The sequence below is a fragment of the Mytilus edulis genome, chromosome 14 (assembly GCF_963676685.1).
Source record: "Mytilus edulis chromosome 14, xbMytEdul2.2, whole genome shotgun sequence".
Taxonomy (NCBI): domain Eukaryota; kingdom Metazoa; phylum Mollusca; class Bivalvia; order Mytilida; family Mytilidae; genus Mytilus; species Mytilus edulis.
In genome coordinates this window covers 5,120,754-5,369,173 of record NC_092357.1, presented here as the reverse complement: position 1 = coordinate 5,369,173, position 248,420 = coordinate 5,120,754, and the positions used below count along the sequence as shown (strand labels likewise).

The window sequence follows — 248,420 nt, the reverse complement described above, 5'->3', positions numbered from 1 at the left end:
AAAAAAAACAACAAAAACAAACGAAATCTTTTATATAATTTGTACAATTTGTACAGATGCTCCGAACAATTATTTCTACTTTATACATGTATAGCAGACGAATATTTAAGTCACAATACCTATCATGTTTAATAGTAAACACGTACCATAGTTTCTTTTCAAATTACAGTGAATCGTATACTAAGAATAAATGTTCTATGCATTTTAACATTATTTTTTCTGTTTTTAAAGTTTCTCTTACTAACATATCTTGCTTTAATTTGTTTTCTCTTATTCTGTGGAAATTTATCCCTTTCCGAACCCATTGTATAAAAAAATTAATTAACGTGTGGTTCGTTTGATGTCAGTTTTTCATTGGTTATAATCCGATTATGACGTCGAATTTTCTTGTTTTTCTCTGAATTTTCTTTAGTGACGGCACGAAAAAAAGGCGACCATGCCTGATGACGTCGCATAGAAAGAACACATCTTTTTGCAGATCAGTCGCAAAGAAGGAATATGTTTGCCTGCGTATTGTTTGAAAATCATTAGAGAAACAGATTCCACCACCAAATCTCGTGTAATACAATATTTATCCAGTCTCGACAGTTAAATTTAAAATTTGAAAATTTAACTGTCTCGAGTGGATAAATATCGTATCACGCTCGATGCAGTGGTAAAATCTATATTTATATGTTTCCGTAGCTCTAAATGCAAAATAGAATATATATATATATAATCTCAGCAAATATTAAAAGATTTAAATAAAACTGACTGACAAAGTTGGGACTCCAGTTTATAAGTATTATAGTAGTTGATATGGACCGTTGCACTTTTGAGAATATCATGGAGAGGAAAACCTGTTTAAGAGACCACTAAAGGGACACGGCACAAAAGTGGTCTCATAATTAAGACAGGTGGTTTTTCAACACGGGCTCTATCTAAATATGAAATGTACTACACAGGAACCTTAAGTTCTTATAGGACAGGGTTTAACAATTTGCTTAATACAGGTGGCCTCTTTTAAGCAGATTTGGCTGTATATTTAAAATCTCTCGATTTAAAATATGTCGGCTCCGGATTATTTGAAAGAGTACAGAAACCCGGCAGTATAAATGTAACTATTAAAGTATATATGCTAGATCTTTTTTGGAAAGATACTTTTTGGTTGTCTCCCCTCTTTTCATACATTGTACCACAATAAACGTATTAAGTTGTATAGTATTCAAGTATGCACTCTTACCACATCTTCTTATATCTATAGTTAAAAAAAACTACGCGTTCTTAAGCATTACCTGTATTGAGGCTTGTTTAGGGGGGGTATCAATATCCCATATCCCATTAAGTTTTTATCCCAATATCCCGTATCCCTATAATGTTTACCCCTAATATCCCAATAAATATTTTTTATAAATATCCCATATCCCTAAAACTATTTTGAAATATCCCAAAAAATCATTATAAATTCATTCCCAAGCCCATTTTTTCCCTCATCATCACAACGTCAACAATTTTGACCGGGAAAACAAACTGTGTTAAAGGAAATTTACAGTGCATACTTCCAGTGTTAGATAAGAATATATATGTCCAAAAGATGAAGTGTTCCATCGTAGAGCCTTGTATAACAATCTCTTTTTATGTGATCTTAAACGATAAATTTAGTGTAAGGGGTCTAATTTCAGACTTTTTTTTAATTGTTCAAACTGTGATGCATATGACTGTAAAATTTCATTTTGATAGCATTCTTCTTTCATTGATAAGAAACTACCTCCTACACGTTAACCTATGTTAGAAAGAACAGAAGGACTCAATCCTGTCTCTTGTCTGAGATTGCTCTGACATCCAACGGCTGTTTTGCCAGACAAGCTGAGACTGTGGGACGTCAGAGCACGTCCATATCAAACAAAAAGTGGATATTTAGCATACAAGTTCAATAACTCAAAATTTAACACAGGAAAGCTTTCTGCTAATGTACCTACATTACACTTTAACTGTTGCAATATTTTTACAGCAGGCAAAATTTGCACAGCCCTTGCTTTGCAAAGAAACAACACAACATTTGAGACCTCTGAAGATCCTCGCCACGTACAAAACAAGAGGTAAAACACTAGAAAATATCCTGAAATCATATAAAGCATCAAAACAAATAAAAACATTGACAACAATAAGGCTTAACTCATCAGATGGATACATCTAACAAAAATCTATGATTATTTCAAGAAAATTATCAATGCATATGAGCATATACATTAATATAAAAAAAAAAAAAGATGTGGTATGATTGCCAATTGCCAAGAGACCATGTGACACAGAAATTAACAACTATAGGTCACCGTACGACCTTCAACAATGAACAAAGCTCATACCGCATAGTTAGCTATAAAAGGTCCTGAAATGACAAATGTAGAACAATTCAAACGAGAAAACTAACGGCCTAATTTATGTATAAAAAAATGAACAAAAAACAAATATGTAACGCAGCAACAAACGACAACCACTGAATTAAAGACTCCTGACTTTGGACAGGCACATACATACAGAATGTGGCGAAGTTAAACATGATAGCGGAATCCCAACCATCCCCTTAACCTGGGACAGTGGTTTAACAGTACAACATAAGAACGAACTATACAAATCAGTTGAAAAAGGCTTAACTCATCAGATGGATACAAATAGAAATACATCTAACAAAAACAGAGTGGACGTGACCGAGTACTTGTACATCCCATAAAAAAAAAGACACTCAGTACAGATCTGAGAGTACTCGCAGTTACTGACAGCTAGTTCCAAGCCAATTACAACTAATAAAAAGTAATGCATCTGAGACTAAATTATCAATCATTACACATCCAGCATCCAATGGCACGGTAAACAACATCTCCGTAAAAATGAGGATGTGCTATCCCGTTGGAAATAAGTTTTCTACAGGTAGAACCAAACATCAAAACCAAATCTAGAATTTAGTAAAGATTTTAAGTGATTTGTGGTAACGAAATCCCTGACTTAATAATTTACCAGTAATACATATATTTCGTTCATTAAAATCCAAAACGTTACAACAAACACGGGCAAAGCGGAGAAGTTGTGATATACAAACACCGTAAGATAGTGCCAAAGGAACATCACCATCTAAAAAAGGAAAATTAACAATAAGGAACGAGGTATGGAAAGCTAAACAAATACTTTTAAAATTATCAGTACACATGAGCATATAAATATCGAAAATAGATCAATACTTTTCGCTTGGGTTTGGATGACTTTTAAATAAAACGACCATAAACTCAATTAAAATCAACAAAGCACTAAAATGACATTTTATATTAAACTTTTTTGGGCAATTTTATCAAGGACTATCAAGTGAGATGTAAATATTTCTGTACTTGACTTTCAAATTCCACATATTTTTTTTCATGTTAAAAGTTCAATATCCTTATTTATGCATCAATATCCCATATCCCATTTACTTTTAGGACAAATATCCCATATCCCTAAAATTAAAATGGCAAATATCCCGTATCCCAATATACCCTATACAAGCCTCTGTATTGAGTGCTACATAGGGCTACGTAGATGTTTGACTACTGAACGTGTAGCTAGCCTAGCTGCTATTTAATATTTTGCAGATAGGATAGCTACACCTTCAATTGTAAAAAAAAACTTTGTATAGCGGAATGTAACCCGGATAAAAATGAAATATGTTGAATAGTCAACTCTGATGTCATAGTGTGCATGATTTGTCCAAAGGAAGGTTTGGATGATAATAAAATAAGGTCTTTAATGGACGTCAATAACGGTGAAATATAAGGAGACTTTAATGGATGCCAATGAAGGTGAAAATTATGTCTCCAGCTAATTTAATAATATACGGAGAGTGTTTCCTATGAGACCGATAACGTCTCGCTGTTCCATTATATGTATGCTATATTTGACGCTGTCTTTATCCGGTCAATATATTGGAAATAACGTTAATATTTATTTTTATTTAGATTGCAGAAAAGTTGCTGCTTTTCACCTTCCGGTCGTTTGCGATTTCTAGCTTGTTATGAGCCAAAAACATACAATGTTAATACATTATATACAAAAAAGTATGCAGGTAGTACCGGTTTTACATCCGTCGTTAGTATTGGAATAATCGAAATTGCAACTAAACAGATATACAATTAAAACCATTTTTTTTTCTCACCCTTTCCAAATTAACGGAATACAACGCCTATCTTACAACGTTTATAATGAACCAAAATATTAATGACCGGTTCGATACCTTTGCTGGTGTGTTGTTAGCCCCCGACTGTATCACTATAGCTCAGTAGTTGGTATTTCGGTACCGGTATGACAATACAGCTATTTTGTCACTATAATGTGCTATAACAAAATTTGAATAATATATCCAATCAAGGAATGTGCCTCCATCATGCAAAGCGTTAATGCATTGCTCGAATTTGAGTATTTTTCTCCTCCTTTTTTGTAAGTTTTGTTTTTATATTTTTGCCTCGGGCATGACTGAAAAGACATGTATTGTAAAAATACGCATCTGTTTCAGAAAAAAATGGTACCATTCATGTTGTTACTGAAGCACAGGCGTTTTCATGGACAGAGACTATGTTATCCGTCTTTTTTTTCTTGCAATCTTCTCGCACAAGGATATGGGATAGTTAAGTTAAAACATTCCGCGATTCACTTTTTCCATTAAGATAAAGTCCCTTGTGATTTTAAAACTACTATAGGAATGAACTTCAAGGAATGTTTCAGAATTGTAGATTAGAGTTTGTCATTTAGATAAAGCATTTAGTAAATTGCTCTTTGTGTTTTCAGAGTTAATTTCTTACTCATCAAAGATAAAATGGTAATCAGGAACTATTTGTGATGGCTTTCCCATGTTGCTTTGAAATGGGAGGTCTCGAAGGGCGTGCACAAAAATGGCTGTCATTTAAATTTGAATAACGAGGTACTTATCTATGATCATACGAAAAGAGGGTCAAATGGAGTTTTTGTTTGCATTACCGAAGGCAGTTCTTGGTTTCTATCAGTGGCGGATCCTGAACTTTTAATAAAAGGGGGGGGGATGACTGACCTTAGGTGGAGGTGCTTCGGTCATGCTTAAGTTATTCCCTGTATAATAAACCAAACTACGAAAAGAGGGTCAAATGAGGTTTTATTTTTTCATTATAGGATAAGTTTAGTCTTCTTTTTTTAATATTGGCTGAAATTAATATTCCACCTTAATGTGTACAGGAATAAGATTTATACAAATACTTTAATAATACATGCTCGTATTAATGTGTACAGGATTAGAATTATATTACAAATCATAAAATACCTTCATAATATATTATGGTCGTATTAATGTGTACAGTAATAGAATTATATTGCAAATCATAAAAGACCTCAATAATGTATGCTCGTATCAAATTCTAAATTTACAGCATATATACAGCTCGTGTACGCCTTAGTCCCGTTATTAAATGTGGGAAAACAACTATAATTGGTTCTTCTGATCATGGACAATAAAAGATTTATAAATATTGCATATAATATGGTTCTGAGTCTTATAGCAATCTCCAGACTATTCATAAAAGAAAATCAACAAAAGGTTACAAAGTTTGAATAAAGTTATTTATATGTTTACGACATATTCCCTAGATATTACTGATGGTCTATATTGGGTTTATAGAAATGAGATTGGAAAGTAAGTATAGGAATAAATGGCTTAAAATTAAAAATACAGAAATATAAGGCAAAAACATGAAAGAATAGAGAATTCCGGTTACAATAGAGAAAAAGTAGAGACAATGGTCTAAAAAGTAAAAAAAAACAAAAATACTGAACTCCGAGGAAAATTCAAAACCAAAAGTCCCCAATCAAATGTCAAAATCAAAAGATAAAACACACCAAACGAATGGACAACAACTGTCATATTTCTGAATTGATACAGGCATTTTCTAATGTAGAAAATGATGGATTGAACCTGGTTTTATAGCTACGTGTATACATGTAGCTAAACCGCTCACTTGTATGACAGTCTAAAATGGTCTTAAATTACAGAATATAGATAAAAAGACTAACATTTGGACCCTCATTACTAGACATATTGATAATCTGAACACGTATCTCTGCATTTTATTTTACCGCATTTTAATAACCGCGGTATATTTAATATAATCCTACACGATTCATATCTATAGATCGATGCGTTATTTATCTTATATTTTATGGATGTTTTTGAATACAAATTTCTATATCAAATTTAATAATTAAGTGTTTCTGAACGAAATGACAGTTTATATCTATCGGGAATATCACGGACATGAGACTGTGTAACTCGATTATAGGATTCTTTTGTCCATCAACAAATTTGATTGTAATTCCATTCTGCAATGTACGGAAATCAGACGTGACTTTTTTTCTAGATTATCCTACTGTAGTGGCCCCTCAGATTTTAAGATTATAATTTTTTCTGTTTTGTTTTTAGTAGATATTTATCGCTTTTTTGTAATAAACAGAAATCACATACGAAATAAAATCAACCCTGTCGTGGTGGCCCATCAGATTAGTGAACGTTGAATTCCTTGTCTTGTAAATCAACCCTGTCGTGGTGGCCCATCAGATTAGTGAACGTTGAATTCCTTGTCTTGTAAATCAACCCTGTCGTGGTGACCCATCAGATTAGTGAACGTTGACTTCCTTGTCTTGTTGATCTATGGTAGATGTTTGTGTAATTTTTCACTTTTCGGCGTTGCATCATATATATAGGAGTTAGATATGAAAAAAAGTCAATAAAAATTACAACCCTGTCGTGGTGGCCCTTCGGATTAGTGAAAGATTCACTGATTCCTTGTTTTATTGGTTTTCGGTAGATGTATAGTTGCATAGGAGTTAGATTATAGAAAATGATTTTTTTTATTTACAACCCTGCCGTGGAGGTCCTTCAGATTTGAAACCGTCCAATTCCTTAGTCTGTTGGTCTTTGGTATATTCGTGTCATTATGTTTCTGCAATGTACATGATATTTACATAAGATAAAATGAATATTCACAACCCTGCGGTGACGTTTACCATATATATTTATTCATATAATTTATAAGACAACAAAAAGTACTTTCAAAGTATACTGCGCGGTATGGGCTTTGCTCATTGTTGAATGCTGTACGGTGACCTCTAGTTGTTAATTTCTGTGTCATTTGGTTTCTTGCGGAGATTTGTCTCATTGGCAATCAAACCATATTTTCCTTTTTATTGTTAAGTCATCTAAAAACTATAAGATTTTATATGGAACTTGCAGAGTACGTGAAGAGTTGCGTGACAAAAACTCATTTTAAAACCCAATACGGCCATATTGATACATTTTGTTACATAACAACTTACATAATTGCAGTAAATATCTATTATTCATAGCGCTGATGGGACATGTTGTATTGCTAAAATATAATTTCCAGGGAAATTGAAAGATCTTGTATGGGTTATAAACAATATTCTGTTATAGTGATTTTATCTTTATTGGTAAAAAGAGCACTGATTTATAATCGTAGAATTTTTAAAAACGCCAACATAGTACATTTGGTGCTCCAAAAAACAATCGAAAAGAATTACACGGTAAAACGTTATATAATATATATATATGCTTTAATATTAAAATTAAAAAAAAAAGTGGCTTTTTTATGAGTTCAAAATGGCTGCATGGTCTTAAAAGTTCTATGTTTCTATGATATTGAGATCTTTGATAGCCTCTATGTTAAAGCTCTGCACAACGTGTGTAAACTCTAAGCTGTTTGAAACTTGACATAATATTCAGACACTTGCCAATCAGTTAAGACTCTGCATGTAGACGTCTTTTTTGCTACATGCATGTTTGTTGATTTCTCTTTTGTTTATGAGTACTCCACAGACATATACCCTGAGTTGTGTTTGACAAATCTTTAGGAATAGGTGGTCATTTATGTTCTTCAACTGCGTACTGTTTATGACCTTTTATTTGTTTTTTTATTTTTTTTCATTTGAGCTTCACTTATGAGTCTTTGGTGTACAAAAGAATAAACCTATAAAAAGATGATGTGGTATAATTGCCAATGAGACAATTCTACACAAGAGACCAAATGACACAGACATTAACAACTATAGGTCACCGTACAATCTTCATCAATGAACAAATCCCACACCGCATCGTCAGCTATAAAAGTATATTTTATGAGTTATCGTTCATACATAATCCTACGTTGATTACGTACGTTTTGTACGTTTAAATTCTGTGAAGATTACACGACATTTCTGCTCTCTAGCATTTATACACTAATGAAAAAGAATAACTTATTAAGGTGGTACCTAACACTACAGGGAGATAACTCTGTAAAGTCAGCTAAACGTTTTAATTACGTGAAAGGAATATTAAGCTTCATAATGATCAAAAAACGGTTGGTTCAAATTATTTGAAATTTTTATATTTTTGTAAAAGGGACAAATTATATACTTTGTCAAAATTTTATGAAATTTAAACGAGCCAAATTAATTTTAGTGAAAGTGTTGGGTACCACCTTAAATTCTGTGAAGATTACACGACATTTCTGCTCTCTAGCATTTATACACTAATAAATAGGAATACCTAATTAATCAATGCTATAAACAACATCCGGGTAATTCATAAGAAATTCAGTCTTAATGAAATATGTTTCTTCAGAACATCATTAATTTCCTTTTGAAATGAAACAAAATGTATTTCCAGATTATAACCTAATTCAATGTTACGCAGTATTAGCTTTATTGAAAACAACTAAATAATCCGCGTATCTGTGCGTGGCAGGATCTAAGAACATTGTATTTCAGAATTTCTTTATTTTATAAAAAAATATGTAATTGTTTCTTAAGGGAAAATATCATGTGACAGATTGTGGTTATATCTTTTTCAATGTTGTAACTTTTAATTCGATATAGTAAAAATAATCATGTATAAGGATATATAAGGACCGAAATCGTTGAAGAGCTATACAAACCAAGAAGTACCTAAATATTAAAAGTTGTAGTAACGAGAGTATAATGATGTCTGAATTTAGCCTTTTTTTTGTCAGATCTTTTATCTATACTGACGAAAATTTTACTCTTGTCGTATTGGTATAGATATATATACTAAAGATAAAAGTAACGCATCATTAGTATACAGGATGGAGACCGATTCTGAGGGAAGGGGGCCAAATTTGGGAGAACTCAATTTTCGGCTCTCCCTTGACACCATCTGCGAGTACGGTCTTGATGAAACGATGATAGTCCGTCGGAAGGGGACGATAAATGGCTGACCCGTGTTAAGAGAGAGCCATATCTCTTGAACGTTAAAGACACCCTTGTAGATTTAGAAAAAAGAGTAGGCCAATGCCGCTACAAAGCAGCACTCGCACCCGCAAAGTGGAATGGGATTAATATAAGTTGTAAAACTTGTTTCCCAATCCACTATAAATAAATATGTTCAAACTAAATTTGGGAGAATAGGTCTCTGTTCTACGCCAACCTTGAATCCGCTACTGATATATTCGAATATTATACATACATTTTTAGAGCCTGTTTGAGATATCCTCTTATCGGATATATTTATATCAAAGATACAGTCAGCATTTCTAGAACGAGATAATTTGATCGTGTTATTGTGTATAATCAATTTAATTTAAGAGCACTCTGGTATTTTGAATAAAAAACACCAGCTTTAGTCTGTATAATTTTTTTAATGCAGTTTGATTGTAAGCAATTAGTAGGATTTTTATTCTCCGAGGACAAGATGCTACTTTAAGCTACTTTAAAGGCATTATAGAAAACATTGGTATATAAAATACATGTGATCTTTAAATGTAATGCGGGCTATAAGTACACAATTGGTAGAGATTGGAAGTTTAAATATTGTCGGAAAATTTATTTTGGCATGACTGAAGATATTTGAATTGTTAAGGAAATTGTGTTGGCCAACAGAGTTGAGCGATGAATAAAATTCTACACGGATATTCATTAAAAAGCCTTATAATTTTGGGGGGTGGTTAGGGTTGGGGTACTCGCAAAATTATTTTTCAATCTGTTTTTTATTTTTATTATTTTTATTTGCGAATACATTTTACTTTCTTTGCAATTCGCCGTTTCAAAATAGGTTAACTAATAAGAATCAAAAGCTTACACATAAACGTTGTGGTTGGTTAAAAACATTAATATCAATGGGAATTCGTGTACGAACAATGATATTACCCATAATCCTTTACATTATGAAAATGCGAATCATAAAGTAAGTGTGATAGTAAGTAACAGTTTCTGTTTTTATTCTGTGGAGAACAGAATGCGGCTATAAATACCGTCTAGGGTGATAATTGTATAGTTAACGGTGATAATGGCTATAATTATCAATATAATTATCAATATAATAACGTACAAAATATACATTTATTTACGAAAGAAGATATATTATCAGTAATTGTATATAATCAAAGCGTCATAATACGTGCTGATTTATAGGTATATTCACCTTACATAGGAACTGGCTATAACTGTATAACAAACAGTATAGGGCTTTAAGCTACATCTATAATAGCTATACCATGAACCTATTGCCTTTAACACACACTTATTCTAACAAGTAGAACATATCATTTCAGATAGGTCAAATGCAAGGAATTAAAAAAAAATAAAATAAAATATAGAAAATTGTAAAGAAGTCCGAGACAAAATCTAATAAAACAAGACAGGGGAAAAACTTCACAGAATCGTGTAGGTATAAATCGAACTAATTGAGGACAATCGGAGTCCTTACAAAACCGAAAGTGGTTTGAAATCTTATGTTTTTTTTAACAAACTTGAAAGTATACTGTGGTGGCAAATTAAGGTATGTGTAGGCAAAAACATACATTTCGTATAACAATGATAAACCTATTTGTTTCAGGGTAACGTTGAAAATTTAAAAGACGGCGACATGATCTTTTTATTTTGTTATGTTCACCCGACGCGAATATCGGTAGTTTGTTCCGACCTAATCTGACATGATCACAGTCTATCTCATCATATTAAATATAACTGGTAACCTTTGCAACATAGATGATAGTTTATTAAAATATGATTAATTATATCTGACATGATGAGCGTATCCCTTGACAGTATAAATTGGCACATCGTTACTGAATATACCACGTGTTTATCCAAAACTTGCTGCCATATTGGATTTTTGGCGGGAATTCAATTATAGGTCTAGATGTTGACATTCCATGATATAATTCGATTATACGTCTAGATAGTGACATGTTAGGGCTCTTCTATAGTTATAAATGATATTTATTGCATTAACGGGACTGTTTAATCATCCGCTGAGATTACTAAGTGGTCAAGGGGGTATTTTAAGGGTACTCACTATGCAATGTTGATGTATTTATTTCTCGTCTTTCTTTCAAGCTTAAAATCAGTGGCGGATCCAGGGGGGGGGGGGGGGGGTTCCGGGGGTTGGAACCCCCCTTTTTTTGGCCGATCAATGCATTTGAATGGGAGCATATAGTTGGACCCCCCCCCCCCCCCCCTTTTTGAAATGGCTGGATCCGCCACTGAAAATAATACACGTTAAATGTTTATCTGAAGCAATTTTTCCATGCATCATGTGTAATTCATTTCACAATGTTGGGTTGAAAATAACGCTAAATCAGTATTTATCATAACTTTTTTCATCTTCGTAATGTCTATCTTTCAAAATTGTTCAAATCCACATGTACCATTTTAAACCTATTTAAAACGAGAAAGTAAGATAAGGATTCAATTTGTTTTGTGACAAGGAAAATTTAATTGACTTTTTTGTAAAACATATATATATTTGAATATAGACGATATAAGGACTTCCGTTGTCGCCATTTTCTCAAGAGACTGTCTTTTATACGATAAAACACTATTGCATGTGGGCATTTTAATGTTATTGTTGAAAGATTTTCTGATTTTTGTATTTTTTGCTAAAATTGTGTAGTTTCATCTTAATTTTTAAAGTCAACCGAGGCTGACTTTTGTACGGTAAAACACTAAATTAAATGCAAGTGTACACATCCTAATGTTGCTGTTGAAATATTTCCTTCTTTTTGTTCTTTGTTGAAAAAGTAGTTTCATCTTATCTTAATTTTTAAATTCAATCGGTAAGATATCAATATCGTTAACTCCACAAAAATAACTTTGATGACATTATAACAGCGTAATAGAAGCATATAACAATAAAGATTCATACCCAAGGCTGATTAAATACGAGATCATAAATATCTTCTTGATCTTTGATAGAAAGTTACCTTGTTTAATTTCATCCTGTCACAAGAGTTAGCTAATAATAAAACCACAAACGTGATAAAAATATTTCCATGGAAACATATGCTATTATTTTGCAAATTGTCAGAAAAATAATGTAATTAGAGATACATGTACATACGCATGTAGAGTATACATTTGTAGTTTAGGACCAAGTGACAATTATATTCAGTATCAATTACATTGAGATTGGTCAATACTAACTGAGTAGCAAGCAAAAGTTATGTTTATAAACGTTGTCATTATACTCAGCAACCGGAGTGTAGCCAGAGACATATATATCCACAGAGATTGGCAACTCCGTGAAATCCCGTTAAAAAATACGACCCTGAATGAGATTCTCGTCGATAATTACTACAACAGGTATGAATATTAACCTGGAAAGCTAACCAAGAAAAGCAATAGGAAAATTATTTCAGATCATGTTTCTTGAAAAAAAGCTACTTGAAATCGTTATATTTATTTTTGTGTATATATGTCTCTGGTACAGCATATATATTTTGAACGGAAAATAGAAAGAAAGAAAATAAAGAACATCTAATATTGTTTCATATGAACATGGACATTTAAGTATTCGTACATTATTCTAAAAGTTCTCTTAGATAGAATGGATGGAAAACGATGAATTGAAGAGGATATACAAATAATAAGAAAAAATGATTGAGTGCCTTGCAGGCAGAATTAGTCTACACAACAGGTATACAGATCAAATGAACTGAAAAATTCAAATTGCTTAAACTTTTGACCGAATATTAACTTTTTAATACAGTTGATGGGCGACATGCAATAGACAAATCACTTTAAAAACATTTTATTGTCGTTATTTATAACTGCATTATCTACAGGAGTCGGGTATAGTTTATTTTCTGTCACACACACAATCATCACATTTGTGTGAAAACTAAGCAGCGCATCTCCTAATTTGCTTTTGGGAATTTGTGGGGAGAAGGGGATGGTATTTCAAGTTTCAAAATGACCGTTTCAGAGTCTAAATGACTTATAATTTTCATAGGTGGAACCCGTTACCAAAAATAACGTCAATGTTTATGACGTTGTTAGCAAGTCGCAAAAACTTGAGTGTATGTCTTTTTTAAAATTTAACCAAGAATGCAATACATGAAACGGCAAATTATATTTTGTTCACCTGATATAATTTGCGTATTATGTGTGTTGCTGAGTATACATTAAAGTATATTAAGTGATGTGTATTGGTTAAACCACCTGGCGTTTTTATGAAAGGATGGATAGAAAGGCAATATGATATTTTGTCAATATTTATAATAGAAATATCCGGCTTAAGATAAAAATCAGAAATGCTAGTTAGAGATTAGAAAGAAATCAATTAATTAAGAATTGGAACTGTAATCTACTTTGGATTAGGATGTCTTCATGAAAAAGAGAATAGTGATTTTATTTTTATTTCTGATGTATCTCTTGTCTTACAAAGTTTTGAGATATTGATACAGGAGTTCTTGCTGTGCTGTGACATTTTAACAGGGAAAAGTTAAACTTTTTTCTTGATGATTATATCGTTTTCATGGTTGTACCATATTTATTGGAAACATCAAAAGGATTAAAAAATTTCATGACTTAAAAATTGGATCTTTCAGTACATTGGATGTTTGAAGCTATATATTGTGATAAGAAACTAAATTGACTTTGTATACATATTTTGTGTTAGATTCTGTACTAATTACAGGAGTTTCAATTGTATATAATTTTCAAAGAAAAATAACATGGAATAATTTGTTTGATTTGGAAAATACTGTTTGTAATAATCGAATAAGTTTTGAACTTTTTTGTAAAGAACAATTGTGGTGAGTTGAAGTCATGCATTAAAAAGAGAGTTTTTATTTGAAAATATGCATGAAAATGAATTTTAAAAAGATGGCCAGTGGAAATCATGGACGTTTACAGATGTTTCAGTTGGGAAATTGTAAAGAAATATTCTTTATTTTCGTTTATTGAAAACAATACTTTGAATTCATAACGCAACAATAAATTGGAATAAGAAAAATGATCAGCTGCATGCAAACCATTTAGACCAAAATAAAATTATAATGCGTCTTAAAATAGATAACCTATATATTCAGCCATGTTTAATACCGTTAACCTTTACATGGAAGATGAATCCATACAACATATGTTACAAAAAACTGTGGAAAAATGAAATAAAATCCATAGTATTGTTTAGTATTCTTTAAATGGAGATATATTAGTTTGATGTTTTGAAACATTATTGTGCATCCATCTGCAATGTTCTATGATATATATGTGTGATAGGCTTTGAGAACTGTGTTGGTTAAGGTGTTCATGACAAAATGCGTGAACTAAGTAAAGATTCGAAATAGATTTTTCTAAAATAAGTAAAGGATTTCAAATTGATTGAAATTTGACTTAAGGATTTAATAAAAACCAAAAAAAAGAACAGGAGTGAGCATAACTTAAAAAGCGCCCTCTAGTGGAGACGATGACAGGAGGGCACTATCATCATCATCATGGATCTGGTGTAATAGGAAAATACTCTGTGTAAGTATAAATGTCATAAAATCCCGGACACACCAAGGTCAAACAAGCAAGGCAAATAGATTGTATTATTATTAATTTTTTATTCAAAACGATGTGATCGTTGCCTGAAAGTAAATCTTTCAAAAAGGTGAAGGTCATATCGAAAAAAGGTTCATGGCAGGGCAAAGTTCAAAGGTCACTCATTATGATTTGAAATCGTTAATATTAGATAAAATATTAAGAGAGATGATAAAAATAATGACATGCATGATGATACAGTCTGGCCTAGGGGTCGTGGTTGTGTGGAAATGAAGAAAAGGGAAGAAATGAAATCCGTTAGAAATACAATGTTGCTAACGACCATCGAAGTTCGCTTCTCTAACACAAATAAATTTTGAAAGAGCAATACTTCTCAGGCTTTGGTCAGCAAAGTGTTTATTGTACTTAAAGTACTAATATTTCATTTTTTCTTTTAAAGAATTAACGTTACAACAATGTATTCTTTAACTATCACAAAAAGGATTGTACTTATACATTTGAAATGAAAAAAACTAAGAAATATTAAAACGAGAAGAACAACTTGAACAGCTGATCCTAACGAACATTCTGGTCGCTGTTGGTCCGTCTACATCTTGAGACTGTAACATGCTGATGTTATATAACCTTCACACCTGCTTCTCCACTCTTACCGAGTTCATAGCGTGTTTACGCCGTCATTGTCTCTGGAACTTCCATAGTCACTTCCGTAGTTTTATTGAATTCCATGCGTCAATATCAGTCATAATTTAATCAGCTTTGTTTAGACCAGCGGTTAATTAATTTGTGCGGAAATTGTGTCAGTGTTTTAGTTCTATTTCAGAAACTTGAGTTTTGAAACTGTCTAGGGAATTTTATCAATATTGTTGAACCGTTTATTATTTTAACCATTTCTTTTTATTTGATTTGTTTGATTCTGTATTGTCGAGTGATACAAGAACTTTGGTTTGTTTCTTGAGTCAGTTTGTATTAAGGAATAATATTAGCCAAGTTTACTTTAGCATTAAGTTATTACATTGTATTCATTGTTGAACTACTGACTCAATCCAAACAATATAGTGACTCATTATCTTTATTTGACTATGCCTCTGATTCAAAGCAAATATGAAATATGGAAAGTCACAAATCTTATCAATTTTTTTGTTCTTTTTATATTCTCTTATGAAATATAGGCGAAAGATACATGAACCAAAGAGACATTCAAACGTATAAGACGAAAAACAAACTGACAACGTCATGCCAAAATAAACTGACAACGTCATGCCAAAATAAACTGACAACGTCATGCCAAAATTACAAAGAGCCAAAAAGACATACATAAAGCTCTATAGCATCTCTGTAAGTCTATGGTGAATTTGTTATTCATTTTCCTTACATTTCCTTTACAGAACGATGTGCTCTGTATGACCTTTTAAATTGAAATTGGATAAGCAAAACAAAATCGATTAGCCAGGTCTAAATTATTATACGAACGTGGACATAAGCGGGTGCATTTTGTCGTCTGAAAGTAACTTTATATTAGATCTCCATATTGATTAACCGTTCTATACGAAAGATTTTTCTGCAAGCCATGCAGCTTAACATCCGTCGAAGTATCCAAACACATTTGCAATTCTAAATGTGACCTCTAACAAAGTTTCACCAGATCTCTGGGATGCACTATAATAATTTACAAAACCAATTTTAAATTATAATTTGAACGAAAAATTAATTTGATTATTTATTAAGTTGTTACTATATTTGAAAATATCTATTTATTTTTACCACAGAATTTTAATATATTAAGTTAATAACAAATTAATATCGCTTACCCAATTTTGTAACAGCATGGAGCAGTTGATTTAGAAGCAGCACTGAGTGGGTTTTTAACTAAAATTTTATATACGAAATTAATATTAAATCGAGCGTTATTTTGGTTTTGATATGAATAGTATCGGGGCTTCAGCTGAATTATATAGTTATATTTTTTGTTCAGAAATAAATGGCTGTGTTCTGTCTGTTTGTCTGTTACTAGTAGTCGGTCTGCCTTGTGCGCTTGGCATTTCATGTGAATCGCGTATCATGATATTATATAAGATTTATATAAGAATGATTTGGATATGGTTTTGATATCGATATTATTTCTACCGTCGCATACCATTATAGTATCTTTTTTTGTCTTTACATTTTATTATTGCGATTGTTCAATACCTGTGATACATGTTCTTTGACATATTTGGCTTTTTATTTATTTTTTCAAAAATAAAGTTGATCGAAGAAAACTGAACCACTAGCAACATTGATATAAACGTTATATTTAGCTGCATTTTTAAAAAGAGGAGATAACAAAACCCATTAAACAATGTTAAACATACTTGGGTTATAAATTGCTAGACGTGCGTTACATCTACTCTTCGTCGCACCAGTGGAACTTGCACAAAGGCATTTTGGTATTTAAAACAAAACACAAATTCTAAAAGTTGTACCAAAATTGGATAAAGACATACTGCTAATATGCATAGTACATCTTAGCATATCAAATGGTTTTAAAAGAGTTATAAATAAGCATTTAACCCTCGAAACTAATAAAAGGTGGCTAAATTTTTAGAACTAGGGCATACTGGCAGAAACAAAAACAAAAAAACAAAAAGCTGAGGTTCCAGTCAAAGTTCAAAACAACAAATACCCCAAAATATGTTATGCAGTTTATTTTCTCAACAAAAAACCTATCCATCTACAAGTGAATATTTTAACACAGATTTGAATCGTTAATGCGAGCAGCATATGGATGTACAAGGTAAAAAAGCATGTAACGTTATTACTGTTCAAAGCATAAATGTTTTAGTAAATTTATGGGAAGTTAATTACAAAATCAATATTTCTATATGAATCAAACAGAAAAAAATATTAGTTTAGACATAGTAATGGTTTATGTGAAATAATAAAGAAATTTGTGTGTAATTACAAAACAACGAATACACACAAATATATAGAAAATCTTTAGAAAAGAGGGAATGCACTTTTGTTTTAATGCAGATATTTGAGTTTTATGATTTGCTGATTCAAACCTTGCAAACAATTTTTTTAAATGCATATTTGAAATTCGAATTTTTATGGTTTGCTGATCCAAACCTTGCAAATATGTCAATGTATCTACTGTGGATATCTATCATAAGTAAGCCATGGAGTAAATGACTACAGCCTGTATCACTTATGATTCGATGAAAGCCGTTGTATAATATTCTACAATAATACTAACTCAAACAATTTATTCCAAGCCCGATGTATATCAATCAAACAAATCAGAGCTCTGTTAAAATGCACGAAGAATTATACTATCTTATACTTATACAATGCAGTATGATTTTAAAATATTTTAATATTTCATGATAAAACTAACACATTTTTTCGTTCGCTTTTTGTACATAAATTAGGCCGTTAGTTTTCTCGTTTGAATTGTTTTCATTTGACATTTCGTGGTCTTGTATAGCTGACTGTGCGGTATTGGCTTTGGTCATTGTTGAAGGCCGTATGGTGACCTCCAGTTGTTAATTTCTGTGTCATGTCTGTTGCCTCATTGGCAATCATGTCACATCTTCGTTTTATTCAAACAATTATTCCAAGCCCGGTGTATATGTGCCTAGGAAATTACATTATTAAAGGTTTAGAAATAAAATCCAGATGTAAACAAAATATATGAAATAATATAATATTTTATTGTTATAACATTTAATATAATAGTTATATAAAACACATGTTGTGTTAGGCTCTGATCCTGTCCATAACGTTATAGTATGGTATTTGTTTTCTGTTTTGGTTTTTCCAATCATATTGTGTTGTAAAATGATGCCCTTTATGGGTTCTTGATTAGATTGATAAAATTCTTATCTTATCTTATATCAAAAGTAAATCAAATAAATGATCGAGCTCTGATAAAATGCAGGAAGAATAATAAACTTAGAAGATTAGAAATTTATAATAAACATCAATGCAGTATAATTTCAAAACTAAATACAGTACCAAGGTTGTTCTGCTAGAGAAACAGCTAGCACGAAATATCCAAGAGGAATTTTAGTAATTTGACTGCAATAAGGCAATTGATTAAGACAAAGAACCAACACTCCACCTTAAATTACTTGATTATCTAAGTGCAAATATATTAGTTGATAAATACCCATTATAGTGCTTGACTTTGTTAAATACATTGGATTTTCATTTGAAGCTTATTTACGAGAAATGTTTGCACTTGGTTTACATACAATTTAACTATCTACTTGGAATTCTTTAAGCTTGTTTCACTGTTAATTACATCTTCCCAACAAATGTCTCGAAAGTTGTTACTCTTTTCGGTGTTGTTTGTCGGATTTTTTTCGTTCCCCCCGTTTTTTTTTTAAAGATTTAAACTTCACTGTCATAAGTGGATTCAAAGGGTGCGGGAAGGGTGATGGAATAACAGTTTATATATGGCTTATGCAAAGACTTGTCAAAAAGTTCCACTCCTATAACATTTCCTGATCTTGCCTGCATGGTTAGTCACTCTATATTTTTATTTATCTAAATCCCTGAATCTGCTTCTGTTTTTTGAGTTCTTTCAAACAAAAAGAGCAATATTTTCTGTTTGCAATACAAGCTTTCAATTGTATGTACATTTTCATCTTTGTTAACCCATAGATGTAATACCCATTATTGGGTATAACATCTATGGTTAACCGTTCTATGATGACCGAACCAAACCCCACCCGGCTCATGACTTTACAGATCCTCTGTTTTGTGAGTTATCGTGTTTTGATCCCTCATGTCTGTTTTCATTTATGCAGACTATATAATGTTTCATCTTTCATGAACTTGCAATTATCAGATAATTTTCTCCTTGAAAAAAAACGAATCTCTGTTGCATCATAGATCTCTTATCAGGAAGGTGAGAAAGGTATTCGAACACCCACTGGCAGCCATGATGCAATCAGAGGATTACATGCAAGGAGCTCTAATCAAATACCGAAAAGCAGATAAATATGAATAAACATAACGTACATAGTATGATCTAATTATTGTACGGACAGCTGTTGTAACGTTGAATCAACATGTATATTATGGGATGGTTTATTCTTAGTTTATGTTTAGTCTGAGTATGAATAACTTTTGTTTAGAACTTGTTTGGAGAAAGCTGGACAATTCTTCACTATTTAATTGTGGTGAGTGGACATATTGCTTGGATAATGCTTATGCTGTATGAGTTTGTTTTATTTTAGTATAAATTATAAGAGTTCTGCATAAAAAGTATTTTTTACACTTCCTATATATCTCTTAACATTATAATTTGTAAACATGTCTTAGGATAATCTAACTTTACTTTATGTACAATGTCCACACAATCAAATAACTTAATGAATGTTATGTGGTTGTCAAAGTTTTGGGTATCATAAATTTATGTTTAATAGAAAATATCTTTCAAAACCCTGTCTTGAAATGTATCTAAAAAGAACCAATTGATTTATATAAAAACGAAGATGTGGTATGATTGCCAATGAAACAGCTGTCCACAAGAGACTAAAATGATACAGAAATTAACAACTATAGGTCATCGTACGGACTTCAATAATCAAAGCTCATACCGCATAGTCAGCTATAAAAGGCCCCGAAATGACAATGTTAAACAATTCAAACGAGAAAACTAACGGCCTTATTTATATTAAAAAATGAAATTATAATAAGTTCATTTGTATACAGTAAAATGGTCTTCTCTTTATACAGTTAAATGTACGTTTGACAAAGTCAATGGGTCTACAACCCAACAATTTGACTCATTAAAGCAAGGCGTCTCGAGGTCAATATCTGGTATACAACAACCGAGTCTATAAAAGTTCCAAAAAAATTGTATTACCAAAAACTGATATTATTATAAATTTCGAAAACAAAACAAACTTTTTAGTCCCAAATAATAGTGACGACAACATAGAAGACAGGGGCGGATCCAGCCATTTTAAAAAGGGGGGGGGTTCCTAACCCAGGACAAAGGGGGGGGGGGGGGTTCCAATCACATGTTCCCATTCAAATACATTGATCGTCCAAAAAAGGGGGGTTCCAACCCCCGGAACCCCCCCCCCTTCTGGATCCGCGCCTGGAAGAAACAACACATGTACAAGTAGAATATATTATACAACATGACACCATAATATTGTTTTCTCGATTATATTACATGATATGATGATGCATGTGCAACACATGTTTTTATGTTTAATTAAAGGGGGAAATCATTGTATTATGGATGTAAAATATGATAGTACATCTGATAACTTCTGTTGTTGAATTATAACTTTTTTGCTCATTAGAATTTCCTACTGTTTTATTAAGAAAAAAAAGTTTTATAAGTTTAAATTTTCATCTTTTTTTTTTATTGTTTCATCATACACATTCCATATATGTAATAAGCGTTGTAGAACGTTCTAAATTCTCAGCATTTCTAAAACACAGTGGTTGAGTCATCTTGGCAGTACTATGTGTAGAATTAGATATAATTAACCTAGTGTTACGAGGAAGAGTACTTTGAAGTTGTTTACCTTGTTTTGTATTTAGTGTCTACTAAATGACTTACTTCTGACATGCATGTGCATTCTCATTGTGCATTCTCATTGATAGTAAGTGAACACAGCGATGGCGTTATAACCTTTGAATTCGTATAGTAATAAACTTAGTGTTACATATAAACTGAAACGAAAGACTTGAAAAGGGTACAAAGGGTGAAGGTAAAATAATGTTTAATTCAACTTTTATACCAGACCTTATAGATTCAGTGTTTTTTAAAAGAAAATATGACGGTTGAAATATAAGAAAAGTAGAAGAAAAATGTTGTCAATGTTGATTTTTATTTGGTGCCGGTGTCATGGCTCAAGCAACTAACTTGGTGTCAGAAATGATCACAAATTTTGAGATAGTCTTTATGTGTAATTCATTTTGTGGACCTAGACAGTAAACATCATTATTCAGTGGTCAGCTAAAGATTTTCCGTTGCGCTGTAGAAGCATTCGTGTCCTTGGGCTGTATTTTCCTCTTTGATCTGGTTGTTGTCTCTTTGTGACATCCCGCATTTTTATTCTCTAATCTATTAATTCATAGTAAAAATTGGACTCTGAATGACTGGTCCTAAATTATTGATTAATGACAAAATCCAAAATAGCTTTAGGTTTTGAAGCTTCAGGGGCGGATCCAGCCATTTTAAAAGGGGGGGGGGTCCTAACCCAGGACAAAGGGGGGGTTCCAATTACGTGTCCCCATTCAAATGCATTGATCGTCCAAAAAAATGGGGGGTTCCAACCCCCGGAACCCCCCCTCTGGATCCGCGCCTGAGCTTGCTTCCAAATATTGTTCGCCGAACGCGCGAGTCAACACAAGATTGACAATATTTTGATAAAGGTGCGTCCGATTGCCTCCATCTCTAAATAATTATCTACGGAATACCTGAACGAAGTAATGCATTATAAAAAGTGTTTCTGGTCAATCAATTACCATGCCTTAATAATTATACCATTAATAAGAAATATACGGTACCACATGCGCATTGTTTACATAATCTTATGGTTTGTTTATGTCTTAGATGTACCGACACATTCGGACAGGTCTAGTTACGCGTACTTATGTGTTATACATGTATTGTCTCTGACAGAAGTTTGGATGAAGGCAAGGAATATTGAATAGCTCATATAATAATGTAGTGTTAAGATTTTTCAACAACATGTAAGCTTTGTTATTTTTTATTTTGGATATTTTGAAAAGGTACTTAAACACTTAAGTTTTAGATAGGTAAAATATGTTTAAATTAGTTAAGCAGTTAGACCTCTACCCCCTTTTCCCTTTGAAATGTCCCCTGTTTTAATAATATTGTAATTTTGACAAAAGTTTCGATGAAAACATGGAATATTGAATATACAAATGTAGTGTCAGAATTCTGAACAACATGTAAGCTTTGTTATAATTTATTTTGGATATTTTGGATATTTTGAAAAAGGTGCTTTAACACAGAAAGGTAAAATCTTAGATCCTGTTTAATTGATTTAGCAGTTAACCCCTCCTTTTATCCCAGTAATGTCTCCTGTTTTTATGTGGTAATTTTGCCTATCAATGAAACCGTTTTGTATTATCCTGTATATTTTTAATCACTTATTGCACAAATCCTGGGTAATATTTTCAAAAGCGTATACCAAAGCGTTTTGATTGGTTTAAAACGTTATAAACAATGGAAATTCAACCAATGACGTAACGTTATTTTCACTTTGGGGTAAGAACAATGAAATTACCCATGATGCTTTAGATTCTGAAACGGCCTATTCACTTATTGCACAATCAGGAATGTTACTAAGCTCAATGATATGACTCAGATAAACTGATTATTGAATAGTGAATCTGGAAAAAGATACATCCATACATTGTACATAGTGAATTTAGTTTTATAATATTATATCCATAGAGAATAAAAAAAGAAAAGGAAAATAAGAACAGTGAACATGCGCTGTTAGTGTTACAGAACTTGAACTCAATCCATTTTAAATACACACTTTTTTTGAAGGCCGTACAATGTTTTACTTTTTAAATTGTTATTTGGATGAATAATGGTCTCATTAGCACTCACACCACATCTTCCTATATCTTTATTTTGATGAGAAAAATAATTCGCTGACTCAATACACGACCTGTGTTTGATACTTTTAAAGAATGTTTCGTTATCATATTTATTAAATGTTCTATATTTTTTTAGGATGGACAGTATTATTGGGTCGGGGTGGAGATTCTTTAGATTATCATATTTATCAAATGTTTTTATTTTTATTTTTCAGGATGGACAGTATTATTGGGTCGGTTGGGAGAGTTGCCAACGTTAAAGTACGTAACGATGATGACATTGTTGATAGACTAAATCATTTCTATACCACTGGAATATTGATTATATTTACTGTAGTTGTATCCGCTAGGCAATATGTCGGCGATCCCATTAGGTGCTGGTGCCCTGCAGAATTTCCTGGTACCCATGTCGATTATACAAACAATCTATGTTGGATAAAAGACACTTATTATATTCCAATGGAATCTCAAGTTCCCTCACTGGAGCATATGCATCTCCGAAAAGAAAAGGAAATTAACTATTACCAGTGGGTACCCGTTATGCTCCTCATTCAAGCCTTATTATTTTATTTACCTTGTATCATTTGGCGGATTTTGAATGGACATTCTGGTATAAATGTGGATAGGATAGTAAGCTTGGCAAGCGATGCCATGATGGAAAGCCCAGAAAACAGAGCCAGGAGTCTCAAATATCTGGTCAGACATTTGGATCGTTGTCTTGACAATCAACGAGAAACGAGACATGCGTGTTGTGTCAAATTAAGACACATCCTGTCTGCAAATTTAAATTTGCTTTGCGGAAGAAAATATGGAAATTTTCTTGTAGCTGTGTACTTTCTGATGAAAATTTTGTATATCATAAATGCAATTGGACAACTTTTTCTATTGAATGAATTTTTAGGATCTAATTACAAGGTTTATGGATTCGAAGTGCTACAAGAACTAACGGAAGGAAAGGAATGGTCTGGTTCACATAGGTTTCCCAAAGTAACAATGTGTGACTTCCGGATCCGGCAAATTACAAATCTGCAGCACTACAGTGTTCAATGCGTTCTTCCGATCAATATTTTCAATGAGAAAATTTATATATTTATGTGGTTTTGGTTAGTATTTGTATCTATATGCACGTGTGTTAATTTTGTTATGTGGTTCTGGTACATGCTTTTTCCATCGACAAGAATTCATTTTGTTAAAAAGTTTTTAAAACTTATGGAACGGATCACAACTGGTCCTGAAAGAAAACTTGTAGGTAGATTTGTGTTAGATTATTTACGACATGACGGTGTCTTTACATTGCGACTCATTGGAAAAAATTCTAGTGAGATAGTAGTAGCTGAAATAGTCGCTGGCTTATGGGATATTTATCGCAGCAAAAAATCAATACAGATCCGAACTAACATAACTGGACATGATCTAAATGTTATAGAAGGGGAAGATGTGTGACTAGGCCGAAATGGCACCGGAACTGAAAGTATGCGCAAGGATATTCTTGACACAGAGATAGCAGAGGAAGTATGTGCATCAACGGTATAAATCCGTATTTGGAAATATAGTTCCAAATTTTGATAGCACAAATTCGGTGTCATCGAAAGCTAAATAATGTGGGGTTGTGGAAAAGAAAAGAAAACTAAGAATCATTCCAGTTAACAGAATGTTGATGAATTTCCGAAAATCAAAAACACAAGATATCGTTAACTTTCATGAATACGTTTCAAATGCATAATATATTCTATTCACAATAGAAAGTTATCCTGATATGGAAGGTCTTAGAAATATTGTTAGTATATTATTAAGGCCATTGCAGGTCATAGAAACGAAAACTATTGATGGGTATTTAAATAAGGGATAACTTATCGTATTAGTTGAAATACTGGGCTTTTTTATGAGGAGGTCTACATGACTTAATTTGAATTGTAATTATAAATTCTATAATCTCTACATTGCTTCATTCTGACAGACACAAAATATAACAGTGTAATGATGACTCTTTAAAAAAAATAATATGGAAATTAATAGAATATGAAACAGTAGTCTGCAATCTCTTGTAATTTCATGAAAGGTAACAATACAGTTGGGGGATCAACCATTTAACTTCAAAAGGGGGGATGTTATTTGTTTCCCTCAAAATGGGAATCAGAATGTTTGGTTGGGTTTTTTTTTTTTAGGAAAAAACAGGTTACGGTCATTTTCAGCTACATATATCAGTGGTTATGAGAGATATGATAAGGATGCCAAAAGCAAATGTCAATTTTTATATAGCCTTATTTTGAAGATATGCAATTAGAATCATGAATTTACGCGGCACTTGTGTATACATATATATATATACCATGCAATTATAAAATCATGTTTTTCACAACACATGCATGCATGAACCATGTAGTTAGAATCATGTAATTTTCACGACACGTGTGTACATGTACCATGTAGTTAGAATCATGTATTATTCACTACACATGTGCACATGTACCATGTTACTATAAATTTGTGTCTTTTCACGTCACTTGTGTACCATAAGTACATTCGTTTAAGTTTGGAACAACTGTTGATGTTCTTTTTGAGAGGTTTTATTCTATGCGTTCTTTCCAAATTTCTGTAAGTTTTTATATTAGTAGATAATGTTCTAAAGAGGTGTTATATTTGTGACTATTATAAGCTTAAAAATGTTTGCTAGTTTTTTTTCGACTTTTATTACAGATATTCGAAATTCTGTTTTTTTTTTATACATTTGGTACAATTTGAAAAAAATGGCCGCTAACCCCTTCTTTTCTTTCATGATTTTCATACATGTAGTTTAAAAAGCTTGAATTTAAAATTACAATTTTTGTGATTTCCTTATTTTTTTTAAAGAAAAAACGTTCCAATGTTAAATGTGTGAGAAGTCTATCAAGACACAAGAGAGATCCCCCCCCCCCCCCCCCCCCCCGTAATTTCATTTGACCATATCACATAAATAAGGGCACACATGGTTTATTTTATCTGCTTTTTAAGTTCATATCCTCTTAATTTATAACAGCTTTCGTAAACGCTTGTTATTACGAAGTAAAGTAGCGAACATCTGAACTTTAAAATGTATAGTGTTGGTACACAAGTGTTTATGCATATAACATTTTTACATTTTAACATTTTTCATGTTTTTTTATATTTCATGCAGGAAACTTTAAAGAAAAACAAACATCTATTATGATTGTGAAATTTGAAAAAAGCATTAGAAATTATATGTATTGTTTGCTTCTGTTCAGAAGATATGGTAATTTAATCATGTTAATGTGTTACTCATTTGTACTTCAGTATTGTTATAATGATACTTTGTTGAGAGAGTTCAAATCTTAAAACAATTTAATGATATAATCTTTGAATAAGCGATAAATCTACAATGCTGGTGTCTGCGCTAAATCGCTACAGTATATATGATAAATAATTGTATCTCTGGCAACATCCGATATATGGGAAACAGTGGCAGATCCTGAAATTATCATAAAGGGCCTATTAAGAGGGGACCCCGCCCCCAGTAAAGTAATAAAACGCGGCTGCCATGATATAGCCATGTTTTCTAAAAGTGGCGTTTAAAACAAACCTCATACAAAACTTATTTCGGCAGTTATATGTAGACATGTATATTTAAAATCAACTGCACATATGATGTGCGCATGTGTGAATCCTGCTATTTTCTACATGATCTCTAAATGATGCATATCAAAAAAATATATTTAGATAAATCACGCATTTATACAGAACAAAGGCGTGTCTAATAACAACGCCATTCATATATTTATATGCAATTTCTGTCCATTTTATTAACTTTTCTTATGAGTATACATATTTTTGTAAATAAATCATTCAGTAAAGTTGATATAAAAGGCGGATGTATCCCAAAAGTTATAAAATTTTAAAATCTGACTTGCCGCCCGATAACACGATCTGCTATGGGAAAGGGGGATAATTCGTATTTATTTTTCTGCTGTTGATAGTGCTTAAGGAAAGGTGTTGAACAAAAGGCTGTCAGATATTTTGCTTTAATTTTTATGTTTAATTAATTATAGCACTTGTTACATCCGACAATACATCTTTCTACCTTTAATGTCGAGGCTTCTCAGCTTTGCGGGTTTCTGGCAAAACCTCCTCTTCTGATGTTGATCTCATGCAATGGGCACTTGGTAGAAATTATAACGTATTAGTTTTTGATTGGAACTTTGAAAAAGTCTTCTAATCAATTTGAAACCAACATCCCTCAACACATGTTTTACTATTTACATGTTTTTATGTTATGGTATCCTATCAATTGGACGGTTTCATGGGAAGGGGGGGGGGGGGGGGTGGTAAAAAAAATATGTCTTCTTCTAAACATAGGAAGGGGATAAGTGTACTCTTCTCAAATTAGATCTTCTATTCATAGAGGCGGAGGAGAGGATAAGTACAAAGAGGGATAACTCTAATTTGTAATCTTTCTTACCTTAGCCATGTTAATAACTGCAGATAAAAAAAAATCTAAATTTCCTTTCATCATAGTAATTCAAAAATACAGTCACTCTGCTTTTTCTTTAGGTTTGGAATTTTTTTATTAGATTTTTTACGTTTTGGTTTCTTGGTGAATTTTAAATAGGACATCCAAGAACAACATGCAGTTTATTTAAGATCGAGTAATGAATGCAGTTTTACAGAGCCTTTCACATCGGGACAGCAGCTCTGCGTTATTGGTCCAACAAAGATGAGTTAGATAAGGATTAGCATTTACAAATTACAATATCATATTTATTTGATTAATTTTTATTACAAGAGGTACATATATTTCAATGTATTTATTATTGTTTGTTTAAGTTTCTGTTTACTTGTTTAGCTGGTTGTGTTTATTGTTTAATATATATTCATGTTTAATATGTTGTTTAGATGAAATTGTGTGATGAGAATACGAGGGTCTGCATGGGGTTTATAGAATAAAGAATAATAGACAAACAATTCAGATTGAAATACTTTTTTTTTTTTTTTAGAAAAATAGATAAACAGTTATAGACGAAAAAATAAAGTAGAATTAAAAGTGCTTTAAAAGTGAATAGATAACAACAGACAAACAACTTTTTGATTAAAAATATGGGAAAATAGCATAAAAATTGAAAGAATACAGAAAAATGGCCTTAAAATTGAAAGAAAACAGAAAAATGGCTTTAAAATTGAAAGAAAACAGAAAAATGGCCTTAATATTGAAAGAAAACAGAAAAATGGCCTTAAAATTGAAAGAATATAGAAAAAAGGCCTACAAATTGGAAGAGCACACAGTAAGGGAAAAACCCTTTCCAAACCCTCATATACTGAATGTGATAAAATGTACACTTGTAGCATGGAGTTGTGATCTTGTTTGTGATAGACGTCATTATTAGCTGTAGTATTGATTAGACTTCCAGAGTTAATAGAATGTATTCCATTTTAGAGGTTTATTTGTGTATTAGTTAAGAATTTACTGTTCCAGGGGCGGATCCAGCCATTTTAAAAAGGAGGGGGGGGGGGGGTGGGGGGGGGGTGGGGGGGGTTCCTAACCCAGGACAAAGGGGGGTTCCAATCACATGTTCCCATTCAAATACATTGATCGCCAAAACAAAGGGGGGGTTCCCGACCCCCGGAACCCCCCCCCCCCCCCCCCCCCCCCCCCCCCTCTGGACCGCGCCTGCTGTTCGCAACTTCAGTTTGCAATTAAGTCAAAAGTTTAGGTAAAGTGTATGAAGAAAGATAACTCTAGTATATAATCATATAAACCACGACCAATTCAACGCAAGTAACTTCATATTATTGAAATAAAAGTTAATATTACAAATCAAAATTAGCTTCATATTGAAGGAAGCGAATTCATTACACGCAGTGAACACCTTTTAACAGTAAATTGTCTTTTATAACTTATGCATCAAAGCTATGGTATACAATTTTTAAAAAATAACGAGTTCTGTTTTTTGAACATCCCTCTCTTTTCTAGTTTGACCAAATTCCGCACAAAATATTTTTTTTTGGTAATATAATTTGAAAAAAAAAACCATTTACTATTCTCTAAATTTTGTGGGTGCTTTTAAAAAAAATCATCATGACTTGCTTGAAATATTTTAGGAACATCATTCGTCATCTAGTAAGCGCCAGAGTATGCGCAATTCATTATCCTTTTTTTTAATATTACAAGACTGAAAGTCTTTTTTTTTACACTGGTTTAAACAAATGCGTTCTAGTTCATCATATACTATCTGGTAGTTTTGGAGGTATATAATTGTGTGTGTCGTAGTAACGGGTATAAAATACCCAAGAGATGATTTTTTTTTATTACATTGATTGTTATTAAAATATTCATAATATTTGTAATTTATTCACATTTCTGTTATACAGTCACGTATTCCTATTTCATGTTTTGTAAATACACATATATATATATATATATATATCAAATGTCCTACTTGTTGCCAGATGACTATTTGAATACAATATTTATTTAAAATCTTCTGGTTTTCTTTCAATTTCCGTAAAAAAACTGTCATATTCCTGACTTGGTACAGACATTTTCTCATGTCTTGAACTTTTCTTAGTACCAGATATTTTCTTATGTAGAAAATGATTGATTAAACCTGTTTTTTGTAGCTAACTAAAACTCTGAATTGTAAGACAGTCTTAAAAGAGAGGAGAATTATACGAAAGGAATCATATTCAAAACTGTGACACTGTCATGGCAAAAGAAGCCGAACAAACGACGGAAAAGAAAAATAATAGTACACAAAACACACACAGAAAGACTGAGCAACACGAACTGGAATTGTTCTCGTGCATGGGCTTTAAAACTATAAGTAGATTCTGATCCATATACGGCACACGTCGTGTTGGTCATATAAGTAAAAAATACAGGTGTTGTCAATGAGTTAAATTCGGTAGGTAAAATTAAAAATTTCGAAAACAGCTTCCAGCATTATGGAAATATTTTTTTTTTTAAATCAGGATTGATGTAATCATGTGGATGAATAGACAAGCATGGTATCAGTCATATATTTAAAATGACCTCGAGTAAAATTTAATGTGAGTTGACAGGCAACTTTTAAAAATAAGTTTCAGTTGAAAGAAATAGTCTGAAATATTGCTTGTTTTATTTCATTTGAAGGTATAATTTAAGGGAACTTCCGTTTCCATTAAAGTTTGATTCCTAAAATATTAAGCGTCTCCATAAAGGGTATAAATACAGTATTTGCCATGGGATATAGTAAACGTAAACTGTCTCCCTCGTATTGACCAATCAGAATCTCGTATTTTAACATAAGGTATAATAATCACAATTATTATTACAAAATAAACTTACAATAAAATTGAGAATGGAAATGGGGAATGTACGCTATCGAAAACTATGAAATAAGACAAACAACAGTAAACAAAACACAATATAAAAAGTGTAAACAACACGACACAACCAAACAATCAGGGGGCCCCGGTAGGGTTCTTTAAAATCTTTCTGCACATCTGACATACGTTGTCTTACTCCTGAGGCTTGTTTAGGGGGGGTATCAATATCCCATATCCCATTAAGTTTTTATCCCAATATCCCGTATCCCTATAATGTTTACCCCTAATATCCCAATAAATATTTTTTACAAATATCCCATATCCCTAAAACTATTTTGAAATATCCCAAAAAATCATTATAAATTCATTCCCAAGCCCATTTTTTTCCCTCATCATCACAACGTCAACAATTTTGACTGGGAAAACAAACTGTGTTAAAGGAAATTTACAGTGCATACTTCCAGTGTTAAATAAGAATATATATGTCCAAAAGATGAAGTGTTCCATCTTAGAGCCTTGTATAACAATCTCTTTTTATGTGATCTTAAACGATAAATTTAGTGTAAGGGGTCTAATTTCAGACTTTTATTTTAATTGTTCAAACCGTGATGCATATGACTGTAAAATTTCATTTTGATAGCATTCTTCTTTCATTGATAAGAAACTTCATCCTACACGTTAACCTATGTTGGAAAGCACAGAAGGACTCAATCTTGTCTCTTGTCCGAGATTGCTCTGACATCCAACGACTATTTTGCCAGACAAGCTGAGACTGTGGGACGTCAGAGCACGTCCATATCAAACAAAAAGTGGATATTTAGCATGCAAGTTCAATAACTCAAAATTTAACACAAGAAAGCTTTCTGCTAATGTACCTACATTACACTTTAACTGTTGCAATATTTTTTACAGCAGGCAAAATTTGCACAGCCCTTGCTTTGCAAAGAAACAACACACCATTTGACTCTGTGATCTTGAAATTTATGAATTACATAGATCCCAAAATTTTTGTTACTTTTTTTTAATTTCCTTCCTCACAACACCAGTAATAGAAAGAAAATATATTAATTTACATTGATTATTTAGTAATTATTCGTTATTAACATAGTTTATACGGCGAAATATCTACTTTTTTATATGGGACGTGCTCCGACGTCCCTCGGCCCCAGCTTGTCTGGCAAAACAGAGCAATCTGTGAAACGTTGAGACCTCTGAAGATCCTCGCCACGTAAAAAACAAGAGGTAAAACACTAGAAAATATCCTGTAATCATATAAAGCATCAAAACAAATAAAAACATTGACAACAATAAGGCTTAACTCATCAGATGGATACATTTAACAAAAATCTATGATTATTTCAAGAAAATTATCAATGCATATGAGCATATAATATAAAAAAAAAGATGTGATATGATTGCCAATTGCCAAGAGACCATGTGACACAGAAATTAAAACTATAGGTCACCGTACGACCTTCAACAATGAGCAAAGCTCATACCGCATAGTTAGCTATAAAAGGTCCTGAAATGACAAATGTAGAACAATTCAAACGAGAAAACAAACGGCCTAATTTATGTTAAAAAAAATGAACAAAAAACAAATATGTAACGCAGCAACAAACGACAACCACTGAATTAAAGACTACTGACTTTGGAGAGGCACATACATACAGAATGTGGCGAGGTTAAACATGTTAGCGGAATCTCAACCCTTCCCTTAACCTGGGACAGTGGTGTAACAGTACAATATAAGAACGAACTATATATATATATACAAATCAGTTGAAAAAGGCTTAACTCATCAGATGGATACAAATAGAAATACATCTAACAAAAACAGAGAGTGGACGTGACCGAGTACTTGTACATCCCATAAAAAAAGACACTCAGTACAGATCTGAGAGTACTCGCAGTTACTGACAGCTATAGTTCAAAGTCAATTACAACTAATAAAAAGTAATGCATCTGAGACTAAATTATCAAGCATAACACATCCAGCATCCAATGGCACGGTAAACAACATCTCCGTAAAAATGAGGATGTGCTATTCCGTTGGAAATAAGTTTTCTACAGGTAGAAACAAACTTCAAATTTAGTAAAGATTTTGAGTGATTTGTGGTAACGAAATCCCTGACTTGATAATTTACCAGTAATACATATATTTCGTTCATTAAAATCCAAAACGTTACAACAGACACGGGCAAAGCGGAGGAGTTGTGATATACAAACACCGTAAGATAGTGCCAAAGTAACATCACCATCTAAAAAAGGAAAATTAACAATAAGGAACGAGGTATGGAAAGCAAAACAAATACTTTTAAAATTATCAGTACACATGAGCATATAAATATCGAAAATAGATCAATACTTTTCGCTTGGGTTTGGATGACTTTTAAATAAAACGACCATAAACTCAATTAAAATCAAAAAGCACTAAAATTACCTTTAATATTAAATAGAATATAGGAAAATATATGCCGTTACTAACTAAACAATAGCGCCTGATGATAATAAGCCTGACCGGTTTCGGTCCTTCAAGGACCTTCTTCAGAGGCTGAATGGTTACTTGTGTTTTTGGATTCCTTATATAGTTTTCCATCGACGGTTGACAACCGGCGGTTCGGACTGATCCATTGTCCGTAACTAGGGTGATCAAGTGTAAACCGGCGGTTGTGTTAACCAACGGTTGTGTCAACCGGCGGTTGTGTTAACCGGCCGTGGAGTCAACCGGCCGTGGTGTCAACCGGCGGTTGTGTTAATCGGCCGTGGTATCAACCGGCGGTTTTGTTGACCAGCCGTGGTGTCAACCGGCGGTTGTGTTAACCGACAGTGGTATCCACCGGCGGTGGTGTCAACCGGCGGAACGGTTAACCGGCAGATTGGCTGACCGTTTAAGAGGTTGTTTCGTGGATGGGTAAACAGGCTGGAATACCAGAAATAGATTTATCCGGTGTTAAATAATCCCTAGTGCAAGTTTTTATGTGTAAGCTCGATAAAATTGATTATTCTGAACTCACTTTGAGTATCTGAGACGTACTAAACGTGAGTGTGTATTAGTAACAACAAAAAACACAGATAAAAATGATAATAATAAATAACACAAGTACACACCCGTGATATCGCGGGTCCTTGACTGACTTAAAGTATATAACTATGCCTAAGCCTTATTTTAGTAATTGGTATTGTCATCTGATAAAGTCATGTCGATTACAAGATACAGTTTTTTTTTGCTTTCAAATCTTTCTGTTTGAACCCGTCGTTTTTGCTTTCAAATCTTTCTGTTTGAACCCGTCGACCTGGAACTTATCAATTATTGGTAATATTAATTATTTGGAAAACAAAAGGTCCTGGCTATCCAGGAATGGAGTATTTTTAGCCCTTTGATTATGACCCGTGTATATAGCAAAATCCTAAATACACCGTTTGGTGGTGCGCCTGTCAAATGCGGAACGTACAGCTAAGGTACATGTAATAGCTAAAAGGTGAATATACTGTTGGTATCGGTATCGGATTCGACCCGGAACTTGTTAATTATTGGCAATATTAATTATGTGGAAAACAAAAGGGTCTGGAGTGGTGTAATTTTTAATCTACACCATTGTCCTATATTAGTTCTATATAGAGTTGAATTCTTTGACTTGCCGTTTTTACCCGATGACGGCTGACAAATTGGACCTCGTAATTTTAGTATTATAGATAGCAAAAATACAAAATTTGAAAAGTAAAATATAAAAGTTATAAATACACAGGTTGAGAGCAATGTTGTTGTTTACTGATGTATCTACATACGTAGATTGCTGCCTTTATATGGCCCTTTGTATCCTCCTTTCTTTTATGTGTGTCAGGTTCACACGGTGGTGTGTGTCCTTTCCAACTAACTTCTTTAGGTAAGTTGGGCATTCCATCGTCGCCATAGTTGATGACTAATTCCGATTTATCGGCACAATTGTTATAGTTTGTTTCTAAGTCTTCGAGGAACTGGTCAATAAAATTAATATCATCTGGGTCGGCTATTTTGACCGTACTGGAATCAAAATTAACATTTAATATTAAGTCCAGAGATGAATCAGTACTACTTGGAGTTATGTTGATTTCCTCTTTTGAAAGGTATGGAGTGCTGTATTGTCCAGATCCCGATGGGATTTGTCCATCTTGTACATGCTTGCCACCGAAATTGTTAGGTTGCCCACTGACTTCCTTTTATTTTTTAGATGAATACGCCTGTCATGATTGAGCAGGCTATCAGCTCTTGTGAATTTTATGTTACATTTATCGCAATCAAATGTTTGTATTCTTAGACACTATTGTGAAATTCCGTAAAACGTTAGGCACAGTAGAGGTTGAACTATATACCAAACCCACTGATACCCATTCGTACCTCCACTACGATTCGGAACATCCAATACCATGCAAAAAAGCTGGACCCTATGGGCAGTTCCTTCGGGTGAAAAGAAACTGCACAAATGACGCAGATTTTCGTAAACACTATTTTACAAATTCCGAGGCTATAATGAAACTCTTCTCAATACTATTATAAAAGCAGAAGCAAAAGACCGGAAAGCATTATTAAATCCAGTCAAAAAAGACACAGGAGTAAAAGAGAGGATTATTGGATGCTCCAACTCAGAGCGCTAAAACCCATTGGAATCAACAGTTTAGAGACTTCCAAATTTCAGTACACCACTCACTGTATTCTCGACCTTTAATATTAAACTTTTTTGGGAAATTTTATCAAGGACTATCAAGTGAGAATAGATGTAAATATTTAGAACTGTACTTAACTTTCAAATTCCACATATTTTTTTTTCATGTTAAAAGTTCAATATCCTTATAAATGCATCAATATCCCATATCCCATTTACTTTTAGGACAAATATCCCATATCCCTAAAATTGAAATGGCAAATATCCCGTATCCCAATATACCCTATACAAGCCTCACTCCTCTAAGTATGTTAACAAATCATATCAAGATATGTCGTACCAAGGTATGTGTATGTTTTCCTTTTTTAAATACAGTTTCGCTAATTAGATGCTTAAGAAATAATTCATGGAAGCCATAGACTATGACCTGATTCGGGACAGGAATAACTTGTGTGGATCCAAACCCCACCCAATATTTTAAATCTCGATCAGTAGATTAATCAACAAACTGCACACACCAATAAACAGTACAGGAAAACACTCAACTGTTGAATAACGCTAAAATCACACGCACTTGTCTAAAAAAAATAATACCTGTATGCAACCAGGTTGTTTTTGTCGTATATTAAAATAAACACATCAGGATCAATGGATTCTAATTTAAGTTGCCCTCCACTACAAATACGAATAATCAGTACAAAGAAAGATAACTGTATTCATTCTAGGTGACAAAACCTAAAATACAATACTCAAATATTTCCTACTAGACATTTGCGGAAACTGTTATACACCTTAGGATTACAATTACACTTACAGGTAGCATTTAAATCTTGGGTCGTTTCAAAGTATAAATGTCGGTTCAAAACAAAGACTACAACTCCTGTGATGTTTTCTATAGTTGAGCAACGGGATTTCTACGAAATATCTGTAAAAATGGCTTCTTGGCAGCTTGAGGTGGAATCTAGTGGTGAAAATAGATATAGGAAGATGTGGTGTGAGTGTCAATGAGACAACTCTCCATACAAATAACAATTTAAAAAGTAAACCATTATAGGTTAAAGTACGGCCTTCAACACGGAGCCTTGGCTCACACCGAACAACAAGCTATAAAGGGCCCCAAAATTACTAGTGTAAAACCATTCAAACGGGAAAAAGACCAGTTTGAAACACTTGTCAGACCAGTAGCTTTTCGTGGTTTTTACGTTTAATATAATTTTTGCTTGTTTTTGTCTGGATTTGTTTTCCTCTCAGTTTCCCCTAACCTACCATCTTAGCTAGCTGTGACAACTTGTCAGTTTGAATTTCATTAAGTTCTGTTACTATAAATTGTTTTATGACGGCCTAACGAGATCAATAAGAAATATAAAACAACAAATATCTTTCAATGCAATTAAAATATAAAGCATATATATAGTATATTCTTCTTAACATTTACGAGCCCGTGTTGTAATAAATGATCCTTGAAATCAAGATGGTTGAAATGCTTTATTGTGGTTTGTCAAATTATCCTTATTTGTCAGAGGTGTCAATCATTTAATTTAAAACGTTACCGTTATAATAATTGGAAAACATATATCATGATTCGTCAAAATCAGTTGATTTTTTTTATCGTCATCGGACAATATGTTTCTTTGTGGAGTTTTTGTGGACTTTTATTTGTATTTTCATCGTTTTAATTTTGCCCACGGTGGGGTCTTTTTTCCCCTTGATTTATGGGTTCTAAATGCCCCTTTTCATCGTTTTCTTTTAAAAAAGAATAAAAGTAACTTGAGTTGCATTAAACATATACATTTTAAATTAGATCAAGCATTTCAAAGTATAGATCCCCAAGAATTTCGTTTAAATATTCTTAAAGCACCCAAGTTGTCTTTTAAAGTACGCGGATGTCTGTGAACCCAAATTTAGATTTATTGCAAATCAAAGCATCCAAGTTTTTTTTTTTAAGTACACGGATGTATGTGAATCCATGCAATTAAAGATTTATAGCAAGTCAAACAATTTTCTTAAACGATGATTTTTTTTATATTTCTTTAAATATAAACATGATAAATTAGTAATATGTTATCACATAAAATTATATTACTTCATTCTTGACTGAAATGCTCTTTGCTTGTATATATCTATTTGAATGCACACGAATATTAAGTGGATCCGAATCTTAATCAAACACATAACACATCATTTATAACGAGATATTTTCATATTTCATTAGGAATAAATTATAAGCTGATATTCAAAAAAAAATCGCCAACGCGTTATTTACTACGTAAAAAACACGTCAAAAACAGTATAAAAATACTGTTTATATTATTTGGCAAGATTTGAACGTTTTCGTTAAAACAAACATTCACTATTTAAGTCGTTTAGGAAGCATTTGTTTGTAGATACAAAAGTGTTATCATATAAAAGACGAACGACACCTTTTTACAATATACTGCTTGATTTTTTTAAAGCGATTGAAACTATTAATACGGAAAATGAATAAATTATAAGTGTATTTCACGCATTTATTTTATTTTCCTCTTTATGAAGAACACAGGTTTACCATCATGGCAGCTTTACCTGCCCTGATGCAGACTCCACCAGATAATACACATTTCACTCGTCGTATGATTCTTACCCTGGTAGTCCTAGCTTGACCAACGACCAATCTTGTACAATCAGGGAAATATCATAGGCAATGAGGTACACTTTTGGACTGGGAGAGATGTGTTGGTCACTTGTTTTGCAAGCCACCCCGATATTTCTTTTATAAGTGAAACTCCTGAAATGTTACTTCAAATTGAAGCGGATGTTAATGGTCTTTTACGACAGAGAACCGGTCGGGATCATATGCTTTTCCCTGGATTCACATTTGTTGTGACCATACGTTTCTGCATTAGTGTGTCGTCGAAAAGACTTTACATGATGAAAATGTTATTTTTTTATTTTACTATGTATCTCAATTGGGATTTTTTTTTAATTTTGAGAGGACCCCTTGTTTTTCGTCAACTGTAATCGTAAGTCTAAGTGTAATCATAGGTATAGACCTAGTTTCCGCAAATGTCTACTAGACAACTATGGTTTTCCATGTTATTGACTTTTTTACAGATCTATTTACAGAGAATGTGAACTATGAGAAATATTGTTCTCATCGTAAGTTACACATCTTAACATTTAACATATTGCATTCCACCAAATATTCTTCTGATAGCCATGTACAGGTCATTCAATTCCAATTGAACATTGAATTAGTACACTTAAAGCAAAACGTACAGTAAAATGACACAATAAGCTTATAAAACAAAAATTATAGCCATGCTCAAGAAAAATGTAAATCACAAAACACCTACGGGATTTTTAAAATTCTGAATGCTGCAGGTTATAAATCATTTCATGGTTTAAAGAAATAGGAGAAAGTATTATAAAAAAACATTATATAATTTATTATAAGTCGAATAAAAATGGACAACACCATGACCTTGTTGTTAGTCTTCAAGATTTCATTCAATTATATGTGAGATACTTCATATGAAGCAGGATAAACACAGGTGCTCCGGAATGACAAGCAATTCCGGCGAATCCGAGTGATGTACACATGTGCTCTGGAATGATAAGTAATTCCGTCGAAGCTTGGGTGTGAACACAGGTTCTCTTGAATGATGAGTAATTCCAGTGAAGCCAGGGTAGAACACTGGTTCTCTGGAATGGGTAGTTATTCCAATAAAGCCGGGGAAAAAAAGGGGGAGCTAAACACAGGTGCTTTGGAATGGTTAGTAATTCTAGGGAAGCCGTAAGGGGGACTGAACACGAGTGCTCTTGAATGATAAGTAATTCAAATGGAGCGCGGGGTGATCATAGGTGCTCTGGAATGGTGATTAATTCAAGTGAAGCCGGGGGTGAACAGAGATTCTCTGTAATGGAAATAGCTGTCAAGCCGGTGCTGAATTTAGGGGCTATGGAATTGTTAGTAATTTCGGTGAATACGTGGGGAACACAGATACTTTAAATTGGTAAGTTATATTCAAATGAAACAGGGTGTGAACATGCACATGTGCTCTAAGATGGTAAGTTTTTCCACTGAAGCCGTGGGATAACACAGCTGTCTGGAAATGTAAGTTATTCCAGCGAACCGGGGTTGAACACAGGTGCTCCGGAGAGTTGTAAGTTATTCTATTCAAGTTATATCGAAAAGTGGTACGAGTGCGCGAGATCCGGAAGAACTGAATTTTAAAAGTATTGTTTTTGCTATAACTACAAGTATATCCATAGATCGGAAATAAAGTGGATGTAAGCAATTATAGGTAACGTATTGTAATATTTAACAATGAGAAATACATCGCCTCATATGAAGACAGGCAATCAAAGATTAGATTGTGGTAAAATAATAAAGGTATTCTGTTACACCATATTGTGTAAGAGAACGACCATTTAAAGAGAGGGTGGGCTTAATTTTTTTTGTTTAAATATTCTGATTTCCAATTTGTTAAACAATATATTCTGGTCAAGCAGATTATTTTTTTTTTAATTCTGAACCCTTATTTTTCTCATACCTTATAGTGTTAAATATTGAAAAATAATTTGATTAATAGCGTTGAAAAAAAAATGAAAAAAAATCTGATTCAGACAAAAACCCATTACACCACCCTCCTTCCTTTGAAGTTTAAATGATGCTCTAATAAAGTTTTATTTTTATATTCATAGAGAAGACAGTACATTCCATTAATTAAGATAGGTCAAGTAATTTGTTGACCAGGTATTCTTACACAGAAACTGCTCCAACAAAGTTATGAGGAGGACAGATTAAAATTGACACTCCGTCAATTTTATGGACACCATTACGAATTGATTGATCCGTACGATGTGTCTTTGACCGAACTAGCTCAGTCTATGGAAGAAGCAAATCGATAAAAACTTTTCTTATATCACATAGCGATATTGTCTAATATCAATTGTAAATATGCAGACATTCCATGCAGAAAATGTTGTTTTCGGCTACAAAAAAGTAAGAAAATACTAACTTTAAAACTTATTAAACAAATATAAACAACAATTGAGACTAAATATACTTTCAAAAGTTAGTTAGAAGCAAACGTTTATGTCCGTGTAAAATTTGAAGTGCAGTGTTTTTCTTATATACATAAATATACAAATGCTATTATTTCTAATATCAATGCGATACTTTTAAAATATCATAGCGGTGTTTTTCTTATATCAATATTAGTACTTATTAGTATTAATATTTGACTCCTGTACCCATATTTTGACAATTTTACCTATTATGTCTGTTTTGTTCACGCATCGTTGTAAATATGACAGAATTTGACGAGACTGTCATAGACGTGAGAGGTTAAGCGCTATAAAACCAGGTTCAATCCACCATTTTCAAAATTTGAAAATGCCATAACCGACGGGGTTTCATAAACAATGTCGTAATCAAATTGCCAAGTATCAAAATTATTGTTCACATATATAACATTTAGCAAATTTTATAAGGAACGCACCAAAATAATATACATCTGATATGATCGCAACGCACGCATGGAAGACTTCCTTAATTGATAACTATGAAACTAACTTGTGACGAAGATGAATCATACTGTCCTCGTTCAGATTAATTCGACAAAATCTGACCTGTATTTTTATTATACAAACTAGACCGTTGGTGTTCCTGTTTGAATGGTTTAACACTAGTATTTTTTTTTTATGTTTCTATATAGCATGGTGTTCGCTGTGAGCCAAAGCTCCATGAATTAATACATTGATGGAAAGTTGTCTCATTCGAACTAATGCATCATCTTCTCATATCTTTAAATCTTGAAAATTTCCCCTTATAAATAACTGCTTTTCAGTCCTCCAAAACGTCTTTGGGTGCTGAATCTTTTTTAAAGTGCAATATGAAGCACAATTCTAAAGCTTAAACGGTAACAACAGTTATGATGGTACAAGAACGATTACGTCAATAAAATTAACAAATAAACAGCACTGAGCGATCTTAATTGATAAACTAAAGAAAAGATACGGATTGTTATTTTGCACTAAGAAATGTTCGCGTATTTATACGATCGGTTACTAGTAAAAAACGAAAGTCAAATCTCTGTGGCAACAATACATCGGAATGCCCCCATGGTCATCGCGATGTGAAAGAGCGTCCATGCGTCGAGCTGATTATGTTCATAGAAATATTGATTTACCAACGGGAAAAGTCTTAAATATCCAAAAAGAACTGTTTTCCTTGTCAATATTTTTTTCTATGTTAATAATAAACACATTTTCTGTTTGCCAAGATTTTTGATTTTCATTGTATCTGAAGTTGTTCAATTTATAGTCTGAGGTTTTAGTAGGGTGTTCATTATCACTGAACCAGTGTATATTTGTTTAGGGGCCAGCTGAAGGACGCCTCCGGGTGCGAGAATTTCCCGTTGCATTGAAGACCTGTTGGTGACCTTCTGCTGTTGTCTGATCAATGGTCGGGTTGTCGTCTCTTTGGCACATTCCCCATTTCCATTCTCAATTTTACTACTCAGTTGGTATCTTGAAAGTTCGGGACATCAGCATTTGTACATTTTAATTTGTTTGGAATATTTATTTTACCATTTGAATATTCATTGTTGTTTGGAGCTGTATTGGATTGGATTGTTTGAATGAATGTTTTTTTTTTTTCTTTTAAGTAATGATATTTTTTGTCTATTTTGATATTACCCATGTGGATATGCTATAGCAGTGTGACCTCAAGGGTGGATCCAGCCGTTTTCAAAAGGCGGTTCCTAACCCAGGATAAAGGGGGTCCAACCATATGTCCCTATTCAAATGCATTGATCGGCCAAAAAAGGGAGTTTCCAACCCCCGGAACCCCCATCCCTTGGATCCACCACTGGACCTATATTAGAATCTAATAGGTCGGTAGACTATTTACAACCGCATTTAAATTCCGCCATTGCATCATCACTTCAAATAAAATTAGTCGGTTAAACAATGTGATTGAAAACAGTAGACTGAACAGGTTGTTAACACTTTCAACTATCAATAGGGTCAAGCAACATTTTCGAAATGATAAGTTCATGTAAGCGTTAATTTTGTTACAGATACGAAATTTTAGTGTTATTGATCCTCAAACATTAAGCCAGTCATGAACTAAGTTTGTGAATTATGTTTGCGGTTTGACATGCATTGTGACGTGTCATCGTATTCATTTTATATTAGAAAACTATAGCAGTTATATTAGAAAAGTATCGCATTCATAAATTTTTGATATTAAAAAAAACATCGCTATGATATAAGACAAACATCGCATTGATATAATAAAATATAGCAGTATCTTTGACTTATAGGTGATTTTGGCTTAGCAAATAATTGAATTTATCTCAATTGCATTCCATTGAATTTCCTACGTGATATTTATTGAATGTGTGCATCTACAAATGATGAATCGTGCATTTATGATGCATTTATTCAACAATTCAATTTTCTCGTTTAAATACACCTTGCTTGTTATTACATAAAATAATTCATGGAAATTATACAGCAGACGTATGTCGTCTTAAATGTCACCCTGTTTTAAGAAAAGAGTCATTACTTTATACCTAGAAATCTGCCTTTCTTCGTACAGATGCTAACATTCGTCTGAAATTTCCCACAATGCAACTCATTGATATAGGACAATATCGCTCGTTAATATAAGAAAAGGTTTTATCGGATCGCTTCTTCCATAGACTGTAGCTAAGGACATTTTTACCACATGGTAGATTGTGGTGTGTCATTACGTCGTGTAATCTTTTAATTACCGAACATGACTTATTCCTGATTGTGAAGGTTTTGCTGAGTGTGAATTCGCATTACTATAAGACGTGTTACGGTTCTAATCTATTCCAAATTCATGTGTTTAGTTTGATGTTATAATTGTAAATCTCATCGGATTTTGTCAAATGTGTTGACGTCTTTTCTATTATATTCATGCATGTGTTATGGTAAAGAACATTAATCACCGCCTTCATTTATTAGATTGGATTTTGTTCAACTTAATCTGTTCGATGTTTTACGTTTGCAGTTAGATTCAAAACAAACCGGACATAGCTATATAATGTAGTTAATTGCTACCTCTGTTTGCTTTTAATAAGTATTGCAATGTGCATTGTTATCAAATGTAATATCAGTATTTAGTACAAATATAAACTTAAATTAATCCTAATTCGATCTTACTTTTGAGAAATATAGTTTTAGTTATTCAAATACGACGTCATTTTTGTGCTGTTTCAGAATTTCAAATATGACGTTATTTTTGTCCCTTTTCGCCACTTCGTATGTGACGTCACTTTTTTCACTTTTTGCGTTGAGGCCTTGACTAAGTCGGTGTGTCTTTTTTTGTCTTTGGTCTTTGTACTGTATTCGGGTTTTGTTTTCTGTAATTAGTTACTACTTCAGTTTTATCATGTATATCTTTTATATTCATTTTATAAAATTTACTGTTTGCAATAGCATAAATTGATCTAAATAATAAGGATATTCTTATCCCAAGCAGAAAACCATATATCTTGGCGTCACTGGTGAGTCTTGTATGGACGAGTCGCGTTTCTGGCGTATTGAATTTTAAATTTGATGCCTTTTGTTAGCTATTATTCGTGTGTTCCGTTGTCTAATATGTTCTCCTATTTATTTGTATTGTAGTCCTGTAATATTATATTGTCATTTTAATGTTATATTTAACATTGCCATTAAAGTGCGAATTTTAGCATGCAAAAAAAAACAGGTTCAACCCACCATTTTGTTCTTTAAAAATGTCCTGTACCAAGTCAGGAATATGGCCATTGTTATATTATAGTTCGTTTCGTAGTGTGCTACATTTTAACGTTGTGTTTCCGTTGTGTCGTTTGTTTTCTCCTACATTTGAGTGTGAATTCACATTATTATTAAGACGTGTCACGGTACTTTTCTATCCCAAATTCATGTATTTGGTTTTGATGTTATATTTGTTATTCTCATCGGATTTTGTCTAATGCGTAGTTTGTTTCTGTGTGTGTTACATTTTAATGTTGTGTCGTTCGTTGTTCTCCTCTTATATCTAACGGCTTTCCCTCAGTTTTAGTTTGTTACCCTGATTTTGTTTTTTGTCCATAGATTTACGAGTTTTGAACAGAGGTATACTACTGTTGCCTTTATTCGTCATACTTTAGCAACACAAAACTGTACACATTAGTACATTATAACACAAAACTGTACACATTAGTACATTATAACACAAAACTGTACACATTAGTACATTATAACACAAAACTGTACACATTAGTACATTATAACACAAAACTGTACACATTAGGACATTATAACCTTTCTCATACCGTCTACAACGTGTTGTACTGAATTCACACATTCACTTGTTGCTACAGGTGCACCGGGTAAGTGATTTGATCATATGTGTGTGTATGATACATTATGTAGTGGTTCTAATTTCTTTGTGTTAATTTTGCAACTATCGAAAACAATTTTAGAATTACATATAGAAGCAGCTGAGGGTGAAACAAACATTTTTTTCTCAGGTTCAAAAAGAAATTATATTTTTCTCCAAAAACTAGAAACCAACTATTTTTCCATCAAAATCCATAACACCCTCCCGAGTTAATCAAATAGTTGCTGCCTAAGTTTTCCATACAGTTTGTTTTTGTTTCAATTAAAGTTTTTAATAATATTTATCATTTAACAAATGTCGGATTTATCTAAAGCAATACCACAATATTTATAAATAATCGTTGATCATCTCAACTCGAAAAGCAATCCCTTTGTCGCTATTTTACCTATGACGACGTTGTCAATTTCATGCCAACTTCATTAGCAACGTCACGTGCACGTGCCGCCTTAGTTTCTAGCGATTACTTTCCATCTCAAGCTAGTAGTATGATATGAAAACTTACAAAAAAAAATCTTAAAATAGCGATAATTATAGATTATCGGTGATCATCTCAACGAGATTGATTTTCTCGCTTTAGACGGGACGGCGAAAGCGAGAAAGGCAATCGAGTTGAGATGAACAATGATAATATTTTTATCGCTATTTTACCTATGACGACGTTGTCAATTTCATGTCAATTTCGTTAGCAACGCCACGTGCATGCTTAGTTTCTAGCGATAATTTTCCATCTCAAGCGAGTAGCATGCTATGAAAATTATTTTACAAAAAAAGATCAAAGGAAAAATGCACAAAATAGCGATAAACTTTAATTCCAAAGTTATGGCCCCACAACGGACAGGCTCCACGTATTTAGAACAATGAACAGAATTCATACAAATACATAAGAATAATGTCTAGTGAACGAATTTCTTGATTATATTTTTAATATATAGTAATTGATGTAATTTAAATCATAAAGATATGCTAAGTTTTAAAATAGTGTAATATATTATAATAGTCTCTCATAATTCTTAACGAATTGGAACTTGTACAAGTTTTTGTATTTTGTAATTCTGTAACTGCTAGTTGTATAGACGCTACATGTATATGTTTAATGTATGTATTCGAATGCTTTATATATTACATGTACAAAATGTATTATACAAGTATTTAGACTTCCATAAGATATTTAATCTTGAAACCCTAATCTTGATAAAATACAAATGCGACAATAAAAGGTAAACAGACTTATTCATAAACACACGGTAAAATCTATAGCATATTTGAAGAAAGTAATACATATTACATGTACATCTCAGGAAATGACTATGAAATAAACAACTTAATGTACAGAATTCACACAGTTATAACAGTATTGGATAGTTCAGTGGAGAAGGTACATTTGTACATGAGGTAAGAAATCTAAGCATAATCTAGACATATATTAGACCGGAAGTTCCCATTTAAAAGCATTAATTGTCAAACAAAAAGGGGGAGGGGTTCGAAACTCCCGGAACAACCCCCTGGATACGCCACTGCAAACATCTATTTTGTTTATTTGTTTTGTAAGTTGAAATCTGAGATTTTTATACAAGTTTGTTTTGATTAAGTTTTTAAGAGGTGGATCCATAACTTGTTATTAATGGCCAAAAGACGGGGGGCGGGCGGGGGGGGGGGGGGGGGCTCCAGTCATTGTTCAATATAAGTAATCAACCAATTTTTGTCCAACAGAAAAGGGGAGGGGGGCTTGTTCCGCCTTTGCATTTTTTAACAAGATCTAACATTTAAGATCCTTTAATAAAACGTAAGAGTTACCTCTCCTTAATATGCTGGTTTTTCTTAAAGCATGGCTTTGGTTCTGAACAATAACACAATGCATATAACAGCATAGAATATGCAATAAATAATACTTTTTTTCCAAATTGATGGGCCCTCAAGAGTCAGTATGAATTTAGAATGATAGCCAAACAACTATTTGAAGTAAAATACAAAAGAGCAATGAATACTGAGGGCAATAATAATTGATTGTATTTTTTTAAGATATAGCGTTTGGTGTAATTTATATCTTCAAAATATTTTGTATAGTGTAAAATGATGTAAAATATTTTCTCTAATTCTTTGGAAAAATATCCCTTTCCGAACCTATTGTATAAAATTTTTTTTAATCAACTTGTGGTTGCCGGTGATCTCAGAAGATGATTGGCTGACTCCCTGAAATGATCAAAATGTTCTAACAGGTGTTAATGAAATTAACAACTTCGTGGAAAGTGGAAGGCACTCGAAGGGGATTTTGGTTTAGAAAAAAGGAAATTTATCTTTTAATCATTAGAGAAACAGATTATTACATAGTAACGAGTGGATTATCAGATTAATCCAATCTCGATAGTTAAAATATAAATTTTAAAGTCCTCGCCGAGGCTCGGACTTTAAAATTGATAATTTAACTATCTCGATTGGATAAATCCGATAATCCACTTGAATCAATGTAATAATCTATATATAATAGTCTCTCATGACTGCTAAATTTGATATAGTTACGATTTCGTTTATAATATATCTATTAAAATGTGTTATTTTATACAAGTGGTCTGGTTTGACTCTAATGAAATATTTAATCTTGAATCCTAAATCCTGAATCTTGACAAAATATCAATGAGGCAATAAAAACACCAAAACAAGCTTCACACAGCACGTTATTGATTAGGAATACAAAATGATTACAAAATCAATAATCTCATTTACACAAATACACACAATACATCGCTCAGGTAAGAATTTACTATAAAGATAAAGTTAAAGTTATAACGAAATTCATTCACAACATATAAGATATCTCTCATTGTTCAATATTAAAGAGAAATTACCTCCTCATTTAAAACTGTCTAAAATGTATCACTTCATATACACACTCAGATAATGACAGGGTCTAAAACTGCAGAAATTGGATGAATTGAACTACAGTGGTAAATGAATCAAATTTCTACGGCAATTCTTCCGTGCGCACTATGTGGAAGCTATGTATCTGAGGTCTGATGGAGAAACACATCTAGGTTATTGTCCGGCTTAGTTTTTGTTTTTACAGTAGGTCAGGAGGTGGGGTGGGACACCTAACCCCATCCTTCCCGAAAATTTAATTAAAAAATTCAAAAACACTTTTGTTCGTACTAGGTGTAAAGGGAAGCTTGTAGCTGAGGTTTAAAGGAGAAAAGTCAAGGTTGATATTCGGCTTAGTTTATTTTTCTAAAGTACATACGTATGTCCAAAGTTGAGGTCGGATACCTTACCCAACCCTTACCGAACAGTTTATAGATACAAATCTGCGGGAATACTTTTGTCCGCACTAGGTGCAAACGTAGGCTAGAGATCTAGGGCCTATTTTATCAAAATTACAAGTTTGGGTATAGCACGGATTATTTTTTTAAAGCTAATAAATAATTTCTTTGTCTACCATTCCTTTGAATACAAAATAGAAACCTTTCGTCGAATCATAAGTAAGCGAAATCCACTGGTTCAAAAGTAGAATGATTAGTCAAAACAGATCTGTGTGGTGAAAACAGAAGTTAAAGCACGAGTTCAACTTTTTTTTTTCTAATGCAAAACAATTATTACTTTTTATCTGAGACTACTAATGTTATAGTAGTCTCAGTTTTTATGAACTATTTGACAGGATGCCGTGAATATGGAAAGCTATTTCACACAATAGTTCAATTTTGCCAACATTCAAATGATTTCATAATTATTTATGATTATCGCTATTTTGAGCATTTTTCCTTTGATCTTTTTTGTGATAATTTTTCATATCATGCTACTCGCTTGAGATAGAAAATTATCGCTAGAAACTAAGGAGGCACGTGGCGTTGCTAATAAAGTTGACATGAAATTGACACGTCGTCATAGGTAAAATAACGATAAACAGATTATCATTGATCATCTCAACTCGATTGCTTTTCTCGCTTTCGCTGTCCCGACTCAAGCGAGAAAATCAATCTCGTTGAGATGATCAACGATAATCTATAATTCTATATACTCAAAGTGTTGACTCTTTGACATGCAAAGCGTGTAGCATGCTGTGTGATACCGGAATATTAAAATGTATTTATATGAGAATGAGTGGGTTGATATTTTGTGATCATACAAAAAAAGATTTTTGAAGCAAGATTTTTTATAATTACTAAATTGAAAAAAAAAATAACATCACACAACATCTTCCATTTTAGGTCTATTTAAAACATCCATCGCATTTTAGAAACATATTTCCGAATTAATTGAACTTTTGAGGCCTCAAAGTACATAATTTTCATTAAGTTTTTTTTTATCCAACCCATGCATTTATTTATTTTATTTATCTGTTTCATTTTCATTTCGTTACAAACAGTCAAATAAACATTAAGCCTACGAGTCTTACAGCCAATTTCATTGACTTTATTAGGTATGGTATACTACCCTCCGTTCGAAGTAGCCTAGTCCTACAGACGAATGGATTGGATATCAGTAGGACTAGTCTATTCTTAAAGGATGGTACTTTAACTAACTTGACAATGATTTCCCTTTTAGCTAGCAAGTAAGCTAACCAAAGATATTATCTTTAGATATACACACTCAATGAAATCGGCCGTAATATGAAAATCATATCATATATAGAATACAGATAATATACGGTTACTGAAGATGTATCTTTTTGTTAATTGAGAATTGATACGTACATGCATTTGATATATAGTAACTATTTAAAAATACTTTAACTACCGTCGGTCATTTTTATTTCGTCTTCAAAGATTCGAATCCATGTCACAGATAACGGTGATAAAGGTGATGACATTTTACAGTATAAGGAATTATATACACTATAACTAAGTCGTGTTAGGACATTTATGTCATTTAATGAGGACACATTATCCATGTGTAGGCTATATTTCATGTAGGACTTTAAACACACGTGGTTATAATTTTGATATTTCAATTTTAGATCACAAAAGTATGGGACACTGACACATTACATACGTGTGCAGGCTATATTTCATTTATATAGTACTTTAAACACACGTGACTATATATTTTGTACTACAATTTCAGGATAATTGAAATATGGGAACTCGGACACCACGGGTCTCCCCGAACGGCGGTTGGGGCTGGGCTGTGGTGCTTGGTTGTTTTCTAGTACATCTGATTATGGATGGGTTTGTGTATGCGTTCGGAGTTTTTTACATTGAATTCCTGGACTATTTTGGAAGTGACAAGGGAACGACTGCATTGATTGGTTCGTTATTGAATGGGATGTATCTGTTTGCAGGTATTTATAAATAGATAACTGTACCTGTACTACCCTCCTCCCCCTTTTTTCCAAAACAAATGTGAATAAATAAATACATATAAAACAGAAGATGTGGTATGATTGCCAATGAGACAACTATCCACAAAAGACCAAAATGACACAGACATTAACAACTATAGGTTACCGTACAACCTTCAACAATGAGCAAAGCCCATACCGCATAGTCAGCTATAAATAAAAATACATTTATATACTAGGTTATTTTAACAACAACAACAAAAAAGCGATGGACACAAAATCTGAACAATATGCTGATCCGAGACAAAACAAATTTACTGTTTACTTTTGAAATTACAACTTGAATTCAAAAAAACTATGATAAGTTTGTTTAGTGCATAGATAAACTTGATCTATGTTTTATTATATCATTGTTAACGATTATAATTCAATATGTATTTTATTATATTAATTCATAAATATAAGTTTGCATATACATTGATACAAAATTTAGACATACTCAGTGGGATTTCCAGTGACACTAGAACAATAGAAAAGTCATTCTTCTTATGAAAGAGATAGAAAAGGTCTAAAAACAGGAGAGACAAATAAATTTACGCATAAAAACCGATATGCATAGGGATGAATATCTCTTAAAACACAAAACCATTATCTAACTTTTATACAACCACTATAAATAAAGTATTATATGTTAAAGCTAAATTTGTTAATATATGATTTTTTTATTGCCAAACATGCTGTTAATTGAACAACCTATTGTTCAACATAGGGGTGTGTAAAAAACTGCCAGATTTGACTGCTTATTTTTCTTTTTTTTTGAAAAAAATATATATCAAACCTTAATAATGTAGCTTTCTGAGTATCCAATTTTTAACGTGTTCCGAAATGTAGTTTCGTCACAAGAATTTTTCAAAGTTGTGTCATTTTGTCTATATGAATGTCGGTTAATTCGTATGATCGAGCACACCGACAAGTATATCGTTGGGACAACTCGATATAATGTAATCAATATACGTGAAAGATTACCTAATACCCCAGTCCCACTAGGCCACGATCGCACTACGATCTGTGAAAAAAATGCAAATTTTGATGATCGTAGTGCGATCGTGTAGATCGCAGTAAGGTCGTATCACGGTCGTGGTGAGGTCTTCAAGATCGCGAAGAGCGTGGCCAACTTTGAACATGTTCAAAACAATCGTGGTGCGGTCGTGGCGAAATCAGGTCGTACAGACCTTCTAAAATTCAAACTGACCACACGCACGATACACGCACGCACGATACACGCACGGTGAATGCACGATACACGCACGGTACACGCACGATACACGATACACGCACGATGAGCGATTAGCGTTACACGGAGGATTAACGCAAAATGAATGATGAATGATGAACGCACGATACACGCACGATGCACGATGAATGATAAATACACGATACACGCACGATACACGCACGCACGATACACCCACGTTGAATGATTCATTGACGACTGAACAACGAACGCTTTTTACACGATTCTCAAAGCTATTTTATTTAGAATAGTAATTAAAATTGATATGCATTTTCATTAAAGGCAATACTTGCAGCTGTTTTGCCGATACCACCATAATAGATAATATGCTATTTTGCCAGCTCAGATTCAAATAACTTAATTAAAGTCGGCTATTTTATAGGCACCGGAAATATTTTTGAACTTGGACAGAAGCTCATAACAATCAAAATATAGTGTCTTGATTTTGTTCAGCCTCACCCTGAGAGTTCAAGTTTAAGGCAAACGAAGGCGAGACATTGTGTTCCGCGAAACTGTTACTAATTTTATTTCATACAGTTAAAAATCAAGATTTTTTTTTTTATGCATACAATGTCCGACGCATTATATCTACAGAGAGTGACTGGTTCTAGAAATTATTTTAACTAACATGTATGATATAATTGATTGCAATAACTGAATGAACTATGTATTTTTACATGTTATATATTTTTTTCACTTTGACGGATACATTTTATAAACGATTATATTTGTATATATCTAAAAAATATTGTAAGCTGTTTTCGTTTTCACTACAAGCATACTAGCAGAAATTATTTGATTCTTTTATGTTAACATTCACTGCAAATTTTTGTAGTTCTGTACATATATACTTATCAACAGGACATATTAGGTTATAACTTCACCAATAAATGAGTAGTTGAACAATCTTTAGAACGTGTCGGTTTTTCCTTGATATTGCCGAAAATCAGTGATCCGACTGACACAAGCGAACTGACATAACACCTGACTAAACAATCATAATTTCTTTTTTTAAGTTACAAATTTCCTTGTATTATCCATTGTTATCAGAATCGTATGTGTTAATTGAGAGCAAAAGATATTATTTTGTCAGAAAAATTTGATTCGTACAAATTAATTAGAACTACCTAAGAAAATGACATTTACTAAATAATTAGAAAATTTAAACATTTGTAATACCAAATGCTTCATTATATACTTCTGAAACGACTTTTCGTCCTGAATATGCATGAAATGTTAGCCACTGGACGTTTAAACAACCACTGAATAATCAATTAATCAAATTTTGATCTCAGTAAAAATTACTTCAACAATATAAGACACAATTGGTGTCTGTTGTTTGTTTGTACAGTAAACATACTGAATGTGTTTATATTCCTTTCCAATTTCAAGTATGTAAGAAAATTCATACATATTTTCAAACATCTTAGCTGACAGTTCAAATTTCTAGGAGGTGAGATTCACGGGGTTTTACCTAAAACTCTTTGGGAAAATGCAATTTTTAATTCCAATTTGAAACCTAACGGTAATAGATATCCCAAGGTTTTTTTTTAAATGCATATCTAATTTGATAAGGAGATTTGAAAAATCTATCTCAATGGTAGTTGAAATTATTCAGTGCAATTATTTTGTGTCCGTCGTTGTCTTTCATACATACATGTATCAATGAATTGGTGTATCATAAACCGATGCATATTAAATGATTTTTTAAAAATTTAAAAACATATTTTTATGGCAAATATATCTAAATGTCTGGGTAATTTTCCTCTCTATACTTAATTACTATTTTTTTTTTCATTTTTTAAGGTAATAGTATTATCAGTTATGTAATTTGACATGTGTTTTATAGTTCAGTGATTTACGAAAAAATTAACGAAAACCGGCACAGGCATTGTTCAATTATTATCAGTGATCTTTTTTGATTAAATTTGAATATATGCATTAAATATCAATCTCAATCTAGTTTCTAGATAAGAAATTTGTTTACAATGCACATCACTCTTTAAGTCCTTAGTACATAGCATATTATAACATATCAGTGCACTTATGAGTCCTTAGCCGTGTTTAGACGCACCATTTTCTGCTCTTTGGTTGGATTGTTGTCTCTTTGACACATTCTCCATTTCAATCCTCCATTTCATTCAATTAGTTGTGATTCTCTTTATCTCTCTGTTTTATGTTTTTGCAGACAAAAACAATTCGCAGAATTAATCTAAAATAGCAGACATTAAACTCTTTCTTTTAAAAACTTTTAGCATTTTAACATTTTTTCGAGATTTAATCATTAGCTTAAGAGCATATTTCCCTTCTTTTTAGAAATTTGGCTTGATACCGTATGGAGATTTTTGTTCCAACTATTATGAAGAAATTAACGACCTTTTTTAACTAGATAAATATTCAACAAAAATACCGTTTTTTCTTAAATCAATTTCTTTTAACAAAAATCAATTATTAACAAAGAATTGTTACACAAATGTAGGAAGAACCAATTTTGTAACGAAGATATTCCTTATCTGTTAACCGAAATCTGCATATCTTTATATTTTGAAACATAAAATGTTAAGGGTGTCTGCTCAAAGGACAGAAATGTCCAAGAAACCGAAATATTAAGTAAAATTAAAATGTCGAATAATTCAAACCCATTTATCTTTTAAATTTAGCACATGAAGATATAATTTTAGCACATACACATGTACAAATTGATTTTGTAAAAAAAATCACTGGCGGTCTAAAACTGTATCGCATGCCCATAAATGTCCTAAAGCTTTAAATGTCAGATCATGAGGGTCTGAATGGGGATTCAGTATTTCTGTATTCTATATTTTTAGGCAATTTGTTTTATAATTCGTTTTACCTTTTGCCGATCATTCTTTATTCCATATATTCTAGTACCTCATCATTTTCTTTTCTATTTTTCTGGTTATTTTTTGTATTTTTTATTTTTTTTGTCTATAATTTCCTTCTATAAACCCCCATTCACACCCTCATGTATAATGGAAGACGATAAACATTTTAGTATACATACCACCCGTTGTCACTTTCACCTGACATACAAATCACATATTGTTATTACGGCCCGTTATTTCCACCTGGACACAGGACTTATATAATATATATATTACGTAATAATAACGGATATAGTAAATTCAGTAGAATATAACATGTATCAACGCACTGACTTCTTAAATGTATTTTGAACTGACAATTGTAAATAGTATTTTTAGTTATTTTAAATCTAAGAATGAAAATCGGGAATGTGTCAAAGAGACAACAACCCGAAAAGAACAATTGACAGCCGAAGGCCACCAGTTATATTTGCTAATGTTTTTGTTTCGAATAAGGCAAAAGCTATAGTATTTTCAGAAAATCTCTAAACGGGTAACGAGAGTTTAGCGACCTTGACTTGCTAACAGCCCTAGCACTGTCTCTAAACGTTGTCGAATTTAAGAGCCTATATCAATTAAGGGATATGCTACCTAGCTTTTAGAGTTTACAAAAATATACATTTCAGAACCCAATTTTGGCTTCTTTATATTTATACTAAAATTGAGTTCAAGGCAGTATTTTGTCGAAGAGAACTATTACCCAAAGTGCAACATGCGAGAAGAAGTTTCATTTCCCTTATTGTTTTTAGTGATGTGACTAATCTTTCGAGGTTACGTCACGGAAATATATCTCAAATGAAAAGGTGCAACTGGGTGCATCCCTAAAAAACAAATTAAAAAAATGCTTTATATACTGACATTGAAACAAATATACTGCTCATAATAATTGCACATATGTAGACTTTAATTAAGATATCCCGCGTTTTATAAACCTTCGCACTCCATTGCTCCAAAGTCGTCAGCTTGAGTTGTTCGTGGAGCGTTTTCACAAGTTCTGGTATTAATACTTTGTTGTTTCCAGTTAATCGCCATTTTGAATACGTGTTTTAAATATTTGCAAATGATACTTGTCCACACATGAACATGTTGAAGCTGGTTACGAGGTTTCAATACATATTCGTATAATCGTTCTTAAAGTTTTTGAAAATACGTGTTGAAGTTTTGATAACAAGAAAAAGATGTGGTATGATTGGGGATGAGACAACTCATCGCAAGAAATAAAATGACACAGAAGTTTTCACCATAAGTCACCCCACGGACTTCAACAGTGAGTAATGAACACACCACAGTAATTATTTCATAAATTATCTCATACAATATGTTAAACAGACAATTTGTTAAAAAAAAAAATGAGGAAATAAATCAATAAAATATTCCTGTTGATACTATCTTTTGATTGAAAAAAGCTTCTGTCCAAGTTTGATAAAAACCCAGGACAGTTTATGAATCTAATAAGCTCACTCCTTCTTAACAACCATAATTTATTTAACATACTTATAGAAAGTATTTCTTTAAACAATTTTAGCTCTTACATTTGACTATACAAGTCTATATATATATTCTTTTATATGTTATCTCATCCGAAATTTTGAATTTTATGCATTTTTAATGCATTTTTTTATTTTTATGTATACTATTTTTTTTTTAACTTCTCTGTAACCTTTGTACTTGCATGGTTTTATGAGAATAAACTATCTATCTAATAAGTGTTTTAAAACTTCTTGATACTATCTTATGATTATTAACAAGCTTCTGTCCAAGTTTAATAGAAATCCAGGATAGTTAAAGAAACGGTCATTAAAATTTCAAAGACGCCGACGGAATGTAGAATCGCTTAGTCTCGCTTTTTCGACTAAAGTCTAAGACTCGAAAAAAAACATACAAATCAGATTTCTTTCTGACATACGGGCGCACTACGCTTTTTTATACGCCCGTCAACATTTTGACGGAACGTTTTATGGTATACAAATGTCCGGCGTCAGTCCCGTCCGCATGTCGCACTGTAACTTGAGAACCGCTTATCCATTTCATGAAACTTAACATAGTTGTTTCTTATGATGGTTTTCGGAATTTACTCATATTTTTAGTGAAACCATTTGTATTTACACGCATCTTTGTCGGAATTAAAATAAAAAATAAAACACTTATAAATATATATATTCCTTTTGTCTCCGTATATCTTACATAAACATTTTAACAAGCTGACCACACTCTTATTTATAAGTTGGCGCACATCAAAGTCGTGCTCCTATGGCAAACAATTTTGTTGCAAAAGAAATGAAACAACAGCAAAATTATTTGTCCTTTTCATCATTTTAAATAAGAACAACACATTAATTAAATATTTGAAGCATAAATCTTTTCGATACGATTGTTTTAAATCACTTAAAATAAAAAAGATCGTCATTGTTTAATCAGTTGCTATATATATATATGTTATTTGGCACGTGTCAAACGGTTCATTGATTTTCGGCATATCAAAGAAAAACCGGCACGTGTCTAAATAATGTTGAATATCTCGTTTATTTATGATTATTTTTCTGTAAAATTTGAAATATATGCATTAAATATCAATCTCTAACACGATATATAAAAATAATACACATAACAGTACTCCTTCTATTCCTTAGTGGCATTGTATACTCAAAGCCTTAGTGCACTAAGGATTCCTTAGCAGTGACAAGACGTACCGAAAAAAAAACAACATCCGTCGTTCTTTAATAATCATAGAAGGTTAACAACTAGTTTGTTTCCCGGCCGTTATTGAAATTCTTGACAATACCTTAATATTTGTATGGTCCGAAGCCATACTGAATGTTTTACGGAGGGGACCAACCTAGTCAGTAACAACGTACTATTGTGAACTATTTTTCGGATAATAATCTTAAACTTGTAAATCTAATTTCAAGTGTTAAAAGTTCCTCAATTTAAAATAATACATGATATATTTGCGTGATCTTATATTTGTTTAATTAAAATAATACCTTCAAATACATGTAATGATTATTTTTATTCAATTTTCCAGAAAACATTTTAGCTTAGTTTAAACAAGGACGTATAACTAACATATACGTCCTTGGTTTAAATGAAATTCAGAACAAAGAATTCAAACACTGTTGAAGAGAATATACATATTCGTGTTAATTCGCCTCAGTTTAATTTGTTAATTCATGTTTGACATTTAACATTTTAATCCGCAATCCACATTTACCCGACAATCTTGTATATTGTATTTTCTCAATGAAATAACATAACGTGCATGTGACCATCAGAAACTAAGACATAAATGATATTCATAATGGTATTTATCAAAACTTAAATATTTCGAAATATCTTAGTAGCATAGGAATTTGCCAAATAAGCGAAGAACTATAATCTACCTAGGATTTACACCAAGGATTTGTATAGTTTCTTTTCAATAAAATATTGTTGGTGTTTTTGGCGACTATAGCAGCAACATTGCCGTTATTAAATAAAAATATTAAATTTTCGCTATATGATAATTATAGACGCGGGTTAAAATGTTCATTAAAATCTGAGACTACTATAACATGTGTTATAGTAGTCTCAGTTAAAATGTATAATATTATACTATAATGGGCATTTTAGAATGACATGAAGTTCATCTTCAATAGTAGAGCTACAACACATGTCATCTCGTGGACTTCTTTTCTTTCATACTTTCCAGTTTCTATTTTTTTAGTGGAGCTACCCCACATTTAAATTTTGCAAAAACACATTTGTTTTTAATTGACAGAATATTTTTAACAAATACCAGTTGGCCAACAGTATATTTTTAAGTCCATTTTCGCTCAGTTGAATAGAAATTCCAATTTTAACTCTTCTGTCGTAGAAATGTCAATATCATGTTATTGTTTGTACGTACAACATGTATCATTATATCAAAATGTGTCAGTCCCAGCCAAGATTCACCGAATAACCACAAAATCTTTACAGATGATAAAATATTTACACAAAAAGTCATGAATCTGTATGAACGTTATGTACGATGAAGTTAATTAAGAGTCTACAAGAAAGTAAGTATGACTGTAAATTTTATTTAAAGTCGGAACATACATATATATTATATATATAGAGCGGTTAAAGTATATGTATATATTATATATATATACATATACTTTAACCGCTCTATAACCGACTATCATATAAAAACCGCAATGTTACACAATCAGAGATGAACGTTTCACAAATGCACGTTATCTGATCTACACAATTATACACGATTGACGAACGCACGATACACGGTTAAGAATGAATGATTGATGAACGCACGATACACGCACGATACACGGTTAAGAATGAATGTTTGATGAGCGCACGATACACGCACGATACACGCACGATACACGATTAAGAATACACGATACACGCACGTTACACGGAAAATACACGGAACGATGAATGATGAACGCACGATTGGTACACGCACGATACACGCACGATGCACGCACGCAACACGCACGATACACGATGAACGCACGGAATAATGGTCAGTTTGAATTTTAGAAGGTCTGTAGTAGAAGCGTAGTGAGAGCGCACTAAGATCGTAGTAAGATCGCAAAGGTCGCTGTACAATCATAGCGAGAGCGTAGCGAAAGCGTGATTCTATTCTGAGAGACTGCGCTACGATCGCACAGCGACGTTATCATGACCTCACTGCGACCCAACTACGCTTTCACTACGACTATACCACGCTGTTCACGACCATAGTACGATTCTAGCACGCCCCTGCCGTCCTCATCACGCTCTTCTTACGACCTGACTGCGTTCACACTACGACCATCATTCTCATTGTCATTTTCACATAAAATAAATAAAAAAAGATCCCTAGATTTTGTTTGTTTGAATGTAATTATCCATTTGCTCTAACGGCTCAACCATGCTTCTCGTTTTTATATAGATAATTAGACCGTTGGTTTTCCCTTTTAAATGGTTTAACACTAGTAATATTTTGGGTCCTTTATAACGTGATGATTGATGTGAGCCAAGGCTCCGTGAAGAAAGCCGTATCTTGGCCTATAATGGTTTACTTTTATAAATTGTTACTTGGATGGAGAGTTGTTTCATTGGCACTCATGCCACATCTTCCTTTTGGTGGCGTGACTGTATTGTTTCCGAGAAATCTACGATTTAATCAGAAATAGAAGGAATTGAACTGTATTGCTATGGAACACGATGTTGACGTTAAATTGCTGAGAACGTAGTAAGATCGCGCTATGAACGTAGTATAGTCGTGGTAAGAACGTGTTATAATCGCAGTAAGATCGTGTTGCAATCGGATAACTCGTGGTATGGTCGTTGTGAGAACGTGAAGAGCATAGAAAGATCTTGGTAAGCGTAGTGAGGTCGCAGAATAAGCGCGGTGAGAACGTGGTATAATCGTAGCGATATCTTTGTAGAAGCGTAGAGAGGACGTAGTAGCATCGTGAAAGAAACGAAAATTCATTTTCATGCCGCTTATACCGCGACCTCACCACGATCTAAATTTATTTTAGATTGCGGTGAGCGTGGTGCGATCGTGGTCTAGTGGGACTGGGGCTTTATGTGAAGTTTATCAAAATCATCATAACCACTGTGTATCATCGCCACCGGAAATTGGGTACTAACGAAGCGGAGAGAAATAGAAAACAAAGTAAACAAGTTAAGAATTCATTCAATTTAAAGCATTTCCACTCATTTGATGAGGGTGCCGATTAAGAAATGGTTTTCGAATATATAATTCTTTAAATTATTAGGCCGATAAGTACAAAATTAATACAAGATTTTGTGTAATACTCCAAAACTTGCCACTTAGTACCGGAAAATTTCGAGTTCGATCGTCCTCTATCGCCCCATTCTCAAGATATTGAACTGTTTTTCATTATTTACTAGACACGTTTTTAGATTATTATAGTGTGGCATCATATTTACTGAAATTTGTTGTCAAAAAGATGTATTTTAAAGAATATAGACCATAAAAAATAAAGTCTAGGGTACGGCAACTTGCTCGTGTTGACAAATTTACTGTATGGAAACTTGCTAATTTTAGAATATTCATTTAAATTACCGTCCTTTCAAAGAAAATAAAGTATTAAGTTCAAATATCTAAGGTGAGGGGATGTTCCTTTTTATGTTAAACTGTTTTTGTCCTTTTCAAGGTTTTGTTTAAAACTGTTATTTGAGATAAATTTAAACTGTTAACTGTTTTCGACCCACTGTCTGTAATCTGTTCTGTTAAAATTTGCAATGTTGTTAACTGTTTATTTGAAATTGGGATTCCTGTTATCTGTTACTTAATACTTAAAGTGTTCACTGTTTTGACATCATTTTCTCTGTAAACTGATCTTAACTGTTATTTACAAGAATCACATTAAAATTTGCTGTCCATCTCTTTCTTTACGTTGCTTCCGCAAAGGAAAGACATAAACAGCATATATGTAACTGTCTTTAAAAATCTTTGAGTATAGTAAATCCTTGATAAAATTAAATTGAGAATGGAAATGAGGAAAATGTTAAAGAATCAGAAGCCCGACCAAATAGAAGAAAACAACCCAACGCAGAGAGAAAATTGTGCACTAGGGTGGGGTGGCAATACACATAGGAAAACAACTTAAAATTGAAACTCATAATTTTTAAACACCCTCTTTCCCTTCCTTCCTAACAAATGCTTAATATTTGAGTTATGCATGTGTATATTTATGGAAAGAGAATCGTCCATAGATTTGATTTCCAATAGTTATAACGGTGAAATATAATCTCTTTGCCAAGTTTTTGTGTAACCATGGCAACAATCAGCATTTATTTAATACCAAATATTGCAAAATAGGGGGTTGAACATGTCACACAAAGGTCTCAAAAATTTGGTCCAAAGGAAAATTTCAATCAATTAGAGTGATACCTTTCCTGAAACCATAGACATATATATCTATCAAGAGGTAAAAAAAAAATCATATGCATTTCCGATGGTTTTTTCCATAAAATTAAATTAAAAAGATCGAGCGTCAAATCTTTGTTGAAAAACAATACAAAATTTCTAAATCTATGGCTGTACGGATTGGAAAATATGGTCAGTCAAACTGAAAAATGGCTTATAAAACATGATACAAACAAACCAAATGTTCATATCAACCAACTAGGAAGTCTATATTATACTTCAACTACAAATGTATCTAAAAATCAATTTAATTGTACAAAAACTTTCATATTTAGAAAATTCACCATGGCCATAATACGAAACTAAACTTGTAACTGTGTATTGGTATACATGAAGCTGTCTCCTAAGTGAGCAATCATTTAACTACAAAAAGGGGGGTAGAAGTTCAATGTTTGTTTCCTGTAACATATAAATGAACCAAAATTTAAAAATTAAATAAAAACAAGACTATATAGCAGAGGTTACGGACTTAAGTTGGGACAGGTGCAACAAATGCGGCAGTGTTAAACATGTTTTGGGATATCTCAAGGCCCCCTATACGTCTAACCAATGTAGTTATTTCTGGCTTCTATTTGTAATGTATCCATAACTTTAAAAGGAAGGGTCACTTCTTACCCAGCTAAAACCCTGGTCAGTCCTATGATGAAAATAATTCAGATGTATATGGAATGTTTGATAAGTTACATTGACCCAGAGTACCTGAATGGAATGGTGAAAAATGAAGTACTTTTTCAATTTGCAATCCGTAAAATAACTGAACAGTACGTGTGGCCTGGAAGAAGAGGCCGAAAAATGAGGACTTGGTTCTCAAATTGATGTTAAATTTGCTAGTCTAAGACTTGTAAAGATGGACCAAGGCTTTTTTTTATATCACCTCAGAGTTCATAATTGGGACTTGGAGATGAAATAGTGTTCAACTTGTGACACCTTACATGTTACTTTCTGATTTATACACTGGTTTTGATGATTTAAAATAAAAATCAGTAAACTTTCGTAATTCCTTTTAATAAAATCATGTAAGCAAAGAGTCGTATGAATACCCTGAGATGTTACCATAATTTATGAGAGCCCCCGCCATAAAAAAAATAATGTTCGCGCTCTATAGTATTCACTCATTCTTTTTGTTTGTTACACTTTCCTACGTCATGACGATAACCCAAGTTTGCTACGACTGATTGACATAAAACATTTACTCAACAATACACATAACCAGAAGAAGCCTCCCTTTTGCTGTTTGAAGCATTTTCGATAATTCATGATAAAGTCATTTTTCTTGGAGTCAATCACTCCGTCTGCTTTTCCATCCGTTCAATTGTCTGTCCATGTGTCAATTAAAAAATATGGTACTTGCGTGTGTATTCTGAAAATTAGTCAGCTTTATAAAAGATTCCTTATAAAGCTTGGCATTTCTGCGACTTTGTACAGTGGTATTCAAACTTTTGAATACATTGCAGATATCCACTTCAGAGGCGGATTTTTTTTTTGGGGGGGGGGGGGGCAGGGGGCCCGGGTTGCTTATATAGCGAATCACTAAAGCGTGACTGGAGCGGTCCCCCTCTTAGGCAGTCAGTGGGCCCTCACTTATGAAAATTTCTGGTTCCGCCAGTGCACTTCCCCTTTTCATTGCTTTTGGGTTCGTTTGGAAAAAGGGTAAATTAAAGTTGCTGTTAACTGTTATCAGTATTTAAAATTAGTTGTTAACTGTTTTTACCAAAATCGAGGTGTTGTTAACATGTTAACGGACCCCCTATTGCGCCCCCACCCCCTCCCCCCATATAATTATGCATTAATTTTTGACAAAATGCATAAGATAGAAATACCATTCGCTTGACAGCATTTAAGATGTATACACATTATATATTTTCAAAAAGAAACTGACAAGAAAATTAATTCGAATGCAATTCACGATTTATTTCTCGATCCTTGCTTTTACAAATGAATCATTTCAGAAATTAAATAATCAAACAGTGTATTTAACCCAGCACATACTTTATGTGTCTGTCCAAATTATCGATCCTGTGGTTCGGTGCACGTTGTCGTTGGTTCATCTTTATCAAATTTGTTGTTTTTAATAAATTGTTTTGTTATGCCGTTATATATATATATTTTATTGTGAAACTACCCCTTTACAACGGGGGCAAGCGCCAGCGGGGTACTGACACCTGCGTCATCAAACATGCACATCATAGTATTTACAAACAACATTGTATGATTGTAGTAAAAATGATATAAGATACTTGCAAAAGGCTTTAAAAGTCTTATAAATACATTAACGCTAACATAACATAATAAATTGGTTATTTCGTAAAAGTACATTACAGTGACAATTTCATATGCATAAATAATTTAAAATCTTTCATCCATCAAAGATTTAAAAAATCAAACTTAAAACTAAAAACGTTCACACACAGTTCAAGATATTATACATTGGAAATCTTATCAATTTGAAAAGAACGTTCATTCATTACGTCTACAAGGTATTTTTTAACGATCTTATCTAAACTATTACCTAAGTCTGGAGAATACAAGTAGCCCAGATCACCTATCATGAACTGTATTTGTGATAAGGGTGGCAACTCTGAAAAACAGATATCCATTTTTAAATTCTCGAAACATGCTTGAATGTTAGTACTTGTTCTTTTTCTGATAGCCGAGAAAAAAGGACAATCTAACATAACGTGAAAGATATTCTCAATCGCATTTGAGGAACATAGCTGACACTCATTATTTGTTGTCAGATTCATTCGTTGAAGCGTTGCATTTATAGGCAGACAATTTGTTCTTGCCAAAAATTTTAGCCTTGTTGAGCGGAAGTCGTCAACATTTGACAGATACGGCTGCTTACGGCTAACAACCACAAAGGATTGGTACAAGTTTAGGCTACTCTTTCCTAAAATATTACATATAAGATTTTAAAGGTGCAAATCATTTACATTCAACGTTTTTATTGGATTTTTTTTTACTACAATGTGTGTAACCTCGAGGTTCAACGTTGATAGTAAAAAAAAAATCCCAGAAAATTTTTGAATGATATTGTAAATGATATGAATCTTCTAATTTTTATAATATCGGAATAGAAAATATGTGATCCGAATTAACCATGCACGTGTGTTACAGAAGATTATGCATTTTTATGATGTACAGGGGAGGGGGGTAAGGGTTTTTCTTAAACAATATTATGATCCCAAATTTAATGAATTTTGTTGGCAATACTTTAATATAAACACTACATATAGCATAGTATATGTTAAATCTCAAGGTATTATTATTAGGAAAAATGTTTGACTCGGTAAAAAATATCTTCCCCCTCCCCCCGTATTGCATGTAATGGTTGAAACCTAAGGGGTTCGCACTAACTGCCTAAAAGGGGCCCGCTCCAGTCTTGAATCAGTGATTTTGTTTACAATATAAACAAAATATTGTCTCACACTGAAAGGGGCAGCCGGGCAACCTGCACAGCCCAGCTTGTCAAAACAACTAAGATTTACAAAACATTACCAACAAAAACCTTCAGTTGGGCAATATTACTGGAATTTGATTATCTCTACTGATAAATAATGCAACACTTATGACACATTTAAGTTTTGGAATGATTTTATTCACAAAGAATGTTTCTCATTGGTATACATTTCTATGCTCTTGTCTTTTCGGAGTTTATATTGGAAATTAAAAATCGCTGTATGAAAGAGACTAGCTCCACATTCCTATGCATATGATTGCCATATGTACGAGAATCATTCCATAAAACATCCGTTTGATATCCTTTCAATTCCAGACACTGTCTAGTGGTTTTTCTGCCACAATTACAAGGAAAACCTGACTAAACTGTGCTAAATCAAACACTTGAATCTTACATCGCTATTGATGTTAAGCAATTAGTTAAAAGGGCCATCCGGAACTGTTGGGTTTTATGACAGTCTTCCTTCCATACAGACCATCGCTGCAAAATAATTTGAACATTCAATTAGCTGATTATAATATTATTTGGCAATCCAAAGAGAACCTGAAAATATTAGACCACAATGAACAGAGACCCCCCCCCCCAAAAAAGCCAATTTTACTTTACAAGTAAATTGAAAAAGTAGTTAGTTGCATGTCAAATCATCTTTTGGCTGTCGACAACAAATAAATAAAATCTAAATTTCGTAGCATTTCCCCCCCCCCCCTTTTTTTTACTGAATTTGTTCAAGGTATGGTGGTTTTACCCCTTTTCAGATTTCAGTATGTCATGTTGTATATCTTTTATAAATTAGATGAATTTCTAGCAAGTTTCTACGATATTCTTTATCATTTGACAAAATACTATGCATCTGAATTAAATTGTTTACTATATGTAAAAGCGCGCCTTCTTTTACTTTAATTTACTTCCCTTTATTTCACATAGCAACACAAATTAAAAACTGCCTCTCTTTGCTGCATATCAATTTTTTCCACCGATAAAAATATATATCATGCAACATAATCAACTTTACAAATTGGGAGAAAATCAAGGTGTTCCGACCATTGGATAGTATATAAAAAAATAATGAAAGGATGGCATGATTACAAGTTTGAACCCTAACGACACTGAAAATCAAAAATTCACGCATTTACCTATCATATAATGATACAATGAGGTGATAAACTTAACAATAAATATTTTACCTGATTCGTAATCATATTCACATTATGTTGACACATCTTAGTTCGTTTGTGCTAGCTCATTTTTAACAAGCTAAACAATTACAGCATTCTTTACCGATTACCTCTAGTCAGAAGAGCGCACTGTTTACAGGGGAGGTAATATTTTGTCACCACTAATATACATGTAATATTTGTCACTGTACATTAAACGGCAATCTATCAAAATATTCGATGGTAAACAATAAGTAAAATATGCTGATTCGAGACCAAACAAATACATACTGTATACTTGTGTAATTACACATTTAAATAAAAAAAAAATAGATTTAGATGTCACACGAAAATACACCCAAAACTAAATAACCTTTGTTTAGTGCAAAGAAAAAACTTATCTTTGTTTCTATTATATCATTTTTAACGACCGTTATTTTTTTTATCTAATCTGTTTTATGTTAATTTATAGTTTATCAAGTGCATATGCACTGTTAAAGTCTTGTACTAGGAAATAAACCACCTGCATTACATGTTTAGTTAAAAGATGTGTAGGGTTGTGTTCAATTTCTAAACACAATCTTCAGTAGGCACATAAAGTGTAAACATGTCTTGAATTAAACACTTTTAAATTGTATGATGAAAGTGTTTAGGAATAAAAAAACTTATTTCTAAGCTAAACACGATTCTTATCACAATCTAAACACATTGAATTGAGACACGTTTGGACCAAATCATGTAAAAAAAGTGGTGACAGATGTGCTTAGAATTGTTTTTATGATCTTAACACCCTTTTTACCGTGTACACAATTAGAAAAATTGGGCATACTGATAAACATCTAATATGTGTCACTGAACATGTACATTACACGCTGCTCCACTTAAAAATCTTGTCAAATTTTTATGCTAGATTGCATATAAATATATAAAAAAGAAGATGTGGTATGATTGCCAATGAGACAACTCTCGACAAATGATCAAAATGACACAGAAATTAACAACTATAATAGGTATCCGTACAGCCTTTAAGATTGCGAAAAGCCCATACCGCATAGTCAGCTATAAAAGGCCCCGAAATGACAATGTAAAACAATTCAAACAAGAAAACTAACGGCCTTATTTATTTAAAAAAATGAATGTAACACAGAAACAAACGACAACCACTGAATTACAGGCTCCTGACTGGGGACAGGCATATACATAAAAAAATGTGGCGGGGTTAAACCCTCCACCTAACCTGGGACAGTGGTATTAGTGGTGTAAACATTTTAAATATCATATATAAATATCGTTTCAATACTAGATCAATACATCCTGTCATATCGTGTGGGGTTTACATAATAAAAAATAATGACCAAAGTGTGAAGAATAGAGAAAAATAGGCAAACAAAATAAATGATTGAGAATAATGGGTTACTGAAATACAATATATACATATGAAAAAGGAAATAAGGGTTAAAATACATAAGTTATAGAGAAATAAATGTTTAGATAAATAGAGAATAGATAATTCAAATATATGTTTTTGGTCTAGGTAGATTTTGATGATTTATTATACCGATAGTTTATGTGTGATACCCACAAGCTATGAGACAAGGTTGATACAACATAAGAAGAAGAACACCAAGGTCATCAGGTTCTTCAATCCCATACCGTTTCGCAATTTGTTCCACATTTTTGAAACCATCCGCTATGAAGTGGTGTATCGGTACTTGTACGATTTAAAAACACATTTAAATTACAAATTAGGAGTTTCAATGTCCTGTTTGTATCAATTGTCTCTTGTGTAAGCCGAAAAATAACTTGCTGAAATTAAATGAATTAGATAATACTACTACTACGCATGCTCTTAAACCTATGCTGCTACTTACTTAGACTACGCCAAATCTGTTCAGGCTGTATTGGGTTTGGTGCTCAAGCTATAAAATGTAATTTTAAGTATTGAATGCTTCTTTTTGTAACTTCATAATTATATTAAGGTTATAAAAGCTTTGACCGTGCGCAATTTTTTTGAATGCTGCGCTTTCGCGCTTCTTACAAAATGTACTTCGGTCAACGCTTTAACACCCCAATGAAGTTACAAAAAGAAGCATTCAATTCTTAAATAAAGTTCTGTGTATGTTGGCTTTAGGTACTATTTTACCGTTCAGTCATTTCTACAGATCTCGAGTTACAAAAGTTACAAGTAGTGTAATATTATTGTTTGCTCCATTAACCCGTTTGATGGAGCGTCATTAATATTTTTAGGTAACGATCAATTAATTAATTGATTGAAGTTTAACGTCAATTTCAGCAATATTGTGCTATTTTCGATTGGTGGCTTTTTATTGGTGGAGGAAGCCACAGTGCTTGGATAGAACCACCGACCTTCGGTAGGAAAACAGATTAAAATATATACCGTATAGCTGGTTATTTTCAAGGGGGTGCAATTTCGCGATTTTCATTCAATGAGGTATACATACGAAATATTTTGGCGGTTATTTTTTTTGCGGATTCAAAACTTTTATTAATACCTTTGCATGTACATTTTATAATTTGGCGGAATTTATTTTGGCGATTTTGTTCTTTCCTTGTGTAACGTGTAACCGGGCGGGGACGTTTAGATATTTTTATCTCGGGTTCGTACCAGTTTCCTGGGATTTGAAAAGCAATTCAAAAGTTCTAAAGTCAATAAAAAGTTTATACTACCACTAACAAACATGAAACAAATACCACATAAAACGAATTTCAACACCTATCAACCTAACCCGAACCTGTTGAATTGAAAACTGTTTAAAACCCTTTCAGTCCAATACTGTTTAAAACCAACTGTTTGAAACTATAGTCTGAAACCTAAATGTTGGAACTGGTTTGAAACATAAATGTATGAAACTGGTCTGAAACATAAATGTATGGAACGGGTCTGAAACCTAAATGTTTGGAACTAGTCTGAGGCCTAAATGTTTGGAACTGGTCTGAAACCGAAATGTTTGGAACTAGTTTGAAACCTAAATGTTTGGAACTAGTCTGAGACCTGAATGTTTGGAACTGGTCTGAAACCGAAATGTTTGGAACTGTTTGAAACCGAAATGTATCAAACGGGCTGAAACCTTAATGTATAAAACGGGGCTGAACCGAAATGTATCAACGGGCTGAAACCTGAATAAAGCGAATGTATGGAAACTATTCAAACTGTTGTAAACTTTCGACGTATGAAACTTTATTAAAATATATTTATATAACTGTTGGAACAGGGTAGCACTAAGGTCTGGTTTAACAGCAAACACTCACTGCAATAGTGAGAGATGTGGAACGCAAAACCTTAGCACTAACCCTAATTATACAACTTCTACGGAACCGAAACTATTTATATTTTCTCAACAGGTTTCAAACACTCCACTTTGTTTGACAAATCCTGCTTCTCATCTTTAAATATTAACGGTCCTACCTTTCAGTCTTCTTCTATCAACGTCTCCGATAAGAATGACAATTTACACTGAATAGCTACCCACTATTTATACTTCGAACGCGGACCTCGAAGAGAGCACCCTAGCAACAATTATACAGGTAAAGCGTCTGATAGCAACCACGGATAAAGGGATGATTTTTAATGCCGTTTTCAATGATAAAGAGATCAAATGGGAAATTCAAAGAGGTTTCGAAAAATATACAACTGTAGAAATATTATAACCTTCTTAAACTGTAAATTCGTAACACTACCCACGCCTCCGATTTCATGCGTCCTCGCATGAGTTTACAATTTTCTACTCACTAAATCGAAACACAATCAAAACCATTTTCGTCAACACTAGCTGACACCATACCAAGGTCCTACTTTTAACCTCAATGTATCCACTCATTCCGCAGAATATCTCTCCCATCAACTGTTTGTACACCGAGGGTTATACCATGATAACCAACTAATGGCTTTCCTACAACAATCTGTCGACAAGCGTCAGACCTAGGGGTACCTTAGCCTACTCACAGTTCTGGGGTTCCTGTCAGCCTCTTTCGACTAGCATGCTCTTTCTGATTTGTTAGCTAAGTTTCTATTTTCCAAATACTAGTATCATACTTTTATTCACATTTGTACAAGCAACTGAATACTGAACTTAAATTAAATTTTGACCAGATAAAACCGTTTCAAATATTCTATTTTGAATACCACTTGAAAAGTAATGTTGCCAAAAACCGGGTTAAAACAATTTTGCCTCACAACAGGCCACCTACGGACCCCTCAAAAGAGTTGTTGTAAAGGGTTCTTTAACGTGCACAGAGCGTGGTTCTCCCTGAACACTGGACCTCGGATTTAACGTCCCCATCCGACGGACGGACATATACATATATAACAACAGAAATCAAAAACAAAGTTTTATAATACATATAATGCTTCTTGCATCAATAAACAGACAAAACAAAATCTTTATAACGGCAACCAAACTGTCTCGTGCTCCTCAACCTTTTCTATCTGTTGACCGTTCACAGCATACTTTGTTATGATTCTAAACATTTTCCTTTCTTTTGTTACGTTGGTTTGTGTGGCCTGTTGTTTTGTTACAAACTTCTGTCTTTTCGGATGTTCCAATTCTTCACTTACTTCTTTCTCAATATTGTCTCGTATGAAGGACTGACACTTTCTCTTTGTTGGTGCCAACACTAGTAATGGGGCACACCTTTTCCTTACTGTAGGGCCACTGCTGTCGTCTTTCGGCGTTTGATATACCTTCTTAGTTTCTTTCTTTTGTGACGTGTCTTCTTCAGAATATACCGTACAATGATAAACCGCTTCCTTCTCTTCATTCTTACGATTGACTGACCCGTCTGTGCTTTGTTCACTATAGCATGCTTTCAGTTTTGAATCCTGTCCATCGATATGTGCATCATCCTGATTATCTAAGTCTACACTGCTAATGTCATCCGAAATATCTTCTACTAGTATCAGGTTTTCAGGATCAGACTGATCAAAATCATCTTGTCCTCTTTCTGTAACACCAACCTTCTTTTCAACAACTCTTTTACTCCTTTTAATAGTCTCTACTCCATGAATGTTTTTCGAGTGCCTTTTTAGATACTCCTGCTTCTTAAAAACTGTTCCACAGTCTTCACATCTGGTTTCAGACTTTCCTTCTGAACAGAGAAGTAAATGATTTTTACTTTTTGCAACAAGAGCCCTACCTACTATTGCTTTATTAGTTCTCTTATAGTCATCTATAGGTTCAACAAGCCCTACTTTAAATGAGTCAGGGACTTCATCGGATATAGCTCCATTTACAAAAATCTCACTTCTAGCGGGTATGTTAATAGTTTCTGATACAGCAATCCTATCACAGCCTATGTGACCTTGGACATAGAATCTAACTTCGTGTCCCTTTATAGTTAAAGTCCCCTTGTATATATTTATGTTAACTTCATGTGTTCTCAAGAAATCTAACCCTAGTATACAATCTACATTAATGTCAGCAACTATGGCAGCGCTTATACATTTGAACGTGTCAGTTTCAATTTCAAGTTCAGTTTTGCCTGACACATGCAACGAATGTCCACTAGCTGTAAGTATATATCCCTTTCAGTTGGAGTTAAATAAGGCATATTTGACATTTTCTTAAACATTTTAGTGGAGATAACTGTAACTGTAGCTCCAGTATCTATCAACAAATCTGTGATAATTCCGTTTACTTTTGCTTTCAAGAACCTACCTGCATCAGGAAATATATAGTTTATGGACCCCCACTTTTCCCGGTGTCGTATCTGAATTTTCATAGTTTTGGTTAGTATATTTTGTTTTAGGTTTGTTCTGATATCTAGGGTTCTGATAATTATATTGAAAGTTTGGATAAGCAGGACAGTTAAATGCTGTGTGGCCTACCTCGTCACAAGCATAACACCTAAATGAACAGGGCTGCGGGGCACCACCCTGCTTCCTCCCTTTATTGTTTCGTTTCAAGTCTCTCATTTCTTTTTGCAACTCTATTAATGTCTCTGACATGGTTTTCAAATGCTGACTTGTCATGTTGTCAGCACTGTGTCTATTTTCAGACGTAGTTCGTAAAAAACCCTGTCCTTCAATCCTTTTGCTTTCAGCTTTGTTAAAAGCCCCAAGCTCAACTGCATGTCTGACAGCGTCATTTAAATCAGAAGGTGTTGCCTGCTTTATTCGGAGCCTCATATCCGAATCTATTAACGAGTCTATGAACTGTTATTTTGCCAAAGTCTCCCGCACTTCGTTTGGTGCAGTTGCATACGCAAGGTTAGTTAACCTTCTTATGTCTTGGCCTAACTCAGGCAAGGTCTCTACAGCTCTCTGGTGTCTCTCTCTGAGCTGTGTTCTGTACAGTTCCGTTTGGTTAGACGGAGACAAACGCTCTTCTAATGCCTTAACCAATTCTTTGAAATCTTGTCTCGACTCCTGGGTTAAGTTTCCCAAAACACCTTGAGCCTGACCCCTAAGAGAAAAGGCTAAATACAGACCTTTCTCTTTGTCTGTCCAATTATTAATTTGGGAACATGCATCAAAATGTGACCTAAAGTCAAGCCAAGAGCCTTTCCCATCATAGGTAGCAGTATTTTTGTATCCATCCAAAGGATAGGATTGTTTATCTTCACAAGACTCGGTATCACGAGTTAAACCAGTTTTACTTGCTCTTTTTGTGACAAATTTGTCACTAATTGGGAATTGTAATTGTTCAGTAAAATGTTTCGAAGTTTGTTTTTCTGCAGCAGGTGTTGATGTTTCAAACCTGACTGAAGATCTCGATCGGGCTCCTAAACCGCCTCCATTTATACTACTACTTACATTTTTTTCAATAATCGGGGAGTTTGGTTTTTTTTGACAATTGTTCGGAACGCCTGACTGAACCTATCCCCGAATCACTATGTCTAAACACTGTTCGGGGTGTATCAAACTGGGAAATTGATCTGTCTTTAATATGCCGATATTTTTCTAATTCGGCAGTTAAAATATCTATTTCCTGACTTAACTGTTCTTCAGTTAAACTTATGTCAGGATCATATAAAACACTATCTTTCCTATGTGAATTCATGATAAAATACAATTTATATGTACAAAATACGCTTGAGAAATGCTAGACAAATCCCACCGCTGCCACCATTTGTAACGTGTAACCGGGCGGGGACATTTAGATATTTTTATCTCGGGTTCGTACCAGTTTCCTGGGATTTGAAAAGCAATTCAAAAGTTCTAAAGTCAATAAAAAGTTTATACTACCACTAACAAACATGAAACAAATACCACATAAAACGAATTTCAACACCTATCAACCTAACCCGAACCTGTTGAATTGAAAACTGTTTAAAACCCTTTCAGTCCAATACTGTTTAAAACCAACTGTTTGAAACTATAGTCTGAAACCTAAATGTATTGAACTGGTTTGAAACATAAATGTATGAAACTGATCTGAAACATAAATGTATGGAACGGGTCTGAAACCTAAATGTTTGGAACTAGTCTGAGGCCTAAATGTTTGGAACTGGTCTGAAACCGAAATGTTTGAAACTAGTTTGAAACCTAAATGTTTGGAACTAGTCTGAGACCTGAATGTTTGGAACTGGTCTGAAACCGAAATGTTTCGAACTGTTTGAAACCGAAATGTATCAAACGGACTGAAACCTGAATGTATAAAACGGGGCTGAACCGAAGTATATCAACGGGCTGAAACCTGAATAAAGCAAATGTATGGAAACTATTCAAACTGTTGTAAACTTTCGACGTATGAAACTTTATTAAAATATATTTATATAACTGTTGGAACAGGGTAGCACTAAGGTATGGTTTAACAGCAAACACTCACTGCAATAGTGAGAGATGTGGAACGCAAAACCTTAGCACTAACCCTGTTTATACAACTTCTACGGAACCGAAACTATTTATATTTTCTCAACAGGTTTCAAACACTCCACTTTGTTTGACAAATCCTGGTTCTCGTCTTTAAATATTAACGGTCCTACCTTTCAGTCTTCTTCTATCAACGTCTCCGATAAGAATGACAATTTACACTGAATAGCTACCCACTATTTATAATACTTCGAACGCGGACCTCGACGAGAGCACCCTAGCAACAATTATAAAGGTAAAGCGTCTGATAGCAACCACGGATAAAGGGATGATTTTTAATGCCGTTTTCAATGATAAAAAGATCAAATGGGAAATTCAAAGAGGTTTCGAAAAATATACAACTGTAGAAATATTATAACCTTCTTAAACTGTAAATTCGTAACACTTGAAAATAAGCGAATATTTACACCCCACGAAAATAACCCGCTATACGGTAGTGCATCTTGACAGCAATGAAAGGAAGAGCGACCAATAGCATTGCAGAACTAAACAAAAATCGTAAACAAACGTAAGTTAAAAAAAACACTACATAGAAACCTAAAGACGGAGCAACACGAAATCTGCCAAATGAAGTGATAGATCTCTATAGCTCTGGAATAGTAGGCAGATCTTGCTCTCGTGTGACCCATGTCAAATAGCTTTCGATATTGAACTCAACCCGGGCGTGATTGTTTATTTAATTTGTATGATTACAGGTCCGATAGCAAGCGTATTGACCAATCGATTTGGACCTAGAGTTGTCACCGTTGTTGGTGGTATTATATCATCCGCTGGTTTTGCTGCAAGCGCCTTTGCTCCTAATATATACTGGTTGTGTGTTACCTTTGGTGTAATTCCAGGTGAGTTTAATATGTATATAATTTGGTTATAGCTTCACGCTTTATGCTAAACTTTTTTGTTTTAGTTTTAACGGTTTACAATTATCAAAGTGGGGTTTTATGAGAAAAAAAATAACACAAAACGTAGAAATTGGGTCGATTGTTTATGTTTTTCACTACCATCAAGATAACAGTTTGGTTGATACACCAAGAACGAAGTCATTGACCATATGCTTATAAAAAGGCAATTTGTGTATCGATAAAATGATTTTTAAGAAAAATCTATATATTGAAACCTAGAAAATTTATGATTCAAGATTTTAACTAGTGAAACGAAAGTTAATTTTGTATGAGAGAGAAATGTGTACAGAAATTTGTCAGTTGCAGGCATTTTTGAAAATGTCTATCAAAACTAGTGAATTTTAGTTTGGCCTTTGTGTATCCAATCAGGAGGGCACAGTTAATGCCCATCGTAAATATCAATTCACGATATACATTATCCATAACACGAAAATACGTATATTTTCAAACGAATACTCTATGCTTTAACCATTATTGCATGTATACTTAATAACAATGTTACTCACCATTGCAAATATAAACAGCAAACCAATCACAGTCTGACAACAATAACTACTTTTCAATTTTTTCTCTTTGTTTAATAGTTATCAAAGGTACCAGATTTATAGTTTAATACGCCAGACGCATGTCTCGTCTACATAAGACTCGTCAGTGACGCTACACAGGCAAAATTTGCTCACATGAATTTCACATGAATCTCACATAAAATTCACATGCAAAATTTCACGTGAGATTCACCTCAATCGAGCTTATACATGAAACTCACGTGAAAATTTTCATGTGAATTTCACGTGAATTAAAATTCACATGAATCTGATGTGAAATTTTTCACATGAATTTCACGTGAAATTTACAACAACCAAAATTGATATTTTTCATGATTTCAATTAAATTTGAAAATTTAGATGTTATTTGAAATTTTCTATTTTAAAAATTCATGTGAATTTCACATGAAAAAAATACATGATTTTGATGTTAAACTCACATTAGTTTCACATGAGATTCACATGAAACTCACATAAACTGATTTCACGTGAGTTTCACGTATAAGCTCGTTTGAGGTGAAATTGATGTGAATTTCACGTGAGATTCACATGAATTTATATTCACGTGAAATTGATGTGAGTGAAATTTGCCTGTGTAAGTAACTATCCAAATAGTTATAAAGCCAAAATAGTAGTAAGTTGAAGAGCATTGAGGATCCAAAATTCCAAAAAGTTGTGCCAATTACAGCTGAGGTAATCAATTCCTAAGATAAGAAAATCCTTAGTTTTTCGAAAAGCAATGTCAGATATAAATTTGTCTTGTTTTAATTCAAAAGTTTAATCGATGTTCAATGATTTTCTCAATATTTGAAGGAATTGGTGCTGCCTTTATGTACGTAGCAGCAATATCATGTGTTGGACAATACTTTGAAAAGAAGAGAGCTTTTGCAATGGGCATCGCTTTATGTGGAACAGGCATCGGCACCTTCGTTTTGGCGCCATTAACTGAATACTTAATTGAATTATACACGTGGAGAGGAGCTGTTCTAATTGCCGCTGGTATAATGTTAAATTGTGTAATTGGTGGGTTATTTTTCAGACCTATTAATTTGAAAATGATACATGAAGAGATAGACAGCTTAGACATTAACAAAAGGGAGGTAATACATGCTCAAGGTTCCTCCGAAGAAAAATCTTCGTTAATTGTAGGGAAAAGTGACAGTTATCTTTACCAGAAAAGTTCAGATTTGTGTGATCCTAATGTAACTAGATCTCAGTCCGATATGGATACACATACAAACAAAGACTTGGATTTAAACACAAGCATTTCGTCCATTTCAAGTCCAAAAACAATCAATAGTACAAAAAGAAAGATATATGTAAATATTGATCATTTTAAGAAGTTATATACAGTATTCGGATGTGCCATGTGTTTAGATGTAGTGTATATATTTTTCGTGATAAGTAGTTGTTTCGGATCATTAGGTTCAGGAATACCTTATATCTATATCCCTGATCGAGCATACGAAGTGGGTATATCGAAAACAGACGCATCTTTTCTACTATCAGTAGCTGGCATGGCTAACACTGTTTCACGATTAGTATTTGGGTGGATTGCATCTCGACAATTTTCAAACCCATCTTTAATATATGGAATTAGTATACTACTTTGTGGAATATCAACTTTTGTTTCACCTTTCAACGATAGTCACGCCTACCTTGTGTGTTATAGTGTTCTATTTGGTGCATCCTCAGGTAAGTAAATTCTTGAAAAGATATTCATCTGTTTTACCAAAAAACTTTGTACACAAAAAATGAATATACATAGCAGTCTATTTAATTTAAGAAACAAGCAAAACACTTTGACCAACTCAATACCGAAGAAAAAATGAATTCAAAATATACTATTACTTTAATATTCAATGTGTATAAAAACGACCTTTAAATAAAGGCAACAGTAGCATACCGTTATTTGAAAGTCATAAATTGATTGAGAGAAAAAAATCCGGGTTACAAACCAAAACTGAGCCAAACACATCAATTACCAGAGGAAAACAACGAAACATCAGAAACACTTTAATAAGTGCAACAAAACAAATAGCAATGCAACATGCACAGAAACGGACTATAAGATAACAACATACACAGAAACGAACTATTAGATAACAACATGCACAGAAACGAACTATAAGATAACAAGTGCAATTTCCTGCCTTGGTTCAGGACATTTTAAGAAAAAATGGTGGGTTGAACCTGGTTTTGTGGCTAGTCGAACCTCCCGCTTTTATGGCAATGTTAAATATAACACTAAAATGACAACATGACATGACAAGCTTAAGACTACAATACAAATAAATGGAAGAACATTCAGGACACCTAAATAAACAAAATAACAATACAATAGAACATTACGAAAATCTTGTAGTTATTAAAGGTACCAGATTCATAATTTAATACGCCAGACGCGTTTTTCTTCTACATAAGACTTTAAAGGTCAAATGGTAAAATAAATGGAAAAACCCTTCAATTGTTTTTATTGCATTTTATATTTAACTAAAACAGTCTCGAAATCGTTTTTCATAATGACATTATTGGCATTTGGTCGCATCGTAAGCGATAGTTCTCTGTCCTATTTCCAATCAAATTATAGCTGCTGTATAAAGGCCGAACAAACATTGCCAAAATTCAAGCATAATCGATTTTTGATAATTTTTGCTAATTTACCCTAAACATGGTAAAGGAATTTCTGAATTATAAACAATGTATTGGAACTAAAGCTTGGAAATATATGTTTTTGACGTAAATTAATAATTTAACCTGACAATGTAATGTATGTCGTTTGTTGCTGTATATATATATATATCTATACAACTCGTCTAAACATCAAACCAACAATGTTAGATCTGTAAATTTGCTTTCGCAAATTTTTGGTTCTTCCCTCGCCGGGATTCGAACCCATGCTACTGTGATATCGTGACACCAAATCGCCTGCACTGCAGCCGCCCCGCTAGACCACACGACCACCTGGGCTCTCTAATAAAAGAGCTTTCGGTGGGCATGTGTTACCTTTCCACGTCAGTTTTAATCTAGCGGCGTACTACAGTACATGATATATAAGGCATGAAGATGTTATTGTTACAGATCAGCTAAATATATATATATATATATATATATTTGGTTAATTTTTTAATTTTTTGTTTATTGTTTTGTACATAAATGTGGCTGTTAAGTTTCCACGTTTGAATTATTTTGTATTTGACATATTGATGACTTTTAATAATTTCTTTGTGTTATGAAATATTCTCATTGTTAAAGACCCTACTGCGACCTAGTGGTCATTTGGTGTTTGGAAAGAGTTCATTCATTGACGTTTTTCGAGAAAATCTCGAAACTTCTGTCTTTGTCCCTAATAAGTCTTATGAAGACGAAACGCGCGTCTGCCGTACAAAATTATAATCCTAATACCTTTGATAACTACTTGTCATGCTTGGAGTTATAGCCACAACTGATTACAGGAGATGCAAATATCAATTCAAATATTTTACTAAGCTTCCTAGTGGAAACAATGTTGAAGCACATTCCACTAACTGCAAACGGTTGCTCTTACCTGCTTTGATTTAATTGAGATTGAGATTATACCATTTTTTGGTTTCAGGAGAAAGTCATGTCATAAACTAAATGGAAATCTCTATTAATTAGTACAACACAAAGTCAATAGTATACTTGACTCAATTTTTATCAAATCCCGACAATGAATTCCAAAGAAATGACATGTATCTTTATAATTGTAGGTGTATACATATGTTTAAACGCCATTGTTTTAGTTCATTTTGTTGGAATAGATAATCTGACAAGTTCCTTTGGTAACATGTTGCTATTCAAAGGTCTTTTCCTATTAATTGGAACACCGGCTGCAGGTGAGTAAAAGCTTTTTATATTACATTTTCGTAAGAATTCTTGAAAAATACATACAAATTCACACACATTTTTAAGATGGTTGTTGTTGTTTTGTTCAAATTACCTCTTATGGTATGCACAAATTCGAAATCACGAATATGTGGCACGAATACGCATTGACATCCGTTGCCTCGTGTAGAGAAGAATGGTATTATATGCCCATTAAAGAAACATGGACATATGAAACTGTTACAAGGCAACATATGAAAATAAGACGACGTAGTGCGGTTCTACTAAAAAGCGCCTGGGAGCGCCCGAGGATAAGAAAAAGCGCCTGGGGAAGAAAAAACAACGCCATATAATTAATAATATTTGTTTTTCTTCCCTTGGCGCCTTTTCTTTACCCCGGACGCTTTTTAGTAGGACCCACTTAGTGTGATTGCAAATAAGACACTCCACCGTAGTCCAAATTAACATGTCAGCATCTAACACTGTGCGGGACAAATTTGCCATTCCGGTATCGGCAAATCTGACTTTGTCGGTTTACAAGATATCAACAAAAAATTTTGCCCAGTGATAGATTATTGAAAAATTAAAAAAATGCCATATGTCCCAACTTGTCACTGTTGTCACTCATGTCACTGCAGCTGATTAAAAGTACATTTCCCATGGGAAATTTGATAATTCCCATGGGAATATTAGAATTTCCCATGGGAACATTGAAAGTTCCCATGGGAAAAATTATTTTTCCCATGGGAAGTTTAGAGTTCCCATGGGAAAAGATGAATACAAAAAGTTCCCATGGGAATTAATTCTTCCCATGGGAACAAATTTTCTTCCCATGGGAACAACTTTTCTTCCCATGGGAACAATATTTCTTCCCATGGGAACAAATTTTCTTCCCATGGGAACAATTTTTCTTCCCATGGGAACAATTTTTTTTCACATAGGAACAATTTTTCTTCCCATGGGAACATATTATATTACAATACATCATTATTTTCCATTTAAATTTTTTTCTTCATAAAAATTACAATTTATTGCAAATACTGGATATATGAGAATAAAAGAGAATACACTTCTGCCTTAGCTGGATGGAAAGCTGTAGGGCATAACATATTTTTGGAACCTTATAAAACATCTCAGAAAAGCAGATTTGTCTCGGGGTCAAGTTTGCAAATCCGCTGAGAGCAAAAGTTGTTCACCTTAATTTTTGGAGTTAAGTCAAAATGAAGTTGATAACTTGGTTGGTATTGGTTCCCTGATATTTGTCCTAAAATTTTTTGGCTCTAGCGCCACTGTTGAAAAAGTTATGCCCCTTTTTTCAACAATTTCCTTAAAGGAAAAGTAGTTTTCCTCAAGGGAAATCAAATTTCCATAGAGGAAAAAGATTTTTCCTCAAAGGGAAATTGTTTTTTTCCTCAAGGGAAATTGTTTTTTCAAGGGAAAAAGATTTCCTTCAAGACAACAAATTTCCCTTAAGGAAATGTTTTCCCTTATTTTTACTTGTTAAACATTTCTTCGCTATACCATGTATACATATAAACAGTATGAATATATATAATTATTACAAGACTGTATAGTTGATGCAAATGATATTCAAAACTTTCATAAATGTTTGACTCAACATTTTTTAATGACATTGAAAATTGATAAAGTCTGACTGTTTAGATCTAGGTATTGTTCATACTTTTTATAAAATTTAACTTTGATTTATAAATTTTTTTTGTAGCAAATGATTCTGTTTTCCTTGTATTTGTTTCAATGCAATACATTAATAAGCAACCAATTTGAATGTCATACCATTTGTGGTGTTCTAAAGAACTTGTTTATATGTTTGCAGATTAAATAATAAAATAAACACTTTTCGTGTTATTTTAAATTAAAATTTTCTTCTGTGTCAACTTGTATACAGTTATTCAATCCACTACGTAAGAATTCAGTGAATACATTATTCCATTCACTTAACATTTTCCTTCAATTCTAAGAGAAAACATTTTTGCAAATTGTTCTTCAAGATCTCCTTCCGTACATTTGATATGAGGGAGCGATGTAAATGAGTGGATAAAACTGGTGTTCCTTTTTCAACAACAAAATAGTATTTGTTCTGCATTCTCCTTTCTTTCGATTAATATATATAATATGTTGTTGCTTTTATGCAATAGTGTTTTTGTGTATCTATGATAGAACTCCATTTTGTTTATGGGCATTATCATGTGATAATGATGAAATTTCCTGTTTCTTTTTTGCAGGAAAGCACACATTCCAGTTCAAATTAATCCAATTATGCACTTTGTAAATAAATTTCAACTTTAAGTTTCCTCTTCAGTAATGACCTATTGATCATGAAAACCAAGATGTCTGATCACCTATAAATACACAAAATAAACAAATAAAATGTTATAAATGGAGAGAGAAACAGCAATAAATGTTTTTCATATGTATCTTTATTTATTAAAATACATTAAGTAAACTTGAACCTCGCGAAAAATGATTAGCTGTGATGTAGACTAGAAAGTATTAAATGCAAAATAAAGTATTCGCAAAAAAAATAAGTTGATTTACATTAGTCCAGTCTGTGTTTGCAGGAAATTAACATCATTGGTTGCCATATTCCTATTGTGCCTGTCCAAAGTTCAGAGCCTGTAGTTTTTGTAAGTTTAGTCTGACACTAAAATTTAGTGGTTGTTGTTGTTGTTGTTTCATACCGGTCATATTTATTTTTTGTAATTTATTTTGTAATAAACTAGGCAATTAGTTTTACAGTTTGGATTGTTTCATTTTTTCATCTTTGGGTCTTTTATAGCTGCCTACTTTGAATTTAGGGTATGGATTTTCTCATTATTGAAGGTCGTCACAGGCCTACAATTGCTTTCTTAAAGCCATGATAGTTTTCATATTTAATACACCACATCTTTTTAATTTGTATAGTAATCATGATTATCATTCTTCAAGTTCAACAACTTTATAAAAAAAAAAAAAAAAAAAAAAAAAAAGTGGTCTTACCATTTAGGTTTAGTTTGCTTCTGCAAATTTTAAATTGCCTATCATTTCTGCTGTTTATAATTTCTCTGTATCTTCTATAGTTCTTGTCCTATACATAAAAGAGTAAAAGTTATTATTGAATGGCATCTTGCATCAATATTTTTTTTTGCTGTTTAATGTACATGATGTATATTAATGTGTGTTTAATAAGAAGAGTGCACACGCTGAAATGTCTCGCCTTCTTTTACTAATCATTGATAATATGTTGATAGTCCTAAGTATACAGCTTTATCACAACTGTCACATAAACTTAACATTAACCAAGATAAATAAATAAAGACTAATGAACCATGCCAGGCAGACATATACAGCTATCAAGGCTTCAATACAACAATTATAGTTGACCTATTACTTATAGTTTAAGAAAAATAGTCCAAATCACAAAAACACTGATCAATAAACCATGAAAATGAGATCAAGGTCAAATAAAACCTGCACCCCTGACATATAGATCATACCAAGTTCAAAAACACCAACGTGTTTGATATTAATTTTAAGACATGTATAAATGTTCCAGACCATATTAGTATTTTGATCTTACATTTACGGTCCAGAACTTACAGTCCCACCATATGTGTACAGTCAGACCATTTAAGTATACTTGTACTGTCTGGTACCAGCTCGACCAAACCTGGTCCGAGACCACAATTGTCGTCCCTTGATTTTTGTTGTTCACGAATATAGTCCCTATTGTTAACAGTGGGTTACTTGCCATTAATTATTTTACCCCTTCCAAATTTATTTCTCCATGTTTAATGCCTCAAATTGTAAGTAGGGGGGTGAAATTACACTGTAAAAAAATTTGGGTCCAGAATTTTAAAGGAAAGTAGTAATTTGGTCCAGGTGAAAAAGGTTGAAAAATAGCACTTCGGAAGCTGTCAAAAGATTTCAAGACGCCCTAAAGATAAATTTGTCCGTATTTTGAGTTAGAGACGATGAAGTTTTCTATAATTTTGATATAATTTGTCCCAAAAGTAGTACAACACACTGTGAAAATTTCATTGAGAAAGCACAGGTGGGATTTTTTTAATTTTCATTTATGTTCTAAAAGAAATGCACTACGAATTAATTGTGTTCTCGGACCACCTGTGTTTTTATTTTAACTGCAATTAAACTTTTTGTATTAATCTATTAAAGATTTCAGTTATGTTGATCTGTACTGTACATTTGTTTCTAATAAACTTGACCAACTTCTTAAAATTGGGCAGACTGTATGCCTACAGTCCAAATACTTGTATGATCTGGAACATAAACATGATTAACAAGTATTTGGCAGGATGTCATGCTAAAATCCCATTAATATTAGTACTAAATTTTGAGTATATATACATGTAAATCCACAAGTTACTTACTGAAATTCATGGCGAACACTCACCAAAAACTTACAATTTAGAGGAAAGACTGGACAGATGAATGCACTTACACTATCAAAACAGAGCATAAAACTTACCAAAAAACAAGATGTTTTACATTTATCCAGGAGCAGGATAATTGAAAAGTTTTTTTTTCTTTCTCTTCCGTCCATCATATAACCTTTGAATTCATTCATGCAAAATATGAAAATCTGCAAAGGTAAGACCTTGAACCTCAGCTTATCCACATTTTGAATTTTGAACTGCATACTTGTCCTTTTCATCTTGCTGACAACCTAAACATAAAAAAATGATAAAAACATAATTCTAGATTGACTTTGTGTTTTTATTTTTGTTGGTACAAAAAATGTTCCCAACTTTAAAACGAAAACATCATCACCAAAAAAGAGGTCATACTAACCTCCGAAATATTTAAACAACAAACCGAAATTATTACTTGATTGAAGATCTTGTCGTAAGTTAATGGCATAGATACTCTTATTTTTGAAAACTTGATGTCTATTGCATACTTATATTCCTTTGTTCGAGAGTATGCATATTTAGATGGACTCCATGGACTTTAAAGTTAAGTAAGCATGATTAATTTTACAGTTTTTCAGCTCTATGTGTACATTTTGAGAGAATCTTGCAATACTGTATATTCTGATATTCAGAACTTATTGTGAGGTTTTTATTAATACAACTGAAAGCTGTATCTCATTTTCATTTCTGATACATATTTATGAGCTGAAGACCAGTGCCGAAAATTTCTCACTGCATTGAAGACCTATAGGTGACCTTTGGCCGTTGTCTGCTCTTTGATTGGGTTGTTGTCTCTTTGTCAAATTCCCAGTTTCCACTTCCCATTTTATAACATGTATGCTGATTTTTCTTAAATTACAATATTCAATCATGCAATTTTGTCCATTATTGAAAATACGGTAAGCAAAAATAAATGCACAAAAAATCTAACATTGTTATATATGTAAAAGGCTCTTTTTTTTAATTCAAAACAGTTGCCTACACTGTTAATTTCCTTGTTTGATTTCATATTATTAAAGCCTTTATAGCTAGCTAGATGGTATGCCGGGGCGGATCCAGCCATTTTAAAAAGGGGGGGGGGGGTTCCCAACCCAAGACAAAGGGGATGGTCCTATATTCATTTGGTTTATTTTATTGTCTCATACAAGAATATATATGGTTTGAGGGTGGGAAACAGGAATCCCGAATTTTTAAACCTACCCACTGGGGATCTCAACCATTTAAAAATTTCTCGAACATGTGGGGGTGGGGGTGACCCCCATGGACTCTCCCTATATTTCATTTTATTTGTTTTATTGTTCTATATATGGTTTAGGGGTGGGGATCTTGACCGTTTACAAGTTTTCAAACTACTTACTAGAGGGGGACGGACTTCCCTTTTTATTTTATTTTATTAATTTTATTGTCCCCCACAAGAATATATATGGTTTAGGGTGGGGATCTGGATCGTTCACAAGATAATAGCACATTATCAAATTGAACAGGGTGGGGTAACCCCCAAACACTTCCTTTTAATTTCATTTGATTTGTTTTATTGTCCCATTCAAGAATATATATGGTTTAGGGGTGGGGATATGGACCGTTGACAAGATAATAGCATACTCTCAAATTGAAGGGGGTGGGGATTACCTGCCATGGACTCACCCTCCCTTCTTTCTTCCCCCCAAAATACCTTTTAATAGTTCCCAATGCACAGATAGTTAACATTATTTTCCCTTGATTTACACTTTAGAATATACACTATAGAGGGAGGGTAGAGGGGCTCCTAATACCGAAATCCCAGCTTAAAAACAACATAATCCCAACGTCCCAAAATTCGAATAAAGAATTCCCAAATCCCGAAATCCCGACCTTAAAAACACCCAATCCCGGAGTCCCGATAAAGGTCCTATCACCCCTCACTATTCAGGTGTAATTTTTTTTTAAAAGATAATACAACTGAAGACCACAGTGGTGGGATCCAGAATTTTTCATAAGTGGGGGCCCACCGACTGCCTAAGAGGGGCCTGCTCCTGACATGCATCAGTGATTCCATGTATAATCAACCAATTTTTTTTCCCAAACAGGGGGCCCTGAACTCCTGGTCCCCCCTTTTCACCCTCATTTCAATCACCCTGATATAAATTTAGTTTTATCACTTACAATAGGAATGGTTTGAATTCCCCAATAATTCTTATATACCATTAATATCAACATATTTCATTTTTGATAAATGAATAGCAAAAGTTTTCTATGGGTAGAAATGGATATGGTGGGAAGCTTTCAGATTCACATCATGCCGGTGGCTGTGTTTAAAGTGCTAGGTTTTTATGAGCTCGTTGTTTGCGGACTAACTATTTAGGCCAGTGGTGGATAATAGTGTGCGTGCATTAATCTTCTATACCTTCTTAATCAATATATTCAAATACTGACGGCAAGTGTTGTAATACAATCAATGTCTTATTTGAAATCACCGTGCTATTTACATGTGGGATCGAGAATGCAGGGGAAAGAAACTTGTCAATTATGTTTATTTCTAAGCCAAAATAAATGAGCCGCCGTAAAATTAACCTTGGGTAATCCTCAAATTGGTGAAAGAGGCTTTACGGGCTGACTACTAATACATGTATTAATCTCAAAATAACTCGGCAGCGTCAAATAATAGTGCATGTAAGGCTCGTCTCGGAAGGGGTGTCTTTTTTTCTGTCTTCTTTTTTTTAGTTATATTTTTTATAACTTACACTTTTTTCCATTATTCTCTTTCTTTCACTATTCTTTATTCCTTTTTTTCTTTGTCCTTTGTTGTCTATTCTGTTAATTCACATCCATACCCTCTTATGTGGACTATGTAGTTTATTTTTCAGTTCTGGCAGAGATATTAGATACAATATATATATGTCTCTGGTTCTGGTTTTATACGATAAGTCAATTTCTTTTTCATGCAGTGTCGTGAAATATAATGGTTTTATGCATATCAGCCGAGAGTGTGCGTAACATTTTAATAAACTATTCAACACTATATACACGTCATGTGAATTTTATTAGAATCGATGAAGAACATGAATTTGGCGGCTAGTGCCCTTAAACAGGTAAAGTTCAATTAACAAATTCTGATCTACTGGCATTCAACCCCAAATTACTTACTTGCTGTATATTGATAAATGTGATTGTATATCGTCAATACCTCAACATCGAGAATACGTTTTATCGGACCACAGATGAATTATCACGTTTTGATTTTCTTTAATTACAGATAAATGTATTTTAGGTTCAGGAAGTGATTTATATTTATTCTTCGGGTACGTCTAAACAACCGCTCAGGACCCATTACCATCATCGTATCTGCACACATGATGGATGTTTATATTCGTTATACGCTTCTTATTTTAGAATTAAATTTTGGGAGAATTTGAAATCGCAGGGGCGGATCTAGCCATTTTAAAAAGGGGGGTCCTAACCCAGGACAAAAAGGGGAGGTTCAACTACATGTCCCCACTCAAATGCATTGCGGAAGAACCCCCCTCTGTGCCCCATATATAAGGAGAAGTGTAGATTTTTTGAAACAATTCGGATAGTTCGTAGTTTCCTTGACCATATATCGATCGCCTTATGTCAATAAAATGAAGTTTTGTTATGTCGAATATCTTGGTCAGTAATTCAGGCAGAATCTGCGGCTTCCAGTCTGTTGCAATTTTAAATCTGTGGTTCATGCTTACACAAAGTTTGTTACATATGTAGGACATAGGTTAAATGTTATATGATTATCGGCGATATGAATTTCATATATAAATTTTGAAATATTCTAATTATCTTGTCAACTCTTGTCAACTCCATATTTCCATAAATTTACAATGAAAAACAAAATGTATCGAAAACATGACAGTTTTTTTATTACTTTTTTTAAGGCAATTTTGATGGAATTGACAAGTACTTTTATCAATAAATAAATAAGCTGAAGGCGAGTTCAAGATAATTGTCTTGAAACCACAAAATCTTTTCAAGAAGGGTCCCTTATACTCAATTCTTGTAATACTCCTGTATGAGCGTTAAGATCCGTGCAATTGGAAAGCCGTCAGCACCTGACCGTCGGGTGTTAACCCCGTCATGCCATGCCTACTTGCAACGATACAAGCAAACCCGTCCTTCATTTAGTACTTTTATAATTGTACCCTGAAGAGTCGGTTTGATAGCACCCTTCCCGTGGATCTAGCATAACTCCGCTCAAGGCAGGGTATGGCGAATTGAGTTTATAAATATATAAAGCGTGTGTATGATCTAGCATAACTCCGCTCAAGGCAGGGTATGGCGAATTGAGTTTATAAATATATAAAGCGTGTGTATGTTCTTGAAAAGATTTTGTTCGCCACCAGCTTATCAAAGTGCACAATCCGTGCAAAGTTTTTACTTACAGTATTGTTAATAATGGTGTCACAATCGTCTGATTAAAAATGAATTGCTCCCGTAAATTTTGTTTTATTAAAATACATTTTGGAAGTTAACGTTTTTTTGTATTCTTGAAATATACATTGATTTTACACGTGCAATAGCGATTCAACTAATATTAATATAAAAAAAGAAGATGTGGTATGATTGCCATATATTTTTTTACAGTATTTTTTAAATGCATTAGTGTTATATTTATAACATTAAATTTTCTAATCATACAAAATATTTTACCTTTGGTATTTAAATGCATTAGTATTATATTTATATCATTAAATTTTATAATCATACAAAATACGCATATAGAGGAGAATAACAATTAATTCATAATCTTGCTGTACTATACAACGAATTTTATATATTGAACCAAAAGTTAACTTGAAAATGAACTTCAACAACATTGTGAATATATTGGTTTCTCAAATGTCTATTACATTGTAAAAGAAAATGGTCTTCATCTTCAAATGATAAAATAAAGATGAATTGTAAAAAAAGGCATTGACATCAGTAATAAAAGTATTTTTCATAGTACACAGTTATGATTATTCTCTTTTTGAAAAAAAAACAAAAAAACGGTATGTTATTTCATAAAATAGTATTTACCTCTTGAAGTCTTTCTATTACACGTTTGTAATCGGGTTTTGAAGAACCCCACGGACGCTACATTTTTTATTCTCAGATATCTTTCAAGGTATAATAATAGATGTTAACTCTTGTGTTGTAAATAAGAAATGAAATCTCAGAAGCATTTTTTTTCTCAATTTGTATCTCAAAATTGGCTTCTTTAAAAAAAAAAAAGAAAAAAAAAAAGAGGTTTATTTAACAATTTCCCTTAAAACAAAATAAAACAAAGGCAAAGTAAACACAAAATTCAATTTTTAATTTTTCTTTCATCATTTGAAATTATACCACGCCAGAGACACCGTTAGGTTTATTCAAAAACTACCATTAACTAATCAATTAGTAACGATCAAAAGATAATTGTTTATTCGATAAGGTTGATTGGACATGATGATTGGGAACTTGCAATAAGCCGTTGGTCACGTGTCGAATGGCACGCGCTGATTAAAGATCATTGAAAAGTCATTTAACTTCAAAATTACAAACTTTAAAATTATGAGTTATATACTTATATCTTCTTATATCCATGTTCTTTGTGGTCCTAGCGCATTGTTTTAGTGTCCTTAGTGCAAAAACTTTCTCCTTAGTGCACTAAGAAGTCCTTTGCGGTATTTCTACGCACCGCCTGTAATCAGCTTTGCAACACCATGTCATAACAGTTCAAAAAGATTTTCTCCAAATCAAAATGGAATATTCATTTTTTCTTTAAAATTTAAAACTTTAAAAAGAAGACTTTGACAAAATTATGAAATAGAAAGAATTGAACAATTTAAAATCGTATTTTAACAAAGATTTAGATATAATTTTACAACGATCCTTAAAAAATAACCAACCAAACGTTGAATCAAACGATATGAAACTACGCAGTTTTACATCAAAATACTGACACACACCAGTTTGCCACCTCAGTATGCAAGGCAAGGGTGCTTTTTAGCATTATTATTTTAAAATCTTAAGAGGTTCCCCAGCAGTTACTTGCAAATTTAACTCTAAAATGAGAAGTGTATAACGATCTATAACGAATATATACATCCATCATGTGTGTAGATACGACGACTATATAGGGTCTGTCATGAGTGCACTTTGTATGCCCTGCATGTGTGCACTCAGGAGGTCCTCCTGAGCGGTGTTCAGACGTACCGGGAAAATCTTATCTGATTCATCGGTTACACTCCCCTGTCACCAGTGATTCTTTTTCGCTGACATTCTGAAAAAGTATTGTGTAGTCCCTGTGTAAGTGTTGACTCTCAATTTGCACATGTGATTTTTTAACACTCCCTTGACTTCTGAAAACAACAGTTATTCAGTTCACTGATTAAGATGGAAGGTAAACGAACAGAAAGCCACAGGACATTCCGACAAAAAGTCACAGGACAAAAAGTCAGACACATGTCTGACTCAGACATAAAGTAACAAAGTTGATAGAACAAAAAGTCACAAACAATTTGTTGACAATTGTTTGAATATAAATGAAAAAAAGGTCTTGAAATATCTTCTTTTTATTACATGTATATACATACATCCATTTTTAATTGAAAGAAATTGTTCATAATAATATAAAAAAGAAGATGTGGTATGATTGCCAATGAGACAACTGTCCACAAGAGACCAAAATGACACAGACATTAACAACTTTAGGTCTTTACGGCCTTCAACAATGAGCCAATATAAAATAGATGTGGTATGATTGCCAATGAGACAACTGTCCACAAGAGACCAAAATGACACAGACATTAACAACTTTAGGTCTTTACGGCCTTCAACAATGAAACATGAAACATGAAAACTTAATTAAACGCCTATTTCTACATATACAATATGTATTCAATGGCGTTGTAAAATACAAAAATACTAAACAAAAATACAATATGTATGTACAATACCAAAATTTGAAAATTTATACTGTGATACACAAGAAAAAATGTCAGAAAAGTTCAAAATAATTTTGAAAATACAATGTTTTCAACCGACATTTAAAAATATCCAAAGATTCAGAGTTTCTGACATTTGTACCTAGTTCATTCCACAATTTTGGCCCAATAGTACTAAAGCTTCTATCTGAAAAAGTTTTCTTTTTGTTATATGGGACTGCATAACAACCAATAGATGACTCTGACGACCTTAATGAACGTTTCGACACTTGAGGATTTAACAAATTGATCAAATATGACGGTGCATTACCTACATGACAGTTGTACATATATGTTAAGATTTTAAATGTAATTCTGGCTTCGATCGGAAGCCAGTGTAAGTCAAACAATGCCTGCTTGGCACTGTCATACTTAGAACGGTTTAACACAAGTTTGGCACACATATTCTGTATACGTTGCAATTTATATAAATTTATATGTGAGCCAATATAAAAAAGATGTGGTATGATTGCCAATGAGACAACTGTCCACAAGAGACCAAAATGACACAGACATTAACAACCATACTAGGTCACTATACAGCCTTCAACAATGAGCAAAGCCCGAGGTAAAGCCCATACCGCATAGTCAGCTGTAAAAGGCAATCATACCATATTAAATTATGAATTTTTACAAAGTCTATTTTTATATGCCATGTCCTTTGTAACAGTTGTATTATTCCATCAGGTCCTTAGTGCACATTTTTGTTCTTAGTGCACTAAGGAGGTCCTTTGCGGTATTACTACGGACCCCATATATTTGAAGCTGTTCAAAATACTGTGCATTATAGGTACGTGTATCAGATTGAACAACAATTGTCATATATATAAAAAGAATAAGTTATCTGGTATGAAATATGTCCACTGGAACAACAAATGGAAGTTTTTAACGACCTTGACTGGCTATACAGCCCAGTTGCACGGTCGGTCCACTGGAACGACCGTGCAAGTGCTATATATATATTATAGCCAGTCATGGTCGTTAAAAACTTCCATTTGTTGTTGTCCACTGAAAATAAGCTCTTGAAAATATTATGAATGAAATAGCAAGTAAAGGATGAAATTAAATTGGATGAAATGTGTCAATTTTTTTGGTAAAGTAGTATGTCAGAAGTTGTCAAACTTAATTATAGACCCTTCAGGGGCGGATCCAGCCATTCTAAAAAGGGAGTTCCTAACCCAGGATAAAAACAGGGGGGGTTAATTACATGTCCCCATTCAAATGCATTGATAGTCCAAAAAATGGGGGGTCTTTGACACATTCCCCATTTCCATTCTCAATTTTATCATGTAGTTGTCGTAGTCCAAAGACACTTGGTTTTCGCATAATTGCTTAAAGTATAAGTTAACAGAAATCTATGAAACTCAAACACAGGGTTTGTGACCAGAGTTTAGGAATTACATGAATTAGGGGCGAAAAGGGGCCAATATTAAACTTGTTTGATTTTATAGAAAATTGAATTATTGGGGTACTTTGATATATATATATATATTCCAAATCTAACTGTGTATTTAGATTCCTAGTTTTTTGGTCCTGTTTAAATTGGTCTATATTAAGGTTCAAAGGGTCCAAAATTAAACTTATTTTGATTTTAATAATATTTAAATTCTTGGTGTTCTTTAATATGCCGAATCTGAATATTTACTTAGATTTTTAGTATGGGCCCAAATTCAAGTTGGTCCAAATTGGGGTCCAATATTTTACTTTGTTTGATTTCCAATAAATTGAATATATGGGGTTCTTTGATATGCTGAATCTAACCATTCATTTAGATTTTTGATATTCTGGCCCGTTATCAAATTGGTCCACATTGAGATCTAAAGGGTCCAAAATTGAACTTTATTTGATTTCATCAAAAAATGAATTATTTGGGTTCTTTGATCATGTTGATATGCTGCATCTAACCATGTATTAAGATTTTGAATATTGGAACATTTTAGAGGTTAATTGTCAATTAAAAATTTTTAAGTACTTGGACCACATTCATTCAATGTCAGAAACCTATGCTGCATCAACTATTGAATCACAATCCAAATTTAAAATTCAGAGTTGTATCCAGCTTGAATGTTGTGTCCATACTTGTCCCAACTGTTCAGGGTTTAAAGTTTACGTTTGTATCAAGCTGAGCCATGCATAGCATTCTTATTGGTTATTTATATATATTAATTTCAAATTTTGACGAGTGAGACACATACAGATTATACTGTAAACAATATTTCAGAGTTTAACGTAGTCAAGCAAAACAAATCATAGAAGAATAGTTGAATCATGTTTTTGTTGTCCAATGAAAAATTAGTACAAACAAGAAGAAAAAGTATGGGAATGTTTGTTTTTTAAACTATTGACCAGGGTGAAAGTCTTTGAAAGTCATGACTGACAAAAAGTTTGTGAAATGAAATAGCACAAATATTCCATTCAAATTAAATATTATTGTATATAAAGAAAATACTGATGTTTAATAATAGTTTTTACCCTTTTCATGTTTTATAGGACAAGAAATATATATAGAAAAATAATGAAAAATATAAACAGTTTCAATAGAAATGAGCGACAAAACAAGATAAACAGAATACAACAAGGCCTAAATGGTAAGACCACTTCTATAAACTGTAAATTCAGAAATTATTGCTAGCATTTATTATTGTGATTTTTTAGGGAAATGACAACCAATGACAACTCATTGTGATTACAAAAAAAATCTGCATCAATTATATATACATGATATATATATATATATATGTTTCTGTTATCAAAATATGATTTTTTACATTACTCGCATTACTAAAAACCTCTGGATGATTTCTGAATTACAGTAATAAACATGATAAAAGTAATTGCCTTTGAATGATGACTCTTATAAAAATAAGAAGATGTGGTATGGTAAATGAGTGACTTATCCACTAGAGTTAAAAAAAAAAGTGGATGCAAGAAATTAAAGGCCAATGATGGACTGGCCTTCAATAATGAGACAACACTTCCTTTATAAGTCAGCCAATAAAGATCCCAACATGAAAAGATTTAAACAATCCAATTTAGTTCTGATATGTTCAAAAACAATAACAATTAATAAAAAAAAATCATGTCTGTGAGCACTCAACCTCTTACCTGACCATAATATAGGACAGTGGTTCAAATAACACAACATATGAACATTCTATATCAACTTTTGCAAGTGGCTAAACTTTAAATATCACTGCAAGGCACTAAACAACGAATATTAAATCTTGGACATAAAGCACTGAAATAAGAGAACTCATATAAAGCATGACAAGTAAGAATATCAAATGAAAGTTTCTCAAATGTTAAAGTCATATGAAACGAGTGAGTGAAGAAAAATAAAGTTTGTCCAATTTTTGAAGCAATGCATGTATACATCATAAACTTCATTCACAAGTATATCATATAAATCGTCAATTTTTTTGTCTCTCTGTTTGTTATGATTTAACAAATAATGCTGCTCATTAAATGCCGTGTTTTGAAGCTGAGTTTTACCGATTGTCACCTTATAGTAAACAAATCCCAAAAAGCATGGGTATTGAGCACATGTTTAACATGTATAATCAGCTATTTGTTTATTTCAATGACAGATCCTTGCATATTTTGTGGTCACCGGATTTTTACGAGGAGGGTTACGCTCGGGTCACTATGCATATGGAAAATATATATCGGCGTATTGCTTCCTGGAAGCAAGCAATTAAAAATAAGTAAACTTCTTCTAAATGTGGACAAATTAAAGAATTTTCCTCAGAAAAAAGTATATGTACATGTATAATGAAAACTATCCATTTAGTTATAAAAAACATATGCACATTTTTTTTAATTTGAGATTTCTTATGACTTTAATTAAAACATGATAAAATAAGCTTATTTATATTTCTGTTTTTTTATGCATTTATCATGTTTATAACTTTATTTTTTTTATTTTGTGTATTTATAGGTCAAATATCTTGGTTTTTATGATCATCGTCAGGTCCTGCAAGTCTATACTGAAGAGGAAACTTATTTATTAATACTTTTCTACATAATGTGCTAATTGGATTAATTAATGTGAAATGAACTCAATTGTGTGTTTTTCTGGAAAAAGAAATAGAAAAAATTCTACAAAATTGCTATAAACAAAATGGAGTACTATCAAAGATGCACAAGAACACAATGGTGTAAAATGTAACAACCTACATATTCACTGATGGATTATGGAGAAATTAAGAAAAAAAATAGTATCTTTGTCATGTTTGTTGTTGAAATAAACACATGCGTTATCCATTCATGTACATAATATTATGTACATGGCTCTCCATCATATCAAATATACAGAGAAGATGTTTGAAGAACAAGTTGCCAAAATTTATTCAACCAATTGAAGGAAGATGTCTTGTGGATGGAATTAGTTATGCACTGAACTGTTATGTAGGGGTTAGAATAATTATACACAGCAGCTGAAACAGAAGACAAGTTAATTTGACATGAACAGTGTTTATTTTATTTAATATGCAAATATAAGCACAATATTAATAACATCACAAATAGTATGATATTCAGTGTTTTGCTTATTATTGTATTGTCTTAAACATGTTAAACAGTCAGCCTTTTGTTTTTGTATGTTTAATACTCACCATGAAAAATTGTATTTAAGTTTATATTAATATCTTTTGTATCAATAAATCAGTCTAGGAGAAAATATATTTATACTGTTTGTACTGTTATGAAATTTCCATAGAGGAAAAACATTTTCTTAAGGGAAATTTGATGTTCAGAATTTTCCTTAGAGGAAATTTGAAGAACAATGATTTCCTTAGAGGAAATTTCCTCAAAGGAAAATTTGAAGCGGCAAATTTCCTCAAAAGAAAAAGAATTTCCTCAAAGGAAATAATTATGCAGCAAATTCCCTAAGGGAAATCTTTTTCCCTTGAGGAAAACTCTTTTTCCTCTAAGGAAATTGTTGAAAAAAGGGGCATAACTTTTTCAACAGTGGTGCTAGAGCCAAACATTTTTAGGACAAATATCAGAGAACCAATACCAATCAAGTTATCAACTTTATTTTGACTTAACTCCAAAAATTAAGGTGACAACTTTTGCACTCAGCGGAATTGCAAACTTGTCCCAGATACTGTTAATATTCTTATACAAGACCTGTTTATTGTCTCTTGCTTATGATCTTAGATATATATTATAAATGCTGTATGTTTATGCTTATGACCTTAGATATATTATTGCTGTATGTTGATTGTCACTTGCTTATGACCTTAGATATATCATTGCTGCATGTTAATGCTTATGACCTTAGATACATTATTGCTGTATGTTAATGCTTATGACCTTAGATACATTATTGTTGTATGTTGATTGTCACTTGCTTATGACCTTAGATATATTATTGCTGCATGTTTATGCTTATGAACTTAGATATACTATTGCTGTCTGTTGATTGTCTTTTGCTTATGACCTTAGATATACAATGTATAATATTGCTGCATGTTTATGCTTATGACCTTAGATATACTATTGCTGCATGTTTATTGTCACTTGCTTATGACCTTAGATATACTATTCATGTTATTTGTGCAGGTTTATTGACATTTGCTTAAGTTATTTTATTGCTGTTAGTTTAATTTTCTGTTTTTGTTTCATACATTTTTACTTGATGGTGTTATCTCAGTGAAAGATGAAATATTAAAACACATGTGCCTTATTTGTTATACCAATTGTAATGTTTTTTCTTTTTGAAAAAGATATTCTCAAATGTACATAACTTAAATTAACTTAAACTTAAATTAAGAAGTGTTGAAATTAAGTGATTGCCAATGAGACAACTAAAAACCAGAGATAAAGGTATTTTCAGCCAGTGACTGAACAGCCGTCAACAATGAGCAAGACCTATCAACATTTAAATGTCTGCATGAAAAAAACACAAAAACATTCAAATGGATAAACATAAGACACTGTGTGAAAGCTAAATATGCAAAACTATATATACTGAAAATTCAGAAATTATTGCTAGCAATTGTAAGTGCGATTTTTCTCAATTTCATCATTTTTTTGTGTGCAAAATTTAGAATTATCCTGTTTAGTTCATAAAAAATTTAAATATGCAAGTGTATATTATTGTGATCATAACCCTGTCACTATTTTCACAATAATAAAAACAGAAATAATTTCTGAATTTATAGTAGTTAAATTTTGGAAACTGGATTTGCACTATGACACATAGCGATTTACTTTCATTTAAGCATGCTAAGACACAAATTGTAGAACACACAATTATTCATTTCTACAATTAAGATACAAAGAAATATTTGTACCCATAATAACTTAGTCCGTTTTGTGAAATTGCTTCACTCATGCAATGAGATGATTTTTTTATGTTTTCTTTTTAGTTATATCACTTCCCATGTGAACAACTATTGTTCCCATGGGAAAACATTTTGTTCCCATGGGAAAACATTTTGTTCCCATGGGAAAAAATATTGTTCCCATGGGAAAAAATATTGTTCCCATGGGAAAAAATATTGTTCCCATGGGAAAAAATATTGTTCCCATGGGAAAAAATATCGTTCCCATGGGAAAAGTATTTTCCCATGGGAAGAAAAGGAGTTCCCATGGGAAGAAAAATTCCCTTGGGAAATTTAAAGTTTCCCATGGGAAATTTAGAACTTCCCATGGGAACAAACAATTTACTTATGTTCCCATGGGAACTTTAAAGTTCCTATGGGAACTTTAAACTTCCCATGGGAAAAGTTATTTTTCCCATGGGAACTTTTAATGTTCCCATGGGAATTTCTAATATTCCCATGGGAATTACCAAATTTCCCATGGGAATTACCAAATTTCCCATGGGAAATGTACTTTTAATCAGCTGCAGTGACAAGAGTGACAACAGTGACAAGTTGGGACATATGGCATTTTTTGAATTTTTCAATAATCTATCACTGGGCAAATTTTTTTTTTGATATCTTGTAAACCGACAAAGTCAGATTTGCCGATACTGGAATGGCAAATTTGTCCCGCACAGTGTTATCTCTTCACACAATAGCAGTCCAAAATAACCTACGTCTATACCCTGTCGACCCACTCTGTGACACCTATCTATTCGTTCGATCTCATGCAGACTATTCACGAAATATGTGGCAGTAGACGTTAGGCAAACTAAAATCAGTCAGTCTCGAATCTGGGAAAACTAGAGCTTAAAAAAAAATATTGTAGATAAATCAGTCTATTGTCAACGACCGTATTTCTTTTGATTTTGCTACTTTTGCATTGATACAGAAATAATTGACAAGATGAAAAAATAAATAACATACATGTTTTGTCGGCAATTATGTATTATTTATAGAATTTATCTCTATTTAATTTTACGTATTTATGTTAAATTTTGTACATGTATGTAATATGTACTTATATATATAAGTGAGTATTATATATGAAATTGCTGTTTCTTTGGTTATTTTATTTTGGCAAATTAAGACAAATATGATGTCCATAGGGAGCTGTATTCCCAAGCGCGTGAATTTCAAAGAACATTCTATAGAGTTTGACCATACTTTGCAAATAAAGGTCAAAATGATAAAAAGTTCAAAAAATTTCAACATATCACATAGATATAGAACATTTTATTTGTATCCCTTCTATCAATGAATCAGATTTTCCATGATAATTAAAAATATATATGACGATTAATATTGTAATTGAAATGTTTACTTTTTGTATCTTTTCAGGATGGCTTTTCGATGAAACCGGAAGTTACGCCATTACTTTTTATTCAGATGGAATCATTTTGTGTTTGTCATCAATATTGTTGTTTATTGGATATGCTTTCAATTTAAATAAACAGAAGAAATCAAGAGACACATCTGATGTTTTAAACGAAGGAAATGTTTGAAAATAAATATATTAAAAAGAGTTTGCAAATATAATATGGAATCAAGGAATTGTATATTCAATATTTTGATAGAATTAACAGGAATGTTGTTATTTTTAAATGTTCCATATTCATGATAATGAACTTTAAAACACTAAAATTTCGAAGTAAAGTTGATTGAGGACGTATTTAGCAATATTTACATTCCACCCACTGCGGGTGAGAAGGTACAAACTCATTCCGTACTAGCGTTCGAATTATCGACTTAGGATTTCGAATACGTGAACAACACTATGAATGATCGATTGTTAGTGACTCGAATGACAATAACGAAAAACAACGCAAATCTGACACAAAACAGCATATCAACAAACTATATTATGCAAACATACCGCATCTTTCTATTTTTATATTGTTCAATGTTATTGAAGCAATAAGAAACATCTACCGGACTACGAACAATCTAAATATTAAGTAATTCATAAACATACTGCACAAACAGATGGACGAATATCTACATCATCAAGACAAACAGAAAACTTTAAGTAGTCCAAAGCAAATAAGCCCATTTGACGGTATAACTAGACAGAACGAGCTTCAAACAATTTATACTAAGACACGTGTGTTGGAAAATAACGTATTCTGGTACCTCAGGAATAATTAAACGCAAACGCAGGGACATCATTCGAATAACTTCGTGGAATACGAACAACTTTGGTATTGACGTCAGGCGATTGATCGATATGACAACGCCGAACTTTTATTGTAGAATAACTATTTAAACTTGTTCTCATTTGGTGTTACTGAAGATGTCGACAGTTTCTTTAAAATTTAAAAGAGATAAATAGCTTACTAAACGCCAATCATCCCGATAAACTTTTGAGTCCACAAGCCCAAAGAATGAAACGGACTATGATTACCCTAAATGTATGTCTGGGTTGAAAGCAATCATCACCAATTTGTTAAAATGAGAAAAAGTCGTCGCATTAAAACAATATTTTAATTTGTGTTTATCTTGTTTAATAGTGCCAAAATCATTCTGTAGATTCATAGTATGATTCTATATTGAAATCTGGTTAAGGCTACCGTCATTTATACGGGTATAATAGTAGCAGGTTATAACACAACTGTTGGAATTCATTGAAACAAGTGATCATAGTATGTGCTGGCTGAAGAAATTATTCGAAAACTCCAACAATTCACGAATTGTTTCTCATTCAAGATGACAGTTTGACCTTACTTGTTTTCTTTACTAATTATCAATGACCTAGGTTATTCACTTTACGCTGTAACAGGTGACATGTGATGTCAACGTCAGATATGGAAACGGAACAGGATGATAATTCCATTCCGAACTTTGGTATTGGACTGGAAACCTGTTGGTTAACCATCGTGATCGATACATGTTGTTACCATGTAAGAATTGAAAAAATTTAATATTTCAAAATCTGTCGGGTTTCAGGATTATAAAATTTAAGTGATCGATGTTATACGAATTTGTCTAATTAGATAAGGTAAACGTAACATAGCAATACTATATTGCGTTGTTTCTAATCATGATATAGGTGAACAATGTTTTTTTAAATGAGAAAGTTGACGGGTGTCAGATGCAAAGCAGGAGCTGCTCATTCTATCTTGGAAATATTTTTGGTTGGTTTCTGTCTTACGTTTTTTAATTATATCTATTGTTTACTATTTTTTGCCTTTTTGCCTTTTCCTTTTTTAACTATGGCGTTGTCAGTTTTGTTATCTTGACAGCTTGATATTCCTGTGCATTGTTTAGTCATAATAAAATAAACATAAACATTAAGTCAACATTTTTATTTATTGTATATATATATAATTGAATACTATCACTTTTTCTGATTATATCACATAATTAGCACACCAGCAAATGCCTGGTTCTGATTTATACAACTTTTACATTTTTTCAATAAATGAAATACAAACAACAACATTAAATTATGCAAGTAATCCATTCATGTTTTTTCATGCACGTGAAATGGTTCCATTTACAGTGACTTATGAGAACAACTAAAACAAGCTTTGCAAGCAGATCATAAATTGAAGTGGAAATAATGTGTCTATAAATATACCACACTTATACAATGAAATAGCTACTTTCAGTACAGAAAAGATTTCTCATAAAAGTTATTTTGTTAAAGAAAATTTATAACGCTTTGAAATTATTACTATAAAACCAATTTCTAAATAATGTCGCCTGTTTTGTTTCAAGGCTTTGCACTCTCTGTTTCAATTAGTCTAATAGATGCTTTTGATTAAAATATAAGTCATTTAATAAGATGCTACATAGTATATCATTATGTACCTTCATAGGAAACAACCTCAGTGTTAGAAACTGATGATGAGCGACAATCATTAGTAGTTTACAGTAACAGGTAGAACTTATTAACAAGGATTAACTAAGTGGTCAGGTAGAAGTTATTAACAAGGATTGACTAAGTGGTCAGGTAGAAGTTATTAACAAGGATTTACTAAGTGGTCAGGTAGAAGTTATTAACAAGGATTTACTAAGTGGTCAGGTAGAAGTTATTAACAAGGACTAACTAAGTGGTCAGGTAGAAGTTATTAACAAGGATTTACTAAGTGGTCAGGGTGACATCCATATTCATGCTGAGACCTTATAGTGTTATTTACCATGAATGAATTTAAATGTTTGAGTTGGTCCATTTAGTACATACCAGATAGTTATACTAGATGTGGTTTAAATTGTAAACATTGCACTTCAGAAACCTGGGTATTTGAAATAAATAATTTGATTATATTCATACTTTCAAAATGGCATCCAATCATTTCAAGGTTAAGTTAAAAACCATAACTACGAACTGGTACCTATCAAATTATACCAATATTTTGGCTCAATGAAAACTAATCCCCAAACATTTTATAACTTGGTCATAAATCTACAATACATAGTATTCTTCCATTAGTACCCATACATAAAATATCAATGATAATTGGTTCCTCAGTCAAGTCAGAGTAAATATAAACTTATATACCTTCCATTTCCTGGAAAAGTGATACAATGCATCTTGATAACTGGCATTCCCCCATTTTATGGTTAGTTAAATCAATTTTAACTGTTAACCCACCATTTCATGGTTAGTTTAATCAATGATAACTGATACTCCCTATTCTATGGTTAAGTAAATCAATGATTACTGGTATCCCACCATTTCATGGTAATGATTATTATTATTATGCGGCTAGTGTATGATATGTAACATATCAATTCACATATACAAGTACTTACAACAAATTATAAAAGCCCATGATGAATATATAACATATGAGAAATAATCACTTTTAATTTTGAAAAAGAAGAAAAAGATATGTCAAAATTTATATAAATTCGATTTAAAATATCTTGCATATTAAACTATACAAATGAAATAACTTGACTGATAACAATATAATTATGTAACAATTATATGTAGTACACAACCACTTCATGGTTTTATAAAGCAGTGATGACTAAATCTAATACTATTAATACCGGCATTAAAATAAGGGTTTTGAATCTTGTATCTATTATCCTTCCCATGCTTAAAAGACTTGTACAAATCTAAAAGTCATTTGATTTTTTTTTCAAATGAGATAACATAGGTAGAAATTCATATAACCAACATTAAAAGTCTATATCTAATGATGAAAACGAATTATTCTGATTACGTACATAGGTTTACTTTCATGACTTGTACATTCTGTTGGAGAGATTTACTATGAATGATTTTTTTTTAGAAAATAACTACTTTACAGTAGTATAATGGTTTTCAAAAGTTATAACTAACATTAATAAACTGTTATCACAGAGATATGTCTCGCTTTTGTGTAATTTTGATTATGCAAGTGTTGAAATCAAAATAGCAATACTTTTAACATCTTACACAAGTTATGAAAATATTCAAAGTCAATGAACCATGACTGAGTTACATGGCTAAACGATCCCCATGTAAATGAGATGTGCCAATGCTCATACAACTGCATACCAGAAACCATCATGACCATTGACTTATTATAAGTCTTTCCCATATCTTAATACAAACATTAACTAGTAAACTATAGAAACTTTCAAAGTCAATAAGAGGGAGTGGGGCTATATAATCTCCATGGAAACAATACTTGCAAATGCCAATAAATTTGCAAACCAAATATCATTGACTTAACATTAGCAGTTCATCTTAAATTGATCTAATCACAAACTAATACATGTAAACTAAGATAAGTTTCAAAGTCATTGGACTGTGACTGAGGGGTGAGGCCAAATATTCTCCATGGAAATGAGATGTGCCAATGATTATTCAACTGAACACCAATTAACACTAGCCTACCACTAATGGTTCCCCTTGAATTGACCTAATCACAAACTAATACATGATAATTTAGAAAAACTTTCAAAGTCAAGAGACCATGTTTAATGGGGCGGAGCCAAATTATCTTCATGGAAATGAGATATGCTGATGCTTACACAACTACATACCAAGTATCATTGGCCTACCACTTGTGGTTCCCCATAAACTGACCTAATCACAAACTAATACATGTAAAATAAGCAAAAGTTTCAAAGTCAATAGACCATGACTAAGGGGGCGGAGCTAAATTGTGACCATGGAAATAAGATACGCTGATGCTGACACAACTGTATACCAAATATTATTGACCTACCACTTGTGGTTACTCATAAACTGACCTAATCACAAACTAATACATGTAATATAAGCAAACGTTTCGAAGTCAATAGACCATGACTGATGGGGTAGGGCCTAATTATCTCCATAGAAATGAGATGTCCCAATGCTGATACAAATGCATACCAAATATGATTGACCTACCACTTGTGGTTCACCATAAACTAGACCCAATCACAAACTAATACACTGTTGACACCGTCGCCGACGCCGGAAACAGCATACCTATGTCTTGCTTTTTGACTCCGTCAATGCAAGACAAAAACCTATATCTAATGATGTAATTCTTACAAAAAGCATAGATGTTAACAATGTTATCACTAAAATACCTAGTTCTTACAACAACGAAGACTTGCTTGTCAGAGCCACCCCTTTTCTCAAAATTGTGTATCTGCACCTGACAATTATGAGTTTAAACATCACTGTTGTTATGTTTTGCCTCTCATTTTAAATATAGTCATTTAGCAGTTCAGGTAAACACTTATAAAATATCATCAATATTTACATTTAGAGACATCATAAATATTTACATCAATTTTCTTTGAAATCATCATAACTAGTGGGACAATATCTATTTTTTATGGATTTCATTGATATTGGTAGAACATGAATATGAATTTAAAACAACTGATTTATAGGCTTGTGTGTACGTTTTGACATAGCAACTAAATCAAATATCCCCAAATTAAATTTCCCTACATATCAATAAAAATATAACAGTATTAAAAAGGAAGACTAATGATTATCAGAATCAAACACTGACTTCAGTCCACCTAAGATTTCTTAAACAATATTGGAAAAACCTTCCAAGTATACTGTCAATATAAATATATAAATATATGTGATTCCTTTAAATGATAAAACGTTTGGTGATCACATTAGGATAAAATAATGGAAGCAAATTACATCTGATAGTTGCTATTGAAATAATGATTTAAACCATGGTCAATGATTTCGAAAATAATTATCATTAACATGGTCAATAATTATGCAAATAACTACATGTATTATAAACATGGTCACAGATTTGCTAATAAGGATTTTAAACATGGTCAATGATTTTAAAAACATTGATTATAAAAATGGTGAAAGATTTTGCAAATAATAATTTTGAACATAGTCAATGATTTTGCAAATAATAATTTAAACCATAATCAATAATTTTGCAAAAAAAGATAATAAACATGGTCAAAGATTTGGAAAATAATGATTATGACCATAGTCAATGATTTTGCAATATTATTTAAACCATGGTCAATAATTTTGAAAATAATGATTATGAAAATAGTTAATGATTTTGCAAATAATAATAATAAACATGGTCAAAGAGTTTGCAAATAATGTTTATAAACATGGTCAATGGTTTTGCCAATAATGTTTATAAACATGGTCAATGGTTTTTCCAATAATGTTTATAAACATGGTCAATGGTTTTGCCAATAATGTTTACAAACATGGTCAATGGTTTTGCCAATAATGATTATAGCTATGGTCAAAGATATGCTAATAAGGAGTTTAAATATGGTTAATGGTTTTGCTAATAATGATTATAAACATGGTTAATAATTTTGCCAATATAGAATTTTAAAAAAGAAAACAATAAATAAACAATATATATAAAAGCAAGTAAATACACATAAAAACTGTTGTAAATAAGTGAGTAATAATCATTGCAATGCCCTATAAAAACATTATATTTTAAAACTACAACCATATCATTGGCATCAATAAAAAAATACCTGTTAATGTGGCTCGGAAATATTTGACTGCGCATAATTTCACGCCTGAATAACAATGCACACGAAAAGTTTGTGTTGTAAATTCACTATTATTTTTTTAATATTTTGATAGATTAAAAATGTTAAATTATTGTACTTTTGTCACTAACAAATTATTATCGTTATTATGTGTATCTGTGAAAAACTCTAAATGACATTTCACCAAATTTCACCATTTTTCCGCCAAAATTTTGGGTTAAAGGCCAAATATTTTTTTGCCTTGTCAGTGACCTATGTTTTTTATTTGCTCATTCTTTGAAGCAATATTTCAGCTTTTAATATGACAGTTTTGAACCAAGTGTCATAGAACTTTTGTTTTGATATTCTGATAAAAATATGCTAACATCTCTATTTTCCCTATCATTTAATTGAAAAAGTCCCTTTACATACCTCTTTAGAAGTAATATTTTAAGCTTAAATGGCCTGGGACCCCCTATTTTTTTCGACCAATTTGATTAACTCTCTTTAAGGATTAAAATAACAAAAAATATGGCACTTCTGATAGAAACTTCGAATAGGCCCAAGCCACCTTAAGGGTTCTGCATGTGCCTCATCTTAGTTTGCTGCTGTCCAATAAAGTCTCTCTTTTAGGTGGGATTTTCCAGTAATATATCTCCTTCTGTAGCACTGCTACTACTTTGATTATCTGTTGTTTCATCCTTATTTTGACAAAGCCACTTTAGCAGACATTTGTATTCCTTAGACTTCTCAATATCTATTGCTGCAAAGTCTTTTGTTTCTGGCAGAATCATATACATTATACCACATAAGACAAAAGTAATGGCACTAAACATAAAGTAAACGTAACTCTCCATTGACATCTGAAATTAAACACAACTAATGATTGTTAATATATAAGATGCATAGGATAGAAATCGGCCTAATACAAGTGTATGTTTATATGTACATGTAAAATGTATTTTGGAACATTCAAGGACGAAAAAAAAAATTGATCTGTTTTGTAGGATTCTAATTTCAACTCATTTATCAAACAGTAACAGACTTTGCATTGAGATTTTTTCAATCCAAAAAAAAATTAACAGATGTACTGATATTCGTTCAAATATGGTCAATTTTAATCCCCCAGCTCATATGTTGATTTAAGCAAGATTGGAATTGGAAACATGATATATTCAAAATCAATAAATAAAAAAAATCCTTCTACAACTAGGATGACAGGTTTGACAGACTCTTCTTTAGTAATAAACTATTGTTTCAGAGCTGTCTTGCCTTAACCTGATTTCATACTAATAGCAAGTTTTTTTTTTTTTATTAATTTTTAAATACTGTTCACAGTTTAAGCCAATACTGTGAAACCAATCTGATGTGTTTTGTACATTATCACCAGTGTCATTTTTTATATGTGTGTCTTTCTTACTGTGTTACAATTAACTTATTTGCTCTCCGGTTTATGTACTATCTGTTATATATACATAACCTATGGGAATAGCTATAGATAACAATATTACTAATATTACTATACTATATATGAACGTAAGGGGTTTATTTCCTAATAAGAAGAAAAGACTGGATGTCTTTGATAGGGCAAAGAGCAAACATGCTTCAATTATATGCTTTCAAGAAACACATAGGCTGTCATAGCAGATAGGATGTTGGAAAAGTATGGGAAGAAGAATTGACAATACTTGCATATCATGTCATTACCAATGAAGGGCTGGAGTTAGTATCATGTTTAAAAAGGGTTAAGATTTTACTATTCATGCCACTACATTTGACCAGAATGGTCGTTATATTGTTATTGATATCACTTTATTTGAACAGAGATTGACTTTAGTATGTTTATATGGATATAATACGGATGAACCATTATTGTTTGATGATATAATTTTTAAAATAGCATTATATGCTGGTATTAGTAGTTTAGTATGTGGTGATTGAAGTGTTGTCTAGGACTGCAATCTAGATACATATAACATTTTACATAAAAGAAATCCAAAATCTTGTGAAAAGATTGAAGAAATTATTGAAAAATTAGAATTATTGGATCCTTGGCGAACATGTCACCCTACTGACAAAACATTCACTTGGCGTCAACCATCTATTTAACAAAGTTTACTAGACTATTTCTTAGTCACTGAGGACATATATTCTCCTATGAAAAACACAAATATTAAACCTGGTTATAAGACAGATCATTCTGCCATTGTCTTTACTTTTTCTGCCAGTCTTGCTAAGCGGGGAAAGGGGTATTGGAAATGTAATTCACAACTTGTAAGAGATGTTGAGAATGTTGAGAAAATTAAGACATGTATAAAAGGCACTATTTCTGAGTATTATCTTTCATGTGACATTCAAAATTGTCTAGATGTTAAACTTGTATGTAATAATCAATTATTTTTTGAAATCCTGAAGATGAAGATAAAGACTTTGTCCATTTCTTATAATATAGTATTGAAAAAAAACCAGAGAGGATAGGGAACATACATCAAAGCTTGAAAAAGAAGTTGAACAATTAGAAAATACCATGAGTATGTCACCGAGTGTTAATGTTCAAGCTACTTTACATGGGAAGAAACTAAAACTAGAAAATAAAAGGGAACAAAAGATTGAAGGTTTACTCCTCAGATCACCAGCATCCTGCCATGAAAATGGAGAAAAATGCTCCGAATACTTTTGCAAATTAGAAAAGTGTAATTTCATTAAAAAGACAATGGCGGAATTGATTGATACCAAGGTAAATATATTTCTGAACAGTCAAGTATTTTTTTTGAACAACAGAAACTTCAAAAAATTCTGTATTCAAGCATATCTGACAGGGAAGACAACACTTTTTATAACCATAATGCTAAACTCACACAGGAACAAAGTGATCTGTGTGAGGGTAACTTGACATTTGATGAATGTGCTTTGGCACTTAAACATATGACAAATGGTAAAAGTCCCGGTTCTGATGGATGAACAGTTGATTTTTATATTGGAAAGATCTCAGTCCATTTGTATATCAATCTTTATATTTTGGGTATAAGCATAGAAATGTTTCTAGTTTTCAATATCAGAGTGTCATTACTTGCATTTCAAAAGATGAAAAATATAGGAGATATATGAGTAATTGGTGACCCATCAGTTTACTGAATACTGACATTAAAATAGCTTCAGCAGCTATAGCTAATAGACTCAAACCAGTTTTGCCATTTATTATAAGTTACACTCAGAATGGGTTTATTAAAGATAGGTTTATTGGGGGAAATAGTTGTCGCTTATTATATGATCTTATGCACTAGCTGGAAGAGTATAATATGACTGGTTTACTGTTGCTTGTTGATTTTTAGGAAGCATTTAATTCTGTTGAGTGGGATTTTCTAGTAAAAGCTCAGAAAAGCTTTAATTTTTGACCATCTATATGCATCTATTCAGAAGCTAAAAGTTGTGTAATAAATAATTATTGCAATTTATCAAATTTCTTCAATTTTGAGCGAGGCTGTAGACAATCTGACCCCTAATCCCAATTTTTTTTTATTATAAGTGTTGAATTATTAGCTCTAAAACTAAAATCTACATCTGACATCCATGGTATTCCTATTCACAACAAAGAATTATTGTGGAGCCAGTATGCTGATGACACATTTTCTTGATTTGGATGGAAAGGAAAAATCTTAAGGGGAGACTTTAAAATGTTTTGGATCTTTTCACAGGGTCTCAGGACTAAAAATGAATACATCCAAGACCTAAGCTGTTTGGATTGGAACCAAAAAATATTCAGACCATATATAGTTATCAAAGGTACCAGGATTGTAATTTAGTATGCCAAACGCGCATTTCGTCTACATAAGACTCATCAGTGACGCTCATATCAAAATATTTATAAAGCCAAACAATTCCAATGTTGAAGAGCATTGAGGATCCAAAATTCCAAAAAGTTGTGCCAAATACGGCTAAGGTAATTTATGCCTGGGATAAGAAAATCCTTACTCTTGAAAAATTCAAAGTTTTGTAAACAGGAAATTTATAAAAAATGACTACATTATTGATATTCATGTCAACACCAAAGTGTTGACTACTGGGCTGGTGATACCCTCGGGGACGAAACGTCCACCAGCAGTGGCAGCGACCCAGTGGTGTAAATAGTTATCAAAGGTACCAGGATTATAATTTAGGACGCCAGACGTGCGTTTCGTCTATATAAGACTCATCAGTGACGCTCATATCAAAATATTTATAAAGCCAAAAGAGTAAAAAGTTTAAGAGCATTGAGGATCCCAAATTCCAAAAAGTTGTGCCAAATATTGCTAAGGTAATTTATGCCTGGTATTAGAAAATCCTTAGTCTTTCGAAAAATTCAAAGTTTTGTAAACAGGAAATTTATAAAAATGACCACATTATTGATATTCTTTGTACTTTGTCTTAATAATAATCTTCAATGGACAAAGTCAAATTTCAAACTTTTAAGGAATAGATTTTTCATTAGAACTACAAGCTATACTAGATATAAATTTCACAAAGAAATTCAAGGAAATTTCATCAATACTTAAGGCTTGGGAACATAGAAAACTTACATCACTTGGTAAAATTTCTGTTATTTAGGCTCTGGCATTACCAAATGTAATTCAGTTGCTCACAGCTTTACCAAATATATCCCAGATTAAAATAAAGAGTTAAATACACTCTTTTATAACTTTATTTGGAATGGGAAATTAAAAGGTATAAAATACGCTAATTGGGGATTTTATGCAGGGACGTTCGAACATGGTGCATTTGTCATCTTGTAGTACATATCTAAAAATAAGCTTGGTTAGAAGACTTTTGAATTTATAGGGATCATTGCAGACATTATTACTGTCTGAGTTAACCACATTTGGTGGTGACAGAGTCTTTTTTTTACAAAAAGAACCAGATGCTCCACAAGGCGCAGCTTTATACGACCACAGAGGTCGAACCTTGAACAGTTTGGGCAAGTATGGACACAACATTTAAGCTTAATACAGCTCTGAATTTGGATTGTGATTAAATAGTTGACACAACATAGGTTTATGACACAGAATGAATGTGGTCTAAGAACTTAATCCGAATACATAGTTAGATTCAGCATATCATAGAACCCCAAGAATTCATTTTTTGATGAAATCAGATCATGTTCAATTTTAGACCCTTTAGACCTAAATGTAGACCAATTTGATAACCGGGCCCAAATATTAAAAATTTAAAAACATGGTTAGATTCAGCATATTGAAGAACCCCATATATTCAATTTTTGTTGAAATCAAACAAAGTTTAATTATTGACCCTTTGGACCTTAATGTAGACCAATTTGAAAACAGGATAATACTGTGCAATTGAATATTTCTTGCTATTGCGCAAAACTGTGCAATTGAAAATTTCTTGCTATTGCGCAATATTGTGCAATTAGATATTTCTTGTTATTGTGCTATACTGTGCAATTGAAGATTTCTTGCTATTGCACAATACTGTGCAATTGAAGATTTCTTGCTATTGCACAATACTGTGCAATTGAAAATTTCTTGCTATTACACAATACTGTGCAATTGAAGATTTCTTGCTATTGCAGAATACTGTGCAAATGAAAATTTCTTGCTATTGCATAATACTTAATATAATAATTTTGGACCCCGATTTGGACCAACTTGAAAACTGGGCCCATAATCAAAAATCTAAGTACATGTTTAGATTCAGCATATCAAAGAACCCCAATAATTCAATTTTTGTTAAAATCAAGCTAAGTTTAATTTTGGACCCTTTGGACCTTAATGTAGACCAATTTGAAAAAAAGGACCACAAATTAAGAATCTGAATACACAGTTAGATTAAACAACACCAATAATTCAATTTTTGATGAAATCAAACAAAGTTTAATTTTGGACCCTTTTGGCCCCTCAATCAATCCAAACCTTCCTTTTGTGGTCATAAACCTTGTGTTAAAATTTCATAGATTTCTATTAACTTATACTAAAGTAATTGTGCACAAACCAAGAAAAATGCTTATTTAGGACTTGTTTTTGGCTCCTAATTTCTAAACTGTTGGGACTTTAACTCCCAAATCCCAATCCAAACCTTCCTTTTGTGGTCATAGACCTTATGTTAAAATTTCATAGATTTCTGTTTACTTATACTAAAGTTATTGTGCGAAAACCAATAAAAATGCTTCTTTGGGCCCTTTTTGGCCCCTAATCCCTAAACTGTTGGGACCAAAACACCCAAAATCAATACCAACCTTCCTTTTATGGTCATAAACCTTGTGTTTTAATTTCATAGATTTCTATTTACTTTTTCCTCAAGTTAGAGTGCAAAAACCAAATGTCTTCGGACGACGACGCCGACGCAGAAGCCAACGTGATACCAATATACGACCAAAATTTTTTCAATTTTTGCGGTCCTATAAAAACTGCTAGAAATTCATGGCTATGTTAAGAATCCTTTTTGAAAAGATGTTTTATTTTGCTTACATACTGCAAAGCCTTTTACCAAGGCTTGTACAAATGATATATTATCGCTAGATATTTTAAATTTTGTGCCACTTTCAGATTACACTATTTATATGCAATGGAGGGACTTTGGTGTACAGTATGTAAAAGACCTTGTTAATGGTCAAAACAAAGACTTCTCTACATTTCAAAAGATTAGACATAAGATTCTAACAGATTTTCAGAAATATTACAGTCTAATCTCCAATATTCCAAAATGTATTGAAGATCACATAAAAGAATACTGTGATTCTCAACAGATTGCAAATGTCAACATATCTGATGCTTTTTGTAATCAGATTATTAATAATAAGAAACCCAAATTTGTGTATAAGAGTCTTATTGATCATATATTTCAACCTCCTCTTCAAAACTAGAGGCTCTAAAGAGCCTGTGTCGCTCACCTTGGTCTATGTGCATATTAAACAAAGGACACAAATGGATTCATGACAAAATTGTATTTTGGTGATGGTGATGTGTTTGAAGTTCTTACTTTACTGAACGATTTTGCTTCTTACAATTATATCTATCATGAACTTAGATGAATCATGACCAGGTCACGCCACACATTTAATAAACTAGATACCCCAAAGATGATTGTGGCCAAGTTTGGATTAATTTGGCCAAGTAGTTTCAGAGGAGAAGATTTTTGTAAAAGATTACTTTAATTAACGAAAAATGGTTAAAAATTGACTATAAAGGGCAATAACTCCTTAAGGGGTCAATTGACCATTTAGGTCATGTTGACTTATTTGTAGATCTTACTTTGATGAACATTATTGCTGTTTACAGTTTATCGCTATCTATAATAGTATTCAAGATAACCAAAAACGGCAAAATTTCTTTAAAAATTACCAATTGGAGGGCAGCAACCCAACAACCAGTTGTCCAATTCATCTGAAAAATTCAGGGCAGATAGATATTGACTTGATTAACAATTTAACTTCTTGTCAGATTTGCTCTAGATGCTTTGGTTTCATAGTTATAAGCAAAAAACTGCATTTTACCCCTATGTTCTATTTTTAGCCGTGGCGGCCATCTTGGTTGAATGGCCAGGTCATCGGACACATTTTTCAAACTAAATACCCCAAAGATGATTGTGGCCTTGTAGTTTCAGTGGAGATTTTGTAAAAGATTACTTAGATTTATGAAAAATGGTTAAAGATTGACTATAAAGGGCAATAACTCCTAAAGGGGTCAACTGACCATTTTGGTCATGTTGACTTATTTGTAGATCTTACTTTGCTGAACATTATTGCTGTTTACAATTTATCTCTATCTATAATAATATTCAAGATAATAACCAAAAACAGCAAAATTTCCTCAAAATTACCAATTCAGGGGCAGCAACCCAACAACCGATTGACCGATTCATCTGAAAATTTCAGGGCAGATAGTTCTTGACCTGATAAACATTTTTATCCCATGTCAGATTTCCTCAAAATGCTTTGGTTTTTGAGTTATAAGCCAAAAACTGCATTTTACCCCTATGTTCTATTTTTAGCGGTGGCGGCCATCTTGGTTGGTTGACCAGGTCACGCCACACATTTTTTAAACTAGATACCCCAAAGATGATTGTGGCCAAGTTTGGATTAATTTGGCCAAGTAGTTTCAGAGGAGAAGATTTTTGTAAAAGATTACTTTAATTTACGAAAAATGGTTAAAAATTGACTATAAAGGGCAATAACTCCTAAACGGGTCAACTGACCATTTTGGTCATGTTGACTTATTTGTAGATCTTACTTTGCTGAACATTATTGCTGTTTACAGTTTATCTCTATCTATAATAATATTCAAGATAATAACCAAAAACAGCAAAATTTCCTCAAAATTACCAATTCAGGGGCAGCAACCCAACAACCGATTGACTGATTCATTTGAAAATTTTAGGGCAGACAGATCTTGACCTGATAAACATTTTTATCCCCATGTCAGATTTCCTCAAAATGCTTTGGTTTTTGAGTTATAAGCCAAAAACTGCATTTTACCCCCTATGTTCTATTTTTAGCCGTGGCGGCCATCTTGGTTGGTTGACCAGGTCACGCCACACATTTTTTAAACTAGATACCCCAAAGATGATTGTGGCCAAGTTTGGATTAATTTGGCCAAGTAGTTTCAGAGGAGAAGATTTTTGTAAAAGATTACTTTAATTAACGAAAAATGGTTAAAAATTGACTATAAAGGGCAATAACTCCTAAACGGGTCAACTGACCATTTTGGTCATGTTGACTTATTTGTAGATCTTACTGCGATGAACATTATTGCTGTTTACAGTTTATCTCTAACTATAATAATATTCAAGATAATAACCAAAAACAGCAAAATTTCTTCAAAATTACCAATTCAGGGGCAGCAACCCAACAACCGATTGACCGATTCATCTGAAAATTTCAGGGCACATAGATCTTGACCTGATAAACATTTTTACCCCATGTCAGATTTGCTCTAAATGCTTTGGTTTTTGAGTTATAAGCCAAAAACTGCATTTTACCCCTATGTTCTATTTTTAGCCGTGGCGGCCATCTTGGTTGGTTGACCGGGTCACGCCACACATTTTTTAAACTAGATACCCCAATGATGATTGTGGCCAAGTTTGGTTTGATTTGGCCCAGTAGTTTCAGAGGAGAAGATTTTTGTAAAAGTTAACGACGACGGACGCCAAGTGATGAGAAAAGCTCACTTGGCCCTTCGGGCCAGGTGAGCTAAAAATTCAGAAATGGAAGTAGCTGATAGACTCAGAAATTGAAAATTAGCAAACATATTTTATGCTACTAAGGAAGTCTTGCAAAGAGACCTACTTCAAAAGTTTTCAATACAAATACTGCACCAAATTATTCCTTTTTAGCTCACCTGGCCCGAAGGGCCAAGTGAGCTTTTCCCATCACTTTGCGTCCGGCGTCCGGCGTCGTCGTCCGTCGTCTGTCGTCCGTCGGCGTCCGTCGTCGTTAACTTTTACAAAAATCTTCTCCTCTGAAACTAATGGGCCAAATTGAACCAAACTTGGCCACAATCATCATTGGGGTATCTAGTTTAAAAAATGTGTGGCGTGACCCAGTCAACCAACCAAGATGGCCGCCACGGCTAAAAATAGAACATAAGGGTAAAATGCAGTTTTTGGCTTATAACTCAAAAACCAAAACATTTAGAGGAAATCTGACATGGGGTAAATATGTTTATCAGGTCAAGATCTATCTGCCCTGAAATTTTCAGATGAATCGGTCAACCCGTTGTTGGGTTGCTGCCCCTGAATTGGTCATTTTGAGGAAATTTTGCTGTTTTTGGTTATTATCTTGAATATTATTATAGATAGAGATAAACTGTAAACAGCAATAATGTTCGGCAAAGTTAAATTTACAAATAAGTCAACATGACCGAAATGGTCAGTTGACCCCTTTAGGAGTTATTGCCCTTTATAGTCAATTTTTAACCATTTTTCATAAATCTAAGTAATCTTTTACAAAAATCTTCTCCTCTGAAATTACTGGGCTAAACTAATCCAAACTTGGCCACAATCATCTTTGGGGTATCTAGTTTAAAAAATGTGTGGCGTGACCCGGTCAACCAATTAAGATGGCCGCCACAGCTAAAAATAGAACATAGGGGGTAAAATGCAGTTTTTGGCTTATAACTCAAAAACCAAAGCATTTAGAGGAAATCTGATGTGGGGTAAAAATGTTTATCAGGTCAAGATCTATCTGCCCTGAAATTTTCAAATGAATCGGTCAACCTGTTGTTGGGTTGCTGACCCTGAATTGGTAATTTTGAGGAAATTTTGCCGTTTTTGGTTATTATCTTGAATATTATTATAGATAGAGATAAACTGTAAACAGCAATAATGTTCAGCAAAGTTAGATTTACAAATAAGTCAACATGACCGAAATGGTCAGTTGACCCCTTAAGGAGTTATTGCCCTTTATAGTCAATTTTTAACCATTTTTCATAAATCTAAGTAATTTTTTACAAAAATCTTCTTCTCTGAAACTAATGGGCCAAATTAATCCAAAGTTGGCCACAATTATCTTTGGGGTATCTAGTTTAAAAAATGTGTGGCGTGACCCGGTCAACTAACCAAGATGGCCGCCACGGCTATAAATAGAACATAGGGGTAAAATGCAGTTTTTGGCTTATAACTCAAAAACCAAAGCATTTAGAGGAAATCTGACATGGGGTAAATATGTTTATCAGGTCAAGATCTATCTGCCCTGAAATTTTCAGATGAATCGGTCAACCCCGTCATTTTGAGGAAATTTTGCTGTTTTTGGTTATTATCTTGAATATTATTATAGATAGAGATAAACTGTAAACAGCAATAATGTTCATCAAAGTAAGATTTACAAATATTTCGGTCAGTTGACCCCTTTAGGAGTTATTGCCCTTTATAGTCAATTTTTAACCATTTTTCGTAAATCTTAGTTATCTTTTACAAAAATCTTCTCCTCTGAAACTACTGGGCCAAATTAATTCAAACTTAATCACAATCATCTTTGAGGTACCTTGTTTGAAAAATGTGTGGCGTGACCTTGCCATCCAACCAAGATGGCCACCACGGCTAAAAATAGAACAGGGGTAAAATGTAGTTTTTTGCTTATAACTCTGAAACCAAATCATTTAGAGGAAATCTGACAAGGAGTTAAATTGTTAAGCAAGTCAATATATATCTGCCCTGAAATATTCAAATGAATTGGACAACCGGTTGTTGGGTTGCTGCCCTCCAATTGGTAATTTTTAAAGAAATTTTGCTGTTTTTGGTTATTATCTTGAATACTATTATAGATAGCGATAAACTGTAAACAGCGATAATGTTCATCAAAGTAAGATCTACAAATAAGTCCACATGACCTAAATGGTCAATTGACCCCTTAAGGAGTTATTGCCCTTTATAGTCAATTTTTAACAATTTTCATTAATTTGGTAAATTTATGTAAATTTTTACCAAATATTTTTCTCTGTTACTACTGGGCGAAGTTCATTATCGATATAATTGTAAGAAGCAAGAATGTTCAGTAAAGTAAGAACTTCAAACACATCACCATCACCAAAATACAATTTTGTCATGAATCCATTTGTGTCCTTTGTTTAATATGCACATAGACCAAGGTGAGCGACACAGGCTCTTCAGAGCCTCTAGTTTATTCTTATATTATTCTTTTTTGTACAAGATAAAGAAGAAAGATTCTAGTTCATGTACTTTTTGTAAACTTGATGACGAAACTATTGTACATTTTTTCTATGACTGTCCAATAACGTTTCAATTTTGGTCATCATTATTACAGCAAATAAGATTGTATAGCAGGGATTTTGCCATCAGTAAAAAGCAGATATTCCTTGGTTTCTATTCAGAAAGCTTATTTATAAATCTTTTATTTATAGTAGCAAAAAATTATAAATATAATTGTAAGTTTAAGGAACTTACTCCTAATATTGTTGGTTTTGAAAATAGAATAAACCAATATCAGTCATATGAATATTATAATGTAAAGAAAAATAATAATGTACATAAAAAATTTTGAACACCATTACAATATGTATTTCCACTATAGAGTACGATATTAATCTGTGAGCAAATTTTTTGATTATTTTTTGTTTATACTTTGATGCATATACTTATAAACAATAATTATGTACATAAGTAAGTTATGTGTGTGTGTATGTAAGTAAGAATTGTATGTGTGTATGAGAGACTGAGAGAAACTGATAGTGAATGCAAGTGGTTCTCATTTCATTTTTCTTTTTACCTCTTCACATTGGTATTTCCTGATATTTATTTATCGATTCATAAATTTTTACCCTTTCCTTTTTTTTCTTATTTCTTAAAATTACTTTCAGTGTGTTTTAAAGTTTGTCTTAGTTATTTAACTTATTTTTGTTATTTTATTTTCATTGGAGGGAGGAGTGTTTAAAATTTAATAAAATCGTTTAAACATTTATTGCATTAAAAAACGGGGGAGTTAAGAGAGAAGAAAAAGCAAAAAGAAATGAAATTACTCTTGACTTATAATCTTTGTAAGATTCTTTAAAATCCAAAACTAAATAATATCTCATTTATGAAGAATTGTTTAAAAAAAAAAAACCTATGGAAAATATTCAATGTTGACCAAGTAAACGTACAGGGGTAAATAATTTGTGTGGGAACAAAACATGGCAATGCTACAATAATAAAAATGCATACCAAATATAATTTACTTATAATAAGTGATTATCTATAAATAACTTAATCACAAACTTTACAATAAAATTGAAAATGGAAATGGGGAATGTGTCAGAGACAACAACCAGACCATAGAAAAAAACAACAGAAGAAGGTCACCAACAGGTCTTCAATGTAGCGAGAAATTCCCGCACCCGGAGGCGTCCTTCAGCTGGCCCCTAAACAAATATATACTAGTTTAGTGATAATGAACGCCATACTAATTTCCAAATTGTACACAAGAAACTAAAATTAAAATAATACAAGACTAACAAAGGCCAGAGGCTCCTGACTTGGGACAGGCGCAAAAATGCGGCGGGGTTAAACATGTCTATGAGAGCTCAACCCTCCCCTATACCTCTAGCCAATGTAGAAAAGTAAAGGCATAAAAATACGCAAATATATGAATACTATGCAAACGTTTTTTTAAAAAGTCAAGAGACAATGACTTAGGGGCAGACCAAATAATCTCCATGGAATTGAGATGTGTCAATGTTCATACACCTGCATACCAGAAATATTTCTCCTTCAACTTGTTAAAATTACCTATTTACAAAGAATCTACATAAAAATGAGATGTGCCAATGTGTATACAACTGCATGCCACATATTATGTATTATTTATTTACTATTAGTGACCTGTTTTACTATGCAGTATGTTTTGATGATTTCTGATTATTTCATTGTAAGTTTGTATTGTTTGTTTGAGCTTGAATGTAAACAATTTGTCTGCAAATAATGCTGCAATCACTTTGACTTGTAGCTAGTGGTTTGCTATATCAATCGTGTTTGCCTTCAGAAAGCTTTTATTGGCCAACAATAGGAATATGAAGTTTTGTTTGTAATATCTAAATGTGTCCAAAAATTGTCCTAAGAGTCCTAAGAGTTTTGTAAGAAAAATTTGAAGCTCTTATACATACTTAAAGAGTAGTCTTCTACGCATACGATTAAGATAAATGAGTTTTTCTTTTGTACTTTAATGATGAGTATCTATGAAGTCTATCTTAAACCACTACTGGAAAGGTATTACCAACAGAATAATTAGCTTAGTACTTCTGTAATGTCATGAAAATATAGATATTGTTTTAATGTGACTTGCTGTCATAATAATGTTTAAATTAACATAAATTTCTCCAGTTCTGAATCTGTGTCTTAGGTTGGCTTTACTTTTGGTCTTTAAGTTGATATCTGCTTTGCAATAATTGTATACTGTTTTGTATTTTCTAACATGTTGACCTCATGCATCCAATTGTAGCATTACTTTTTTCATAGATGAAAATAAAACATGATAAACATTGATCAGACTAACCTGTAAAACTCTAAAGACTAACATCACAAGAAAGTTGAATATCCAGTTCAATGCAACTGATGCATTAAATGCAGCACCCTGCGCTTCTTGTCCAAACAATTCTTGAACAATTATATATGGTATTGGACCTGAAAATGTAAAATGACTTTTGTAAAACATCCATCAGATGTCAGATCCTTCAACAAAATTACATAAAATGAGCTGTGTCGCATAGAAATCCACCTTATGTAAATGAATATCAATACATCTGTCAATCTACTTCCGGTTAAATAAGTCTCTATAGAAAATCTGATACTGTTTGACAATTTGATTCTTATAAGAAGCCTACAAAACAGACCAACTAATTGAGCCTTCATCTTTAATAGCCATAAAAAAAAAATTCAGACAACTACATAACTTATATTTTTTTATTATTGACAGTATACAAGCAACCACTGTTAGAAAACTAGATGTGTCAAAGTGACACGTATGGTCCTGTCTCAAAAAGTTGGAAAATCTGCAATTTCACTAACAAATGTTGATACAAACATGATGGTAGTCTCGCATATAAAAAATCAGTTCAAAATCTGAAGGCGTATAGCAAATAAGTCCGTAAAACTGAGATTTTCAACAATTTTGAAAGTTGTAAATCCTTAATTTTGGCAAAAATTAGAGGAGCGGAACGAAACTAAACTTAATCTGTAACTCATCATGGTTTGCTCACATACAAAAAATCAGCACAACATCTGAAAGCATTTAGAAAAAAGGTCCGTATAACTGTGATTTTCCAAAAAATATTAAAGTTCAAAGCCTGAAATTACCTCAAAAATTAGCCGAGCCGAACAAAACTTAAACTTGATCTGTAACTCATCATGGTTAACTTACATACCAAAATCAGCCCAACATCTGAAAGCGTTTAGAAAAAAATCTCTGTATGATGGTTTGTAGTGAAAGCACCACTCAACAAGCATTTGTTTAATTAATTCATCTTTTTAAGAGTTCTGTATACGTACTAGCCCAATGTTCATTATGGAAATGCTTGATGCATTCCCTTAGAATCTAAACTAGTTTATACCCCTGCTTTATTTTATTGACTTAGCAGTTGTTAAACATATTAAAATTAGAAAACACAAGATGGGTTCTTACACTTACCTAGTCCTATAGAGAAAAAGACAATATATGTAAAGACTGATACTATTGCAACATATGGACATATGGTATTATAGTTCTGAAAAATACAACACGTACATTATTTCATATACATATGTTACATGTACAAGGAAATAGTATCAAATGAATTTAAAATATTCAAGATAGCAAAATGTTAAAAATTCTTAAATGCTGTTTTATAGTACATATAGAACTGCTTCTTTCAGAAAGTGTTTTGTGGTGTCAGGAGAACTGTTTTATAGACTGTTCCAGAGCAGTTTATCTGATAGTTTTGGTCAATATTCTAAGAAACTGACTCCAACTATAGATTTCAAAAAGATGGTTTAAAACATCTTACATCAGATGTAAAAGAAAAGACAACATTCAAATCATTGTACATATTTCAATTAATTAATCATTTTTATTACATTGGTTGCAATGGATTACATTGATATCCCAGTTAAAGAAAAACCGATAATTTCACATGTGAAATAAACGTGATTATTTTACTCTTTGACGTCATACATCAAGAGGTGTTGTCAAGACACATTATAGCAGGGGCATCATTTATTTAGTAAGCAAAATTTATTTCCAGTTACCTGAGAAAGCTACAGATCTAATATACTACAAACGCTAATGAATCAACAAATATATGGACGTTTTTCATGCGTTTCGTAGTTGACAAAACCGTTTCGTAGTGGACAAAAAGTTTCGTAGTTGACATCAACCCTATTCTATGTTAATAAAAACGTAATAAAAATTACATGAAACTAACCTTTGTTATATGCTTTGCACGAATATAATTGAAAAAAGAGTGAAAAAAGACTGCATGGTAGTGGTAGTGTCCACTACGAAACGTTTTTCTCCCAAACTTGTTTTGTAGGGGACGTATTCACATGTTTTATTTTTTTCTCACAACCCCTTATATTGCAATAGTAACAAGACTGACTGTATTCATCAAAGCGTTATCAAGCTGTACACTGATATTTTTTTCATAATTTTAAAACCAGTTACTGAAGGAGATTTGAACCGTTTCGTAGTGGACATTTACAAAAATACAGTATCACTCTGGTCCATTTGATGTGCTCAATTTTTCTTACCAACAGTTTAATTGCCATTATAAAAGCATCACTTCTTTTGTAAGACCCTAATGTTTATATCTCTTGCAAACAAAAAATTACATTGATTTTATAAAACTGTTTATAAGCAAGTTTTAATGACTTCGTTTCGTAGTGGACATTGTGTTAGGGACACACCTTCTAAAATAAAAAATCCTATGTTAAAAGCTGTTTATTAAAATATGTTGGCTCTAAACATACTTTTGAATTATTAAAGAACTTATATTAAGTAAAATTAATATTTATTTCTACATTTTTTTACGATATTTTACAGTATGAATGTTGAACAGGCGGTCTAGGGACATGCCATTTTGGTTGTTTTGGACCATTCAGGAATCAATATCTTATCAATCCCTCTAAAAAATAAACTGTTTCTTTACTTAAAAATGTTATATCTTGTTCAATGTACTGACTGCACAAAAAATTACTTGCAAAGATCAAACACATTTTTTTTAAAGTGGCTGGGACAAGAAAGTACGTTTTTATTGAAAAATGCCCATTATATGTTATTGTTGCAAGAGGTTGTTAACTCATGTATCCTTCCTTTTCTTATTTTCAAATGTTCCTACCTGCCAACTTTTCAAAATGCCCATGGGGGTTTTGCGTGCAAGATGGCTGTCATAGTCTTAAAAAACCTTCAAGGGGGCCTGCAAATACATTTTAATGTTTTTCGTTGGCTTCTTCATACTTTTATAAGCCTAAAGTCATTGTAAAATTAATTATTTTGTTTAATTTGTGGACAAAATTGCTCTTTCAAAATTTCAATTTAGGAGCCTCCATGGGGGAAATCCCCCGCAAATAGTGACAGTAGGCAGGTATGAATGTTGTAATATGTACCTGACAGAGATTACTGGAGACAAACAACACAAAAAAAGCTACAGCCATAGATAATGTAGATGCCAAAAGTACATATCGTCTTCCATTTTTCTGCATCAAATCCAAGGAAAATGTTGTCATGATAACATTTATCAATGTTGTTCCAAATACCATCCACTCAATCAGGTCTATTTCTACCCCTGAACTTTGGTATATAAATCCTGAGTATGCAATCACCTGTAAACAATAAACACCACTGATTGTCATGAGGAATTCTTAACATTAAGCTGCCTAATAAAACTTTAGGATTATGTGTGAAATTCTAATGACAGTATACATTGAGTCTTTTTTTTATCTGCTTGCACATCTGGTTACATCTGCAGCAAGCTTAAAATAATCTAAAGATTTACAACAACAAAAAAATATTTTGCTTTGATATTTATCCTCCAATATTGTATTTTAAGGATTTGTTGTGCTAATGCCACGTAAAGCAACCAACAATCAATCAATCAATCTATTTTGGGAAACAGACAAAATTTCTAAGTCTAAAAAAAATTAACCAGACATAAACTAAAAAAGTTGCTGATGGAATATCCCTCATAATGAAGATAATGCAAAGATTTTTTAAAACTAATAATGGCCATTAATTTAAAAAAATCAAAATCAAGTAAACGAAACATAAACTACATAAATTAGGCTGTTAGTTTTTTTTTTTGAATTGTTTTCCATTGTTATTTTTTGGCCTTTTATAGCTGACTATGCGGTATGGGCTTTGCTCATTGTTTAAGTCTGTACGATGACTTATAGTTGTTAATTTCTGTGTCATTTTGGTCTCTTGTGAAGAGTTGTCTCATTGGCAATCATACCACATCTTCTTTTTTATAAAGAGAGATCTCTCTAATTCATCCCTTCTTTAACCATTGTTTTGCTTCAATAGTATGTACACAACCATATCAGGCTCTGAAATTTTTTATGATGATTGTCAAAATCCGGACAATCAAAACAAAAAATCAAAGCGCTGTAAGCGCTGAAGGCAGTTAACCAAAAACCAAGGCAACCGTAATTATGAAAACTGTGGCAAAGTTGCCTTAACATTAAACATTCATGTATAGTACATTTATGTTTATCTAATGATTTATTTATTAAGGCAAATAATTTATATTTTATCAAGGTTTCAAAAGCAATGCATATAGCAATGTATATTTTTTATGGTGAGTCTGCAGTGGTACAAGTTCCCAATGATTGCAGTTGTTCTACTTGGTAGTTAACCTTGGTTTTATTTGACTGCTAGAAGTTCCAGTTGACTTAGTATGAACATGTAATAGTATGAATGGACTGGTTTCCCTGGAAAGAAAACTGAATTTGTGTTCTGTAGTACAAAAGTTATGAGACACGAATCAGACAAATGTTCACTACAACAGGGATCAAAGGTGAGGTCTGACTGACTTGCCCATAGTAAATGTAAATGATTTGTTATTTTGTCCCATACATATGAATATATATAATTTAGGGGTGGAGATCTCAACGGTTTTCAAGTTCTCAAACAGGTAGGGGTAGGCAGATGATTTAGGGGGGGTGGGGCCACCCTACCCCCTTTTGGGAAAAAAATTGGTTGCTTATATAGGGAATCACTGAAGCGTGACTGGAGCGGGCATCCTCTTAGGTCAGTCAGTGGGCCCCCACTTACACAAATTTCTGGAACCGCCTCTGGGGGTAGGGTGACCCTAGAGACTTCCCCTACATTTTATTTTATTTGTTATATTGTTGCATACATGAATATATATGGTTTAGGGGTGGGATCTCGACCATTTTTAAATTCTAAAACAGGAGGGTTGGGGTGAACCCCAACGACTCTTCCTATATTTCATTTGATTTTTCATATCGTCACAAACATGAAAAGGGGTGTGGATCTCGACCTTTTCCAAGTTCTCAAACAGGAGAGGGTGGGGAAACTCCAGGGACTCCCCCTATATTTCATTTTATTTATTATATTGTCCTATACTTGAATATATGCAGGGGCGGGTTCAGTCGGGGGATTGTTCTCAGCTTAATAATGAATATTCCGATAATTTTACCTCAAATTTTTTTTAGCCTCGCTCTGCTCGGAGAAAATTGAAGTTTGCGCCCCTCCTAACCTAAAATCCTGGATCTGCCCCTCATATGGTTTAGGGGTGGGGAGCTCGACTGTTTCCAAGTTATTACACAGGAGGGGTAGAGTGGCCCAAAGGATGCCACCTATATATCATATGATTTACCTACATTCAGGTATATATAATAAAGTTGCATTATTTATGAAAATAAAGAAAGAAACTTTCAGCTACTTTAATTGACCCTTCAAAAATGAGATAAAAAATAACCCTTCGAAATTGCAGTAATATGTTTACACCTTAAAAGCATCTCACATGCATTATTATCATTTATCACTGATAAAGAAAATTTAGACTGTGACCATGAACATGTATATTGTTAGATATACTGTTCCCAGCTGTCACGTTGTATTGGATTTTTAAATTAAAACTTGTCAAAAAGAATTTTGAGTTTCTGTATAAAATATTTTTCTGCTTTTTCTTTCTTTTGCATCTTTTGGTTTACAATTCTAGTGTTTATATTCATTTACATAGATGTATGTTTTCACCTGCTTGGATCGCCAAACCCGGAATTACCCTTATCTGCTTCCTTAATCGGATCCGATATTGTAAAATTTTGTCTTCACGGCCTCCATTGTTATGTGTTTAAAATAATGTTTTTGTCAATCAGATACGATTTTACTCGAATTTATACAATATTTGTCGGCGATTTTCTGTATAAAGCTAGCGGTTGAACAAAATGAACATCGCTGTCATGAATAATAATGATAAAAATAAGTTTTTAGCTCGTTTAATTGGAGACTTTGGTTTGGTGAACATGGTGAAAAGGTTTGCAAAGTTAATTCTTATTTTCTTTAAAGTGGAAGGTGACTACATTGGGCGTAGCTAGAAACCAACTATCCTAGTCGAAATTCCAATTGCAAAAGTGGAAGGTCGCTGACCTCGGACCACCGCTAATTTGCACACCTGCCTCCAAATTGAAAAGATACGAAAATTTCTTTTTTCTAATTTGAAATTGCCGCCAACAGCATGAACAGTTGAACTTATTATCATGTTATATAATAGACTACCTACGTATTGATGACAAACAATATTCCTACGACTTTTGCCATTTGGGAAATCTAAACTACTTGTCTTAAGAGATTTTCGGCGATTAAATATTTCATACAATAGTTCTTTGACATCTTGGCCAAAAGCACAACTCATAATGAACTACACAAGGATTCTTAATAGGCACTACTTCCTATGTGTAACTTCAAAACTTTTGGATAAATCGACGATCATTTAACGTTTTTCTGGTCATATTTTTTGTAATCCAGAATAAAAAGTATTAAAAAAGTGTTCAATTAGTTATATATAACATAGTAGCGAGCTAGATAATAAAAATGGCAAGTATTTCAGCATTTATTGGGTCGAACACAAATCTAGGGTGCTTGCATAATGCAGCTTAACTGCATAAAAATCACTAGGCAATCCACTCCTGTCATACTTACAGTGTTTATTCCTGACAGCTGTTGAGCAATTTGCAGAAAACATACCAAAAACAGGCATACTTTTAACTTTGGCTCCTTGACAAGTTCTGTTAGACTTAAAAACTTTAATCTTTTCTGCTTGGTAGCCTCCTTTTTTAAATCTGACAGTTCAAAATGAACATCTTCACGTTCACATAACCTCTGCAAGGCTAAAATAAAAGATTTTTAAAAACAAGTACAAGATGATTCTGGCTCAGATGTAAGAATTCATTAAACTATTGACACAAAGATATGTCTTGCCTGTCAGCTGAAAATTCAGAAAAAGGACAATCTGATGCTCGACATCATTGATAATTAGCTATAAGTTGCATTTGCTAGATCATGTCCCTGGTTAAGGGTAGGGTTCAGTGTTCACAAAGCCTTGCCAGATTCCTTATGTGCCTGTTCCAAGTCATGAGCCTGTAGTTCAGTGGTTGTCTGTCATATATGTTTTTTCTTCATTGTTTTGTTTAAAGTTAGGCCATTGTAATTGTAATTGAATGGTTCCATTTTATCATGATTGGGCCATTTATAGCAAATATCCCCACGGTTTACACATGTTTTATCTATCCAACTAATAACTAAGTTAAATTCCATTTTTGTTTTTCTTTATAACATTTTACAAATAACTTAGAGAAATAAACGCTCAAGTACTAATTATATTGATATAAAAAGCAATACCCAATACAATTCATATTTCCAAGGGGCAACTCTTTTCAAAATTTTTAATCAGCACTGATTTTCAAAATTGTTCGAAAAATTATACAAGTTTCATTAAAATAAAGTTTCCAAACTGATATATACTGATAATAAAGCGATGTCATACAAAATATCATAGATATATCACAAGTAAATCCTATCAAACTAACAAGAGCAGAAAAATGACTGTATGTATGTGCCTGTCCCAAGTTATAAGCCTGTAATTCAGTGGTAGTCATTTGATGCTGTGTAACATATCTATTTTTTGTTCATTTTATTTTACATTAATTAGGCTGTTGGTTTTCTTGTTTGAATTGTTTTACATTCATCATATCAGGGCTGACTTTGTTGTACAAGCTTTGGTCATTGTTGAAGGCCATAGCTATATGTTGATGTGTCATTTGGTCTCTTGTGTAGATTTGTCTCTTTAGCAATTATACCACATCTTATTTTTTATATAAACATTTAAATTTGCTAATTAATTCAAAGTCACTAAATCATGCCATAGAGGGCAGGGCCTCAAAATAGTTGTGAAACTGATATGCACTGATAGTAATGCAACTTTCATTTAAATATCAATAATCTATTGAAAGAAGTTCTTATCAAAGCAACCGAAGCAGAAAAGTTTACAATTTTTCACACCTTAGCAATTGCAGTTGCTGACAAGCAATCCCTATGTCTCTCTTTCTGCAACTTTTGTCACAGACAACAAATTACTTCTTTACTAACCTACTGCATAACTGCTCACAGTGTTACAGACTTGTTTGTAACACCATTTAATTTGAACTAAACAGCAATATTCTTTATCTTTTCAAACTATATCTTATTGTGTCCTCACACAGCTAGTGCTAAAAGTAGTAATACAAATTTTGCAAATAAATTACCTTCTTTAGTTCCCAATGGATCTGATGTTTGAAGGTATAAATAAACAGGACTTTCAGGACAAAAACAGAGAAACCAGTTAGCTAATGCTGGTACTGCATTCAGAACTAATAACCAAGGCCATCTCTCCTTATTGCCTAATAATCAAATTAATAATAATAAATTTAATTCAATGCATGTGAATTTGCAATGTACAATATTGAGGAAAGGGCATCATTTTTCAGTACATTATACAAAACTTCATACAAGAAGCTAGTTAAGTCAGCTGTTTCCTTACTCATGTTCAATCACCATTGAAATATTCCTTAGAATAAAAATGATTAATTAATGAGCAAGAACTTAACATTGTATATACTTCACTGCTTCAAAATTGGTTTTAAATTAGTCTGTGGTATCTTAAAGATCATTCTAAGTCTGGTATAATTTCCAATTTATGATAGATTGTAAAATTGAAGTTATCTTACCTAATAGTTTATCAATACCCAAAAGGGATGAACAGCAAATTCCTACAGTGATAGAAAGCTGGAACCATCTGTCATACGTTCCATAAGATCCTTTGACACTATTAATAGTAAACTTGGAAATTTCCATGGCATACATTCCAGACAATATCAAACCTATACCTATAAACAAAAGAATGAATGGTAATTTAAATCCAATGGAGACACAGATGATGCCCCTGTTATATGTTATAAAGGGACATAACTCAAAAAAGGTTAAAGTGAAAAACACCAAATTTGGCAATTGATCCAAGTTTTGTAGTAATATCCCTTGGGTACAAGTTTCATAATATTTAGTTGAAGCAAACATTAGTTGTTATATGGAAATGAAAAATCAAAATTCATCAATTTTTCTTTAAAAAGGGGTATTTTTAGCTTTCTAGTTTAAATTGTTTTAAATTTGTTGTTTTTGGACATTTATAGCTTATTAAACTATGCAGTATGGTTTTTGATCATTTTATATGGTGGCCTATAGTTAAGAAATAATTGATGTAAGCTATACTTTATTGTAGTTTTAACATGGGTAGAGTACTAGACATTATATTCGTGATTATTTTTTCCCAAGCAATAGTGAGGGCTAAAATAACACATTATTCCTCTCAATGCAGTCTTTTCTGCCCCCCCCCCCCCCCCCCCCCAACCAAACCAAACAATTTGTCTAAAAATGAAAAAGACAAACAACATAGAAAACTAAAGAATAAGCAACACGAACCCCACGAAAAACTGGTGGTGACATCAATGTTAACTAATCTAGGAGAAAGATATATTTACCACAGTATAATCCAGATAAAATCCTGTGAAACAGCAACACAGCTATTGAGTCTGAATAAAACATTATTCCCCCAACTCCAGAAGCAAGTAACATCACAATAGAATTCACCATCATAGGTTTGCGTCTAAAAACAATGAAAAAAGAAACAATTTCAACACATATACATTTTTTGTAATAATAAAATTTATTAAAGCTAATAATATATTTTATCACTATTTTATCAAATTTTCCTTTGATCTTGCTGACCAATAGTTTTCTTTCTCAGCAAAGTCGAGTGATATGAAAAATAATCGCTAGAAACTAAGGGTGCACATGGTGTTAACATTGTCATAGGTAAAATAATAATAAACAGATAAACAGGATAATCTCGCTGCATTGAAGACCCATTTATGGCCTTCGTCTGTTATCAGTTCTCTGACACCATCCCCATTCTCATTCTCAATTTTATCATTGATCATCTTAACTCCATTGGTTTTCTCACTTTCGCCATACTGGATCAAGCGAGAAAATCAATCTTGTTGAGATGATCAACGATAATTTATAAATATAAGTAAAAAGAATATAAAATTTTTAGAAAAAAAAAGACTTTTTCTATCATATGACATAACAGATAACAGAACAGATATGAGCTGCATCGGATAGAAATCGACCTTATGCAAGTGTACATAGATATGTAAATGCATAAGACTGGTTGGTTTTGGAACATTTATATACAAAATACAGTAAAAAAAAAATATGAAGTTTGGTCTGTTTTTAAGCATTCCATAAGTAATTCAACTATAGCACAAAGCCCTAGACTTTCTGTTGAACTTCTTTTCAAAACCAAATAGGTTAACCATGTATTGTGTAAATTTGCATAAGGTCGATTTCTATCCGATGCGGCTCATATGTTAATTATCATAATTAAAAATTATTTCTTTAAAGATGCATGTACACCTCTGAGGAGCCAAAAATTTTTAGAATTACACTTTTTTTGGGTTTATATGATTGTAAATAAACAGCTGGGCAATGAGTGCATGATACGCCTCTCACATTTAAAAGATTAAAAGTTCAATAACTTCCCAATGTCATGAATGTCAAATCAGAAATTTCAAACAATAAAATAAAGGGAGGTTATCTTTATATATATAAATCAGTCACCAAAGTTTAATGAAAACTAATCAAAGCACTTTGAATTATATATATAATTAGGGATGTTGTCCGAAAACATAAATTCTAAAAAAGTTTTAAACCAGGTGCTCTGTAGGGCTCAGCTTAATATGACCGCAGAAGTCGAACCCTGAACACTTGGGGCAAGTATGGACACAACATTCAAGCTTGATACAGCTCTGAATTTGGATTGTGATTAAATAGTTGACACAACATATAGGTTTCTGACACAGAATGAATGTGGTCTAAGAACTTAACTTACAAACTTTTAAATTGGAAATTTACCTATAATATGGTCCAATATCCAAAATCAAAATACATGCTTAGATTCAGCATATCAAATTTTTTCATAGATTTCTATTTACTTATTCTTAAGTTATTGTGCGAAAACCAAGAAAAATGCTCATTTGGGTCCTTTTTTGGCCCCTTAATCCTAAACTATTGGGACCCCAAACCCCAAAATCTATCCCAACCTTTCTTTAATGCTATTGAGCCTTCTGTTAAAAATTTATAGAGATCCGTTTACTTAAACTGAAGTTATTGTCCAGAAACTAAATGGGTCTTTGGACTAAGACGACGCAGACGACGACAACATCATGCCATTATACGATGCAAAATGTTTTTTGCGGTCTTATACAAATTGAATGGGAGCTTACAACAATAGATACAGACAATTTACCTTTGATTCATGAATACTGCTGAAAGCATTTTTTAGTTATTGTCTGAATACTGGAAAGACCCTTTTTTTTATTGAATAAAACCCCTTAAATAGTACACAAAAAAAATGAAATTTATAAAAATTGAAAGGGAGCTTACATCAATAGATATTCATAAACAATTCACAAAATTTCAGGAAAACTGCTCAAAGCGTTTTTGAGTTAAAGTTCAAAAACTGAAAAATTCCCCTTTTTGTGAATACATCCCAAAAAATTAGAAACATAAAATCTGAAATTTATAAACTAGAGGCTCTAAAGAGCCTGTGTCGCTCACCTTGGTCTATGTGAATATTAAACAAAGGAAGAAGATGGATTCATGACAAAATTGTGTTTTGGTGATGATAATGTGTTTGTACATCTTACTTTACTGAACATTTTTGCTGCTTACAATTATCTCTATCTATAATGAACTTGGCCCAGTAGTTTCAGAAAAAATGTTTGTAAAAATTTACAAATTTTATGAAAATTGTTAAAAATTGACTATAAAGGACAATAACTCCTTAGGGGGTCAATTGACCTTTTCAGTCATGTTGACTTATTTGTAAATCTTACTTTGCTGTACATTATTGCTGTTTAAAGTTTATCTCTATCTATAATAATATTCAAGATAATAACCCAAAACAGTAAAATTTCCTTAAAATTACCAATTTAGGGGCAGCAACCCAACACAGGTTGTCCGATTCATCCGAAATCTTAGGGCAGATAGATTTTGACCTGATAAACAATTCAACCCAATGTCAGATTTGCTATAAATGCTTTGGTTTTTCAGTTATAAGCCAAAAACTGCATTTTACCCCTATGTTTTATTTTTAGCTATGGCAGCCATCTTGGTTGGATGGCCACGTCACCGGACACATTTTTTAAACTAGATACCCCAAAGATGATTGTGGCCAAGTTTGGATTAATTTGGCCCTGCAGTTTCAGAGAAGAAGATATTTGTAAAAGATTACTAAGATTTACGAAAAATGGTTAAAAATTGACTATAAAGGGCAATAACTCCTAAAGGGGTCAACTGACCATTTCGGTCAAGTTTACTTATTTGTAAATCTTACTTTGCTGAACATTATTGCTGTTTACAGTTTATCTCTATCTATAATAATATTCAAGATAATAACCAAAAACTGCAAAATTTCATTTAAAATTACTAATTTGGGGGCAGAAACCCAAAAAGGGGTTGTCTGATTTGTCTGAAAATTTCAGGGCAGATAGATCTTGATCTGATTAACAATTTTACCCTGTCAGATTTGCTCTAAATGCTTTGGTTTTTGAGTTATAAGCCAAAAACTGCATTTTACCCCTATGTTCTATTTTTAGCCATGGCGGCCATCTTGGTTGGTTGGCCGGGTCACGCCACACATTTTTTAAACAAGTTACCCCTATGATGATTGTGGCCAAGTTTAGTTTAATTTGGCCCAGTAGTTTCAGAGAAGAAGATTTTTGTAAAAGATTACTAAGATTTACAAAAAAATGGTTAAAAATTGACTATAAAGGGCAATAACTCCTTCAGGGGTCAACTGACCATTTTGGTCATGCTGACTTATTTGTAAATCTTACTTTGCTGAACATTATTGCTGTTTAAAGTTTATCTCTATCTATAATAATATTCAAGATAATAACCAACCAGGTGCTCCGCAGGGCGCAGCTTTATACGACCGCATAGGTCTAACCCTGAACAGTTGGGGCAAGTATGGACAAAACATTCAAGCGTGATACAGCTCTGAATTTGGATTGTGATCAAATTTTTGACATTACATGTTTTTTTTTACACAAAACAAATGTCAAGATTTTACAAATCAATTAAAGATTTCTTCTTCAAACTTTTTAAATCTAAAATTAAATAGTTGACACAGCATAGGTTTCTGACACAGAATGAATGTGGTCTAATGAACTTAAAATATTTTTTTTGCCTTTGAGCAATTCACTATGCTGTTGAATATTAATCCTCTCAAAAAAATGTTTGAAGAAATTTTCTTTTTATTTATGAAATCTGAAATGAGAAAAATTTAAACCCCCCCTTTTTTTCACATCCCCGTTTCCCTTTTTCCAAAACTGATATCAATTCAAATTTCTAATGGAGTTTGCAACAATAACTACTCTTTTAAATACATCATAAAATATTAAAATGTAAAATAAAGTGCTTGTTATCACTGAATGGTAAAGATTGGTTGGTAGTAAAAGTGAATATACATTGTTTACTGTATAAAACAATAAAAAAAACTTCATCAGCAACATTTTATATTGGCAAATTTCCAATGAAGTTATTTACATAAAGTTATTGGCAAATAAAAATAGAAAATGACATCATAGTCATGTCTGGCAAATGTCCAACATACATTATCTAAAAACATTTTAGATAAGATAAGGAAAAAAAGCTTCATCAGCAACATTTTATATTGGCAAATTTCCAATGAAGTTATTTACATAAAGTTATTGGCAAATAAAAATAGAAAATGACATCATAGTCATGTCTGGCAAATTTCCAACATATATTATCAACTTCTATTCTATACAAAGAAAGATAACTCCAATTGAAAATTAATTGCTATTGCACAATATTGTGCAATTAGATATTTCTTGCTATTGTGCAATACTGTGCAATTGAAAATTTCTTGCTATTGCACAATACTTGATATGGAATCCTGATTTGAACCAACTTCAAAACTGGGCCCATAATCAAAAATCAAAGTACATATTTAGATAAAGCATATCAAATAAGCCCAAGAATTTAATTTTTGTTAAAATCAAACTTAGTTTAATTTTGGACCCTTTGGACCTTAATGTAGACCAATTTGAAAACTGGACCAAAAATTAAGAATCTACATTCACAGTTAGATTTGGCATATCAAAGAACCCATTTATTCAATTTTTGATGAACAAAGTTTAATTTTGGACCCCCATTTGGACCAACTTGAAAACTAGGCCAATAATTAAAAATCTAAGTACATTTCTAAATTCAGCATATCAAACAACCCCCAGGATTCAATTTTTGTTAAAATCAAACTAAGTTTAATTTTGGACCCTTTGGACCTTAATGTAGACCAATTTGAAAACGGGACCAAAAATTAAGAATCTGCATACACAGTTAGATTCGGCATACCAAAGAACCCCAATTATTCAATTTTTGATGAAATCAAACAAAGTTTAATTTGGACCCTTTGGGCCCTTTATTCCTAAACTGTTGGGACCAAAACTCCCAAAATCAATACCAACCTTCCTTTTATGATCATAAACCTTGTGTTTAAATTTCATAGATTTCTATTTACTTAAACTAGAGTTATTGTGCGAAAACCAAGAATAATGCTTATTTGGGCCCTTTTTTGGCCCCTAATTCCTTAACTGTTGGAACCAAAACTCCCAAAATCAATCCCAACCTTTCTTTTGTAGTCATAAACCTTGTGTCAAAATTTCATAGATTTATATTAACTTAAACTAAAGTTATAGTGCGAAAACCAAGAAAATGCTTATATGGGCCCTTTTTGGCCCATTTTTCCTAAAATGTTGGGACCAAAACTCCCAAAATCAATCCCAACCTTCCTTTTGTGGTCATAAACCTTGTGTTAAAATTTCATAGATTTCTATTCACTTTTACTAAAGTTAGAGTGCGAAAACTAAAAGTATTCGGACGACGACGCCAACGTGATAGCAATATACGACGAAAATTTTTTCAAATTTTGCGGTCGTATAAAAACAGCAAAATTTCCTTAAAATTACCAATTCAGGGGCAGCAACCCTACAACAGGTTGTCCGATTCATCTGAAAATTTCAGAACAGATAGATCTTGACCTGATAAACACTTTTACCGCGTGTCAGATTTGCTCTAAATGCTTTGGTTTTTAAGTTATAAGCCAAAAACTGCATTTTACTCCTATGTTCTATTTTTAGCCATGGTGGCCATCTTGGTTGGTTTGCCGGGTCACGCCACACATTTTTTAAACTAGATACCCCAATGATGATTGTAACCAAGTTTGGTTTAATTTGGCCCAGTAGTTTCAGAGGAGAAGATTTTTGTAAAAGTTAACGACGACGGACGGACGACAGACGACGGACGACGACGACGACCCCAGACGCCGGACGCCAAGTGATGGGAAAAGCTCAATTGGCCCTTCGGGCCAGGTGAGCTAAAAACGAGCTCAAGTCAATTGATATAATCAAATCATCAAAGTTTCTTGTAATGTTTTAGTCCTTGTTCACGACGGACTGATGGGTAGACAGACGGATATCGGTATACAATAAGACATCAAGTAAACAGGCATATAAAAACAAGAAAAAAACAACCAACATTGATCTCCATATGGAAAGTTTATGTTCCTGTAATCAGAAATCGAATTTCAAGTATTTTCTATTTAATCCTTTTTATTTGTATTGTAGTCCTGTAATATTATGTTGTCATTTCAATGTTATATTTAACTTTGCCATTAAAGTGCGAGGTTTGGCATGCCATAAAACCAGGTTCAACCCACCACTTTTATTCCCCTTTAAAAGTGTCCTGTACCAAGTCAGGAAGATGGCCATTGTTATAATATTGTTCGTTTCTGTGTGTGTTGCATTTTAACGTTGAGTCGTTTGTGTTTTCTCTTATTTTTGAGATAAGACGTGGCACGGTACTTGTCTATCCCAAATTCATGTATTTGGTTTTGGTGTAAATATTTGTTATTCTCGTGGTGTTTTGTCTGTTGCTTGGTCCGTTTCTGTGTGTGTTGCGTTTCGGTGTTGTGTCGTTGTTCTCCTCTTATATGTAATGCGTTTCCCTCGGTTTTAGTTTGTTACCCCGATTTTGTTTTTTGTCCATGAATTTATGAGTTTTGAACAGCGGTATACTACTGTTGCCTTTATTTACACCTATATTTGTTAATGTCTGTGTCATTTTGGTCTCTTGTGGACAGCCAGTTCAAATTTAGATTTACGTCTAGCAAATACTATAAAGTTGCAAAATGATTTATTTACTGCAAATTGACCAAAATTTAAGAATAAAGCAATACAAAAGATTTCTGATAAACTTTTATGTCTCTTTAAATTTAAGTCCAGATTCCATATGAATTCAAATGGAAATTTTTTTAATATAAAAAAGAAGATGTGGTATGATTGCCAATGAGAAAACTATCCACAAAAGACCAAAATGACACAGACCTTAACATTTAGGTCACCGTACAGCCTTCAACAATGAGCAAAGCCCATACCGCATAGTCAGCTATAATAGGGCCCGATAAGACAATATAAAACAATTCAAACGAGAAAACCAATGGCCTTATTTATGTAAAAAAATGAACGAAAAACAAATATGTAACACATAAACAAACGACAACCACTGAATTACAGGCTCCTGACTTGGGACAGGCACATACATAAATAATGTGGTGGGGTTAAACATGTTAGCGGGATCCAAACCCCCCCCCTAACCTGGGACAGTGGTATAACAGTACAACATAAGAACGAACTATAAAAATCATTAAAGCATTAATCATAGTAGAAGAATGACAAATCATGGATGATAAGAAAAGGAAAATACCCCCAAGAAATTTCATAATGGAAAGGCCCTAAATCAAACTTCAAAATCAAAAGCTCAAACAATTCAAACCACTGGATAACAAACAAGAATGTATCAATAGTATGATGATGGCCTACTGGCATTTATCATTTTCTATGTTCAGATATCTGTGAAATTGGGGTTAAAACCCTAATTTGGCATTGAAATTAGAAAGATCATATCATAGGAAACATTGGAACTAAGTTCCAAGTTGATTGGACTTCAACTTCATCAAAAACTACCTTGACTAAAAACTTTAACCTTAAGCATGACAGATTAATGTACAGAGAACAAATGCACGAGGAAATGGTAAAACAGACCGAAAAACAGAATGACCCTAAGTAAGGCATAAAAAATCAGGCTGTGAATTTTAATTATGTGAAAGCCTTTGTATTACATAACTTACCTTCCAAATTTTACAGCAATCCTTTCTGCTAACAATACACCAATAATTCCTGCAAAAACATACACTGCCGTGAAAATGGAAAATAGAAAATTAGCACTCTTATTGCTTTCTATATACATTCTTGTCTCCAGTTCAGATGATATTCCTTGATAAAATGCAATAATAACCTACAATATAAAAGTATCATTGAATTAATAAACAAATCTTCATAATATTAAATTGCCAAAGAAAAAATACCCAAAATACAAATTATAAAAGTAAACCATGTTTGAATATTTTTGCTATAAAAGTTGTTAAATATTTACAACTTGCATAACATACCTTTAGAAGTCTTGCAACAACTATGTGGGGGTCCATAGGTGGCTTATTGCAAGGAAAAATTCCTGTACTATCCAATTTACCCCCATTTTCTAGTGGAAGTGTCCAAATTTCCCTAATCTTCAACCAGGACGGCCATCTATAACATGACCCACCTATTGTATTTATTGTTAATTTATGCTGGTCCTGAACATGCATGAAATATTTGCCACTGGACATTAAGCAACCATTAATCAATCAAAATTTTAAACATAAATTTGTAGTGAAAAGACAAATCACATTTTTATACACAAGAAAAGAAACTGAATCAAATGTAATCATAAAACCTTTATCAGTCAGAGCTCAGACATAAACAAGTCGATTTTTGTTTTTGACTTAAATAAGTCCAAACATGTATTTATTATAAAAATGTAGTTTCAATTTTAGACTTATCTAAGTCAGAAAATGACAGACTTGTTTAGGTCTATTCATGTTGGTGAAAAAACTTAATGTTACTTTGTGGCCAAACTACACCACCTATGACAGCAAAAACCTGTATGAGAGTTCAAAAGGACTTGAGCTATCTATATTTAATTATCTAATTGAACATCCTTACTAAACACAGATGTTTTACCTCATTAAGTGTGATTCCAGGTGGTTGCATTGTAAGGTTAATTAACATTATCTCCGATTTTTTAGAATCTCATTCATATTTTTCTTTAGAAGACAAAGCATTGACTTTCAATGATGTCATTATTTGATTTAGATGCATGACCTCCTTATAAATATGCGTGGGTCTTGAAGTTAACCAATTTTGATCACTTATTGACTTGCAGGAGTCGATATTTGCAACTTTTTGATTCTGGTCAATTATTTATTGTTTAACAATATTGGACTTGTTCAAGTCATATTTTGTGTTACATTAAAGGGAGACAAATCCTAAAACTTACATATTTAGACCTCTATGAGTCAAACGCAGATTCAGACTTATTTATGTCTGAGCTCTGACTGTTTATGCTGATAAGCTAAGCATAGAAAAGAGAGGCTTTATATAATGATATATAATATAACTAAGGGACTTTAACACTCCTAAGATGAAAAACAAGACAATGCCATGTTAAAATAAGTAAACTCTTCTATAAACCAAATAATAATAACCTCAGCATTAAACATGTTAAAGGATTTAAATATATGTAAATGAATAATGAAAACAAGGTCAATATGAGGTTTCCCTGTCATACAGACATCACATGTTAAAATCACTCTATAAATCAAATATGGTTGACCATTATTGTATATGCATTGTAACTGAGATTTCCAACATAAATATTATATCAAATGAACCATGAAAATAAGTTTCAGGTACGTATACACTTCCAGATGGATATTGACCCAATCAGTGATTCAATAAATACAGTGATACTTATAAAACCAGATGCTCCGCAGGGCACAGTTTTATACGACAGCAGATCTTGAACCCTGAACATTTGGAGCAAGTATGGACACAACATTCAAGCTGGAGTCAGCTCTAAATTTGGATTGTGATTAAATAGTTGACACAGCATAGGTTTCTGACACAGAATGAATGTGGTCTAATGAACTTAAAATTTTTTTTTGCCTTTGAACAATTCACTATGCTGTTGAATATTAATGCTCCTCTCAAAAAAATGTTTGAAGAGATTTTCTTTTTACTTATGGAATCTTAAATGAGAAAAATTGACCCCCCCCCCCACCCAATTTTTTTTCATATCCCCCTTTCCCTTATTCCATAACTGATCTCAATTCAAATTTCGAATGGAGTTTGCAACAATAACTACTCATTTAAATACATCATAAAATATTAAAATGTAACTAGAGGCTCTAAAGTGCCTGTGTCGCTCACCTTGGTCTATGTGAATATTAAACAATGGACACAGATGGATTCATGACAAAATTGTGTTTTGGTGATGGTGATGTGATTGTAAATCTTACTTTACTAAACATTCTTGCTGCTTACAATTATCTCTATCTATAACAGTACTTTCTGTGGAAAATGTTATTGAAAATCTTCAAATTTTAAGAAAATTGTTAAAAATTGACTATGAAGGGCAATAACTCCTTAGGGGGTCAATTGACTATTTTGGTCATACTGACTTATTTTTAGTTCTTACTTTGCTGTACATTATTGCTGTTAACAGTTTATCTCTATCTATAATAATATTCAAGATAATAACAAAAAAACAGCAAAATTTCCTCAAAATTACCAATTCAGGGGCAGCAACCTAACAACCGATTATCCGATTCATCTGAAAATCAGATAGATCGTGACCTGATCAACAATTTTACCCTGTCCGATTTGCTCTTAATGCTTTGGTTTTTGAGTTATAAGCCAAAAACTCCATTTTACCCCCATGTTTTATTTTTAGCCGTGGCGGCCATCTTGGTTGGTTGGCCGGGTCACCTGACATATTTTTTGAATTATATACCCCAATGATGATTATGGCCAAGTTTGGTTAAATTTGGCCCAGTAGTTTCAGAGGAGAAGATTTTTCTAAAAGATTACTAAGATTTACGAAAAATGGTTAAAAATTGATTATAAAGGGCAATAACTCCTAAATTGGTCAACTGACCATTTTGGTCATGTTGACTTATTTGTAGATCTTACTTTGCTGAACATTATTGCTGTTTACAGTTTATCTCTATCTATAATAATATTCAAGATAATAACCAAAAACAGCAAAATTTCCTCAAAATTACCATTTCAGGGGCAGCAACCCAACAACGGAATGTCCGTTTAATCTGAAAATTTCAGGGCAGATAGATCTTGACCTGATAAACAATTGTACCCCGTCAGATTTGCTCTAAATGCTTTGGTTTTTGAGTTATAAGCCAAAAACTGCATTTTTCCCCCATGTTCTATTTTTAGCCATGGCGGCCATCTTGGTTGATTGGCCGGGTCAACGGACACATCTTTTAACCTAGATACCCCAATGGTGATTATGACCAAGTTTGGTTAAATTTGGCCAAGTAGTTTCAGAGGAGAAGATTTTTCTAAAGGATTACTAAGATTTACGAAAAATGGTTAAAAATTGACTATAAAGGGCAATAACTCCTAAAGTGGTCAACTGACCATTTTGGGTATGTTGACTTATTTGTAGATCTTACTTTGCTGAACATTATTGCTGTTTACAGTTTATCTCTATCTATAAGAATATTCAAGATAATAACCAAAAACAGCAAAATTTCCTTAAAATTACCATTTCAGGGGCAGCAACCCAACAACGAAATGTCTGATTCATCTGAAAATTTCAGGGCAGATAGACCTTACCCTGATGAACAATTTTACCACCATGTCAGATTTGCTCTAAATGCTTTGGTTTTTGAGTTATAAGCCAAAAACTGCATTTTACCCCTATGTTCTATTTTTAGCCATGGCGGCCATCTTGGTTGATTGGCCGGGTCAACGGACACAATTTTTAAACTAGATACCCCAATGGTGATTATGACCAAGTTTGGTTAAATTTGGCCCAGTAGTTTCAGAGGAGAAGATTTTCCTAAAGGATTACTAAGATTTTACGAAAAATGGTTAAAAACTGACTATAAAGGGCAATAACTCCTAAAGTGGTCAACTGACCATTTTGGTCATGTTGACTTATTTGTAGATCTTACTTTGCTAAACATTATTGCTGTTTACAGTTTATCTCTATCTATAATAATATTCAAGATAATAACCAAAAACAGCAAAATTTCCTTAAAATTACCATTTCAGGGGCAGCAACCCAACAACGGAATGTCCGATTCATCTGAACATTTCAGGGCAGATAGACCTTACCCTGATGAACAATATTACCCCCATGTCAGATTTGATCTAAATGCTTTGGTTTTTGAGTTATAAGCCAAAAACTGCATTTTACCCCCATGTTCTATTTTTAGCCATGGCGGCCATCTTGGTTGGTTGGCCGGGTCAGCCGACACATTTTTTAAACTAGATACCCCAATGGTGATTATGACCAAGTTTGGTTAAGTTTGGCCAAGTAGTTTCAGAGGAGAAGATTTTTCTAAAGGATTACTAAGATTTACAAAAAATGGTTAAAAATTGACTATAAAGGGCAATAACTCCTAAAGTGGTCAACTGACCATTTTGGGCATGTTGATTTATTTGTAGATCTTACTTTGCTGAACATTATTGCCTTTTACAGTTTATCTCTATCTATAATAATATTCAAGATAATAACCAAAAACAGCAAAATTTCCTTAAAATTACCATTTCAGGGGCAGCAACCCAACAAAGAAATGTCCGATTCATCTGAAAATTTCAGGGCAGATAGACCTTACCCTGATGAACAATATTACCCCCATGTCAGATTTGCTCTTAATGCTTTGGTTTTTGAGTTATAAGCCAAAAACTGCATTTTACCCCCATGTTCTATTTTTAGCCATGGCGGCCATCTTGGTTGGTTGGCCGGGTCACCAGACACATTTTTTAAACTAGATACCCCAATGGTGATTGTGGACAAGTTTGGTTTAATTTGGCCCAGCAGTTTCAGAGGAGAAGATTTTTGTAAAAGTTAACAACGACGCCGGACGACGACGACGGACGACGGACGCAAAGTGATGGGAAAAGCTCACTTGGCCCTTCAGGCCAGGTGAGCTAAAAAAAGTGTTATCGAATGAATGGTAAAGATTGCTTTAATTTATCAATTGGTAGTAATAGTGAATATAAATTGTATATTGTATAAAACAATGATTTAAGTTGATTCAACTACTATTCTGGACAAAGAAAGATAACTCCAATTGAAAATTTCTTGCTATTGCGCAATATTGTGCAATTAGATATTTCTTGCTATTGCACAATTCTGTGCAATTGAAAATACTTGCTATTGCACAATACTGTGCAATTGAAGATTTCTTGCTATTGCGCAATACTGTGCAATTGAAAATTTCTTGCTATTGCACAATACTGTGCAATTGAAGATTTCTTGCTATTGCACAATACTGTGCAATTAAACATTTCTTTCTAATGCACAATTAATACTTTATATAATAATTTGGATCCTGATTTGGACCAACTTGAAAACTGGGCCCATAATCAAAAATCTAAGTACATGTTTAGATTCAGCATATCAAAGAAGCCCAAGAATTCAATTTTTGTTAAAATCAAACTTAGTTTAATTTTGGACCTTTTGGACTTTAATGTAGACCAATTTGAAAACGGGACCAAAAATTAAGAATCTATATACACAGTTAGTTTCCGCATATGAAAGAACCCCAAGGATTCAATTTTTGTAGAAATCAAACAAAGTTTAATTTTTGACCCCAATTTGGACCAACTTGTAAATTGGGCCAATAATCAAAAATCTAAGTTCATTTTTAGATTCAGCATATCAAAGAACCCTAAGGATTCAATTTTTGTTAAAATCAAACTAAGTTTAATTTTGGACCCTTTGGACCTTAATGTAGATCTAGGCCAATTTGAAAATTAAGAATCTACATACACAGTTAGATTTGGCATAAAAAAAGAACCCAATTATTCAATTTTTGATGAAATCAAACAAAGTTTACTTTTGGACCCTTTGGGTCCCTTATTCCTAAACTGTTGGGACCAAAACTCCCAAAATCATCCCAACCTTCTTTTTATGGTCATAAACCTTGTGTTTAAATTTCATGAATTTCTATTTACTTATACTAAAGTTATGGTGTGAAAACCAAGAAAAATGCTTATTTGGGCCCCTTTTTGGCCCCTAATTCCTACACTGTTGGGATTTCAACTCCCAAAATCAATCCCAACCTTCCTTTTGTGTTGATAAACCTTGTGTTAAAATTTCATTGATTTCTATTCACTTATACTAAAGTTATTGTGCAAAAACCAAGAATAATGCTTATTTGGGCCCTTTTTTGCCCCTAATTCCTAAACAGTTGGAACCAAAACACCAAAAATCAATCCCAACCTTCCTTTTGTGGTCATAAACTTTGTGTCAAAATACCATTGATTTCTATTTACTTATACTAAAGTTATAGTGCGAAAACTTAGAAAATGCTTATTTGGGCCCTTTTTGGCCCCTAATTCCTAAACTGTTGGGACCAAAACTTCCAAAATCAATCCCAACCTTCCTTTTGTGGTCATAAACCTATTGTTTAAATTTCATACATGTCTTTTTACTTAAACTAAAGTTATTGTGCGAAAACCAAAAGTCTTCGGACTACGACGACGAAGCCGAAGTGATACAAATATACGACCAAAATTTTTTTAATTTTTGCGGTCATATAAAAAAACCATTGCAAGATTCAAGCCGTATTGGATATAGCAGGTTATTACAGACATGTACAGAAAACATAATGCAACTATACTTGATTTGATTTGAAACAGAGACTCTAATTGACACTCTATGAAAATATATGAACTTCAAGAGAGAATGTTGTTTTTTAGTATGATGTCAGTTGAAATATTGTAGCTTTTAATTAATTACCACTGCTGGATTATTCAGAACAGCCATGTTGTATCCATAAGAAAAGGCATTTCCGAAAAGTGCAACTGCTATACTAAATTGTTGAGTTTTCGTTGCAGAACTTTCATGACTTTCTTCCTGCGGCTGATTCTGCAAAGAAAATATATATATTTTTTCCAAGTTATGCAGCGAAGGAAAATATCAGCCACTAAGGTTAACATGAAAGCTGAAATATCAGGGTGTGGAAATATTTGTTGTGAGCACTTGTCCCTGGGCAAGTAAAACTATAAATTTTACTTGTCCGGAAAAAAAGTTACTTGCCCTGATGATCCCAATAAATATTGAAGTATTTCTTGTTAGCTAATATGTGATTCTTACTAAGCACTGTTGTGCCTCACAAACAAATGAAATCCATTTGTCTATATGTGTAAAAAAAATTTAGGAGAGTAAGAAATGGGTTAACATCGATGGGATAGAAACCTAACAGCAAACCAACCAATACAATGATATGTAAAGGACAATTTTGCAGCAGTTTTGGAATAAAGATTGTAGCCAGTAGGTACATTTACTCAATTTGAAGAGAGGACAGTAATTGAAGAAATGTAAACTTGTAAATAATCATGATAATAGATAAACTACATTAACTATTGATGTTGTGGTGTTTCTCTCAACTGACCCGCTTGTTCTTGATTATGTATTATTGTCTTGATGATCAATTAAAGAGTCCCTTTTAATTTACCACTTCGACAACAAATAATATTGACCTTTCATCAATAAATAAGACAAAAACTTTATTTATTTTGTGAATTTTCATCCTAGATAGCCAGGGACAATCTGATATCCACAATGTCTGAAATTCTCTGTTTTTTATTTTAAATACTCTGTGTCCTCCATTTGCGTTTTTTCTTTTCTACTCGACTCATTACTCTTTTTGGCTTGCCTGCCCGGCTTTTTATTAAGTATTTACCCATCTGAATTTCAATACAAAATTTAAAGAAATGACACTTCCGGTAAATGATGGATAAAACCTAATCGATGATCCCGGGTCAATGGACAAAGCAAATGCAATTTTACGCAACTCGGGTTCGTATACTTATTCTAATTTATTTTGATAATCAATCAATTTCCGGCATTATGTTATATTTATCGTCATGAACATTGACATTTTTACTTGCTGACCATTGGTTTCTTTTACATAAATTAAACATTTTTATACGTTTTGAAATCAATTTTATATTTTTGTTGGAATTGAACTTTGTTTTGTATATTTTTTTACTTGTCCACAGACAACCAAGAGACAAAAATAATTACTTGTCCGGTTGTTTAAATGTACGAGTCGGGCGAGTCGGGCATAGCATTTCCTAGTCCAAATAATTATGACGTCTGGCAAGGCTATTTCCCAGAAAAAAATTAAAATAGCCTTGCCAGACGTCATAATTATTTGGACTAAGCATTTCCACACCCCTGAATATATACTAATTTTACAAACAATATACAGTTTGAAGTATAATCATTCACATGTTTTATAATAGGAAAATCTCTATAAAAGCATATTTCTTTTTTTTTATTTAATATAAACTTATAAATACAATTATATCTATTGGAGAAGCAAATTTCATTTATTGAAAACAAAAAGGGTACAAATTTGTTCAAGGCAAAAAATCTTATGATTAATAATAAAATTGAGAATGGAAATGGGGAATGTGTCAAAGAGACAACAGCCCGACCAAATAAAAAACAACAGCAGAGGGTCATAATCATTAATAAACATGCATATGTCTCAGGTATAAATTTTTTCATGGCTTTCTTGTTACAAGAGAAACTTGAAATTTAGTGCTTTACCCAAAAAAAATTTGTTTCAATTTTTCCAGAAACAAAGGCTGATTTAGTGGGAAGGAGAAAGCTCTCCTTATGGAGCTAGATATATAATAAACAAGTAGACTTTTTATAAGTATCCATCTCAATGTTGGCTTACCAGGCCAATCCCCTTTTTAAATCCTTATATAATCACCATCTGAGTGAATCTCTCCCATTTTCACAAAAATATAAATATCATCATCTGCATATGAAGAACTTAAAAATATTCTATCATTCTCTTACTTGATCTTTTACACATGTTACACTACCTGTAGTTTAAAAATCTGTTATTTACCAAATTTTGTTTTTAATTAGCAAAAAGAAAGAGAAACAGCACATGTACATATAAGGCATAACAGCTGTAAAAAAATAGTTCTGTTCCTATTCATACTATTGCACTGATAATATGTCTTGATGTTAATGTGTCATGATTTCATTGATAGAGGATTGCTACTCACAAGGAAGCTATTAAACCAAGAGTTCCAAATGGTGAATTTGAAATCATCCCTTCTTAAATTTTACGGACGCCATCACGAGTTGGAATAACCGTTTCACAGCTGATATCAGATATGTTCCTATGTCATAACTACAATATCCTTTCCCTTTTCACGAATGTGACCAACCAAATTAGACTATTAATCGGATTTGTAATAACATAAGCAACTCGATGGGTGCCACATATGGAGCAGGATCTGCTTACCCATCCGGAGTACCTGAGATCACCCCAAGTTTTTGGTGGGGTTTGTGTTGCTTAGTCTTTAGTTTTCTATGTTGTGTATTCTGTACTATTAATTGTCTGTCTTTTTATTTTTAGCCATAGCGTTGTCAGTTTATTTTCTATCTATGAATTTGATTCTGAGACTCCCTCTGGTATCTTTCGTCCCTCTTTTAAAAGATTGCTGTCATGTTAATTTCGTTCATAATTACTGTCCATTTATTTTGATTTTGATTTAAAGTGTTAATAAGTAAATTGCTCTATCAACTGCAATTAAAGATAACAAATAAATTAACATCCATGACAATAGTACTTACAGTACAGTTTTGATTAATTGACCATGCACCAATAACTACTAGGACTAAGATTACAAGTACAGCTACTCCCCAAAAGGATTGCTTAGATTCTGAAAAAATAAAAAGTGTTAATTAAGGTGATCATGGACAGTGATAATGAAACAAACCTGTATGGCAAGCCGTTTTACTATTTATTCTAACTTCAAGATATCTTATATACTTTATAAGATAGTTTATCAGTGGCGGATCCAGCCATTTTAAAAAGGGGGGGTTCCCAACACAGAGTAAAGGGGGGGTTCCAACTATATGCTCCCATTCAAATGCATTGATCTGCCAACAAAAGGGGGGTTCCAACCCCCGGAACCCCACCCCCTGGATCCGCCACTGCTTATATAGTTTATCAGATATCTTATAAAGAAAATTATATGAGATATCTTATATAATATAAACTATATGAGATATTTTATAAAGTTTATTAGATATCTCGAAGTTAGAATAAATAGTAAAACGGCTTGCCATAAACCTGTTATATTCACATAATACCATGTGAATTGTTAATGACTGAGACATCTGTCTGTGTTTTACAGACCAGTTAATTTTGTCTTTTAAAGTTGGTTACCATATATGCATATTGCAATTGAACTTTTTATAGGATTGTTTACTTTTTTCTAGAGCTTATTGTATTATTACCATGTCCAATTAATTCACATCCTGGATAAACTGCAAAGGTCTTTCATGTAATGTTTTTGAGTCAGAGGTCAAGTTTATCTAATAGATTCTAATCTGAAGTCCTTATTTTACATTGTAAACAAAGCCATCTTCCTTCAGCACAAACTAACTGTTTATAATCTTGTTATTTTGATCCTTATCCTAATAAAATATATATTTCAGCTGCTTAAATAAAATCAAAAACTATCAAAACATATATTTACCCCGGTATTACATGTATTAGTTTTTAAACTTGTAAAACATGAAAATGTAATGTAAATACAAATAAAAAATTATAAAAATTGGGAGGAACAGGAACTGCCAAATATTTTTAAGGTATCTTCATAATATTTGACCTACAAACATACCTTATTTGTCCTTTTTAAATCAATATGATTCCTTCAAGTCATGCTCTATGCTTATTTTAACATGGGTAGGCATTGCATTTGACCATATTTTACACTTAGGTAGCACTTGGTGTATAAAACAATAGAGTTTAATGTTTCATATTTTATCTATATAGCTATCCAAGGGCAATAACTATAACAAACTTTTTTTTCATTTTTTAAATGATCTTAAATGAAGGCTTCAAAGCAAATAGAATGCAATTCATAATATTAATATAATCAATACCTGAAAGGTGCTGGCACAACCCTTTGAGAAATATTTTATATGCACTGATTTTTTAGCTTGTCCAATGCAAGCAGGACATGCTTATATTAACTTTTGATATAAATTTTATAAAAAATCCAGCAAAATTGTAGATGATGAGACACTTTCATTACAATATTCCATATAATTAATATTCTTAGAGCATAACTATTTGAAACATATTTGATTCACACAGATTTTCAAACTTCCCAAGACATTCTGTAATTGCTGATGTAAACCTATATATATATGATAAAAGTTTAATAAAATCTGACAAGAATTTTAATGTGCAAAACCCCAGTGGGACTACAGTGGAATACACATGAAAGCGCAACAATGAAATTTTTCCTTTAATTAATGTTCCAGGGGTATATTACTCTTTTATAAAAAATTGATCAGCACTGTTCTGAATGATGCACTGTCAATTTAACAGTTTATGTCAGTACATCAAATTTGTATCAAAAGTCAAGTTTTATATTAGTTTTTATGTCAATCATTGTTTATATGAAGCCAAACTGTGAATATTATTGCCTTTTGTTACTAATTAAGTGTTGAGGGATTAAATAGAGGTAAGAAAAACAAGAGTGCACACACTGAAATGTCTCGCCTTCTTTACTAATCATTGATATTATGTTGATAGTCCTAAGTATAAAGCTTTATTACAACTGTCACATAAACTTAACATTAACCAAGTAGCTAAACAAAGACCAAGGAACAATGAAAATGAGGTCAAGGTCAGATGAACCATGCCAGGCAGACATGTACAGCTAACAAAGCTTCCATACAACAAATATAGTTGACCTATTACTTATTATAGTTTAAGAAAAATAGACCAAAACACAAAAACTTAACACTGTGCAATGAACCGTGCAATTGAGGTCATGGTCAAATAAATCTGCGGGACTGACATATAGATCATAATATATTTCCATACACCAAATATAGCTGACCTTTGGCATATAAAATTACATAAAAAGACCAAAACTTAAAAACTTAACTTTGACCACTGAACCATGAAAATGAGGTCAAGGTCAGATGACATCTGCCCGCTAGACATGTACACCTTACAATCATTCCATACAACAAATATAGTAGACCTATTGCATAAAGTATGAGAAAAACAGACCAAAACACAAAAACTTAACTATAACCACTGAACCATGAAAATGAGGTCAAGGTCAGATGACACCTGCCAGTTGGACATGTACACCTTCCAGTCCTTCCATACACCAAATATACTAGCCCTATTGCTTATAGTATCTGAGATATGGACTTGACCACCAAAACTTAACCTTGTTCACTGATCCATGAAATGAGGTCGAGGTCAAGTGAAAACTGTCTGACGGGCATGAGGACCTTGCAAGGTACGCACATACCAAATATAGTTATTCTATTACTTATAATAAGAGAGAATTCAACATTACAAAAATTCTGAACTTTTTTTTCAAGTGGTCACTGAACCATGAAAATGAGGTCAAGGACATTGGACATGTGACTGACGGAAACTTCGTAACATGAGGCATCTATATACAAAGTATGAAGCATCCAGGTCTTTCACCTTCTAAAATATAAACCTTTTAAGAAGTTAGCTAACGCCGCCGCCGTAGCCGCCTCCGTAGCCGCCGCCGCCGCCGCCGGATCACTATCCCTATGTCGAGCTTTCTGCAACAAAAGTTGCAGGCTCGACAAAAATGTACATTAACTTTTTGGAAGTTCTGTCGCTGTATAGTATTTCTTTCTCCCAATCTGCAACTTTTGCCATTTATTATTTTATATATTGTTTATATATATTACCTGGACAAGGAACTTTTGGTAACAAGTCACTGGGTATTTCTCTATTCTTTATACGACATTTAAGTTTTAAACTGTTGTCACATCTGTAAAACCTCCATAGCCACTTTTCTCTGAGTAATACATTGTAGTATGAACCGTTTAATGAACTGGCTATCTGTTTTATCTCCTATTAAATAAAGTAAAACACAAGGAGTCAATCTATTGCACACTTTGCCTGCGGCATAGTAGTTATGGATTTTGATGATTTTATTTTTGTATTTGATTAATTGAAGGTTTATAACAAAACTCTTCATGGGCAGTTATTAAATTAATTTTTTAAACTAGTTATACTAAGGATAATTTAGGCTGCGGGTGGTTTAATTTGACCTAGTAGCTATATAGTTTCAGAGGAAATGATTTTTGTAACATTAAAACAATTGTGACGATCAACACCAATGGATGACCGATACCAAGTGAGCTACAAAGAAACCTCAGACTACAATTTTGTTCGAAATCAATGTAAACAACAAACCTTAGAGAACAAATAACAAGTTGGTTCAGGGTAAAGCTTTTGGAAATGCAATTCGAATGTAATAAAGCTGTTATCTTGGGTATAATTGCTCATTATCTCTTCTCTGGTCGGCATATCTGGAAATATAAATGAAAAACATGCTGTGATGTGTATTAACTTATTTATATTGATATCAGGCCTGTAGCCAGGAATTTCCAAGGGGGTGTTATTTGGACTCATGAACTCGACTTTAAAAGTCACAATTTGAACAGTACTTTGACTTTAACAGTCACAATTTGAACAGAATGTTGACTTTAACAGTCACAATTTGGTTTCAAAGGGGGGTTCGTTCGAACTCACCAAACCTCCCCTGACTACGGGTATGGATATGTTATATATGCAAGTGTCCCTAATAATTATCTAAACGATTTTTAAGCACTGCAGTTGAGATGCCTATCAAAATTGATTAATCATGTTAATTAAGGAATAACTATTCCATGTAATGATCTTAGATAATTTTAAGTGGGCAAGGTATTTATTTCAATATTATTTCACTTGTTATAGGAAAATTCTGAACTTTTGAATTTGGAATCAGGTCAATGAGTATAACAAGCGTTTTGACAAAACATAGTCCCAATTGTACTAGAACATAGAGCTAATCTGATCTATAACTTGTCCTTGTGTAAACTATATAACAAATGTTAAGTCAATATCTTCAAGCACGATGAACAAAATAAAGTGTGGAAAACTTAATAAGTAAAAGGAACATAACTCTGCACAAAATTATCAGACCAGAACAAAATTTGAACTTGATCTGTAACTTGTCATGATAAAAAAATGTATCACTTATAAACATGATAAAAGCAATATCTTCAAGCATGACCAACAAAAGTGTGAAAAACTGATTATTTGAGTGAATTTTCTAAATCCAAGGACTATAACTCTGCACTGCACAAAATTAATAGACTGGAACAAAATTTGAACTTGATCTGTAACTTGTCATGATAAAAACAATACACTAAATATCAAATCAATATATCCAAGCACAAAGAGTGCAAACCTCAATCCCCCTTCGACTTTGATAGGGGACTAATGAAGACACAGTCCCAAGGTAGCCATGTTGATTAGAAGAGACATACATTTTTTGGATTGTCAGGGATGGAGAGTTGTCTCATTGGTAATCATACCACATATTCTTATATCTATATAAAAACTTACATAAGAAAATATCATTGTATGAGGTTCTATTAATGATGTCAATTTCATTTGCATAGGTACATTTCACTTCTTTATTTAAGTCTGTGGTATTCTGTAGAGTCCACAATGACACGTCAGTGCTATTATCCATCGATGTATATTTCTTATCAACAAACCATTTGAAGAAGCTTTTATGACTACTACTGGTTTCTGTACATTTGAAAGTTACAGGACTGCCTATGTCTACATCTGGAGTCAATACACTGATATGAACTAAAATAAATGCATGTTTTTTTTTTAAACCGCTACACATGTTATTCAGTTTACACCACATTTTGTATGTTATTTCTTCATAAAAATATTACAGTCATTCCTTATTATTTTATTCTAAATTCCATTTTCAGCAAAAGAAAATCATGACAAAAACGTTGATGACGTCACATGACAAAATTATGTCTATGAGCTGATAGACAAAACACTGTCAGCCAATAAGGAGATGTGTTACATCCAAAATTAAATTATTTAAAAATATAGATCATTTGATGTTTTTTATAACATAATATAAACATGGATCTATAACCAATTGATAAGTAGAGATTTCTGAAATTCTTATAAAATTGATCCTAAAACATTTATGCAAGTTTTCTCCAAATTCCATCCCTATAACACAACACACTCATTAATAAATCCTTAATTTTCTCATTGTTGAAGGCCGTACAGTGATCTATAATCAGCTTCTTTAACTATCATTTAACTCTGAGGGGTAGTCTATTCCAAGAGAAAATAATTATTTAACAACAATAATCTTGAATATTCACCAAAACCAATTGGATTTTGAAAAAAACCCAGCATCAAACATTTTACCATTATTATCATAATTATATACACTCAAAGTATTATACAGGGTAAAATATATTACTTTTCTTCATGCCAGTACATCCAATCTTTTACCCTAATACATTTAAAAGCAGGCGGTATTTTGCAAAGATGTTTTTTTATGCAGGATATGTATGCTGTTTTATTCAAAATCCAATTCAGATAGAAAAACATACTGAAGTCATGTATATATATCAATATGGAATAAAACTGTTTATTAAGTGATAGAATTTGTATTCATCGTACTTGGAAAAAAAATTAATATATTTACCTAATGCCCCACAAAGATTCAGCAAGCATGTCCAAAATACAAACAAGGTAAATATGTGTTGTTTTGCTTCTAACACCATCATGACCATGTCCCTAAAGTAAAATTACACAATATTATATACATATCATTAATTACAAAATTATTATAACAGTCAAATCTAAAAGTCATTTTGTATGATTTCAACTTAGAAACAATGTCCATTAGAATAAACCAAATACTAAATAAATAAACAGCTGCGCCATGAGCCCATGATACGCCCGTCACATTTTGAAACAATAAAGTTCAATTACTTTTCAATGTCATATATTACACATGTATTAGAAATTTATGAAAATATAAAAGGAGCTTAATACATCAATAGATATAAACAATTTACCAAAATTTCATGAGAATTGCTGTAAGCATTTTTGAGTTGTTGTCAGAAAACTAGAAAATCCCCCTTTTTTAGGAAGAAAACCCAGTAACCTGGAATCGTAAAATCTAAAGTTTATAAAACTAGAGGCTCTCAAGAGCCTGTGTTGCTCACCTTGGTCTATGTGCATATTAAACAATGGACACAGATAAATTCATGACAAATTGTGTTTTGGTGATGGTGATGTGTTTGTAGATCTTACTTTTAATACTAAACATTCTTGTTGCTACACTTATCTATATCTATAATGAACTTGGCCCAGTAATTAAAGTGAAAAATATTTTCTAAAAATTTACAAAAATTTATGAAAATTGTTAAAAATTGACTACAAAGGGCAATAACTCCTTAAAGGGTCATTTGAAAATTTTGGTCATGTTTGACTTAATTGTAGATCTTTCTTTGCTGAACATTATTGCTGTTTACAGTTTATCTCTTTCTATAATAATATTCAAGATAATAACCAAAAACTGCAAAATTTTATTTAAAATTACTAATTTGGGGGCAGAAACCCAAAAAGGGGTTGTCTGATTTGTCTGAAAATTTCAGGGCAGATAGATCTTGATCTGATAAACAATTTAATCCCTTGCCAGATTTGCTCTAAATGCTTTGGATTCAGAGATATAAGCCAAAATCTACATGTCACCCCTATGTACTATTTTTAGCCATGGCGGCCATTTTGGTTGGTTGGTCAGGTCACGCCACACATTTTTTAAACTAGATACCCCAATGATGATCGTGGCCAAGTTTGGTTAAATTTGGCCCAGTAGTTTCACAGGAGAAGATTTCTTTAAAAGAATTCTAAAATTTTTGAAAAATGGTTAAAAATTGACTATAAAGGGCAATAACTCCTTAAGGGGTCTAATGAAAATTTTGGTCATGTTGAATTTTATGTAGATCTTAGTTTGCTTAACATTATTGCTGTTTACAGTTTATCTCTATCCATAATAATATTCAAGATATAATAACCAAAAACTGCAAAATTTTCCTTAAAATTTCTTATTTGGTGGCAGCAACCCAACAACGGGTTGTCTGATTTGTCTGAAAATTTCAGGGCAGATAGATCTTCACCTAATAGACAGTTTTACTCCATGTCAGATTTGCTTTCAATGCTTTGGTTTCAGAGAAATAAGCCAAAATCTACATTTTACCCCTATGTCCTATTTTTAGTCATGGCAGCCATCTTGGTTGGTTGGCCGGGTCACGCCGCACATTTTTTAAACTAGATACCCCAATGATGATTGTGGCCAAGTTTGGTTATTAAATTTGGCCCAGTAGTTTCAGAGGAGAAGATTTTTGTAAAAGCTAACGACCACGGATGACGCCGGACAACGACGACGCCAAGTGATGGGAAAAGCTCACTTGGCCCTTTGGGCCAGGTGAGCTAAAAAGAAAGGGAGCTCATGTCAATAGACGCATATACAATGAACCAAAATTTCTTGCAAGTTGGTGAATAACTCTATAGGGTTATTACAGAAAATAACTTGCGTGTGTTATTACAGATACTTTCATGAGTTGTCTACTCTTTATTCCTTAAATTTTCTAAATCTGTAATAACATATGTTTGTTATTTGTAAAATTATTTCATGTAGTGGGCTCTAGGGAACTCTTGAGACTTTGCGCAGAAACTAAATGCATAGCCTTGATAACTAATTTTCTAATTAAATTAATACATTTTTGATTAACCATGGTAAATCAATGAGACAAGGCTATTAAGGGATAAACTTAGCTTTGATAACAAGGCTTGGTTATTAAAGGAATGTAACTTAGTATATAACACAAGACACTTGGGAATTACTGAGAAACTTGCGCAGAACCTCATTACATGCTCTGGTCATTATTTCTTACAATAAATTAAAATACATTGTTATTAAGCATGATGTATGTCTGAGCAAATGCTTTGAAGTGATATAGAGAAGCTGTGATAACACCCTTTAGTTATTACCCTCAGGGGGTTCATGCTTATATATTGGCGAGTTTTGGATGTGTCTATAGGCCACTCGATATCTCTCGGCCAGAAGTCAGAATAAAATTCTCTGAACGTCTCGAAAGTTTTTGGTCATTTATACAGGTCTCAACAGGTTGTTATCTACATCTTTGATATGATCCCTTGATGGCCCTTGACGACACAATCATATTTGTTTTAAAACGACCACTGTACACTGTGTGTATCTGGGTCAATTATAACGTGGTATTAATGCATATTCTATTCCTGAGTATCAGTGAGATGCTTTCTATTTACTATTTTGTGCGCTAAGATACTACTTGCATGCGATACTATTAAAATCACCCGTGAAAGCTTATTTTCGTTTTTGTTATCTAAATTCAGGACACGGCAAAAAGAGCTTCACATGTGACTTTCAAGCACGGTTATCCTTTCAAACGGTATTCCGACCTCGAGTTGTTTCTCTTGTTTCTTTTTTGAGTCACTGTCCTATTATAAACTTTGACCTTTTCGAAAAACTAAGGATTGTCTACCCAAGGAATAGATTCCTTAACTTTGTAATGTATTTAGCCTTTTAACTTTTTTCATTCGAGTGTCACTGATGCTTTTTTGTATCTACTGAACTCCTATCTGGTATCTTTTTATATCTACATACCTTTTTATAAAAATAGGTTATTTTGAAAGTGTGTACAGGTATTCATAAACTTCTGAATTAAGAAATTCTTCGGCAAAACTAAGTTTCCCTGTAGAATGTTTGAAGTAAAAAAAGGAAATCCTTAAAATTTGAGATGTTTTATTGGACCAAAATAAGAGGTCCCAATCAATTGCATGCCACAGGTTTCACCGCATACAACATCTACCATGAGTAAAGACAGCTTCAAATACGAGTTGAGAATATAAAGGCATTCATGTAGGAAACAAAATATAAAGATATGATAGATAAAATAAATGCAACCAGAATTCCACATTATAAAGCAAACTGAGTAGGTTTGTGCAATTTGCATAAGTCATCCGGTTCTAGTAGAAATAAGGATTTGCTAAAGGGTTATAATCGGAAAAATTATGTACATTCCCAAGTAATAAATAAAATAGTCAAGCTTTATAAAAATAACTATTCAAATAGAAGCTGTGAATATATACTTTCAACTGGCTTCTTATATTCAAAGTCAATTATTTCAATTCAAAAGCAAACACAAATTCAGCAACAATCTTTTGGTGACCCGGCAGTCAGCGGTCTTAGGTTCATGTCAGAGTTCGCGAAATCTTTTTTCCCCTGGTGGTCCTATTGAAAAATACTAATATTGTGTCAGTCCTATGCAAAATTTTGGTGGTAAAATCCTGAGGACTGACACTTTTCGCGAACTCTGTCATGTATTGCTTTTCTTTTTTTAAAGTAAGCAACTTGTTCTGTAATAACATATAGGTGTACTATGCAAAATTGGCAAACTATGAACTGTTATATCTTTCAATTAAGTTAAGTATACATATATAGAAAAAAGTAATATCAATAGAACTTTTATACATTTTAACTAAACTTATGATGTATATTGTCCCTTTGAAACATGTAACATACATATGTTATCACAGTTCCTTGATTTTTTAGTCCACAATAACAAATGTATGTTATTTTTTTGTAATAACCCTATAGAGTTATATCCCTGACTGACAACAAATAAAAAAAATAAAATAAAAAACTAGAGGCTCTTAAGACAAATGAAAGAGCCTGTGTCGATCACCTTGGTTACACCCATCCCTAGATTTTCCATCATCTATCATGGAAAACTGCATGGAATTCCATGGAATATTTTTCCATGGAATTCCATGGAGTATTGGAACCTGTTTTCCATGGAAATCCATGGAAAATAAAAAGAGAAAAAAGGAATTAATAATATTTCCATCTGAAACATTTTCCATGGAAATATTTCCATCATTTCCTTTTGAAATGAATTGCTCAAATTAACCTTTTGACAATATACCCTGTTTAACAATATCTGTAATAATGAAGATAAAAAAAAATAGGTGCCATGCTTTTTTCGGTTTGGTAAGGTCTTTTGAGTCTTACAATGGTCAGTAATAAGCAATAGACTCAAACATCATTTTAACCTTTAATTCCAACTTATTTAATGTATTATAATAAATACAACAAACAAGAAAAACTTTCAATACTGGTATATGTTTGCACTGCCTTTATATCAAGAAATTAAGGTTATAAATGTCACTTATGTCAGCACCAGGCTTCAGTAGATCTATCTTGTAGAACAGCATTAACCATTTTATTGGAGTTTCATTTCTTCCTCATGATACCTAAAAATAATTTTACTGTTATAAATAAAGAGATATTCTTTAAATAATGGCATTATTAATAATGGTTAACAACTTTAGTCTTTGTCCTAAATATTTTTTTCCATAATTATTGTATATAAATGTCTTCATTGGTATTTTCCATATATTTAGAACTTAGTGTTGATCTGCAGTTTGCTGTAAAGATACACTTTTTTTTACTTTTATGGATCTATTTCTCATTGGCAACCAATTTCAACGGATCTTAAATTTTATAACCAAATTACTTCATTAGTGGATTATTAGTTATTATAATACACCATATACAGTTTGTCTTGTCTTAATACCCAATCATTATAATTATAAGTGAAAAATCTACTATAGGTGTTTTCATGATGTTTTTATGTTGAACTAAAGGAGCTTGCACACACTTAAAATGGTAGAATCTAATTCAGTGTACTTACCAAAAAATATGCTCTAAATCCAACAGTCAATGCAAGTCATCAGAGAATAAATCTGCACTATTCGATGTCAAGAACTATTTGGAACTATTTAATCTAAGTCCAATATAAATTTTGCATTTTGTTCAGGAGAGAAGACATCTTTATTTGTTGCCTGCATATCCATTGCAAGTTCAAATTTTCAATGTGTTGGGGGGTGTATGAGGAGTTATCTGATTTCTTTTAAAAGAGTCACAATTGAATACTGTTATTTACCAAAATCTTGGATATTTTATATATATTTTAATAAAAGATTGTTCATTTATTGTTTATTTACCATTTTTATGTTTTAAGTAATAATAATTGCACACAAATGTATAAATCCATGTTCTACCCTACATTTGGCCTCACACTGTATGGTCATATCATTTCCTGTCTTCTACACAAAGACCAATGAAAACCAGATGGCACTTTACATTTCTTTCACTGTCTAATTGATGATAAAGAATTAATGTATGTAATTTGTGTACATTTTTTCCATGACTTTCCATCTCAAAAATATTCTAAGTTAAGATTCTATAATTTTTCCATGTTAAAAATATTCTAAGTCAAGATTCCATCCTCTTTTCCATCTCAAAAATATTCTAAGTCCACTTTCCATCCTCTTTTCCATCTACAAAGTTTTATTAGTCTACTTTCCATCCCATTTTCCATCCAAAAAGTATTTTTTCCATGGAATTCCATGGAAAGTTTTCCATCTTATCATGGAAAATGATGGAATAAGTAACACATATAAGTTTTCCATCTGACATGAATTATTTTTCCATGAAATTCCATGGAAACTCATGGAAAAAAACAAAATTTCCATCATTTTCCATCATTTTATCATGGAAAAAGTTGAACTGCATGGAAAATCTAGGGATGGGTATATATGAATATTAAACAAAGGAAGCAGATGGATTCATGACAAAATTGTGTTTTGGTGATGTTGATGTGTTTGTACATCTTACTTTACTGAACATTCTTGCTGCTTACAATTATCTCTATCTATAATGATCTCAGTGGAAAATGTTAGTAAAAATTTTATGAAAATTGTTAAAAATTGACTATAAAGGACAATAACTCCTTAGGGGATCAATTGACCATTTTGGTCATGTTGACTTATTTTTATGTCTTACTTTGTTGTACATTATTGCTTTTTACAGTTTATCTCTATCTATAATAATATTCAAGATAATAACAAACTAGAGGCTCTTAAGAGCCTGTGTTGCTCACCTTGGTCTATGTGCATACATGTATTAAACAAAGGACAAACGGCGACAGATGACAGACAACGTCAGGTGGGCCAGGTGAGCTAAAAAAGAACAGACAACAACAGAAGGTCACCAATAGGTCTACAATGCATCGAGAAATTCCCACATCTGGTGGCATCCTTCAGTAGGCCCCTAAAAAAATACATTGTATGTATACTAGTTCAGGGATAATGCATGGATGTCATACTGTCACGAAATAGAAGTTCCTTCATAATATAAGTTCCAAATGGAAACAATAATCTTGAATATTATTTCCACTGGAATAAATATTACAGTAAATGTTCCTTACGAAATTACATGAATAAATGGTATAGAATATTTGTTCCAACAAGAACATATATTATGACATTGTTTATAACAAAGTATCCAGCATGTCCAGTGGAACTTCTGTTAGGCATGTTAGGTGGAACAAATATACGTTGACAATTCTAAACACCAAATTGTACACAAGAAACTAAAAGTAAAACAAAATACAAGGCTAACAAAGGCTAGAGGCTCCTGACTTGGGACAGGCGCAAAAATGCAGCGGTTTTAAACATGTTTATGAGATCTCAACCCTCCCCCTTTACCTCTAGCCAATGTAGAAAAGTAAACGCATAACGATACGCACATTAAAAGGCAGTTTAAGAGAAGTCTGAGTCTGATATAAAAAAAAATCGAATGATGTCTGACATGTTGACGACGAACAAACGGAAGGTCAGAGGGAGGGACAGGCAACTGTATACCATAATACGTACTGTAAACCATGTAAACAGGCGTGTAAAAATTCTAATATCTTGGTTATAGCTATCATTATATATCATGTATATAGTTACAATGCTATGTGAAAACTCTGTCTAGAGAAAACAACTAGAGGTCAAAAACTGTAGCTCTTTAATTTTGTGTGCACATACCAATTTTGGGACATACATACAGATAGACAAGGGTAAAACTTAATGCCACTCCCCTATGGTGGGGCCTAAAAAATTCAATTTGTTACCAAAATGGACCCATTTAATATGAATTTGATTCCTTAATTACTAGTTATTTGGAAGAAGAATGGACACTAAGAGGGTATAGTAATGGCTTTAACATCAGGAGTCAAACAGTCATTTTCGGCTACCATGAGCGTCAAATTGGTTAAAATTTTACTGCGATTCATCAAAATATCCTTATCCTTTATATTGTCACGATTCGTGATCAGTCAGGGGTCTCAAATAATTATCGTTACCGTTATTTTTGGAAAAACATTAACTTGATTGGTAAAAATCAGTCTATGTTGCTATAGTCTAAAAGAAAGTGTACATTTCATCGTTAAACACCAAAAATGACTATTAACGTCATTTGGCAAGATTTTTTTATGTTATTCGTCATGATGGTACACGGATTACGAGTGTGCACAACTTGTGCAAAACTTGTGCTATTTTAATTACAGATGCTGAATTCACTAGCAATTTGACCAAGAAGTCATATTTTACCAGAAGTTACGATGATCTGAATTGTAAATCAATAAATGTCGTCTACGGATTAGAGTGCAACCTTTGCGGATTGGTATACGTCGGTGAAACGAAAGGAAGGCTAAACAAACGGATGTGCGGTCATAGATCAGACATTAACCTCAATGCTAACGACATTCTATACCAGCATTTCAATCAGCCCGATCATTCCATCGTTTCTATGACAGTTCGCATTATCGAAAAGATATACCATAGCTCTAACAATCCTAATCTTTCAACGACTCTCCGTAGACAAAAAGAAGACTACTGGATTAGACAATTGGGAACTGCAACACCGTATGGCTGCAATGACAAAATTGATGGTATAGGTATTCTATCTAGTCCTTCGTGTAACTCGGTGAATGTGATGAATATTTTCAACTCGACTCCTCGACGTAGACGCAGTCATGGTCATCGTCATTATACATCACCCTCTCTGCATGATGTCTCTATTAATGACTTGCTGCCATTCATACAAAAACCGTTAGGTATTCATCACATTCGCACGAAACTTTATTCATTACCCCTTTCAAAACTTCATTCTCTGTTCAATTTATGTTTGGAATCCACTGTTACAAACCCTCATTCAAACCAATACAAACTTCAAGCTATAATTTCGGATATTGCAAGTCACAGACTTTTCAAGCCAGTTCGCATTGGAAAAGATGAAAAAGAGAAAAGATATTTTCTAAATCTTTCCTTTGCCAACAAAGGTCTCGATGGCGTCAACCTTGGCAATATCCTTCATCATAAATTAGTTCAATCGAAAATACCTCCTTATTTTAAAGACCAGTCTGTACCAATAATTTCTTATACCTATACCAAACCTATTGCAACTAACATTTTCAATTACAAACGCGTTTTGCAGGATCTCGATATTGACGACTTCAAGTCTAAACCTCCTGATTGCACTTGTGCTAGTTCCCAATTCACATATAATCCCGCTGGCCACGTTATTACCGGTGACCTTAACATTGTTAATAACACTTCTCTACGAAACGTGTTATCGAAAGGTCCGAAATATCGTGAGCCTAAATCCATCAATTGGAAATACAACTTTAAAATTTTGATGGATTCAGTCGAGGATTATGCCAGGCAATGGGCTAAGCGCGAGAAGGAAGACGTAGACACTCTATCCGAATGGATAAAGGCAGTGAGGTCCTTAATACAAATCAGAATTAAGAAACTGAATGGGTCCATCAATGCCCATGCTACGTCAATTTTTAAAGACCCAAATGTTGCTAAACACCTATCCGACCTCCATGATAAATATGTTGTTGTCCCCGCAGACAAAGCCCCAAATAACATCGTTTTTGTCTGTAAAAGTCATTACATTAATTGCTTGATAAACGAATTAGGTATAGACAATTCACTTGGAAACTCAACATATACCCTCACGACACTTACCAAAGAGGAAATCCTGGATAATCATAGGTCTGTTCTTTGTTCCTTTGGTATTTCAACCAAAGATGAAGAACTGGATCTTCCATCACTGTATTGGATACCTAAACTACACAAGTGTCCTTACAAACAGCGGTATATTGCTGGGTCTTCCAAGTGCTCCACAAAACCTCTTTCTAAATTATTAACATCCATTTTATCAGCAATCAAAGACGGACTTCAAAGTTATTGTGAAACTGCCTATTCTAGAGGTGGCGTGAATCAGATGTGGATACTTAAAAATTCCAAAGATCTTTTAGAGTACATACAATCTAACTCTCTTTCATCTTGTAACAGTATTAAAACATTTGACTTCTCTACTCTTTACACAAGTATTCCACATTCCAAACTTAAAGACAAATTAAAAGAGTTGGTATTACTTTGCTTCATAAAAAAGAATGGCCAACGTAGATACAAATATCTTGTCTTAGGGAGGGATAAATCCTACTTTGTAAAGAATCACTCTGATTCAAGCAAAAAATTCTCTGAAACCGATATTATCAAGATGCTTGATTTCTTGATTGACAACATATTTGTTACGTTCGGAGGACGTGTTTTTCAACAGACTGTAGGCATACCAATGGGAACAAACTGTGCCCCTCTACTTGCTGACTTGTTTCTTTATTATTATGAGGCTGACTTCATGCAGGAACTTCTTAGGAAGAAAGATAAGAAGTTAGCAATATCCTTTAACTCTACTTTCCGCTATATAGATGACGTTCTTTCACTAAACAATTCAAAATTTGGTGACTATGTGGAACGCATCTATCCCATCGAATTGGAGATAAAGGATACTACAGATACAGTTAAGTCAGCTTCATATCTTGACTTACATCTAGAAATTGACAATGAGGGTCGGTTGAAGACAAAACTTTACGACAAAAGAGATGATTTCAGCTTTCCAATTGTGAACTTTCCATTTCTAAGTAGCAACATTCCAGCAGCACCTGCATACGGGGTATATATCTCTCAATTGATACGATATTCCCGTGCTTGCATTTCCTATCATGATTTTCTTGATAGAGGGTTACTGCTCACAAGGAAGCTATTAAATCAAGAGTTCCAAATGGTGAAGTTGAAATCATCCCTTCGTAAATTTTACGGACGCCATCACGAGTTGGTTGACCGTTATGGAATAACCATTTCACAAATGATATCGGATATGTTCCTCACGTCGTAACTACAATCCCCTTCCCTTTCATGAATTTGACCTACCGAATTAGACTATTTACCGGATTTGTAATCACATAAGCAACACGACGGGTGCCGCATGTGGAGCAGGATCTGCTTACCCTTCCGGAGCACCTGAGATCACCCCTAGTTTTTGGTGGGGTTCGTGTTGTTTATTCTTTGGTTTTCTATGTTGTGTCATGTGTACTATTGTTTTTCTGTTTGTCTTTTTCATTTTTAGCCATGGCGTTGTCAGTTTGTTTTAGATTTATGAGTTTGACTGTCCCTTTGGTATCTTTCGTCCCTCTTTTACGACCCTCCTTAGATTCCTATTAATAATTAATAATTTGACTTATCCCATGCAGTCCCGGCTTATATCTCTCCTATCTGCTTATAAATCACACTGGCTTGTTTTTTTTTTAATTTAATGACATTAACTGTCATAAGCACACACAGTCATGTCATTATAGAGGGGGGGGCAATAGTGGGTCCGTTAACATGTTACCAACACCTCGATTTTGGCAAAAAAAGTTAACAAAAATGCAAAAATGCTGATAACAGTTAACAAAGTGGCTTGAAAACAGTTAACAGCTTTATTTCTTCTCAGATAACAGTTAACAACACCTTGAAAAGGGCCAAAACAGGTTAACATAAAAAGGTATTGCGGAATGCTCTGCCTACTTTATTTAGTATTGTGTGAGTTCGTGGTCTAGTGGTTAAGACCGATGGCTACAGTGCTGAAGGTCCCGAGTTTCGATTCTCACTTGGGGTGCTAAAAATATCAGCACATCAGAAAGGTACTTTCAGTTTGTGTTAATCGTGACGTTCGATGTAAAGTCTAGAGACGTTCCGAAATCCTGCACTTATGTCAACTCGGCCAATATAGAATAACTCGGCCAATACAGAAAAAAATCTATATTGGCCGAGTTATTCTGTATTGGCCCAGTTTACACATTATATTGCATAGGCAGTTTTCATCATATTAAGTCCAATAACAGTGTAGTTAATTAATAATCATTAATATTTGTTAAATTCGTTCTATTTGCTATACGCAAGATATCAAACAATCATTTAGAAAACAATATGATATTTTAATATTTTATTAGATTAAATACATTCATGTACATAAATATATAATGATTAAACAAATGATATAACAAAAATTAAGATGAAAAATAATGTAAAAACAGTATAATTTATTTAAAAGTTATAATAACCATCTATAAGTATCAAAATAATTCATCTATAACATTTAAAAAAAATTAAAAAAAACCATGGACGATACGTCTTTACAAAGTATGGCCGTTTTTGTACTATGGCCGTTTCATCTTTTCGGGGTATGGCCGTTTCATCCTATGGCCGTCATGGTAGTATGGCCGTTACGTCTTGCATCGCTCACACACATCTCTGGTACCCAGACCGGAGTTTAAACTAGAATGGGTACTTTGGGGGCCTCGGTTGGTCAAAGTTGTCCCTTACTTTGACCTGGAGATCAATCTTCTGATATCTCTCTGGTTTGTCTGTTTCCACCGAGTGGCCTGGTGGTTCTCTCCGAGTACTTCGGTTTCCTCCACCATAATAACAGACTGCCCGGTGTCCTAGCACTGCCTTTGTGTTGGGTGGGGATTGATTGTCCTTGTAAAAATAATTGTCGTATAAACATACGTTAGTGACACATCTCCATTAATCCCGTTAGGGAGTGTACATGGATGCCACTGTACCCTTGCAGTTTTCGAAGGGTTCTTCGGATATCGGAGGCATTTACAAGTACATACATACATACATTGTAGTGTTTTCTTTTTCATTGAAGGGATTAATTACGTCTAGACCGCACCAAAAAGGTAAATGAAGTGTGTTGCTTACTTTGTATTATAGGCTAATCTAAGTTCCAAATAAATATAATGAGAATATTAAAATGAAAGTACAGGTTCCGGTGTTGGGCTGTGTGCTGTGCTTGTGCTAAATTTAGCCCCAAAAATTTCCCAGCTAGGCGGGTTATAATAGCCTGATCGTGTAGGGTACGGCACCGACATTTATTCTCAGTCGTAACTACTCGGTCATTCTTCTTCTTCTTCTTCCGAATACGGGAGTAGACTCCTAGGTAGGAGTGTAAAACTTCCCGGAACTTGTGTACATATGGACTTAATTTAAAAATAATATGACAAGAAAAATCGTTATCAATAACATATATACATTATGTACAGTGGCTTTAAAGTTTAATAAGTTGCTGTGGATCCTTCAAATGTTAGAGTGGATATGCCACTTTTGAAGGATTCCAGGGTGTCTGACATACCTATTGCTTCAGGTAGTGAGTTCCAGTCCGAAATAGTGCGAGGATAAAATGAAAATTTATAGAAATCTTTATTTGTTGATATTTGCCTAAATTTATGTTTCCCCCTAGTGCGTCTATTCTCTATGCAGTACAATTTCTTCGTGCAACCAGAAAGGCCGAGTAGTTCCGACTCTGAGAGTTCTGATTGTATTTATTCTGTTATTATTCTAGTTTATATTGATTGATTGATTGGTTGTGGAATTCTTTACGCCGCCAATCAATAATTTTAATTTGAGTTTCTAGAAACGCATTACTGAATATTTCTAGACCAAAAAATATGTTCAAATATAAGAATTTAGCATATAAAGCAATATCCATTTAAGAATTTAAGTTCTATATACACGAATCGTTTTGTCCTCAATGCTCTTCAACCTTGTGCTTTATTTGGCCTTTTTAACATTTTTTTTATTCGAGCGTCACTGATGAGTCTTTTATAGACGAAACGCGCGTCTGGCGTAAATATTAAAGTTCAACCCTGTTATCTATGATGAGATTTATTTGTGATGAGCCCGCCGCATGATTATATAAATAACACATAGCTGAGAGGGTGATCAGAGAAGATTGTTACCCCGCGAAACATTGTCAACCGCGGCGAAGCCAAGGTTGGCAATGCCCTTTCGAGGAGTACCAAAAAAACCTTGTCACCCGCTCAACCATGTAATAGAGTAAATTAACACCCTCGTATATTAGGCAATCAAAATATGGCATTTTAACATGAACTGTATAATAGAAATTATACTTTTAACACAGTTTTGAAATTTATAACGGATCCGAAGTATTTGAATCTATCACATAAAATCAGTCTATATAAAGTTATTGTGACCTGAGACTGAAACACATATAACACTGAAACATGAAATTATTTACCTTTGGCAATTGCAATGAATTATATCTAAAAATGTGAAAGCAAAAACTACAGAGTCATTGTAATTTGTTTGTAGAAATAGAAGAAAGAATATATAACGGGGCTTTCTGGTGTGTGGTTTAGGAACTATGTCATTATTTCGGATCTACGTATCCGGGATCGTAATCCATGTTGCCCGTTAACATAGGGAACTAGTTATTGTTAAGTTTCTCCGTAAGCTCACTTAGTACTGTCTATATAACGAAGTCCATTTAATGTTCACATGTTTAATCATATTTATATATATATAATCTTTATATAACAGTACATGTATAATAAATATTCTTAATCATAATTTCCAATTAACGTTCGTACATACAACTTGGTACTTCAAGCTACTACTCCAATAACTCTGACCAATACATAAAGTTTCTCACAAGATTCAGCTATAAACATGTTCTTAAGAATGTAAGGCATTGATTAATGGTCTTAGATTATTTGGATAAACTATTGCAGTTCAACTGTGCAACTAATGTATCGTATAAAGTGTCACATTAAACAAGATGAAAGATCATTAAACTGATTAAGAACTGACCATCAAATCTTTAATGTAAATGACCACGCCACAAATAGAAAATTTCTTTTTTTTTAAATGTAGGAATAACAGGAATTAAGACACCCTATTATTGACAGTTTTCTGGCCAAATTTCGGTGGTTCTCTCCAGACAGGTACACTATAGTTTCATCCCCATTAAAAGTTGGCTGCCATGAAAGAGCCATTATGATATGTCGTGAAACGAGAAACACTTATAAACCACATCAACAAACGACAACAAATGAACAGTCGGTTTCTGACTTAGGACAGGTGCAAAAAAATCCAAAAAAAATCAGCGAAATTAAAACCTTTTAACAGGTGCAAAATGCCAGCCTATTAAACCTGTATATGGGTCATTATAAAAAAAGTGCAAATTTCGATAAGGTAATATTTTTAAAAAGGATGTGGGTCATTTTCAAGAAATGTCGAATTTTGAAATTGAAAAATTTATTAAAAGTTACTTATTCAAACAACCCTCTACATAAGCAAATCAAAACAACAGTACTTTAAGAACAACATATTAAAAGATGCAATCTTAATGATGTCATACAAGAATATCTTGAAACATTTTTTGATCGGTGGTACAATATTTAAATTTGTCTATCCTGTTAACATTTTCAAAAGAAATTTTGGGTTATTAAGAAAAGGTTTAGATAAAATGTTAAGCTTGTTTTACGTTACCAATTAGATGGTTTTCAAGAGAATAAACTTCTATATATATTCATTCTGTAAAATAATAGATTATTTGCCAATTTTCTAGGTTGTACTGAAAAATGGCTCTAAAATTGGTTTTCAAAGGTTGTAAAAATTACCACCAGTAATGCAAGTCTAAGATAGCAATTTATATTGTTCGTCCTTTTTTCACCCTTTCAAATAAACCCAACATCAAGTAAATCCCTCATAAGTTAATTTACTTTTCTCTTTATTTCGTTGGTAACAGGAACGTACGTTTCTGATATATCAATATATAAAAGTCTATCCTGTTACCTTTTTGTCTATCCTGTTACCGATATCAGTATTGCACCTGCAAATGCTTAATTGGGAAGATTAAGACGTTATAACCTTAAGACATGTAAGATGAGTTCAAACAATGAAATATTTCATTCGTTTTCCACCTACATGTTAAGATAAAAAAATTAACGACGTTTTTGTCTATAATTGTCTATCCTGTTACTGTAACCATAGCAACCATAGTAACAGATAGACATAACAGGATAGACACATTTCTTCGTTTTTGATTGCTGTTGTGAAATAACTACTCCCTTTTGGTGAAGTGATTATGGTTTTCTATTGTGAATTTGGTTTCCAACACGTTATTGCACTTTTTACAACCATACTGTTAGTTTAATCAATCAAAATGGTTGGTAACAGCATAGACATGAAAAAAAGTACGCTCTATTTTTTTCACTAAATGTCTTGAAATTTCTTTTCTCTACACTGTCCAAGAAACGAGGCTTTTAAAATGTAAAGATTACTTTGCATTTTTGAAATCAACACTGACTGATTCAATATTCATAGGGAGAATAATTTAACGACTGATTTAAGTAGCGGTAACAGGATAGACATGAACCTCCTGTACACTGATTGAATTTAGTTTGTAGATAATCTTTTACATACAATGATAAAGAAGCTACGATTTTTCGTTAGAATTATAATTAACGTTCTTAAATAAGCGCGGTGAAAACGTGGTATATAATCGTAGCGGGATCGTTGTAGAAGCGTAATGAGAACGTAGTTGCATCGTAAAAGCAACGAAAATTTACATGTTCATGCCGCTCATACCACGACCTCACCACGATCTGAATTTATTTTAGATCGCGGTGAGCGTGGTGCGATCGTGGTCTAGTGGGACTGGGGCTTTAATAAATTTAGATCGTGATGAGGTCGCGGTATGAGCGGCATGAAAATGTAAATTTTCGTTGCTTTCACGATGCTACTACGTCCTCTCTACGCTTCTACAAAGATCCCGCTACGATTATACCACGTTCTCACCGCGCGTATTCTGCGACCTCACTACGCTTATCAAGATCTTTCTACGCTCTTCACGTTCTCACTACGACCATACCACGAGTTATCCGATTGCAACACGATCTTACTGCGATTATTACACGTTCTTACCACGATTATACTACGTTCATAGCGCGATCTTACTACGTTCTCAGCAATAACGTCAACATCGTGTTCCATATCAATACAGTTCAATTCCTTCTATTTCTGATTAAATCGTAGATTTCTCGGAAACAATACAGTCATGCCATCAAAATCTACCAGAACACGTGGGCATGGTGGTAGGAGTTGATGTAGAGGCAGAGGGAGCAAAGTAACGAATCCTGATCAAGCAGAGATGTCGGACCGCCCAATCCAACCTAAATTACAACCTATTGCTGGTCCATGAAGCTCAATGACGATATTTTAGTGAACGATAGCAGAGATGACATAGATGTATCAATATATATAGGAAGATTTGGTATGAGTGCCAATGAGACAACTCTCCATCCAAGTAACCAGCACGTTATAAAGGACCCAAAATATTACTAGTGTTAAACCATTTAAACGGGAAAACCAACGGTCTAATCTATATAAAAACGAGAAGCATGGTTGAACCGTTAGAGCAAATGGATAATTACATTCAAACAAACAAAATCTAGGGAGCATTTTTTATATATTTTATGTGAAAATGACAATGAGAATGATGGTCGTAGTGTGAATGTAGTCGGGTCGTAAAAAGAGCGTGATGAGGACGGCAAGGGCGTGCTAGAATCGTACTATGGTCGTGAACAGCGTGGTATAGTCGTAGTGGAAGCGTAGTTGGGTCGCAGTGAGAACGTGATGGTCGTAGTGAGGTCGTAATAACGTCGTCGTAGCGCAGTCTCTCCGAATAGAATCACGCTTTCGCTACGCTCTCGCTACGATTGTACAGCGACCTTTGCGATCGTACTACGATCTTAGTGCGCTCTCACTACGCTTCTACTACGACCTGATTTCGCCACGACCGCACCACGATTGTTTTGAACATGTTCAAAGTTGGCCACGCTCTTCACGATCTTGAAGACCTCACCACGACCGTGATACGACCTTACTGCGATCTACACGATCGCACTACGATCATCAAAATTTGCATTTTTTTCACAGATCGTAGTGCGATCGTGGCCTAGTGGGACTAGGGTATTAGGTTGAATTTACGACTTATTGACATTATTCATATAGCTGTGCATTCTATTCAAACACAAATTTCTGAATAAATTGTCGTAAATAAATTGGCTGTCCTAATATTGGCCCTTGTGAATACTAAAAAATACACTTAAACTGAATATATGAAAAATGTATAAGATTAAATGATAATAATATACATAATCCTTCGTATACGACCTAAAAACACTTTCATTTATGAATAAAAAAAAAGTATCACCATTGACATCACTTTTCAAATTTTACTTTTATTAAGTACTGAACACAAAGCCAATAACACAGAGCAAAAGAAAAAGATGAAAAAATACTTATTAGGCTAAAAAATCTCAAATTGTATTATACAAATATAGCCTTTGTATGAGGTCTATACAATGATATATTGACCTGAAAGAAGTATATTGACTGAGGACAAATCCGAGGTCGATATACTTCTTTGGGTCGATATATCCTGTATTGACCTCATACAAAGGTTATATTTGTTATATTATTAATTTTAGACTATTATGCATATTTGTATCACAATCGTCATTTGATTTTGTTTGAATTTTATAGATATCATATTGTCTCCTTGACAATAACAACATATTAGTACTTTATTTTGTTTGTTTGACAATCGATCACAGATATATCATTTGTTTCAAAACGTTTATTAACGATAATCCTGAAATTCATTACATGACGTCACAAAGAAAATCGGTGTTTAAATATTCTAAAAATAACCGTGCAATATGCTCTGTGCAATATGCTTTTTGCTATCCGTCGTTTTCTCCCTACCTTCGAAAATATAGTTTAACATGTGACATGATTTTGTGACTACTAGTATCTCTAAACGAATCAAATTTGTTAAAATATACGAATTAATAATATAACATAACATCCATTACTAAAAATGTCAATAGTGTACTACTAAATAGTGTCATTGGTGTTACCAGCATACATCAGTTTGTGAAAACTGTGTATATGTAATACATGATATTGTTAAAAATGTAAATAAGTATTGTTTTTCATTAATAATATGATGTTTCGCTTTTTAAACATGAAATAAACACAAAACAATGCTGATTGTCATGATATATTCAGTGGTGTTACTAAACTGTTCAATGGTGTTATTTTATCAAAATGATCTCACCATTGACAGTAACACCAATGATTTAAGGTTTATTTTAAGATTCAGGTACGATATTATCGCTCTATTCCCCTATTCTATATGTTGTTACTGGTGCATGTTTCTATAATCAATATATTTCATAATTCAAAGTTAAGGAAATGTTTTCAAAAAGTGATTTTCACAATGGTACACCATGGACACTATTTTCATTTATGATATAGCTTTTACTTACTTTTAAGATTTTTTCACTAAATTTTCAACAAAATTGTTTGTTTTCTTTTTCATAACATGCTTACAGGTAACATTGCTAAGGGAGAAACTGTTTTAAGTGCCCAAATCTTGTGAAAGATAACTCTTATCCTACTAATTTGTCCTTTGGTTACACCATTGACTTAAAAAATGTTACATTTCCTTTTGGTGGATTTTTTTGTTATAAAAGCAACATACACCTCCTAAATCATTAAAAAAATGTTTGTATGTATCAAAATGCAATAAAAAGTGATAAATCATAATAACAAATGATATGAATAATAGTCCTATTTCAAGTCTGAAAGGAATTATAGTAAAACATAACAGTTAATTCTGGCTATCTCCAAGGGTTTAAGAAAACATTAACAATGTTTTTATAACATTTCAAACTATAAACTGTATATTGTGTATCACAAAACATTCATATCTAACATATGCAAGTGTTATTTTGATATATTTTCATGTCTGTGACTACAAAAGACCCAATAACATAGTTTTGCATATTTTTTTTATAATAACCCATATATGTGACCTCACAACATGATAGTAAGACACACTATGAAACATCAATTGAAATGGCTAAACTTTATCAAAAGGCATATTAACAAAAACAAGTAAAAATACACTGAAGGAATAAATTTGATATATGACACAACGTGAATACAATATCGATAAAGAAAAAAAGGGGAGATGTAAAACAATATATAAACAAGACAAAGTTGTACAACCGTGGGCAAAGTAGCGTTGAATAAAATATCTTACACAAGTAAATATAATAATTTTAATAAGTTTAGAGATGTTATCATATCAGCTAATTAAAAAGTTATGTTGTGAAATATGGACATTTTAAATTTACGAAGATTGTTAGTTTGTATATATATCTGACTCTTTAATGGATTCTAAAACAGAGTTTTTGTTTCATTTAATTTGGTTTATTTCTTTATTTTTGTTTCTGTTTACGTGTAGGAACTAATGTTTTTTCTTATAGTTTGTTCCCAACTCTGTTTCAGTTTTGTAGGATTAATTTTTTGCATAAACTGAACATCAATCCAATCGGTACCAGCAAAAAAAAAAAAAAAAAAAAAAAAAACAACTGGTGTATATTTATTTGCCAGTATATATGTAAATCAAAATCACTGTGATGATAGATGTAAACAATTGACGAATGTTTGATCTAAATCATTGACAAAAATCTTTTATTCGAAATTCACAGATAAATACATCAAAATAACTTCGGCATCTAGATTTGTTTGCCATTTAATACGCTCATAACACCAATTTTATGGATAAATAAAATTCATATCAAATTATGCTTAAAATAATTCAGCTTTATTGTATTCAATAAATACGGAAATACTTCGATATATCTGTATTAACGAATATAACAATGTCAATGCAATCCAATTAGTTTAATTGTTACTATTTTTGGACAATTTTAAACTTATGGTATATAGTCTCATATCAACATGTCAAGTATGTATTGTTCAAAAAGGGGGAAACGATCAAAACTACAGGAAGTTTTTGATAAATTAACAAATCAATTTCAAACAATCAACTAGAATCATATAGTTGTGATTAATTTATGTCAGCATGGAGGAATTCGTATATTTTACGACGTTATTTCTCTGGTTACAAGGTATATCTTTTAATTCAGTTTCTTTTCAAATAACGATGGAAAAGATTTTGACAACGCGGGGATATAGTGTTTCTTTAGATATACGAAGATGCCAAGTCACAGTTTGTTAAAGTAAATTATTATAGGTCAAAGTACGGTCTTCATCTACGATGTATATCTGTCGTAAACACACCTTTGCTATATATATTCTTCATAATGGCATATATAATGAATGATTATAGTTGATAATTAATTGAATAACAACAATAAGTGGTAGTTATAGTATGCATATTCAGACGGGTAATTATGTACAGAGAACAACCATCCACTCGTAGCCATATCAAATAACAATATGCGGCATGACTGCTAATGATACGACTACAATATACCATTAAGGCATTTTGGAGTCTAAGTACACCTGATTCAAGCATCTATAGTATACAGTAAGGCCTGTATAAATGAACAAAACCCATACCGGTAGTCAGTCAGTTGTAAAAGACCTGATGGGTACAAACTGTGAAAGGCCAAACAAAAACCGACTAATTTATGGTGGCAATAAACGAAATATTTAAATGATATATACATCAACAATGCGACAACCACTAATCTATACAGGCGCTCTTAACTTGGGACGGATACATTTCGGAAGCATAGCTATTTTAAACATGTTTGGGGGAGCTAACGATGACGAAAGTGTTCTATATATCAAGTTAATTAAACGTATCACCGGGTTTTTACTTACATGAATAACACGACGAGTATCACATGTGGATCAATACCTGGCTTATCATCCGGTGTACCTTAGTTCAGCCAGTTTTTGGTGGGGTTCGTGTTGCTCAGTTTTTATTAGTTTTCCATGTTGTGTAATGTGAACAGTTGTTAAACTTGTCTTTTTCTTTTTTAGTGATGGCGTTGTCAGTTTATTATCTTGTTATGAGTTTGAATGTTCCTTCTGTATCTTTCGCTTCTCTTTTTTTAGGCAAGTTCATCAAGTTGATGAAAGACCTTAGTTTAAAAACCCTTGTAATACGATTGGATCCACGCTCGTTGCAATTATCATCTAATATATGTGTATCATTTTACCCAAGTAAACGAACGCTATAAGTTAAAACGTTACTAGCCCTAATTTTCCATGGAATAGCATCCCCTGTTGAGGATAAATAAAATCCAAATTATACTTCATTGCATGAAATAAAAACTATTACAACATATTCTCTAATACAATACAATAAATAAATTATTTACAAAGGACAATATAATTATCATGACATAATAAAACCAGACAATTCAATTTGAATTTAAACAAATTTTGATCAGCGAAGAGGTTTTGTCAATGTATTTGCTATCAGTGACTCACTCACTATAGACTCCAACCTAATTGTTTACATACTTCTAAAGAATGATTTGGTACCTACTGACAACAAATAAAAATGGAAATTTCTATATAACCATGATTACCACTCAGTAAAGAAAAAAAATTACTTAATTTTTTTTACAGTATCTCTAGCAAACATTGTTTTTGTGAAAGAAGGAAACACTGCAAAGCTCGTCTGTCCTATGCGGACTGAGATATTTCCTACAACATGGAACGGTCCAAATTCCGAGTATCCTATTGCAGATGGGCAGCATATCAGCAGTTTTTTTATGCATGGAAAATTCAACGTCACTGGAAATTTTAGTAATGGTGAATACATATTGGTAATTAAGAATGTTACAACAGCTGACCAAGGAGACTATACTTGTGATATTGTAGTCGACGGTAAACCATTACAGCATACAGTACAGCTAGAACTAGAACGTAAGATGAAATTAAAAGTACAATATTTAAAAAAAAATGCATTGGATAGATCGACAGCCAAATCCTGTGTACGCCATCTCCAGACAAAAACATACAATATATTATTACTTAGAAACAGTACGAAACATACATAAATATATAAAGACAAGACAAAATTATTTATTCGAATTGTGGCACAGTAAAAGGTTGAGAAGTAGGGTGAGGGGGAGCAAACCTTTGAAAGTAACAAAATATATATATATAAAAAAAAACAAAAAAAAAAAACTTTTTTTAGTCACACATTATATATAAGTAAGCCAATGTCTAAGTGTCCTTCTTCGTATTTATTCATATATTCAATTGTTTGGAATCTCTTTTGAAAATGTGGTGTTTTAACTGTCCCCTTACCCCGGCTCACACGCCAGTGTTGTATATTGACTTTTGGGCGGTTTTGTAAAAATCTAGGAGGATAGTTTATCAACATATTGGTAAGATAAAAAGTAAAATCACAAAAATACTGAACCCCAAGGAAAATTCAATCGTAAAATCCCTAATCAAATGGCAAAATCAAATTACAAAGCACATTAAACGAATGGACAACAACTGTCTTATTCCTGACTTGGTACAGGCATTTTCAAATGTAGAAAATGGTTGATTGAACCTGGTTTTCTAGCGCCAAACCTCGCACTTATATGACAATCGCATCAAATTCTTTTTAGATAAAAAAAAACTCAGATAAAAGAATTGAAAATGTAACTGTTAAAATTTGAATTTCGTCTAGTTTTGGGGTTTCATAGACTTGTATACGGTTTAGGGTATTGTTCATTGCCGAAGACCGTACGACATGTACGATGACCTGCATTTGCTTACATATTTTGGGCTTGATGTAAAATTGTAGTATTGGTAACCATTCAACATTTATTCTTTACATAGTCTCCTAATAAGTAGGGAATACAATATATATCACCCTATTTAAATAGGAAAGCTTCAGTTGATATTTTTTAATAGAGTAAGAAGAATAATTTAACGTAATATGCAAACATTCAAAAGTCAAGTAGTTTCTAACAAAAGGAACAGAACAATCAACATTAATTACATACACATGATTACAAGTGATTCAATATGATTAAGACAATCTTATACAAAAATATAATATAGTGAGTTTACTTTTGTTTGTGAAATAGGCTATTCTTATTCTAATATCTTATTAACATTAATTAGAACCACCTAAGCAAATGGCAATTCAAGGAAGTGACAACGTAGACATGGTACATGGAACGGAGGGACAACTCGTAACTTTGACATGCACTGTTAAAAATGGCTATCCAGGGGAAACATTGTTATGGGCAAGTAATGGAACAGTAGTAAAAGTCGGAGGTCCGAGGATTCTGATACTAGAATGGTTTGCTAAACGGTCAGACCATTTACAGAATTATACATGTATGGCAAATAATTCAGCGATGCAAGAACCACTTGAAAGAACTGTTCAGCTCGATATAGCGTGTAAGTTTATACATTTATTTGAAATGCATCAACAGGAAACAGGAATAGAAATATTCAGTCAATTGTAATATAACGAATGGACCGCAAAAAAAGGCCAATCAAGAATCACAAATCTAAAAGAAAAACCGACAACACTAAGACTTACATTAAAAAGCCAAATTGATGGGTTATTCCAGGGCTTATATTTCCTACAATGAGTTCCTTGATACAGGATTGATGTTCACAATGTAGATAAAAGTAACACCGGCAGCACTTACAATCTCTTCAGTTTAAAGGTGATGTAAAAATGGTTGTGAGTAGTGTTTATGAAGTTCGTAAAGAATGAAATAAATTAATTAAATAGTTAATCAAGAACATTAAAATTGGCAATACATATGGTTCTACAATTTGGGGGGGGGGGGGGGGGGGGAACTTGTACAATCAGCACATGGTAATTGTTTTTCTTCTTCATTTTTCTATATTAACACGTGCTCATCTTGTAGGTGCTTTTTGATGCCAACAATCCACTTAACCTTTGGTATATTAATCGCAAATAACAAATAATATCATCTACTATAGCCCTAAATTAAAGATGAGAAACATTTCTCTTTGCAGATAAACCAGTTTTGTCAATAAATGGTAGTAATGAAATTAAAAGTTTAGAAGGTCAATCACTATACGTTACGTGTGATCAAAGTAGTAACCCTCTATCGAGTGAACCAAAATGGTGGCATGTTGATGCAATTGGCATAAAACGTTTGTTTTCAATTGGCCATATCCTCTACATTAAGGTGATCACACGACGAGACACTGGAATATACATATGTGAAGCCTCCAATACTATAGGAACGGGTTCAACAAACATCAGTATTGATGTCTATTGTAAGTATACATTGTGAATATCCTCTAAAAGAAAAGATATGAAAATAAGGAGATTTGTTTGATTGCCAAAATTACGCTATTCACAAGGGTCATAGTGACATAAATGTAAGCAACTAAAGGTTATTCCGTACGACAATTTGAAAACTAGTATTGAGTACTTTAACTGGCCAGGACATGACAAAATTTGAAACGATTCAAAAGAGAAAACTAACACCCTGATTTATGACAAAACAATAAACGAATAACAATTATTTCAACAAAAAGGAAGTGTGTTGTAAATGAGTAATAACCGTGATATCTAGGATATCTTTAACATAAACATTTCATGTACACATTTATCTGAAATGATCCAATACAGGGATATGTTTTGTAAAGAAAAACATAAGTAAAATAATAGAAATACCGAACTTTGAGAATTTTTTAAAACGGAAAGTCCCTAAAAAAATGGCAAAATCTTAAGCTCGAACAAATCAAACGAGTTGATAGCAACAGTTATACTCCTGACTTAGAACAGAAATGCACAACATGGTGAGCTAATAAAATTGAGAATGGAATTGGGGAAATGTGTCAAAGAGACAATAACCCGACCATAGAACAGACAACAGCAGAAGGTCACCAACAGGTCTTCAATGCAGCGAGAAATTCCCGCACCCGGAGGCATCCTTCAGCTGGCCCCTAATATATACTAGCTCAGTGATAATGAACGCCATACTATATAAACTCCAATTGTACACAAGAAACTAAAATTAAAAATAATACAACACTAGGCCACAGACCACAATTAATTCCTCTATCAGTTCTTTATAACCTTTTGCATCATTAAAAAAATTGCACCATGCACTTTTGTCCAATTTTTTGTGTGTGTAATGTATAGTCCTAGTCCAAATATGTATCCAAAATTCAGAAAGATTGTAGCAATCACTTTTACAAATTTAGCCAATACACATCCATACCCCTATTGACAAGTCAAGAGATGTTCCGAAAACTGTAAATATTACCTTTTTGCACTTGGCCTAATCACTCATTCCAAATCAAAATAAGTTAAAATACAACATCCAAAAATTTATTTCACCTCTCTTCTTTCATTTCCACCAAAAAAATCCAAGAAATGAGTGAGGAAGGGAAAGAAAAAAAAATAAGGAAAAATACACTCTAATTAAAAGGAACTATATTCGTGGACAACGAAAAGCGGGGTCATTAATTGTGGTCTTGGGCCACTAACAAAGGCTAGAGGCTCCCGACTTGTGACAGGCGCAACAATGCGACGGGGTTAAACATGTTTATGAGATATCAACCCAATGTAGAAAAGTAAACGCATAACAATACGCACATTAAAATTCAGTTCAAGAGAAGTCCGAGTCTGATGTCTGAAAAAGTAACCAAAGAAAATAAACAAAATGACAATAATGCATAAAAAAAAACAACAGGCTACTAACAGTTAACAGCTCCAGTTATTGTTAGATTTGAACACCAGTTTTTGTTTTGTTTGTTCCAGATCCACCATCTGTCCATATCGACTATAACAATTACACCGAGAATGAAAACAGAAACGAATTATTGTGCGTAGCTAATGGAAATCCAGATACATATACATTCAGTCGGTGGGAGCACAAATCAGAATTTGGAGAACCCATTCGATTCATTGATGGATATACAAACGGTAGTCTCGTCCTCCCAGCCACTCGAACCAAAAGCTATCAAGATTCTGGTTTTTATGTTTGTACAGTCAGTAACGGAGTACCAGATACACATGGTCAAGTAAATCAGTCGAATGATGCTTTTCTATCTGTACGAGGTAACACAAAGAGCATGATTAACTGTAAATATTTTAAACAAATATTTTAAATAACAATTAGTTTTAGCAGTACCAGTTTTCTGCACCAGATGCGTAATTCTACAATAAATGTTACTTCAGTGATGCTCGAGATCGAAATAATTCAAAGTCAAAACATGAAACAAAAATATATGAAGAGCTGAAAAAAAACCCAAATATTTCAAAGCAACAGTTCTCAAATAATGAGATACTCACGAAATAAAACGTTTTCACAAGGTAAAATAAATGTGAAATAATCTTTTATATAAAATTTGTAGTGTGAATTTCGAATTAAAAAATGGGACTGAAAATGTATTTATCTGATGCTCACGATACCTGTTAGAGGTGTACAAGGTCCAAACTGTATTTGGGTCGTTGCATGAGTAAAAACAAACCCAAAAGTAAATTATAAGAACTGATCACTATGATATGACAAGAAGAGTAGTATATACAAACATGATATACTCATCATAGATACTAGAATATAAAATGTGTGCTGCAGTGAATTTCATGTTTCGTCTACAAAAGGCTCACAAGTGACGATCGAATTGCAAAAATGTAAAGTACGAAGTTGAAGAGCATTGAGGACCAAAATTTCAAGAATCTATTCCTAGGGTATAAAAAAAGTCCTTTTTCTTTTGCAAATTGATTTTGGCCACGAGCATCACTGAAGAGACATGTATTGTCGAAATGCGCATCTGGTGCAAGAAAATTGGTACCGTTAATTTTATTGACTATTTATAATCATGACCATGTCAATGATAGTTCATGTCAACACTGAATTGCTATTTATATTGAGTAAACACAGAAGGAGTAAAATAGCGCGTTCACTTTCCAAATTGTATGAAGTAATGCAACTTATCATATAAATAACGCATTGCTGAAATGGTGATAGAGCAGATTGTTACCCCGAGGAAACATTGTTAACCGCGGCGAAACCAAGGTTGACAATGCTTTTTCGAAGGGTACTAATCTGCTCTATCATCCTCTCAGCTATGTGTTATTTAATGTATTATTCTGAATGTTCTATCATCATGGTCTTTTACATTTAATTATATTTTAAAAAGTATTTTCTATGACGTCACGTACATAACAACGTTACGGGTATTTAAAACAAGCAACAAAAGATGTTAACTTCTTTTATTTTGACAGTCAAATAATAAAATCTGAGCCACAACGTAGAAGCATTGTATTTTATTACTTGATGCAAATTCTTTAAATTATCAATTTTTATTGGTCTGGACGAGATGGTAACATTAAAAAAAATTGTCACCCGCTGAGCCATGTGATAGAGTAAGTTAACACCCTCGTATTAGCCAATCAAAATATAGCATTTTAACATGAAGTATAATAACAGCTAATATCACGCACGTTTGAACGTAATGTACCAGAATGCAGTCGACGGATTATTTCAAACCATGACTACACAAAAAACGTGTCGTATACTTTTGATAACTATTTACACCACTGGGTCGATGCCACTGCTGGTGGACGTTTCGGGTATCATCAGCCCAGTAGTTAACACTTCTGTGTTGGTGTTGACATGCATATCAATAATGTGGTCATTATTATAAATTTCCTGTTAACAAAACTTTGTATTTTCGAAAACTAAGGATTTTCTTATCCCAGGCATAGAGTACCTTAGCCGTATTTGGCACAACTTTTTGGAACTTTTGATCATCAATGTTCTTCAACTTTGTACTTGTTTGGCTTTAAAAATATTTTGATTTGAGCGTCACTGATGAGTCTTATGTAGACGAAACGCGCGTCTGGCGTACTAAATTATAATACTGATACCTTTGATAACTATATATCAATAAGTTAACATGAATATATAAAAATTATATTGAACTTCATAAAGTCAATTACTATGTTGCAGGAAAACCTGTTTTTCTAGAAAGTAGCAAACGAATATTTTACGGCATAATTGATGAGCCAACATATATTCGTTTAGAAGTATATAGCGTTCCTAAAGTTACGGATATACAACTGAAAGATATAAACGGTGTCCCCCTGAACCGACAGAGAGAAGCTGTTATAACAGATGAGCCAGCTCTGTTAAGACTCAGATTTCACAACACATTAGTTAAGTCAAGTGGATATCTGTTAAAAATCCAATTCTCAACGTTTTCAGAAAATGATGTCGGAAAGTATACCATGGATATTGGAAACAGTTATGGAAAGGATACCACAAACTTTACAATCCAGGCTGCTAGTAAGTCGCATTTTGTTCAAAAATCGTTTAATATTCAAATCAAACAGATTGTAAGATATTTATCATGTGCACACGACACGAACTATAATACCTAATGCCAAGGTTAAATCAAAAAGATGAATTCCTTATTGTCAGTTTGTTATCGATTTATGAGTTTGACTGTCCCTCTGGTATCTTTCGTCCCTCTTTTATAACAGACAAAATCAAAAGTTATCTGTTTTGCTTTTCTAATTTTTGATCTCGGGCGTGTTTGGTACAGTGTATTACCGAAATAAAATAAGACGAGACTGTATGCTCACTTATTTTCGTGGATACCAATTTTCGTGGTTTGAGAAAAGTATTGTATGTTCGTGGATATTTGATTTCTTGGTTTTACCAAAGTCTGCATAGAAGCTTACGAAAAAATTGTAATTCGTTGAATATTTAAATTCGTGGTTCAACTTTTTCCACGGAATGCACGTAAAATAATTAACCCACAGTAATATTATATACTAGTCAACAAAAGAAACGATACAAGACTTTTTTTCAAATTAAAGATAAAGTTTTCCGTTCATTGGACCAATATTGAAGGTAGTAATACTTAATCATTATGGAAATATAAATCCGTTTAAAAAAAATATTTTTTTTGCTTTCGTGACGTTTTTTCGCGATTTTTTTTTTTTACAAAATTTACATAAAACGACAATTTTAAAAACAGAAGTTACAATTAATGATGCCAACCTCTCATTTAAAAGTAAAGACAATGTTTGCCATCAATTTGTTTTTAAAAATTTCTTTGTTTATTTGTTAAGCAAAGTTCGGCCCCACGAGAAATCGTTAAAATGTATACATTATCAACTGATTTACCATACACAGTATGTGTAAATAGTTATCAAAGGTACCAGGATTATAATTTAGTACATTCAAAAAGCGGTAAAAATATTAAAACTAATCCGAAAGGTTCCAAATTTACTGTGTGTTGTTTTCATATCTAAAGCATTGGTTTGAGACGAAAATAAAAAAAACATTTTTTTGCATTTTTTGAGATTTCAAAAAACACTTTTTTCCCAAAAAATTGGAAAAAAAACCATTTCAACCCATTAATTACAACATGAACATAACTTGATTAGCATATTGAATATTTTTAAACAAACTTGAAATTTTATTTAGTACTTAGAAAATTATCTGTCGATTTTTTATTCAACTTTCCGCAAAACTAATTTGCACCCTATGCTCGTTTACACGGAATTTAGATACTTTCCGACAAGTTTTGATTTTCATTATCACATGTGCATACATTGCAAATGAAAGCTTTTTAAAATAGTATATCTCATTTTGTTTTATATTTAATACTTTTTGATAAATTTTATTTCAAAGTCGTGTTTCATTTCTTTTGTTGACTTGTATATATAAGTATCCCACACTACATCTTAATGTTCAATGTTGTATTTTGCAGGTCCACCACGCATACCGGTTAACTTTTCGGTAACACCATTGGTAAACGATGTCTTTGTAAACTGGCTTAAAAATTTCGATGGTGGTTTAGAACAAACATTTTTCATTGAATACCAAGTTGAAGGCAATATAAATTGGATTAGTGTGAAGTCATTAAATTCATCAGCATCTGCGGAATTGTCATGGCAAATATCTGGACTTCTGTCAACACAGACATACTTCTTTCGAATGTTTGCTCGAAATGCTTTAGGAGAAAGCAATAAAACAGCTATACGAATAATTCAGATGAAAGGTTAGTCTTACCTCATGATATACTAGTAATCACAACACTCAAATTAAAGTTTACCGTTTTTGATTTCTTTTTTTGTAGTTCACCACTTTGTAAATCCTTCTGTGAAAATTAAAATAAAACATTAAAAAGACCAACTTAAAAATAATTATAATTGAAGGCATTGCATATACAAAGCTATTAATTCAAAAGCACTAACGTAATACACATACGATTACATACTTGACTAGAACTTTAAAATTTCCGTACTAAGTGATCAGTAGATTACCGAATTTCAAACCTCATAAAAGCAGTAAAATACAAATCCAGGTCAAATAAAGCTGCGGAAATCGCAGATACTTTAAAAAGAGCAAGACTGTGCTTTGGCAGAATTTGAATGAGTGCAACAGACTAAAATAAGTCTCAAATAATAAAACTTAGAAAAAATTATTAAACTAATTGCACAAATACACAAAAATATATCTGAATGTGTACATTGTTGTAAATTCATTACTGTGTTTTTAAGGTAAAGAAAAAGGCATGTTCACAATATTCGCTGTGATAAGCAGTGCTGGAGTAGTTTTTATAATTCTCCTACCTGCAGTAATATGTATTTGCATAAGAAACAGATGTTCTGGTGAAGTATCAGGAAATAGACCAAGGACCATAACAACTGATGGTCCAAGTATATATGATGAAATTCCTTCTGATCACATTCCCGAAAATTTCGTGCCGACATATACAAATGAGCCAAACGACGAAACGGGACCGAGAATACGGATCGAACGTCAGTTAGAGACCAACTCCGATGTTTATATTTCTGGAAGTGAAGTCCATCAAGAAAACGATGATTATTTAGAACCATGGGTAAAAAGGCAATCAGTATCCGATTCATGTGGATCTGGGAGTGATGTTTGTGAAACTATTACATATTATTTACATCCAAATGTAAAGAGGCTATCGGTGTGCGAGTCCGGATCGTGTAATTCCGGGAGTGACATTCATCAAGTGAATAACGATTATTTACATCCATACGTATCCCTGCAGCCAAATTGGAAAGAAATCTCCAAAGCAGAAGGACTGTACATGCAACAACTTAAATAATTTAGGCGTTGAGTATTACTGTAAAAGTGTTTAATGAAAATCGATCATTCTTATAGACAATTAAACGACAGCTGAAATAATGGCATTTCTTTATCAGGTAGCAGATACAGATTTGTATTTTTTTTAACCCTTCTTGGATTGCTTGCTAAATAGAGGTTGTCATGACCTTTTGATAGTTTTCTTAATGTAGTTATTTAAAATGAACTACAAACGAAATTGCCAGTGAAAAATGGCTTTTAATTTGTAAAACGAACAATTTACATCAGTTGAAAATCCCCAGTTAAATATAAACCAGAACACACCCGCGAAATCACGGGCATATACAGCTTGTGAACTGTTGTAGGATGATTTTTTGTAAAAGATATTATGTATGGAGAATTACATAAAAGGTATTTCCCTTTTTCATAAGTCCGATATTTGTTTCCTATCTGTTAAATTCAATTATATTCGTGTTTCTGGCCTACGACCACAATTATTCTTCTCCTTTGCTATAATGCTTCTTTTGATAAAAGTCAAATCAAATTAAAAATTTGCACCGTTTCAAACATGAAATAAATGTAACTGCTTATATATAGACCATTATTAGTCTAAAAAATGCTTCTATGACAATCCATCAGTGCTTTTTTTAGAGCCTTATTAACATGCCAATGGTAGGATTTGAATCCTGTATAAATGACTAGTAAGGCTAATTTGGGGGGTTGTCGATCGGAGGGGTCCTGATCCCGAAATCCCGAGATGCAGAATTTAAAGAAATTCATATCCCGAAATCGAAAAATATATTTCCGGATCCCGTAAGGATCAATCCCAAAATCCCGAGCTTAAAAACACCCGATCCCGACGCCCCGAAAAAGGTCCTGCCTCCTTCTAATCTCTACCTTACTTTCATTTTTGTCAAATCACTATTTTCCCTTTTAACAATAAATTTGTATGCCCCAATTATGGGCATTATGTTTTTTAGTCTGTGTATCCGTGCGGTCGTTTGTTCGCTCGTCCGTCCGTCTGTCTCGTCCGTCTGTCCCACTTCAGGTAAAAGTTTTTGGTCAAGGTAGTTTTAGATGAAGTTGAGCATGTTTTACTTATTTTAATATATATGCAAGTGGTATGACCCCTTAAATAGTAAACATTTCAAAGAAAACAGTAAACAGAATCAGGGACTTTCTATACTAACATAGAAATTCCCTGACTGAATACAGAGAGTCTCTATATATTAAAGTAGTATAATCGTAGTTTACATGTAAATAAACGCGAAAAATATTTGTCCTCTATAAGGAGGTATAATAGTTGTGATTTTTGCGATCTAAACACCATGATAGGGAGAACGCTCTACGATTGGTTGTACTTGTGTCACATGTTTTACTTATTTTAATATAAATGCAACTGGTATGACCCCTTAAATAGTAAACATTAAAAAAAAAAAAAAAAAAACAGTAGACATAATACAGAGAGTCTCTATATATTAAAGTAGTATAATCGTAGAATACATGTAGATAAACGCGAAAAATAATTGTCCTCTCTAAGGAGGTATAATAGTTGTGGTTCTTTCGATCTGAACACCATGATAGGAGAACACTCTGATTGGCTTATCTATTTTTCATTTTTCTTATCTATCATACGATTGGTTGTATTTGTGCATGTTTCAAACAGGAAGTCTTATCTATGACTAAAAGAAAGTCTGATGACGGAATCATATCCGGACTCCTTTTTTGTCGTTTTTCTCCCAAAACAACTCAATCTGAATAATCATAAGAATGGATGACAAATGCGACTATGCTTGCACCTATAGGACACAGAGGCATGATGATTAATTTATTGTGGAAGGAAGAGAAGCGACACACAAAATGAGGTCTTCTCGTTTAATAGTATAGATACCCATACTGAATATGTATGTACTTAATCCTACAAAAAGTATAATGAGATGTTTAGGATAGAATTTCTTGACATATTTTTGAATATGATTTATTTGACAAATTTATTGAATATGGGGACGTCTTATGGAACTCTTGAAATAATTATTTTTTATACTCATCTTGACTCACGGTGTATTGTCTTTGATGTAATACACGCACTATGTTTCGAACTTTTTTTTGTATCAGCCTTTCTTTAAAATGTATTAATAAATTAACTGGTGAACCCTAATAGGAAAAGTCAAAACTTATCATAAGAGATCTTGTGAAACCACCATCAGAGTATTTATAAACACTTTGAACTGACGGGTTCTATAAAGATATTCATGATGGGGTTCCGCCCATACTTGTGACTTGTCTCGTTTCTCATGTTAAAATCAGATAAGTTATAGCAGTGATAAGGTTTTATTTTGTGTTAATTACAGGTGTGTGCTTCTAACACCAAAAAAAAAAAAAACGGTCACAAAGAGGTATCAATACAACCAACTTAAATTTACACAACTCTAAAAAAAGTTAACGTTGTCTTTGATTATTTACCTCAAACAAACAAATATTGCTTATGAACAAATTGGTTGATCTTTTTGTTAGTCAACTGTATCTATTTTCAATTGGAAGAATGACTACTGAAAACTATATCCGACCATTTTTTCTAACCTTCTCAAAAGATAGGCGAAAATGACAAAACATTACTTAAGGGTTTCAAAGTAATATGGACGAAACACATCAACCATAAGAAGAAACCAACGAAGCAACAGAATTGAAACACTGAAGTGCAACAAAATATAAACGACAATGCAACACACACGGAAGCGAACTATAAGATAACAACTGTCATTTTGCTAACTTGGTACAGGACATTTCAAGAAAAAATGGTGGATTGAACCTGGTTTTGTGGCTAACAAACCTCGCACTTTTATGGCAATGTTAAATATAACACTAAACTGACAACAATACATGAGTGGAATACAGTGCTAATAAACGCAAGAAAATGCACACCATAAAACACAGGTAGCCTTAGAAAAAGCTTCATTGATTTTCAAAACACACATTTTCAGATTATGTAGATATGAACCACAACCTCTTCGAACACATTTTCTTCAAATCCTTATGTGTAAGAAAACCATAAGCTGTTACAAATCATGATTAATGTTATTGAACAACTAAGATTTTATTAAAAACCTGTGTTTCTTGCCAATCTGATCAGTCAAGTTAAATCCAAATGATTGTTACTGTTTATGCTTGTGTTTTGCTGTAAAATCACTGTACCAAATCAACATAAAAGTTGAGCGCCACTGATATATTTAACCCCGTTATATCATGCATGTGCGTTTTCCAAATAGACGTGTAAAGCGTGTGGTTGTCGTTAGTTATTGTCTTTCATACTGAAAAACAACTTATTTTAGCCGATACTTTTTCTTTTTATCTCTTGTCGATCTTTCTTCGACTGACGAATTTTGATTCTTTAAGTCAAGATATTTGTGATCTATATGGCTCTGCAGAATACTGTTGCAATGCTAAATGTAATATCAAAAACTGAAAAACATGTAAAGTTTTAATAACCGATCTTCAATTTAACTAAAAACATTTCTTTTCCAGGAGCTGATCATCTGAATTGTAAATCGACAAATATCGTCTTCGTATTTCTATGTATTTCTATTTATCTCACCTCATATGCATTTCTTGAAATATGATTGGTTAAAAACAACCGCTTTAAAACCGTGTATATTCCATATTAGGTTAGAAGGCGGGACTTATTTCAATATACGATTAGGAGCGGTGTTACGTCCCTTTATAAAAACAAGACTGTGTTGAGGAAAAGTCTGAAAGGTTTCAACCGACGAAATTGGTGATGAACGATTGAAATAGATTGATAAAACACATTTAAAGCTAACAAGTTGTAATTTTGACATTTGTTTTTGTATAAATAAATGGAATTAGGTTCTTAATACTAACAGTATTGAAGACTTGATCTCTTTAATAAGCCACTAGTCTACAAACCACATGTTAAGATAGTCGGTAAGATAAATTCTGTAAATAGTGTGCTGTGACCTAATACGATATATATGGCATCAGTAAATTCAATATGGAGTTCGGGTTTCGCTCTCACTCCAAATGGAATTTAATTACCTTATATATCACTAAAGAATGAAAATAAGTTTCACATTTGTGTTACAATTTAAAAAGCTATCAATTTATTAATTTAAGTTGTAGTATAAAAACTATATGAGGTCAAGAAAAAATATGAACTTTTTTGTAATCGGAGCAAAACTGTTTCCCCAGTTTCTCAGCCACATCATTTGGTCATACAAAACAGATTATATTTGTCTGACATTGACCTTATATTGTTTATAAACTCTGTCATTATATATCACCCAGTCTCCATTATAACCTTTTAAATGACTTTTTGCTAAGTAGGCAGCACCCATTAATTTTCGCACGGTTACGTTAAGGTTAGGTCATAATGCTATGCTTTGACAATTCGCACACCATAGAGCAACGGAATTTTTCCTATTTATAAACGTACGTATTTATGTTTGAATAGTTATTTCCGTGACACTGTCAAATAATCATTTCCTTTTAGAAACGCCCTCTCCTATTTTGTTCAGCCATTTTGAATCTCGTCGTGACATTGTTATAGCAAGAACATGTAAATTTTGTATAAAAACACGTGTTAATTGCTTCCGTTGTCTCGTATTCTACTGTTTGAATATTTTAATAAAAGAACGAGTTATTCGTCAATAATAAAAAAGGAAATATTTAATCTTCCAAGTACTTTAAAAACTTAATTCAAATTATTGTTTCAAAGCTTGAAAAACACACGAATCAAGCTTTAATAATAAGAAAACAGAATAAAAGGTTTATGTCTTGTAAACAAGCTGCAAACATTTACAGCGGGTTTTAACGTTTTGATATGTAACAACCTTAACCCTTATCTGAAACAATAGTATAACATCACAACATAGAAAGACACACTATGAAAAAGCAATTGAAATGGCTTAACTCAAACAGAAGACATATTAACACAAATGAGCGAATACATTTGGTCTATGATACAATGTAAATACAAACTCAATAAAATAAGGAGTGAATAAATAAAGGCAACTGTAGTATACCGTTGTGAGAAATTTATATGTCTTCTAACATTATTCACAGAATCTGGATTTATTACATAAATCATGAGCGCATGAACTCGTAATTCATTATGTCTTTAGATTCACATTTCAAGAACTCTAAACTTTACAAAGTAACATCGTAATTGACATATCAGTATCACATGACACTAGATAACCTTTGTACTGCACTGGTTAACTTATGTGAATCAAATTTAGCAGTTTGCTGAAAAAATTGTCTAGCAACGTACGTGTCACCCATTAACTGGTAGGCTATTCCACAAAATACTGGTGACGATATGTGTGTTATTTTACCAAAGGTTATCACATTAGTTGTTGATCTAAGCTGTTGTAAAGAATATCTACATGATGTCATGTCCTGTAAATGGTAATAACATACGAAGCTTAGGAAATAGTCAAATGATAACGGATCATAAACTGCATGGGATTATAAAACATCTAGTTGTAGTTCTTTTGGAATTATAGATGAGTTCTTGCGAAATATAAGATCGTCAATTGTTATTGCTGTTAATTCTGTATAAAGTTTTTCTTTCTTTATTATGGTCAGATCATGTCGTTGGATAAATGCGTACTCGGGTAAGGTTCTTCTCGTGTTTTTTCTTTTAGGATATTTATGCAAAGCATATTTCAAGACATGTAATGAGGCAAAGTAATTTTGATGAACATAGACAAAAGAAGCTAACGTCAGCCATCCTGATATTGCATCTGAATGTATCGTATTTGTACTTGGTATACTGCTGTTTGTTTTCTAAGCTATAATGGTATTTTGATGTATCCGGAGCAGGCCTACATACTTTTAATAAATATAACGCAAACAAACCTCTAGATAAACCAGACCTGGCATGACGTATAGACATTTATGTAGTAGATTTATTTTCTTAATATCTTGAATATCAAAGTTTGAATTTTGTATTGATCTCGGATTTCCACTTACAAAATATTCAGCAAGTGTATACAATTGTCCTTTATAATCTTGCAGGGTCTCAGAAGACGCAAAACAATTTACTCCTTGTTTATATAATTGCTCAAGTAAGGTTGCCAATTTTTCATCGTTCATATCACTGAAACGTAAGTAGAAAAAGCTATTGTCAGGAATAAAATAATGTGACAAGATTGAATACCTTACACAGTACACCAGTCTTTGTAGGCATGCCATAAAAAAAGGTATAATTTTATCTGGTCGCCATAAATTTTGGTCCGTTTCTTCAGAAATCCAAAACATCAATGTTTTCAAGAAATATGAACACACTAATCCTTTCAAATCTTCATGTTTCTCTACTATTTCCTGATCTGGTAAAGACATTTTCTAATGTAGAAATTGTAAACGAGACCTGGTTTGACAGCTAGCTAAAAGTCACACGTGTAAGGCGGCAGTCATATACAATTTCAGTTTTGTTCACTGTTGAAACTCGTACTGGTGAATACTAGTCTCATTGGCATTACAACATCATTATTCGCTTCGTACCACAGTGTTTATAGTTCTTACCAATACTGAGTTCATATTAGACCGTGACAAGATAAATAAAGATTTATTCATAAATAATGTTTTGTTAATGTATGTCGTTTTGGGTGCTTTCTCGTGGATAATTACAACCATTCTCTTTCAACTTAAATATATTGTAAAAGAGGGACGAAAGATACCAGAGGGACAGTCAAATTCATAAATCGAAAATAAACTGACAACACCTTGCTAAAGATGAAAGAAAACAAACAGACAAACAATAGAACACATGACACCACATAGAAAACTTACGAATAAGCAACACGAACCCATCCAGAAACTAGGGGTGATATCAGGTGCTCTGGAAGGGTAAGCAGATCCCACTCAACATGTGGCACCCGTCGTGTTGCTTATGTTATAACACATCCGGTAAATACTAGTCTCATTGGCATTACAACATCATTATTCGCTTCGTACCACAGTGTTTATAGTTCTTACCAATACTGAGTTCATATTAGACCGTGACAAGATAAATAAAGATTTATTCATAAATAATGTTTTGTTAATGTATGTCGTTTTGGGTGCTTTCTCATGGATAATTACAACCATTCTCTTTCAACTTAAATATATTGTAAAAGAGGGACGAAAGATACCAAGGGGACAGTCAAATTCATAAATCGAAAATAAACTGACAACACCTTGCTAAAGATGAAAGAAAACAAACAGACAAACAATAGAACACATGACACCACATAGAAAACTTACGAATAAGCAACACGAACCCATCCAGAAACTAGGGGTGATATCAGGTGCTCTGGAAGGGTAAGCAGATCCCACTCAACATGTGGCACCCGTCGTGTTGCTTATGTTATAACACATCCGGTAAAAAGTCTAATTCGGTAGATCACATTCATGAAAGAGGATTGGACTGTAGTTACGGAATTTCACCGTTTCAAAGAGTTATTATATGTGTGCATTCATTCTAATCTTTTCTGCTGTCAATTACTGGATTAAATATATGGCCAATAAAGATTTACAATAACTTATCTGCCATACTGTGCATATTTCTTTGAAAGTACTATCTTTCCCTAAATGAGGATTTGAGAACACATACATAATTTTCGCTTTACAATGAACAAAATACTTTGTATATTTTTGGTTAAGACTGAACATACATCAATGCGTTTCTTTTTTTTTTTGGTTTTTGTTAATCCCGCTTGACAAACAAATGATGTGACTAGTATGCTTTTTTTACTTAGTGAAAAGAGATACAAAGTCAATTGTCTTAATATGCAAGATAATTGGAAGGTTCTAATTTGGTCAGCAGTAGTTGGTCCAATTACGAAAAGTAAATACAATTTAACTGCTCAACATGTTACACAAACTATTTTTCTAATCGCCCTTGACAGACAAATTATGTAAGAACTTTGTTATCTTTCCTTTCTTATCGACTCGAAGTGGATGTATGTCAGCACTTCGGTGTTGACATGAATATCAATTATATGGTCATTTTTATAAGTTTCTTGTTTACAAAACTTTAATTTTTTTTCGAAAAACTAAGGATTTTCTTATTCCAAGAATAGATTACCTTAGCTGTACTTGTTCGGCTTTATTTACTTTTTGATCTGAGCGTTTCTTCCCCGAGTGTATCACCAGCACAGTATTCAGCACTTCGGTGTTTACATGAATATCAATTATATGAACATTTCTATAAATTTTATGTTTACAAAATTTGAGTTTATTGAAAAACCAAAGATCTCTGCTTATTTTGTAACAACATCCGGCCATATAACTGAACGTGTGATCAACAGGGAAATCGGGGATGATTGTTCTTCAAATGTTGAGGTTTAACAAGTGAACTAAACAAAAGTAAGGACTCTAATGTATTTCTATTTAAATTTTCATTAACGCTTTTCTATTATAGCTTTATATGCAAACAAATATGGAAAGATAACACTGCCAATAGATTTAGAAGAAAATCAAAGGATGTATGGAATATTTATTAATGACACAAATCCAGTACATGAACAGCAATAAAGAAAACATACAAAGAGCAAATGAGCAGCGCTTTATTGTTGTTCTTCATCTCAAAACCACATTGAGACCTTGTTTGTATAGCATATAGACATTGTTTTGGTTCCAACACTGCATATATTGCTGCCGTTGTAGTGTACAGTACCAGGTGTAAGAAAAACAGATTGGATCGAAAACAACGGACTTTCTATGAACTGATCTTTAATCCCGGATTTTCTTCTTTTACTTTATCGACAAACATTAACTATACATGTATAATCATTAAGTTGTACAGTAGGCATGGCAGTTTGCAACAATATATTCTCAGATTACCAGTTTACACACACAAAATATGTAGCGACAAAAAAATATAGCTAACAGCTTGATGATGCCTGCTTTCCTGGTCCGTTTGTGAAAATTGACGTTTTTAATGTTCCAGACGGGTTAAATCTGTACGTTCCAAACTCTTTTCTTTTAAAAATTTTCCTATGAAACAATAAAAACACAAGAGGATTCACGAGGCTATTCAATGGCGCCAAGACGTACAAAAGTTGAAAAGTAGCTCCAAATTTAATCAATTTCCACATCATCAACGATGTACCAACACACACAGGTGTCCAGCAAACAATGTATGCTGTAAAAGTAAATAAAAATGCATATATTTTTAATGAGGAAAGTAAAAGACTTATACGATTGAATCAAATTGAACAACTTGTCACTAACGAAATACATAAATGTCAAAGGTCAACTACAAACTTATTATTTCAACCACTTTTAATGTCTTTGAAATTGTTGAAACATTGCGTCACAGTTCTTTTTACTTTTGTATATATATATATATATATATATATATATTATACTGACAAACTCTTACCGCTTTGTGTTTCTTTACTATACAGATACTTTGTTGATACAGTGATATACAGAAACAAACAGACAAACTCTTACCGCTTTGTGTTTCCTTATTATGCAGACACTTTGTTAATACAATGATATACAGAAACAAACAGACACACTCTTACCGCTTTGTGTTTCCTTATTATGCAGACACTTTGTTAATACAGTGATATACAGAAACAAACAGACACACTCTTACCGCTTTGTGTTTCTTTATTATGCAGACACTTTGTTAATACAATGATATACAGAAACAAACAGACACACTCTTACCGCTTTGTGTTTCCTTATTATGCAGCTATTTTGTTAATAAAGTGATATACAACAACAACCAATCTGTTGTTATTCAGATAATTAGTTGATACAGTGATATAAAAAAAAACCAGGCAAACTATAACCGCATAGTGTTTCCTTATTATGTAGATATTTTGTTGATACAGTGATATACAGAAATTAAGAGACAAACTCTTACCGCATTTTTGTCTTACTTTACAGATACTTTTTTAATAGAGTGATATACAGAAACAAACAGACAAACTCTTACCGCATTGTGTTTCCTTACTATGCATATACTTTTTTGATACAGTGATATACAGAAAGAAGCAGACAAACTCTTACCTTATTGTGTTTCCTTATTATTCAGATATTTTGTTGATACAGTGATATACAGAAAGAAGCAGATACATTCTATCCGAAGGGTGTTTCCTTATTTTTCAGATACTTTGTTGATACAGTGATATACAGAAACAAACAGATATACTCTTACTGCATTGTGTTTCCTTACTTTGCAGATACTCTTTTGAAACAGTGATATACAAAAACGAACAGACAAACTCTTACCGCATTGTATTTATTTACTTTGCAGATACTTTGTTGATACAGTAAATACAAAAACCAACAGACAAACTCTGACCGCATTGTGTTCCCTTCCTAGGCAGATACTTTGTTAATACAGTGATATACAGAAACAAACAGGCAAACTCTTACCGCATTGTGTTCCCTTACTAGAAAGATACTTTGTTGATACAGTGATATACAGAAACAAACAGACAAACTCCTACCGCATTGTGTTTCCTTACTAAGCAGATACTTTGTTGATACAGTAGTATACAGAAACAAATAGACAAACACTAGGCAGATACTTTGTTGATACAGTGATATACATAAACAAACAAACTCTTACCGCATTGTGTTTCTTTTCTACATGTACTATGCAGATACTTTATTGATACAGTTATATACAGATACAGACAGACATACTCTTTCCGCATTGTGTTTCCTTATTATGCATATACTTTGTTGATACAGTGATATACAGAAACAAACAAACTTTTAACGCTTTGTGTTCCCTTACTAGGCAGATTCTTTGTTGATACAGTGATATACAGAAACAAACAGACAGCCTCTTATTACATTGTGTTTCCTTATTATGCAGATACTTCATCAGACGTGTACCGTATCTACACAAAATCTCTTTGTAGAGTGCAAGCTATTCTCTCTGCCTTTTACCTTGATTTATAACTTATTGATAGTTGAAAGGAAATTTAAAATTGTAACACTACTGTTTACACATGTTACACTTATATAAAGTATATATACATACCAGTTACGATGATCAGAAGTAATTTAATGGTCCTTATTTTAGCCTGAGCAATTAGTGGTCTCCTTGTACTTTTTTTCTGACCATCGGTTTTACGTGTGTAATCTACAGAAAGCAGTTCAATTCAGTTTTAAACAATAAATTAAGACACTTTTTGGAAAGTTAAAGTAAAACGATCCGCTGTGCTTTAATTTGAAACAAAATAAGTCATTATCATATTTTCTGAAGGAATTGATCATTCATGCTTCAATTGAAGTTAATGAACAACGATCTTGTATGGTGTAATTCATACCAATATAAGTAATTTTTGTCATTAATTCTTAATGAATCGACCATTCATGTTTTGTGAAAAATGATTTACTTGATTGAATGTTTTAATTTGATGCTTCTTTTGCCAATTGAGGGTTAAATACAAATATTTCGCTTTAATAGGGAGATAGCAATATTCTTATGATTTCTTTAGGCAACACAATCCATTTCACTCTTTCTTAATAATAGAAAATGATAACTGTTGCTGACAAAATAAATTATAAAATGCTGAAATATTTGAAAGAAAAAAATACAAAGCCCTCTGATCGACCTTGGGTTTTGCTTATCGTTAAATGCAGTACGGCGATCTTGGATTGCTAACATCTACGTCATGTTATATATCTGGAAATAATTATCTTATTTGAAATCATTTCTCGCCTTCTTCTGGTATATTGCAAGTCACAATGATTATATCATGTATATTGTATTTCAATATATTGGAAGTATGCATTTATCACGTTTTCGTTTAGTATTGTTCGGTAACATTTTTATTGTTATATTATGTTTGTCAAACCTAAGGTTGTTTTGATATGTGTAAACCCCCCATACTCAATTATATATTGTGTTAAGTTGTCTAGATTATACTTACTAGTTGTTCTTCTAGTATTGTCATTCAAAAGTTCATTTCGCTCGCGACGACAAATTGTGACAATAATACATGTATAGCACGCTCCAATGATAAGGACAGGAAGGATCAGAATGAGGCTGATATCAAACATAAGCATAACCTAAAAAAAACAACCAAAAACACGACAATATACCGAATTATCTTCAAATATATATAAAAGAAATTTATTGTAGTTGTTGTGTAAAATGTGTAAAAGTTTCATATGTCGGTACATGTCTTATTATAACATTTTTATTTCGCAGCATGACACAGCACATGGAAATAATTGGACACATGTCACACAGTACAACATTACGAAAAAACCCTACTTCAATATATCGGAAATCTATAACTTGAATTTTAAAATGAAATCATAATTCATACGCATTATAAGTACACGTTTTGTTTTGTATGTAACAGTGTTGTTTTCTGTTTTCAATTTTAGTAAGTAATTACAAGCGTCAAATTCTTTGTTTAGAATCTTTTCGATTTTTGTCACGTATCCTTTACTAAATAGAGCAACGCATATGACCAAGTACAAAAGCATTAACTTAACATATACTTTAGAATCAAGATCCGAACCAGATAACAAAAAATGACAAATCTAACAATAATATAAAAATGACAGTAAAAGACGTGTCCAATTTAACTGAATTAAATGCTTTTGTTTTTGATTTGATAAAACGTATATTTTTTTCCCAAAATTTGGAGAAAAAAAACATAGTTTTTGTATGTTATCAAGGTAGGATTCAGTAATTCAATGATTGTCCATCATATTTGTTTTGTTTAATTTGTTTACACACATTATCCGTGGGTTTTCTCATTACAATTGTTTTACAATTTGTCATAACGATGTCTTTTAAATCATTCCTAAAGTTTGTTTTGCTAATTGCTTAAATTCGTATACAAAGGTCTTTCTTCCTGACATCGATGGTGGACTTTCCAAATTGATTTTCCTTTAAGTTCAATATTTTTGTGATTTAACTTTTTATCCTTTCGAATACTACCACATTATTTGAATTTTGAATACGCATGTAGAAATTTTACCTTTTTGTCAAAATCATGTCCACATTTTCCATTATTGAATCTTACACACACCATATATGGTATAGAAAGTAACATCGCTAGAATCCATGTTGTCATTATCAATGATACTCTATATTTAGCACCTCTGGCAGAAGAAGATAAAGGTCTTAGAATAACATACAAACGATCCAGCGTCAGAGTAACGATAGCAAACGTAGATACATAAATCGGAAACATTTTCACTCCATACAATACATAGCAGGCGTATTTAGTCCACCCGATATGAAATCTGAATATAATAACCTCGGGTAAAAGATAAATCAAACCGACACAAAAATCTGAAAGAGGGAAATATCATTTGCTTTTGAAAATGACCACAAAGCAGAACATATATTATCATCATTATTATATCATTGATGTCATTTAAGCTGTAATTTTCAAATGCACTTTAAATCAGAGCCTTCAAAAACTTTGTATTAATCAAGTGGTTGCTTTAACATCTGTAACATAGATATTATTTCGGTCATTGATAATGTATGTACGGTGACCATAGATAAAGTCCGTACGGTGACCATAGATAAAGTCCGTACGGTGACCATAGATAAAGTCCGTACGGTGACCATAAATTTGGCATATCAACGGTACTTGTTGTGGTTTAGAAAGTGAGCTTATCATTTGCAAAGATACCACATTTAAATTTTTAAACTGTTGAAATTTACTTCAGAAACAAATATCATACCCACGAAAATCGTTGTCATACTTAAGTTTGAGTGTATGTACTCAAAACAAAAAAAGAAATACCAATATCAGATTTGTACAAACTGTTTTGATATCATTATTGTTAATCTGTGATTACACTTTCTTGTCTTATTCGTGGAAACTTCAAATTGTTATAATTAAACAGCAGAGTAATTGCAGTGAACGAATTTAAAAGCGATAAACCATAATAAATCAATTTGCACTGAAAAATCAAGATCCGGGTAAATGACTGAAGAGACAAATTTTGATTAACGAGACAATATACGGAAAATGACATTATCATGCAAACAAAAACATTTACGTTTCCATCTATTCTCAGGCGGTATAACATGCTCGTTAAATGTGGTTAAATGTTTAATTACATTCAGCTGTTTCCTGGAAGCTGATAACTATGGTTCATAATGTTTTACTTTTTTCAATAAATACAGGACTTAAGTTTTACTTCAAAAACAAACAAATACATTTTTCATACGTTTGTGTTATGATGTAGATCAATGCTTCTGTTTTTCCATTGTTATCTTCTTATAGTTAATGTGTTGCCGTCAGTTTCAATTAGTAACTTGTATTTGTTTTAAGTCTATAGCGGTATACTAATGTTGCCATTATTTGGTAGATATACATCATTCGATTGGTTTTCTAATCTTTTTGATTTGAACGTTCCTGATAAAATTGAGAATGGAAACGGGGAATGTGTCAAAGAGACAACAACCCGACCAAATAAAAAACAACAGCAGAGGGTCACCAACAGGTCTTCAATGTAGCGAGAAATTCCCGCACCCGGAGGTGACCCGGAGGCGACTGACGACTGCTTAGTAAAGGTGCCTAAGACATAGTCAAATTGATAAAGTGTTAATATTTTATACTGACCTATCCTCGGACATATCCAATGAGTGCTATTTTCATATTTTTTACTAATATATTCTAGTTGTGTTACCTGCTATTGCTAAATTTTGTACAAAGAAAGCCATCCTACTGTTCTGTTTCTTGCGGATAAGTAGTATCAGTATAGTTGAGTTAAACACCAAAATTCCAACCAGGATTCCAACTGCCAGCCATTTAGTTACTTCATTGATTGTCTGGATACAAGAATAAATTCATAGAAATATATATCTATTTATACAACAAATTTTGTTTTCTAATATGGAAAACTAGGTTATTTTCTCCTCAGATAGTTTTTATCAATTTAATATGCTTTAATATTTGAACATGTTGTAGCTGATAATCCTATCATTATTTTTGTGAGGGTTTCAAGGAATTTACTAAACCAAACGTTCTATGATTACGAACGGAGAATGTTTATGTCATGTTGCACTTGATTTGTATTTTTTTCAATGTATGTGTAATATTACCCCTCTTGATTACCTTTGCAGGATGTCACACCTTTACTTTGAATAATCAATTTTGAAGAGAAAAGTTAAAAAAGAATAAAAGAATTAGAATTAAAATGAAATAAATATAATAAACGTCTCCAATATACATTATTAATGCAGAAAAAAAACGAAATTAAAAAAATTTTTTTTTTTTTTTTTTTTATAAAATTTCAAAAACTGTCTTTAGTTGTGTATAATACGCACCCCTTGTACAAACTACATATTTAAGGAAAACAAGTGCGGACTATACATGCCCAAGTACGGTAGTTGAGAACCAATTTCAAATCTAATACTGTGTGATGTAAAATTGACTTATTAGGTTAATGAAAAACAACTGTTGAGTCAATTGGGGAAGCGTCAAGTAATAATCGATATAAATATGAAATACAGAATATTTTCCAATCTAATAATGATCAGATACTTACTACAAAATCGATCTAAGTGATGTTCTCTTCTCATATGCGATATATTATATTATGTATATGCATTGCATATATCGATCACGTTACGGTTACACTATTCCAAATATGATCTTTTTGTTAGTTTACGATTCAAGTTAAAATAGTAAGTACCATGGTTTTGACAATTTTTACTTTGAGAATGCTGATATTGACTGATTCACACAAAAACTGTAATAAGGAATGTATAACCTAGTTGACCAGATGATTTCTCGACAACAAGACACTTTGTTAATCGTTTTTAAAAATTATATTAAGTGTTTATTCATAGAGTTTTAAACAAGATATTCGTAAAAAAATGTTTTTGGATAACATACCTGTTTATCAATCCTTACTTTGTAGTTCTACATGTATCGATCATTAAATTAGATGTATGTTTCATTATAATAAGTTATTGTGATTGGCTACACTGCAATATCGCTTTATTTCTTGAACAACTTCCTTACAAAATAGAATGTATTGTTCTTGCTCACACGAGGTCACACAATAAAGTGCACATGTAAATTAAATCAAAATTTGATAAAATTCGTGTTTTCATGAACCCTACCTGAAAAAAGGTAATTATAAGTATTGAATGCTTCTTTTTGTGATTTCATAGGGTTGTAAAAGCTTTAACTGTGCGCACATTTTTAGAATGAAGCCCTCCGTGTCTCATACAAAATGTACTTCGGTGATTGCTTTTACACCCCAATAAAGTTACAAAAAGAAGCATTCAATCATTAAATAGTAATGTTCAATAATTACACAATTGCGGTGTTCCATGCTTAGGACATATTGATGACATTTAGTTAAATTCTAAGTTAGTGTAATCCTTGATGTAGTATTTTCATATTGACAATCAAAACACATTTTCTTATTTCCTATTTTATCATTACAGTAAAGTCATTACTTACAGACGGAAAGGACATCTTCTTTCTAGATCCATTTCTCAAATCTAGGTCAAAGCTACTGTTAACACTCACATTGGAATAAAGATCAGCCATTGTGGATAGAGAATCATTCGTTATATGGTAGGTGTTTTCTATTTACTGTGTCTTCTAAAATCAAGAATATAAACATTTATTTAAAACATATTAACTACAGTATACATTCACACTATATATGAATTTTTACACGTAAAACCTAAAATAACAAAAAAATATTTTGTATCTTTGGTGCGTGTTTCTGGATTTATTTTCATGAGAAACTATAAACCCTAAACACTTGTGTTTCACGTTACAGTTTTTAATATCAAAAGGAATATGTTATGAACGACTGCACGGTATTGTTTATTTTAATGTCGAATACCTATAATAGCTCTCACACACTTCTTTAGAACTTTGTTGGATAATTCTATCATTGACCGCCCTACAACATCTCCTTATTTTTTTTTATACCAAATAGGATTAAATACAGGTGGACATGGATACATACATGTTAACTAATATATGTTTAATCAAACAGTAAAAAACACAACCTAAAGAATACATCAACACCGTTTTAGAGTTTGCTCTGTGTCATAGACATGACTACCGAAACTTCCTTAACATAATGCATTTTACCGTTTTTCTTTTGATAACAAAATGATTTTAAATTGATAGGAATTTTTAAATTAAGTTGATTTTAACCGATTAAAAGCCAAACTCTGTATTTCTGACTGTCATAATGAATAATTTACAAAGACTATAAAATGATAACAAAATTACGCAACAATTCAAGTAAGTCATATTGCTGGTTGACATCAAATGTCTTTTTCTTATTGGCTTGCAATTTTGTGAAAAGACTTGTAAGTGCATCTATGCATTAACATATAGGAAACCAGGTAATGAAAAGAAAACAATGACGTAAGTGGATATTGTTTTACGGGGAAACTACAAGCCTGTTAAAGTTAAACGAAATGTTAACCTAGAGAAAGGAGTCTTACTAATCTGTTTACTATCGTTTTACATGTTTAGTTTGTCACATTTGCTTGTTGAATTCTGAAGCTATATAATAGGGAATGGAAATTGGGGATATGTCAAAGAGACTACAGTCCTACCAAAGAGCAGATATAAGACAAAGTCCACTCAAGGTTTTTCGTCAAATATTTTATTAGTCGTTTGTTCGGCTGTTTCCCTTATGTCGGACATAAATTGACTTTGACATCGAGGAGCTAGCAGAAATATATAATTTATTTGTTCGTTATGTGTTAAATTTTTTTTACAGTTTAAATATTTTGATAAGCAAAGCACTTTTTATACCAACTGGAACGTTAAATACAAATTGTTTTTAACGCTTATATATATCACTTTCAACTTGTCATGCTTCGCCGTAACCAAAACCAATTTTGTCTTTATTTCATCCATTACACAATCCTTCAAGGGAAACAAACAAAGTTTAAAGAGTTTCATAACAGAATCAAATCGTCCCAGGGTAAACTAACTTATTTAAGCGACGGGTGCAACATGTATTTTGGTCATTTTTTGTTCATTGCGTTGTGCGTTTGTTTTTTTACTTTAAAATGTTCATGCCTGTTTGGTATCTTTTGCCTCTTTTCAACCAGAGCTGAGATTATTTTTGTTTTACGTATGTTTAGTTGCGTATAATTTTTTCATTGGTAAAATAATCACTTCTGAAGAAAAATGTCTAACAATCCTCTTAATTTTCTTCTGACACACGACGGAAAAGGCGACTTTCACGTTAAAATACGTCTTTTTGCAGATCATTAAAAAAGAAAGAAAATGTTTTTTCAAACATAGATAGATATTGCCATAATATACTTTGAAATTCTTTTAATATTTGAAAATATTCCCATGTTCAACTTGTAACAGGTTATCCTTACTCAAATTGAAACAGATAGTATAAGTTATAAATATGATTGTCATTACTTAAGGCGAAGTATACGTAATTTGACGCCTCTAGCGGAAATCGGGATACAAAACGTGCGTCGTTAGTTACGCAAGTTATCTCCCTTTACTCAAAGAACGAGAAATGATCAAATGTGAAAGAAATCCAGAAAGAAATTATCATTACATTGACTTTGTGAGGTCTATCATGAATCGAAAAATAAAGGCAACAGTAGTATACCGTTGTTCATAACTCGTAAATCTATGGACAAAAAACAAAATCGGGTTAACAAAACAAAACTGAGAGAAACGCATTAAATATAAGAGGAGAACAACGACACAACCTTAAAATGTAACACACACAGAAACGGTCTAAGCATTAGACAAAATCCGATGAGAATAACAAATATAACATCAAAACCAAATACATAAATTTGGGATAAAAAAGTACCGTGACAAGTATTCCTGTAGTTTCTCAAAATTTCAAAGACATTATCAGACTCCAATCAGAAATTTTAGTACATGTATCACGGTCCTATTGTGTGTTAGTCAACTGTGCAACTGTTTTTGTTTTAGCCTCATGCAGGAACCGCCGGGTACATAAAATAGCTCGTATTTATTTCCACAGAAATTAGGAATGAACAAATAATCTAGCAAAAGATTCTTGTTTCTTGTCGTATTTTACATGTTAAAATCAAAAATGACCCCACAATATATTTTTTGAATGAAATCTTGTAGCGTAATCTTGAAGGTAACTAAAATAACCGTTAAAAAGTGTGTTGAACTAGAAAGGCGTGGGCATATCTCGTTTTTTATGCAATTGAAAGTTTTAGGATAAAATTGTATTTGTGTGAAAAGTATAAACGATAGTACACTAAAGTAAAGGGTAATCGACCTCGAGTAAAACAATCTGTGTCATTTTGGTCTTTTGCGGATAGTTGTCTCATTGGCAATCATACCACATCTTCATTTTTATATTAACATGTATAAGTGGGAGGACAAATCTCACAGAAAAAAACCCGAAAAAATCAATCAGATTCCGTATACAAAACATTTCACAGAAACTAAGGATTTAGAACCATGCATGGTTGAACTACACATGTATGATAAAAATAGAACATTCAGTTTTTTTTCTTGATCAAATTCCAATTTCTAACGGATAGCAAAATGTGCATTCTTGTGTTTTTCTTTCGTGTATCATTCAGAAGTAAAGAATACAATCCACGTCATTCGATAAGGCAGCTGGGGTGTCAGAATTTTCGGCGATAAATGTTTCTTAAGCTTCTGTAAAAGACATTTCGGTCAAAGTAATTTCAACTTTTAATATGCAAACTTAGGATCGAGGACCTTGTTTTTTCGTAACAATACATAGAGAAATTAACAACATTTAGGGTATTTCATTGTGTTTATGATATATAGGAAACTTCAGTTTTTCTAATAACAGAAACATTAAACGATAGAATTGTCTCAATTTAAACGGCCTAATTTCGTTTATGAATTCTTCTGAAATATATATAAAAAAATAAAGGGTCAAGGGCTGTATTTTCTTGAAAACAATATTTTGATAGTTCAATCTTTAAATTTCAAGTTGTAGGTATTTTGTTATATATTGAATGATACTTGGTAAAACAAATAGTATTTTTGAAACATGACCAGAAAGGACGCTCAGAAAAGAATACGCCCGATAGATCTCCTTATTTTTATATTACATAAACAAACCCGATTTATTTGCAAACACAATACGCAATATAAACACGTATAGCATTACATAATGAACAGTCTCCTTGCCAACTTCCGACGGAAGGTTGTCGCCTTTCCGAAATTTCTAGAGGTCCTGATTTTATATGGAGTTTATGAGCTACGATCCTTGCTTAGAAGTGGCACCCCCTTTCATTATACTGGATACATTCAAATGAATTTACACTAGAAACATTTTTAGCATCATACTGGATGAATATATTATCATTGCATCGCTCTTGGTATAATCGTATATATGATATAGCAGTACACCATTACATACGTACATTCGTATAGCATAACAAAGTACGTACATTCATTATATGGCACTAGCGAATTTACAGCATACAACTATAACAGTAATTGCACAAAGCTTTAGAATTACACTTAACAATATATACAACAAAAATCCGATCTGTTTTATTCATATACGGGTTCTTCTTTCGACCTTATTATAGCCATTCTAAAGATGATATGCATTTGCAGATTTTTATGTTTTTGAGTCGTAGATGTGAAAATTTAAGAAATAATGGTACAAGAAATTATTTCCATTGTTAATGAATCTCCAGCAAACATTGATACCATGATAAAGCCTTGTCGTGTAGTTAAATAAAAGGGAACGCTATCGAGAAAGGAAATTTTAAAGTAAAATTGTAGAATCATGTGCACGTGTGTGAACTTGACAAATAGAATGGGTTGTGTACGCAATACCCCGAATAACACCGGGAATGGTGAGAAGGAAAAGAAGCGATCCCAATATTATAACCGAATTTTTCATATATGTATAGAATCATTCTGTTCTGATCTGGACAACTCTATATTTGATTTAAAATTATTAGAACAATACAAATATTTAAAAAAAGATGTGGAACCCTGCCTTATCAAGAAAAGATGGAGTTAAAGTCTATACAGTAATTTTCTTTTACTTGCAGTATAAAGTCGGACGCTTATATCCGCCACATTAAACAGCCTTTCGTAAGCCGTACGGATGACACTTCTTGAAAACTAATATGTTTGTTGGTTTATTAAATTTAATTATTTAATAAAGTTAAACCATTTTTTAAATTGTTCAGAGATCATAAATATTCAGGAGTAAAACACATGCAAATATGGGCCCCTACTCTATTTATTTATCAATTTGCATTATTTTGGCTTTAGAAATATTCTACAACATTTTTACAGTTTGTATCATTATCAACCATGTCAACCGATTATGCTTTTCTCTTTTTTACATTTCAAATACTGAGGGAAATGTGTTAACCATATTAAAGAGTTGTATGACATTACTGTACGATGCAATGGGTATACTAGCGTAGCCGAATATTTTGTAATTCTCCGCTAAAAATCAAACTTCAAGAGAATATAGCTCGAAAAACAGCACGATTGATATGGACTTTTTTGCAACAATGGTTTCATCGTCTATTTTCAAATTCAATTTCGAATTCTGTTGACCAACGAATTAGAAAATCATTATAAAATAAAATATATCTATTTTTTTTTAGGATTACCCCTATATATCCTTTGTATTTCTGGAGTATCATGCTGTTAGATTCAACAGCTTGTATCTGGAAAACGAAAACGGTTACCCCCTTTTTTATTTCAAATTCTGATGTATTTTGAAAAGCAGAATCCAAATGTAAAATTTAAAAAAAAAATCTGTTGAGTAGTTATATTACGTACACTTCGCCTTAATCTGGTTTTTGTTTTTTAATTGGTATCAGTACCGATTAGAAATTTGTTGAGTAGAATTGAGAATGGAAATGGCGAATGTGCCAAAGAGACAACAACCCTACCATAGAGCAGACAACAGCAGAAGGTCACCAATGGGTCTTTAATGTAGAATAGATACAAACATGTAACTCGAATATGAGAACTTTTCTAATCTTTACAAATATTTGCCGACTCAGCGTCAATAACATAAATGCTCATAATGATAAAATGAAAGAATCTGAACGATTCGCATTGTCTGAACTTTTTACATTTAAGTAGTTAGTAAACAGTAATACAAGTCATCACAAATATGAAACTCAGCTGAAACAACTAACCTTGTCTTTTTTATATAAGGAGGAACTGAACTCCCTTAATGAATCAAATTAAAGCGAGATGTATCTATAAATACTATGCTGTCACCTGGTGCTTTTTTCCTCATTTCAAATTATTATTATATTGTATAAGTGTACGGATTTGGTGGACGCGATGCCGAATATTGACCGAAACAATATAAGAAAAAGATTAAAAAAAATGGCAAAAAATTTAAAAAACCGAATAATAAACCAGCAAAAAACAAAAGAAATAGAAATAAGGACCAAGCATTGAAAGACAAGAGTAAAATGGGTGGAACAAAAATGAATAGATAAAAAGGACAAAAAAAAAGATCCCCTTACTACAATTTTGAATATGAACAAACGATATAAAGTTCAAATTTCAGATGAATATTGCAATAATTTGCATGATTTGATCTGACAATGCAATGATGTGTATACACGTTAACGATGAGAGTTGATCAATACTTATAAAAAATTTTTATGATCACATAAAGACGGATGCACTTGGGTTGTCGGATATAGTACTGATCATATTATATTCTCTTTGTATTTGTATAGACTGTTATATTTGTTAATCTATTTTCAAAACATAATTATCCTCTAGTATGATACATTATTAGATCATACTATCATTTATTAGTCTACGTACTATTTACTTTTTCATTTGAGATATTTATTGATATACAAAATATGTGTGTTGCCATCAATTACATCGCTGTGTCATTATTTCTCCTTATAATAGTTATTAATCATGTGAAATGTGACCTGTTCATTAATTACGATGATAAATATAATTGATAACCTGCGAAAAAGAATAAGTTTATAAAGTCAAACACTTTACATGGATCGTATTAAATCTCGGGCCTTATTCACAACAGCATTGTAAAGTTATATTCCCAAACACAGGATCAATGTTCAAAGTAACAGCGAATCATGAAATCGTAATAGATAATGCAATAATAGAGTTTAAAAGAAGTTACCACAGTATCCGGAATATTAAACTTATCGTTTCAATATCAAGCATGTACAAGTATTTGTATGTCCTGTACGTTGTTAATCTTTTTTAATGTAATTATTAAGATGAGCAAAATAAATTGTACTGCTATGGTTGAAATTCATCAGGAATGTAGAGAACCAAACATTGGAGTAAAAGAAATATAAAAAAAAAAATTAAAAAAATCGGCGATTCATTTACATATTTTATTTTAAAAACTTACCTTTTTTATACTACGGTTTTACTTCCACGGTATATTCAAGATAATAAGTAAAGTAAAGTGCGTGTACATACATAATTCTGTTATAACTCATACAGCATGTATTTTAAAATTCAGATTTAAAAATAAGATAATATAGTGGTACTTATGTTTTAAAGTGTGTGCTTGACAGATTCATTAATTGTATTTGTTTGACGTTCAAAAAGGTGGGGGGAAGGGGGGGGGGGGGGTAAACTCATCATAGATACCATGACTTAATTTTGTATATACGGCAAACGCGCGTTTCGTCTACAAAAGACTCATCAGTGATGCTCGAATCTAAAAATGTTAAAAAGGCCAAATAAAGTACGAAGTTGAAGAGCATTAAGGACTAAAGTTTCTAAAAGTTTTGCCAAATACAGCTAAGGTAATCTATGCCTGAGGTAGAAAAGCCTTAGTATATTTCAAAAACTCAAAATTGTGTAAACACGTAATTTATAGATATAACCATATCAATGTTAATTCATGTCAGCACAAAAAAGGGCTGACTACTAAGCTGGTGATACCCTCGGGGACATAACTCTCCACCAGCAGTAGCATCGACACAGTGGTTGTAAATAAACTCATCATAGATACCAGGACTAAATTTTGTATATACGCCAGACGTGCGTTTCGTCTACAAAAGACTCATCAGTGACGCTCGAATCCAAAAAAAAGTTAAAAAGGTCAAATAAAGTACGAAGTTGAAGAGCATTAAGGACTTAAGTTCCTAAAAGTTTTCCAAATACAGCTTAAAGTGGGACAAAAGATACCAAAGGACAGTCAAACTCATAAATCTAAAACAAACTGACAACACCATGGCTAAAAATGAAAAAAAACAAACAAACAACAGCACACATGACACAACATAGAAAACTAAAGAATAAACAACACGAACCCCACCAAAAACTAGGGGTCATCTCAGGAACTCCGGAAGGGTAAGCAGATCCTGCTCCACATGTGGCACACGTCGTGTTGCTTATGTTATAACAAATCCGGTAAATAGTATAATTCGGTAGATCACATTCATGAGAGGGAAGGGGATTGTAGTTACGACGTAAGGAACATATCCGATATCATTTGTGAAACGGTTATTCCATAATGGTCAACCAACTCGTGATGGCGTCCGTAAAATTTACGAAGGAATGATTTCAACTTGACCATTTGGAACTCATGGCTTAATAGTTTCCTTGTGCGAAGCAACCCTCTATCAAGAAAATCATGATAGGAAATGCAAGCACGGAAATATCGTATCAATTGGGAGATATATACCCCGTATGCAGGTGCTGCTGGGATGTTGCTACTTAGAAATGGAAATCTGAAATCATCCCTTTTGTCGTAAAGTTTTGTTTTCAACCGACCCTCATTGTCAATTTCTAGATATAAGTCAAGACATGAGGCCGACTTAACTGTATCTGTAGTATCCTTTATCTCTAGCTCTATGCTAGATAATCTATGCTAGAGGTAGAAAAGCCTTAGTATTTCCAAAACTTAAAATTTGTAAACAGGTAGTTTATAAATATAACCATATTAATGATAATTCATGTCAGCACAAAAAAATTGCTGACTACTGGGCTTGTGATACCTTCGGGGAAATTAATCTCCACCAGCAGTGGCATCGACCTAGTGGTTGTAAATAAACTCATCATAGATACCAGGACTAAATTTTGTATATACGCCAGACGCGCGTTTCGTCTACAAAAGACTCATCAGTGACGCTCGAATCCAAAAAAGTTAAAAAGGTCAAATAAAGTATACCCAAAGAATAACCAAAACTTGGTAGTCTTGAAAAAAAAAACCATACAAAATGACAAAAAACAGTTAACAAGCCACAACTTAAAACACTTAAGACGATTAAATTTGAAAAGAAAAATCTCCATATGTAATTCTCCATAGATATGATTTTTGAAATTGAAGGTTCACATCTTCAGCAAGACTTATTTCAATGTTCCAACCATGTTTTTCTCATAAAATAATAGATGGAATTAATTATAAAGACATAACGATATATAAACTTTACCTAGCAGTCATTTTAAAAGACTCAATCATGACAAATCCGCATGTACCAGATAAAAAAGGTTCACAAGAGTGAGGATAATCTCTACAATAGTTGAACTCCCACTTATTTATTAACCTTATATTATGTTTCGTCGACCTGTCCGAAGTCATCAGCCTCAACCTCATTACATTAGGTCATGTTGGGGATTTTTATAACTGACTTTGCTCTGTGGGTTTTAATCAATATTAAAGGTCATACAGTAACTGGGTATTGCTTAAATAAACGTCATTAGAACTCTGGTAGCTCTTTGTTTTATGAAAAGCAAACCACATCTCCAATTTTATTTTATACCATCAAACAATTTAACTTCAATACTAGGCATGTTTAATCCTTATTATATAGTTCACAATGATATGCATTTGTAATGTAACAAAACACAGAGAAAACGGTGCTTTTTTTGTATCATTTTCTAAAATATAAATCTAGGTTAAAATAAATTGCGAAAAATCTGTATAATACGTAAGGGATATAAGCCGATAACAGTCCATTCTGTAAAATATTGGACAGGTCTGAGGCCGCAGGCCGAAGACCTGTTTAATATTTTACAGAATGGACTGTTAGAGGCTTATATCTTACTTAAAACATTGTTTAACACGTCGATAAAAGTTAAAATAAAAGAAAAGCCAGCAAAGATTTATTTGCATCAGGTATGAAAATTGTTTTGTCAATAAACTTTCTTTACATTAAAATATATCCTACATGTAGGCCCCTTTAAACAATAACTAAACTGAAAACAAATAGACAAAAAGAAAGTACAGCTGAAGGTAAACACCATTTATTGCTACATGAAGAATAAGACACAGGGTATGTGTGTCATGATTTTTACGTGCGCAAGGACTACTCACATTTTCTGCTCATAGTTTCCGTAAATACCATTACATACGGTTTGTGTTTCAAAATGGATAAAGTGATGAAAGTATATTTTAAATGCAAAAACGAAGAAAAAGATGTCGTTGCATGTTTAGTGATTGTGTTGTTTCAAACTTTGGATTAAAATCAAATGTGTAATTGGAATCTATTCAGATACAGTATTCAGTGTGGATTACAAAGAGGATATAGACAAAGCAGCTAACAATGGTTAGTTTTATATATATTATATTTCAAAATGTAGTCCTCCTCTTTTAGTTGCTTGTTTCTTCTTGGGTTTTATTTTTACTAAGTGAATGCGAAAAGAAAAAGAATAGGATATGAAAACAGGTTCTTGTCGAACCATATCGAGTGCACCGCAGTCGATTTTATTACAAATACATATTAATTATGAACAAAAGAAGAAATAGCAACATGCAATCAGTTATATTCTTTTATTGGAATTTTCAAGAGACTGTACCCAAACGGTACCACCTGAATACATCCACCTTTTCTGGGTTTTTTTCTTTCTGCAAGGTCGTGTCGCTCTTTTTTCGTTTATTTGTTTATTGAGTCCTTTGTGTTTTATAAATGTTACCGAAATATATTCTTGCCTCGATTTTCTTTTGAAAAAAAAATCACTCATAGAACGATCACTGCAAAAAAGTGCGAATCGGAAACACTATTGGTTTGTTTGACAGATAAAATGCGGTAATGTGTTCCTTTATTCTACTTTCCATATTCATCGTGGTTCATGAGCGAAGTGTAGCGTTATATTCATATTTAAGCAATAATATCAGACTTAAAAAAAACAATACTTCTTAATCAATTTAGAAACTTGAATATTATTAAAACTATTCTAGTCCCCTAGTTCATGAAGGAAGTTCAAGATTCGCACTTTCTACACAGGATAAGGTTTAGTTTGTTCATGGCCCTTGTATTGTAGCATGATCTATCAAATTTAAAAATAATTACTTCATTGCTTTATTCATTGTTAATTGTAGTTGAAACTGATGTTAGGAAGAATAAGAGCAACACCAGAGGTCAATTTTGATAGCCTAAAGACGGATGAGGATAACTCTTTTGAAAAAAGAAATAAACTCATAAAATCCAAAGAACAAGACTTTCAACGAGCACAATCAACTTATTGAATTAGTCTTAAAAGAGACAACCCCAAAACATGAGAAAATGGCTGTGATATAAGTATTGAATGTGTTAAAAATCAATTTGAAAGTGATTTCTTTTCCGCAAGAAACCGTTTTGATGAGTGACAACGTTATTGTATTGGAAATTGACTTTAATAAAATGTTTTTATTTAATTGTCATTTGTTCTTTGGTTGTATTTAATGTTTACTAGATGAAAACAATTGGGGTAATTAATAAGTTTTTTATTTGAGTGATTTAACTATCATTTACCTGTAAGAATCAGTTATGCTACCTTTAGCTGTCCAATATTTTTAAGAAAGAGGAGGGCTATTCTTAAAAATATTGGACAGCTAAAGGTGACATAATGGTTTCTTACAGGTAAATGATAGTCTAATCACTGAAATAAAGAACAGGTAAAACAATAGAATGACGTCACAACAATGTTTTAATTACAATGTAGTGTTACAGGATGTTAATGTGTATGATGAATATATGTACAGTGTACAGAGGAAAGATTTATACAATATATACTTAGCAATACAAATATCGCTCCACATCTCATCATGTATAGTAGTTTTATAATATCTTGTTTTTGCAAAAAAAAGTGTAGCAACCGAATTTATCTTAATCATAACCTTGCAGTTACATATGCAGAGATTACAGAAAAAAATCCTTTTAATCATGCAACTGAAAATTTACCATAATGCATTTCGCAACACATTGTATTGGGTTCTCTATGCTCTTCAATTTCATATTTATTGGCCTTTTTTTACTTTTTTGATTCGTGCGTCACAAATGAGTCTTGTGTGAACACATAACGTCCACAATTTTTGTCCTTGTATATATAATGAGGTAAATGACAACCAAAGTGTCGATGCCACTGCTTGTGAAGTTTTCCTTCCTCAGGGTATTACCAATTCTGTTGTCAGCATCTCTGTTTTGACATACCATAGATTATTATTGATATGGTAATAATTATAAATAATTTACCAAACTTTGGATTTCCAGAATATTACAAAGTTTCTACCCATGAAATAGATTATCTTCGCTGTATTTTAGAACATTTTGAAGTTTTACTGTCCCTCTGGTATCTTTTGTCTCTTTTTTTTAAAGTCTTTTGTGTTCTCAGTTCTTTTAAATTCGTACAGTGTTAGGCCTTTTTTATTCGAGCGTTTCTAATAAGTCTTTTGAAGTCGAAACTCGTGTCTTACGTTCAAAATTTTCATCCTTGTATGTATGAATTTGTTTATCAAACACCAAAAATCAAAAATCAAGAGGTGTTTTTAAATGTTAAAAACTGAAATAGAAAAATCTCAATTCACCAAACTGTTAAACCTGTCGAAACGAAGAAAAATTTCTTCTCCTTAGAAAATCAACGGGAAAAACTGCGTGTGTTTTTCTGCTGAGTATATTTTTAATAAACAACTTCCGTTTTGACCTAATTTTGAATAATAAGTGTTACAGTTATTATATATGGCTAACTATGCGTAGATCAGGATATTAATTATAAGTATATTTACATTTAGTCGGTTTACAAATTATAAACCAAAAAGCATCCTTCTACTTTAAATTTGGTATCTAACATATTTAAACTTATTGATAAGCAGTTATTCAGACGCTGATGTAGAATATTCGGAAAGATGTGAAAGACAAGTCCAGCAATACAAGACAATAGCAGAAATTTGGCTGAATGTATTTATCATCATGTAAGGAATTGCATATATCATGTCGTTTATATTGTAGAATTTAACCAATTAAAATAAAATTGAAAATGAAAATGGGGAAATATGTAAAAGAGACAACAACCCGACTAAAGAGCAGACAACATCTTGTTAATCTTTAGAGAATTTAAATAAAATTAATTCAAATAAAATTCAGGATGCATGGTTTACCCAAAGTCCTGTGTGAAAACTGAATGCATAATAAATGGAAGTGTGTAAAATGAATTACAAGAATTTCATTCACCTTTCGCGGACAGTCATGCAACTCATATATCCGTGATGCATATTGTTGTTGCAGTGTTTTAATAGTTTAATGGATAACAAAAATAAAGGTAAATTGAAAAAAAAAACATCATAGCTCTTTTCAATTTCTTTTGAATATTAAATTTGTTTGAACATTTCCAATGATAGTCAGTTGTTTACGCTGTAATAGATATTCTAAATATATGTTCAATATTAAAACACCAAGCAACACATATCTGAATAAAAGCACATAATGTGGATATTGCAATTGCAACATTTATCAACAGCTTTATAACCAACTACCAAGGGACCAGATTTCTTGGATTAAATGAACATGTTGATCAGATAACGGTATTTTAATACTCATACACAATGTTAAATGTATAAAATATTTAAAGCGATTAAATTGCAGATTTTTTTTCCAATTTTGTTTCATTACATTAGTATTAAAGTATACAGCAAAACGTATAGTTGAAGATTCACCAATTGATACCTTTTTTTTTATAAATCAGAGAACTCTTTCCAAATAGATTTATAAAATTGTATACGTTGATTAATGATTGAACTATTAATTGAACACGTTAACTGTATAAATAAGTCTTTTTTATGGCATTTTGGAAACAAGTAACTTATGCATATTCATCACCTGCGGCCATTTTTTCAAGCGTAAACATATAGTCTTGTCCATTTTTTTTTTACTGTAAACACATATAAACAGGTTGGTTACTGTAGAGATAAAAAAAGATATGGTATGATTGGCAATGAGAAAAAATCTCTACCTGAGACCAGTACAGGCTAATAATGTACAAAAAGGTTAAGCGTGGTATGTCATGCAGATAAGAAAGACTTATATAAATATATTTATATATATCAGCTAAATTATCTATAGTAAAGGATCCTAAAAATTAATGTAAGATACAGTCACAGAAAATAATTATATTTATGAGTACGTCTGAGCCAGTGACAACTCTACAACAGATTTATCCATCGGATCACCAGCAATAATGGTGATACATGGCTGTGTGAAGAACCAAACTTTTGCGAAAGCAAATTTACAGATCTTACATTGTTGGGTTGATATTTAGACGAGTTGTATATATATACATATATATAAATAAATATATATAAATATATATATATATATTAGTGTCTAAGAATGTAACTTTAACACACTAATGAGTGTTATAAAATTAGTTGTTATATTTTATATATTATTCACGCAATATTTCGCTAAACAGATTAGCTTCATGCGTGTGCATCTACCTAGGTGAAATCGGATTTACGACTTTCTTTTTTCTTCTTCTTCTGACAAAAAATATCTTTGAAGCTTTAGATGCACAAAATTTATAGATTGAATGTCTATTTGAAACATATTTTTGCCGTTTATTGTACATAACATTTTTTAGATCTAAACAAATAGGGTTTTTAGTTAAATATAATAAAATTCATAACGTTTTCCTTTGATTTTGGCTAAAACTGTTTTTCATCACTTTCATTAAGTCCATCAGGTTCAAGAGTACGTAGCTGATGCATTTAGAACCGTTCTCTCTGTTTTCTCCTTTCGGAGTCCCAATTTTGGTTTACCTCAATTATTTGAAAGGTGATATTATCAAAAGTATTTCCTGTTCTGTAATTAGACAGTTTCTTTTTTTTTTGTATAAAACGACCGGACTTTTGTATGACGTCCATTATCACTAAACAAGTATACATATTTGTGAAGGGGCAAGCTGAAGACCGCCATCGGGTGCGGGAGTTTCTCGCTGCATTGAAGACCCATTGGTTGCCTTCGGCTGTTATCTACTCCATGATCAGGTTGTTGTATCTTTGACACATCCCCCATTTGCATTATCAATTTTATCTTACACTGTCCAATTCATCTAATGTTAATTCATATAACAACCGAGGAAGTAACAAAAATTTATGCTAGTATCGGAAGAGTTATGGTTATTGCCTTCATTGAAGAAGTCCTATTTAAGATTCCTAACTTGCAAATCATTATCCATAATGAATCTATTCATTTAAGAAATTTATAGGCGTCAACTGTGACGTAAGAGTTAATAAATCGACTCTTGATTAAATTCCTTTCACACATTGCAATGTTTTTGACACCTCAAATCGAAGAAACAGCTAGTAGTGTTGTAGAATACTCGGGGACATTGAAATTGAAAGATCGTCTTTTGAAACTGATAAATACATATACAAACAGAATGTGGGAACGTTGTCGTTTGGGCTTCGTTTATTGTTGAATACATTAAGAAATTATGGCATTTGTTTTCTATATTGAATTTCTTACATTTTTTTAAGGTCAAGGCTTTTTGTAGATTACCTTCCGGTATGAGTTTTGTTCATTGTTGATGGTAACACTGGTGAACATTGGCAATTATACCACATTTTTTTTCAACAGTTGCAATAACAATGATTTCCAAGTGAAATAAAAACCGTTAATTTCAGATGTGCAATAAACGTAGTCAGAAGTATATGCTATGTTTTCACAAACTATATTAAGTGAAAAGCGAGATAAAGTCAATTGTCTTATCATTCAGAAAAATGAAAGGTTAGCTTGCAATTTGTCAAAATGATAATACAGACTTTTATTTGACGGCTTAATACATTATACCAGTCAGGATCCTACTTCGTCAAAATTATCTCCCCATTACGCCAGTTCATTTTCACAATCGTAAAAATGGAAGCCATTGTAGCGATGACGCGCTACCAATTTTGCTCTTGGAAACCGATAAATTTATCCACATTGCACCAATACGATCCTTATATGTCAGTTATATTTTAAAAGACAAATGTATCAACTAGCTAATGAGCATCAGTTAATGATATTGTCTGCATTGATTCAACTTAAAACTATTGTCTGATCGGTTGTTAGTTGGAATTTTCGAAAAATCATAAACATTTAAAAAAAAACTAATTAAATATTTCGTGGAAGGGCAGACTAGATTTTTTTAGTGGTTGAAGACTATAAACCGTAGTTATCACACACAAAAAATTAGATTTTTTCGAAGATATGCATTTTCATCATCCAACTTGTAAGACTGTCGTCAAGTACTTTCAGTAAAAAAATAGCTATTCAAACACACCTTCCCTGTTTTTGTGACTCATTAGATAGGTATTTCACTTGACCCATATATTTCATCTTTTAGTACTGTTATGTTTTTGTGTTATAAAGTCAACCTGTAGCTTTAATATATAAAAATGATAGAATCTGAAGCGAGACGATGTATGAAATATTCTTACTTTGAACGATATCAAGACAAAATACTCAACTCAAACACGCCCTAACATAAAAAGGTGCACTCGATTTTCTCTTTTCGATACAATTGTTACCTATTTTTTGGAATTTTTTCTTCAGTCACATAATGGAAGGGCAGACACGAAAATTACTGAACTAATAGATTGATATCTATTCCGTCCGTGGTAATTTTTTCAAAAAAATCGGAGGTTATTCATTTTTGTCATCCAACTTGAAAGATACCCATGTCGTCGACTTGATATCTAATTGTTCTGCTTAACTATGTACTAGATAAATTGAAAACTTATGCAAATGGTGTTTTTGAAATAAAACACCTCGTAATTGAGAAGAAAATTGCAGTTTTGTTTGTTTCTATTAACTTTTTAAAAATTTGTCACTATAGTAAACAATACAGTAAACATTTATCGCCTTCTCTAATAGAGAGCTTCGATTCTTTTGTTCTATTTCAACCTGGTTTCCGACTGATACTATATCGCTTGCGTTAATTTCTTTTAACAGGCACGTTATGTTACAACGATGTTTTGTTTTCCACCAGACAAAGACAATTGTATTATTATTCAGTATAATTAGTAGAATAGTTGCAATGTGTCTAATTTAAACAATGAATGCAATTTCACGGCTTATCGCGTCATACTATATCTATTTCGCTTATCTCCGTAGACAAAATGTAATATTTTCCTTATTATCTACTTAAAGTTGAATGCTAGATGAAGAGTAATCAGTTTACATAAATATATAGATTCAATTTTATATTTATATAGAACAGCCAAACTAAAAAAAAGTAAATTCATTTATCTATGAACTACTTGGGGAAAATCCTACATTAAGCTATTTATTGTAACGAAATTTACGATCTAATAATTAATCCGTCATTTATTTACTGAGGTCAAAATCTAACACTGTCTATTCTAAGACAAGTCGTAAGACTTTCCATAACATTTTTACTGGTAATTTAAAAATAAAGAAGATGTGGTAAGATTGCACATGCGACAATCTTCACAAGTGACCAAAATGACACTGAAATTGACAGCTATAGGAAACTGTACAGCCTTCAACAATGAAAAAAGAAATACCGCATAGTCAGCTATAAGTCATGTTAAAGTAAGCCTCGGAAGATATATATTCAAAATGTGTTTTTAAATTACAGTCAGGACTCTACTTTATCAAAATTATCTCCCCATTACGCCAGTTCATTTTCACAATCGTAGAATTGGAAGCCATGGTAGGGATGACGCGCTGCCAATTGTGCTATTGGAAACCGATCAATTTATCCACATTGCACCACTACGGCCATTATATGTCAGTTGTATTTTAAAAGACGAATGCATCAACTAACTAATGATTATCAGTTAATTATCTTGTCTGCACTTTTTCAAAACTATTGTATGATCGGTTGTCAGGTGGAATTTTTGAAAATTAATAAACATTTCAAAAAATTCGAATTAAATATTTCGTGGAAGGGCAGACTACATTTTGTTAGTGGTTGAGGACAAAAAAACCCCAGTAATCACATACAAAACATTGTAATTTTTCGAAGATATGCATTTTCATCATCCAACTTTAAAGACCGTCGTTAAGTACTTTTAGAAAAAAAAATAGCTTTTCGAACACACCTACTCTGTTTTTGTGATTCATTAGATAGGTATTTCACTTGACCCATATATTTCATTTTTTAGTACTGTGATTTTGTTATTTAATAAAGTCAACCTGTAGCTTTGATATACACAAATGATAGAATCTGAAGCGAGACTGTGTGACATATTCTTGCTTTGTACGATATCAAGACAAAATACTAAACTCAAACACGCCCTAACATAAAACGATGCACTCGATTTTCTCTTTTCGATACAATTGTTACCTATTTTTGGAATTTTTTCTTGAATCATATAATGGAAGGGCAGACACGAAAATTACTGAACTAATAGATTGATATGTTTTCCGTCCTTGGTAATTTTGTTTTTAAATCGGAGGTTATGCATTGTCTACATCCAACGGAAAAGATATCCATGTCGTCGACTTGATACATAATTGTTCTGCTTAACTATGTACTAGATAAATTAAAAACTTATGCAAATGGTGTTTTTAAAATAAAACACTTCGTAATTGAGAAGAAAATTGTCATTTTATTTGTTTCTACTAACTTTTAAAATTTTGGTCACTATACTAAACATTACAGTAAGCATTTATCGCCTTCTCTAACAAAGAACTTCGATTCTTTTGTTCTATTTCAACCGGGTTTCCACCTGATTACATGTAAGGAAAATACGTATTCTTTGTGATGGTCTCAGTGTAGTATTTAGGAAACTATATGCCTAACTATGCACTTCAAATATTTACAAATCTGTGTTATTTGATAGTAATATCGGATATTCAGATTTGTACTTTTTTCTCTTATAATACATAACAAAACGTTTGTTAACAAGCATATATAAAAGCAGTTTTAAATATAAATACCTACAAAAGATATCTGTTGAACTGTATGATAATGTCATGGAATAAAACTGTATGAAAATTTGTTGAATGAACATTTAAAGAATATGATTATCATCATTTAGTAAAATTCCTCAGAACTGTAATAGAGGAAATGCTGAAAACCAACTGATTTTCGCGGATACTTTACTTCGCATTTTACTTGTTCTAATCCACCTAGCGGCTATTAAATTTCGCGGTATTCTTATCTACTTGATGAAGTGTGATACGTTAAGATCCAAGTTTTACATATTCGCGGCGATTTATATTCGCATTATTTTTCTACCCGCGAATGTTGCGAAAATAAATCGGTCTCGAAAATAAGTTGGTTTATAGTATAATTATATTGATAGAAGACTTTACATTGATATTTGGAATATGTAATGAAAGATCGACTTTAGATTGGATAACTTATCCATGTAAATAAAGGCAACAGTAGTATACTGTATCAAAATTCATAAATCGATAGATGAAAAAACAAATCCAGATTACAAACTAAAACTGAGGAAAACGTGTCAAATGTAAGAGAACTACTACACAACAGTGAAACAATACCGAAACGTAACACACACAGAAAAGAACTGTTTCTCGTTTCTCGTTTTGTTATATAGATTAGACCGTTGGTTTTCCCATTTCAATGGTTTAACACTAGTAATTTGGGGGCCCTTTATAGCTTGGTGTTCGGTGTGAGCGAAGGCTCCGTGTTGAAGGCCGTACATTGACCTATAATGGTTTACTTTTTCAAATTGTTACTTGAATGGGGAGTTGTCTCATTGGCACTCACATCACATCTTCCTATATCTATACATAATGTAAAAGAGGGACGAAAGATACCAAAGGGACAGTCAAACTCATAAATCTAAAACAAACTGACAACGCCATGGCTAAAAATGAAAAAGACAAACAAACAACAGCACACACGACACAACATAGAAAACTAAAGAATAAACAACACGAACCCCACCAAAAAACTAACAATTGTATCATTTTATTCTTTGATAATTGAAAAATATTAAGAACAGACAAAAAGTCAGTCAATAATTTTAGGAAACGACACGTGCATTTACATTATCTGATACTTATCATTCTTATTGTTTCCCATTCATAATTAAATTTATTCTTACCTTATTGGAATACCAGGATACATTGGAAAACATTTATCCATAGCTGTTAAATATGTTACACTTAAATGTCAATAAATAGATTGAGGCTTATATATATTTTTTTCAGTATTAACACTAATCGGTCCACGATGTAACTAAATGCACAAGGCAATTATATAAATTTTATCATGTTTATAGGAATAGTAGATTACCGGAATAGCATCACTATAATAGTTGATATTAGATACACTTTATATCATTTCTGTCATGGAGACATGTCATATAACGCACGATAATACAACTATCAGTTATATCTCACATATCCTTTATACTTTAATCAATACATATCTGATATTTACACTTTTGCATAATATTTGCAATATATCCCTATATTAAGATGTTTATTTGACCAAAATGTAGTTTTCATAATACAAATTGTTTCTATTATTGTCTATTATACTGTTGATATTTTCGTAACCTACCAGTCCTATAAATTTACTATAATTGCCTTGTGCGTTAGACACATCGTTGACTGATCAGTGTTTATAATGACAATATCTATATAATGTCTCGAATCATCTTATTGACATTTAAGTGTAACGTATTTAAAAGCTGAGGATACATGTTTTTGTAATGCTTGCTGATTCCACTAGGTAAGAACATATCTATTTGTAAAGGAAACAAAATAATAATTTTCTAGTGTTGTCAAAGTAGGCATTTCATAAAAAATTAGTGACATACATTTTGTCTCTTCTTCATCATTATAAACATTATCATTTGATAAAATGATGAATTATAAAGAAAATTATCCAACTCTAAGTTCTTCTCTTTCTTGGCTTATTCGAAAAGTAACGTAAAGTATCTTTTTTCGTGGACTATTTATAATATTCATTTCTCAAATGAATAATAAGAAAATGAACGTACATTTCATTTTTAAAACCCTTTTAGAGAATTATTTAAAAAAAGGTTTCAACAATGATACTTATAGTGTAAAACCATTATACAATTCAATTGAACTTGTAACTTTTGAAAGTGTTTTGTTTTATAACTGCTTTTTGTGCATACTGTTTTCCTTAAGGAAAGTCTTTTTGATCAGTAAACTTATATTTTCTTGTAAACGAAAGCCCGTATATAGTATAACTGTCAAGCATTCTATGCTTCTGATAAAAAGTAAAATAACAAAAATAATGAACTCCGAGAAAAAATCAAAAAGAAAGTCCCTAATTAAACGGCAAAATCAAATGATAAAACACATCAAACGAATCGACAACAACTGTCATATTCCTGACTTGGTACAGGCATTTGAAAATGTGGAAAATGATGGACTGAACCTACTTTTATAGCGCTACACCTTTCACTTGCAGTCCTTGTACGTATGTACGTAGTCCTTCTCATAAATTTGTATATTCACTCAAAGTACAGTTTTAGGAAAAATCTTGAGGCGTTGAATTTTTGTGTAATATACTGTTAGAGACAACAGTACAATTGTGTATTATGAGAAATTTAAATAACAATTAACATAAATTATTATAAATTAAGGAACTTCTTGAACCTTTTGGATTATAGCCTTTCACCTTTTATATAAGCTTTGTATTTCAAATAATTTGGCCACGAACATCACTGAAGAGACATGTATTGTCAAAATGAGCATCTGTTGCAGGTAAATTGGTACCGTTAATGTTATAACTACCACTGGGTCGATGCCTCTGCTGGTGGACTGTTAGTCCCCGAAGGTATCACCAGCCCAGTAGCCAGTACTTTGGTACTGGCATGAAAATACGTTTTTTTTTTGTGTTTTTAAAATTTGGTGTTACAAATTGATAGAAATTATTATAAATTTAGGAATGCATCTCCCTCATGCAAAGTTCTGATTTCTTTCACGGAGTTGGCTATACTTTTTGGACCTTTTGATTTATTGCTCTCCACCTTTTATATAAGCTTCGATTTCAAATATTTTGGCCACGAGCATCACTGAAGAGACATGTATTGTCGGAATGCGCATCTGTTGCAGGAAAATTGTTACCGTTAATGTTATAACTACCACTGGGTCGATGTCTCTGCTGGTGGACTGTTAGTCCCCGAAGGTATCACCAGCCCAGTAGCCAGTACCAAAGAAAATACGTTTTTGTTTTTGTGTTTTTAAAATTTGCTGTTACAAAATGTTTATTATAGATTAAGGAATGTATCTCCCTCATCTCCCTCATGCGAATCTCGGATTCCTTTCTCGGAGTTGGCTATACTTTTTGGACCTTTTGAATTATTGCTCTTCACCTTTTATAAAAGCTTTGGATTTCAAATATTTTGGCCACGAACATCACTAAAGAGACATGTATTGTCGGAATGCGCATCTTGTGCAGGAAAATTGGTACCGTTAATTTTATTAAAGGATACATCTAACTTATTATTTGTCTTCCTATGAAAAAGTAAACTCTCAAAAATACTGAACTCCGAGGAAGATCCCTTAATGAAATGACAATCAAAAGTTCAAACACATCAAATGAGTGGATAACAACTCTTATATTGGTGATTTTGAATCTGTTCAAAGTTTTGATTGTTCTACCCTATATACCACATTGCCTCACATTCTCATTAAGAAAAATTCAAAAACCTAATTAAATGGACATTTAAAAGTCAGAATGTGAATGTATATGTTCAAACTCTTTTAGGTCATTTTTTAGTAGCAATGGACAAAAAAACTATGTCAATTGGACATGCTTTGAAACTATATCTGCCCTTAAATATTTTCACTAGATATATTTTTTGTTCGCTTTGGTTATCGTCAGGTTATCGAAATTCCAATGGGGAATAACTGTGCAACACTTATTGCGGACCTGTTTTTGTATTTCTACGAGATACAATTTATGGCAAAAATCATCAAAGACCCATCGAAACAACATCTGAAAAACAAATTCAACAATACTTTTAAATATTTAGATGATGTTTTGGCTCTCAATAATGACGACTTCAGTATGTATACTAAAGAAATTTATCCTGTTGATGTTACTTCAAATAAAGCTAATACTATCAATGACCACTGCCCTTTCCTTGATCTTGATATCTATATCACTAAAAGAAAGCTTAATACTAAAACTTATGATAAAAGAGATGATTTTTCATTTCCTATCGTTATATTATCCATTTTTAGATGGTGACGTTCCCTTGTCACCATCTTACGGTGTTTTTAAATCTCAACTTGTACGATTCGCTCTTGTATGTAACAATGTTTTAGATTTTAACGAGAGAAATTTATGTATTTCTGAAAAATATTACACCAGGGTTTTCGATATCACAAACACTAGTCAACACATTTACTAAATTTTATCATCGGTTTAAGGACATCATTTGTACACAAAGCTCGACATGCACACTTCTTATACGTTCAGGTATTTCACATCCAATTTTGTACTGGAAATATTCTTTTTAAAGCCCAAAGATGTCAGTATTCACCTCAGAAACTAAGAAAACATTTAAATAGACTTATTAAGAAGGGATATAGTTACTATACTGTTGTCAGGTCATTAAAGATTGCATATTTTGGCGTTAATATTGATTCACTTATATGGTCTTTACGTCGGAACTAAACACATTTATTCCAAAACCAGTTGTTGACATGACACGGGTTATGTTCTTCTCATACATGTTATTATGGTATGATACTAAACCCCTAACGGGAAGGATTGTGCCTGACATTTATATGATGAAATCATAATCTTTCAATCAGTTTAATTGAAGTCTGGAGCTGGCATGTCAGTTAACTGCTAGTAGTCTGTTGTTATTTGTTTATTATTGTCTTTTTGTTTATTTCCTTCGGTTACACCTTTTGACATCAGACTCTGACTTCTGTTGAACTGAATTTGAAAGTGCGTTTTGTTATGCGTTTATTTTTCTACATTGGCTAGAGGTATAGGGGGAGAGTTGAGATCTCATAAACATGTTTAACCCCGCCGCATTTTTGCGCCTGTCCCAAGTCAGGTGCCACTGGCCTTTGTTAGTCTTGCATTACCTTTAATTTTAGATTCTTGTGTACAATTTCGAGTTCAGTATGGCGTTCATTTTCACTGAACTAGTGTGTATTTGTTAAGGGGCCAGCTGAAAGACGCCTCCGGGTGCGGGAATTTCTCGCTACATTGAAGACCTGTTAGTGACCTTCTGCTGTCTTTTCAATGGTCGGGTTGTTGTCTCTTTGACACATTCCCCATTTCAATTCTCAATTTTTTTGACTTGGTACAGAAGTTTCCATATGGATAATAATACCAAAAAAAAAAAAAAAACCAAGAGAAGGGAGGTACAGTTGGATCCCATTGGAATGCTGATTTGGTTTTGTTTAAAGAAATTGTCCTCCAAATTCTAAACATATGTTTACAACCATCTAAAGACGTTGTGATTTCAACTCACTGTTATACGTTCTTTTCTTAAGTGTGAACATTTTCAGATTAATGATACGTAATGATGTTAAAGATATAAGTACCAGTTTTTGTAAATCGGATAATTAAAAACAATCTCAAAACATGAACCACTCCCCCCTCTCCCCCCCCCCCAAAAAAAAATACTTGGTCTTAAGTATTAATTTCTAAACAAATTCAACCAATTATATTTAAGTAGCAGAACATAAACAAGAAAAAAATGTTATGTTTTTCAAAATTATACATTTTAAACTTAAATTAACGTTCATTTAAGCGGTTTTATTTTGCACGTTATATGTTTATTTCATGGATGGCTGGTCAATTATCAAATCGTGAAATTCATTACGATAAATAATGTAATGCGTTTATTCAATAATTTCACAGTCACAAACATTTAGTTTCAAAGTGTGGCTGTTCTTTTACAGTCCTATTTACCATGTTTTCAGAAATATCGCATTCAATTTTTAACGGTAATTGTGTTAATGATGTCAGTAAATGAACAATCATGTAGTCGTTTAATTGAACTAAGTCAATGTTTTAGACCAATTACTGCGAACATTAATAGGTCAAATTACTGTTAATCTACCGATTATCCTGAATAATAATACAATTGAACTTATCGCTTAAATAGTTTTTGAAAAACATAACAACATTGTGACATAATATGTCTGTTTAAAGAGATATAGTATAACATACATAGCCGTCAAATAGCATTGGTATAATGTTTGAACAAATGACAGGCTAACCTTTCAATTATCTTAAATTCATAAGACAGTTGACTTTATCTCGCTTTTGACTTAAATTAATTAAAAAAACATAGCATATACTTGTGACATCATTTGTCTGTCAGGAGAGATTAACAAAATCTTTTTAAACGCATTGATGTGTGTAACGTCTTTACCAAGATAAGCACAGTAATTCATCTAGTGTAAATCGATAAGATAAGTGCTTCTTAAATCTTCATTCATGGATTGATAGTTATGTTTTATGTATACGTTCATTTGAGTAAGAGTCTTGTGTTTATTAAACTACAGATTGAATGCTGGATAGACACCGGAAAAGGTTAGAATAATTACATAATAAAACTGCCCCTTCGAAACGACAAAATTACTTTACGATAAAAGAAAGTGGTTTGTTTTACATGTATGTTTGGACAACCAATCTTCACAAATAACTACAAGATGTTAATTGTGTTTGAATGGTAAGTACCCAGTTACGGTCCAATAGGAACTATAAAGGGGCATAAAGAGAAAACATTATTTGAGTCTTTAATTTTATCCACAGACAAAACTCGTCATGTTGTAAGTCAACATTAGCAATACACTTGGATTCTCTTAGTTTTATATGGTTTGGAACTAATATTACTACGTGACAAATAAAAACAAATGAGACCAGATCTGATGCCAATTTGAAAAGAATACAACCGGTATTACTTTCAACAATGAGCGAGTAAATCAAATACCGATAAGTTAGCGCTATAAAACCTTGGCCATGATAAAAAGTAAGTATTTTCAAATAGACGAAATAATGGCATAATGTATGGTAATTCAATGAATTTAAAACTATACAGCAATCCTGTAAGATCCCCCGTTTGTAGATCTTGAAAAAGTATTTTTCTCTTCTCTTTTTCTCGCTCTCATTTATTATTTTCTTTCTGCGAATATGCTGCAACACTACTAAGTGTGATATGTTTCTTCCAATTGTGGTGTCAAAGATTGTGCAATGCATTTAATTAAAATTCGATTTATAAAATAATATGTCAAAGTTGGTGACTATTAATTTATTAAATAGATGGATACATTGAAGTTAATGATTTGAACCGTTTGCTAAATTAATGTCAAAGGCATCACAAAACATGTTAAAATTGAGCAACAAGATTCTATACAAAAACAGAGTTGTGCTCATTTGCTCTTGACGGACCAGTAGTTTTGCTGACTAAGAGAAAGTGAATTTTCTAGTCGTCTAAACACATATTTTTTACCTTATCACACATATACATCATATAGAAAGGACATTATAGTGTGGTCACACTGACGCTTAAACAAGTCTGAAGCAAGTTTAACTAATTTTTTTCCCATAAATTCTAATATAGAACAGTTTTTAAAACTTTGTATACACGTAAAAGGTTTTGATTATGTGGATAATCTAAGTTTGGTTTTGAAAGTCAGTTAGATTAAATTGTACATTATTTCATGTCTATTAACATTTCAAACATAAATCTACAAGTTAACGGATGTCATTATCCCTTTCCGATTTCAAACATAACACGTTAGATTGAACAATCTACTATAGAAAATGAAACCTTTTTTCAACGTGACATAAACTCAAAAAATAAAATATAGGTTATGTAAAAGCTTCAATGTTATCTACTCAATTTGATCAAGTTTACAATTATTTAGTATTTTCGATGTCAAAACTAGGCGTCTTTATAGCAAGAGAAATTTGATCAATTAAATGTATTAGAGTTGTTTTAAATATGATTTTAGAATGTTGTGTTCAGGGTTTCAAATCGTATTTAATTTGATGTTCTTCCCGAGAGGTGAAGCAATTACAGTTCCACACTAAATACAGCTGATACAATAATCGATAGCGGTAGGTTTTATACTTAGAATAATAAGGATCATACTTAACTGAAGTTTTTTGAATCATCGGCAATACGAATATAGTACTAATGTTTTGTAATTCCGAGATTTATGTAGATGCATGCTGTGTCATCTGCTTTATTGTAATCGATTCTATGGAACTTGGCAATATCAGGGGTGAACTAAATTCAAATTTAGTTTGTTCTTATGGTGCTCTGTTACACAACTGATCTAATGTAGGGAAGAATTGAGAGTTAAACAAGAATGTGTCCACAGTACACGGATGCCCCACTCACTATCATTTTCTATGTTTAGTGGACCTTGAAATTGGAATAAATTCTCTAATTTGGCATTAAAATTAGAATGATCTTATTAAAGGGAACATGTATACTAAGTTTCAAGTTGATTGGACTTCAACTTCATCACAAACTACCTTGACAAAAAACTTTAACCTGAAGCGGGACAGACGGACGGACGGACGGTACGACGAACGAACAGACGGACGAACGGACGCACATACCAGAAATCATAATGCCCTTCTTCTATCGTAGGTGGGGCATAAAAACACATTTATCTCTGCCACAGTATACATATGCATATCCCAAATCAAAGACCTATAATTTGATGGTCTTTTTTATTTGCTTGTCCTATATTAGACCGTTGGTTTTCTCGTTTAAATTGATTTAATTTATATCATGTTAATAACAGCTGACTTCACGGTATTGATTTTGTTCTTTATTATTGATATACTAATGGGGTAATTGTCAAAATACGTAAATGTATCAAATATTAATATGAGCTAACTTCTATGAATAAATAAAGGTCTAATAAGGCATATCAAGACTATGTAGGAAATGATTCGAAGCCCTCTGTGTAAAAAACGGTAGAGGTCTTTAGTTATGCCTGCATGTGTCAGGATTATGTATTGTCCTAAAATACATGCATCACTATCATGTTATAGTACACACATATGCAGTCATCATTTATCACTTTTCAATCCTATCGAAAATGGAGCTAATATTTAAGTTTTTTTTGTCCTATAAGGCCCAATGCAGGTAAGATATTTAACTCCCTTTAAAACGATTGATAGTAACAATATTATTTTGCATGAGTCATTCGCTTCAAAAAGCCTATTTTTGGTCCATGAAAGTTGTGAATTTACATCAAAATCAATCGGTCTATTAAAACTGACATCACGATGTCTAAAATGACAACAACAGTCGCCAACCAGTTGCTTAAATTAATGGCATCTAAATGGTGGGCTGTTTCAGCTATATACTATTATGAACCGTCGAGTTACTAATTGAATGTAAAAGAAATATATCTAAATAAAGGTCAGACTTTATTACAGAGAATGCTACGTAAAAAGTTATTGTACATAAATATCGAAGAGAAGAAAAGTATTTCCCGCTCAAGAAAATGTATGTACCAAGTCAGCAATTTATTCATTCGTTTGATCTGTATGAACTTTTGATTTTGGCCTTTGATCAGGGACTCTCCGTTTTAAATTTTCCTCGGAGTTCAGTACTGTTGTTGTTTTATTGTTGATCATACTATGGTCTCTCGAGGAGAAATGTCTCAATGACAATACTACCATATCATCTTATTTTCATTTTAACAGTCTTTTATCCGTAAAATGCTGTACACTACACATGTAGAGCTAAACTATATATTTATACTTAAGCAAAATATCCACATGTTTGGAAAATGCACCAATTTCGTATTCCCCAGAGAACATAAACGTGGGTATTTTCACACAGTTACCATTAACAGAAGAGAGACGAAAGATACCAAAGGGACAGTCAAACTCATCAATCTAAAACAAACTGACAAAGCAATGGCTAAAATGAAAAGACAAACAAACAACAGCACACATGACACAACATAGAAAACTAAAGAATAAACAACACGAACCCCACAAAAAAACTAGGAGTGATCTCAGGTTCTCCGGAAGGGTAAGGAGATCCTGCTCCACATATGGCACCCGTCGTGTTGCTTATGTGATAACAAATTCCGTAAACAGTCTAATTAGGTAGGTCACATTCATGAAAGGGAAGGGGATTGTAGTTACGACGTAAGGAACATATCCGATATCATTTGTGAAAAGGTATTCCATAACGGTAAACCAACTCGTGATGGCGTCTGTAAAATTTATGAAGGTATGATTTCAACTTCACTATTTGGAACTCTTGGTTTAATAGCTTTCTTATGAGCAGCAACCATCTATCAAGAAAATCATGATAGAAAATGCAAGCACGGGAATATTGTATCAATTGGGAGATATATACCCCGTATGCAAGTGCTGCTTGAATGTTGCTACTTAGAAATGAAAAGTTCACAATTGGAAAGCTGACATTATTTCTTTTGTCGTAAAGTTTTGTTTTCAACCCACCCTCATTGTCAATTTCTAGATGTAAGTCAAGATATGATGCCGACTTAACTGTATCTGTAGTATCCTTTATCTCTAAGTCGATGGGATAGATGGTTCGAAATAGTCACCAATTTTTGAATTATTAAGCAAAAGAACATCATCTATATAGCGGAAAGTAGAGTTGTATTGTCGAAATGCGCATCTGGTGCAGAAAATTTGGTACCGTTAATGTTATTACTACCACTGGGTCTGCCGAGGATATGACCAGCCAAGTAGCCGGATTTTGTCGTGTTATTAAAATTTGCTGTTACAAAATGTTAGAAATTATTACAAATTATGAAATGTATCTCTCTCATGCAAAGCTCTGATTATTCAAGGATTGGGCTATACTTTTTGGACCTTTTGGATTATAGCTCTTCATCTTTTATATAAGCTTTGGATTTCAAATATTTTGGCCACGAGCATCACTGAAGAGATATGTATTGTCGAAATGCGCATCTGGTGCAGGAAAATTGGTACCGTTAATGTTATGAACAGCGTACGCGTAAGTCCAAGATTGGAATACTGTAAAATGGCAACTACAACTGAAACAAACAGACTCTTACAATATCATTAAAGCATCAAAAAATGAAAACAAAAACAAACAAACAAACAAATAAATAAACAAACAAACAAATAAACAAACAAATAAACAAAGAACGAATAAAACACCAGCAACAGTCTGCTAACCATATCTGACTACATATTTATCAAATTTTGATTTCCCCTGCGAACCGTGTTTATTACTCCATTAGTTATTTTGAAACAGTTGTCTGATAGATAAAGGAAGTATGGGGTCCCTCGTTTTATAAGTTTCTTTTCTATTCGTTGTTTCATTTGATTCCTATCGTCAATTTCTTGTATATCTAAGTTTTATTCTATTCTCCATTCCCTTTTAAGCTCCTTGTTCACTTTTCCCATTTTTTTTACCCTTTTTCCTGCAACATTTGAACATTATTCTATTTTTATAATTCCATCCAGACTATCATAAATACCGATGTTATGACACAAACAAATGTTATCTGCAATTTACTCGTTTAAGTTGTCTACAAATTCGGAATTATAAAATCAGTACTTCATCATATTTTTCATGATATTTGAGAGATCTGTTCCCTTGTTAATAGTTGTTAAGTGTTGGTTATTTACGCGTTTCCAATACCATCATGATTGTGTACTATAAGCCATAAATCTGCAATTAAATTGCTGTTAATGTGTTATACATGTCATACTGTGTATGGGAATTAAAACAATCAACATGCTCATTTAATCAGAGAAATATGGTCCCTTGTTAGTTGGTTATAAAACTGTTGATAAACGTTGCAATTGCAATATCCACATTATGTGCATCTTCTGATTGGGATTTTAACTTTTAGCAGATTTTTTATATATTTTACATCATGCATATCTGTCTATCATTTCAAACCTCAAACTGAAAGGAGATATGATATTTAGTTGAATTGTACATATTTTTGATATCTACATTGTATTACACCATTTTTATTTTTTAGAATATTGTATTTTTCTAGTAGACTGGGCCAAGTTTATAGGAGAGAGCTGATATCCAGAAAATCAATTAGATGTCAAAATATTACCCAAGATCCTATCAATGTATACAAAGCATTCAAGTTATACTAGAGGGTCATCATGTATGTTGAAAATCATTTGGATATTTTTTCTAAAAATATTCAATGTAACTCTACTTTGTTACTTAGTCTTTTACCAATAATTTGTAATTGTATTCGCCTGTTGTATAAGCCTTTACTTTCTATTTTTAACCCGTTCAATACGTGTAGGATTATTTTTATTTGTATATCAATAGACAACTTAACTATACAAGTACCAATAATATGTCTCACGAAAACATCCACACGACGATAGATAAGATGAAAAGATATGCTTTTGATTTGTACACTGCCTCTTTAAATATATGTTTTAATGTATCAGGGAGGGATTAAGTCAAAATATGAGCTGTTCTTGTTTAAAGGTAGGACACTGCAGAATTCGTTATTTTTCAAATTGTATGGATAAACCTTTCCGTGTTAAGCATACGGTATATAAATTATACCCGAGGGTCAAGATAAGGGAGCCCTTTCGCCTTTTTTTTTTTCATTTTTCTTCATCCATTGTTTTCTGTGCACTCCATTCTTTTCTACTCTTTATTATGTTTGTCTATTGTGTCTATTTTGTCTATTGTTTCTTTGGTCCGTTTATTCCGCACGTTTTGTGCATTATTTCCAAATTGATAAAACATTCTTACATTGTATATGTACTATATCATCCTATAACGTTTCAATGTAATTGTTTATTTTCATTTCTTGCACTCTCTTATAATTGAACAGATGCAGTTATCAAGATTATCTGTCACTAAATCATATCAGTTGGTTGTACCATATTACTTGTTTGTGATGTTTGAAATCAAATTAAAGGACAAAAGACGTTTTATCTCAACTACCAAAATTCACTTTGCGAATATGTTGTCAGAGAGTTTATGCTACCTTCTGTGTAATTTTTTAGGACTTTAATTTCATTTCTCCATTTTGTTGTTTATTTCATCGAAAAGTAGTTTTATATTACTCCATTGGAATATCAAAGAGGGACGAAAGATACCAGAGGGACACAGTCATACTCATAAATCGAAAATAAACCGACAACGTCATGGCTCAAAATGAAAAAGACAAACAGACAAACAATAGTTAATACGACACAACATAGAAAACTAAAAAATAAGCAACACAAACTCCACCAAAAACTAGGGTTATAACTTATAACTTATAGCTTGTAACTTGTTATCAGGGAATATAAGGTTTTCGCAGCTTATACAGACCAAATAGTATTTCTTTAACTCAAATCTACAAATGATTCGATATTGAAAAAAATCGATGATATATATTGTTATTTAGTTTCGATATTACAATGAATGTCCATATGAATAACATACTTTTAAACGTGAATGATAGAACTTGATGTCTAAAACGAACTGTCGATTCTGGAAGCTCATTTTTGTATATTTAATAAGATAGAAAAGATACCAAGGGACAACTAAAATTCATTGGTCGATGAAAAGATCATCGACATATAGAACAGTGGGAAATGTAAGATTATTGTAAACATTTTTTTTGGTGATAATGACTGCGATAAAAATGAAAATGTATTAACAACAGACATGAAACGCAAAGTCCCGTATCAAAAGGTAAAATCAAAAGCTCAAACATATCAAACGAATGGATAAAAAACTTTCATATTCCTGACTTTGATCCTTATAGTGTGTTCACACTGACACTTACATTAGTCTGAATAGAGTTTAACCTAATGGTTACACATAAAATATCAAGAAATACCGTATTTAAAACTTTGAAAACATAAAAGTTGCTAATTGTTCAGAAAATCTAAGTTCGGTTTGAAAAAAAAGTCATAATTCAATATTTTTTACAATGATGGTTAGATTAAATTGTTCATTATTTCAGGTCGGTTAACCAAAACATTTTAGACATAAATTTGCAAATTAACGGCAGTCATTATTCACTTCCGAATACAAACAAAAATCCGTTAGTTTGTACAATCTAGTATAAAAGATAAAACTTTGTTTTTAACGTGACCAAAACTCGGAAAATAAAATCTAGGTTATTTTAAAGTTTCAATGTTATATATGCAATTTGATCAGAATCACATTTAATAATTTAGTATTTTCGACATCAAAACTGTACTTTTTTTTCATGAGAAATTTGATCAACGTAATGCATAGAAATTTATTATTTATGATTTTAGAATGTTGTTTTCATTTTTTCACATTGTATTCAGTTTAATGTTCTTCCCGAGAGGTGAAGCAATTAAAGTTAAACACTTAATACCGTTGCTTGATCGAGGAAGTGCTAGTTTAATATTTCAAATGGTAATGATAATACTCAACATTAGTTTTTATAATCATCGGTATTACAAATATAGTATTAGTTTTCTATAATTCCAAGGACTTTAAGTTATGTATTTACATTTTATGTCATTTGCTTTATTTTAATCGATTCTATGGAACGTGACAATAACAGGAGTGAAGTTATTTCAAATTTGATGTTTTTTAAACCACTGCCATAGACTACGGAAGGATTGAGAGCTAATAAATATGTTTATCCCTGCATATATATTCATATTCCAATTCCAAGGCCTATAATTCCAAGGTCTATAATTCAAAGGTCTATAATTCCAAGGTCTATAATTCCAAGGTCTATAATTCCAAGGTCTATAATTCAAAGGTCTATAATTCAAAGGTCTATAATTCGAAGGTCGCAATCTTTGTTTTTTTTATTGTTTTGTCATATATTAGACATTTGTGTTTTTTTTTCTCGTTTAAATTGATTCACTTTATATCATATCAGACTTCAGGGTCTTAGTTTTGCTCTTAGTTATATATACATAAACTGGGGAATTGTTAAAAATATTGAAAAGTAGCAAAAATTAATATTGGCCAAGATCTATGAATAAATAAAGGTTTAATAAGGGATGATTATAAAAAAAAATGTTTTTAAGGGCAATGATTCAAAGCCCTTTGTGTAAAACCTGGTAATGGTCTTAGTTTATGCCAGCGTCTGTCAAGATAATTTTTGGCCTAAAATACAAGTATCACTATTATGTTAATAGTACAAAATTGAAGTCAAAATTCTTCAGTGGTCAACCACATTGAAAATGCAGCTAATATCTAAGTTTTCCTTTCATGATTTTTGTTTGCCCCAGAAGGCCTAGTGCAGGTAAAACATTTTACTCCCTTAAGGTGGTACCCAACACTTTCACTAAAATTGATTTGGCTCGTTTAGTTTTCATAAAATGTTAACAAAGTATTTACTTTGACCCTTAATCAAAAATATAAAAATTTCACAAACTTTGAACCAACCATTTTATCAGAAAAATTACACTGGTTATATAGCAGTTTGACATACACAAATTTTGATCACTGAGAAGCTTAATGTCCCCTTTACAACACAACGTTATTAAAACGTTTAGCTGACTTTACAGAGTAATCTCCCTGTAGTGTTAGGTACCACCTTAAATGCAGTTGTTAGTTAAGATATCATCCGCTCCAGAAAGCCTAGTTTTGGTATAAAATATTTGAAAGTTTTTTTTAACTGGAAAATTGTGAATTTACATCAAAATCAATGGGTCTTTTAAAACTGACATCACATCCAAATTAATGGGTCTATGACAACTGACATCATCATGTCCAAAATTACAACAACAGTCGACCAACATATGTTTAAATGAATTAAAGGGATGCGTCGGAATGGTGGGCAGTTTAAGATATACACAATAATAACAGTCGAGTTACTTATTCAATGTAAAGGAAATATATTTAAATAAAGATCATACCTAATGACAGAAATACTACGTTAAAAATTATGGTACATTAATATCGGAGCGTAGAAAAGTAGGTTCTCTACAAAAAATGTTGGTGTCATGCACAAAATTTGACAGCTGTTGTTCATTCGTTTGATGTGTTTGAGCTTTTGTTTTGCCATTTAATTAGGTACTTTCTGTTTGCAATTTTCCTCCGAGCTCAGTATATCGTAATTTTACTGTTTTTCCTATAATTATCTATGGAAGAGAGTTGTCTCAAAAGCAACAATACCCTATCTTTGTAGTTAATTTTTTTTTACAGTATTGTTCTCGTAAATTTCTGTAAAAAAACAGACAAGGCTAAACTATATGTTTAAACTTTACAAAATGAGAAATGAAAAAAAATAACATCTGCAATTAAATTGCTCTTAATGTTTTATACATTTCACATTATGTATGGGAATTTAAAAACCTTTATCTGATAAACATGCTCATTTAATTTGAGAACTATAGTCCCTTGTTAGTTGGTTATAAAGCTGTTGATAAATGTTGCAATTGAAATATCCACATTATGTGGTTTTATGCAGATATCTGGTAATTGATGTTTTAATTTTAAGCAGATATATTGAATATTTATTACACCTGACTATAATTGCAAATGTTAGATTATGTTAAATTATCAAAGGAATTGAAAAGAGCTATACTATACATATTTTTTTTTCAATTTACTAAATATTTTTGATATCTTATTAAGCCATTAAATTCTGAGAAATAAGTATTTAATTAGTGCCATGGTTCCATGTTTAAAAGAGAGGTTAGAAATCTAGAAAAATCAATAAGATGTCAAAATATGATACACAATTGCTCGAACGACATGAATGATTTGCACACAGAATGCAAATTATTCTAGAGTGTCATCATTTCTGTTTGTTTTAAATCAATTTGGCCAAAATTCTTAATTGTTTTGTTTTCCCTTTATTATCTTTTTTAATCATTCAAACATATAAGGAACATTGATACAAGTCTTGCTAAGGGCGTGTAAATTATGCCAAAACAAACGTTTAAAATTACATATGGGAATTTTTTTTTTAAACGTAATAGTTTTAAGTTTTTAAATTGCATATGGTATACTGTTGTCTGTCACTTGCCAAATTCGCGTTTGAGGCTAGCGAGTGTTGATTCCTCCATATGTTTTATCCTGCTGTCTCATTTTTATAACGTAAAACAAATACAATTTATGGAACCGTTTAGAACACAGACTAAAACATAAATACAACTCTATTATTCTATTTTCAAAGATTCTATTTTCTAAAATTCTATATTTGCAAAGACTAGGACATGCATTTGATTTATAACATAAATATGTCTCTACACGCAATTGACTCGGTATTTTTCAAAAATATATCTTTACATTTGTGTCAACATTTAACAATACAGACTAGTACCCTTACCATTTTGTATATTCTAGATTACTTTGGAAGTACAACTGTTTAATTAGAAGGTAAGTTATTACATTGTAGATAAGTAAATGAAACAACGATTACTTTTTTTTTTATTTCTTTCGGTGCCATGGTTTCTTTTTGGTTCCTTTTCGTTACTGATAAGGGTCTCATAAAAGGACAATAAATGCAAACATACCAATGCACTTTATATTGCTCATGTTTATATTGAAATAAGAAAAGGTATTGTCGATGCAACTAGGTTCAAAATGTGTAAGAGTGCAGATTGATTCTTAAACGATAAGTTTGTTTTCCATGTAACTGTGGGAGTGTCTTTAAAACGTACTTATTACATTGTCTGTTTTTTTCAGTTTTATTATTAGGGAAAGATGAACCAATGAGAAATGTACCTAAGTTTAGAAAGTTAAATAAAAAGAATAAAAGGTTTCACTTTCCAATCTTAAACTTTACCTATTTTTTTCATTTTTCGTTCGATAGCTCAAAAATGCTTTAAGCAGTTTTTATAAAACTTTGGTGAATTGTTTTTATTTATTGACGTTAGCTCACTCTAAGTTTGTATACGTTTTAGGTTACGGAGAAATGTGATTTTATTCATAAAACAGGGGGATATTCCAGTTTTCAGAAATTGCTTTGAACAGTTATGAAACTTTGGTGACTGGTTTATATCTATAAACATAACAACCCTTTAGTTTTTCATGAATTTGTGACATGACATTGAGAAGTTATTAAACTTCATTTTTCATGGCGCAGCTGTTTATTTCTATTTTATGTAATTACACCCTTTTCAAAGTCTAGAATCAGAATCTAAAGGTAAGAGTACATTTGAACAGTGTAGTATATCTGAGGTAGTTAATATACACCTTAGCTGTGCATTATCCTGATTGTAGAACAGTAATAACAAAGAGATTTTACCTTTGGTATGTGTGAAGTGTTCATAAAATACCATGACTTTATATAAAATTGAGAAAGGAAATGGGGAATGTGTCAAAGCGACAACAACCCGACCATATAGCAGACAACAGCTGAAGGCCTACAATGGGTCTTCAATGTAGCGAGAAACCCCCGCACCCGTATGTGTCCTTCAGCCTGTCCCTTGAAAATTTGTAAATTAGTATAGTGATAATGGGCGTCATACTAAACTCCGAATTATACACAAAAAACTAAAACTAAAAATCATACAAGACTAGCAAAGGCCAGAGGCTTCTGACTTGGGACAGGCAGCGGGGTAAAATATGTTTATGAGATCTCTGCCCTCCCTCTATACCTCTAGTCATTGTCGAAAAGTAAACGCATAACAATACACACATTAAATTCAGTTCAAGAGAAGTTAGAGTTCGATGTTAGAAGATGTAACAAAAGAAAATAAATAAAATCACAATAATACATAAATACAACAGACTACTAGATGTTAACTGACATGCCAGCTCCAGACCTCAATTGAACTGATTGAAAGATTATGTCTTCATCATATGAATATCAGGCACAATCCCTCCTGTTAGGGGTTTAGTACCATACTATCATAAAACATATGAGAAGAACATGACTCGGGTCATGCCGACTGTGTTTTTTTTTAAAAAATAAATGGTTTTAGGTCCGATGCAAAGACCTTATAAGTGAATCAATATTAAAGCCAAAATATGCAATCTTTAATGACCTGACAACAGTATCGTAACTATATCCCTTCTTAATAAGTCTGTTTAAAGGTTTTGGAAGCTTTTGAGGTGAATATTGACATTTTTGGCTTTGTAGAGAATACTACAATAAAAGATTGGATGAGAAATACCTGAACGTATAAGATATCTGCATGTTGAGTTATATTTACGAATTATTTCCTTATACCGATGATAAAATTTAGTAAATGTTCTGACTAGTTTGTGATATCGAAAACCCTGGTCTAATAATTTGTCAGTAATACATAGATTTCTCTCGTTAAAATCTAAACCATATGTTCCGTACGTCGTGGCTGCAGTCCCCTTCCCTTTCATGAATGTGACCTACCGAATTAGACTATTTATCGGATGTGTTATCCTTTTATCAACACGACGGGTGCCACATGTGGAGCAGGATCTGTTTATCCTTCCAGAGCACCTGAGATCACCCCTAGTTTTTTGGTGGAGTTCGTGTTGTTTATTCTTTAGTTTCTATGTTGTGTCATGTGTACTGTTGCTTGTTTGTCTTTTTCATTTTTAGCCATGGCGTTGTCAGTTTGTTTTAGATTTATGAGTTTGACTGTCCCTTTGGTATCTTTCGTCCTTCTTTTACATACGAATCGAACAAGTTGAGATATAAAAACACCGTAAGATGGTGACAAGGGAACATCACCATCTAAAAATGGATAATTAACGATAAGAAATGAAAAATCATCTCTTTTATCATAACTTTTAGTATTAAGCTTTCCTTAAGTGATATAGATATCAAGATCGAGGAAAGGCCAGTGGTCATTGTTAGTATTAGCTTTATTTAAAGTAAGTTCAATAGGGTTAATTTCTTTAGCAAACATACTGAAGACGTCATTATTGAGAGCCAAAAAATCATCTAAATATCTAAAAGTATTATTGAATTTGTTTATCAGATGTTGATTCCATGGGTCTTTGCTGATTTTTGTCATAAATTGTATCTCGTAGCACTACAAAAACAGGTCCGCAATAAGTGGTGCTCAGTTAGTCTCCATTGGAATTCCGATAACCTGACGATATACGGAATCTCCAAAGCGAAAGAAATGTTGTCTAGTAAAAATTCAAGGGCAGATATAGTATCAAAGTATGTCCAATTGACATAGTTTTTTTGTTTATTGCTTCTAGAAAATGACATAAAAGAGTTTGAACATATATATTCACATTCTGACTTTTTAAATACCCATTTAATGAGGTTTTTGAATTTTCTTTATGAGAATTTTAGGCAATGTGGTATATAGGGTAAACAAATCAAAACATTGAACAGATTCAAAATCACCAATGTAAGCAAGAATATAACAGTTGTTATTCATTCATTTGATGTGTTTGAACTTTTGATTGTCATTTCATTAGGGATTTTCCTCAGTGTTTATTCAGTATTTTTGTGAATTTCTCGCAGTTTGGATTAGATTTGTAAGAGTTATAGTGCTAGAAACATTTTTTGCCAAAATTTCTGAATTTCTTCTTAGTGGTAAAGGACATAATATTGTCAGAGCAATACTTTCAAAAATTATATGTACCTTGACACTGGCTGGAATGTGCTACACTAAAATAGACTCGAAACGAAGCTACATATTTTAAAGCCAGTCCCTGTTTATTGTTTATTTTAGACTTTTAATAGTTTGGATAAATGGTTTGCATTGTTATAAATCAAATATAAGAAATTTAATTAAAATTGGTGAACATGAATTTGACAGCTAGTGCCCTTTAAACCTGGTTTTATAGCTAAAACTCTCAATTTTCCTTTAAGGATCTATGAAAGATTGAAACAAAAACTACCCAATCTCCACTCCTCATCCAAACGTGTGTATTTTCTAAGTTTGTTGAGTCTTGTCAAGGAGCAAAGACAGTCATGGCAGCACTGAGAGTGAAACACAACAAAGCATGCAGCTATATTCCTATTAGAAAAATAGACATAGCTATGACATAAAACATAACATTAAGTTATATTATATATCTTTCAATTGTCTTTTGTGAGTAATAATTGTTACCATGGCAATTGTTGTGATAATACTTAACTATTATAGTTTAGAGTTTATATATGCTTCTATGTATTTTCATGAAGGTTTGGAAACAATTGAGAACATTGAATTCCCTATACTGCAGAATTCAACAAATAATAACTCCGTTTCCAAGGGGAAAATACGTTAACATGGTGATAAAATTGAAGTGAGCCCCACGCAATGTTTTATTTATTTTTGTCAGGTAATATTCAAACTGTTACAATGCTTTACATATTTTCATTTTTCGGAAAAACACACGAGAAAATTTGATAATTTCACAAAACGTTATGATTCATTAAAAAATGAATGATTTTTTAGTATATTTTAACAAACAATTCAAAAGTCGGGGTTGAACTACACTATTAACTAAGGTCTGAAGCCAAAACCAAGTTATATCGATGTTATATATGAAATTTCTTAAACAAAAGTGATTCATTTCATAATCAGGCTCTCCGACCAAACGTTATCTTTTCAAGAATCTACATGCATGATTTACATGCAATCTTAACCAAAATGAAGCTTAAACCAAGTTGTATCAATGTAACATATAAAAAATTATGAAAAATGCTTTATTCTATTCATAATCAAGCTCTGAATTGTAGTAATTTAGCTGATTTTTTTTATTTTTCTATGCTTCACAATAAAAAAGAAATAGACAACCACTCGTATTTTCCCACTCACATTTATTTTTAAGCAGTATTTAGTTACTGCTTCTTCTAGGTCATCTATAGATCAAATCTGAAACCCTCATAAATCACATGTATATGCCACTGGTTCTTATAAAATGCTGTACTTAAACAATGATCAAAACCTAAAACGTAGTCAGTTCAATCAGGCTTTAACCTGAAAAAAATGAAAATCCATTCATGCTTATTATTTTTTTTAAAAACAAGCACTGAATAAAAAACTTCAGATATCTTCAGAAGTTCACAACTATAGGCCAATGTACGGCATTCAAAAATGAATAAAACCCAAGCTGAAAAGTTAGTTTAACATGCACCCAAAGGGCAAATATGAATCATTTAAAACAAGGAAAGCTATTGTTTTCAGTCTTTTTTACCAAATCCTTCAAAAAAAAGATAATATGATCAGTACCATATCAAACAATCCCAATGCATCGGTTTTTATGTGAACATAAAATGTTTTATAATTATTGACCGACTCTTATCGTTAACGTGTCTTCTCAATTTTGCATTGTCAGATCAAATCATGTCCAAGGTTTTATAGCTGACTTTCCGGTATTTGATTTGTTCATTGTTGAAAATACTACTGGTGTTTTTCTTTTCAAATGGGCAATCATATATTGTCTGATTTTTTTATTTGCCGAGCAGTGATATTAGTTCCATACCATATGAAACTAAGAGAATGTAAGTGTATGGCTAATGTTGACTTACAGTATGACAAGTGTTGTCTGTTGACAACAGTTAAGCCTCAAATAATGATTTCTATTGATGCATTATTTTTAAGACCGTCACTGGGTACATAACAATTCAAACACAATTAACATATAAGTACCTGGGTACATAACAATAAACATCTTGTGGTACTTACTAAAGTTTGGTTGTTCTACCATAAATGTAAAAAAGACCCTCTCGTTAAGCTCAAAATTAACATAATTTTGCCTTTTCGAAGGAGAAGTTTTATTAAGGTGGTACCCAACACTTTCACTAAAATTAATTTGGCTCGTTTAATTTTCATAAACCTTTGACAAAGTATTTTACTTTGACTCATTGACAAAAATATAAAAAATTCAAAAAATTTGAACCAACCATTTTAACAGAAAAATTACACTGGTTATATAGCAGCTTGACAAACACCAATTTTGATCAATGAGAAGCTTAATATTCCTTGTTCAACACAACGTAATTAAAACGTTTAGCTGACTTTACAGAGTTATTTCCCTGGAGTGTTAGGTACCACCTTAAGTAATTATTCCAACCTTTTCCGGTGTCAATTTCAGAATTCAATCTGTAGTTAAATAAAAACATGATCCTTACTTAAATAACTTATCTGGCACTCTTGACGTACGCATAAATAAAACATAACGATCATTCTATGAATAAAGATTTTAGAAGCACTTATGTTATCGATTTACAATAAATGAATTACTGTGCTAATCTTGGTAAAGACGTTACATACACCAATGCGTTTAAAAAGATTTTGTTAATTTCTCCTGACAGCAAAAGATGTCACAAGTATATGCTATGTTTTCCAAAAGTATGTTTAGTCAACAGCGAGATAAAGTCAACTGTCTTAGGAATTAACAGCTAATTTCTTAATGCATGTAAAGCAAAACTTTGGTTGGATTTGTTTGTATATAGACAATAATAGTGCATTGACTTGACATATCAACGATATAAGGATGAGGCTTAGATACGGGGAAATGCAAGGCTCTGTCGAGCTTTTCCCCCGTTTTAGTCCGAATCCTTATATCCTATATATGTCAAGTCAATGCACTATTATTGTTTTATATTGCAATCTAAATAAAAAATTCAATTTCTGTTTAATGTGTTAATGTTATTATTGGCTTAAATATTGGAAACTTCCCCCTTTTATAAAAAGGCCTCATATCATGCAGGCGGTGAAATATACAACACGATGAAATGTACATGGTGGACGAATTTGTTTGAGAGTGAACTAAAATATCAACAATATCAATAAAACATAATAATTTATAGCTTGCAAACCAAAAATATAAACAAGTGAAATATGTTATTTTTCTAAAAATTGCAAAAGCAATTAGTTTGAGTCGTTGTATACATTGGAAACAAGAACAGGTTGAATAGGTCGTATGAATAATTAATTATAATTTCGGAAATTTCTAATTAAATATTCATTAAGAGAAGTGATATCAGGTCAGTGACTGTATATGACATAGACATATAAGGTCAACGCATTTTGACAGCTCAAATAGAACGAGTGCAGTATAAAATTGTGTATATAAGCTTTGTAAATAAGATTGACATCTTTAAAAAATAGATATAGGCATAGTTTAACCTGTATATATACTATTTGAATTTAATTGGGTGTTAGCCTAATAATTGTACAATATAAAAACAAAGCAAGCAAACTAAAGTCTTGCTCTACATGCATTAGGAAATTAACAGTAAGATGATTGAAAATTTAGCCTGTCATTTGTTCAAACATAATACCGAATACAATGTGATGGCTTTGTAATTTCTGTTATATATCTTGTACTAATCTCTTTAAATAGACATATCATGTCAAAATGTTATCATGTTTTCCAAAAATTATTTGAACGAGAAGTTAAATTGTCTTATCATTCAGAATAATTGGTAGGTTAGCAGTAATTGGTCCAATTACGAAGAGTGATGCAATTTAACAGCTAAGACCGTTAAACTATATTTATTTTACTAATCACCCTGGACAGACAAATTATGTCATAACTTTGTTATCTTTTCCTTATTATCTACTTGAAGAGAAAAAACTAGATCAGGTCAATGTTTGCAGGAATTGGTCTGAAACATTGACTGGGTTCAATTAAACGACTACATAAATATTAATGTTAAATAAGAGTTTTAAAGAGCAGCCACACTTTAAAACTTGAAAATGTTTGTGACTGTGAAATAACTGAATAAACGCATTAAGTTATTTATCGTAACGAATTACACGATTTAATAATCTACCAGTCATCCAATGAGGTAAAACTATAACGAGCAAAGAACGATTAAATTTTCGTTAATTTAAGTTCAAAATATATAATATTATGGTGCAGACATATATCATTCGTTTCTTATTTATGTTCTGTTTTTTGAAGATAATTTGGTTGAAATGGATTAGAAATTGTGGAGGTTAAAAGTATGATATTTTCGCTAATATAAACAAACACGTCTGTTCAGCCATAACTTTTAATAACAACTCAAAGAGCCCACGGCGACGTCACTGAAGTCGCCAACGTCGCCAATGGTAATGTAAAAACTTAGGAACGTCGTAATCCCGCGGTAATCTCGACATACTGGGGGCCGCAAAAAGTGCAAATTATCTTAAATTTCACATTAACTGTCCATATTTGTAAATAAATCAAATAAAAAAAGTCTCTATCTTGATCAAAGAATTAAATTGAAAATTAACTAATTTCTTGTTCACATAAATGAAAAATTTGAATTAACTATGAAAGTCCTTTTCAAAATTGTTAACTAGTCTTCCTCATCATGTTCGTCTATGATTGGTAATTCGTACGCTTCCGTATCTTCTTCCGGACCTTGGCACTTGCTAATCGTCTAGATTGAGTACTTCTGTGTGTTGTGTTTAGAGAGGTTTTTATATCGTGTTCCTCTGGTTTGTTCGAAACAAGAATGCTTAATATGTTGGTACATATCAATGCGTGTTCGCTTTTGTCCCTTATTGAACCGGAAAGTAAGAAACCTAACTTTGACTTTACGGCGGTTGGACCATTTCCTCTAACGACTTCATTCTCGACTAAGTCCCAGTAGTAGTCTGCTCCGATTAATAACGATATTTCGAAAGACTCTTCCTGTGTTACTGGATGTGCTAACTTAAGTCCCCGTAAATAATTCAGTCCTCTGTTCATGTGGCGAATATTGTTCTGCAAAGGTACGGCAATCATTGGTACAATTAGAACTTGTATCTGTATTTTCTGTCCTGCATTTGATTCTACGAACACTGTTGATTTATCTAAATGTCGTACGTTTTTGTTTCTATCTCCAAATGACGATAATTGCAGAATTTCAATTCCCTCTGTATGTAAATTAAGTTTTCTTGCTAAATCTTCGGTCACAAATGATCGCTGTGATCCCTCGTCAAAAAGTATATGGGTATCTATACATAAGTTGTCTAACCATACTGGTGCGACGGCAGTTTTCAAAAGAACATGCGTGCGTACGTCATTTGACGAGGAGTGTAAAATTGTAGTGTCCTCTTCTTTCTGATTTGTATCATTTACAATATTTACAGATGTCTGATTCAAATTTTGTGAGTTCTGTAAATTTCCATTGCTAATAGGAAAATTCGTATTCTGTGGGCTGTCATTTGCATTTTGCTGGATATGTCTGCTGGTGTCATTATCATGGACAATGTTGCTGTTAAATGGGTTATCGGTACACAGACTTGTGTGATGTCTTTTATTGCAAATGCGGCAAAACTGATTTGAATAACATTCGTGTATACGGTGTGTACCTAGACAGTTGAAACACAATTGTTTGCGTTTTACAATATCCATGCGTGTTTCTAGATCAGATACATTCGTGCAATGCGCTGGTGCGTGTAAATCGTGACAGAATACACAAGGTTTATATTGCAAATTCTGGTGTGTATGTCTCCTATCTAGAGTTTGGTTTGGTGGTTTTATCCATTTTGTCCCGGTAAAGAAAGACGATGCACTTGGCAAATTGTTAGAAGTTTCAGTGTCTTGTCCCGCGTCAATTATGTTTATTTCATTGCAAATACTTTTCCGGAGGTCTCGTAATAACCAGTTTTCTGTTCCATGTTCACGGGCAAGGTTCTTTTTAATTTCTCCCGGTAACTTACTCAAAATGATTGGCACAAGTAATGTTCCATAAGAATCTTGTGATTGGCCTAAAGATTCTAGCCCTCTTACGTAAGTTTCCATTTGATCATAAAAGTGTCTCAAACTGACAAGATTATTTCTTGGCGGTGTAATTTCTAATAAAGCTTGCATGTACGCTTGTGTAATTTTGTGTGTTTGCCCGAATCTCTCCTCCAACAAAATAATGGCGTCTGCGTAGTTTGCATTAGTAAGCGCAAAACCTGCTATGGTGCGTAATGCTTCATTCTGTAATTGTGCTTTGAGGTAATTAAATTTCTGGACATCGGTCAATGAAGGGTTTAAATGTATAGCGCATTCATACGAATCCCAGAAAGTTTGCCACTCTAATATGTTCCCTGTGAATATCGGAAGTGTGAGTTTGGGTAAGTAATGATTCTGACTGCTTGCGGATGTATACGGATTTATATTAGTACTCACTGTGTTACTAGATTGAGAGAACGGATTTTGGAACGGCTGCGTGCATGAATTTTCTGTGAGGTTTGCTGTGACGAACGGTTGATGTTCAACATTTAGTATTTGTGATGAAGTTTCGCTCTGACGTGACTGTGATGTGGTATGCGTATCTTGAATAAAATTTCGTAAGTGTCTGATTTTTGTTTCTAAATTGATACAATACTCATCTGAGTCTAGGATTTCATCTTCTATATCTTCTGCTTCCGTTAGGTTAAGTATCTGTTCGTTCAAGTTGTTCAATAACTTTTGCTTCTGGATAAGGTTGTCAAATGTTGCGGTTAATTCTTCTGGATCGAAATCTATATCATGCTTCGCTGCATCTATCTTTCGAATGAGTTTGGTAACAGCACTTCTGTTCCCGGATCGTATCGACTTGAGCTTCTTTAAATCCATTGGTCACGGTACCATAAATGTGGAGGTTAAAAGTATGATATTTTCGCTAATATAAACAAACACGTCTGTTCAGCCATAACTTTTAATAACAACTCAAAGAGCCCACGGCGACGTCACTGAAGTCGCCAACGTCGCCAATGGTAATGTAAAAACTTAGGAACGTCGTAATCCCGCGGTAATCTCGACAGAAATAAACACTTCAGACAAAGTATTGGTTTTTGTTTGTTTTTTTGTGGTGGTCATGTTTTAAAATTTTTCTTAATTACCTGATTATTACAAAGACTGGCATTTATATCTTTAACGTCATTAAAACGCATTAATTTGAAAATTTAAACACTTACGACAAAGAGTATAAATTATGTTTAAAACTATCATTTCGATAACCTTCAGAAGCACAAAGATACCATTTAAATAACGTTTTCTCTGTTTGTGTTCAGTATTATCGGTCCTCGTATCTTTCTGTTTACATTCACCAAAACCCCGCGGAAATATCACATGCGTAGGTGCGTTCTAAAAGTCATCTACGTTCGTACAACAAAGTTTACATTAAAAATTATATAATTGTCCCGAATAAACAGCTGTCACGGATGCAAAGAGCTATTGGAGAAACAATTATTTTAATAAACATATAAATCTTTGTAGGTCTAGTTCAAATATTTATAGTTTTTCATTTGCTTTCCATCACCATATAATTAACGAGACGTTTTTTCAAACACAACCAAATCACCCACCATGACAGCTTTTTGTCTAATCACAGAAAGGATTTTCGAGCATGCGTATTGTGTTGCCACAGTTAAGCGTCCTTAAGTTCAAAGGGCACAAACGAAACTATACCGACTACGTCGGAAAAAGATACATGACACAACATAGAAAACTAAAGAATAAGCAAGACGAACCCCACCAAAAACAAGGGGTGATCTCAGGTGTTTAGGAAGGGTAAGCAGATCCTGCTTCAAACATGTATCCGCAAATGAATGGAAGTCATTATTTATGTCAGATTAAAAAAAATAATCCATCAGATTTTGGGAAAACAAATGTTAAAATTAAAATTATTTCAAAGTGTCAAGGTTATCTTAAAAATATTGATAAAATTCGCATTATTCATTCAATATTTTCGACGTGAAAACTATATGGCTTTTCTATTTAAGAGACATGTGATCTGTATAATGTATAGGAGTTTTATTATTTATGATTTTAGAATCCTGTTTTCATATTTTCACATTATATTTAAACAAGGATTGGAAACACAGTTGCTTGATCGATGGAGAACATTGTTTTATACTTTGAAATATATCATTATAATACTTAGATTCATCGAATGTATTACCCTTGACAATACGAATATTTTATTGTTTTCTTTACTTTAAGTTGTGTACATGCATTTTGTGGCATTTGTTTTATGTTTATTGTCTTATCATTAACAATAACGGTTATTTTGTACAATTCTCAAGAAATAGGGCCAATTAAAAAAAATAAGGAAAAGTGAGGGGGTATCCATGCTCCACTTATAATTAAAATCAACAAAATGCTTTTCATTTCCATTTATCCTACAAGTTCGGCAGTGAACTTTGTTCCCACTGTGTTTTCAATTTACCATGTAAGAGAGGTTTGATGAAAATAAGGGTCAAATAAAATAAAGAAAAAAGCATAGTTAGCAAACAATATAAATAAACAAAGTATTTTAAGGGTTGCAGAAATGTTAAGAATAACGGTAGAAATTAAAATAACTAATGATTACAGAAATGAAAGACGAACAGAACAAAGTTGATAATTCTTTTACAGGTAAACCATGTAGTAACGTACACATACACAGAAAGAATGTCAAACTTTGAAGGAACTAAGATCTGCCTTTTTTCTGTAGGACATATTATCACCTTAGGACATGGTATCCCCGTAGGACATGATATCACCGTAGGACATGGTATCAGCGTAGGACATGGTATCACCGTAGGACATGGTGTGGCCGTTTTTATCGTATTTGTGTTGCTCAATCTTTATCTTGCAATGTTGCATTTTGTCTTTTAACAGTTATTCGCCATGACATTGTTATTTTGTTTACGAATTATTAGATTGAAAATTACCCTTTGATATCGTTCGCCTCTCCTTTTCGTGTGATGCTATAACATCCTGATTTTATCTCAGAGTTAATTATAGTTCCTTACACTGTCTCATTCATCTAAAATAAATTCGTTTAATAAACAATGAAGTTATAAACATGTAATTTAGTTTCGCAAGAGTTATTGTTATTGCCTTAATCAAAGAGGCCAATAATTTGAAATCTTAGGTTACAATCATTATTTTTAATGGATCTATCTATTTATGAAATTGATAGTCATCAGCTGTGACATATTATCTTATAAAACGATTTTTAATTAAATTCCTTACATCCATTGCACATTACTTGACAACAAAATTAGAGGAAACATATTACACTCAGTGGAAATGAATACAAAATAAGAGAGTAAAAAAGAGAATAGAAAAATTATTTTTCAAGATCTAAAAAAAAAGGATGTTACAAGTTTGCTGTTTACTTTTCATTCATTAATTTACCATACATTATGGACTTTCCCAATTGATCTTCCTCTAAGTTCAGTATTTTTGTGATTTTACTTTTTATGTCATTATTTAGTTTTATATTTGAACATTCTTATTTTTCATGATGTCCAAGGTTTTGTAGAGAACTTATCGTATTTCACTTCTTATTGTTGAAAATAGTACCGGTTGTATTCTTTTCAAATTGGCAATCATATCTGGTCTGATTTTTATTTTTATTTGTCACGCAGTGATATTAGTTCCATACCATATGAACTAAAAGAATTCAAGTGCATTTCTAATTTTGACTTACAGTGTGACGAGTTTTGTCTACGGATAAAAGTAAAGACTTAAATAATGTGCTTTTTTAGTTCATATTGGACCGTTACTGGGTACTTACCATTCAAACAAAAACATCTTGTGGTTATTGGTGAAATTTTGGTTGTTTTACCATAACTCAAAGTTTTACTATGTAATTATTCTAACCTTTTCCGGTGTCAATTACTGGATATTACATGTATCCGTTGTTCACTAAAACAAGACTCTTTCTTAAATATCTTATATTGAACTCGTTATGCACGTATTTAAAAAAAATAACTATCTTTCCAAGAATGAAGATTTTGGAAGATTTAAATGTAGTTACTAATGTTATCGATTTACAATAAATATATATTATTGTGGTAAGCTTGGTAATAACGTCAAATA

At 32.4% G+C, this 248,420-nt stretch overlaps 6 protein-coding genes and 2 long non-coding RNA genes across 13 annotated transcripts in view; 4 read left to right on the top strand and 4 right to left on the bottom strand.

Annotated features, from left to right (window-relative positions):
• The window catches only part of LOC139503040 (innexin unc-9-like), a 128,234-nt gene extending 99,620 nt beyond the window's left edge, over positions 1 to 28,614 (top strand). Inside the window, exons 1-2 of one of the 4 annotated variants that reach the window (XM_071292715.1) lie at positions 14,217 to 14,790; positions 23,613 to 28,614. In XM_071292715.1, coding sequence (XP_071148816.1) covers positions 14,732 to 14,790; positions 23,613 to 24,840 — 1,287 coding nt within the window. In that variant the 5' untranslated portion in view covers positions 14,217 to 14,731 and the 3' untranslated portion in view covers positions 24,841 to 28,614. Of the gene's footprint in view, positions 1 to 14,216; positions 14,791 to 19,842; positions 19,977 to 23,533; positions 23,565 to 23,612 lie in introns of those variants that run through there. The other 3 variants (XM_071292717.1, XR_011659011.1, XM_071292716.1) reach the window with 3 other exon arrangements.
• Positions 28,615 to 47,432: 18,818 nt separating this feature from the next.
• LOC139503038 (monocarboxylate transporter 12-like) lies at positions 47,433 to 98,904 on the top strand. Its single transcript, XM_071292714.1, has 6 exons — positions 47,433 to 47,465; positions 49,771 to 49,987; positions 74,241 to 74,384; positions 75,803 to 76,684; positions 78,721 to 78,846; positions 97,931 to 98,904. The coding sequence occupies exons 2-6, from the start codon at positions 49,783 to 49,785 to the stop codon at positions 98,092 to 98,094; spliced, it is 1,521 nt and encodes a 506-aa protein (XP_071148815.1). The 5' UTR covers positions 47,433 to 47,465; positions 49,771 to 49,782; the 3' UTR covers positions 98,095 to 98,904.
• LOC139503039 (uncharacterized) lies at positions 80,988 to 83,457 on the bottom strand. Of its 2 annotated transcripts, XR_011659009.1 has the most exons (3): positions 83,322 to 83,457; positions 81,833 to 81,920; positions 80,988 to 81,195 (listed from the first exon to the last, which is right to left on the bottom strand). It is a non-coding gene; the product is annotated as an uncharacterized lncRNA (long non-coding RNA). The 2 variants fall into 2 exon arrangements; XR_011659008.1 differs by lacking the exon at positions 83,322 to 83,457 and having other exon boundaries at positions 81,833 to 81,952.
• LOC139503133 (uncharacterized) lies at positions 89,450 to 95,914 on the top strand. The gene is made up of 3 exons (XR_011659036.1): positions 89,450 to 89,541; positions 92,709 to 92,806; positions 94,156 to 95,914. It is a non-coding gene; the product is annotated as an uncharacterized lncRNA (long non-coding RNA).
• Positions 98,905 to 104,801: 5,897 nt separating the features above from the next.
• LOC139503037 (solute carrier family 2, facilitated glucose transporter member 5-like) lies at positions 104,802 to 163,851 on the bottom strand. Its single transcript, XM_071292713.1, has 16 exons — positions 163,714 to 163,851; positions 151,379 to 151,470; positions 150,253 to 150,504; positions 149,056 to 149,171; positions 148,545 to 148,710; positions 145,413 to 145,501; positions 142,545 to 142,673; positions 135,802 to 135,968; positions 128,006 to 128,130; positions 127,199 to 127,357; positions 126,737 to 126,871; positions 125,136 to 125,323; positions 121,577 to 121,792; positions 119,625 to 119,700; positions 118,494 to 118,621; positions 104,802 to 105,381 (listed from the first exon to the last, which is right to left on the bottom strand). The coding sequence occupies exons 2-16, from the start codon at positions 151,464 to 151,466 to the stop codon at positions 105,148 to 105,150; spliced, it is 2,268 nt and encodes a 755-aa protein (XP_071148814.1). The 5' UTR covers positions 151,467 to 151,470; positions 163,714 to 163,851; the 3' UTR covers positions 104,802 to 105,147.
• Positions 163,852 to 173,285: 9,434 nt separating this feature from the next.
• LOC139503308 (nephrin-like) lies at positions 173,286 to 182,926 on the top strand. Its single transcript, XM_071293071.1, has 7 exons — positions 173,286 to 173,580; positions 174,781 to 175,062; positions 175,657 to 175,923; positions 177,419 to 177,718; positions 179,616 to 179,951; positions 181,387 to 181,677; positions 182,180 to 182,926. The coding sequence occupies exons 1-7, from the start codon at positions 173,340 to 173,342 to the stop codon at positions 182,755 to 182,757; spliced, it is 2,295 nt and encodes a 764-aa protein (XP_071149172.1). The 5' UTR covers positions 173,286 to 173,339; the 3' UTR covers positions 182,758 to 182,926.
• Positions 182,927 to 191,215: 8,289 nt separating this feature from the next.
• Positions 191,216 to 219,267, bottom strand: LOC139504488 (mesotocin receptor-like). 2 transcript variants are annotated; one of them, XM_071294594.1, is made up of 7 exons: positions 218,961 to 219,267; positions 199,166 to 199,309; positions 197,379 to 197,520; positions 195,707 to 196,023; positions 194,642 to 194,780; positions 193,747 to 193,848; positions 191,216 to 191,880 (listed from the first exon to the last, which is right to left on the bottom strand). In XM_071294594.1, the coding sequence occupies exons 2-7, from the start codon at positions 199,253 to 199,255 to the stop codon at positions 191,621 to 191,623; spliced, it is 1,050 nt and encodes a 349-aa protein (XP_071150695.1). In that variant the 5' UTR covers positions 199,256 to 199,309; positions 218,961 to 219,267; the 3' UTR covers positions 191,216 to 191,620. The 2 variants fall into 2 exon arrangements, with proteins under 2 accessions (XP_071150695.1, XP_071150696.1); XM_071294595.1 differs by lacking the exon at positions 218,961 to 219,267 and adding an exon at positions 210,595 to 210,655.
• A 23,702-nt stretch (positions 219,268 to 242,969) lies between these two features.
• LOC139503418 (uncharacterized) lies at positions 242,970 to 245,183 on the bottom strand. Its single transcript, XM_071293198.1, has one exon. The coding sequence runs from the start codon at positions 245,181 to 245,183 to the stop codon at positions 242,970 to 242,972; it is 2,214 nt and encodes a 737-aa protein (XP_071149299.1).
• Positions 245,184 to 248,420: the final 3,237 nt, after the last annotated feature.

Bases quoted from the DNA above. Each gene is read 5' to 3' on its own strand.
- LOC139503038 (XM_071292714.1), top strand. From the start codon at position 49,783: ATGGGAACTCGGACACCACGGGTCTCCCCGAACGGCGGTTGGGGCTGG. The intron at 74,385-75,802 runs GTGAGTTTAATA...CAATATTTGAAG, and splicing joins TACCTTTGGTGTAATTCCAG to GAATTGGTGCTGCCTTTATG. The intron at 76,685-78,720 runs GTAAGTAAATTC...TTATAATTGTAG, and splicing joins TCTATTTGGTGCATCCTCAG to GTGTATACATATGTTTAAAC.
- LOC139503037 (XM_071292713.1), bottom strand. From the start codon at position 151,466: ATGGTCATGATGGTGTTAGAAGCAAAACAACACATATTTACCTTGTTT. The intron at 148,711-149,055 runs GTTTGTTGTTTA...TTTATTTAATAG, and splicing joins CTTGTTATTTGTTCTCTAAG to GAGATAAAACAGATAGCCAG. The intron at 135,969-142,544 runs GTAATTAATTAA...TTTATATTGTAG, and splicing joins TTCTGAATAATCCAGCAGTG to GTTATTATTGCATTTTATCA.
- LOC139503308 (XM_071293071.1), top strand. From the start codon at position 173,340: ATGCGGACTGAGATATTTCCTACAACATGGAACGGTCCAAATTCCGAG. The intron at 173,581-174,780 runs GTAAGATGAAAT...AACATTAATTAG, and splicing joins AGTACAGCTAGAACTAGAAC to AACCACCTAAGCAAATGGCA. The intron at 179,952-181,386 runs GTAAGTCGCATT...TGTATTTTGCAG, and splicing joins CTTTACAATCCAGGCTGCTA to GTCCACCACGCATACCGGTT.
- LOC139504488 (XM_071294594.1), bottom strand. From the start codon at position 199,255: ATGGCTGATCTTTATTCCAATGTGAGTGTTAACAGTAGCTTTGACCTA. The intron at 197,521-199,165 runs GTAAGTAATGAC...TCTTGTATCCAG, and splicing joins AGAAGATGTCCTTTCCGTCT to ACAATCAATGAAGTAACTAA. The intron at 196,024-197,378 runs GTAACACAACTA...TCCCTCTTTCAG, and splicing joins ACAAAATTTAGCAATAGCAG to ATTTTTGTGTCGGTTTGATT.
- LOC139503418 (XM_071293198.1), bottom strand. From the start codon at position 245,183: ATGGATTTAAAGAAGCTCAAGTCGATACGATCCGGGAACAGAAGTGCT.